This window comes from Erpetoichthys calabaricus, chromosome 12 (genome assembly GCF_900747795.2).
Source record: "Erpetoichthys calabaricus chromosome 12, fErpCal1.3, whole genome shotgun sequence".
Classification (NCBI taxonomy): Eukaryota; Metazoa; Chordata; class Cladistia; order Polypteriformes; family Polypteridae; genus Erpetoichthys; species Erpetoichthys calabaricus.
Genome location: NC_041405.2, coordinates 133401467 through 133689824, shown reverse-complemented (window position 1 = coordinate 133689824; position 288358 = coordinate 133401467). Strand labels below are relative to the sequence as shown.

The 288358-nt window shown below is 41.9% G+C and overlaps 3 protein-coding genes across 5 annotated transcripts; 2 read left to right on the top strand and 1 right to left on the bottom strand.

Annotated features, from left to right (window-relative positions):
- The first annotated feature begins 34082 nt into the window (after nucleotides 1–34082).
- tm6sf2b (transmembrane 6 superfamily member 2b) lies at nucleotides 34083–57752 on the top strand. Its single transcript, XM_028816268.2, has 10 exons — nucleotides 34083–34411; nucleotides 41372–41475; nucleotides 50136–50233; nucleotides 50326–50429; nucleotides 52499–52581; nucleotides 56596–56720; nucleotides 56797–56898; nucleotides 56988–57080; nucleotides 57156–57275; nucleotides 57370–57752. Exons 1-10 carry the CDS (start codon nucleotides 34320–34322, stop codon nucleotides 57577–57579), a joined length of 1131 nt encoding a protein of 376 aa, XP_028672101.1. The 5' UTR covers nucleotides 34083–34319; the 3' UTR covers nucleotides 57580–57752.
- Nucleotides 57753–75346: 17594 nt separating this feature from the next.
- On the top strand, nucleotides 75347–110164 carry hapln4 (hyaluronan and proteoglycan link protein 4). Of its 3 annotated transcripts, none has more exons than XM_028814689.2 (6): nucleotides 75347–75757; nucleotides 76884–77000; nucleotides 87144–87252; nucleotides 97342–97704; nucleotides 97802–98104; nucleotides 109329–110164. In XM_028814689.2, the coding sequence occupies exons 3-6, from the start codon at nucleotides 87147–87149 to the stop codon at nucleotides 109721–109723; spliced, it is 1167 nt and encodes a 388-aa protein (XP_028670522.1). In that variant the 5' UTR covers nucleotides 75347–75757; nucleotides 76884–77000; nucleotides 87144–87146; the 3' UTR covers nucleotides 109724–110164. The 3 variants fall into 3 exon arrangements, with proteins under 3 accessions (XP_028670522.1, XP_028670523.1, XP_028670521.1); XM_028814690.2 differs by having other exon boundaries at nucleotides 76884–77007; XM_028814688.2 differs by lacking the exon at nucleotides 76884–77000.
- A 9188-nt stretch (nucleotides 110165–119352) lies between these two features.
- ncanb (neurocan b) lies at nucleotides 119353–285368 on the bottom strand. Its single transcript, XM_051934684.1, is given in 17 exon segments — nucleotides 119353–125343; nucleotides 128534–128716; nucleotides 136510–136654; nucleotides 137007–137089; nucleotides 140036–140194; nucleotides 150773–150886; nucleotides 163141–163257; nucleotides 169287–170487; nucleotides 170489–171465; nucleotides 174897–175874; nucleotides 175961–176254; nucleotides 182896–183023; nucleotides 196452–196626; nucleotides 214069–214074; nucleotides 215277–215654; nucleotides 243296–243363; nucleotides 285053–285368. Coding segments are annotated over 17 exon segments (5145 nt in total). The 5' UTR covers nucleotides 285076–285368; the 3' UTR covers nucleotides 119353–125227.
- Between the last annotated feature and the right edge of the window lie 2990 nt (nucleotides 285369–288358).

Here is a 288358-nt window from a genome sequence, read left to right as displayed (position 1 = left end):
TACTGCACTTTAGCTCTTCCCACACAGGCTTCATCCCTGACTCAGTATTAGGAAGCCCAGCCCTCTTACCCTTAGCATATCACACAAACCCTTCTCCACATACCTCCCAACCTTACTTACCACTTCTTACTATCACCTGCTGTCCTGACTCCAAGCTCATGAGAACTACTGTGAGAATCACTTCCAGGCGAGAATGCCTTGTAAATGTCCTGAGGCAGTTTTGTCAAAACTCCCCCTAATGGCTGCAGGAGTCCCTGCTGTGCTAAGTCACAACATATTGAGAGGGACAATCAACCGCAAAGAGGAATGTCTATAATAATACATGCAGAACTTAATGAGAAACCTTTTCCACCAGTTACTGAGCTGAATTTCACAATATGAATATTATTTCATCTATATTACATGGTGTTTTGCTGTTTGTTTTGCATTTAAGCATTTCTTTAAGTCTAAATCACACTCTACCCAAGCCAGGTGTCCCTGTAAACATAATTACGACGACATTAGTTATGGAGTCTACTGACACTGTGTCCTGCCTCCTCTACTGGCACAATGACTTGTGTCCTCTTGGTCGGACCATGTTTGCCCTTTCTACTTGATGTCATTTTGGAATATCTAAGTGAACAGGGTTGGTGAGCTTGCTGAGCTGAATGGACTGTTCTCATCACAGTTGTTCTACTATAGCCTTACTGGCCATGCACCTTTTCCTGCTTACCTGCATTTTGTCCACCGAACTCTCCACCACAGTTTATAAGTACATACATATGTGGACTCCGAGGTTTGAGTGTGTATATTTATGCTATACTGCTACTACTAATACACCGTATTGATGCTTGTGTATTTCTGATTGCACACAGACGTGTGTCTGAATCCATGCATACTGAGGCTGGCATGTTTTTGTATACACTGATGTTCATGTAACTGCATGCATGCCCACTTGTGCTTATTAGGTGCATTCAAGCTTATTGATGTTCTGGCCTGTAGGTGGTGCCCCATAGCCCCATACCTCAGACACAATTGCACTGACAGCAGTCCCAGGTTCTAAAGGCCTTTTTATTCGAACGGTACCTTTACAGGCCTTTTTCAATGCAATTCTTCTCCTTTCCTTCTCCTCCATTCCTCCCAGTGAGCAACACCTTTTATACTGGACCTGGGAGTACTTCTGGTTTTACAACATTGCAAGCACTTGTAGGACAAGTAGAACTTCCACCTGGCAGGGTAGTCACCTCCCAACAGCACCCTCCAGCAAGGACCCCACCAGAGCTGCCCTCCAGAACAACAACTCCCATGTGGCCTTGTGTGTGTCCAGATGAGAGCTATTTATTCCAGAGGACTACAGCCAGTCCACTGGGTATGCACATGGCCCTAGGAGGTGGTCATCTCCCTTCCATTCATTATGTTATGTTATTCCCCGACCAGGCAGGGGAATAACAACCATCCCAGCTGGAGTGCCAATCCATCCATAATGTTGATCATAATGTTTATGTGTTCCTTACCTGCACACACACCTTAATGTGCTCACATGTATATTCTAATACTCGTACTGTCCCACACTTGTATGTATTTGACTTAACAATAAGGAAAAATCTTAAACTATTAGGTGCTTATTTGAATATACAAGTAAAAGATAATTTTGTGTGTGTGTGTGTGTGTGTGTGTGTGTGTGTGCACCAATCTTAGAGAGTGAATGAGCACAGCCAGACGCTTGTCTCAGTGTGTCCATGTTCACTAAACTGTATGTGTTGTACATGCTGGAGTTTAAATAGTTACATGGGGATGATTGAGTGTCCACAGACATTTGCATGTACTGTAACTACTTTAAATCGAATGTTGACGTATATATTTACGAGTGCTGAGACATGTGGGAATAGTTTCTGCTAAGTCTGTGCATTTTTATGCATTAAAATAATTCATGAAGTCTGCATGACTTGAATGTTTTTCCGTATGCTTTCACCAAAATTAACACTTACATGGCTGCCCACAGTGGCTTTAGTGCATTGCGTAAGTCTGTTGTCTTGTCTTGCACATAAGCGTAGTGAGTGTTTTATGGGGTCACTGCGAGGACACACGACTGCAGGGGGAGTAAAAAGACACAATCTGTAACCACATTTCCATTTCCTTTTTTAGTCTGACTGCCACCGATTTGATGGTGTCACTTCTAGGTAGCTGATCAGCCAGTCCCTTTTGGTCACTCAGGATATAGACGGTGCCAACAGAAAGGAGGCTGTCATTTTGTAGACCACCTCCAAGGAGGAACAGTTAAGCAAACATTGCACAGTGTTGTCAGCATTTTTGGCAATTTTAGTCACATCTTAGTCTATTGCCCTATGGGAATTCTTTTATGCTGCCTGCCTCCTATTTTATGCCGTGTGTTCATAGGCTTCAATGAGTGGAGGCTGATGCCTGCACTTGAGCTTTTCAAGCATTGCAATGTATTTGTGCAGGTCTGTCATCTTTATGTACAGTATCTGTGCACAGTGAGTTTGTGAATGTATGCATATTATACTATACAATACAATACAATTTATTTTTGTATAGCCCAAAATCACACAAGAAGTGCCGCAATGGGCTTTAACAGGCCCTGCATCTTGACAGCCCCCCAGCCTTGATTCTCTAAGAAGGCAAGAAAAAACTCCCAAAAAAACCCTTGTAGGGAGAAAATGGAAGAAATCTTGAGAAAGGCAGTTCAAAAAGAGACCCCTTTCCAGGTAGGTTGGGTGTGCAGTGGGTGTCAAAAAGAAGGGGGTCAATACAATACGATACACAGAACAGAACAAATCCTCAATACAGTATAAAAATATATAGAGTATATTACAAGTACGGAGCAGAATTTAACAGTAGATGATATCACATAATATGATTTGGATTTGTTTAGAGTCCTGCAGACCTCAGCCATTAAGCTGACTCCCCCATTTGGCCATTCCACTGCTGAAACAGCGATGGGCCAGCCAATCCAATGAAAGGACCCCTCTACCTCATGATTCCTGCGATCCTCCATCAGGGATGACGTTACCTTAGGCAGGCAAAACAACTTGGCAGGTGGGCCGTGGCACCAAGTGCCACATTTGAGTAACGAGAAGAGTAACAGAATAGGTGAGGGTTATTAACAAATTATAACTATCATGTTACTTATATTTTAGTTCTAATGACTAACAACAGAGATGCAGTATGTACAGTTAATCAACAGCTCTAGTCAGGGTATGCTAAACTGAAGTAGTGAGTCTTCAGCCGGGATTTAAAAGCTGAGACCAAAGGGGCATCTCTTATAGTAGCAGGCAGACCATTCCACAGTTTAGGGGCCCTGTAACTCAAAGCTCGACCTCCCACTGTTATTTTATTAATCCTTGGAATCATAAGCAGACCAGCATCTTGAGATCTTAATGTGCTCTCTGGTTTGTAAGTCATGATAAGTTCAGACAAGTAAGCTGGACCTTGGCCATTTAATGTTTTATATGTTAAAAGGAGGATTTTGAAATCTGCCCTAAACTTAACCGGGAGCCAGTGTAAGGATTTAAGAACTGGAGTTATGTGTTCATATTTTCTTGTTCTTGTAATAATTCTTGCCGCAGCATTTTGGATTAACTGGAGGCTATATAAAGAACAATTTGAACATCCAGTGAACACCGCATTGCAGTAGTCAATACTACTAGAAATAAATACATGAATTAATTTCTCAGAATCCTGCTTATTTAGAAAGTGCCTTAATTTCCCAAAATTTTTAAGATGGAAGAAACATGATTTGGACAACTTTGTAATATGCGCTTTAAATAACATGCTAGAGTTAAAGATAACTCCTAGATTGCGGGCTGATTCAGTAAAATTAATGTTGATTCCAACTGAGTTAAATGATGGCAAAATATTGTTGTGATCAGCGTCATTCCCTCCAGCAATTAACATCTCTGTTTTATTGGTGTTTAAAGATAGGTAGTTCTCATCCATCCACTCCTATTAATTCACTAACACAACTAATTAAAGACAACATTGGAGAAACTTCATTTGATCTAAATGAAAGGTATAGCTGGGTGTCATCTGCATACGAGTGAAAATTGACATGATGTTTCCTAATGAGAGATCCCAGTGGCAGCATGTAAATTGAAAACAGTAAAGGTCCCAGTACTGAGCCCTGCGGGACACTATATTTCAGTTCTGTGTATAATGATGGAGTACTGTCAGCACATTTCTGTACATATTGGAATCGATTTGATAACTAAGAACTAAATCAAGCGGGCACAGTGTTTGTAAGGCTAACATCATTTTCTAGCCTGTGCAGTAAAATAGAACGGTCAATGGTGTCAAATGCTGCGCTTAAGTCTAACAACATAATTACAGTGGAGTTTCCTTCATCAGAGGATATCAGAATGTCATTCACAAGCCACGTTAGTGGCATTTCTGTACTATGACCAATGTGGGAACCAAAATGAAATTTCTCAAATAAATTGTGATGCGTAAGGTGTGACTGAAGCTGATTGGCGACTACTTTTTCTAGTATTTTAGAGAGAAAGGGTAAATTTGAAATATGCCTATAATTATTAAGTATGTGTGGGTCTAGGTCTGACTTTTTTAAGTAATGGTTTAATGACTGACACTTTTAGTGCATCAGGTACTGTGCCATGCAATAATGAACTATTGATAATGTTTAGAATAGGCGCTGCAAGAACATTCTTTATACTAGTTTTGTTGGCACTGGATCTAGGGAACAAGTAGTGGGTTCCGTTTTAGAAATTAAAATTAAGACTTCCTGCTCAGTTACAGAATTAAAATTACTAAAGTGCTGAATGCAATGTGAGACAGGGTCGACTAAGCTAGTATGCGGTTTGTACTGTGATGCTGAGATCTGGGATCTTATATTTTTAATTTTCTCATTGAAGAAGTTCATAAAGTCTGTACTGCTAATATCTGTTGCTATTTTACACTGTAGATCTGAATTCCCATTTGTTATTTTAGCCACTGTTCTAAACAGTACGCGAGGATTTTTATTATTGCTGTCTATTATTGTAGAATAGTATTCTGAGCGAGCTTTAAAGAGACCTGTAGGGGGAACTGCAGTACCCAAAACCCCAGATACAACCTCACAGACACATGTCCCAAGTTCAAATAAATGTGTTTATTACTACAAATAACCTTTAATAGGTTTCTTCACAGCTTATGCACAAGCACAATACCATTCTCACATTCTCCCCTCTCTTCCTTCACTCTGCCCAGGTGAGCTTTGTCTTCTTCCACCTGACTCCAACTCTCTTGGGCGAGGTAGAGTGGTTCATTTTATATTAGACCCAGGAGTACTTCCGGTGCCAGGACATTGCCCATAGGAAGCACTTCTGGGTCAAGCTGAAGCCTCACCAAAGTAGGGATAACTAATCCCAGCAGCAACCTCCTGGCTACATGGTATGCTAACTGGGCTGCCCCATGGGACTACAGCTCCCAACATGCCCTATGGGTGTCAGTATGGGTATCGTAGCCCAGGAATGTTACTGCCGGGTATAGAGCAAAAAATCCAAGTAGATTATCTCCCCCTATACCCACATTATACTCTCCTCTCAGACAGGTAAGGATCTTCGGCCATACCCATTTCCACATTGGCAACTCCTGCTAACCTCCTGGCTAAGGCAGGACATTTTTTGCCTCTTTGCTTGCCCAATCATTAGCTTGGCCTCCTGGCCTGGTAAGGATCCTTGATCGACACTGGCAGGGACGTCAGCCAATGCTTGCTTTTCATTACAACCTACACGTACGCACGTTCACTGAAGATCACATTTTTGTACACTACATGGACACAGTGACTTTATGGTCTATAAATATCTATTGTGTACATTTTTTCCAAAGAACATCTTGAATGAGAAAAGTGTATATAACCAAATGACACCCTATTGTTGATTCTCTTATATTGAGTTATTTAAGTTATTCTTTATTGTTTGTCATATGTTAGTTTTTTTAAACATTTTATTGAATTTATTAAAATTAGATAACATTACAAAAGTAAGTTCGAATCAAATCAACCGCCACCCATAGTTTGTCATGTGTTTTGTAATTCTTATGTAATGCATACTGTTGATTATTTTTTTGATTTGATATACTTTATTAAACCCCGAGAATCCCTGATGTTGTCTTTTCGTATGACCTTTGGGGGTCACAGCACATTGTACACTGCCCCGGGAGCAATTTTCAGGTTAAGAGACTTGCTCAAGGGCCCAATGGAGTAGGATCCCATCCCCAAGTAATGGGATTTGAACCAATAACCTTCCAGATACCAGCATTGATCCTTAGCATCAGAGCCACTATTCTGCCATATTGCATTCATTTGACATAGTGATTCCTTTGATGTGTTATTGTTTATTGCCCTTTCATATTCTTTTTTAATGCACACACTTGGAGTTTAGCAACCCAGCATTTCACTACCTATTGCACTCTGTTTATAATTATATTTGGCAAATTACATTTGATTTGATTTGTATGTGCATTGATTTCCATGTGAGCCTGCATGTACACTGATGCTTGTGTGTCTGTGTGATATTTGTGCAGTGTGTGTGATTGTAAATTCTCCCAGCTCACATTTACGTGATTTTACTGAGCGACTGCATACACACTGATGCTTCCACCTTTATCCTGAGTGCTGCCTACACCTATTCTCCTTTTTATTTATGAGCTCCTCATACAGCAGCCGCTATCGACGGCTCTTCTTGATTATTGACCCACTGAGCTGGAGGAGAGCCAGTGATTTCCAGTAAAGCTGCTGACTCCTTCCTGGTATGGCAGGCTCATCCCGGATTGCTGAGGTTCCCATAAATGTGTTTTCTGGCTGCTGTCATAGTGGAGGAGGCTGCAGCTTCTACCTGCCTTGTATCTTGTCCATACACCTACTGTCACTCCACATGACCTTGACTTGAAGTTCAAGCCAAATGAGTGCCACGTGTGGAGCAGGATTCCGTCCTGAACCCTGATTTCTCTGACTGTCTCACTCTGGATCTGGGCACTTGGATGGACAAACTGTCCTGGTGATATGCTGGGTTTGACTGCTCTTTCTCTCTCCAGGTTTTCTTTTGTAGGAATGGCAGAAACAAAGGCATTGCAGGTAGAGAGGTCATCCTGTCCCTGGCACCTTATCGTAGGATTTCAGATGCCCTCCTCTCCTGCTGGTGTCCAACACTGAAATTATTTTTTATAAAGAAGGATTGGTCGCTCTGTTGTATTATTGTGCTGTATGTTTGTGTGTGAATTAAAAACTGACTTTAAGACAATATTCACAATATTATTGTAAAATGCTGAAATTTCACAAAGTCAATGAAGGACCTTCCAGATCAATGAGAAAAATCCCAACACCATGATATTCCAGAATAAGCAAAGCCCCAGATCCCCCAGGTTCTGAGTATTTCTCTTGAAGACAATTACAACTTCAGCTGAAGTTGATAACAACTGTGACCTAGGCGGAGTTGCAGCACCCCAAACCCCAGACACTACATCACAAAAACAAGTCCCGGATGCAAATACATGTTTTATTAATGCAAAAGCTCTCACAGGCTTCTCCAAAAGTTGCACAAGCACAATTACAGAAAGTCTTCTTCCTTCTTTCTGCCTCTTCTAGTCCACGCTTCCCAGACAAGTTTTGCCCACCCTCCATGTCTGAGTCCAACTCACCTGGATGATTCCAGACCCAGGAGTATTTCTGGTGTTACCACACCAGCACCAGCATTTCCGGGTCAGGGGGAAGTTCTTTAAAGTGGACACGGTCTGTCATTGCAGCTCCCCCTGGTGGCACCCATGGACCACAGCAGAGCTGCCTAACGGGACTGCAATTCCCAGCCTGCCCTGCGGGTATCCATGCATACACAGGAAGATTGCCACCTATTGTATCGTGGGAACAAATAGTCCATGCAATTGGTACCCCCCTGTCATCCTGTTAAACTGGCCTCTTGGCTGGGTAAGGAATATTGAACCATCCCAGGCAGAACGGCAACCCATGTCTGGTGTCCATGACACAACATATTAAGTTGGAGAGTATTAAAAGAAATTCTTTCATCTGTGATTCAGATTTCAAAGGCATGGAATCAAATATTTTCCTCCATATTATAGACAGTGTCTGATATGAATGATGAGCGGTTTAAGAGTATGAATGTTAACAGGATCAAGGTGAAGGCAGAATTTACTACAAGTAGAAAATAAAGATTTAGTATTTGCACTTTGACATCACTGATAGAGACATGAGAGCTCCGTCAGACTGACCCCCAAGGCTTGAGACCACTGGCAGTCACCTCCAGCTAACAGTGGCAGCCCACATCCAATAATAAAAAAAACATTTCTTCAAGTTCTTCTCTCATAGTTGATTCCTGATGTGGCTGGCTTGCTTTGAGAAGATGTCCTTTGTGGAAGGTGCTTAATAAAGTAAAGTTTGATTAGTTGGCTTAGTATTGATAAGTTATGTTCCAGCCTTCCCCTTGAAGTTATCACATGATGAGCAAAGGCAATTGAAGAATAAATAAGTGACCCCCCCCCCCCCCCCCCCCCCCCCCATTCCATTATCTAATCTGCTCATCCAGTTGAGGGCTATACAAAGTTGATTTTTTAAGTATACTTTTTTAATTACTGAGGGGAAATTGTCTATTCACATGACCTTTTTCTGAACCTTCTTATTCCAGTTTCAGAACTGTTGGAGGCCAGAATCTATTCTATTAACAGCTATTAACAGTGCTGAGTGTAAGCCAGGAACCAACTCAGGATGAGAATCCAGGGCTACACATGGTACATTTATTCACACACACTTACTGTCAAAGAGACAGGTTTGAGTGGCCAGTCAACTCTTATTTATTTACTTGCCAAAGTACCTGGATGTGCATTTGTAGAATGGGTTAAGGAAAGAAAGGAAAGGTTAAGGCATTTTTTTAAAATGGTGACCCTCTTGTTATTGCCAGCGGTCTGTCTGTCATCCACAATGCCCTTCTGTCAATGTCTCTGCTCTCGTGAGTCAAGAATTTGTTCTTTTTGGGACCAATTCCATTACAGAATTGTAGTAAACACTGTCATGTTTGACTCACCAACACAGTTCAAGATGGACAGTTCATAGTGTTTAAATTATGAAGAAAAGCTGACAAAGCAGAAGTTAAATGACAGTCTTTAATTCTCCTGTATGTTGCACTGCACGTCCATTCTCAATCAAACCTTACCTAACACTCCCCTGCAGAAGTGCATGATACTCATTTTTATATTACAGTAGAAAGAAGCAGCACGCTGCGAGTTGAGAATATATTCATATTGGGTCCGATTTGGATTCCAGAACTGCAGTAACTCCTTGCTTAGTTGAAACCATGATATGTCACTTGCTCCAAGCTGGCAGGTGACACTGGTGTGAAAACTGCACCTCACAGAAAAATAAAAAAAAAATGGGACTCGTAGGGTCAAAATTTTGGGTACCAAAGTAGTCTATTGTGTCAATATGGTCCTAAGAGGCAACTTTGCAAAATATGGTCTAAATTGGTCAAAGGTTATAGGATTGTAATGCTTATTCTGAGCCACCAGGTGGCAGTGGTGTACAAACTAACACACGAAAAAAAAAAAAAATGCTGGTACCCCAGGATCAAAATATTGGGTTCCAAAATAGCCCGTCTTGTCCTTATGATTCTAGATAGCAGCTATGCAAAATTTGGCCCAGATTGGTTGAAGAGTTTAGGGTTTAGGGTTGTAATACTTGCTCTGATCCAGCAAGTGGCACTGATGTTCAAACTCTAGCACACAGGAAAAAAAAAAAAAAGGGACCCCAAGGGTCAAAATTTTTGGTTCCAAAGTAATCTATCTTGTTGTATGATCCTAGAGAGCAACTTCACAAAATTTGGGCCAGATCGGTCAAAGGGTATAGGGTTGTACAGGAAACATACAGACAAACATATTTGTGTAAGAGCCATTTGTTACAGTATTTATGTTATGTTAAGTTGTGTCACAGATGGCTGGGGTTCTTACCCAGCCAGGATGCCTGGAAGGACCGGAAGGTGGCATAAATATCTTCCGGGCCACGAGGAGGGAACCGCCCTGGGTCAGGAGAGGACCATGGGAAAGGAGCAAAGAGGTTCCAACCCGTTGGGACCCGTGGCCACCGCCAGGAGGCATTTCAAGCCTCTGGGAACCCTGGAAACATTTTCTTCCGCCACACCCGGGAAGATGGAGGAAGATCCTTCCAGGGACGCCCGGAGTGCTTCCGATGCAAAGGGCAGCACTTCCGCCACACCAGGAAGTGCTGCCGGAAGAACGTCACAAGGCACCTGGAGCACATTCGGGTAGAAATAAAAGGTTAAATTTAATGAATTTTTTTTTTCCTTTTTCTCTATTCTTGTGTGAACTGTTTTCTTTGAATTTTCACTAAACCTTTTTTAAAACAAACATTTTTGCACTGAGAAATTTCTTTTGGTATGCATTTGACTCATGCTTGATCCTGCCTTACCTACTTAGCATCTGCAATATATAAGCATCCTGGCTGCCCATTACTATATATATATAATATGCTACGGCTATTCATTTGTTTGTCCAGGATTTTAAATCACCTGTAGTTCACAAACCGTTTGAACTATTGACCTGATCGTAAGTCCTTTCTTCTGACGGCATTGCAGTTCTTACCCAGCGGTATACATAGGACAAACTTCAAAAAGAATCGCAACACGAATACATGAACGTCGCAACGCCGTCAGAAGAAAGGACTCACGATCACAGATCTACACATATACTAAATCAACAGGACATACATTTAACTGGGACAATGTACAAGTAAAATTCAAGGCCAGTACAAAAAGTTCCAGAGAGCTGGCCGAATCTTGGCTATCAAATGAGAATGCCATCAACAGACATTTGGACATAAATCCAGCATATGCAAACTTAAGAAGAACATGTTCATAATAAATAAAATCTTTACAATCAATAACCCCCCCCCACCTTGCCCCCCCACGTAACTTTTGCTATATATTGCCTTTGATTCTTGTAAGTCTAAGCATTATCCTCTGATGAAGGCCCCTGGTAGGGGCTGAAAGCTCAGGAATAAAAACTACTTTATGATACGTGATTTATTTTCTCCCTTTGTGGATCTCCAGCTGCAACTATGCAAATCGTATCACAGACCTTCTCTTCCATAAAAATATATATATATTGTGATATGTGGCCGGCGGCGGCACGGTGGCGCAGTGGGTAGCGCTGCTGCCTCGCAGTTGGGAGACCTAGGGACCTGGGTTCGCTTCCCGGGTCCTCCCTGCGTGGAGTTTGCATGTTCTCCCCGTGTCTGCGTGGGTTTCCTCCGGGCGCTCCGGTTTCCTCCCACAGTCCAAAGACATGCAGGTTAGGTGGATTGGCGATTCTAAATTGGCCCTAGTGTGTGCTTGGAGTGTGGGTGAGTTTGTGTGTGTCCTGCGGTGGGTTGGCACCCTGCCCGGGATTGGGTTCCTGCCTTGTGCCCTGTGTTGGCTGGGATTGGCTCCAGCAGACCCCCGTGACCCTGTGTTCGGATTCAGCGGGTTGGAAAATGGATGGATATGTGGCCGGCCTTTCATCCCGGCCAATACCCCCAGGCTGCCAGGTGGAGCCCTTCCTGCAGCATGGAGGTGCCCCGAATGCCAGCAGGGAATACTGGACAATGTAGTTTTTATTCTCAGCCCTGTTGGATACCTTGGGGCCCACTAGAGGACGCTGCAGGAAGGCACAGAGACTATTTGCCTTACGCCCAGGAAGTATGTCAGAGTCACGTGGACTAAGGGAACGATGTGCTTCCTGGGTGAAGAAAAGAAGGATTTTTTATCTGACCCAGAAGTGTTCCAGGTCACATGGACAGAGAGAGTGAAACACTTTGGGGTCAAGGACTATAAAAAGGACAGTGAAACACCAGAGCGTTGAGCTGAGCTGGGTGGAAGGGTGGTGTCTGGGAGTGGAGGATTGTGATTATTTTATTATTGATTATTGATTTATGAGTACTGGGGAGTGGAGGGTGCTTTGTGCACTGTTTATTGTTCAAATAAATTATATTTGGACTTTTACCTGGTGTCTGGCGTATTGTCCGAGGGTTCAAGAGGATGACAGCGCCCTCTCTGTCACAATATATACACACACAAAGATAGATAGATAGATAGATAGATAGATAGATAGATAGATAGATAGATAGATAGATAGATAGATAGATAGATAGATAATTTTAACCAACTCTGGACATACATTCTTATATGTAGGACACATCTAGGGCACTCAGAGAAAACCCACAAAAACACAAGGAGAACATGCACACTTCACATAACCATTATTATTGCTCTTTTATTTCTTTAATTTTCAAAATTACATTACAGTGAATGAATTAGGAATCATTAAAAATAAAATGCATTTGCATTCAGATCAGACACTCTATCCACAAGATTGCAGAGTGGAGAAAAAGAAGCACGGAATTCAGATAGATAGATAGATAGATAGATAGATAGATAGATAGATAGATAGATAGATAGATAGATAGATAGATAGATACTTTATTAATCCCAGGGGGAAATTCACATACTCCAGCAGCAAAAAATATTAAAGAGTAATAAAAAAAAAAAAAAAAAAAAATGCAGGTAAAAAACAGACAATAACTTGAATAATGTTCAACGTTTACCCCCCTCTGGTGGAATTGAAGAGTCGCATAGTTTGGGGAAGGAATGATCTTCTCAGTCTGTCAGTGGAGCAGGACAGTGACAGCAGTCTGTCGCTGAAACTGCTCCTCTGTCTGGAGATGACACTGTTTAATGGATGTAGTGGATTCTCCATAATTGATAGGAGCCTGCTGAGTGCCTGTTGCTCTTCTACGGATGTCAAACCGTCCAGCTCTATGCCAACAATAGAGCCTGCCTTCCTCACCAGTTTGTCCAGGCGTGAGGCATCCTTCTTCTTAATGCTGCCTCCCCAGCACACCACTGCGTAGAAGTGGGCACTCACCACAACCGTCTGATAGAACATCTGCAGCATCTTACTGCAGATGTTGAGGATGCCAGTCTTCTAAGGAAGTCCTTTCTTCCACAGAGAATCAGTATTGGCAGTCCAGTCCAATTTATCGTCCAGCTGCACTCCCAGGTATTTATAGGTCTGCACCCTCTGCACAACAGTCACCTCTGATGATCACGGGGTCCATGAGGGGCCTGGGTCTCCTAAAATCCACCACCAATTCCTTGGTTTTGCTGGTGTTCAGTTGTAGGTGGTTTAAGTCGCACCATTTAACAAAGTCCTTGATGAGGTTTCTATACTCCTCCTCCTGCCCACTCCTGATGCAAGCCCACGATAGCAGTGTCGTCAGCAAACTTTTGCACATGGCAGGACTCCGAGTTATATTGGAAGTCCGATGTATATAGGCTGAATAGGACCGGAGAAAGTACAGTCCCCTGCGGCGCTCCTGTGTTGCTGACCACAATGTCAGATCTGCAATTCCCGAGACGCACATACTGAGGTCTGTTTGTAAGATAGTCCACGATCCATGCCACCAGGTATGAATCTACTCCCATCTCTGTCAGCTTGTCCCTAAGGAGCAGAGGTTGCATGGTGTTGAAGGCGCTAGAGAAGTCTAGAAACATAATTCTTACAGCACCACTGCCTCTGTCCAAGTGGGAGAGGGATCGATGTAGCATATAGATGATGGCATCTTCCGCTCCCACCTTCTCCTGATATGCAAACTGCAGAGGGTCGAGGGCGTGTTGGACCTGTGGCCTCAGGTGGTGAAGCAGCAGCCTCTCCATGGTCTTCATCACATGTGATGTTAGAGCGACAGGCCGGAAGTCATTCAGCTCACCAGGACGTGATACCTTTGGGACTGGGGTGATGCAAGATGTTTTCCAAAGCCTCGGGACTTTCCCCTGTTCCAGGCTCAGGAATAATCAGGCCTGCTTACAGTAATTATTTACAAACAACCTTAATAAGTGTCTGCCATATTGTAAACAACTTTGAGCTGTGCATCGTAAAGTGAATTTCATTTTTAAGCCAAAAACGGACCTCCTTTTCGTACAAAGTTTTAAAGGATAAGGAGTCTTACAGTTGAGCCAGATAAGGCGACTTGTTGCCACTGTATCATGGAATACCTTAAAAGATTGCTTGTTAGGTGGTGACCGACCATCTGTTATGACAAGTTAAGCATTTGTGTTTCCAAAGTTCTCTGAAAGATAAGCAAACAATGTTACTCCTTTGAGATCTTCACATGAGACATTCTAGAACATGTGACTCAATGAGATGAACACCTTATGGCAGAGTCTGTGATTAAACTCCTCAAGTCAGGGTAACTGTGTACAAATTGCTGTTTTAAATTGTACAAGACCACAGACTGATGAGGACTACATTTTATCTATACTTAATTTCCCTTTGTTAGTTGTATTGTTTTTCAGACACGTCCCACCACAAAGGATGTGGTTCACATTCATGTCTTATATCTGTTATGTCCAAATTCTTGATTCTTGTATTTATGTTCATGCTACTTTTGTGAATCATGTGCATTACTCTTTGTTTTTGATTTTGTCTATGTCTATGTAAGCTGCCTGTGTTATTTTCCATGTGTTTGTGGGTGCCCCCCCATGAGGCAGGGCATACTGAGAATCACAGCCAGGAACTGCCCTCTGCCCTGTAAATCCGGATGGTCTTTCACAGTTCTTGGCAGTTCATTGTGAATGTGCACCAGATGCTGAGTCCTTCTGCCTTTTTCTGTGCTTAGAGCTTTTGTGAATTCCTGGATTTTTGACCTTCTTCGCCGTGTTTTGACCTCGCAATTGGATTCTCTTTTTGGACTATGTCTGCTTTGCTTTGCCTTATTGTTCAGATTAGATTGGATTAGAGAAACGTTATTAATTCCATGGGGAAACTCAAATGCATATGGTAGCAGAAACATACAAAGTAAGGATATCGACTCACAGGACAGATAATACAGCCAATCAATCTATCAATCAATAAAATGAACAAGTGCATTAGGTGGAAGCATTGAATTGCCTGATAACAAGACCCCCAGTGGCTCAAGTCCTTTTTGCCTTTCTGTGCTCCACAAAGCTTCTTTTGTGCTATATAGCATTTTTAGAAAATAAATCGTATTTTATAAAGATTCTGTGCTTGCCTTCATACAGTATCTAGCCAGGGTTTGGTACTACACCACCCTCTAGTGGGCATTTTTGGAACTGTTCAGGACTTATTGAGACTCTTAGTTCATAGCAATTTGAAATTCTAATTGAAAGATCTTGATCCTGGAACTGCCTCGGATTACCTAGGGGGTACTCTTTTGAAGGGTTTATACCTTCATCATTACCAGAATATTCCAGCACATTCATTTTTTAAGAACATTATGAATATTGGGCAGGTTTCGCTCAGCAAAATCTTTCAGTAGCTTGTAGCAAGACTAATGGCTAACCATGGGGTGTATGACAAACAGTGTTGTGCAAGTTCACACCTCACAAGAACTAGCCCAAAGTTCAGTTCACACAGATTAAAATGAATAAATTCACCATTTCAATTTTGAAGTAGTTCGTGTTCAGTTCATTTTGTATTTTTTAAAGAGTGAAAGCTGAAGAAGGGGCCTGAGTTGCCTCGAAGCTTGCATATTGTAGTCATTTTAGTTAGCCAATAAAAGGTGTCATTTTGCTTGGCTTTTCTCTACATTCATAATGGCTAACACGGTACAACACCCTAGTATTAAAGAGTGAGAATAAATGACCCACGAGTTTACTTTTTTCAATTTTGCATGCCTTACATTAGGCAATTACAGTTTTTTGAATAAAATAGGCCTACAATAATTATGAAGACTTTTTTTATTTAAACACACTTGATTGAGTTGTAGCCAGGAACAAACAGGTATAACCATATATGCTAATATCCTTCCGGTCAAAAAGAAGATACGAGTATACATATAAATTACCGCTCTATTTCCAACCGTGTGACACAAATGGTGACTGTGGAACCAGCGTGTAGGTGAACTAACCTATTAGACTGCCGGTCAAAATTCGTGTCACATATCGCGGTATCCGTCATAAAGGCGACCTTCAAAAGGACGACCTCAATTGGGCGCGGCGAATAAAAGCGCACATAAATAAAAGCGATCTTCAAAAGGACGACCTCAATTGAGCGCCGAATAAATGCGCGCGCAAATAAAGGAGTGCTTCAAAAGGGTGACGTCAATTGGGCGCAGCGAATAAAGGCAAACGCAACAAAATTATTACAGAAAATTTATTACATAAAGGCAATGACTGAATGTATAAAAAGGTGAAAGCAAGTTACACTTGAAGCTGTAGATTATGTGCAATGCCACGTAGATATTCGAGATGCGGTCTATTAGCATAATCAAGGTGTGACACCCCGTGTAGTGGGAATCAAATCACCAGTCTACACTCTGGATGTCTAGTAAATGGGACCGAGCGTGACCAGGATGATAATGGATGACAGGGAGACACGGACACAAAAAGGGTTGGGTTTTTAAAAATAAAGTGAAGTTTTATTTACAGGTGCACTTAACAAAAATAATGTCCTGCGGAATTTATATATTAAAACACAGTTCAATACCGCAAAAGACACACAAAAACAGTAAATAAATGATGTTCAAAAATAGTGACTATATACAAAAATAAACAGTGCACCAAAACCCATAACCCAAATAAATACCTCCACCAAAAAGTATTCCAGAGATATTTTTACAAAAACAAATATTTACAAAAACAATGCACAAGCCCGTCATGTCTGGTAAATTCGAACTGTCCTACCGAGTACCTTTCTCTTAGAGGGTCTAATCAAAAAAGCACCATGCTCTGGGGCAATGCGTTCCTTTTATAATCGGTGCCATTGTACCGACCAATTAAACTGTCCATTACAGTAAGAACTTTTAACTTTTTACGTCCTTCCCCTGAGCTACTGCCCAGACAACTTCACACATGGAATCCCTTTTCTAAACCGCGGTAAACTAATATTATGACGCTTCACCCTTTCTTTTACACTTTTAGAGTTATGGGGTCGCAGGAGGCACACGCAAGAGTGGAAAACCGTTAATGCCATCCCGGCCGGTTAATGGCAAGGCTGTCTCTCCATACTGCACGAGACCTACCGCGACACTCTCCAAAAGGCGCTAATCAGGTCAGTGAAGATGTCCATCTGCATTCTATACAAAAGGAAAAGGCAAGTTTCCTTTCTTTATACTTTGATTTTTTCCCCAAACAAATGCCTCTCAACACTGCAGAGGACACTTGACAAATTTTATTTACTTATAGGTAATGCCAGTAAGGCACATTACCACACAAGGACAATTAATTTAATTCGCTCCGAAGGTCATCCTTTTGAAGCGCTCCTTTATTTGCGCGCGCATTTATTCGGAGCTCAATTGAGGTCGCCCTTTTGAAGATCGCTTTTATTTATGTGCGCTTTTATTCTCCGCGCCCAATTGAGGTCGCCCTTTTGAAGGTCGCCTTTTTGTGCGCGCCCTTATTGAATAGAACCACATATCGCATGTCCAACGGGGAAAAATATAAAGTGGCCTCGCGAAGTCTAACGTTTTCTTAAACGCGAAAGCGGATCTTCACCGCGAGCTCGTGCCAGCGGGACTGCAGCTTAAGCACAAGCAGGCAGGTACAGACAGGCAGTGACTATTTGATATAACGTTATTTTTTCCGATTACAAATAAATGGCAAAAAATTCGTGCGAAATAAATATTCGTGGGCGGCACGGTAGCGCAGTGGTAGCGTTGCTTCCTCGTAGTTAGGAGACCCATGTACGGTTCCCGGGTTCCCCCTGCGTTGAGTTTGCATGTTCTCCCCGTGTCTGCGTGGGTTTCCTCTGGGTGCTCCGGTTTCCTCTCACAGTCCAAAGACATGCAAGTTAAGTGCATTGGCGATCCTAAATTGTGCTTGGTGTGTGCCCTGTGTTGGCTGGGATCGGCTCCAGAAGACCCCCGTGACCCTGTTAGTTAGGATATAGCCGGTTGGATAATGGATGGATGGATATTTTATTTATCTGAATTTTCAGAAGACATTCATAATGGTCCCACATGAAAGGTTGGGTATCAAACTAGAAGAGGTGGTGGTGGTTCAGGGTGCTGAATAAATGGGGGCAGAATTGGCCAAAACACAGGAAGCAGATGGTGGCTGTGAGAGGAACCGTTTTAGAATTGTCTGATGTTAAGAGTGGTATCCTTCAGGGATCAGTGCTGGAGCCGCTGATATCTTTAATATAAATACAGTATTTAGAAAGAAATGTAAATAACAAGCTGGTTAAGTCTGCAGAGGACACCAGGCTATAGGACTGGCAGATAATCTAGAATCTATTGAATCTTACCAGACAGACTTTGACAGCATACAGGCTTGGGCAGATGAAATTTAATGTAAGTAAAATATAAAGGTTTAAATGGGGGAAGTACAATTATTAGATTTGAATAATACAATGGGAGGTGTCAACCTTGAAAGCACTGCTTATGAGAAGTATGCAGAAGTTATAGTATACTAACTATCAACTGCCAGACACTGCCCAGAAGCTATTAAAAAAGCTAACAGAATGTGCCTTGATGTGTGGAGTACAAGCCCAAGGAGGGTCTGCTCAAACTTTATAATACACTGGTGAGGCCTCATCTGGAGTACTGGGTGCAGTTTTGGTCTATAGGCTACAAAACGGACATAGCAGCATTAGAAAAGGTCCAAAGAAGATCGACGAGGCTGATTCTAGGGCTACAGGGGTTGAATTATAGGGAGGGATTGAAGGAGTGGAATCTTTACAAGTTAAGCAAAAGAAAATGAAGAAATGACATGACTGAAGTGTTTAAAATTATGAAGGCAATACAGTGGATAAAGACTGTTACTTTAAAATGAGTTCAACGTGAACACGGGGACACAGCTGGAACGCTATGCATTTTGCACAAAGGTTTGGACGTTTATCACTACAGACAAAACCATAGAAACATGGAATACAGTAAGTTACCAAGCATTTTGGTGGACAGTAGGTCAAAACTCGACTTTATTTGCTTTTGAAGGAATTAAGTTGATAGGATGTTCAAGCTTTGTTGGGCTGAACGGTCTTTTAAAACTTTTTTCTAGGTTTTATTAATACAGAATAAAATATTAAATAGAAAATAATAATAATAATGATAACAATAACAATACATATTATTATTATTATTATATTGGCTGCTTCATATTTACCGATGATTGTCCAAATCACTAAAGACCTACCATAATCAATTCTTCCAGAGGCTGAGTCTTGTATTTGCCGCCGCTGTCGGACTTTTCCTTCATTCCATGTGTTACAGCGCCACCTCGTGGTTTAATAATAGTCTCTAGAGCGCAGTCAAGCACTTCTATTGATGTCCACTTCCGTCGCATGATTTTTTACTGCGTACTTTTGGGAAACAGTTGAAAACTTTAAGTATTTAAAAAATACATAATATAGCACTTGAAAGACAATATTAAGAAGTACTCTGTTTTTATTTCGTTTTCTTTTTGTTCAGTGTTAGCCTCTGGAGTGATTGTCCTAAATATTTAAAGTCGCTGCAGGCCACTCAGAACTGGCAGAATATTAGCATTTTGCATCCTCTGCAGTATTGAAAAGAAAACTCTAGGCATTCCTCCCACCTAGATAATCTTTATTTAATAAAGAACCGTTTGTAACACTTGTTTCTTTCATTTTCCATGCAGTCAACGGACACGCGCATGCTTAATGTGAATTTCGCTTAGTGTCCACAATAAACTAACAATTCATGAATTATTAAACATTAGTATTCAGCCAAAAACAGTGATGCATCAACCGCCGCGCTACGATTTTCTCAAACTGAATTACGGATACGCAAAGCTCGGTGTATATGGGAGGTATTTTTGCAAAAAAAAAATTGAATTAAAATTATAATATGAAAATGCAATCTCTCTTTTGCAATTTCATTTTCAAATTCTGCGTGCAAGAAAGGGACAGAAATTAAAATTAAAATGAAATAACCCCTTTGCAATTTCATTTTCAAGATCTACACGCAAGAATGCTGAAAAAAAATATATAATGAAATAACCCCATTTGCCATTCATTTTCAGTCTGAACAGCAATGAAGCTGCAAAAATTAAAAGCAAAACGCATTTCCACTTTGCATTTTGAAGTTCTCAACATGCAAACAGCGCGGCTCAATGGGCAGGGCTTTGCACTTCGATTTCCCACAATTCTTTGTGCTTCACGGCTTTAGAGCCACATGGATCGATAGAATTCTCACTTCGACTGTGTTTAATTCACAGAGATTGTATTTTACTTTATAATTTTAATTTAATTTTTCTTTTTTTCAGAAAATACGTCCCATACGGTATAGAGTTTTAAAATGTGAACACTTGCGCGAATACAGCCCAGTGACAGAATATCAATGGGCCCGAAACTCACTGGTACACTTTTTAAAACACGTTTTTTTAAAATGATGTGACTTTACTGGGTTGTGTAATTCTACGTTTAACTATTGCTTAACAAGGGACATTTAATTCTTTGTTCATTGGTTATTTGGGCTTTGGAAAGACTGTGAGCAAAACAGAAATCTTTAATGTGTAGTGGGCTACCTACAGGTAGTAGGATATAAACAGATCAAGAAAACCTGAACCTGGCCTGTGTTATTGTATGCAGAAACGCCCTTTAAAATCAGGAACCCATTATATATCACAAGCCTGTTATCATCTGTTAATGTTTTTTTACATAATCTGTTATGGACCTAAATAAATACAGAAAGGTTCTTTCCCTTCATGTGGATGGTTCTTTAGGGAACCACCCAGCAAAAAGGCACACAGTGGCCCCATGTTGGCAGACCATGGACAGTGTGGGCTTTGGAAAGACCAATTAAATACTGCACTGGTCCAATGTGTGGTCTGCTACAAGGGGCTCCTTAGCAAATTTCCCCTAGTGGGCCAAAATGGGCTAATATTTAGGAGTACAAGTTCAGTAAGTCCCCCATTGGAGAACTAATGATTTGGTAACGCTGGCTAATATAGTAATTACCCCAAAGTTTCCCAGTTTTAAATATTGTCACAGAGTTAGTTACACATCCTCATAGTAAGGAGGCCAGCATTCACATTCCAGGTCCTCCTTGCGTAAAATTTGCTCGTTTTCCCCATGTCCATGTTGGCTTCCTCCGAGGTCGTCTGGTTTCCTCCTACAGTCCAAAATGCAGGTTAGGTGGGCTGGTGGTGCCTATGCTTAGTGTGAGTGTGTTCACCCTGTGATGGGCTGGTGTCCTGTACAGGGGTTGTTCGTGCCTGTGCCCATTGGTTGCTGGGATAGGCTCCAGGTGCCTGCTAACCCTACCCTGGGGATAGATGGGACTTGTTTCGCTTTCATGACCAAGTTGGTGCTCCCTGTTTGTTTGCCCACACTGGGACAGTATTTTGGGACCAATGTTGCTCCTATGTTAGCTCACACTGGGCCTACACTGGCTCAATGTCAGTTTGTTTGCTGGGCACTTATGGTTCCCCTATGGCAGGGGTCCCCAACCCCCAGTCCGCGGCCCACTACCGGTCCGCAGCTGTCTGACAGCCGGGCCGCGAGAGAACTGCCGGCAATGGCGACTCACTCAGACTTTTCAGAACGCTTGGCGGGCAGGGCTTTGCAGCGGCCCAGAGAGAGGAGAGAGACCGAAGTGAGAGACTATTACAACAAAGTATTTTTATGGTCCCGACAGTTTCCCCATATGACATGAGTCTATAGAAATCGCGTTACTACGAAGTACATTCAACAGATGCTTTCATTACAACGAAGTGACCTTGAAATGCTTGAACGAATCATCCACAGAGCAGTTAGATCTGTGGTCGTAGCTCAGTTGTGCACGTTTGCACAACGATCCCCAAACAGAAACATTGTAAAAAAATCTCTTTCTTCGAACTTTCCTCGTACTGTTTTTTTTTTTTTTTTGCTGTTTTTGTTGTCTGTGGTTTTCATTGATTCCTTTTGCTTATTGCTTGTCAACATTTGAAAAACATCCATTGAAATTTAACTCATTGTCACCCTCCTATAGAAACGGCAGACACGAAAAAACGATAGCAGTGTTAATGTTTGTGATGTGCAATCTGTTGGATTGGCAAATGTAAAGCATATGTCTTTGTTATATGCAAAAAAACAAGAAAAATCTCAGAATGCAAACATATGCGAACTGCTTAATAACTTTTATAATAATAGAAATGTTATGTAAATTATGTATAAAACTAGCCCCCCCCCACCCCCAACCACCCCCCCTGGACCGGTCCGTGGAAAAATTTGCATCTAATAAAGTGGTCCTTGCTGTCAAAAAGGTTGGGGACCACTGCCCTATGGCATTGGTCTGAAGAACAAATCTGACAACTTAAGAGGGTAGTGTGGAGTTTGCCCAATCTATACGTATCTATAGGCACTTTCCCCGGCTATTCTTGTTTTTCTTTTTTATTCCAAAAGATGTTAAATGGCAACTCTAAATAAATTGCCTGTGGGTATGTGTATGTTCCCTCCTACAGAATGGCATCCCACCCATGGTTGGCACCAGTCTCATAATAAACTTAACACCATTGCTCACTGGCCCAAGCAGTGCATACCCTCTTATTGTTAAAACCAGCCCGATATAAGATCAGCTCAAAAACTGCTTCTTGGTCAGTCTTAGGTGATTTTGCTAACTGGTGTGATATGTCCTTTCAACACCTAAACTAATAATAATTAGTAGGAAACTAATAATCCATTGTAGAAGAAGCACCATTCACCCATAAGAAATATCCCTCAAAGACCGAGCAGTGGAGATCGTTCACAGTTTTAAACATCTGGGGACAATCAGAGACTCAAAACTGACTGTTAATGAAAATACAGAAGCCATCCTCAAAAATAAACAGCAGTGCCTCTACTGTCTAACGGAGCTCAGTCTGTTTAGTGTGAGTTTCTACAATTATGTCACTCTTTTTTAAATCTTGCACTATGGAATTTTAGTTAATATATAATCTTTACAAGTTATTACAAGTATATACAGTACTTGTGTGTGTTTTGCTCCTACTCTGTTCGATGCTTTAATGGACTGGGTGTTGGGCAGGGTCATGGGGTCCAGTGGCTGTGGGGCATCTGTTGGTGAAGAAAGATTCACTGATCTTGACTTTGCCAACGATGCTCTTGAAAGACTGAGTGAGGTTTCAGAATGTCTGGGCTTGCGAGCATCCTGGATAAAAACCAAGATCCAGACCTTTAATGACCTCTTGGGCACAGCCATCAGTACAGTACAGTACAGTAAACAGATTGGGAGAGCGTAGGGGGTTCATGAGGTCGCTGGAAAGGGGTGTGTGGTGCTCCCAATATCTCTGCAAAAAGACGAAGGTGCAAGTCTTTAGAGTCCTGGTGCTCTCTGTTTTGCTATGTGGTTGAGAGATATGGATGCTGTCCAGTGACTTGATACAAAGACTGGACTCCTTCGGTTCAGTGTCTCTTCGGATAATCCTTGGGTACCGCTGGTGTGACTTTGTGTTGAATGAGCAGTTGCTCATGGAGTCCCAAATGAGGCACATTACCCGCATCGTGAATGAGCATCAGATACGGCATTAAAGTTACGTGGTGTGATTCCCCGAGGTTGATCTGCCTCACAGTATCCTTATTGTTGAGCACCTGAGTGGCTGGACCAGGCCAAGGGAATGCCCAAGTAGCACCAGGCTGTGGCAGACAGATGGTCTGGGTGGGACTGGACCACTTGTCTGCCTGGGGTTTTGCCAACCAGGATTCTGAGATATTTTATCATGTGGTGGGCACAGCAACATGCTGTACCAGTGCATGTTCCCCAACCTGACCTGACCTGATATACTTAAATGAAGTTGTAACAATGAATTATTAAAACATAAATTGAACAATAGGGTTAACTAAACATGGCTTAACGCTTGAGCATATGAGATCAACCTCATTTTAGAGGAACCACCAGCTTTATTTCCCATGGTAAAAATGAAGTAAATGTTTAATGAACACCCCCTTAAAAAGCAAGGATAAACTAGTGAGAAAGCCCAAACACCCCTATTATGAAGCAGTGATAAGATCAATGGGAAAACCTGTAAGACACCCCTATTAACAAAGCAATGTTTATAGTAATAGAAGAACAGACATATATACGAAGTACTGGTGGCTGTGGTTGATTGGCTAAGATGAAAGAGTTCTACATATTAAGAGTCAGATTACATGATGTATTAGATAAGGTAATGGTAACAGAGAGTATAAAAGAGTATGAATTGCTTAATTAATTGCTCACTCCATGATCTGAGACATTTGTGCATATCTGTGTGTAAATAAAGAATTGTTTTGCATTCTCATCTGACTCTGTGATTGCCTTCATTGAAAACAGTAGTGAGTCTGCCTTTACTTACATTCTTCTTGCCTGGTTTGGAAATCTCAATGTCCGCAATAAAACAAAATAAATCAAATTGTAAAATGGAGAAATAAAATAACAAGGTCTCAACAGACAAATCTAACAGACCTGTTTAATAAACAAGCATTATGGAAAGCAGCGTGTATTCTGTCACACAGGACTCACCCACCACATTCTCAATTCCAGTTGTTGCCTTCAGGTCACAGGTTCAGGGCTTCAAGGACAAAAAGCAACCAGTTCAATACTCTTTCATTCCAACTGCTATTAATCTTCTAACGTTCACCTTTAGTAAATGTCCATAGGCTTAAATCATTGGATGAACAGCTATGTTTTTGCATCAATCATTAATTAGGTAAGGCTGATGAAGCGTCTAAACCTTAAAGATTTAGCATTTCAAGGGAAGAAGCTCATATTAGCCTGGCCTGTTCTGAGGGGGGTGCCTGTTGTTGTGGTAATCTCTAGTGGGAGTGATGCAACTACCAAGAAGCAAGATGCTAATGTTATTGAGTCCAATGAATATGAAAGTGATGATGGTGCCCTGGGCCTCTGCCTGATGATCTGCAGCAGAAGCCTTACAGCATTTCTGTAGACTGTGCATTAGGAGGACCAATTACTCAGCAAGTAAGAGGAGTGGCTGTACAGCAAGGGTCTTCAATTTTTAACAAAGCCATTTTAGCCTCTTCCTGTTTTTCTATTTCCTTATAAAGCACTCTGTTCACCTTTATATATTGCTAGCCACGTTACCTGTTGAAGACAATAAAATGAATGTAAAAATATTTGTTACCTCTTGCCCTACATGTGCCTTTCCTCAATATTCTCTAGTGTCTGAACTTCTCTTGACCAGTGCTCCTTCTCTCCACCGTGTTTCTGTAAAGCCTGCTTCTCAAACTCTGTCATTTCAAAGCACCTTCCTCACCTCCTATTCACTTTTATTCCTTCCATCTTTGAAGGTATAGAAAAGTATATTCTTAAAGTTGATGATTTGCATATATTCCAAGAAAATCATGAACAAATATGAAAATAAGCATTACATCAATAATGCATGTTAGTATAGCAAGGGTTAAATCACAAAAAGGCCTGTGCCTGTATATTTTTTATTTTTTTTAGCAAGCTGGAAACCACCAGTATTTAATTTACATTTACATTTACATTATTTAGCAGACGCTCTTATCCAGAGCGACTTACAACAGTGCTTAGTAGTCTACGACTGTTCTTCAGTCTTTAAGGCTTTAATGAGTGAAGGTCAGACATGTGGAGAGAGACTGACAGGTAGAACCCCCCCCTTTTCCAGTTGCCAAACGTGAGTTGAGGTCTAGAGATAATGTTGGCAGGAACTGGACGGGTTCAGGGTGGGGAGAGGGCCTGCCAGGTGGCCATGATGGATAAGCTAGAGTGCTACACTCATTAGGCTGGGAAATATTGGTGGAACTAATTTGAGACAGGAACAAGACAAAGGGAAGTTGGAGTCAGATAGTGAGTGAGGTAAACTTTTGATAAGGACTGCAATAAATGAAAGGTAGCTGAGCTGCTAATTGCTCAGTTCATCTGTAATGAGGCCATGTGTCCATCATGCAATAAAGCTTCATTCTGCCTGCACATCCTTTGAGGTCTCCTGCCACATCAAAGGTGACTCTCAGCGTGCTACCTAAGCCGTTACTCCTCCTTGTGTGTCTCACACTCACACATCATCTTTTAATTGCATCATTAAATCCAAGCTGACCAATCACAACCAGTGGCGTTTTTGGGGGTAAGGGGGAACATCTGTCCCCGGGCACAGCATCCAGGGGGCTCCAAATTGATGTTACGAAACTTCCCCATTGCATTTTGGCAAACAGGAGGGGGCACAAAATCTTCAGTTGTCCCCGGGCGCTGAAAACCTTAGCTATGCCTCTGATCACAACAAAACCAAACTGACCAATCAGATTGTTCAGAGGGACTGGACACACACACAGATCTTAGCGTTTTATTATACAGTAGATGGATCCTGCTTTTGTACAGACAGCTAAAACTCCACAGAAGAGCAACTAAATTGATTCCAGGACATCAGGAGATGAATTAATTATAAGGAAAGATTAAAAGAGCTTAGCCTTTTATGTTTAAGCAAAAGAAGACTAGGAAGTGACATGATTATTGAAGTGTTTAAAATTATGAATGAAATTAGTCCAGTGGATTGAGACTGTGACTTTAAAATGAGTTAAAGAAGAACATGGGGACACAGTTGGAAACTTGTTGAGGGTAAAATTTGCAAAAACATCAGGAAGTTTTTCTTTATACAGAGAACCACAGACAAGTAGTCTGTACTTGGTAAGAGACCAAGTAGTGTGGTAGACAGCAGAAATTTTTGGACTTTCAAAACTTGACTTGTTATTTTGGAAGAATTAAATGGAGAGGACTCACTGTATCGGACCTTCATTTGAATTTAAGAAAATTAATACAATTCTCAAGTGTCTGCATATTAGAAGATTGTCTTGTTTATGAAAATGCCTTTGGTGTATTATGTATTACATTCGATATGTGCGTGTATATGAGGGCACAAGAGGCGCTGATTCTTAGGGGCACCACAGAGTCTTAATCCATCCCTGAATGACAAACACTGTTTTGGGGATCCAACAATTAAAAATCCATTCAATTGTTAGGCTAAGAGGCTTACTCAAAATGTACAAAGTACACCTGTAAATGAGAAACAGCCAAGAATTCATTTCAGGAGGACACGAGAAAGTAAATGAATCATAATTCCATCTCTGACCAATCAATTGGAAATGTAATCAAATATATTGTATTGACCTCAAAGTGTCAGGTTTGGAAAAGAAAGAAACCCAGAAGAACAAAGAAGGAATTGCAGGACAGTTTACTGGAACAATAAAAAAAAAATTACACGATTGTAAAAGCAAAATGAATGAACTATTTACAATTGTCTATGAATCTGTCATTGTTAAGGCCCTGAGAGATGCTGTTAGTTAAACAAAAAAAAAAACCCAAAACCTCTGATTTCTCAGGCATCACCCCTTTCACATCCACCAGCCCTCTCTCTCGAACCATCCAGAAAGAAAAAAAAAATCCTGCCCCCGTCCACTGCCCCTCCATTCACGGTGCTGCCCCTTTTACTCCCTTTACTGTCAATCATACACACGATGTCAGTCCTCTGCCCAACAGTCACTTCCACCCCCGGGTTTCAACCTGGCCGGGACACTACACTATTCACACTTCTCTGGACTTTCCCTAGTGCTACTATGTCTTTCCAGAGGGGTTCAAACCCAAAATATGCCTCCTCCAGCGTGACTATGCATGTAAAACTTTCCCCCATTGCTATACATGTGGGAGATATAAGATTTTCAATGCATATATGCATAATGTTTGTTATGTTGCAATAACTGAATTCTTTTGATTGACTGTTCAGCATCCTTACCACTTGTTGGTAGAAGTTGTCCCTAAATGGATGTCTTTGAGGAGAAACATGCAACATGTCACGACTCTCTGTTGAACACAATCATAATCATAATCATACTATAGGCTAACACAATACAGGACAGGTGTGATTATGAACAAGGGCTGGATGATATTGATGGGCATTGAAGTGAATCAATTCTTTTGATTTGTTTGTTTCATTTACTGTCTGACATACATAGGGAGTCCCTTTCCCTCTGATTGCATTACAAAAGTATAATTTAATAATTCATACATTATTTTGATATGTATGTGTGTATACAAATATGTACATGATATCACTGTTTATTAATTTATAGATACTGTAATTAATGAGGGCGGCACGGTGGCGCAGTGGGTAGCGCTGCTGCCTCGCAGTTGGAAGACCTGGGGACCTGGGTTCGCTTCCCGGGTCCTCCCTGCGTGGAGTTTGCATGTTCTCCCCGTGTCTGCGTGGGTTTTCTCCGGGCGCTCCGGTTTCCTCCCACAGTCCAAAGACATGCAGGTTAGGCGGATTGGCGATTCTAAATTGGCCCTAGTGTGTGCTTGGTGTGTGGGTGTGTTTGTGTGTGTCCTGCGGTGGGTTGGCACCCTGCCCGGGATTGGTTCCCTGCCTTGTGCCCTGTGTTGGCTGGGATTGGCTCCAGCAGACCCCCGTGACCCTGTGTTCGGATTCAGCGGGTTGGAAAATGGATGGATGGATGGATGTAATTAATGATATACACTATAACTAATTCATTAATTATATATTTAACATGATCATTTATATGGCATTGGTCCGGTTTCTGTTCACAAAGCACAATGACATATTTAAGATGCATAAATAAAATAAGATGTCTTGTTACAGAACAGTGGTGTCACTGACCACACCAAGTGATACCAAAAAAAGGGGGTGACTTCCAAATGACCGTGTATAAAATTTTTGTGTAGTGTTTCAGGCAGAAAAAACTAAAGGAAGACCCCCACAGCCCAACACTTGACAAAAAGGTTGAGTTTCTGCCTGCCAGTAATAGTGGGAATCACCACCCTGCATTAATGGCCAGGTGTCTGCATGTTGCATTGTTTGCAGCACACTATTAAAAATCCTGGTTCTTTAATGGCATTTTATGGTTCTGTACTGGGTTGTGTAGTTCCTTGTACAGCCATTGATTGACAAAGCACCATTACATTCTGAGAAGGGTTCTTTGCATATGAAGTTGGTTCTTTGTGCTTTGAAAAACTTCCTAATATGTAGAAGAATCCATCCATCCATCCATTTTCCAACACGCTGAATCCGAACACAGGGTCACGGGGGTCTGCCGGAGCCAATCCCAGCCAACACAGGGCACAAGGCAGGAACCAATCCCGGGCAGGGTGCCAACCCACCGCAGGACACACACAAACACACCCACACACCAAGCACACACTAGGGCCAATTTAGAATTGCCAATCCACCTAACCTGCATGTCTTTGGACTGTGGGAGGAAACCGGAGCGCCCGGAGGAAACCCATGCAGACACGGGGAGAACATGCAAACTCCACGCAGGGAGGACCCGGGAAGCGAGCCCAGGTCCCCAGGTCTCCCAACTGCAAGGCAGCAGTGCTACCCACTGCGCCACCATGCCGCCCGTAGAAGAATCCTGAAATCTTTAAAGTATGGTAGGCTGACAGGACACTGACAGATTAAGAAAAGCTGGACTTAACCTGTGTTATTGTATGCAGCAAAAGTCCTTTAAAAACCATGAGCCATGATTACTTACAGTACTGTATGAAGCTTGTTTCGGATATAAATAAATAAAGGTTCCTTGTTGAGTCTTCATGTGGATGGGTCTTTTGGGAACCAGAAATGGATCCCTTATGGCATTGCTCTTGAAGAACCACTTTGGCACTTTTATTTTTAAGAGTGTACTGTATGATCAGCTCTCTGCTACGAGCTCCACTCATCACATCACCCGGAACCTTCATCCAGCCTTGTTTACTGCACTGAGTGACACCAACCACCAACCCTAGAGGCACCATATTGCAGAATCAAAAATGAATGAGAACAATTTATAATTATTTGTTCGCAAATCAGATGAACGAGAATCATGAGACTGGTTCTTGGGTAGTGAGTCGTTCATGAATCAAAATGATCCAAGACTCATAATTCAGGTGGTTCTTGCTCATGCATATTAAATAGCTCAGGTTGGACGGTTGGGAGACAAAGTCAGATAGGTGAGATTATGCTGGTTTGGACATGTACAGAGGAGAGATGCTGGGTATATTGGGAGAAGGATGTTAAGGTAAGAGGAAAAGAGGAAGGCCTAAGAGAAGGTTTATGGATGTGGTGAGAGAGAACATGCAGGTGACGGGTGTAACAGAACAAGATGCAGAGGACAGAAAGATATGGAAAAAGATGATCCGCTGTGGCAACCCGTAACGGAGCAGCAGAAAGAAGAAGAAGTGTTGGTGAAACAAAAAACACTGGTGACCTCACGCAGGACACTCTACTGAGTCAATTTATTCAATCTCTGGAATCAATTTAGATGATTCACTGAAAAGAATCGTTCAAAAAGAACTCATTTTTCATGAGCTGCCAATCACTGCTGGCCGAGAGTCAGCATGATGTCATGCACATGGAAGTTATCCCATTCATTCACAGAGCAAGGGGAAGCTTTCTCTTGAAGATTCACTGAGAAGAGACGGCGTCATTGAATTCAGAAGGTTGCAAGCTGGTGATTGGGGGATGGCTCTTAGCTATGATACCAAAGAATCAATTTCTGGACTGAAGCACACTCTACTTGGGTACTTGTTCCATACATCTGTGGTTCCTAAAGAGAAATGCTTTCAAGTTTGTGTGAAATCTGCCCCTTAGCCAGTTTTCACTTTGTTCTTGTTGAAGTAATAGCTGGGTTCCACTGCACTAATTCTTTTTGTATTGACCACTTTAATCATGTCACCTCTTAATCTTCATTTGCTTAAAATGTAAAGGTTCAACTCCTTCAATCTCTCCTCGTACCTCATAACTCTCAGTTCCAGCATGAGGTGTAGCGGGTCCACAGCTCAAGTCAACAAGGCCACTTTTTAAATAAATAATTGCCACACTCATGGCTTAGAGAGGGGCGTGGTAAGTGTGGCCCGAGCGGTTTCCGAGTGATTCGTGATGCGGATGGTCCCCACTTAAGTGCACAGATGAGGAGTCGCCCGCATCCGTATTTGGTGCCGGGAGCTGCTAATTGCCACATCTGATCCATGTCCCCGTGCCAAAAAAAAGACAAACAGAGGTTGCAGGAGAAGAAGGCAGAAAGCAGGGAGAGGATAGCCAGTGTGTGTGTGAGAGAGAGAGAGAGAGAGAGAGAGAGAGAGAGAGAGAGAGAGAGAGCAAGTGAGTGAGAGAGAGAGGAGAGAGAGAGAGAGAGAGCAAGTGAGTGAGAGAGGAGAGAGAGAGAGAGAGAGCAAGTGAGCGAAAGAGAGAGAGAGAGAGAGAGAGAGAGAGAGAGCGAGCAAGTGAGTGAGAGAGAGTGAGCGAGGGAGAGTGTGAGAGAGAGAGTGAGTGAGCGAGTGAGAGTGTGAGAGCGAGTGAGAGAGAGAGTGAGAGTGAGCGAGAGAGAGAGAAAGTGTGAGAGAGCAAGAGAGAGAGTGAGAGAGCAAGAGAGAGAGTGACAGCGAGTGAGCGAGCGAGAGAGTGTGTGAGAGAGAGATATTTTATATATATTATATTAGAGTATATTTTATATACTTTGTTAATCCCCAAGGGGAAACTGCCTTCTGCAAGACCTTTGCTCAAGGGCCCAACAGAGTAGGATCTCTTCTGGCATATGTCAAAACTCCAAAGGGGAAAGAATAATTAAGAACTTGTGTTAAATGTGAACACCATTGCAGCAAAGACCCAGCAGCAGATAAAAACAGACAGTCCTGCCATTTATTTGTTTCTGTCGTTATGTTTACCTGAGTCAAGCACAGCTGCTATGAACACTTCCAAGGTTGCCCACTAGAAACACAGTCAAAATACCTCGACTAGGAACCCAAAGGGCCGAGACAAATCTCTCTATTATAAAAAAAAACTTGGGATGAGACTGCGACGAGACGTGATCTTTTGAAGAGAGATCTTTGAGAGACAGAGACAGAGAGACACTTTCATGTCCCCCGAGATGGGCGTGATACACATGCAGAGCAGGTTAGAGATAATGGAAGTGGGAAAATTCGAAAGTCTCAAGAAAATGAGAGTAAAGCTCATATTAGCGCAAACAAATGGAAAAAAGAGATTGAATAGTGTTTGAGGTTGTCTGGGGGAGAAGAGAGACAAGGCAGTGACTTTAAAACATTTGAAGTGTTGCATGAAATGCAGAACACACGGCACGGGAGCAGCAGCAAGCCAGCAGCTGATCAAGCAAAGAGGAGGTAAAAATAAACAACTGTTATTTGTTTCCCATTGTATCACCATTTAAGAGGGGTTTTGGAGGGATGCGTTCAGCCCCCCTCTTCACAACAGAGCATACCGCCTCCTTGGGGGGGGGGGGGGGGGGGGGGGTATGTGTGGTTTGGTGAGCCCCCTAGTGTTTATAAAAATAAATGGCTTATTTTAGCAAAAAAGGCTGTGCAAGCCCCAAAACTCTGAAGAACACAAAGGAGATGCCTGAAAAGGCAAGGCGATACACAGTAATAAAGTCCATCCATCCATCCATTTTCCAACCCGTTGAATCCGAACACAGGGTCACGGGGGTCTGCTGAAGCCAATCCCAGCCAACACAGGGCACAAGGCAGGAACCAATCCTGGGCAGGGTGCCAACCCACCGCAGGACACACACAAACACACCAAGTACACACTAGGGCCAATTTAGAATCGCCAATCCACCTAACCTGCATGTCTTTGGACTGTGGGAGGAAACCGGAGCGCCCGGAGGAAACCCACGCAGACACGGGGAGAACATGCAAACTCCACGCAGGGAGGACCCGGGAAGTGAACCCGGGTCCCCAGGTATCCCAACTGCGAGGCAGCAGCGCTACCCACTGTGCCACCGTGCCGCCCAGTAATAAAGTCCCAATACAGAATCCAAAAATCGTGATCAAAAACAGAGCAGAACTTCAAGACATAACAATAAACACAGTCCCAATCTTAAATCCAGAGGGAAGGTCATAAACAGAGCAAGGGTTCTAAAAATCAATAAACAGTCCTAAAATGAAATCCAAAGACAAAGTAGAAAAACAAAGCACAGGGTCGAAAATTCAGAAAATACAAGCAATAGTAATACCACAGAAACTCACCAGAACTCTCCACTCCCTAAAACATTCAATGAGCCACAAGGATCTATGGGAGGCCCTCCCTTAAATAGAGTTAAGGGTCATTCCTGGTGGTGATTGGCAGGTGGCCCCGCCCCTAGGGAAACCACCACAAAATACAAAGGTTATGCCCCTTTCCCAACACACACACACAGTTAAATGTACAAAACAAGCATTAATACAAATAAATGATACAAAATTAAACAAAACACACAAGCAACACAACTGTGAACTCCAGCCAGGGGGAAAATGCTGGCTGAAACATGATAGTTTCCACATCAACCACTGTGTGGAAGCATACATGTTCATTTCTGAAAGTGTTTTTGATCCCTCTCTGATGATAATGAGATAAAGCAGGCATTAAACAAATGAGGATGGGCTTTCTCCGTGGGCATACGTGCTGTACAAGTATCGTGGTTTGGCACTTTGACAATATGGTCACCCGATAATTCACCAGCAGAGTGACACATTCATCTGATATGCATAATGGTCAGTCACTTTAATAAAGTTAGCCTTTCACTTCTGTTATTCCCTAAAATTTGTCATAACTGAATAGCTTTGCAAGTGTCATTTCATGAAAATAACTACCTGAGAAGCTCAAGCAATGCAGGAACTGCTTACAATTTAATTTTAAAATTTATTTAGGTTATGTTAATTGGCAATTGTAAATTGTCACTGTATGTGAATATGGGGCATATGTGTGTGTTAGTGTGGGTTGTCTTTGTGATGGACTAGAGTCCTGTCCAGGCCTGTTTTCAGCCTTTTGCCTAATCCTTGTAGGATAACATTTAAACCTCCACCAATAACTCCATAACCCCAGCTCCAGCACTGAAATGGGTTGAGAAGGTTATAGAAGTGATCTGCTGAACTCAGAGTCCACTGAGGGACGCAGTGCCTGCTCAGTCCTCGAAAGCACGTGAATGTTACGCCATGGTTACATTTTCTAACTTCTTCAGATTTTGTATACTTCCGAAAAGGCTGCAGCAGTGATTAACTTTTGCTCTCTCGCTCAACGATGCCGATTTGGCTGATTATCGGCACAGCCATATCATTACCCCGCCCCGCCACTTTTTCTTCAGTAGACTGCGAGTTTCACAATCACCGAAAAACTCACCAGATCGCGGTGTGTTCGCTTCGACCGGAAGGGGTCACTCGAGAGCTCCGCGGACTTTGAGATCGCGACACAATGCGACGTGTACCAGTTGCTTAACTTGACTCTCAGGCTACGCCGAAACAGCGTGCAGCCGAGGACGGGCAGCTCTGACTGGGATTTAACCCGAAACCATGCCAGGTTGTCGTCTGAATACAACCGACTAGAATCTCCAGCTAAGTGCGTCAACAGGCACGTGTCTTCAGAGAGTTCGGTGGGACTAACGCGGAAATGTTCGTGCCTCCAGTGCTCCGGGTGTTTTTGCTCTCTCTATGTGCGTTTCCAGTTGCATACCTGGCAAACCGGGTCTCGACTTTTGAAGAGTAAGTACAAGAGTGATTCACCCATTAACGGTCGGCTAACGATTTCAATGCAGCGGTGAGTGGAGAAACACACTGCCTCTGGAGGATAGACATTAATAAGAAAGGTCGGGCAGCACCGCCTTTGTAGTGGCACTGGAGAGGCTTAAGCTTATGTATATTTCAGAAATCGCACGTGCATGTCAGTTATGTTTCGTTTTTTTTTTCTGTAGGACTGTTAGAATGGGTGACTTTCTCAGAGTCGCGGAATCAGTAGGTGGTTGGGATGTTTTACAGTCCCAAAACCGAAGCCACTATAGGTCACTAGTCTGAGTAGTCACTCCAACTTGAACTTAAGAATAAAGAGCTAACGATACTTTGTGACTTCGCCGCTCATATCTAGAAATCTCAAGTCCTTCTTACGACCTGAATTTTACCAAATGCGTAAGGAACAATATCTTTGTCCGGCTGCTTGTAGTCGTGTGTATGGTCTCGATAAGGACTTGGGACAATCAGTAAGACGATGCACAATGCATATAACCACCCTGCAAACACTGAAAAAAAAACGTTTACGGACCGATGTTTACTTTTTGCATTAAATTTAAGGTTACTTAACTTTTAGTTACAGAAATCTCTCACATGTCACATTAACACAATGAACTGATGTTGAACTAAAGAAATTAAAGTGTTTTCTTTTAACAGAAGCGTATTCAGACTCGGAGGCTGTTCTAAATACTCACGCATTTGATGTTAAATGTACTAAAAATTAACACTTTTTAATCCTCAAAACATAATGAAATATTTTAATTTCCCGATGCACATTAAGTTAATTTCGCTTAAAAAAATTACGTTTTATGCACATGACTATGCACATTGTTTGCGTAAAGTATGATGTTTTGCATAAACCCCGCCCTTTTGTTGTATTGCGGTCCAAAGGATCCCCACACCTTTGTACAGTTGTAACGAAACTTGAAGACTTTTAAGATTGTCATCGGTCAGAGCCGGTCAATGCAACAGGCGACATAGTCAGTCGCGTCATCTGAGGGGCGCCCTTTATGAAAGTTAAGAGGCACGCGCTCCGGACACCAAGGAGGGTCAACCTCCAACCCCCGTTTTCGTCCAATCACTGATGATACTGAGTGGCAGCTGTCACCCCATGGGCATCGTTTATGAAAGTAAAGGTGCGCATGCACCTTAAAATCCGCAGTATGTACACAAAGGGGCGCCGTTTGTGCGCGCTCCGGACACCGAGGGGGAACCACATAGGTATTCGAAGTCTAATAATACCGACTACCTGCTGTGGACAATGAGGGCGATGTCCACCCACTCTGCCAAGGGCACCAAATTGTCTTCAACTTGCACTGTCGTCGGTTTTTGTGGTTGATTTATGACATGTTTTTGATACAGAGGCAAACTTGTTTTACACTTTACATCACAAAAGCAACTTTTTTCTTTACTGTCAATGCAGCATCATAACTACAAAACAAATAATGTTAAGATTCTACGAAAAGTGCAATCAGTCAAAATAAATGAGTGTTTCTTTTATTTATAGTTTATGTTGATATGTTATAAGTGGTTTGTTACACCCCTTATATTAAAATGTTAGGATATTTTAATTTATGTAATTTTTTAGGATTACTGAAATAATGTGTGCTAAAATACAGAACCTTAAGTATATTTAGTAAATACAACATATTATTTAAGTAGGATTTACTTTTTTAAACGATGCTATAAAAAATAATTAAAACCCCACTTTTTTGAGTTAGTTGCAGTTATTTAGCAAGTTGTAGTAAATTCTACTCACAATAGTTAAGTCGATACTACTAAAATAACTGGCAAAAACCATAATTATACATTTGTAGGTTTATATGAGAATAAATCGTGGGTCCACTTACCTTAAAAATAATTAATTAAAAAAACAGAACAAAACAAAAATAAACATTTTCATGTAGAAGTGAATGAGAGGAGACACGTCCTAAGCTAGACAGACCGGCTGCGTAATTCATGTTAGGCAATGCAGTCAGAAATGTCAACAAGAGTTAAGTTGTCAGCTGATAAAAAGCGAAGCAGTGGAGCCGGCATTGGCTGAATAAACTCGTACAGATTTTCTAAAACACTTTTGACAGTCGGCGTCCCAAATCGAGCTGATGCAGGGTCGGGTGTTTACCAGCCGTAGTAGTTGTAGCAGTGTAGATTGACTGGTAATGTCTGGATGTAGACAAGTGTTCATCGATATTTAAGAGGGGGCTGAGTCCTCAATGTCAGTTTTCAACATTTTCAATAAACAACGAGTCTTGCTTGTGACCTGTTTTGTGTTTCATTCTGCTCGCCGTGATTGCTTTATAATACCTTTTAATATTCTATGCGCATATTAAGCGAATATTCACTTTCTGCACTCCGCTGATGCAAGATCGGGTGAGGCTTTTCAACCCAGTATCAGCAATCATTAGGCGAACTATGCGCGCTGGAACTGGAACTGGTGGCAGGGGGCAGTGTGGCTCTGTTTGCCATGCTGTGGCACCTGGGCTACAAGAGAAGGGTACCAGATAACTGTTAACAGTCGTAATGTTGCCTGACATACATCGGGTTGGATTTTGGACGTCAGTCAAAAACAAACCTAAAAATTTTAGGCTCGTTGTTTCGTCTTCCTGATAAAGCACAAGAGAAGCTAAAGACGACTATTAGGTAATTCGGCATTCTGAATGGATCACTGAGAAATGAAAAATAAAACGATTCTGTGGTGCGCACCTTTTTTGTGGAGGTAAATTAAGAAACACACGGCCACATTCGTAAAAAAAGAAACTTTGTTTCGATAAGGACATGGGCTTACTTACAAACACGTTGTTCAACGTACTTTTCTCCGTTTTGTTGCCAGCGGATGATGGAGCAGCAGTTGAAATTACGTTTTTTTTTTACTGCACCTGCATATTTTGACCATCGGAGGGCGCAATGACATCGAATATGCGGCTCAAATGGATTCCTGGTTCTCTCAAAACACCCCAACTATAGTGCTGATCAATGAGAGGTCGAAGTCAGTGTCTCGCAACCTGTGGGTCGCACTGGACGTCCCAGATGGGTCGTTAGCTTAATAATAATAATAATAATAATGAATCAGCCACTGCTTTAATGTTTAGAGGGTTACTGATTGCAGATTTCAGTTCAGCACACAGTCAAAGGAGCATTTGACATATGACTGCCATAATTCCAGTTACAAGCAGATGACAGCCTGTTTCACATCACATGATTCATTCTTCTTCTTGTTTCGGCTACTCCTGTTAGGGCTCACCACAGCAGATCATCTTCTTCCATGTCTTTCTGTCCTCTGCATCTTGCTCTGTTACACCTGTCACCTTCATGTCCTCCCTCACCACATCCATAAACCTTCTCTTAGGCCTTCCTGGTTTCCTCTTGCCTGGCAGCTCCATCCTTAGCATCCTTATCCCAGTATACTCAGCATCATTCCCTGCACATGTCCAAACCAACGAGAGCAGACATTTCTCTTTCAGAATTTTTGTAGCTGGAAAGTTAGCTATGTAGTAAATGAATCTTACAGTAGAATCGGTTGCAAAATTCAGTAAAATTTTTACTATAAAATGAACTTTGAATGTTATTGTTTTTTACACAGGTTTTGAAATAAGCCATCATACACTATGTAAGTGTCAGTGAATGTATCAGGAGCAACCAGAAAAAAATGGTTATAACATATCTACAATTAAAATGGCTAATTGATCTCATTTTGTCTAAGGAAATAATAGAAATAATAATAGTAATACTAATAATAATAGAAAAGCCATCTAACCCTGTGAAGAGGCTTACGAAGCTCGGGTTCTGTTTTGTGAATTGTATTTATTGTTTTTTGACACCCTTTGCACATCCAAACGGCCTGGAAGGGGGTCTCCCTCTGAATTTACTTTTCCCAAGTTTTCTTCCATTTTTTTCCCCTACAAGGTTTTTTTTTTTTTTTTTGGGGAGTCTTTTCTTGTCTTCTTAGGGAATCACGGCTGGGGAGCTGTCAAAAAACGGGGCCTAGTCAGGCCTTTCGAGGCATTCCTTGTGTGATTTTGGACTATACAATAGCAATAACAATTTATTTCTTGTAATGTTACTGTTTTCCAGCAGTACAAGAAATAAGATTCTTTTTCTCTGTTTTCACTCTTTTCAAATAAAAGATTTCCATAGCAGTGCTGGTCAAAGCCCATTTGGAGTCCTAGGATGTTAGATGTCACCCCTCGTTGTCCATAGTGGGTCGTCGGTATTATTATACTGTGCTAACCTGTTGGGGGGCCCCCCCCGGTGTGTGGAGCACGTGTACTTTTGTCACGTAATGGATTGATCAGCTTTAACCCCTGTATGATGTTAACGGGCAGATCTTATACTGATCTTACACTCTGTATCCAAATTGTATCACCAGCAATACAAGATTCAAAAATGTCTTTACAAAATAAAAAAATCCTGAAATATAGGAAGTGGAAAACGTAGAAAGTGGAATGTGGTGTCATTAAAAACTTGAAACACCCCTCTCATTTAGTAGATAAAGTCTGTGCCTCAAATTGTACGCAGTTGAGTCAGGACATTCAAGAAAGCCATGAAGGGAGTGGTTGGAGACAAGTGTTTCTGGGATGACGCAATTCGGCGATCTTTGAGGGGAGACAGAAAGACATTGCAACATGGTTTCAGGCTGTGCAACACAGCATCTTAACAGCAAAACACTGCACTTTAAATGTAGCAATGAGTAAAAATGAATGATTTTATGGAATTTTTAAAAAAATATTGCATTATTGTTCAGTCCTGCCGGTGGGTCCAAAACAATGGGGCTGGGTTTGAAGAGTTAAGAAAGTTACAAGACATGTTTCTCAAATGCCCCTTAGCATCATCTAGTCTGAACTCTTCCAATTCTTTTCAAACTCACAAGATTCATCCAAAAAATTGGAACCAAAGAACATACAACCCATATTTTCTGAGGGTTACATTTTCTTTCAGTATGAAGCGTCAAGAACAACAGCATTATTCTGAGATGTGGTACTGCCAAATGAAAGCATGAATCCTTCGGCTATAAAGACATTTAGAAACAAAGCATTCACCATTGAGAAGAAAACATTTGACTTTTTTAAACAAAGAATTGAAACTCTTGTGGCTTCCCAAAAAAAACATTCTAGCGTTGTTTGTACAACAAGCCAGCAGGCACTGGGGGCATCGTCTTTGTGCATTAAAGATGTGTGCAGAAATTGTAGACGAGTCTTCTGCCTGCAGACTAAAACATATTCCTCTCTGCGCTCTCTTCATTTCATTTAACTCTGATATTGACAAACTTGTGAAAATCAGACAAGCCCAGGTTACCTATAAAGAAGACAAATGGACGGTAAATTTGATTCAGCATTAAACACCCGTGTATCGTGTTATTTTTTGGATGAGTACCATGTGTATTTCTTCTATTATGTACACTTTAATATGAGGTATGATCAAAAAATACAGTGAATGTTTTAAATTGCAGTAAAATTACAACTACTAGTCACCTTCAAAATACTCTCCTCCACTTCGAATGCACTTATCCCAACGCTCCTGCCACTTTGCGATGAAGTTCTGAAAGTTTTCTTTCAAGAGTGTCTTTAGTTGGGCTGTCATGGCTGCCTGGATGTCCTCAGTGGATTGAAATCGCTTGTCTTTCATGGTCATTTTCAATTTAGGGAACAGCCAGAAGTCGCACGGTGCCAGATCCGGTGAATAAGGTGGATGCGGACACAGCATAATGTTTTTATTGTACTGTACTGTACTGTAATTCATGTAATTGTTGTACTAGAAGGGATGTGTGACAAGGAGTGTTGTCATGATGAAGAATGAAACCGTTTCAACATTTTCCTCGGTTATCGATGTTGAAGGACGTGGTGATCTTTTCTCATCTTCAACCGAGTCAGATCCATTATGAAATCGATCAAACCACTTGTAAACAGACTTAATTGTTGGGGCAGTGACACATAAACCGATTTTAACATCTGATGGGTTTCCTAAGCTTTTTGCAATTAGAAACAAAATTTCAAGTTAATACGTTGCTCGATATCCGTTATTAATGACAAACTTGAAAAACACACTTGAACTCGAACAGTGGCTCACAAACGACTGACAGTATCAAACAAGTTGAAACTTGACACAAACTCGGCTCTAAGATGGACGTGTCAGAACCTGCATTGAATTGTTTTTTGTTGTTCTTGGATGGTGCTCTGCGTCAGCATTCACCACATTTTTTGATCACACCTCGTAAATGTTTCTTTTGTAAGAGTACATCTCTGGCTCTGCAGTGTGCAACATCGTTCACGTTTTTGGACTCTTTATAGGTATTTTTGTGTTTCTCCAAATGTATTATTCAGTTCAAGTTTATATTGAAATAAATATGTAGTACCAGGGCCAGCTGTAGGCCAATGTTCCTGTCTTGTGTTGGATGTCACAATAGCATTGTGTATAACATATATATATATGAGTGCACTCCAATCTCCGAGGTAGAAATGTTCAACAATTTCACATACAAATGTGAATATGCTCCAGTCTGAAAGGGGGAGCATCCACCCACCACTGTACCATTGAGCAGGGCCTGCGTAGTACAATGACATTTTTATTTGCACGTCTCCTGTAGACTAGTGGTAGCAATACAATACCAGCAACAGTGGGTGGAAACAACAATGAATAAACCAGCATACATTAAATCGTCTTTATGCATTAAAGGTCTGCGTTAAAATTGTAGATGAGTCTTCTGTGTGCAGACTAAAACATTTAAAAAATAAAAAACATAAAACAGACTAAAACATCTCTGTGTTCTGTTCATTTCATTTAAAGTTGATTACCAGGCACCTCAAGCCAAGTCAGCTGTTTTTCACCTGACATTCCATCTGCCGACCCTCAGTGGTCCCCCAATAACCAGATTTCCTACTGAAGTGCACACCATGAGGTTTTGAAGCAATCTCACACGATTCTCGATCCCTTCTGTCTTTCCAGGCCATCAGCTGTCCTAGGACTTGGTGTGGCTGCAGTGCTGGTGGTGTTCAGCATTGCGTATGCCATCGTCAGATGTGATGTTCCTGTAGACTGCATCTTCTATTGTAAGTACTGGAGTGTTGGTTGTGTGGGGGTATTGCAGTGAATGTTTCGGGCGCAGTGCTGGCACTAAGAAGTTTCTCGTTCAGTTTGAAGCATCAGCTCATCTTGTATTCCTTCCGGAAGCTCACCAAACTGCCACATGCATTTTATTTTTTGTATTGAGGCTTTTGGGTCATCACCTTCGCAATGTGTCATATTGAACCCGTTTCTTTGGGTCATCAGCAATACCCCTTGTTAAGGTGGGCATGTTTGCAGGTGTGTAAGGTAGGGCAGGAAGATGACAAGAAATACCACCCATCTACTGAAAGCTTAGAAAGGATGGAAGGCACAATGGCCATTTCTTGGAAAACTTGGAAAGCCCGTAGGTGAGCTCTTTGAAAATTGGCCTGAAAGTGACCCAATTATATTCTCTTATGCCCACTTCTTTCAAACATTTTTCATTCAGTTTGGGGTTATCCTCTTCAGGTAATCATTATATGAAAAATTCTTATATATTTGAATATATTCAAATTTTGATTAAATATTCTGGGTGCTGCCTATACATCTGTACCATATGTGCTTTTTAGATGTCTTTCATTATTGTTAAATCTTTACTTTTCTGCTCACAATGTATGTGCAAAGCAAGCAGTACTTTTAACTCCTGCATAGGTTAAAACTTTCATCTTAAATGTGACAGAAAGTCCTTCAATAAAACAGGATTCCCTGTGCATGCAAAGTGACCCAATCAAAGAGGAGGTGGAATGGAATACATCTTGGACTGCCTCATTTTTGGAGGTGGCCGAATGCTTTTATTTGGCGGTGCAGCGTTTTCATTTCTTTTCTATGTCTTTTCATATCCTTGTATTTTTTCATATTTCTTAAGAACAATCTTTTTTTGTATCTGGAATTGTGCCCTGAACTTGATGGTGTCAGGTAGCGGGGCAAAGCTATGTGGGCCCACATTTTAAAGCTAGGCCCCACTCATTAATAAGCTAGCCCCCAACACACACACAAACGTTTCTTTGTGATTTTTGTAAGTCTAAGGGGGACCCCCCCCCCAACTCTGGACCGTTGATCAATCATTCAATTGTCAATCAATTGAGTTGCTCACTTCCAAGGGACCCCATCTCCCCTGGAGCTGTTCAAAAACATCAAGGTGGACCACCCCGGACCTTATGACTTGCCCACCCAGTTGCAATTTCTGGCTTCACCCCCGTCTAGTAGCCTCTGGATACTTGTGTGCTCTGGTGGTGCATTTGATGAAAGGCATTCTGTTTTAAAATAACAACATATGTTTTTGGTTGGTGTTAATTTTTGCTTTTCCAGAATGTGATGAGGTAGGCCACTCTGCATTTGGTCACAATATATTCTGTAAAAATGAATTAATAAAATATATGGAATTGAATAGTTAAAAAAATAAGTTTAATAATTACATTTTCATGTGTGTTCTGCAGTACAGATGATACATATGAAAAGATTCATAATGCATTATATTAAGTAGTGCCCATAGGGTAATGTAAATGAAATAGTTTGCTGTCTTCCACCCCAGCACAGAGGAAACTTTGATCACGAGGATCTTCTTGCTGGCATTGCTGCAGCTTTGTGTTTCTTCTGTAAGAATACATCTCTGGCTCTGCAGTGTGCAACAGCTTTCATGTTTTTGGACTTTTTATAGGTATTTCTGTGTTGTTGCAAAGGCACTATTCAGTTCAAGTTTATATTGAAATATATATGTAGTACCAGGACCAGCTGTAGGTCTAAGCCCATTTGGGCACCAGCCTCTGAGGTGCCATGACTTGGCTTATCCTGTCTTGTGTTGGATGTCACAATAGCATTGTGTATAACATATATATATGAGCGCGCTCCAATCTCCGAGGTAGAAATGTTCAACGATTTCACATACAAATGTGAATATGCTCCAGTCTGAAAGGGGGAGCCACCCACCACTGTACCCTTGAGCAGGGCCTGCGGAGTAAAATTACATTTTTACTTGCACATCTCCTATAGACTAGTGGTAGCAATACAATACCAGCAACAGTGGGCGGAAACAACAATGAATTAAACGGCATACATTAAATACAACATATAGACACATAAACACACACTGTACAGTATATTGTAAAAGCCACCACATGACAAGGTTAGAACATTAGAACATTAGAATACTTTAAACAAGAACAGGCCATTCAGCCCAACAAAGCTTGCCAGTCTTATCTACTTATTTCTTCCAAAAAAGCATCAAGTCGAGTTTTGAAAGTCTCTAAAGTTTTACTGTCTACCACACTACTTGGTAGCTTATTCCAAGTGTCTTTCATTCTTTGTGTAAAGAAAAACTTCCTAATGTTTGTGCAAAATTTCCCCTTAACAAGTTTCCTTCTGTGTCCCCGTGTTCTTGATGAACTCATTTTAAAGTAACATTCTTGACCCACTGTACTAATTCCCTTCATAATTTTAAACACTTCAGTCATGTCACCTCATAATCTTCTTTTGCTTAAACTGTAAAGGCTCAGCTCTTTTAATCTTTCCTCATAATTCAACCCCTGTAGCACTGAAATTAGCCTTGCTGCTCTTCTGGACCTTTTCTAGTACTGCTATGTCCTTTTTGTAGCCTGGAGACCAACACTGCACACAGTACTCCAGGTTAGATTTTTGGGGGCACCTCGAAGCCAACCCTGTATAATTCTTTAAAGTAAGTATAAAGAAAATTCGTGTTACAGTAATCCCTCCTCCATCGCAGGGGTTGCGTTCCAGAGCCACCCGCGAAATAAGAAAATCCGCGAAGTAGAAACCATATGTTTATATGGTTATTTTTATATTGTCATGCTTGGGTCACAGATTTGTGCAGAAACACAGGAGGTTGTAGAGAGACAGGAACGTTATTCAAACACTGCAAACAAACATTTGTCTCTTTTTCAAAAGTTTAAACTGTGCTCCATGACAAGACAGAGATGACAGTTCTGTCTCACAATTAAAAGAATGCAAACATATCTTCCTCTTCAACGGAGTGCGTGTCAGAGAGAGAAAAGCAAACAGGTCAACAGGGCTGTTTTAAGTATGCGAAGCACCGCAGGTACAAAGCTGTTGAAGGCGGCAGCTCACACCCCCTCAGTCAGGAGCAGGAAGAGAGAGAGCCAGAGAAAAACAAAGTCAAAAATCAATACGTGCCCTTTGAGCTTTTAAGTATGCGAAGCACCGTGCAGCATGTCCTTCAGGAAGTAGCTGTACACAGAAGGTAGCAACGTCCCTATCGTCTAGGTGTGCGAACAGTCCCCCTGCTCACACCCCCCTACGTCAGCGTGAGAGAGAGAGAGAGAAAGTAAGTTGGGTAGCTTCTCAGCCATCTGCCAATAGCGTCCCTTGTATGAAGTCAACTGGGCAAACCAACTGAGGAAGCATGTACCAGAAATTAAAAGACCCATTGTCCGCAGAAATCCACGATATATATTTAAATATGCTTACATATAAAATCCGCGATGGAGTGAAGCTGTGAAAGGCGAAGCGCGATATAGCGAGGGATCACTGTATAAACCTAAATTGATTCATCCCGACTTCTGTCTAAGGTGACTAGTTAGAATAGTGGCTCTTCCGTATTTAACCTCTTTAGCGTCACTCAGGCTGTCAAAACAGTGCTAAAAGCATTAATCCCAAGTGTCAATCGGGCAACGGTAGAGATGTGTTTCGCCTAAGACCCAAGGTTTACTCAGGCTGTAAAAGAGCCAACAGCATTAGTACCAAGTGTTATTCGGGCAACGGTATAGGCATATGTTGCGTAAGCGTCAGGCCTAAGTGTTACCTGTGCAAAGGTGTAGATGTGTCTTCTCCTAGCCTCATAATGGCATCTCATAAGAAGCGCCTCTCATCAGCAGTGATGACGAAGTGAATCTGTCTTCAATCAGTGAATCTAAAAGTGATTTTGGGAATCTGAAAGTGACACTTGCGTCATTCACACATGTGCAGCATGCTGTTCATATTATTATCGTTATACTTTCTACACTTCTGACTTTGTTCTTTTAGTGTTTTGCATGTTTTATAGTAGAAAGAGGAGATGTCATAAAAATGTAATTTTTCAAGACAAAAAATGCATCACTTTTTACATGTTTTTTGTGAAAAAATGTAACGCTAAGGAGGTTAAGGTTATCTGGGAGGAAGAGGTGGGTCCAGGTGGATGAACTCTAGAGGTGATGTCAGGTGTCAATCATCCTTTCTGCAGAAGGGTAAGAAGAGAAGTTGTTAGCTCACAGTGCCACCTCCTGTGTCGGTGGAGAATTACCGTCACCCAAGGAATCAAGCTGTTTTCCATGTGCACACGCATGACAATATCTACAAGAATAGTCAGTTGTCAATAGATGTGCCTGTTGAATAACATTATGACTTGTGCATAAAAACTGTTCTTGAACCTATTGGTGCAAGAGCTAATGATCCTGAATGAAGAAACGAGAAGAGTTATTGTGCAGCATGGCGGAGGTCGTTATACTGTTTGTCCTTCTGAGACAGCGTGTATATTATATAAGTCCCAAGCAGAAGCGAGTTGTGTGTCAACAACATTCTGAGCTGACTTCACCAAACTCTGCAGTGCTTTGTGGTCCTGCGTTGAGCTGAGGCAGTGCGGGGTGCACCTATAGAATCTATCTATCTATCTACAGTGCATCCGGAAATTATTCACGGCGCATCACTTTTTCCACATTTTGTTATGTTACAGCCTTATTCCAAAATGGATTAAATTCATTTTTTCCCTTAGAATTCTACACACAACACCCTATAATGACAACGTGAAAAAGGTTTACTTGAGATTTTTGCAAATTTATTAAAAATAAAAAAATCGAGAAAGCACATGTACATAAGTATTCACAGCCTTTGCCATGAAGCTCAAAATTGAGCTCAGGTGCATCCTGTTTCCCCTGATCATCCTTGAGATGTTTCTGCAGCTTAATTGGAGTCCACCTGTGATAAATTCAGTTGACTGGACATGATTTGGAAAGGCACACACCTGTCTATATAAGGTCCCACAGATGACAGTTCATGTCAGAGCACAAACCAAGCATGAAGTCAAAGGAATTGTCTGTAGACCTCTGAGACAGGATTGTCTCGAGGCACAAATCTGGGGAAGGTTACAGAAAAATTTCTGCTGCTTTGAAGGTCCCAATGAGCACAGTGGCCTCCATCATCCGTAAGTGGAAGAAGTTCGAAACCACCAGGACTCTTCCTAGAACTGGCTGGCCATCTAAACTGAGCGATCGGGGGATAAGGGCCTTAGTCAGGGAGGTGACCAAAAACCCGATGGTCACTCTGTCAGAGCTCCAGAGGTCCTCTGTGGAGAGAGGAGAACCTTCCAGAAGGACAACCATCTTTGCAGCAATCCACCAATCAGGCCTGTATGGTAGAGTGGCCAGACGGAAGCCACTCTTTAGTAAAAGGCACATGGCAGCCTGCCTGGAGTTTGCCAAAAGGCACCTGAAGGACTCTCAGACCATGAGAAAGAAAATTCTCTGGTCTGACGAGACAAAGATTGAACTCTTTGGTGTGAATGCCAGGCGTCGCATTTGGAGGAAACCAGGCACCGCTTATCACCAGGCCAATACCATCCCTACAGTGAAGCATGGTGGTGGCAGCATCATGCTGTGGGGATGTTTTTCAGCGTCAGGGACTGGGAAACTAGTCAGGATAAAGGGAAAGAAGATGACTGCAGCAATGTACAGAGACATCCTGGATGAAAACTTGCACCACAGCGCTCTTGACCTCAGACTGGGGCGACAGTTCATCTTTCAGCAGGACAGTGACCCTAAGCACACAGCCAAGATATCAAAGGAGTGGCTTCAGGACAACTCTGTGAATGTCCTTGAGTGGCCCAGCCAGAGCCCAGACTTGAATCCGAATGAACATCTCTGGAGAGATTTAAAATGGCTGTGCACCGACACTTCCCATCCAACCTGATGGAGCTTGAGAGGTGCTGCAAAGAAGAATGGGCTTTCTGAGGAATGGGCGAAACTGATGATTTCTCAGTTTTTTTATTTTTAATAAATTTGCAAAAACATCAAGTAAACTTTTTTCACGTTGTCATTATGGGGTGTTGTGTGTAGAATTCTGAGGAAAAAAATGAATTTAATCCATTTTGGAATAAGGCTGTAACATAACAAAATGTGGAAAAAGTGATGAGCTGTGAATACTTTCCAGATGCACTCTCTATCTATCTATCTATCTATCTATCTATCTATCTATCTATCTATCTATCTATCTATCTATCTATCTATCTATCTATCTATCTATCTGTCTGTCTGTCTGTCTGTCTGTCTGTCTGTCTGTCTATCGAAGAGCGACCATAGATTGCAGACATGTGGATTTCGTCTGGGAAAGCAAAAGCCTCTGTGGATCTTTACGACAAGACCTGAAATGTATTGTGCCCACTCTAGGCTGTCAATGATTGTGACTTCCAAAAAATTACAGCTGCTTAATTGTCCTCTCATGTGGATGGGTGCACAGTTTACTTTACCTTTACTGTCCACAAGTGGAAATTTTCTCTGGTTCAGGACGTACGAGAGCACATTCTTACATACAAGGCATGCAATTCTTACATAAAAGGCATGCAATAAAAGACACATTAATGACATATTTAAAAAAAAACAGAATGCTAGAATAGTTGCTTAATTCACCAACATTGAATTTGGCTTATTTAAAACTTTTATTACCATCTGTATAAAAGTATTTAAATTTCTGTTTGTTTTAAGTTTTGGCAGCCAGTATCATCTTCCAGAAGGCGAAATTTGGAAACAGTTATGTAAGCAGTGTGTCGGCTTCTTTACAATTTAATCCACTTTTCTTTTTGCTCTTTTGTTATATTATTCTTGAAGCCCTAATGGTGACTGTCAACCCCAACTGTGTTGTTTCCCCAAGTTTATTTCTATTAGTCACAGGCAATCCCCCAAAACAGGCCAGAAATGAAGAAGTCAGTATGCATCTCAACATGGTGTGTATAATAGCTCCGTAGGATGCTAGCTCAAATGTTCCTTTTCCTCAGCCTTCTTAATAAATTGCTATGCTGTTGGCATTTTTGTAAATGTATTGAATGTTTTCATTAAAGTTCAAGCTGTTTTCCAATATGGTTCCCAGGTACTTAATGCTACCAACTCTCTGAACTTGCTGAAAGTGCCAGAGTGGTTCTTCATGGCCGTGCCATAGGGGAACCATTTTTGGTTCTCAATAAACCCATCCATATGAAGGTTCTGGAAAGAATCTTGATTTATTTGGATCTGTTACAGGCTCCATACAATAAATGACCACAATTAAATGGCAACAGATTTGTAAAACACAAGTGGCTTTTGGTTTTAAAAGGATTCTTACTGCATACATAAAGTTACACAGCCTAAGTCCAGGTTTTCTTAAACTGATAGTGTCCTGCTAGGTAGCCTACCATATGTTAAAGATTTTGATTTTTTTTAACATTGAGGGAGTTTTTCAAATCAAAATGAACCAACTTCATATGCAAAGAACCCTTCCCAGAATGAAATGGTGCTTTGCCTAGCAGTAGTTCTGTGAGGGTTAGGCTTAGAGTTACCACACAATTCAGTAAAGAACCATAAGGTGCCCTTAAAGAGTCAGTATTTCTTTGAGAATCAGTGGTTGTACTGGTTCTGCATTCAATGAGCAGCTCTTTTGTCTTATTAAATTAAGATTATAAAGCTGAAAATGGAAAAAAAAATAGGTAAACATGGAAGTGTTTCTAATAGAATTATCTTAGTTAGATTTATGACTTGTTGAAAATCCTCCACATCAATCTATCGATCTATTGATCTATCTATCATGGAGCGCCCCCCAGGACTGCAGTGATATTGTCTGAGCTCAGCTTGGGTACTTCGTTGGCACAGCAGAGATGTAATATTGGCATAATAGGAGCACTTCATGTGAGGTGCAGTGGCATTGTAATCGCTCTGTTGGATCATTCTCCTGCCACTTTGATGGTTTTAGATTGGCACTCTGAGTGCCTCCCTGGCACTACAGTAGTGTTGTGTTGCCTGTGTACAGGGATTACCCCTGTGCTGCAGATACTTTGTATTGGCTCTGCATGATTACCACCTTGGCACCACTTTTTGGATTATATTGGATCTCCACAAATATCTGCTGGTACCGAAGGGGGATTGAATTGCCACTTTAGGACCACCTCATTAGGACTTCAGTGATATCGTATTGCATTATCAGTACACATGCATTTCTCTGGTACTGCAGAGGTCTGGTATTGGCTCTGTGTGAGCACAACCCTGGAGTTTCTATGGTGTGTTATTGTGTGTATTGAATCGACTCTTTAAGTTGGTATTTCTTTAGTGGTGTATTGGCGGAGTATGGGTATGCATCTGGAGTTGCAGAATCTTTGTTTCTTCTCTGTAAGGGGAGCTCTTTGGCAAGGCATTTATAGTGTATTGGCTCTGCAAGGGCATTTCTTTGGCTGTGGCATTGTCTCAGTGAGGGTATCTCTCAGGCACTGTGTACTGTATGTATTTTACTGACCCAGTGGAAGATCTTCCTAAGCAGTGAAGCATTGCATTAATTCGGTGGTGGCATCTACTGTACCATGCACAACAGAGGAATTCTTTTGGCTAGTTAAGGGGATTTTTGTGGCGCATAGAACCTGTGTAATTGGACTTTTATCTACAGCACTGGCTCACGGACTCCTCTGCCTCCTTTCTTTTTGCAGTCTTTTCAGTCTGTGCCTTCACAAGTGTTATAGATCTTATTATTGGCCTGGAGCAAGATGGCTACATCAGTGGCTTCATGGAGTTTTACATGAATGAGGTAGGAAAGGAGACTTGAGTGTCTCAAACCACCAACTCTGGGCTTTTTGTGGTGCCACTTCACCCAGCATTCTTTCTCTGTTTTGTCTGCAGGGGGAGCCCTACTTGCGCACTGCATACGGAATTATGATTTGTTACTGGGATGGCTCTGCACACTACATCTTGTACTTGCTGATGGTGATGAAGATCTCCAATGGGTGAGCGTGGAAGCAGGAGGGCACCACTCGATTTGACCTGGCCTACCAGCTAAATACACATGGAAAGATCCTAGAAGAATAGTAGAAGCTCAGCCCAGATAGTCATTCACTTAGGACGTTTAGGTCTCAGTGAGCCCAACTGTGAATGAGTTCAAGGATGTCCATTGAAAAGAAATATACAGCTCAAAAAAATTAAAGGAACACTTTATTGATTTGGTCAGTTATGCAACTGTGGGGGTTGTTAATTAGTTTCAGCTGCTTTGGTGTTAATGAAATTAACAACAGGTGCACTAGAGGGGCAACAATGAGACGACCCCCAAAACAGGAATGGTTTAACAGGTGGAGGCCACTGACATTTTTCCCTCCATCTTTTCTGACTGTTATTTCACTAGTTTCACATTTGGCCTCGGTCAGTGTCACTACTGGTAGCATTAGGTGATACCTGGACTCTACAGAGGTTGCACAGGTAGTCCAACTTCTCCAGGATGGTATATCAATACGTGCCATTGCCAGAAGGTTTGCTGTGTTTCAGAGTACAGTCTCAAGGGCATGGAGGAGATTCCAGGAGACAGGTGGTTACTCTAGGAGAGCTGGAAAGGGCCGTAGAAGGTTCTTAACTCATCAGCAGGACCAGTATCTGCTCCTTTGGGCAAGGAGGAACAGGATGAGCACTGCCAGAGCCCTACAAAATGACCTCTAGCAGGCCACTGGTGTGAATGTCTCTGACCAAACAATCAGAAACAGACTTCATGAGGGTGGCCTGAGGGCCCGACATCCACTAGTGGGCCCTGTGCTAACTGCCTGGCTCCGTGGAGCTCGATTGTCATTTGCCATAGAATACCAGAATTGGCAGGTCCACCACTGGCACCCTGTGCTTTTCACAGATGAGAGATGGTTCACCTGGAGCACATGTGACAGACGTGAAAGGGTCTGGAGAAGCCATGGAGAATGTTATGCTGCCTGTAACATTGTTCAGCATGACCGGTTTGGTGGTGGGTCAGTGATGGTCTGGGGAGGCATATCCATGGAGGGATGCACAGACCTGTACAGGCTAGACAACGGCACCTTGACTGCCAGTAGGTATCGGGATGAAATCCTTGGACCCATTGTCAGACCCTATGCTGGTGCAATGGGTCCTGGGTTCCTCCTGGTGCACGACAATACCCGGTCTCATATGGCGAGAGTATGCAGGCAGTTCCTGGAGGATGAAGGAATTGATACCATTGACTGGCCCCCACACTCACCTGACCTAAATCCAATAGAACACCTCTGGGACATTATGTTTCGGTCCATCCAATGCCACCAGGTTGCACCTCAGACTGTCTAGGAGCTCAGTGATGCCCTGGTCCAGATCTGGGAGGAGATCCCCCAGCACACCATCCGTCGTCTCATTATGAGCATGCCCTGACATTGTCAGGCATGCATACAAGCATGTGGGGGCCATACAATCTACTAAGTACGATTTTGAGTTGCTGCAATGAAATTTAAGCAAAATGGACTAGCCTGCCACATCATTTTTTCACTTTGATTTTCAGGGTGTCTTTGAATTCGGCCCTCTGTAGGTTGATAATTTTCATTTCCATCAAACAATGTGGCATCCTTTCGTTCCTGACACATTACCCAGTCCATATCAGTATAGATATCCAGTATGATTTTTTCCCATTGAGATCTGATGTGTTTTCAAAGTGTTCCTTTTTTTGAGCTATTTATATCTGAATGAAGAATATCCCAAAACCAGAATTGTTAACATGAGTATTTTGGAGATGTTTAGGTATGCAGGTTATGTACATCCCACATACACAACAGATTACATCCCTGTGATGTCCTCTCCAACTCAGGATTGGTTATCATTCCTGGATGAATGACCCAATAAGACTATTATTATGAATGGAATACAGCCAGCTGAGCTGCTCAGGGTCACACACAGGTCTATCTCATTTGGCAGTTGGCTGCCAACACTCTTCTATGTCATCCATGGCCCAATAATCCCTGCATTCCCAGGTCTCACCATCTGCATTAAATCATTTGTCTCTAACCTTTGCATCTTCTCTCTCTCTTTGTCTCTGCAGGCAGAGCTACCGCAACGTGGGCCTTTACTGGCTGGGCTCCTTGTCCATGAGCATGATTGTGTTCCTGCCAGGAAATGTCCTCGGTAAGAGCCATGTGGTCACCTCACAGTCTTGGTCATGTCTCACTTGATGTCAGAGGGCCTTAAGTATTTATAAATTAAAGAATCAGCTTGTGAATAGAAGTTGAACCTGGGCTCCATGTAGTCTGAATTGCGACTGGTAGAGCCCAGATAGCCCGATGGCTCCCTAGCATTAATCCTCTATCTGCCTGATGCTGGGCCGCTTGAGACTTACTGGGACATTCTGGTTTTCAATGAATAATGGATAATGAGATAATGGATGCATGTTTACCATCAAAGACTTGGTAGAGTGAGTTAAAGTCCCGTTATTGAAGCTGAATTGAAATTCAATTTGAAAGTAAGATGGAAATAAGGAAAGAAAGTAAGGGGGTGGGGGTGGGGGGCAACAGTTCACTTACAGGCCTTTAGTAAGAAACTGAAAGTAGGCCTTGGTTATAGAAGTAAATTAGGAAATGAAGAAAATGATCCAAAGAGACATCCATTCACCTATCTGTCTATCTATCCGTTAGACCATTCATGTAGCCATCCATTTATTTGTTCACCCACTTGTGTATCCATTCATTCTTCCATTTGTTACGTTGCCCTCCTGCCTGTACATCCCTCTTCCTGTCTATGCTTCCTGCCATCCTTCTGTTTACCCTTCGCCTGTCTGCTTATTTGTCTCTCCATCCAAGGTTTATCTGTTTGTTCATCCCTCCATTCATAAATCCATTGTCTCATTAGTCTGGCGGTCCATCTTCTTATTCATTTATTCATCCTTTCATCTATTGGTTTACCATTCTGCTTATCTATCCATTATTACGTGCTCAATTGGCCATCTATCATTTATTCTATCCATTTCCCTATCAACTAGTCCATCTTCCTATCCATCTATTAATACATTTATTGATTAAACCACCAGTCAATACATTATCATATCCATCCATCCATCTTTTCACCCTTTTGCTAATCTATCTGCCCATCCATCCATCCATCCATCCATCCATCCATCCATCCATCCATCCATCCATCCATCCATCCATCTGTTCATTTCTCCTTCTATTTATCCATTCATCACATTCTCTGTTTACTCATTTATCCTCTTTTTCTTTAAGAAATCATCTGTTCATCTGTAGGCTGCCCACTTTTCTTTTCACTTAGCTGTTCATCCATCCATCCATCCATCCATCCATCCATCCATCCATCCATCCATCCATCCATCCATGTATCAATCCATCTTCTCATCCATCCACTTATTCTATTGGCATATCTGTCCATCATATCTTCTGTTCATTCCTCTGTTCCTTCATCCATGTTCTTATCTGCCTTTCCATTTAGCCCCTTGTTCATTCATCCATCCGTCCATCATTTCACCTATTCTCATCTCTGTTTATTTATCCATGTTATTATCTGGTTATCCGTGTAGCTTCCTGACCATCAAATTCTCATCTTTCAGCCCCTTCCATCATTCTGGTCATGCACATGTTCAGCCACCTTCTTATCTAGGTGTCTTCCACACCTTATGTCTTGGCATGAGGCACAGCGCAGAAGTATTTTCAAGTATTTAATGTACCCAGCATGACCTTTACCTCCTCCTGAAGGTCTTCAGTGGCAGGGATCCAGGGAGTTTCCTCACCACATTTCATAGTTGGCTTATGTTAGGCGTGTCCACTTAAGGGAGTTGGGGTTTAATTCTTCCTAAGGATGCCTGCTTATGGAATCCATACTTGCCCTTTCTGAATGAAAGCATTACACAGAGTTTGATTGCAAAATGTGCAGCAATACTGCATCATTAGTTAGTTGGATACAACTAATTCTGGAATAAAAATGAAATACATTAGAAGTAAAAAATACAGTAGAAATTTGTACAGAAATAATGAGAAATAAATTTAGAGTATGGAAGTATTGTCCACTGTTCTGTGCTCCTCACTACTGACCTCAGCCACTAACCCTGTGGTAAAGAAATGGCTGTCTTCTCTCACCAGGTGACCTCTGTTTACCTCAGTTACTCAAGATTTAAAAACAAAGTATAGAAACTTAAAAAAAAAATGCAACGTTCCTTAAAATAGAATAAAAAAATTTAAGTGAAAATAAATCATACCAAATAGTAATGTCTGGATGTAAAGCCCTAATAAAAACACACCCTTGTTTCAAAGTTAAAAAGCTTAAGGATATGGAAGCTGAAGAATAGAATCAAAACGAAACATCTGTGTCAGGAGAAAAAGAAGGGAGGATGTGCCCTGTCTTGACTCAGCAGTCTGGCAGATGCATGGATGGGTGACTCTCGGGTGGTTCGTCCTTTACGTCTCAGTCACCATGTGGCATTTTGGACAACACAAAGTGTTATGCAGATAACTGGCTAGCTACTCTAGTGATGGATAGTATGGCTTTAAAGCTTCGAACATTTACATATGTGTTAAATGCTGGCATTTATTTGTTTAGCAGACAGTTTTATCCAAATCGACTTAAAGAAGATGCCAACATAATCACGTAAATATCAATCTGAGGGATGGTTTGGGAACAGATGTTACAGGAAAAGTTTACAGAATTGATTATCACAAGCGAAGAGCTCAGAAAGCAAAATACAGGTGTTTCCTAGGCTACAAAACCTAATTCATTAGTGTGACAAATTCACCAAACACTTTAAACACATTGAGGAAGTCAGAAGTTCAGATGAAGGTAGGCAGCTCATTCCACCAGCTAGGAGCTACATGTGATTTGATGGCATGCAGAGGTTGTACCACCAGATGCCATTCATCAGAAGACTCGAGTTGTTGAGAAGGAATATAAGATTTCACAAGAGTCGCCATATAGTTACTGACCCATTGACTACACATCAAGAATTTCAACCTAATATGTGCTGCTACAAGAAGCCAATGTAGTGATCTGAAAAGAGGAGTGACATGTTCCCACCTTGGGTGGTTGAACACCAGATGTACCACTGCATTTTGAATCATTTGCAGGGACTTAGTAACACATGCTGGCACTCCTGATAGCAGAGAGTTGCAGTAATCCAGATGTGGCAAGACCAAAATCTGGATCAGGAATTGTGCTTCATACTCTGTCAGATACAGTCTGATCTTGCGAATGTTGTATAGAGTGAATGTGCAAGAATGTGATGTGGTCAGTGAAGAACAGCTGGTCATCACTCACCACTTCAAGGTTGCATACAGACTTGGTAGATGTTAGAGATGGTGAGCCGAGCTGAACCGAGATGGAGGTGCAGATAGAGAGGTGAGCTGAGATAACAAGATTTGCCTTTGCCTGGTTGAACTGGAGATGGTGTTCCTTCATCCAGATTCTAAGTGATGACATGTTGTACTCTAGTGGGAACACCAAGTACAGCTGCCTATCATCCGCATAGCACTGATAGGGAGAACCATGTGACAGGATAATAGAACTTAGTGAGGAGGTGTATACCAAGAGAAGGGGAGAGGACCAGCACCGATCCTAGGGTCATCCCCATGCATGCCTGATGCACCCTTGATATCCTTCCTCACCAGGACACATGGTAGGATTTGCCCAATAGGTATGACTTGAACAGCCTAAGGGCAGTCCCAGTGATGCCAAGGTCAGTGGGGGTGGCAAGGAGGTTGACTGTGTTAAAGGCAGAGGAAAGGACTAGATGGGCGACAACAGACAGCATGTTGATAGCTCTAGCCAGCTGTAACGTGTCAACAACAGTGAGTAGAGCAGTCACGGTGGAATGGCTCTTCTTGAGGCCTGACCCTTAAAGAATGGATAGATAGATAGATAGATAGATAGATAGATAGATAGTGTGATGGAGGCCTTGCTAATGGAAGGTCAGGGAGAAAGTGACAATATCTGCTTTCTCTGTTGTTCGCTTTGGAAGGGTATTTATCTACATAGTATCCAGTTCCCTCACAGCTTTTCAACTAAATGGGAAATAGTGCTTTTGTTGATTAGTGAGTGAGTGAGTCAACTTTGCATTATATGTAGTATGTATACAGTGTCTATCTATCTGACACCATTGACAAGACTATCCTCCACACCTCACACTGTCGTTCCATTCCACAGGCAAGTACAGCACAGACATCCGCCCTGCATTCCTCCTGAACATCTTCTTCATTGTTCTGCCCATTTGGGCAGGTCTCCGAGTCTTTGAGAACTCCCGCCCGGCCCCTGAGGTGGCCACTGACAAGGTGAGGGTCGCTTAATCTGGCACTGTAGCCAGTGTCTTCTTGCCTGTAACCTCATGGTACACCACTTCCTTTTAAGATTGTAGCTGAACAGAATAAGTTACCTCATCAGCGCCTGCTGGACTCCTTGCTGCTAACCTTCTTGGTATTTGCCATCACCTTCACTGTCTTCAGGGGATTTGTGAGTAGGCCAACATGGCATTCACTTTCTTATCAGTTCCTCAGGTGTCTGTCACTAAGGTGATTCTGTACCCTTCCTCTCCATTTCAGGTGTCCCTGGAGTGCCCTTTGGATTCCTGCTTCACCTATGTGTACCAGTATGAGCCGTACATAAAGGATCCTGTAGCCTACCCCCGTCTGCAGGTGAGGGAGGTGCTGTAGCCCCACTTAACCCCCTTAATGCTTCAATAAAGTCTTGACATGAATGTCTTTCTGCAGATGCTGGTTTATCTCTTCTATGCACTGCCCTTGCTCTGCTTTTTTGCTTATGGCTTGCTGGTACCTGGGTGCACTTGGATGTTAGACTGGACGTTGATTTTTGCAGGAGCTGTGGCTCAGGTGAGTGACTGGGTTTTCTGTACTGGGGTCTTATAATGTTTCTTCTAAAGGTAAAACTCACCTTTGTCACCCTGACCTCTTCTGTTCGTGGCAGGCCCAGTTCTCACACATAGGGAGCTCCCTGCATTTGAGGACGCCATTCACCTACCGCGTCCCTGAAGAATCAATGTGGCCGGTGCTGCTGCTCAACCTCCTCTACGCTATAGGCCCACAGATTCTGGCCCTGCGTTGTCTGAGACACCCTGAGTTCTTCCTCCGTGTGCCATCACAAACTGAAATGGACCTCGAGAAGAAACAAAAGTGAGGCTGAAGTGGGCATTTTGTTTGCACTACTTTTTAAAAAATTTTTTTTTTTTGTTTTTATCTGGACAATTCAGCTACAGTATAGCTGAAAGGGGATCCACAGGAAAATGGCGGGAAAGCCAATGACTGGAACTGGGATGATTGTCATGATAATAAAAGCTGATTGACTTGGCATCCTGTGAGTGTGACTGTCTTTACCTAATGGTGGAAAAAAATGAAGATGAACTAGTATGTGGCATATCCACTGGTGAAAACAAGAAAATATGTGGAGAAAAAAATGAACAAGAGAGGCAGGGAAGGGAAGGATCAAAGCGTTATGGGTAGCTGCAAATTAGCAAAGAGTTTGTGCAAAGAATATAGAGATATATTGTGTGTCACACTCACTAAATAATAAAGTTCACAAATGGTTCATTGAGGAGCGTTTGCATAATAGGTAAAGCACCTATTGTGGTTGTCATGTCTGTTTGTCAGTCTGTCTGGCCCTAAGAAGCAAAAGGACTTCCAGTGGACTGATTTCGTTGACACTTCTTCAAAGCAATTAGTCCAGAAAGTTCACCATTTATGAAATATCTTGGATGGAAAATGCTGTTCTTTTTTTTAAATCCCATTTAAAAACACTGGCAAATTTTTAAAATCATTGAATCTTGTAAGAGAGAATCATTCTGTGTGCACACTCATTTACTGATTCATTTACTCTTTCAGATTTACTCTGAGACCGTATTGAAATTTTCTGTCCTCTTCTGTTTTACATGTCTGATTGCCGTTTCTGACAGCTAAAAACATCAGAAATTCAAGTAAATAAAACCCCAGCAGAGTCATACGAGGTACGGAACACAGAGCCAACAGCAAACTTGCCTGTGGCTTAACTTATATGCACATCTTTCCTCTCCATCGTGTCGTATATTTCCCTGTTTTACACATCTGATAGCTACTTCTGATGGCCAAAGAGACCCCCTGATATAAGTCATAGAAACACCATATGACAAGTTAGCTGGGTGCACATGCTCGAATTTGGACTCCATTGGGTACCTCTTTGACAACGTTTCAGTTTAAGAAATACATGCACTGAGCTAATTATTAAGGACACTGTACTAATAGTGGGTTGGACCTCCTTTTGCTCTCAAACCAGCCTCAATTCTTTGTGGCATGGATTCTACAAGATGTTGTAACTGTTTCTTTGAGACTCTAGTCCATATTGACATGATTATATCATGCAATTTCCACACATTCATTCTCTGATCGCCCATTCTATCACAACTCAAAGGTGTTCCATTGAATTCAGATCTGAAGAGCACTGAACTCATTGTCATGTTCATGAAACCAGTTTGAGATGGCTCTTGCTTTGTGACTTGGTGTGTTATCATGCTGCAAGTAGCCACTAGATGGTGTAAAGAGGAGACAAGTCAAAGTTAAAGAGCTGGTGAGCATCATCCTTGCGTGAACCCAATATATTAGTTGAACGGCATGCAGACAAAATACGGGAATGTCTTTGCAGACACTAGTTCCAGACAGAACTGAAGTAGGTTGGTAGCCATCTTGATTATATAGGTCTTGGACAGGAAGGGGAGGGTCCAGGAAGGTGGACAATAGAAGTGACATCAGCACTGGAGTGGCAGTTAGGCTTCCCTTCTGCAGAGGAAGGAAGAGGGAAGGTACTAAACAACAGCACCGACCCCTGGTTTGGTGGGCTATTACCATCACCTGAGCCTTTAAGCTGTCCCCCATACTCATGCGTGTGACAATGGGTAAATTGCGGCCATGAAGAGATGCACATGGTCAGAACCAATACTCAAATAGGCCATGGAATTCAAGCGATGATTGATTGGTATTAATGGCCCCAATGAGTGTCAAGATAACATTCCTCTCACCATAACACCACCACCAGCCTGGACTATTGATGCAAGGCAAATTGAGTGCATGGATTCATACTGTTTGCACCAAATTTTAACCTTACCATCTATGCGCCTCAGGAGAAATTCAGATTCATCAGACCAGGCAATGTTTTTCCAATCTTCAGCTGGTGAGCCTGTGCCCACTATAACTGCAGTGTTCTGTTTTTTGGCTGACAGAAGTGGAATTTGACATGGTCCTCTGCTGTGGTCGCCCATTCACCTCAATGTTCAATGGGTTGTGTGTTCTGAGACTAGACTGCTCACTACAGTGGTACAGAGTGGTTATCTGAGTTACTGTCACCTTTATCTTAACTGAAAAACATTCTGGCCATTCTCCTCTGACTTCTCATCAGCAATCTTTTTCTGTGCACAGAATTGCATCTCACTGGATGTTTTTTTTTTGTTGTTTTTTTCACTACTTGGAGTAAACTCTAGAAGGTGATCTGAGTGAAATTCCCTGGAAATCAGCAGTTACAAAAATACTCAGACCAGCTCAGCCTGGAATCTGTAATCATGCCACAGTCGAAAACAGTGAGATCACATTTTATCCCCATTCTGGCATTAGATGTTGTGGCCACCAGCTCCCCAAACACCTGATGTAAAAAAGCACTAGAGTTTTATTTGTGGGAACCTCTTCTTTTAAGTGTTTCCCTTGCCACAACCACAGTCACAAAGGACAACAATAAAGCACAATACAGCACTCTGCAACTCTCGCTCTCCATTCTTCCCCTTTCTGCCACTGGTCACTGCTTCCTCCACTCTTCCACGCAAGCTTTGTCCTCCTTTCTCCCAACTCTGGCAACTGGAGCTGAGGAATCTGGCTTCTTTAATGTAGCACCCGCAAGCGTGGTCCGACAGCACTTCCGGAAGAGGTGGAAGCCCGATGAAGTAGGGCTTCCCAGTCACTGCAGCACCCATGGAACCCAACAGGGCTGAGTTGGCAAACTCCAAGTCCCATGATGCCCTGTGGGAATCTGAAGCTCTGCTGCAATCCAGGGGGGCTGCCATTTAGGGATCCATGAGAGATAATGCCCTGTGCACACTCTCTCCCCTGGTCCTTCCATTGTGGAGGTGTTCCAGCTGGTTAAGGGCCCCAGCCGTCCTGCAAAATGCAAACATAAAATGAAGCTCCTGACCGGTGTCTGCATGATTTTATGCATTGCACTGCTGCCACATGATTAGCACATTAGGTAGTTGCATGGATAAGCACGCGTACAGGTGTTGCTCATAATTTGTTCAGTAAGCATATGAACTAAAATTAGACAGACCCTCCACAACCAACACCTAGGAATATAACATTGATCTGTACAATTTTGATATCACTTCAGTCGGTGTCAGTGAAAGTTTTTTCAGCCCCCTATAGCCTATATGGGCTTGTTTTCCAACTACATGATATTTGTTAAATGCTATTTCATGTACTCTACTTATAGATCTAATTACATTCTATTACCAGTGTTATTTTTATTATGAGTTGCTGTGTTATTGTGATATTTCCTTCTACTTACTCTCTACCTATTTTCTTCAGGAATAAGTGTACTCATCAGATTCATTACCAGGTTGATCTACTGTCGCACCTTAAGATTAACACACACATACATAGATATACGCATACACACAGACACTAACCACAAAAGAACCATATGAAAGACGTATACACATGCACGTTATTCGCTAGAATTTTAACCCACACAAGTACCATATGAATAACACGTGCATAGTCTGCTTTCCCTAGTACTCCAAGAGACTTACTTGTCATAGGCATGAACAATTTGCGATGTCTTAGATATATCTCAGACCTAAATGTTACCTTTGGTCTTGAAGAATATATTCAAACATACAAAGGCTCAACATCCCTGGCTATAGGCCATTTATCAACCAGTAAATGTTTTACTTTAATGCAGTGTTTATTATAGTTCAGAGCTCTACGTCCTCAGCTCAATAAACCTTACAGCTTGGATCATATAGCACTTCCTCACTGCTCCAGATGCTCAAAGAAATTTACCTTATTACTTCAATCACTCTAGATATGAAGACAAAATATAGAAAGTTAAAACAACTTGGTATGTATTAAAGAGCAATAATACTAGTAGAGAAAAGCATAAAAGAAAATGTGGATAGCAAAGTATGAAAAGTTAAAGATGTCAAAGATGAATGTCGCAGGGCAGCATTGATCTACCAATCGAAGTTGTTCATGAGATGCTTTAGCTGATGATCAATGAAAATGGCCGCACTTTGCCGGTGCCCTCTCCTGACATTGTTATGTCTTCTCTCCTTGACGTCACAGCTCACCCTCTTCTGATATCCCTCTTAGACAAGACATATTATTTGTAAAATTCCATGGGGGTTTCACTATATGTGATTGGATGAATTTGCTTAGACTCTTTAATCTGTTTGAGTGCGTCTGTTTCCCAAACAATAAAGTTTTTGATGTTTTAAGAATCTCCTGTCACAAGCTGTAAACTAATTTGGCCATTTCTAGTCCCATGGCATCTCCTTCAGTTTGCAGGTTGTAAAGTAATCGGATACAGCTTGAAGCATCGGCAACGTCTTCCTTTCCCAAGCTGTAAACCAATTTAGTCCTGGTGCCCTTCCCTTCACAGGTGATAAAATCATCCATATAGCTTGAGGTGTCTCCTGAATTCCTGCTCAGTTCAAACAGATGTTACTGTGATTGATACCAGTACAATTCTAGAAAACACAATGCTTTGATGTTAAACTGTTCATGCAAGTGTCCTGTATTTAAGTTCATCTTGTTTTGTCTTGAGCAAAATATAATAAAAATATAGACAAAAAGTTAAAGATTTTGCACACCACAGCAGTTGCTGTTACAAAAATAAACTGCTCAAAAAACTTAAAGGAACACTTTGAAAACACATCAGATCTCATAGGGAAAAAAAATCATACTAGATATCTATACTGATATAGACTGGGTAATGTGTTAAGAACAAAAGGATGCCACATTGTTTGAAGGAAATGAAAGTGATCTACCTACAGAGGGCCGAATTCAAAGATACCCTGAAAATCAAAATGAAAAATGATGTGGCAGGCTAGTCCATTTTGCCAAAATTTCATTGCAGCAACTCCACATTGTACTCAGTAGTTTGTGTGGCCCCCACGTGCTTGTATGCATGCCTGACAAGATTGGATGGGGGTTTGTATGCTTCTAATGAGACGATGGATGGTGTCCTAGGGGATCTCCTCCCAGATCTGGACCAAGGTATCACTGAGTTCCTGGACAATCTGAGGTGCAACCTGACGGTGTTGGAGGGACCGAAATATAATGTCCCAGAGGTGTTCTATTGGATTGAGGTGAGGTGAGCTTGGGGGCCAGTCAATGGCATCAATTCCTTCATCCTCCAGGAACTGCCTGCATACTCTCACCACATGAAACATTGTTGTGCACCAGGAGGAACCCAGGACCCACTGCACCAGCATAGGGTCTGACAATGGGCCCAAGGATTTCATCCCGAAACCTAATGGCAGTCAAGGTGCCGTTGTCTAGCCTGCAGAGATCTGTGCATCCCTCCATGGATATGCCTCCCCAGACCATCTCTGACCTACCACCAAACTGGTCATGCTGAATGATGTTACAGGTAGCATAACATTCTTCGCGGCTTCTCCAGACCCTTTCACATCTGTCACATGTGCTCCGGGTGAACCTGCTCTAATCTGTGAAAAGCACAGGGCACCAGTGATGAACCTGCCAATTCTAGTATTTTATGGCAAATGCCAATCGAGCTCCACGTTGCCGGGCAATGAGCACAGGGCCCACTAGAGGATGTTGGGCCCTCAGGCCACCCTCATGAAGTCTGTTTCTGATTGTTTGGTCAGAGACATTCACACCAGTGGCCTGCTGGAGGTTATCTTGTAGGGCTCAGGCAGTGCTCACCCTATTCCTCCTTGCCCAAAGGAGCAGATACTGGTCCTTCTGATGGGTTAAGGACCTTCTACGGCCCTGTCCAGCTCTCCTAAAGTAACTGCCTGTCTCATGGAATCTCCTCTATGCCCTTGAGACTGTGCTGTGAGACACAGCAAACCTTCTGGCAATGGCACATATTGATGTACCATCCTGGAGAAGTTGGACTACCTGTGCAACCTTTGTAGGGTCCAGGTATCGCCTCATGCTACCAGTAGTGACACTGACCACAGCCAAATGCAAAACGAATGAAAAAACAGTCAGAAAAGATGAGGAGGGAAAAATGTCAATGGCCTCCACCTGTTAAGCCATTCCTGTTTTGGTGGTCATCTCATTATTACCCCTCTAGTGCACCTGTTGTTAATTTCATGAACACCAAAGCAGCTAAAACTGATTAACAACCCCCTCTGCTTCTTAACTGATCAGATCAATAGCCCAGAAATTTCATTGATTTGATGCTATACTCTGATTAAAAAGTGTTCTTTAATATTTTTGAGCATTATATTTATTTAATACACAAAATGTGATATGTGTCTCTTTGTCTAAACAAATAAAAGTAAAAAGAAAGCTTCAACTTTGAAAACAGTTACCTCAGACCCTGAGCACACCTGAATGGCAAGCCTATGCCTTCGAAATTATTTAAGCTTACATTCATTGAGGTCAGTCCACAGATGGTCCAGCTATACGCACAGCTTTAGTGGGACTCAGGTGCAAAGTGTTTATGGCATCTTATTTGAGGTCCACTCAAGTCCTAAAGTAATGAAAGAATCTAAGGTTCACAATCAAAGTGAAAAATAAAGTGTCCCATGAGTGTTGGAACCACCGAATTACCCCTCTTTACAATTCTTAAAGCTTGAAAATCAAAATTGTAAAGGCTGTCTTAAAAAATGATATTAAAAGAATGTTATGGTATTAAAAATCAGGGTGTTTGCCAGAAATGATTGTAGTAGACAGCTCTTCAATGGCAGGTTGGAAGGGCAGCAAGCTCTTAACGGGCTTGGCAAGGCTTAAGGCAGCAGGATAGGCAAGCCTCGATTGGATTGGAGAAAGGAGTGCAGAGACCTTTAGACAAAAAGCGTGAACAGAAGTCATTAGGGCCTGTTTTGGTCTCAGGGATGTAACAGTGGATAGCAAAAAGAAACAAAGATTGCTGAAAATGTGATTCTGACAGCGATAACGTTGTGGGGGGACACTGCTTTGGCATCAAAATATGGTGCTTCTGCCTTCTGTGCTCTGAAGAAGCTCCAGCACTGGTCTGCGACAGGATACTGAATGGGTTTACAAGACACCAATACTGTAATCACCATTTTAGTGTTGCACACTCAGCATCTAAGCACATGTTTCTCACGAAAAGTGTCTGTTCTATGTGATGTTGCTCAGAAATATAAGATGGTATGGAACTTGTTTTCAGATTAGTGTATGATGTCCATTGGATTCAGGAAGTTTTTAGATCCCTTGACTTTCTGCACACTTTATTGTGCTGTAGATTTCATTTTAAATGGATACATATGCCTGCTTTGTCCTTCATCCTGCACTCAATAACCCATGTTTTCATAACCCATGTTTTCAGAAAGGTTTGCAAATCTGTTAAAAATCAAAAACTGAAATTGCTCATTTATATAAGTATTCAGACCCTTGTTTCAGTACTTTGTAGAAGCCCCTTTGCCAGCAATTACAGCCTTGAGTCTTCTTGGGCAAGCCTTTACCATCGTTCATGGCAGATCATCTCATGCCCTGTTAGATTGGATGGGAAACTTTTGTAATCTTCCATCTTCAGGTCTCTCCACACTCAAGCCCACTCAGAGACATGTCCCAAAGCCACTCCAGCACTGTCTTGGTTGTTTACTTCGGGTCATTCTCATGCTGAAAGGTGAACTGTCACCCCCATCTGAGGAGTTCTGCACTCTAAATCAGGTTTTCTAAAAGGACCTCTCTGTACTTGGCTGCATTAATTCTTTCCCCAGTTCTAACCAGTCTCCCTTTCCCTGCCACTGAGCAGCATTCCCATAGCATGCTGCTACCACCACCATGCTTTACCATATGGATGGTGTTATAATGATGATGAGCAGTGCTTGGTCTTCACCAGACATAGTGCTTGGAGTTCTGCCAAAAGAGTTCAATTTTTGTCTCATTAGGCAAGAATCCTTTTAATACCACTTGACAAACTCCTTGTGGATTGTCATATGCCTTTTACTCAAGTGTGTGTTCCTTCCAGCCACTCTTTCACAAACTGATGGAGTGCTGCTGAGATGGTGGTCCTTCTGACAGGTTCTATCATCTCAGCAGAGGACTTCTGAAGGTCTGTTAGAGTGATCATTAGGTTCCTGGTCACCTCTCTGAACAAGGCCATTTATTTATTTATTTATTTATTTATTGCTTAAGTGATTATTGCTTTAGCTGCTAGATGGAGAACTTCTGGCTGCTTTGTCTTTTACATCTTATTACTAAATAAGGAGCCATTAACACACTGAATGCAGCTGTTTAAGATTGAAATAAGCAATTAAGGGAGGGGAGACTTAACAAGCGAGACCACTAAAATGAAGCATCAAACTATCACTTAAGCAATAAGTGTTTCATCAGCAATAATTGATTGCTCATTAAGAAACTGGGTTGGAACAAAAACCTGCAACCACTGCGGCTCTCCAGGACTGACGTTGCCTACCCCTGAGATAGATAGATAGAATTGAAAGGCACTTTATAATAGATAGATAGATAGATAGATAGATAGATAGATAGATAGATAGATAGATAGATAGATAGATAGATAGATAGATAGATAGATAGACATGGAGGATCAGTGGTGGTCCAAGATGGAAAATTACATACAGAGTTAACCCGTAGATTGCAGTGTGGAAAGAACAATTGGTAAAAGGTATCAGGAGTATTGTGTGAGTGAAGAATTAAGGAGAAGGTTAAAGGTAAACTGTTTTAAGACAGTGGCAAGACCAACAATGATGGATGGAGCTGAGACATGCACAGTGGAAGGAATGCAGGAGAAGACGTTAGATGTGGCAGGAATGAAAATATTAAGATGGATGTGTGGAGTTGCAGAAAAGGACAGAATAAAAAATGAGACAATCAGAGGAACAACAAAATTGGGAGAGAAATTTTAAAGTACAGGAAAGTGGGTTGAGGTTGTATGGACATGTGATTAGGAGAGAAAAGGATTATGTGGGCCAAAGAATGATGGAAATGGAAGGACAGGGGAAGAGAAAGCAAAGGAGGCCAAAGCAGAGGTGAATGGATGAAGTATAAGAAAATGTGAAGGAAAAGGGGTTGACTGGTGAGGAGGTGTAGGACTGAGCTGTATAGAGAAGGTTGATCAGGCACATAGACCCCACATAGAATTGGGAAAAGATGAAGAAGAAGAAGAAAAAGACAGAAGTATTTGGAGAATAACGTAGAGGGTATTTTTGCACATTTTGGTTCATTAGGTCTAACCTCTAAATATATTGAACATATCTTGAGTAAGTTAAACTCTTCACTGTTTTCTGGAATCTGAACTCCCCTGGGGCCACCTTACATTTGTCTTTAAGAATTGCACTTCTAAAAATGGGGGTAGCAGGCAGGTAATATAATATGTATTTCATCTGTGGAGAATTAAAGTTCAAAGTTTATGCCAACGTGTTAGGCAGTCATGTCATTACTGACTGAACTCTGGACGTATTAGTGACTCATCTCCTTACTATTGTGTCACATATTGCAACCTCATTGCTTCCGCCTCCAAGGTCCATTATGCTGCAAGACTTTGCTTACATCATTAACAAGATAGTAGTAGGTGTATGTCATTCATTTAGAGATTATTTGCTATCTCTAAAGTGTTCCTATGTAAATGAGTGAAGGGCCCTGTGTCTGCTTGTGTCTGAGGGTAGATCACATATGGTCACAACCTTATATCAGAGATTCCAAAACATTTTTAAGCTAAGCACTCCTAAAACATTGTACTATCTAGTCAGGACCCCAAGCAATATAAACCCAGTGCTGAAAAGTGGAGCATGATCTTAGATCTCTGTTACTGCTAGCAGTAGTCGCACAGCATGATTCTGGAAAATAGTAGAGCTGTTAATGCTATAGTAGACTGCTGGTGTAAGTGAGGTCAAATGACACAGGTCAGGGGCTCTCAGTCTTGTGTATTATTGTACCACACACAGCTGGGTTGTAGTTCTGCCATTTTTAAGTCTAAAATTAAGTAAGTCACCTCTTGATATCTGGGGGATTGGCTCCAGGACCCCTTACAGATACCAAAATCTGCACATGCTCAAGCGTCTTATCTAATATGCAATAGTATTTGCACATCCTCCCTTATGCTTTAAATCATCCCTGGATTACTTATAATAGCACCAGCAGCACTGACACCTCCACAAATTTAAGCCTCTTTCTGCTTTATTGTGCAAATGTTTGATTCATTCTCATTGAGTTTATGGCCACTTACCAAAGTATTTTTATTTTCTCGTTGAGAGAGCGCTCTTTACACTCCCGCTTAGCTTTTGAGGGGTTGCTCTGCCCACTTGATTACCTTTTAAGAGCCAATTTTTCCCTGAAACAAAGGTTGCACATAACACAAATAGCAAATGAATGCGACGTGAGGCATATAATGCTCAAAAAAACGAGTGCCAGAGAGAGAGACGGAGGGTCTGTGAGGCCGCAGCAGGGCATGCCTACACGTCACTTCATTTGTGTGGATTCAGCATAGTGCTCTGTGCACGGCAAATTCAGGTTTTGCTGTTTGGAACTTTCTAGATTTTTTAAAAATATTTTTAATTTCGGTTTTCACAGATCTATCTATCTATCTATCTATCTATCTATCTATCTATCTATCTATCTATCTATCTATCTATCTATCTATCTATCTATCTATCTATCTATCTATCTATCTATCTCAGATAGTTTTTGTGTCTTTTGTATCTTTTCATTTTTCTTATCTTCAAATTCTTTTGTATGATTTTTTTTATGAAAGAACAGCAGTGTGGTTTGACATGAAATGGATTTTAGAAAGCATTGGATTTCTGTATTTCTAATTTACAAAAAGTCTGCAGAAACCTTTGGCTTCATACCAAAATTAGAAGAAAAACATATTGCAGTTACATTTGACTTCAGGTGAAAGAAAGAGGAAGATAACTCACAAATATTTTTGGGGCAAAGTTAAGGCTAAGTTAGCTTCATGACTTCTAGGTTCTTCTATTTTTTTAAATAAAGATAAATATTAGTGACTCTTTCCGAAGCAAACGCTTTCAGTTGTTAACATGAGTGAACACTAAAATAAACAGATCCATTTGTTTGTTTATTAGTCATTTTTAGCATTCATATTTGTTCCTCACTATATGCTCTTCTTCTTTATTAGTCTGATAATTTCTTAAAATGATGGTAGACCAAACACAATTTCCAAAGCTAAAACTATTGGTAACATCGAGAGAGAGAGAGAAATAGAGAGAGAGGGAGAGAGAGAGAGAAAGAGAGAGAGAGAGAGAGAAAAAGAGAGAGAGATGTTGTGCATACAGCGTGCTTGTGTAGGGGGCTTTGGGGGGGACAGACATTTGCCTGTTAAGATGCTCTCTCTCACACAAAGCCATTGACCTTGGTGTGTCGTTCCTGGGGGCTCTCAGTCCTGACATGGATCAATTGAAGGAGATGGTGAGGTTTGAGAAGAAGCTGTTTCCTCAAACCCCATCTTTGAAATGTCCTGGACTGAGGACACAGAAAAGGAGGACGAGGCTGGATGGAAGAGTATGAGGAGCCAAACAGGCCATAAATCCTATACACCAATCAGCCCCGACATCCAACCTATTGACAGGTCAAGTGAATATCTTTGATTACCTTGTTACAATGGCACCTATCAAGGAGTGGGATATGTTAGGTAGCAAGTAGCCAGTCAATTCTTGAAGGTGGTGTTGGAAGCAGAAAAGTGTTCCAAGGAAGGACAACTGGTGAACCTGCAAGTAGGTTGTGGGCCTCACTCATTGATGTGTGTGGGGAGTAAAGGCTAGCCCCCCCTGGTCTGATCCCACAGAGGAGCTACTGTAGCACAAATTGCTGAAAAACTTAACGCTGGCTGTGAAAGAAAGGTGTCAGAACATACAGTGCATCACAGCTTGCTGCATATGGGGCTGTGTAGACATCGACCAGTCAGAGTGTCCATGCTGACCACTGTCCACCATTGAAAGCACATATATTGAGCATGTGAGCACCAGAACATTTACATTTATTTTCTTAGCAGACGCTTTTATCCAAAACAACATACAAGAGAGATAAACATAATTGAGTAACAATAGGCTAGGACCGGGTGGCACGGTGGTGCAGTGGTAGCACCACTTCCTCGCAGTTAGGAGACCTGGGTTCGCTTCCCGGGTCCTCCCTGCATGGAGTTTGCATGTTTTCCCCGTGTCTGCATGGGTTTCTTCCGGGTGCTTCAGTTTCCTCCCACAGTCCAAAGACATGCAGGTTAGGTGCATTGGTGATTCTAAATTGTCCCTAGTGTGTACTTGGTGTGTGTTTGTGTCCTGTGGTGGGCTGGCACCCTGCCCAGTGTTTGTGTCCTGCCTTGCGCCCTGTGTTGGCTGGGATTGGCTCCAGCAGACCCCCGTGACCCTATAGTTAGGATATAGCGGGTTGGATAATGGATGGATAGGATAGGGCCTGTTTGTTCAGCAAGTGTAATCCGACAGGTAACAAAATTTGATTGCCACAAGTGGACAGATGTAATAACTAATACATTTACAATCATGGGTTATAATCAATAAAGCACTTAAACTTAATGTGACAACAAATTAACCAACAAGTTAAAATATCACAGAGTAAAGTTGTTTTTTTTCTATTAATCGGACAGATATTCGCAGAACAGGTGGGTCTTGAATTGCTTCTTGAATACAATGAGGGAGTCAGCAGTACAGATGGAGATGGGCAGCTCATTCCACCAACTGGGAACTACAGGAAAAGAGTCTGAATTGAGACTTGATACCATGCAGATGTAGCATCACCAGATGCTGTTCCTCGGCAGACCTGAGTGGATGAGAAGGAGTTTAGGACCTCACTAGTGCCTTCATACACTCGGGTGCTGACCCAATGACTGCTCTGTAGGCGAGCATCAGGGATTTGAACTTAATGCGTGTTGCTACAGGGAGCCAATGTAATGACCTGAAGAAAGGAGTGACATGAGCCCATCTCGTCTGGTTAAATACAAGAGGGGGGTTGCATTCTGGACCATCTGCAGCGGCTTAATAACACATGCGAGTACTCCTGCCAGAAGCGAGTTGCAGTAGAACTGGACCATGGAGCAAATGGAAGAAGTTGACTTGGTCTAATGTATCACATTTTCATTTAGATCACGTGGATGTCTGGTTGCATTTGCACTGTTTACTTGGAGAAGAGATGGCAGCAGGGATGACCTATGGAAATAAGGCAACCTGGCGGAGACAGAAATTAGGTCCTGGGAAATGCCCTGCTGGGAAATGTTGGGTCCTGGCATTCATGTGGATGTTACTTTGACACCTACCTACCACCTACCTAAAGATTGTTGCAGACTATGTACATCCCTTCATGGCAATGGAATTCCTTAATGGTAGAGGCCTTTTTCAGCAGGATAAGACACCCTGCCACACTCCAAAAATTGTTTCATGGAGGCCGCACCTCGCAGCTTACAGGATTTAAAGTATCTGCTGCAAAGGTCTTGGTGCCACATATCTCAGGATACCTTCTGAGGTCTGGTGGAGTCCTTACTTTGATGGGCCAGAGCTGCTTTGAAGGCACGAAGGGAACCTACAAAATTTTAGGCAGATACTTTTTAATGTTATGGCTGATCGGTGTATATGCAGTATTCAAACTGCTCAAAGCACAATTTAGATGAATACAGATGAGCAAACACAACAAGCGCTATGGAAAACAACTTCTTTGTACCCATTATGTTGGAATATGTTTTGAATCTGGAATACAGTAATCCCTCCACCATCGCGGGGGTTGCGTTCCAGAGCCACCCGCGAAATAAGAAAATCCGCGAAGTAGAAAACCATATGTTTATATGGTTATTTTTATATTGTCATGCTTGGGTCACAGATTTGCGCAGAAACACAGGAGGTTGTAGAGAGACAGGAATGTTATTCAAACACTGCAAACCAACATTTGTCTCTTTTTTCAAAAGTTTAAACTGTGCTCCATGACAAGACAGAGATGACAGTTCCGTCTCACAATTAAAAGAATGCAAACATATCTTCCTCTTCAAAAGAGTGCGCATCAGGAGCAGAGTCTGTCAGAAAGACAGAGGAAAGCAAACAAATCAATAGGGCTGTTTGCTTTTAAGTATGCGAAGCGGCACAAAGCTGTTGAAGGTGGCAGCTCACACCCCCTCCGTCAGGAGCAGGGAGAGAGAGAGAGAGACAGAGTTTGTTTTTCAATCAAAAATCAATACGTGCCCTTCGAGCTTTTAAGTATGCGAAGCACCGTGCAGCACGTCATTTCAGGAAGCAGCTGCACAAAAGATAGCAACGTGAAGATAATCTTTCAGCATTTTTAGACGAGCGTCCTATCGTCTAGGTGTGCGAACAGCCCCCCTGCTCAATCCCCCTACGTCAGGATCAGAGAAAGTCAGCGCAAGAGAGACAGAAAAGTAAGCCGGGTAGCTTCTCAGCCATCTGCCAATAGCGTCCCTTGTATGAAATCAACTGGGCAAACCAACTGAGGAAGCATGTACCAGAAATTAAAAGACCCATTGTCCGCAGAAACCCGCGAAGCAGCAAAAAATCCGTGATATATATTTAAATATGCTTACATATAAAATCCGTGATGGAGTGAAGCCGCGAAAGGCGAAGCGCGATATAGCGAGGGATTACTGTATTTCATGATGCCTTGAAATTCAGGGACCATATAGAACAGCATTTCTCAACCTTTAAGTATTTGCGACCCGAGTTTTCATAACAGTTTTAATTGCGCCCCCCCCCAATGTTTTTTTGAAAGGAGTCCACTAATACCAATTTGTTCTTTTTAAATTAATGATATATCATAGATGCATATTTTATTATACCTATTGTGATATATGGCCAGCCATTCATCCCGGCCAATAACCCCCACGCCGCTAGATGGAGCCCTTCCGGCAGCATGGAGGTTCCCCGAATTCCAGCAGGGCATCATGGATATTGGAGTTTTCCTTCACAGCCTTGCTGGATACCATGGGGACTGCAAGGGGATGCTGCAGGGAGGCTCAGAGACTTGTATTTGCCCTATAACCCGGAAGTACGTCCTGGTCACAGGGACAGAGGAAATGATGTACTTCCGGTATGAAGAAAAGGAGAAGTTTTTACCTGATAGAAAGTCACATGGACTGAGGGACAAACACTTCCGGGTCAAGGACTATAAAAGGACTATGGGAAATCCCAGAAGACGAGCTGAGTTGGGAGGCAGGGTGGCTAAGCGTCTGGGAGTGGAGGATTTTTCATTTGAATATTGTTTATTGGAGATTTGTGGAGTGGAGGGTGCTTTGTGCACAGTATTATTATAATAAATATCATATTTGGACTTTTATCCGGTGTCTGGCATATTGTCCGAGGGCTCAAGGGAGCGAGAGCGTCCTTATCTGTCACACTACTTAACTTTTATCGACATTTATCTAACTCTATATTTATTTTTCTAGTATCAGAATGTAGTTTAAGTTAATTTGTATTGGTTTCAATAGATGTATTTTTCATATTTTTAATTCTTGTTTTCTTTTTTTCACATCTTTGTGCCCCCCTTTTTGTTACTTTGCACCCTCCTAGGGGGGCCAGCCCCACAGTTTGAGAACCACTGATATAGAATAAGTTTTGTCATTTCTACACGGTCCCTGTGATGGACTTATGTCCTGTCCAGGATTTGTTCTGCCTTTTGCCCTGTGCTAGGTGGGATAGGCTCCAACATCCCCCTGACCCTGTTCACGTCAACGCAGGTTAGAAAATGATTGAAATGAGAAATTTATGCATGGTGTGACCAAAATGTCTGCAAATACCTTCAACGGAAAGTCTGTAATGTACACTTTAATCCCGTCTGAATGGTTTGATTTGTAATTTTAAACTGTGGAGCAGAGGGACAAATCAAGGAGCAATTTGGCTTTGGCCCAACCATTATGGAGGACACTGTAGTTCTATGCATGAGTTTGGTGCCACATCTTAGGTTGGTTGATGCCTTCTTCTCTGGGTTGAAAGATTGCACCTCTTTGCAGCGGACAATTGGGAACATAAAGTTTTCAAGTGAAGGTAATTTCCTGCCCCTGGTTTGGCTGTACCCAGTCTGTGAACATACAGTATAGGGTTAACTTTTCAAACCTAGAAAATTACATTTTTACTGTCTGAATATTCATCCATTCTAACTTGCCTATCTGTTCCATGGTTGTTTAAATTTATAAACCACAAATACCTAAAGGTTTGTGCTTTTGTCATCTCAAACAGGGGCACCTTGGTAAGAATTGCAAAGAAAGAATAAAATGTCAGATATGCTTTTTACAGCAGCCAGACATCCTGCATGTCAAAAAAGAGGATGGAGCAACATCCAGTAAAGCCACATCCACTGAGGAGGAAACGGAGAATGGCATCTGTACTCTTACTGGGGTCGGAGGAGAATACGCACTTTATGTGGTCTCTGTTAAGGTAAAATATAAGGAGAGTGAAAAGTACATAGAGACATACGCCTTTATAGACCCTAGTAGTACAGTAACAATTTGTAATGAAAAACTACAAAGACAGTTAAACCTTCATGGAAGAAGAACTCAAGTAGTCCTCAAAACTATGAGTAATTATGACAATGATTCAAAGTGCAAATCAAATGTTCTATCTTATTAGATTTACAAGTCGGTGGTCTCAATGATAATGCATACATTGATTTACCAAAAAAGTTCTAGTGGACAGAGGAAATATTCCACGAAAGGAAGACATCGAGAAGTGGACATATCTTGAGGAGGTCTACTATTTGTAGACTTTGAAGCTGATCTTTTAATAGGTTTCAACAGCCCCAAGGTCTTCGAGCTGTGGCAAATCATACCTAGTAGGGGAAATGGACCTCATGCTGTGCAGACTGCACTTGGATGGATGGTCAGTGGGCCAGACAAGGAAATAGGTGACTTTGCAAAGCACAGTGGTAAGCTGCCTAAACATTCAATCACTTGTGTGTCAATAACAGAAATTGAAGAAATGCTGCACCAACAGTACAATTCAGACTTTCCAGAGCGCAGCTGTGAGGAGAAAGAAGAAATGTTGTAGGAGGACATCAAGTTCATGTGCATAGCCTCAGAATCTGCAAGACTGGTAGATGGTCACTATTGCTTAAATCTGCCTTTAAAGATGAAACTCTTAAAATGGCAAACAATTGCTGCATTGCTGAACAGTGTGACATCGGGCTCAAAAGAAAACTAAGCAAAAATTCAGGTTTCCACGCAGACGATAAAGCTTTCATGAGAAACATTATTGGGAAGGTTTACGCCATCAAGGTCCCCAAAAAAATCCTGAATTGCAATGAAGGCAGAGTGTGGTACTTTCCACATCATGGTGTGTGTCATCCAAAGAAAAATAAGATTCGAGTGGTCTTTGATTGTGCAGCCACCCATCAGGGAACTTCACTTAGAACTTTTACTTAAACTTTTAGATACATATAAAACAACTATTGTATTTATTTTGATTATTCAGGTTCTGCCAGCAGTCTGTTTGGCAGATCTGAATGCAAATCCCCACTCTGCAATGCAGTGCCATAGTAAATTAGTCTTTTTAAATTCAATATATGAAGTGAAAATCAGATAAGCTGTAATAGTCAGATATGGCAGATGTTTTATTTCAAGTTGTTTATGCACAGGAACCTAAAAGACTTTCAACAACACAATGATTTATTTTTGTATTTTATTTTTTGAAATGTATAATAGGGAGCTCGTGGTGTAGCGCTGTGATATTGTTACTCTTCAGTGCTGCACTGGGGTGCAGTCATCTATGGCAAAGAGAGAGAAGGATTCTGTATACTTCAGAACTGTGTCGATCGGAGGACTGCGTGCGATGTGTCACGCATGACATTTCATAAATGCAGGAGCAAGTTGCGTCGGCATCGATCTGCATCGCCAGCAGTAGGAAAAGGGCTTCGGGGGAACCGAGCAGACAGCGAAATCAGCAGAGAGCGCAGCTCTCGGGACAGTCAGCAAAACCTGCACTGAGGTGGAGGAGATCGAGAAGGAGGAGGGAGAAAGGGGGAGGAGAGTGAAGGGGAAAGTCGAGTAAACTGGGGGAAGGGACCCGACTTTTTCCGGCTTTGCAGGGTCCCATGAAGAGAAGAGCGCTACCTGTCATCTCCCTCCGTCCTCTCTCATCTTATAGCTCTCAGGTCTGCGCCACACGAAAACCCGACACGACCTTGAGGACTGATGCTGCATGAGACAGGTAAGGGGCTTCGGCTGTTATCTCCCGTGCGCGTACCAGGTGCGATTTGGGAGTTTCATGGAATTCTGCATATGGCTTGCGTTTGATGTGTTTCTTAGTGTGGTATTTTCATGTTCACGACTATGTGAGTCTGTACCACGCAGCTGTGTAATGTAAATGTGCGTTAAAAAAACTCCTTTTTGCATGAGTGTGCATGTGAAGTGCACCGCTTTGGGGGTGACCTAAATCACTGGTGTGTGTGTGCGTGTTTGCCATGTATAGTGCAGCTCCGGTATCTGGCGTCCCTGAGAATGTTTGCTAGCCAGTGTATGTGCGGTGCAGATCCGGCGCACCTAAGTGCGTGTGTCATTTATGCGTTCACACGTGCATCTCACTTTATCTGAAGCGCACCTGACACACAGAGAGCTTCGGCGTGACTCGAGACTGTAGAGCTACACGCGATATGGACACTCGCCACAGTCTTGTGCCATAAGATACCCGTGGCAGACAGACTTCCATTTTAAGTGAAGCTTTACTCGCTTGGGTACAGGGCAGCAGCTGACAAACGCGTGCATGTCATTAGAGCTTATGATAAGTGAAAAGCTCCAGCTCGATTGTGCGAGTGGCTACATATTAGTAATCTCATCGCTCCAAAGGGCACCAGATTCGAGGCACTTGAGACTTCCGGATTGTGTGGATAGGTGGGTTCAGATCAGATCAGTAAGCGAGAGGGCATTTCGATGGACGGGCGCCCCCTTCCTATGTTGGCTCCTGCCTTAAGATCGACGAGGCCCGGCTAGGCTCCAATTCGCCGCAACCCTGAAAATAAAAAGGCAAAATACGTACCAATAAGACTCTTGGAATGTGCGTGTATGTCAGGTGCGATCGTGTTGACGTGTGTAAGCCTGTGTGCATGTGCCGCTTTGCGCGAGTTTCCATGCGTGCCAAATGTTGCATCTGCTTGTGCACGTGTGCACATTGAAATCTGCGGCAACTCTGCGGGGCAGCCTTCAAAAAGCGTTGTGCTGGAATGCAGGTAGAGAGCTCCGCTCGTGCTGCGCGTTTCTGGTGGATCCTCATGCACAAGTCTCTCAGAGCCGCAGCCGCAGCCTTATCTTGTGCGTTCCTGTTTGTGATCTTTCCTCAGATGCTGCACCACAAGTTCTGAAATACATTTAAACCTTCTGCTGCGTCCTCTTGCTGCAGTGCAGAACTGTTTGCATCTTCACTGACGCCTTTGCACGTGATCAGCAAGAATTTTAAGGTTTGAGGTATTTTATTTCTTAACGACTCGTTCCCACCAACTTATTTCTTTGTTAACCACTTTTCCCATATAGTCCCCTGGGAAGTCTGTTATCTAGGTATTTTACAGTGGAAGACATCACTGACAGTACTGCATGCCTCTTTAGAGGTTTACTGAATTTAAAACTGTCTTATGTTGCCTTATAAATACAAGCTTGACACCAGAGCGTTTTTTGGGGGGGTCGGGTTTGGGATGGGGGGTCGGTTGGCGGCTGGGTGGGCAGCATCTGGGCTTGAACCACTGCGTGGGAAAACTAGCAAGCAATGTCAAAGCGTAAGAGCCTTACACAAGAACAGTAAGTAGCGTGGATGTATGCAATAGGATTGTGAATGGATAGGCACAAAAAGAAACAGCACATGAGCTGTGGTTGCTTTCCCAGCAGAAAATATGACATTGGGCCAGTGTAGGCAAGCATATTGGCTCTGTGTGGGCAACCTACATTGGGCCAAATGAGATTTGCTCATCAGGGCAACATTACCGCCAAATCACTGGCCCAATGTGGGCAAAGACAGGGAGACCACATTTAGTCTTGAACCTGAAAAAAAATCCATACCTTACTGCTCCATCCATCCATTTTCTAGAAGCACTAATCAGGGCACCTGTCACAGAAAGCAATGGGCACAGGGAAGAGCAAACCCTGGGGAGGGCATCAGGCCATCAGAGCAAACACTCTGTCTCCCTCTCTCTCTCTCTCTCTCTCTCTCTCTCTCTCTCTCTCTCTCTCTCACACACACACACACACACATGCATACACACACACACACACACACACAGCATAGGGCCAGTTTAGCACCACCAGTCCACCTAACATGCATGATTTGGACGGTGGAAGGAAACAAACACAGACACAGGGAAACATGCAGACTCCACACAGAAGTTTCATTGAGGCAGCAATGCTATCACTACACCAACCCTTACTGGTCCTTTCCTTTATTTAAGTGTTAAATTGATGTGGCTTTAAATTATTTATTCTTACAAAGCACAAATGCCTTTGCATTTATTGGTACTAGTCCAGCTTTATTTGTTTGTTTGTTTGTTTGTTTATTTATTTATGCAGTGTTACAACTATAAACATGAAAGAATTATCAATAATATATAAAAAATAAAAAATGCAATTTTTAGCAAATGCTTTAGAAGTTGTTCAAATTATTATTTATACTTCTACCATCAAAAGCTGAAACCTACTGAAAATACTAATTCACTGTGTTATGTATTCTGCAACAACATTAAAAAATTGGAAACTATGGGGTACAAACCATCACTGTGCCAATGAGGGACTTACTGAGCTTGGACTGCCAGAGTTTAACCCACGCTGGGCCACTAGGGAACTTTGCTCAGGGGCTCCCTTTCAGCAGCTCCTACATTGGCCCAGCATGGTACTGGGTGTTCCCAAGCCCACACTGTCCATAGGCTGGCCACAGAGGGGCACTGTGCACGTGTTTGCTAGATCATTCCAAAAGATGGTGTATCACAAACATATTTAGAAATAAAACGTATTTAATTTTTCATTCCAAAAGATGGCACATCATAAATATTAAAACTGCTTTTACAAATACCATACCAAATGGTATATAACAGGCACACATATATATATATATATATATATATATATATATATATATATATATCCATCCATTTTCCAACCCGCTGAATTCGAACACAGGGTCACACGGGTCTGTTGGAGCCAATCCCAGCCAACACAGGGCACAAGACAGGAACCAATCCCGGGCAGGGTGCCAACCCACCGCAGGACACACACAAACACATCCACACACCAAGCACACACTAGGGCCAATTTAGAATCGCCAATCCAGCTAACCTGCATGTCTTTGGAAGGAAACCGGAGCACCCGGAGGAAACCCACGCAGACACGGGGAGAACATGCAAACTCCACGCAGGGAGGACCCGGGAAGCGAACCCAGGTCTCCTAACTGCAAGGCAGCGGCGCTACCACTGCGCCACCGTGTGTGACAATATATGTATAATATATAATATATATATATATTGAATTGAATATATAATATATATATATATATTGAATTGAATATATAATATATAAATATATATTTGATCCCCATAATGGGAAGCAACGGTGCATACACCTGATGAGCCTCAATTAGGGTGAAACATGTGTCATACATTGTTTGTGTTATTCATCAGATAATATATAACATGTCTATGATCTGCTTATTGCAACTGAGAGGTTGTGGCAGATGTTTGCCAACTGGCTGATCAACCACATCTGTTACCTAGTAGGTAACCACCCAAATAATCAGATTGTGATCAGACCTATGCATGTAATACCCAGATCTACATTCCGTCAAGTAATTGAACTAGCTGCTGTGAAGCAAAGACCGAGGCATCGTTTAAGCTGAGGTTAGATCCCCATAAGGGGAAGCAAAGGTGTGCACACCTGATGAGCCCCAAGTAGGGCGAAACACATATCATGTACTCTTTGTATTGTTTGGCAGGTACTGTATCACACTCATATATATATATATATATATATATATATATATATATATATATATATATATATATATATATATATATATATATATATATATATATATACACACATAAATATTAGTTCAATAAGCTTAAGGTGCATTATGGGTAAATTAATGTAAGGAATTATAAAGGAAAAGATTGAGCAACACATGTGGAAAACAGGAGTTCTACTGAACTGTCAGCATGTGTTCAGATGGGGAGGTCGTGTTTTACCAACATGAAGAAATTCTACGAAGAAGCAACAAAAGGATAAAGTCAGAGTGGTGCATATGATATTATTTATCTGGACTTCCAGAAAGTGTCTGATAAAGTGGCACACAAGAAGTTGGGCATCAGAAGTGGGAGCTCAGGGTCCTGTGTGTAGATGGGTGCAGAATTGGCTCAGAGGGTGATGGTGCGAGGAACCTTCTCTGAACTGACTGAGGTTAAGAGTGGTGACCCTCAGGGGTCAATGCTAGGACAGTTGCTATTTTTAATATATATATGATATGGATAAGAATATAAGTAACAAGCTGGTAAAGTTTACTGAGGATACCAAGATAGGTTGAAGGGCAGACAATCCTGCACTGAACTGTTATAAAGGGACTTGGACAGCATACAGACTTGGGCAGATTTATGGCAGATGAAATCTAATGACAGTAAATGTAAAATATTACATGAAGGAAGTAAAAATGTTGTATTTGAATACTCAATGGGAGTTCTGATACTTGAAAGTACACCTTTTGAGAAGAACCTGGGAGTCGATAGTGGACTTGTCATTATTTTACACCCAACCAGTGTACAGCAGCTGTCAAGAAAGCTTCTAGGATGTCAGGTTATGTACTGTAACCCGACGTGTAGAGCACACGTCAAGTGAAGTTAAGCTGAAGCTTTATAACACACTTGTGGGGTCTCACTTGGAGTACTGTGAGCAGCTTTGGTGTCCACATTACAAAAAAAGACATAGAAGAGCAAGAGAAATTTCAGAAAAGAGCGACTGGGCTGAATAGGATTGAGAGGTGAGCCAAGAGGAAACAATGAAGGAGCTGCGTCTTTTCAGTTTAAGCAAATTAACAGGGGATGTCAGTGAAGTGTTTACAATTAGTGAAATTATGAAAGGAATTAGTACAGTGGATCCCAGCTGTTACTTTAAAATGAAATCTGCAGCATGAAAATGGGGACACAGTTGGAAACTTGCAAAGAGCAAATTTTTGCACAAATGTCAGAAATGTTTTCTTCACACAGAGAACCAGAGACATATGGAATAAATTACCATGCAGGACTTTAGGAACTTTCAGATCTCGACGTATTTTTTATTTTGAAAATGCTAGTTGAAGAAATAGATGAGCTTGTTGGGCTGAATGGCCTGTTCTCATACCGGCTCTAATGTCCTAAAGAGAAGGAATGTGCAATGTCAAAGCCTAACTTAACAGCCATCAGCACACAGTGGCCCAAATTTTAAAAGCAAGGAGAGTAAGATCCTTCAACTATCTGTTTTAGAATAAAAGAGGGAAAGTAAGAGGGAAAATATTTTAGAATGTTATTCTGGCACCAAATTATTTTCATGAGGTATTTTCAGATAAAACTAATAAAAAACGAAACAAAAATATTTAAAAAATAAATTTTAAAAAGAAAAAATCATCAACAGGTTTACTTTTTTGCCTCTCAGAACTTTGGTCAGGTTATAAACTCACCTGTGGTTCAGATGGCCAACTCAGTAACTGCATGATGTTTGTATTACTTCATTACCAAACGACCTTTCTAAAACTATTTGTCAACAGCAATTTTCTGTTCAAGTGTGTAAAGTGTAGTAAATGTCTCTGCCAGTGCCTCAAAGAACGATTATATTTTCAAAAAGGATTTCTCATTGTGTGAATCTGAAGCGTCAGGTACGTTGGTGTCAACCAAATGCAAACACCTGAGACGTGAGCTGAAATGTTTTTCACTCGTGATCTACCGTCCATATGGCGTTTAATGCAAAGATTGTATTGAGCAGCACATTTCAACGTCAGGCTTTTGAATTCCATATATAAGCGCAATGAAAGCCAGCAGCGCATCATAACTGGGCAACATCTGCACCCCGGTGTTTCAGTTTGTGCTGTTAGATGAACTGCTGTGCACGTCTGTCGGTCTCAGTCACAATTATATTGAACTTGTCGTCACTTAACAACACACGGAAATTCTGTAATGTATCATCTGACACGTTTGCCTTGCGATCTAGAGATCAGGGAACCACTTCTTTGAAAGTTGCCGACCTCTCATTACGCCACGCACACATAGAAGTGGCATCAAAGTGTAGCGTTTTGCAGAATCCTCACCTTCGTATGCTTCATTAACACTAGCACTAACTGTAACACCTTCACTGTGCATTTCTGAAGAGCTGCCACTATTAAGCGCGACAGTTCATTTTCAGCTCTCCGCTGCAGCAGCCGCTGTGTTGACAGCCGCCCTCCGCTGCAGCAGCCGCTGTGTAGATAACCGCCCTCCGCCGTCATCTGCAGTTCACTGGAGACACGTAACTCGGGGACAACGCATGCGTGCGACCTGCGGTGGCTCATTTATCTCGGTGACGACGGTATAAAGAACGAAAGAGGACTCGATAGATTAGAGTAATGGAGAGAATATTTCTTTGAAAAGCAAAGGACAAATATTTGTTTATACATTTGCCCCAGTAGCTCACGGGGCGTTGCAGTGCATACGTCCAGCCATGGATCCCAGCATGATAAAGGTATCTGATAAAGATGTCATTTTTCACTGTAGCATAATGCTACAGATTCTGACCTTTAGGACTTCACTTTTCTGACATCCTGCGCATTTTTAGACACATTTGAATAAAATGCAAAAGAATCTATCTCTTCTTCCATCTGTCTACATGAAAGAACTTGCCTCCCCATGGCCAGATTTTATTGGTGTACTTATTCGTTAAGGAAATTGGTCAGGAAAGTTCAGACAGACAGAGGGTTTTTAAGTAATTAACATAAGTTGGGACACCTGTACAAATTGTAGGCTTCAACTTGCAAAGTTTAATTTACTTTAATTGTCACCTAACATCTGTAGGTTGTAACCTATTAGTTGTTCCCTGAAAAAGATCCATTTATATCATTCCTTTTTTCAGTTTTTGCTAACATAAACTTTAAATTTAAACCTCTGTTTACTGCTTACCTTTTCACCATTTTAAGTCATTCATTGTGTTTCAACTGATTAAATTTGAAGAAAAACCAGACAAACTGAGATAAAACTTTTGATGGTAGTGTATTTCAAATAGAGCTCCGTCTACAAATGTTAGAAATTTTAAAATGTCCAGTTAAAAACATTACCTGATTGTCTGATATCATTAATCTAAAAACTGTAATATTCTGTGTGACCTCGATTACGGATTCGTTTGCTATTTCAGATGTGCCTTTGGAAATGGTATTCCATGTTCAAGTTCAAGTTTATTGCCATATCTACATGGTACAATGAAATTCTTACTTGCGAGACCCCCCAGAAGAGTATCTGCCCCTGACTGCTAAGCTGATCCCCAGTGCAGGTTATTGAAATGCCGAAGGGATTTCTGAATCAAATCAGCAAGCTTACATGCACAAGGGTAGAATTCAACATAGAGTTTGACTCTGCAATAGGCACTTCTTTGAAAATGTTAATTTTTAGGAAATATGAACATTGTGAGGAACCAACTGGCATCCCTGCTGGGGTGAATCCTGTTCCCTTGCCTGGCCAGGATGCCATGGGAAAGAAAGATCAGTTGGGGAGTAGTGATATTCTGCATCTGTGTCACTACATGGTCACAGAAAGGCGCTGAAGCAGCAGCTACACCAGGGTTGGCATCTCCCAGCAACCACAGAGGAACACTCTGGTTGGGCTTGGGCACCTGGAATATCTGGCCAGTAGGTGACTGCCTGCTATGGGTGGAGCGTCCCCCCTGTGCACTGGGTGGCAGTATGTGGTCTGGTGAGCCCCAGTATGTATACCCACAGAGCAGCATGGGAGTTGGGGTCACAGGGGCCTGCTCTGCCAAGTTCTGTGGGTCCTGTATGGGGAGCTATTGGACACTGATGACAAAAAGAGTGCTGGGGTCCTGCCTGTCCCAAGAGTGCTTCCTGGTGGCAATAGGTTAAGCTCTTGAAGTACTCCCAGGTCCAGAGTTAAAAGACTTAGCCCAGATAGATAGTCGGGAGGATTTGGACAAGGCTTGTTGAGAAGAGTGGAAGGAGGAGGGAAATACACAGGGGAGAGAAACCATAGACTGTTCTTCTGTATATTGTGAAGCCTGTTGAGAGGTATTTACTTATTAATAAACTGTTATTTGCTTCCAGGACTTGGTGTTGTGGAATTGTATCTAAAGTTTGGAGTACTGCTCTGCCTCCTACTGGCCATAACTTCAATCAGCCATAAACCCTCTACAACCAATAAGTAACAACAGGACATCTATTGGTCCAATTTTGACATCACTTGAGGTGGAACATAATGTAGGCCAATCAATACTATTTGCGAACTTCCTTGCTGCAGGATGAGGAATGGGGGTGTGGTCAGATGTAAGCAGGGCTGGATGTCTGAGTGGAACCATTTTGCTTTCATGCTAAACCCTAATAGCACTAACTCTTAATCTTAATGTCTGTGCTAAAAGTGCACTGATGTAATGGCAAGAATATGATACTGCTGAATTATGGTACAACTGGAAACAGTATTTACCTTTTATGGTGAAAAATAAATAATACAATTATTCAGAAATTAAATAAACACAGAATGTCATGACTAGCAAATTGTTTAAATACACACCCAATGTGATAGGATCTTTCATCACACAGCGAGGAGGGGATTGCTGAATATGGGAGATGTCTGTCAATTGGCCCCACCCACATCAGGCTCCACCCCTTCCCATGCCCCTCAGTGATGATTAGTTGCACTGTCTGGGCTCAGTTTTTAACTGCAATGTGATAATGTAAATGTTATTCAAAAACAAACATGTATCTGATGTATTCTATTAATAGACGTAATTACATTCTATTACCAATGTTATTTTTGAAAATGATTCATTGTCACAAAAATATTTAATAATATGACATCTGTCTCTTTTGTGAAGTAAACAAACATAAATGAAAAACATTCCAATTTGCAAATTAGTCCCTGAGCGCTCTGGAATGTTACATCATGCCTACATTTTCTAACTTGTTTAGCAGTGATGAGCCAACCCCGCTGAATTTGTTTTTCCTCGAGTTCGGGGAAATCATGGAAAGGTAAGCAAATTTTGCTTTTGGGGAAGAAGAAACTGAACTAGTTTTGTGTGCATTATAACAATACAGTGGTCTTTCACATTAGATAAGATAAGGTTTGATAAACTTTATAAATCTCAAGTGGAACTGTAGATGCATACAACAGCAGAAACACACACACACACACAAAGATACAGACTGACAGGGCAAATAATGCAGTCAATCAATTTGTAAATAAATGATACATTTATATTTGTGCAGATATAGCAAATGAGAGTATGAGTATTTAGTTAGGGATGTCAGGAGGAAGCACTGAAGTGCCTGATTACAGTGGGCAGAAAAGACCCAAAAGGAGCATCTTAGGAGGAATGAGCCTGTGACTAAAAGAGCTCCAAGACAGCGCCTCTGGAGAGGATTTTTCATGAAGGCATCATCCTCTTTTCCACAAGAGCTTTCTGTGTGTCCAGGTTTAACCCTCTGATGGAGCAGATTTCTTTGTGTGAAACTCTAGTTGCTTCCGCAGGAGACCACGACATAGTATAATAACACTGGCTGTTATATAATGGCAGAAAATGTCAAGCAGTTTGCTAGACCCATGAAAAGATCTGAGTCTTCTCAAAAAGTCCAGTCTGCTCTGGCCCTGCTCTGGCACCATTGTGATGTCAGACTAGTCCAGTCCACTGTTCATGTAAACCCCCACATAGTAAGCAGTGTGGTACAGTCGGTTAAAGCTTTGGACTTCAAACCCTGAGGCTATGGGTTCAAATCCTGCCACTGACACTGTGTGACTCTGAGCTTGTGCTCCAATTGGAAAAAGAAAAGAAATGTAATCAATTGTATCTCAAATGTTGTAATTTGCTTTGGATGATGCCATCTGCCAAATAAATAAATGTAGATGTAAGTCTGCACCCCTCCACATTCTTCCCCTGGCTGGTCTGTGAGGCTTTTTGGCATGCTGGAAGCCCACCCTCAACTCTTTTGTCTTGCTGATGTTGAGTTGCAGGTGGTTCTCACAACACCTCAAGACAAAATCCTTCTCAAGCCTCCTGTACTCCAGGTAATCTCCATTATTAATGCAGCCAATGATGGAGGAGTCATCTGGCAAACGTTGGTATTGCACTGGAAGTCTGTTGTGTAGAGGCTGAACAGGAAGGTAGACAAGACAGTTCCCTGAATTGTTTCAGTATCACACACCACCATTTGTGACACACATTTTCTCGAGTCTCACAAACAGCTTTCTGTCAATCAGGTAGTCCATGATTTGAGAGATTGTAGGAGCATCAAGATTCTTAGCCTTGAGGTTTTTCCCCTGTTGAAGAGGCAGAATGGTGTTAAAGCTACTGGAAATGTCAAAGAACACAATCCTGACTGTAGTGCTGGCCTTTAAGTGTCTCTGAGGGTTAGGGAGGCGTCTGCCAGCTATGCTGGACTGATTATTGTGGCCTAAAATGTGACCTGAGCTGTGGGGCAGCAGTGCTCTAACCACTGCACCACTGTGTCTCCTTGAGACTTAAAATTAATAGAATTAAATATCAGAATGCTAAAATGTCTTGCTTACAGTGGCAACAGGAGCAGTAATCATGAATTCAATGAGGATTGGCCCCCACAAGCCAAGTGCTCATAAGAGTTACAGAAAACCAGAGGAAGTACAGTAGAGAGGGGCAGGGGAGAGACCCATCTAGTTCCTTGAATCAGCACTAAGGGGCTAGAAATCTCTGCTGCTCCTGGACTCATTCAATTTGACCCAACCTGCAGCACTGAAAGCCCACCCAGACAATAAGCTCTTCCAGTGTATAATGAGTAAGCTCACAGCTTTAACTCACCCTCATGGATCAGAACTCCATGGCGTCATCAGCGCACATACACACATGTGTACTAATGTACCCCAGGTAGTCACTTACCATCTTGTCCAGCTGCTAGCAGTGAAACCCCCCAACCATGTCTGAGTTGGTCGTTGAGGCTTGAAAACGTCTCTCCGCACATCCCTCAGATTACCATTACTGCTGCTGCAGCTCTGATGGACGTGTGGAGAGGTGACAGGGGGGAGTGGAGAGCGGTTAGGCCTCAACCAGCTTTCTGGTAAGGACAGAATGGAGACGGTGCATCCAGCTTTGGCTGCTACAGTTCTGCGATGTCACACTGGCCTTGTATAGCAATAAGAGTGCTGGAAAAAATTCACCTAAGCTGGTTTTGCAATGTTTTTTAGGGAAAAATTTGATGATTATGGACACTGGTGAAGCCAGAAAATTTGCTGCCAGAAACACTGGAAAATTTCACTAATCAACACTCTAGTTTAGATTTACATTCATTGAAGTCGGCACATGAATGGCACAACTGCATGCACAGCTTCGGTGGGACTCCTGCACCCCTGCTGCTCACAAATACTTCAATCTTACTCTTGCAGACCATGAGATGGATTTGTGTCTCCTGTCTGGCCGCCCTCCTAGCTCTGCCTGCTGCTGCATGGTTAGCTGAAACAGATAAAGGAAGAAAGAAAATTGTACATGTGATGGGTGAGTACAGCCTTCTGCCAGGGATCAATGTGTTCAAAAACTGCAAAGGGGGATGTTGGATTGTAGGAAACCGTTGGCCAAATGCATCATCTGGCACGTCACTGCCCAGTGCTGAGATCTGTAAAGAGTCAGCTCTTAAAGCTGAAATCAGACAGGATCAGACGCCTAAAGACGGCAACAGCTCTGTGGACTGCAAGATAACGTGAGTAAGACAGATGAGGCTCCATGGGTCAGAACGATGAAGTCTGTCAGAAGCAGATTGGTAAGAAAATCACAGATGTGGGATACTGAGAGGGGATTCTAAGAAAGTAAAACAGAAGAATTTTGAGAACAAGTCAACAGGCTTGTTCCTTTAAGGGGAGTGCATGCTGAAATCTGTCATTGTGCCTGTTTGCTTCAGAAAACCTCCTTTAGTACCTTAAAATATGTTAAACAAACATTTAATTAATTCAACTTGTATTGATCAGTTGTATTGAGGGTAAAGCTGATCTAAAGATGATACAAACCGAGACAAACGCACTGGGAGACCTGACTGTTGAATTAGTTGCTCCTCTCATTGTGATTTCATTGCATGTTTGAAAATGTCTAAAAATGCACAAAATCACAAATTCTTCGTATAGCAACAAGTCAACTTTTACCATACTCATCAACATTCGCCTATCTCTTAAAATCATGGTAGCGTCTTGGTCAGTGCTGTTGCGGGCAGCACCTGGAGTGGCTCAAGACCCCAATCCTGGCCTGGCAGTCCCTTTTGCTCCCACAGGTGCTGCAGGCAAAGGCTGAATGTGTAGCAGAGGACTGAATTTACTGTCTTTCTAGATTGGCTTCTGTCCTCCAGCTCTTGATTGCACTTTTCCGTGCCCCTCTTAACTCCATCTCAAATAGTGGCTCATGAGATCAATGCCTGCGAGTTTCAGGTCACGTTTTCAGACGTCTTTATAGCGTGTGGTTGGTCGTCCCTTCTGGCCCTGTCTAATGGCCATCGCACTACACGTAGCATCTATCTATCTATCTATCTATCTATCTATCTATCTATCTATCTATCTATCTATCTATCTATCTATCTATCTATCTATCTATCTATCTATCTATCTATCTATCTATCTATCTATCTATCTATCTATCTATCTATCTATCTATCTATCTATCTATCTATCTATCTTTTTCTTTTGGTGCACATGTCCTAGCCATCACAGTTGATGCTGACCGAGGAGGAGATGAATTCTCGCCAACCCGTTTCAACACTTCGACATTTGTTACTTTGTCACGCCATGTGATGCAGAGGATTTGCCTTAAGTAGTGAAGATGAAATCTTTCCAGGTGGTTCTCCTGCCTGGTGTAGGTTAAGCAGTATTCACTGCCATACAGTAGGGTACTAAGAACACATGCCCTGGCACACCTTAAGTTTGGTGTTCGAGGTGAGATGGATGTTATCCCACACTCTCTTATTAAATTTGGCCTTCGCACCAGCGGCCTTGTCAAGCGACAAATTGTTGGTAATTGTAGAGTCCAGGTAAGTGAAGTTGCCTGTCACTTCAAGCACTACATTGTCAATGCTGATTGATGGTGGTGTTGGGATGTCCTGACCCAAAGCGTTCGTTTCCTTGATGCTCTCTTGATAATATAATAATAACAATAATAAATATGCTGATTTGGAAAGCTGTGGCATAAAGAAATCGGACTTGAACTAAAACTGCAGGACTCCAGTGAATGATGTAATGAGAGACCGAATGAGGTAAACCTCAATGGGGAAGACTGAACAGCAGATGAGGACACTGCAGCAGACAAGTCAGGAAACCGAGAGCTGACAAGCTGTGTTTTGTAGCTTTACATCTTTTTGGATGTAAAGCTACAAAACACTGACAGAAAATTCCAATGTCTGATTACTCATTGTTAACACAGTCTGGAAGCAGATAAGATCAGAATCCAAGGAAGCATGCAGAGCCGATAAAAACTATTCACCACTCTGTTGGAAGTTCTCACATTTCATTGTTATACAACATTGAATCACAGTGGATTTTAATTTGTTTATTTTTTTTTGACACTGATCAACAGAAAAAGACTCTTTAATGTCAAAATGAAACAGATATAAGCAAAGTGGTCTCAATTAATTATAAATATAAAAGACAAAATAATTGATCACATCAGCATTCACCCAATTTAGCAGATGTGCTTTTGGCAGCCATGACAGCCTTGAGTCTGTGTGCCCAGCTTTGCACAACTCCATACTGCCATTTTTCGCCATTCTTCTTTACAGCTCTGCTCAAGCTCTGTCAGGTTGCAAGGGAATCGTGAATGAACAGCCTTTGTTAAATCAGGTCAAAAATTGTCAATTGGATTGAGATCTGGAGACTGACTCGGCCACCCCAAGACATTACAATTGTGTAGCCATTCCTGTGTAGCTTTGCCTATATGCTTGGGCTCATTGTCTTGACGGAAAACAAATCTCACATGGTTCAATTTACTTGCAGTCTGCATAAGGCTATCCTCCACAATTTGCACTAATTTTGCCCTTACAGGCCATCCAGGGCCTGCTGCAGGTAACTTCAGAGTTTCCCATGTGCATCAAAGGCCCCCGGGCAAAGTAGTGCGCTGGGACTCCTGTTTTGATAGCAAAACAGAAACATACATAGGCATCAGAAACATCATGGGCTTCTATACTCCTGTGTCCCCTGGCCAGTGCCTATTGTGTCCATACATAAGACTGCCCTGGAAAAGTACAGGAAAGTAGGCTGAAGTGGTATGGATATGTGATGAGGAGAGACAAGGAATATGTGGGCACAAGAATGATGGGAATGGAAGATCAGGGGAAGAGAAAGTGAGGGAGGCCAAAGCAGAGGTGCAAGGATAAAGCAAAAGGAGATCTGAAGAAAAAGAGCTTGACTGAGGTGGAGGTGCAGGACCGAGCTGTATGGAGAAAGTTGATCAAGCAAATTGATCCCACATAGAAGTGGGAAAAGATAAGAGAAACAAGAATATATTGTTGAAATGCTCTCCGAGTATCCATCAAGACTAACCAGTATAGCCTCTTAGATATATAAAGGGGCAACATATACCAATTCCAAAGTCCAAACATAAAACATGAAAGAGTGAAAAAATATAAAGCAGAAAAGTAATAAAAAGATTTAAAAAAATTTAAATTCAAACAGCAAAGTTGGTGTGTTTTCTAGAAAGGCCGAGTACGAACATGAGGCGTGGAGCACTCTATAAAAAGGCACTTACAGCCAAATGATAGGCTGATAGTGACCCATATCATTGTCTCAATTAAGTTACAATACAAAGAATAAAGCATTAAAATAGAAAATAATTAAATACAGTTTTAAATGTGAGTTGCAAGGGGTAAATGCTGGAACTAAATGCTTAAGCTCCTGGGGTGCAACAGGACACACCAGCGGCCCGCTCTCCCAAAATGCTCTGCGCGCTTGCTTACCGATGTCATGGTGGAAATGCCCTCTCCAAATCAAAATGGCGTCAATCAGGGAGTGAAACAAATAGCCCGCAGGACCAAAAAGAATAAATAAAGCGTCAATTGGGAACAAGGAGTCATTGTGGCACTGGGGGACTCGGAAGTGTACATGACAAAACAGACAGCCTGAAGGGCTCAACTCGTAGGTGAGCAACAGAAATCAATGGAGATGGTAGCCCCTGAAAAAAGAGCTTGATTGAGGAGGAGATTCATGGCTGAGCTGTTTGGTGAAGGTTGATCAAGCACATTGAACCCACATAAGAAGTATGAAGAGATGAAGAGGAAGAAGAATAAATTTGTCAGACTACATGTGCTATGGTGTAGCTATGGGGTAGGCCCATGCAGAAGTATAATTCAGTCTTATATCTACAGAGAGGTAGAAGCAGATCAGAGCAGATTGCTAGAAATATAAAGGTGCAGGTCAGATCAGGTTGGGGAGCATGCACTGGTAGAGCATGTTGCTGCACCCACCACGCAACGAAACAGCTCAGGATCCCAGTAGGCAACCCCACAGGCAGACATGCAGTCCAGTGTCCAGTTCCACCCTCTGGAAATGACCATCTATTTGCAGCAGCCAGGTGTTGTAGCCACTTGGGTTCTCAACAATGGGGATCCTGTGAGCCAGATCACCCACTAGGAATTGCACCACATTGCCATAGTGCCGTGACTGACGCTCCCTCACAATGCAGGTAATGTGCCTCATTCGGGACTCCGTGAGCAACTGCTCTTTAGACTCAAAGTCAAACCAATGGTACCCAAGGATTCTCCTAAGAGACACAGTACCACAGGAGTGCAGACTTCATCTCAGGTCACTGGATGGTGACCATATAGCAAAACAGGAAGCACCAGGACTCTAAAGATCTGGACCTTCGTCCTTTTGCAGAGATATCAGGAGTGCCACACACCCCTTTCCAAGACCTTATGACCCCCATGCTCTCCCAATCTGCTTACAGAAAATTATTTGGCTTTAGAGTCTTATTTAGGTGAAGATGCAGGATACCATTAGTGGACTGGATCACACTCAATACATGTAAGGCTGCATGAGATGGAGAAAAGGCAGGATCACACTAATCACCAGGGGAAAGCGCTACCTACTGAGATCAACTTAATTCAGATGGAATATGAAATACAGAGAGTAAAGTGAATGAACTTGGAAACACTAAAGCACGATGAGATTACTAGCAGCGTGACTTGCAGTTTGCTGAATTCTGATAGGTTTTGGTCTCTAAGTTGTAGGATAGTGAAGACAAGACTGTATGAGACTGTCAGAACTAAAGCTGCAGGCGATGGTTGCTGAAATCAGATTAGATTTTAGACGTGTAGGCAAGTAGAAATACAAGACACTCAGGGTAGAATGAATGCACAAGGCTGACGCCACAGGGAAATGACAGGAGACAGAGTCGGACTAGTAGAGGTGTCAAAGTGCAGGCAACTGAAGTCTATCTAAATAAATAAAGCTGCAGAACACTTGGCTGAGAAGGAGGCAGACAGAACCAGACTACTAGCAATGTAAACATGCACAGTAATGAAATCTGTTTGATTTAAACCACAAATGAGTTACACAGTAAGATACTGAGACTGCAGAAACTTCAAGCACTGAAGATAGGGACAGAGAGAGAGATCAATGTACGGGTAGAAATGCCATCCACTGCTTGTCACACCTCAACTAGTGTCTTCTGGTCAGCTGCAGGGTCTCATTGCTGTGGTGCCTTCTTAATACTGGAGCATCTCCAGGTGGGACAGTAGTAGAGACGCGTTCCTGCCACCCGACTGCTGCTGCTGGAATCCCACTAGATTTAGACACTGGACAACAACAACAATATTTCTGTTTATAGCACATTTTCACACAAAGGATTAGGCTCAAAGTGCTTTAGAACATGTCAAAGAAGTAGTTACATGCAAAGAAAGAAAAACTAATTCAATTTAGATTAAAAAAAATAAAGGAACATTTTTTAATGAGAGTATAGCATCAAGTTAATGAAACTTCTGAGATATTGATCTGATCAGTTAAGTAGCAGAGGGGGTTGTTAATCAGTTTCAGCTGCTTTGGTATTAATGAAATTAACAACAGGTGCACTAGAGGGGCAACAACGAGATGACCCCCAAAACAGGAATGGTGTAACAGGAGAAGGCCACTGACATTTTTCCCTCCTCATCTTTTCTGACTGTTTTTTCACTAGTTTCACATTTGGCTGTGGTCAGTGTCACTACTGGTAGCATGAGGCGATACCTGGACCCTACAGAGCTGGCACAGGTAGTCCAACTTCTCCAGGATGGCACATCAATACGTGCAATTGCCAGAAGGTTTGCTGTGTCTCAGAGCACAGTCTCAGGGGCATGGAGGAGATTCCAGGAGACAGGAAGTTACTCTAGGAGAGCTGAACATTGCCATAGAAAGTTTCTTAACCCATCAGCAGGACCGATATCTGCTCCTTTGGGCAAGGAGGAACAGGATGAGCACCACCAGAGCCTACAAAATGACCTCTAGCAGGCCACTGGTGTGAATGTCTCTGACCAAACAATCAGACACAGACTTCATGAGGATGGCCTGAGGGCCCGACGTCCTCTAGTGGGCCCTATGCTCACTGCCTGACACCATGGAGCTCGATTGTCATTTGACATAGAATACCAGAATTGGCATGTCCACCACTGGCACCCTGTGCTTTTCACAGATGAGAGCAGGTTCATCCTGAGCACATGTGACAGACGTCAAAGGGTCTGGAGAAGCCATGGAGAACGTTATGCTGCCTGTAACATCATTCAGCAAGACCGGTTTGGTGGTGGGTCAGTGATGGTCTGGGGAGGCATATCCATGGAGGGATGCACAGACCTCTACAGTCTAGACAATGGCACCCTGACTGCCATTAGGTATTGGGATGAAATCCTTGGACCCATTGTCAGACCCTATGCTGGTGCAGTGAGTCCTGGGTTCCTCCTGGTGCATGACAATGCCCGGCCTCATGTGGCGAGAGTATGCAGGCAGTTCCTGGAAGATGAAGGAATTGATACCATTGACTGGCCCCCACGCTCAGTCATCTGACCTAAATCCAATAGAACACCTCTAGGACAGTATGTTTCGGTCCATCCGACGCTGCCAGGTTGCACCTCAGACTGTCCAGGAGCTCAGTGATGCCCTGGTCCAGATCTGGGAGGAGATCCTCCAGGACACCATCCATAATCTCATTAGGATCATGCCCACCCGATGTTGTCAGGCATGCATACAAGCATGTTGGAGCCACACAAATTACTGAGTATGATTTGGATTTGCTGCAATGAAATATCGACAAAATGGACTAGCCTGCTGCATCACTTTTTGACTTTGATTTTCAGGGGGTCTTTGAATTCAGCCCTCTGTAGGTTGACAGTTTTCATTTTGATCAAACAATGTGGCATCCTTTCATTCCTAACACATTACCCAGGCTATATCAGTAGAGATATCCAGCAGGACTTTTTTTCCCATTGAGATCTGATGTGTTTTGAAAGTATTCCTTTAATTTTTTTGAGCAGTTTTGCAGAGGGAGGAAGAGATAAGGTGTTAATAAACAGCGCCATCCAGTGTTCAGGTGGGAAATTACAATCATCTGAACCTTTAGGCTGTCCTCAATGTGCACATGCGTGACACCAGACTTTGTTATCTGTTTAATTTATTAATCTATTATATTTTCTTCTATTTGGTATTGTTATACATTAATAAATACTTCATTGCTCTTATACAGTGAGTGACTGAAATAATATGGGGGCTCCCAGTGTGGGGAAGATCGCTGCTTTCATATCCATAAGGTTTATCAAGGCTATTGAGGTCATCCCTCAATAATCAGAACAACTGCGGTAAAAGTGGGACATTGGTTGGTATGTGGCATATAACCAAAACAGTTCTGCTTTTATGTGTGTCACGATGACACCTGTATTTTTGTTAGTGCTGGTGATAGTGAGTCCATATGTAGAGAATCCTACGTGGAATATTGTGGAGTGACTGGCAAATGGCATCACCCGAGACTTTTCCAAGGAGGGGATCTGTGTGTGTTAATCTTCAAGGACGGGAGTAGATGAACCCAATAAGCGTTCTTTGTATGTCTAACAAACTTCACGATTATACACAAGATATGACCAAATAAAATTAATAGGATACTTACATTAACCTGATAGGGACACCAAAAGGGTAAGGGAGGAATTGGGATTAGCGGCCTACACAACCCAAAGATCCAGTAGGTTGAGAGAGGTTGGGAGCATGTGCTGATTACAGCGTGTTGTTGCACCCACTACATGACAAACCACCTGGATTGGGATTCGAATACAGGGGGTTACACCTCAGCACCACACTGGAACAGTGTGAGGTTTTACAGTTAGGTCCATAAATATTTGGACAGAGACAACTTTTTTCTAATTTTGGTTCTGTACATTACCACAATGAATTTTAAATGAAACAACTCAGATGTAATTGAAGTGCAGACTTTCAGCTTTAATTCAGTGGGGTGAACAAAACGATTGCATAAAAATGTGAGGCAACTAAAGCATTCTTTTAACACAATCCCTTCATTTCAGAGGCTCAAAAGTAATTGGACAAATTAAATAACTGGAAATAAAATGTTCATTTCTAATACTTGGTTGAAAACACTTTGCTGGCAATGACAGCCTGAAGTCTTGAACTCATGGACATCACCAGATGCTGGGTTTCCTCCTTTTTAATGCTCTGCCAGGCCTTTACTGCAGCGGCTTTCAGTTGCTGTTTGTTTGTGGGCCTTTCTGTCCGAAGTTTAGTCTTCAACAAGTGACATGCATGCTCAATTGGGTTAAGATCAGGTGACTGACTTGGCCATTCAAGAATTTTCCACTTCTTTGCTTTAATAAACTCCTGGGTTGCTTTGGCTGTATGTTTTGGATCATTGTCCATCTGTATCATGAAATGCCACCCAATCAATTTGATTGCATTTAGCTGGATTTGAGCAGACAGTATGTCTCTGAACACCTCAGAATTCATTCGGCTGCTTCTGTCCTGTGTCACATCATCAATAAACACTAGTGTCCCAGTACCACTGGCAGCCATGCACGCCCAAGCCATCACACTGCCTCCACCGTGTTTTACAGATGATGTGGTATGCTTTGGATAATGAGCTGTTCCACGTCTTCTCCATACTTTTTCTTGCCATCATTCTGGTAGAGGTTGATCTTGGTTTCATCTGTCCAAATAATGTTTTTCCAGAACTGTGCTGGCTTTTTTAGATGTTCTTTAGCAAAGTCCAGTCTAGCCTTTCTATTCTTGAGGCTTATGAGTGGCTTGCACCTTGCAGTGCACCCTCTGTATTTACTTTCATGCAGTCTTCTCTTTATAGTAGACTTGGATATCGATACGCCTACCCCCTGGAGAGTGTTGTTCACTTGGTTGGCAGTTGTGAAGGGGTTTCTCTTCACCATGGAAATGATTCTGAGATCATCCACCACTGTTGTCTTCCGTGGACGTCCAGCTCTTTTTGCGTTGCTGAGTTCACCAGTGCTTGCTTTCTTTCTCAAGATGTACCAAACTGTAGATTTTGCCACTTGTAATATTGTAGCAATTTCTCGGATGGGTTTTTCTGTTTTCGCAGCTTAAGGATGGCTTCTTTCACCTGCATAGAGAGCTCCTTTGACCGCATGTTGTCTGTTCACAGCAAAATCTTCCACATGCAAGCACCACACCTCAAATCAACTCCAGGCCTTTTATCTTCTTAGTTGATAATGACATAACGACAGACATGCCTACACCTGCCCATGAAATAGCCTCTGAGTCAATTGTCCAATTATTTTTGAGCCCCTGAAATAAAGGGATTGTGTTAAAAAATACTTTAGTTCCCTCACATTTTTATGCAATCGTTTTGTTCACCCCACTGAATTAAAGCTGAAAGTCTGCACTTCAACTGCATCTGAGTTGTTTCATTTAAAATTCATTGTGGTAATGTACAGAACCAAAATTAGAAAAAAGTTGTCTCTGTCCAAATATTTATGGACCTAACTGTATATGGTGGCTGGAGTACCAGTCCTGCCACCAACCCCCAAGTTTTCCCTTTAAGTTAAAGGACCTGCAGGGCTGGATGCAAATTAGCATCATACCCAGGTCGAAGCAATTGCAGGTTAAGAGCCTTGCAACAGAGTAGAGTCACTTGTGGCGTTTATGGGAGTCAAACTGGCAACCTTCCAATTATCAGTGCAGATTCCTAGCCTCAGAGCTACCACTCTAGCCAGTAGCGTCAGACTCCAAATGATAAGACCCGAGGAACAGTCAGGAGCTAGGATCAGCCTGGTTGTGGTGTCAAATGGCCAACTAAAGTGATGTGCTGCTGAGGTAAACTCGCATAAACTCTTACAAACATACAGGCTTTTACGATTTTATCATACTTGGCCAACATTTCCAATTCTCTATGAGACTGACAGGTAGGTGTTCAGCTCAAACATCCCTTTCATTCGAGGTTCCTCTCCAGCACCGTCTGATCTTACATGAATCAGAGTATCCCCTGTGGGCCTAACAGCAAGTGTTGAGAGGGGGTATCTCAAGTTGCGGCCATTCAATAATTGAGCAGTGAGTGCACTGAGGCTTCACACAATCCTTCCAATCAGAAGGCTTCTTACTTTTGTTCTCTTGTCCCCTCCAGAGGATGAGAGTGGGCTAGTGATTGTGCAGACAGCCCCTGGGAAAGTCCTAACACACCGAGGTGGCACCATCATCCTGCCTTGCCACTACCACCATGAGCCAGAAGACACAGATCCTGGTCGCCTCCGCATCAAATGGACAAAGGTGACAGACTCTCTAATGTTTGAAGATGTCCTTGTCGCTCTGGGTCACCAGCAACGCACTTTTGGCACTTTCCGAGGGCGGGCTTTCTTGCAGGGATCTGATTCCGGTGATGCCTCCATTGCCATTCACAATGTGACACTACAAGACTATGGGCGATATGAATGTGAAGTCACCAATGACATGGAGGATGACACTGGATTTGTGAATCTCGATCTGGAAGGTCAGGAACAAAGCTCACTGCATCTTTAATTTTTGTTAATCTGTTCTTTTCTTCTGCCTGTGCGCTAACCACATGCACTTTCTCTTATTCCCTGCAGGCGTTGTGTTTCCATACCACCCTCGCCTGGGGCGCTACAAACTCAACTTCTATGACGCAGAAAAGGTCTGTAAGGACCAGGATGCTATCTTGGCATCTTATGATCAGCTTCATGCAGCATGGATGGAGGGACTGGACTGGTGTAATGCAGGCTGGCTGGAAGACGGATCTGTCCAGTACCCCATATCCAAGCCACGAGAAGAGTGTGGTAAAAAGGAAGCTCCAGCAGGTGTGCGCAACTATGGTTACAGGCACAAAGAAGATGAACTCTACGATGCTTTCTGCTTCACCTCCAACTTGAACGGTAAGATGTTCCTTCCAAAGAGAATTTCTAAAGCCATGATCTTGGCTGGGGTTCAAGCCCAGGAGGCCAGAGCCTTAAGGTAGCATTGCTCTTTGCTCAATGGTCTCAAATGTTTTATATAATCTGACAGGATCTCTTGTCCACTCTCTGCTGTGTTGCATGTTCCAGGGTGACCCTTTAATGCATTCTCTCTTGACTAACATATTGAGAGAACTATTCTTCTCAAATAAAACCCCTTTTTCCCTCCTGCATCTGGATGAATTGTTCCTCAGACCACCTTGTAGGGTTGACGAGGTGAAACAGTGGTTAGTGCTGCTGCCTCACAGTGGCACTCTTTTTGGTATGAATCCTGTGTCCAGGTGTTGAATTCCCTTTGCTTGTTCTCCCAGTATTTGCTCAGGTTTTTCCTCCAGATATCCCCATTTGCAGCCCAAACTCTAAGACCTTCATATCCCATTTTCTGTTTTCCCTTTGCCTGTGCTTCACTGACCTGACACTTCTTGCTCCAAGAATGGCTTTAGTATACCTGCATCTTTTGTTTATATCCTTTCTTTGTAATTCAGAAGCTCTTTAGCACCTCATTAGGTATCTCTTTTCTGTTGTTGATACTGATCAGCTTACCTGCTCTACATTGACTTGGATGCTCTTTCATTATGTAATGATTGACATGCTCCCCAGGATTCCTTTGGTTAACTATCTACTGTCGTAGTCAATTGTTCTTTCTTCTACTGTCCCTTGTCTGACACATACCTGGCACTATTTTTTTCTTCACTGTATTCCATGTTACGCATTTCTCTCTTCTTCACTTTCAGACAACTTGGATGTTTCCACTGCTATTGTCTTTTGTTGCTTATGCTGTGTTACCATATATACTCTCATTTAAGTTCTCCCGCCTATAAGTCGGGGCTTGATTTTACCGTATAATTTCCGGTATTTTATAATGTTGGCCATATAAGTCGAATGCGGAAAACTCACACTATTGGTATAAGAGATTATGATATGCTAATGCCCACCTGAAAGAGTAACCATGGAGCACATGGCCTTTTTTCTATATATTATGTCTACGTGACCACACAGTAAAATACCAAACTATTCTGAAGCGACGTTTGCACTGTTTTCGTTTTTGTATCTCACACCCTCATACACCTTTATCATAAGAGCATCCCTTATCTACAATGGAGTGTTCGATCAGAAGAAAATATGAAGGTGGTTTTAAATTAAAAGTCGTTGAAGTGGTGAAAGAAATTGGTAACTGCACTGCTGCAACAAATTTTGATGTGTCTGAGAAACTGGTGCAAGATTGGAGGAAGCAAGAAGATTAAAAAAAAATGTTAAATGTCGTATTTTTGAACGGGCATATGTCGGTGTCTGATTTTTATGATCGATTTTTTGGGTTTCAAGACACGACTTATAAGAGAGTATATATGGTAGATGTTTTCCACACCATTATATCAGTATCACTCTCCTGATCTTATATGATCCACACCAACTTTTGTCCACTGTCTTTTGGTCTGAATGGTGTTCAGGTTCATGTCTGTTCAATATCTAACCATTTAGACATTTCTCAGCACCTCTTGTGTTCACTCCAATCAACTCAGATGTTCCTCAGAAGCTCTTTCATTACCTTTCTTCTGACTTAGGTGATCGTCAGTTTTCCTTTGGTTTTCTGCCTATTTGATTTTATCCTTTGCTCCATATTCTCTTCACTGTGTTTCATATTCGATATTCCTTCATTTAATACTTTAATTTATCCCTCAGCCTTTTTGTTCACTCTACGGCCTCAGTTGTTCTTCAGTAACTCTTCTTTTCCTTCTCTTGTGACTTAGTCATGTACTCCATGCCCCTTTGCCAGCTTTCCACTGATCTAAAGACTCCTCAAGACCTCATGTATTAATTTTGCACTTATTAAGCAGCTCTCTGGTGAACTAACTCTCTTCTCTCTTAGACATTTGCCAGTCTTTCTTTTATTGTCTCCCCATTGATTTAGATGCTCCATGTTCAATGTATTTTATTTTAGGTGATTCTTTGTTGTCTCTTTTTATTCACCTTACTGACTTAGATATTCTTGAAAGCACTTCTGCTTGATTATCTTTGGTCCTGGATGGTGCTCATGTTCATTTTTGTTTAAAATCAAATGATTCCAACATTCTTGTATTAGTTTTAGGCCCACGGTTTATTCATGTAACTGCTCCTCAGTGCCTCTTCTCTTCACACTCTTCTTCTGGCTTGGGTGTTGCTCAGTTTTCTTTTTGTCTTTTTTTTCCTATCGACTTTGATGTCCCTCGCTCCAGTTTTGTTCACTGTCTTCTCTCTAAGGGCCTCATTTGTCCATTTTGAAAGACTTGTGTGTTTCCAGTGTCATTGCTTCTCTGCTCTACTCAGATTAATTTGCTTCACCTCACGATCTGATTACTCATCTGTCTGCATCAGTTCTCCTTTTGTCTGCCTTTGATGTATCTTTGTCATCTTCTGTCAACTCTCCTGAGCTAGACGTTCTTCATGACATCTTGTGCCAACTCTCTTTTGACTTAGATGGTCTTTAGTTTCACACATTGTCTCTATCAGTGGTTTAAATTTTCCTCAGTACCCTTTTGATTATCCCTCCAGTACATTAGTTGTTTGTTAGTTTCCCTTCCCTTGTCCACTGGGGTGGGGTTCAGGTTCATTTTTGTTCACTGTCATTCTTTGATAGCTCTGCTGTTTTTGAATGACTTAGATTCATGATTTTCACGTTCCTCATTTTAATTTTTGTCTGCTTTTAACTGATTGCTCCTCAGTGCCTCCCTGTTCCTGCTCCAGTTACCTTTACGTTTATCAGTTTTCCTTTCGTCTGTTTTCCTTTAACTTTGATCACCATCACTCCAATTTTGTTCACCGTGTTCTCTCTTTTTGTTGCTTTTGTTCATTCTGAATGACTTTTGTGTATCCAATAATCATTTTATTATCTTGACTCTACTGAGATTGCTTTTCTTCATTTCGTGATTTAATCTTTTTTCTGACTTAGATGTTCATCAGTGTTCCTTTTATTTGCTCTCAAATGACTTGCAGACATTGCTCTGTATTTGATTTTCCTCAGGGTCTCTGCTGTTCACTTTTGAATAACTTAGATATGTCTCCTTTCTCCATTTATCACACTATTGATCGTACATCTTCTTCACACTCTTTTTTTTCTGCCTTTTTAACGTAGTCAGTATTCAGAAACACTTATATTCATGCTCTAAAGATTTTAGTGTCTCTCAGTACCTCTTCTCTTCAGTTTCATTCCAATCACATGGCTAGAAAGCTGTGTCATTAAACCTCAAACAAGATGGATGCAACCCAAATGCTTAAAATGGTGGTACCCATAAAAATAATGTGAAAAAAAGGCATTGAGATGATGTTGTGAAGAAATCTTCAGAAAACAAGCTGTGTCTTCAGAAAGGCAGTCAGAATTTAGACTTTATTGCACAGCATAGAAAACAATTGCAGAGCACATAAAGCCTGTCTCAGTTCATGAAGTGAGACCTGAGCGTACTGTGAGCCCCAAATATATTACAGGTCTTATCACATAATGCCCCCCTCTCATGCTAGTTTCCCATCATCTTCTGTACAGGGTTGCTCATGATGTTGTCCCCACTCAGCACCTTTTCCTATAACAATCACATGGTGTTGCAGATGTTCTCATAACAATACCCTTGTCTCCGTAGACATCCCCATAATAATCTTCTTCCCAACCCTTCTTCTCACAACAACCACTTTGGCTCGAAGGACAGATTTTCCACCTGGAGGTGAGCATCACCTGACTACCCCTTGCTTCATTCTCATGGCCTAATCCAGAGCTGTTAAGACTGATAGCAATTCAATGCTCAACAATTAAGTTGGGATCAGAAGGAAACCATGAATGAAAGCTGGACTGCCTAATTAATAATTTAATAAATGATTGATTGTTGCATTAGCATCCTGTAAGGTTAAAACTAACATGATAGGTGACTGTGCCAGTGAGCGGTAGAGCACAGCTTCACTGATAAGAGCCAAGATGCAAAAAGGCTTTGACACGGTGCTTCATACTTGAAAGAAGGAAAAAAGACAAGTCTTTAACAATCAATATATATATAATCAATATATATCAAAATATAAGTACTGCTGTATCTTTTTGTTATTATACTAGCTATATAAAGAAGCACTGGCATATAAACTTAAAAGCTAATTTAAAACATATACATATGCATGCTAATATAAAAGCCCACAAACGCAGACAGCATTGCTGTTAAGTCATGGCTTGCAGCTGCACATTACACCACGGGCACATATTCAGGAAAACGTCCCCTAACTTTTGACAATCAACTCTTAAGCCCCTATAATGCTCAAACTAACTAATATCATAATACATTGTGTTTTAATTTTATTGCCTAAGGTATTGATGAGCCCTAATGCTTCTAAATGCCATTTGAGTGCTTATAAACTACTCAAAAAAATTAAAGGAACACTTTGAAAACACATCCAATCTCAATGGGAAATAAATCCTGCTGAAGATCTCTACTGATATGGACTGGGTAATGTGTTAGGAATGAAAGAATGCCACATTGTTTGATGGAAATGAAAATGATCAACCTACAGAGGGCTGAATTCAAAGACACCCCGAAAATCAAAGTGAAAAAATGATGCGGCAGGCTAGTCCGTTTTGCCGATATTTCATTGCAGCAAATCCAAATTATACTCTGTAGTTTGTGTGGCTCCCACATGCTTGTATGCATGCCTGACAACATCGGGTAGGCATGATTCTAATGAGATGATGGATGGTGTCCTTGGGGTTCTCCTCACAGATCTGGACCAGGGCATCGCTGAGCTCCTTGATAGTCTGACCAAGAATAGGCTTCACCTTGGGCAGTCTGGCCCCAGAAACTACTGTCCTGCTTTGGCCTACACAGGAATAAAAGGGCTTTTGTCTTGAATATACTTGAACAATTTTAGGGCTAATTTTTCCAAAAAAGTCAGTTTTCTAAAAAGCATACAAAGCAATGGTTTCACACATAAATCAACATAAAATACTTACTTTTGACAAATTTCATTCTGCTTTATGTTCCACGGGCCTCTATAGTATGTTAATTCACATACTTATTAAATACCTGTTTGTCTCATCACTCACAAGCTGAAAGGCACTTTCTGGAGAAAAAAAGATTGGAGTAGTCGAGTGGCTGGTAATCTTTAGTGTCCACTAGTTTGCCACGTCGTTTGAAGTCCAGTTGCCAGCTTGGCTCCTATGGATCTACGTCTGTGTAGTCCTCACAGGTGAATGTTGCTGTAGACACTTCAGCTGCACAGTCAGCTGGGGAACGATCAGCTGATGTAATCACTTGACTTTCGTTTTCAATCTCCAGATCACTTACATCAAAAGTGGAGTTTGATTCAGCAATAACAGGCAATAAATAAATAAATAAATAAATAAATAATACGCATGGAGTATTTTTCTTTGCGCATTTGCTTCACTCTCTCATCCAATGTTGATGCCATTCCAGACGTTGTTTACGCTACTCACACACACACAGGGATTGGAAGTCAATTCTAAGTATAAGTATAAGTCTAACATTCCTCCTAGCAAAGACAGTTTACCTATAACATAATGGAAAATTTTATCGCCGTTTACAGCTGATTGCTGATGTCGACTTTCGTTGATATCTCCACTTAGGGGTACGTGTCAACAAACATTGACATCCGCCCTAAAAGAGTTAAATGTCCCAAAGAAAACACATAGAAAAAAACTTTGGCTTGAAAAACAGTCCTCAAAAGAATCTTTATAAATGAAAATGTTTACTAAAACTAAACACAAAGATGAATAAATTGGTAAAGGTAGGCAGAAATGAGGGCAGAAATGTTTTGCCCAAAAGGCAAACCACAGCGGACAAATCCCAATCATAATCCAAATAATCAAAAGACAAAACAGAAGCAATAAATTCTAAAGTGCAGAAAATTACTGCTCACGAGGGCAGCCCTCTTTGAATGTCTGACAATCAAAGGACCGCTAAGGGACTTGCACCTGAATTTATAGGCTGAAGGGTGGTCCCTAAACAGTAATGTAAGAGTGGCTCCGCCTGGTGGGGGGTTCCACTCACAAAACACAAGAAACATCAAAGAACAATTTAAGGTATGAGGATCCTGAGAAAAAAACGATATTAACAAAAATTACATAAACACATGAAAGAAAGAATTGACAAAAAAAAGAAAATACACATAAGCCAGTGAAGAAACCCCGACTGTAATATAACATTTGAGAAATTTCCATCCCCTGCAGATTGAATGGCTCATGACACGTATGTGGCAAACTTATGATGTCAGCCCCTTCTCAGTCCCCCACTACTATGTGAACTGCCAGTCAGTTACATTCCACCAGCACAGAGCAAATATACGTTGCGGCACCAATTGTCTTAACTGAAGAATTCACTCTGTGGCAGTCACCTTTAGTCTCTCACCTGGGACACAAACCAGCAGCCTTCATGTTAGTAGTAATAACTCTGGTCTTGGTGAACAACAAGGAGATTCTCCGGCCAGTATGCACCTCCATTTGACATCAGTCTGAACTCTTTCTGTCTACCTACTCCTGTAGACTCCCAGATGGTTATATTCCACCCCCAAGTCAGAGCACTAAGAATTCATGTCCCAGGTGAGGAGCCAATGGTGACCTCCACTGAGCGAATTCTTGGACTGAGAGAGCCAAACAGCCATTGAGTGTGCAGTCAGGTGCTGAGCACAGGCAAATGTTTGTCTGATAGAAAGTCCAGGGTGTGAAATGGCAGGATGGAGCGTGGGAAGAGAAGTGCCAGCCTTATGTTATCAGTCATTGTTTTCTCATTAACAATTTAATTTCTGTGTACTATTTTTTGCAATTGACAAATAGTGTTATTTTATATGATTGTTTCGTTGGTACTGACAGCTTAATGCCAATTGCATAAAGCAGCACTCCATATGCCTACATTACAAATGTTTGCCTTTCTCCAAGGCATCTTACAACATTTATGACACAATCGGTTACATTTCGTTTGGTTTTCCAAATTGGAGCACAGACAGGTCACATGATTTTCTCATCATCATCCAGTGTCAGTAGTGGGATTTAAACCCACAACCTCAAGGTTTGAAGTCCAAAGACTTAGCCACCACACTGTCTGCCCTTTTTAAAAGTTTTGTGAAAAGGAGTAACCTAGACCTCTTGTATCCCATTATCCCATTGGGGTTGGTTCGCATGTCGTGCACAGTGTGGCCCACCTGAACCCGACACAGACAGGCGTGGGACACAAGTTCAATGCACACACAATTTTTAGTTTTTCTTTTTGACCTTGTGGGAAACGCCTTCCCCCTTTTCCCACAAGTACAGCACAGTCTCACAAGCACAATGCACCAACTATTCTCTTCCTTCTCTCCTTCTTTTCTCCTCCACTTCTCTGGTCAAGCTTTGTCTTCTTCCTCCCGACTCTGGCTCTTTGAGTAGTGGCTGCTGGCTCCTTTTATACTGCACTCCAGGTGCTTGATGACCTCGTTTCCAGCAGCACTTCTGGGTGTGGAGGAAGTACTGCCCATAAGGGCTCAGCAGCTCCTGCTGCAGCACCCCATGGTGGCGTCTGCGGATCCCAACAGGGCTGCCCCAAACTCCAACTCCCATGAAGCCCTGCGTGAGTCCGAGGTACCACAGCCACCCAGTATGGCTGCCATCTAGTGTCCCGGGGGAGGTAACTCTCTGGCCATGCTTGCTCCCTCGGTCCTCTCAGCGTGGAGGTGTCCCGGCTGCACGCTGCAACAGCTTCAAGTCATTCTGATCATTTTTGCTGAAGACATCTATTGGTTTTCTCTTTATCATAAGGGCATCATTTCCTGCACAAATATGGTCCAAAAAATGGCCTTAAAATGATGGTTTTGTGGTCCAGAGGGACAAAAATAGAGGAGAATACCATAAAGCTTCTTGTCTTGCATAATTAGACATCAATATTGAATCCAACAATATATCAAAAATGTGGGTTTTCCTGTACCGGTGATTTAGGAGGCACTGGGCGAAAATGAAACTGAAGTGATTTCAAAGCGTTCATAAATAATTCTTATGAGCACATTTTTTTGTAGGCCTATTTTTTCTGCCCAGAATCAAAGATGTTAAGCCGCTGGTTCCAGTGTTCACCACAGAGCTCTGACATGAAATTGTCTGTGATGCCCTTACATGTCATGTACTTCATGAGTGCTCTGCTGATGATGGGCCCCCATCACAATGAATTCAGATGAACAGGTTGGGATGACGCAATGTGATGTTACACTAAAATGAAACTGAAGTTGCCATATCTGATAGCGAGCTCTTCTGCAGTCATTGTTTCGGATGTCATTGCAGTCAAGTCAATGTGCATCTCAACTGATGTGCTGCAGGATCAGGCAGGACTAACATTTAAGACAAAAGTGGGGAGTGGGGCACTGGAGGACTGCTGAGACTTTAAAGGTGTGGTGAGACCCTGCGATGGAGTCTAGGCACCAGCTGTAAGAGTCTGAGCCCACGTGATGGAAATGCATCAAAGTGTGTTTACTGGACGTTGACAGGTATGGGTAAGCCATTGAACCCCATTCGTGGTGGAGACTGGGGATTGCAATTGTTCCTCACAAATGAGGAATTCCCAGTAAGTGTGGGTCATAAATTTGCACTGATTAAGTTCCTGCCCTTTGTGCACACTGCCTGTCACTACTACTGATTGGATGGTTTAGTGCAAAGACAATCAAGCTTAACTATCTTAACTTAAGTAAAAGTTGTAGCACGGTTTCCATACTGTGGAATGATCATTAACAAGCTTTTAGGGTATAAAAGCAGAGGGCTGGTGTGTCTGCCTGACCTTGTATCCCCTAACTGGTCCTAACCTGGCTCACCCCCTGTCTGATGCCCTCCTTTTTTCTTACGGCAGACCCCATGAGTCCTGCCCACTCATCCCAAATGAGATCAAGTGGTCATGATATGTGACTTCATTCTCACAGCAACTGTTAACAAGTCTCCATGTTCTGACAATATTCCATGTATTCTCTGTGTTTTACGTTGTTTTTCAGATAGATGTATTGAATTTCAAAGATGGCAGGGGAGTGTGGTGCTAATGAAAGTATTTTGCCAGTTGCTCCTAAGCGTAATCTTGTTGTGATGACTTTAGTTAATTTTTGGTATGTAGATGGTAACAGATAGCAAAGGTGTATAAGGAATAGGGTCCGCCATAAAATAACCCATAGGATCAAAGCTTCAGTATCCATAGCTTTTGTTTGCACAGGGATTTTTCATGAAGGTAACTCTCATGGATAATGAGAATTGATCATATTGGCTAAATAGAATAAATTTAACAGAAAAAAAAACATTATTAGATAAATAATAACTGAGCAGGACACTATTATGAAAATGGAAAATAATGAGGAATAATGAAAAGTGAACAAAGACAAAAAAGGCAGGAAGAGGAGGCCTGACCTGATCATAACATTAACAAGCCAATGTTCTTAACCAAAAAATGAGAACAAGAAAGAACTTACAAAATCCAAAATGAGAACAAAAAAACAGGAGACAATCCCACAATGCAGACGCACTGCCTAGTGATGATTGTGGCCATAAGAAGATCCAGGAGCGACTCCTTTGCTGCTGAGTCAGGGCCCCAGCCCCCTTAGGCTTGACATGAAGATGACAAGGAACATATAAACAAGAACTAATAGGTAGACAAACTACATAATAAAATAAAATATAGCTAATAAACAAAATAGTTTTCATTGAGAAGAAAGTGTAAAAAAACAGAATTTATAAAGTTATATTCAAAAGATAACCAACAAAATAAATAAAACTAGAGGAGACTTGAGTGAGGGATGAAACCCTGGCTGTCCCATAACAGTGTGCAGGCTGTCCCTGTATGCCATTAGGTTGTCATTATTTGTGACTTTTTGTTACACTTTTAGTTCTCCCTTTTGTGTGAAATTTCCTGTAGCGTTTTCACACTTTTGGTCTGTTGGCTCTTAATTAGGTTTATGGCTGACTTATAAGTGCACCCACATTCCACACTCTAAGAGTTATATTTAATCCAGGGTTCCTTTTCTGGCATATGCTTAAATTTATGTCTTTTTGTTCATTTTTAATTCTATCATTTATGCTATTATTGTTCTTTATCTTTATTTGCACAATAATGTATTTTATGTTAATTTACTTTCTATGTGTGCTATTATGTTCCCTTATGTTCTTTGTATTTTGTGGGTGGTTTTCCAAGAGGCGGGGCCACACTTCACTCATCGTTGAGGGACCGCCCTCTAGCCAATAAAGGCAGGCAGGGAATCGAAGTTCCTTGCAGTTAATTTGAATGCACTCTGGTGTAGTTGGTTTTGTCATTCCGGTGAGTATTATGCTCTTTATGTACTCCCGAGTTACATTTTTTGCTAGGTTTTTGCTTATGTTTATTGGATTACATTTTTGGAGCTTGTTCACCTTTTTATTGCCATTCAGGCAAATTCTTCTGCGTTCTCTTTGCCCTTTTGAAGTTTTATGACATTTTCTATCTTTTGTAAATGAAGCCTTCTTTTTATAAAGATTCCCTCATGCTGAACTCTTTACAAACCAGGGGTTGACGGATGTCCTCTCCTTTGTGGGGCATTTGGACTGTTTTTTTGGGACAGTTCTCATATTTTTTTAAAATTTTGAAGCCAAAGTGCCATTTGGCCAGGTGGAGTCCGAAGCCTGCCTTTCGAGTGGTCGCTTGGCTAAGGGGAGGTGAGCTTTATCTGGACAGGCTTGACTGGATGCTTGCACATTTTCAGCTTCATTTTAGAGGCCTCACACCTGGCCATTGTTGTGTGCTCTAAGGCATTTGACTCTCCCAGTTAAAATTTTGAACCAGAACTTACTCACCTTTTTTAAAATTCCATTTAATTAAAAAGGAAAAAGTAGCTAAAAGGTGCTGTGGATTGTGCTGGTGCTTCATGGAGCCATTGCCTTGGGTTTGAATCCAACACCCACTTATGGTCTGTGTGGAGTTTGTGTGTTTTTTTCATGTCTTTCCATATTCTCCTCATGTGTTTGCATTTTTTCCTTCCACATCAGCCTCATGTATGTGTGTGTACCCCAGGGGCCCTACAATAGACTGGCGTCCTGCCTTGCATTTAATGCTCCGGCTTCTTGTGTCTTTTATTAAATTAATTAGCACATTATCAGACCTCATGTTTAGTTTGTGAACAAGTAGCTCACCACATTTCTTTTTGCCTTCCAATCCTCCAGGAAAGGTGTACTTCCTGAAGACCTATAGGAAGATGAACCTCGCTGAGGCGATGGCCATGTGCCAGAAGGACGGCTCTGAGATAGCTAAAGTAGGGCAGCTTTATGCGGCCTGGAAGCTCCAACTCCTGGACAGATGTGAAGCAGGGTGGGTCCAAGATGGCAGCATCCGTTACCCAATTGTGAACCCCCGTGCTCGATGTGGTGGGCCTGAGCCAGGGGTCCGTATGCTTGGGTTCCCAGATAAGAAATACAGACTGTATGGGGTCTACTGCTTTAGAAAGAACAACGACACAGGCCAGGACTTTGGGAATGAAATCACCAGGAAAGGGCAGTCCGGTGTCAAATCTGCTAAGACTCACTATACCAGTGACAGGCTCGAACCCTCGAATATTTGATGGGATGAGCCATACTGGTTTGGGAAGTTTTTTTAGCTTGAGGAATGGGATCTTCAGGGCTCAGAGGGAGTTCTTTTGTTGAAGCTCTGTCTTTTTCTAATTATAACAATAGCTTGCTGGGCAGCCTGGATTACAATACTAGCTTAGAATTTAGCATGCTCAAGGAGTATTAGCTTATACTCCATAAAATAAAGAACAATGAGTAGAGGAGCTGCACTTGCAGAGCTGAAGCCCCTCAATTATAAGACAAGGGTGAGGATAAAGTGAGCTCCTGTACCCAGACACTTTCTGTGTCCTTAAAGTAATGTGTCAGGAAAATGAATTGAACCTCAATCCTTCTAGGGTGGGCTCTGGGCCCCCATCACAATGAATTCGAATGAGCGGGTTGGGACAATGCAGTGTGGTGTTACAATAAAATGAAACTGAAGTAGCCACATCTGATAGCGTGCTCTTCTGCAGTCATTGCTTAAGATGTCATCGCAGTAAAGACAGTGTGCTTCTCAACTGATGTGCTGCAGGATCAGGCAGGACTGACATTTAAAAAGGTGGGGAGTGGGGCACTGGAGGACTAACAAGACTTTAAAGGTGCGGTGAGAGCCTGTGATGGAGTCTAGGCACCAGCTGTAAGAATCTGAGCCCACAAGATGGGACAAAGCTGGACTGATGACTGTAAGATGTGGTGCACAATGGATGTGTGCATTGGGGAGACTGAAGGTGAGTGACCTGTCTGGAGGGTGCAACCCCTCAAAGTTGTGGTGGAACCCCAGAAATCTGGTGAGATATCACTTGGGTGGCAATGCTCAACTGTGTTAAGATGGAGTCTAAGTGGCTGTAAACTGTGGTGAGAATGTACCAGGGTAGCATGGGTAAACCGTTGTGTGACTGAGGCAGTGTGTGGTGATACCAAGACTGACAGTCACCTGTAAATTGTGGTAATTGTGAGTCAAGGTACCATCTGTAAATTGTGGTGAGACTGAACTGGAGTGCCATCTGCACATTGACTCCAGGTGTGGGTACCATCTGTAAATTGTGGTGAGACTAAGTCAGTGTGGTAATGGTAAACTATTGTGATTCTGAATGTAAATACCAACTGTAAACTGTGGTGAGACTCTGGACTGGGCCTGGGTTGGCCTCTGCCCATCCAGTTTATTTTTTGCCATTGTAATGAATTACTGCTGTGATCTGGGTAGTCCCAAATGCACCAATACAACAGATTTCCAAAGTTTCCTACTAGAGGGGGAAAACACAGTCAAAATACCCTGACTAGAAACCCAAAGGGCCAAGACTAATCTTGATAAAATGAAATGGTTTAGTTTCACAAAATGGCTGTGCAAGCACAAAGCTCCGAATAACACAAATGAGATGCCTGAAGCGGCAATAGCAGACACTGGAAATGAGTCAAAAAAAACCAGAATCCCAAGGCAATGACTGAAACAATCCAGAGGTTCAAAAATGTCTGATATCACAGTTCCATAGGAAATCCAGAGGTGAGGTCAAAAACAAAGCCCAGATTCAAAATCCAGGGAATCACAAAACAATAGCAAAAGAAAAAGGCACATTAACACTCCTCTCTAAACTCATTCAATGAAATATGGGAGGCCCTCCTTTAAATAACACAACAGCTTCAAGAACAGCTTAATAGCGGTCAAAAAAAGCACATCTCAGTTTCTACTGTGAAAGGAGACTTTGTCCAGTCTGCAGTGGTCCACGGCTAGTATTTCAAGGCCCTATTTTGTCCTTTAACGAATGGCTTTCTAACTGCCACTCGCCCTGTCAAACCTGCAGCCCAAAGGCTCCTGTTCCCAGTAGAAATTGAGACTTGCTTTTGATTCAAGCTGTTGTGCTGTGAGGCTCAACAATCAACTGATTAAATTTGAATAAAAACTGTAAAAACTGAAATGTTCCAAAACTTTTGATTGGTAGTTATGGTGAAATGTAGTTTAAGTGCCACCTGTAGACTGTTGTGAGGCTAAACTGGAGTACCACCACCTATAAGCTATTGTAACCGGCCTCCACCGCATGCGCCACACTGCTGTGCACTGGCATTGATACTGGTTAACAGTTTTGTGATTTGTATGTTCTGTGCAAAGGAGTAATGCAACTACAATGGATTCCTTTATTTCTTGATGTTTTTTTTATTAACAGACTGAACTGAAACAGAGAACATAAAAAGAAATGACTGTTACCACACTGCAATTCCTCCTCCTCTCACAGTAACACTCTGGGACTGCGATACTAAATTACAACGTACATATTCATGCAACGCTCAGTATACAAATACAACAAAAAAAAACATACTGTACCTGAAATGTTAAAACAGAGACCATAAAAAGAGATGACTGTTACAGCGTTACATTCCTCCTACTAAACACGTGGAAAGGCCATTGAACGCTCACATTAACACATAACCAAAATTAATAGAAAAACATTCAAAACATTTCAAAACAACAACTGTACACTATGAAGATCATATTACTATTACTGTCACATACAAAAAATTTAACTCAAGCAATTTAAAATAATTCAATTAACTGTACTATACAGAGAATAACAGTGTGTTTACCTCCTCTCACTGTAACACAGAGAACACTGGGAGAGGCTCACACTGATGACGTAACGTTAACACAATAAATGAAACAGGGAAATATAACAGGAACACAACAGGAAAACATAGAACGTAATGAATGTTATCAGGATTTGGTGAAGCTCCAAATAACTAAACTTGTTGTTTTAGACACATGGGGGGACTGAGTATGAGTGCCACCTATAAAATGTGGTCATACAGAGCCTGGGGACCACCTGAAGCGAAACTGACCTCTGGTGGCACTCCAATGTTATGGACAGAGTGACTTTGAGTGCCATCTGTAAACTGTGTTGAGGCTCAACTGGAGTGGCGGTGGTGATGATCAGCCAGACTGCCACCACGAGGTTGTGGTGAGGCTCAAATAGAGTGCCAGCTGTAAGCTATATTGTTAACGACTCTGGATACCCCTTGTAAATTGTGGTGAGATGGAGCTGGTGTGGCATCTGTAAAGTATGATCAGAATGAGCTGGTACCACCTGTAAACTGTCATGATATCAACTGGATACCAACTTCAAATGGTGGTGAGACTAAAATAGAGTTCCAAATGTACATTGACTGATCATTAGGGATTGTTACCACCACCTGTAAACTATGGTGGTACTGATCTGAGGTGGAACCCATAAACTACGGCAAGAATGAATAAGAGTGCCACCTGTAAAGTGTGGTGATGCTGAGCTGAAGCGACTATCTTGATGCTTAGCCAGGTTGCTACCAGTAAACTTTACTGAGGCAAACCCAGAACTAAACTGGTAAAGTGTAGTGATGCAGGCTCTGGGTACCACCTGCAAGCTATAGTGAGACTAATATAGGGGGGCACCCATAGACTATGGTATCAGTTTGAATACCATCTGTAGACTGTGGTGAGACTAAGTTTGGGTGGCGTTCATATGAGTCCCACTTGTAAAATGTGCTGATACAGAGCCAAGGTACCACTTGTAAATGTTACTGTGGTGAACCTGAGCCCTGGGCACCCTTAAGCTATAGTGAGCCTGAGTGTGAGTGCACCTGTAAAATGTAATAAAAATGAGCTGTGGTGACATCCAAAGGCTATGGTGAGACTTAAAATGACTGCCACCAGTAAACTTTGGGGAGACTGACCTGGACTACCACCTGTGAAGTGTGGTGATGTAGAGTCTGGGTACCTCCTGTAAGACTGAGCAGGGGTGGCCCCCAAAACTATGGTGAGACTGATTTTGACTGCCACCTGTAATCTGTGATGAGACAGAGGTGAGGTGGGCACAGCAATGCTGTGCCAGATTATTACCAGTAAACTTTGGTGCATCCAAACTGCAGGCCAGCAGTAAACTATGGGGAGACTGAGCTGAGATGGTACCCACAGACTATGATAAAATTGAATGTGAATGCCAGTTGGAAACTGTGGTGAACCAGAGAGGGGTTGGCACCTGAAAACTGTGGTTGATACTCAACCATAGTGTCATCCCTGTCAGCTAGACAGCTGTTAAACTTGACATGACAGCTTCTGAGGGCTGCAGTGGTGAGGCAGGACCTTGGTACCAGGAGTACGCTGTGGTGAAAGTGAATTTGGGTGGCAGTTTTGCTGAGATGCAGCCTGGGTGCCAGCATTCCTTGTCTCTCCCTCTGTTCCTTTGGCTCTGGCGGCCTTTTAATCAGTTGTCGAAATGCACAAGCAGCCGTGTTCACATCTTGGGAGGCGTGTGGCAGGATGTTAAAGCTCAAAGCGGCTGGCATTTTTGCAAGTGTCTGCTTTAAATCTTCTGACACTTTTTATGGTTAAAGTGGTTTGCAAGCAAATCCTTCCAAACTCGAGCAGCTACAAGGATATTCTGGGGATAAACAACTTGTCTGCAGCAGCACCGGAGAATCTTTGGGTCTGTGAAAGAAAGGATGACTCATTGCCAGTGTTCTTTCTCTTGGTTGTCAAGACAACAGTTAGCGGGGGTCCAGGCGACTTTGGAAGTGGTAGAAATACATCCTATTGCATCTTTTGATCCAAATCTCAAGAAAGTCACTGAGGTGAAACCTGTCCTGGTCCAGGCAGACGAGTCTCTTCATGTGCGTGGAGTCAGCCGGTTTGTAACTGGGATGCTTAGGTGTGGAGTCCACAGGTGGGCTTCACCAATGGGTGACCAGGTGCTGAGGAGCACATGGTCAGTACTACAGACAGAGTCTCTTAAGTTTAAAGTGACCACAGCAGGGTCACTCTTCATGTTCATCACTACTTATTATGGATAATTCTGCAAAGGCAGGCCTCTGCTTCTTCAGGTCCATACTCGGGCAGTGCAGTGCCCCCTCAGTGAGTCAATTGATCACTCAGTCTCTCCATGTACCATGGCTGCACATAGCAAGTCTGCAGGTGGTTTGAGTTGTCTGTACAGCAGGATGGTCTCTCACGTGCACATTCTCTCCTGCTTAATGAATTTGTCACGTGGTGACTCTGCTGGTGGCCATCATGTGTGTAGTGTCTGTAGGGGGTCTCTGCTTATATTTCGTTTGGTGACTCCTCAGGCAACAGCAGCCACTGTTGTTCTTGTAAAGAATTCCACACACGTGTCACTCCCTACAGTGCACTCCATGAAGCTCCTAACCACATCTGAGGGATGTGAACCGACAGAAAGAAAAGAGAAAGAGTGCAAGTAATGAGCGTGCTGAGCCAGCTGTGGCCATTTATCCACTTTTTAAACCCAATGACTCCATCACAGAGCTAATCCTAGCAACAATGGCTGCAAGGCAGGAACTGGTCCCGGATGGGCTTGAGGCCTACCACAGGCACACTCATGGACACATCCTAGGTAGATCTGCCATTTAGTCTAACATGCATATAAGGCGGATGTGGGAGGAAACTGAAATTAGAAAATAAGCATAGGAATGAGAGCTACTGTATGTCTACACAGACCTGAACTGAATCATGGAGGCAGCATTGCTAACAACTGTGCTCCTGTGAAGCAGGAATGAGAAAAGAAGAAGACAATCAAGAGGTCTGGTTCTGTGTCTAGTGACAAAGGTGGGTCGTTTGGTATAGTGTAGTGTAGTGGGAAGGCTGGTGAATCACAAACCACAGGAATGTTGGTCCACACCCTTAATTCATTATACCATCTGATGAAGTCAAAAAAATGAAAATACATATACAGTATGTATGCTATAGCCTTTAGGGGGTGTAGCAGATCTCCAAACCCAAGACACAACTCCACATGCTCAGTTCCAGGCTCAAAAGGCCATTTATTTTAAGAGAAATACCATACACAGGCTTTTCTCCACCAAACTCAGCACACTTCCCATCACAATTTCAATTCCAACCATCCTCCACTCCTCTCACACAAGTCTTTGTCCACCTCCTACTGACTCCAACAAGGCACCTACTTTCATGCTGGACCCGGGAGTACTAACAGAACATCCCACCAAGGATGTACGGCCGGAGCAGGCAGAACCAACAGGTCAGTCCAAACTGAAGTCTGATCACTGCCACCTACTGTACGGGGGAAACAACTGTCCTTGACAGGCAGACTCCAGAATCCAGTTCTTCAATTATGTCTTCTCTCTGAATGGTAAAAGGAATAGGAACCACCCTATTGCATACATCCATGTCTTCTTTCCGTGATGCTTTCCCAACCACTCTTCTATCCCAGTTGGGATACCAGTCCATCTTAAATGTCTATCACAATGTAATTAAAATATAAGTTGCTAGACGTTCTACTCATCCTTTACTGATAGAGCCTCCCATTTTGTCAACTCCTCTTGCAGCGACTCATTGAACTGATCACTCTTATATTTATTTTTGCCTGGAAAAATAGGGTAGTGGTCACATTGTCCTGGTTTAGCAACTCTAGCTTAGTCATGTCAGGGTTTTGGTTTCCCGACATGCTTGTTGATTTATCATTATTTTCACTCGTCCGTTTCCCAACACACAAAGCTATCAGTCATTAGAATTATAGCTGTGAACCTCATTCATGTGGCCCAAATGGGTGCAAGAAAGATGCTAACAGGCTGCTGTTACTTGTGTATAAAGCTGGACAACAGAATAGGACACCAATTGTCTTTTTTAGACCCCTATTTGGTATTTTTATTATCATTTTTGAACCTTATTCTTAAACCTTTCTTCTTAACCCTGGCAACACAGACACATAAACACACATAGCCTCTTATTTTCTGCCATATCACTTTCTTGTATTTTCTCCAAATTTTGTGCCTCCAGTGACTGAATGCATGGAGAGTGTGGCCCCCTAGTGGTTACAAAGACTTTAACAGACTGAGCAAAAAAAAGTTAATAAAATATATATGAACAATAAATCTTAATAAAACTGTCTCTGTGTCCGTGTATCTGTGTGTCTTTTCTGTTGCTATGTCTCTTTCATTCAAACAGATGGTGCATCACAAGCATTAAGACGAATCTCATACCAAATGGCATATAATAGAGACATATGCATTGTTTTGTCATTCCAACAGACACAAACATCAAATGCATTTTATTACAATAAATGTTTAAGATGCACCATCTGTTGGAATTATAAATACAAAACATATTTTTACTACATGCATTACAAAAAACATTTCAATAGATGGTGCACTGCAAACACTAACACTAAGGTGTACATTGATTACTTAGATGTCAACCCACCTTAGACATACAGCACAGCTTGTTGTATGTCATATTACTGTCTGAACATCTCAACAATTCCAACAAAAACTGGCCATTCAGCCCAACACAGCTCACCAATCTCTTTTGCCTAATTTTTCCAAAACACCATTGACTTCAATAAATAAATCAACTTTATCAATAAAGCATGTGTACAGAAGCCTGCAGACCGGTGCCCCCTACTGGTAAAGAGACACACCTAACATTTGCTCTGTGTCTGCCATGTGCTTTAAGTCTGCCATGCACCACAAGTCACTGATTGCAGAACCAAAGAGGACAGTTCTTGAGGACAGTTTGCTCACACAGTGGTACGGGCACAATGTTATACCTGCATTGGGTTCACTTTTTAATGGTAAGTTAGTCAAACAATAAAACAATTAAATGCAAAAAAAAAAATGTCTGGAAACAAAGGCAAGTTGACCCGAGGGAAAGGCAACTGCCAAATGTACACTTGTGACAAAGTGTACACAATCCTGCAGGCTGGTGCCCCCTACTGGTGAGGAGACAAACACAGTATGTACTCTCTTGAACCTTGCTGCTTCAGTGATGGATTACAGGGTTGCTAGATAGCCCAGCTATAGATGCCCCCTAGTGGTTATGCATTACACATCAACATTATTAGTGCATGGGCTCCCAGTGTAACACTAAGACAGTAAAACAAAATCAAAAAATGTCATGTTGGGTAAAGGCATATATCAAATATACACTCACTGAGCAAATTATTAAGGACTCCTGTGCACCTGCTTATCCGTGCAATTATCAAGTCAGCCAATCATGTGGCAGCAGTGCAATGCTGCTAAAGTCAGGAGCATCAGTTACTGTTCACATCCAGCACCAGAATGAAGAAAAATTGTGATCTCGGTGGTTTTGACATGATTTTTGGTACTGGACAGAACTGCTGGAACTACTGATCTCCTGGAAATTTCAAACAGAACAGTCTCTAGAGTTTATTCAGAATGGTGTCAGAAACAAAAAACATTGAGTGAGTGGCAGTTCTGTGGACAGAAATACCATGTTGATGAGACAGGTCAGAGGAGAATGGGCAGACTAGTGTGAGCAGAGAGAAAGTTTGTAGTTATTCAGATAACCACTCAGTACAACTGAGATGAGCAGAAGAGCATCTCAAAATGCACAACACGTTAAGACTTGATGCAGATGGACTAAGACAGTAGACATCCACATTGGGTTCCTCTTCAGTCAGCCAAGAACAGAAAGCTGAGACTGCAGTGGGCACAGACCCACCAAAACTGGACAGCTGAAGACTGGAAAATGTCACCTGGTTGGATGAATCTCAATTCTGCTGGCACACGGATGGCAAGGTCAGAATTTGGCACCAACAGCCTGAATCCACGCACCCAACCTGCCTTGTGTTGACAGTCCCGGCTGGTGGGTAGTGGTGTAAGGGTGTGGGGAATGTTTTCATGGCACACTTTAGGCCCGTTAATACCAATCAATCATCACTCAGCCTATTCTGAGTAAAACTGCCAACCATGGGCATCTTCATGGCCACAATTTACCCATCTAATGGCTACTTCCAATATGGTCATGCACCATGTTACAAAGCAGAACTCAAACTGGTTTCATGAAAATGACAATGAGTTCAGAATGTTCTTCAGTGGTCTTCACAGTCACCTGATCTGAATCCAATTGAACAGATTTAGGATGTGGTAGAACAGGAGCTCATAAATCTACAGATATTGATCCATGTTCCATATTTAAGTGTAACTTGCACATCGAGAGACCAACACATAAGGTCTCTTAGTCTCCTGTGCTTTGTCTGTCCTGCTAGTTGCCCCCTGTGTGTGGCACCTAATCTCCCTGGCCACTAAACAGAAAAGAAAAGCGGCAGTTATACTAAAAGGCTGTAGTAGAAAGGTACATATGGACATAGAAAGGTGCCATTCTAAAGAGAGCTTGCTCACTTATCCTATTATGCAGCCATTTCCCCCTCCTCCTCTTCTGCATCAGTGGGTGTCTTGAGACTGCAGGAGCATCTTTGTCAGCAGGGAGCATCTGGCGAGATAAATGAGAGCTGACAGGCAGACGGATTGCAAGGCGATTTTTCTGACACGTCTAACACACCTTGACAGAAACAGGAAACCCAATCCATTTGGATGCCATCTGCAGGAAATCAACCTCAATGTGCCAAAAAACTGTCCTCGCTCTGTCCCCTGCAGCATAGAAAGTGATCAGATGCATCACTGGAGCATGGTGGCACCATTTAGGGCTTGACAGAGCAGAAGAAATCTCTTGACAGCAGAGGAAGACTGGTCAAGGAACATACGGCACGAAGGCAGAGGTGAGCGGCTTGGCATCGTCTTACCGGGAAGACGTCAACAAGTGGGTTAGGGGGGTCGAGGTCCTTTAAGAAGGGCATCACCTGGTGTGGGAGATGACTTGATGTAAAGAAAGACCAAGGAGGTAATTATGAACTAAATTACAAACACATCAAACTTTTATTGGGATATGTCAAAAGCACACACATATGTACAACATCACAGAGAGTAGAAACAACGAAAGAAAAAAATCATTTCCAGTCTAAAAGCCAGGAATTCCACATTCTCTTGAAAACTTTGTGTTGTCTTTTATTATTTTTTTAACCCTGATTTTTTTATTTTTATAAAGCTAGGAGTGAGGAAGTGAAAAGGAAACTAAAGGAACTGCTGAGAAAGGGGGCGCTGCCTGACCAGCCGGAGAAGGCAGGATGGCCAAGGTGGAGCTGGAATTCCTTGCTCACATTCACACTAATGCTGTTTCCTTGTTTTAAATTTCTTTCTGTCATGAACAAGGGGAAAGGTTAGAGGAGAAGGGTTGGGACATGAATGCCAGCCTTCAGATTACAGGGGTCTTGGGGTTGGTTTGGCCTGAAGGGGACAAGGTTACATCTTTATAGGATGGGGTGTCAAACTCCAGGTCTAAGGGTCAGATTGGACCTTTTTAAAATGGCCTACTTCATCAATATTCAAAGCATGTTACATGTGGTGCACAATGACTATTCATTTTATCAAAGCCCCCCTTAAATATGGACCTCATATAGGGATTGTGTATAATTTAGCCGGATTGCACTTTCAAGTACCATTAAAGTGCGTCTCCAGTGTCCACTGGCAGTTATCTACTCAGCATGGCTCACTGCAGCTACTAACTTGTAATTAGAGATGAGCGAAACAGGCAACTGGCACACAAAACTGACACTAAAATTTGTCAGTGCAGGTGATTTTGCAAAACACGACGCTCACTAAAGAGTTTTTTGGTGTTTCGACATTTTTTCTTAGGTGGAATACGAGGGCTATCACTGTCTTAGCCTCATTCACACTTCTCCTGTTAATCTGTGTTTTTGTCTGTAACTGAGTAAAGAGTTTTATCTGTACCACACTGGAAGAATCAATTTAATTTATACCTCTAGCTCACTTCACCACATGAGTGTTCGGTACGTTTTAATTTGAAATGCTGCATATTTTCCACATGAAGACACAAAAAATTGCAACACCGTGTTGTCTCCCCAAACTCCCCTTTATTGCATAGAAATCACAGAGGGCTTTGAGGACACTGAGAATTTGATTCATGCCTTTATTACTCCTTACTCTCAACCTTTAGCAAAATAAATCTGTTTAGGCTGCAACTGGTGCGAAATGCTGCTGCAGGACTCCTCACTGAGTCTAAGTTCTCTGCTAATATCACCCCAATATTCGCCTCACTACATTGGCTGCCAGTTAGTTATAGGATCCAGGTTAAGACAGATCAGCTCTGAGTAGTCTGGCTCCAGTTTATGTTAAAGACATGCTGGACTTTTATCGTACAGGCAGACCTCTTTGATCATCTGATCAGAGCTTACTTGTTATTCCGCACATTAGATTAAAAACAAAAGGGGATTGAGCCTTCACTGGTGTGGCCCCCAAACTCTGGAACTGCCTTCTCTTTGATATTAGAGCATCTAATTAGAACGTCAATTAAAAACACATTATTTTAGACAAGTACTTATTTCTTGTTAGCTTGTCTTTATATTGGATCGGTTCGCAGCTGAGTGTGAAGCGGCTGGGATGGGAATCAGCACCTCCAAATCCGAGACCATGGTCCTCAGCCGGAAAAGGGTGGAGTGCCCTCTCATGATTGGGTGCGAGATCCTGCCTCAAGTGGAGGAGTTCAAGTATCTCGGGGTCTTGTTCACGAGTGAGGGAAGAATGGAGCTCTGCATCGGTCTGTCGTGGTGAAAAAGGAGCTGAGCCGTAAGGCAAAGCTCTCAATTTACCAGTCGATCTATGTTCCTACCCTCACCTATGGTCATGAGCTATGGGTAGTGACCGAAAGGACGAGATCGCAAATATAAGCGGCTGAAATGAGTTTCTTCCGCAGGGTGTCTGTGCTCTCCCTTAAAGATAGGGTGAGAAGCTCAGAGTAGAGCCGCTGCTCCTCCGCATCGAGAGGAGTCAGATGAGGTGGCTTGGGCATCTGATCAGGATGCCTCCTGGACGCGTCCCTGGTGAGGTGTTCCGGGCACGTCCAACCGGGAGGAGGCCCCAGGGAAGACCCAGGACACGCTTGAGGGACTATGTCTCCCGGCTGGCCTGGGAACGCCTCGGGATTCTCCCAGAAGAGCTAGAAGAAGTCTGGGTATCTCTGCTCAAGCTGCTGCCCCCGCGACCCGACCTCGGTTAAGCGGAAGAGGATGGATGGATGGATGGATGGATGGATTGTCTTTATATTTCTCTATTATGTATTTTATCTGTTTATTTTAATTCATTGTTAATTTTTTTACATATTTTTTTAATTCTTTTTTTATGCCTTTTTGTTTTGTTGTTGAAAAGCACTTTGTGCATATTGCTCGAATAGTGCTCTTTAAATAAAATAAATGAATGAAAATGAATGAATCCAGTTTTATCCTAGTTGAGGATATGCACACTTAGGGCAATTTTTCTTTTTTTCACTTAAGATATTTTCTTAAACACTAAATGACAGTCTGGCGCATGCAGAATGAGTGCATGAAGACACTTCCAGACTTGAATTATATGCCGCTCTTCTTGTGTCGTTGGCAAGAGTTTCATAGGAAGCAAAATACTGCTTATTGCATGATTTTTTTTTGGTGAAGTGAAACACTGAATTTCACTGCAAATTAAATTCTACATGAATCATTTTTCCTTCCCGGGTCCTCCCTGTGTGGAGTTTGCATGTACTCCCCATGTCTGCGTGGGTTTCCTCCGGGTGCTCCGGTTTCCTCCCACAATTCAAAGACATGCAGTTTAGGTGCATTGCCGATCCTAAATTGTCCCTAGTGTGTGCTTGGTGTGTGGATGTGTGTGTGTGCTCTGCGGTGGACTGGCGCTCTGCTCGGGATTTATTCCTGCCTTGTGCCCTATGTTGGCTGGGATTGGCTCCAGCAGACCCCTGTGACCCTGTGCTTGGATATAGCGGGTTGGAGAATGACTGACTGACTGAATCATTTTTCTCATTACTACTTGCAGTTAGAATGGAAACTGACCAAACGAGAAAAAGTGAAAGGCTTAAGGCTCTTCCGTAAGAACTTAAATATTCTAGAATATTTCACAGATGCAGCAGTCTCATGAATGATATGGTAGCTTAACTTCACAGCCACCGCTCACTCACCTTTCAGAACCCCACAGGCGCCAGGACTGTCCTGCCTTCCACGGCTTAGCTGTTTGCTGCCACAGCCCTACACAATTCATATGTCGTATCCAGTGACTTGACTGTTGAGTGTGGATAGAAAACACAATGGTGGCATCACAATAACTAATTAAAAAGTAACGATAATCTAGAAAATGAAACAGGGCAGCACAATTTATTATTATTAATTATTATCATTATTTTTGTGACATAGTTGAGCCATGTTGGTTGAAGTTTTCTTGAGAGGTGCTGCTGTGTCATGTGTTATTTTTAGTAAAAACATTGACTTTCATTGCTAACCATGTAGTCTGATAGTGAAGTAATACTGGATGCCATTATGCTACCACTAGAAAAGGCAGTGGCCTGGACAAACTTCCTGTACTTCAGAACTTTGGATGCCTGTGATAACTAATAGTAGGGGAAATTCATGAAGAAAGAAAAGAAGTGACGACAAAGAATTAGATTTGATCTCTGACTAGCGTTTTGGCTTTGGTGAAAAGGCTCTTTTGTTTAACGTGTTTCTGTATTCTGTCTATTTAATGAAGATCTTTTGAAAACATCCCAAAAATAGCTCTATTTCTCAATTTATTATCAAATGTAGTAAGTGTCCACTTTTCCTATGAAATCCCTCTAAAAACGATCAATTTTTATGGTAAAGCAGACCGGGATGGCATTAGCAGAAACATTCAATCTTTTGCACTTTAAAAGAAATATTCTATGAAAAACAATGGTTCTGAAAAAACTACCGAAACAGCTGTTTTCTTGTTCATGCTTTGTGGTATTCCATGCAGGGCAGGCTATGGCATTTCTTTCATTCTCTCTGGTAGTACACTCAGGACATTCGCTGATCTTTATGGCATTGGAGTAATGGCGCTTTGTACAAAGCAGATCACAGACGTGGCTGGTTTTGTTGTACCCATGTAGGTCTGTTCATCACAGATCCTCCCTGTGTGGAGTTTGCATGTTCTCCCTGTGTCTCTGTGAGTGAAACTGGGTGCTCCAGTTTCATCCTGCAGTCAGAAAACATGCGGATTAGGTGGATTGGACATATTAAATTGTCCCTGGTGTGTGGTTGGTGTGTGTGTGTGTGTTTGCCCTGCAATGGACTGGCACCCTGTCCAGGGCTCATTCCTGTGTTGTGCCCTGTGCTGCCTGGGGTAGGCTTCAGCCATGGCATGGCATGGCTCTGTTCAGGACTAAGCGGATTAGAAATTAACTGACTGACTCACTTCAATTGCAAAATCACATGTGAAATGAATTTTAGGGGCAAATTTGTAAAACTCTGTGCAAAATGTTCAGCTGTTTCACTCATCACTAGTGATGCCCAAGCATTTCTTTGGAACTTTGCTTCCAAGTCAGTGCAGATCAAAAGGATTCTGAATGCTGGAAGTACAATGTTGGCCATTCAGATGAAGTATTTGGATTAACCTTGTGAAAATCGAACATTCTGCTTTTTTGGGCCTTAATGCCAGATTTTTACACTAATCTAAACAGGTAAAGAGATAAAACATGTCAGCCAGCAGCCAAAACCAAGCACTAAGGTCCGAACAGGTCCAAGCTGTTCTGCCACAGAGCAGGCAAAAATGTTTACTTTAAGAAACCATCTCCAATAAAGGAAGAGACTTAAAGACTACTTGAAGAACTAACTTTACTATGAGCTCTGCCACCACTTTTTGGTATGAAAGGCACTGTACAGGGCACAGCGAACACAGGCATCAATTGGCATGGAGGACAGGCACACTCTTTCACATCACAGCGGCCGTACTTGTCCTGCAATGGTCTGTCTAATGCTTGGTAATGACAGAGAAGAAGTGCCTGGGGCTCTTCATGCAGTGTATGGTCGGCCACCTGGGTGTAAGGTCTTATTTTTCAATGTGCCCTTGAGCTGCCAGAGTGAACAGGTGACAGAAGAATCCCAAATCACTTGGAGAGGTCGAGCATATAGCAAGGTGAGCATTAAGTAGTGAGCCAGGAATTTGACCACTGAAGTACACCTTCAAGAGCGTGGCCCCAAAACAGTCCAGCATTGCCTCTACCACCCTTACCCCCACCGTTCTCTTCCTCCCCACTCCTTGAACAGGACCCCAGAACTCCCCAAGCTTTTCCACTGATATTCCTCTTCTTGATGGGCACTAATCTAAGAAGAATGACTTTGATGAACCCAAAGCTGAAGGCTGGACTCAAAAGTACAACTGGAGCCTAAGACAGCAAGATGTCCTGGCCAGAGCAACAAGAAAGGGGGCATTTGGAGAAAAAGTGAAGAATCGCATCAGCAAAGTCTGGGAAATTGAAACCAGGTCCGGATCACGTGTCCAGCTGCTGGACGTAACAGTGACACCTTTGAGTGAGGGTCAGACGATAAAGAGAGAAGAGAATGAAACCTAGTCAGAATAAAAATAAATCAATAAGCAAACCAATGAATAAACCAATCAATCAAACAACCAACCAACCAATCAGAAAGCAGCCTACAATTTCAAGGCTATGTTTTGTAGGAACTGTGGTCTGAGAGTCAAAGACCGGTGTGTGCGTGTGTGTCTCCTTGAAGCCCGGCAGCAATCTCCTAGCCTCCCAACTGAAAAACCACTTCTCCCAGCATGCACTGGGAGCGTCATAAGACAAGACCACAGGCTCACTTTCTCCTTGTTTTCTTCTGTCTTCTGAGTTTTGATCGTGTTAAATATCTTTATGCTTTTCAGAAATAATTTCTGTTGTCTTCTCTCCAGCGGCCCTCGTCCATGTGCTTCCGGTGTTTCCTCCACTCCCTTCTGGCCTTGTGGTGGTGACGTCTGGACCGATGAGCTCTCCTCGCTGTGCATACATGAGAAAGTGAAAAACAATAAAGAGTAAGAAAGAACAAAATGGGTAAGCAAGCTCTAAAGAGGATGAGAAACCAGGATAATGGAAGGGATAAAAAGGAGAGGCAGCGAAAGAAGCAGAGTTAAGAGATGGCAGAAAAAGATAGGGTGTGGTAGGCGAAAGGGTAGCAAAGCTAAAACAGAGGCAACAGGAGAGAAAGGTGACTGTGAGAGATGGCATGAAGCAGAGAGTATAGAAGAATGGAAAAGGTGAAGGTCAGGGTGGAAGAAAATGATAACATGAAAAGAGGAAAGAGACACGCAAAAGTTTAAGGGGTGTGAAGGAGAAAATGAGAATGAGGCAAAAGTGAGATATGGCAGACTGTGATATAGCAAATAATAAAGTGTGGGGAGTGAGGGAGTGAAAGAGAAAAGAGAGGAGGAGATGTTCAAAGAACAACCATGGAAGAATAAGAGAGATCACAGGAGGCAGAGGAGGAAGACAATTACGAATAAACAAAAATATGCAGTGAGTGTAGAGAAGTGTATGGGAGACAGCTGACAGATTTCTTATGAGAAGCTGAAGCCTGAAAGTATTGTCATGCTGAACATAAATGACAAAGCTGGATTTCGAGTATTTGCTTAGTTAGAAAGTAAAGCTTTTGATTCCTGTGGAAATCAGTCTTGTCCTGGTAATAAAGAACAACAGAAACCTTGTGACAAGTATGTGCCATTTAGTCCAACAAGATTGTCCACCCTCTTCATGTAGATTGTCTAAATTAACATCAATCTGAGATTTGAAGCTCCCTAAAGTCCTGCTCTCCACCAAACAACTTAGTAATTAGACTAATGTTGTTTGCGTGAAGAAGAATGTTGTAACATTTCTGCAAAATCTGCTTCTTCCGACCATGCCCCCTTGTTCTTGTTGTAGAATTTATTTTAAATTAACAACTGGGATCTTCAAGAGTAATTCCTTTCATAATTTTACATTTTAAACTCTTCAGTTATGTCCTCACTTCATCTTCTTTTGCTTAAACGGAGAAGGTTCAACTCCTATAAACTCATTTCATAGCTCACATCTCTCAGTTCTAAGCAAACCTAGTTGCTATCCTTTGGACCTTCTCCGGGGCTGCTTTGTCCTTTTTGTAATATGTTGACCAAAACTACTCCAGATGAGGCCTCACCAGTACATTATATAATTTAAGCACAACCTCGTTTATCTTGTACTCCACACATAGTGGTATATAACTGAATATCCTATTAACTTTCTTGATTGCTCCGGTAATGTGTAGTAATTGCTGTACACTGTCTTGATGTAGAGATTGATGAATCCACTATGACTCTTAGGGTCTTCTCAAAAGGTGTACTTTCAAGTTTCAGACTCCCATTGTTATATTCAGATCTAACATTTCTACTTCCTACATGTAATTACTTACTTGATTGGGTGCATGTGATGATTTTACAGCGTGTTGCCGCACCCACCACATGACAAACCACCCGGATTGGGACCCGAATGTAGCCATGTGACAGGTGGCACCTCAGCACCAATACAATACAATTTATTTTTGTATAGTTCATATGTAACAATCAAGCTGATTCTACACTATCTACCTTCCACTTAGTTGGTATAATTTACAAACTTAACCAATTTATGGAGTATATTATTATTGTGTATACATATTAAAAAAATCAGTAGCCCCAGCACTGATCCATGAGGGACACTACTAATTTTGAAAATGTTCCTTTCACCATAGCTTTTAAGCAAAAGAAGATTAAAAGGTGACATGATTGAAGTGTTTAAAATTATGAAGGGAATTAGTCCAGTGGGTCAAGACTGTTATTTTAAACTGAGTACATCAAGAACACAGGGACACAATTGGAAACTTGTTAAGGGGAAATTTCGCACAAACATTAGGAAGTTTTTCTTAACACAGAGAACCACAATAAGCTGCCAAGTAGTGTGGTAGACAGTAGGACTTTAGGGACTTTCAAAACTTGACCTGTTGTTATTTTAGAAGAATTAAGTGGACAAGACTGACTAGCTTTATTGGGCTGAATGGCCTGTTCTCATCTAGACTGAGCTAATGTTCTAATGTTCTAACTCTTTGCTTCCTGTGTTTGTGCCACTTTTGCACCCACCTACACACTGAGCCCTGAATTCCCACTCCTTTTAGTTTGATCACTAACGTTTCATGGGGTATCTTTTCAAATGACTTCTGAATATCAAGATAAGTAATATCACATGTACCTCTCTGATCATATTCTTTTGTTATTTCCTCAAAATTTCCAGCATATTAGTGAAGCTGATCTTCCTCATCTGAGTTGTTCCCTAAAAGTCTAAACTCTTTAACCCTAAAAATGTGATGCTCAATCTTTTCCATAATAATTGCTTGTATTTATTTACCTGCGATACATATTAACCCTATTGGCCTATAATTACTTGGATCAGCCTGCTCGCCCTTTTTACATGTTTGCTAACCTCAGATTAGTATCATGTTCAGTATTTTGAGAAACTGTCTGTTCTGCCATCAGAAAGAGAGCCAGTTGTGTGGGTCTCCACTCAGAGTAAGAGAATTAGGGAGTCAATGAATGCGTGAAGAGAGTGAAGACATCTGAGGAAGGAAATATAAAGGATAAATAAAAGACATGGAGGAAATACAGTATAAGAGGAGGAAGAATGATAACAAGTAAGGCAGTGTGGAGATTGAGGAGGTATGAAAACATAAAGGAGAATATACCAAACATGTAAAAAGAACACAAGACATTAAGAGATTCAAAGGAGGTGGAAAAGAAGTAAGGATTAGAATCACTGTGAAGGTGTAGTGAGTGTTTGGGTTAAAAAGCAATACGTTAACAACAAAGGGATGGAGAGAGGAGTAAATAAGGAAAAAAGGTGATACAGTGGGTTAAAAAAGAATTGTAATCAGAGAGTAAAATATTGCACACAAGGCAGGGGTAACAGGAATACAATTAGAATGAAACAAGAATTACATAGTAAATGCTGAAGTGTGAAGTTGCTTTTAAGGAAGGTTTTACCCAGGTCACCCCCACATAAGAGGCAACCAGGGCTCATTTGAGCTGGCAGCAGAATGGACATTGGTAGCTGCCAATTATCCTGTCAGGTTACTATGTGTGTTGCCACCATTTATGCATTTCACAATCACCCTCGTCTAGTAATCAAACACTATCTCTAAAATGCTCACATTTGCTGCAGATGATCTTTGGCCGGTCCCATTTTCCATTGCTGCGGCACTTGACGGTGGGAACGTGGCGTTGCAGGAAACCATCGGCACACTGGTACCGCACGGTGGAGTGGATGTCATAGTGAGCCCTCTTACGGCCAATCAGAAAGGCATTGTCCACAGAAGGGGGTGAACCGCAAAGCACTGTAGAAAAAAAAAACAAAAAAACCCCAAAAAAACAGAATATTCCTGTAAAACCCTAAGGAATAGTGTTTGGGGGTTTGTGCTGGTCATTGACTTGTTTCCCCTGCGGCATCATGGCTTGATTGTGCTTGGTTGCCCCATTCTGTACAGTCAACCACCAGAATTTCATGGCTCATTTGCAATGAAATGACTTGAAAACATGAACTAGATTGACTGATTTATTCACAATTACGGAAGAAAAATTTAACCTTTGTCTTTCAGGGTTTCTGTTCATAAGTCATATTCAGCCATGTCTCGATTTGAAGATTGAACTAAGGGCTGCAATCATCTCCTCTACCCAGGAAGGAAATCAACAATCACTATTGGTAGTTGAGGAACCTTTCTAAACTGTGAAATCCAGGTGGGTTCACTTAGCCTGAGACCCCTATGCTGTAGGGTCTGGGCATGATGTCTATGTGAATATTCTGATTCTTGGTTTGCTTTGTAGTGGTCCAGAATTGATGGCTACAGTGCCTTTTTCCTGAACTTTTCACATGATGTCTGCTTCAGGATTTGTATATTAAAACGCACCCTTGGGCATCTCACAGAGATAGAAAGACCTTCCACCAGGAATGTCTACCTGGATTGCAAGCCAAACTGATTGTTTAAGAGTTTTAAGTTTTAACTGACTCCACTAGGAGGCAGCAGCTTTTGAGTGAAATTGAAATCAGGAGAAGAAGCCACTAAGACAAAAATTTCAATCAAAAAATCAGAACCAGAAAGACAAAAGGTTAGGGAAATTATGTGTGTATGAAGAATCAGGAAAATGGTGCAGGAAAGTTCAATTACCAAAAATAAAAAGAATCATGTAACCATCATAAATCGTAGTCAAGAAAGCACAGCAAAATTATTTCTAGGCAGGAATTTAGCAACAACAAACAATGAATATAAAGATCTTTTGGGTGAATCCAGGAAGTGCATGGCTTGACCTTTATACTTTTGACCTGATGATGTCACACACACTTCTGATTAATTTTTCTTGACAACGACATAGCGACTGTCATCAAGTAATTCTCAAAATGGCCACCATAAGTAAAACAAAATAGCATTGCTAGAGTATGTTAATTATTTTTGAAATTATTAAAAACATAGTGTAAGAGACAGTCGGCAGCTCAACCCAGCTGGAATGCCCCTGGGATGGAAAGACGGGGGAAGGAAGCTTTTCAAGGACACTGTCTTCCCCAAAACGCTAGATGGCAGCTCCCCTGGACTGCAGTGGTGCCCACAGGGCCATATGGGACATGTAGTTTAATACCACAGTCCTGCTGGGTACTATGGGTGCTGCCAGGGTATACTGCAAGAGAATCGGAGGAGTCATATGTCATCCATAGAAGTACTCCCAAGTCACGAGGACAGAAGCTCCAAAGTACTTCCTGGCTGAAGAAAATTCAAGAGTCCGTCTGACCCGGAAGTGCTGGCAAGTTACGTGGACGGAACGACAGAAGCACTTCCGGGTCAAGGACTTTATAAAGGACTGCTGTGAACCCAGCAAGTGAGCCAGAGTTGGGTGGAGGTGGACGAAGCTTGCTGGGAGGTGTGGAGGAGATATATGGAGAGAATTGTGTTTATTGTTTGATTATTTGCCTGTTTATTGGTGGCTGTGCTGCTTGAAGGGCACTATTTAAAGAAGAAAATAAATAAAAGAAACTTCTTTGTGCTTTTACACCGTGTTGTCAGTGTCTGTGTGTTGGGTTAAAGGAGTGACAGTGCCCTCTAGTGTTGCAATAGCAAGTACAGAAACACATGTGACGAGATTTGTTGACCTCTAAAATCCCTCAAACAAAGTCTTAGAATTTTTTTAGAAGACAAGGAGAAATTATAACCTAAAATCCTCATCATGCCATTAAGAAAGAAAACACTGAGATGTTAAATTAAAAAATGAATATCAAAAAACCCATAGAGTCTAAAGTTAGATTAACCTTAAGTGATGGAAGCTCAAAGGTAGCTGAAGAGCATAACTGCATAAGCCAGCTAATATCACAAGACAACATATTCCAGGTGTCTTAAATGGACCTCTCAAGTAACTTCAGCCTTAATGACTGCAGCACCTGAGAGTAGTAATTCAATCAGAGAACCCTCTCCTGACATGACAAAAAAATAAAAAACTTAAATAATAAAGGGTATGGAATTGAAGTAAAATGAAAAGCCAAAGTGAAGTGTAGACTAGGCAAAGATGAGGGAGTGGAGGAATATGGTAAAACCAAGAAAGACATAAATGGCTCGTGGCACTGCCATAAACATGAAACACAGTTCAAGATATCTTTCAAGGTATAATTTCATATCGAAGTGATCAGGGCTGAATTTTGGGGTCTTACAGCCTTTTTCTGTAGTTGAAGCCATTGTGGTGTAGCATTGTTAGGATCGGCTCCTGTGTTTCTAGGGGCGTGGTCTCTGGGGTCATGACCTTGAGTTCATCAGCAGATGAGGTAAAAGGTCAGTGGTTGCACTAAGCTTTATCTGATTTGCAGATAAATCCTTCAAAACCCTGATAGTAACTCCTTTTTCTGATTGATTTTCATGCCTTACCAGGTTTTTGACTTCTTGCCTGAATTTTGAATGCGATTCTTGTCTCTCGTTTAGATTTATCACTTCGTTTTCTTTTATTTGTTTTGCTTTGCCTTATGCACGCATCTCCCGGTTAAACTGAAAAAAATTAGTTATTTGTTTTCCTGCTGAATCAGGACACATATATTTGATAGTAAAAGTATTATAATAAAATGACATCCTGTTCACATGGAGATATCTGAAATGCATTTTATGGCATCTCAAATAAATGTGGAAATATGATGTAATAACCTTTTCTTATTTTACATATTTTAAATGTATTGCTTTGCTGCATTGGTGGCCATGGGCAAGTTGCTGGAGTCTGACCAGAACTCCCAGGAGGGCTTGAACTGATTGTGATGTGCTAGGTCAGTGTCTATGTGCCCAAGGTGGTTAGAGGTTTCCTTTGTTTTAATGTTCAGCTCTCGGATTTTTGAAGAATTTCTCTGAAAGTGACTGACTGCTTTTATTTGGCTCATGTGCTTGTAATTTGATTCATTTTAACTTATTTATTCATCCAAAGACACTGATTTTATGAAGCACTATACACACTTTCATTCTTTGCTGTGGAAAGTAAACACTTTGCACTTTTTCGCATATTTAAACCTTGTCTTTACCTCACTTGCTTCTGGTCCATCATCAGTCTATAAGCTAGTAGATGCCCCAACAAGGGACAATGTCATAGACTTCTAGCACAGGGTATGACAGGAGGCTACAGGGAGGTGTGCTTGTATAAGTTAGAGATGCTCTTGTGCCAACATCAAAAGCTCATAAAGCTAAATCATGTTTCTAAAATTAGCTTCTTTAGTTCACACTCCTGGCATCATAAATGGGAGCCAATGGCACAACATTTCTTTTGAAACAAAACTGGTAGAAGTTATCAACAAGCAATACATTAAACTCACAACATAGTGGACCTGACTGCAGTTTCTACTTATACTAATTATCAGGTCATGTGGTAAAATGGGTTTGTGGCTAAGTAGCATTTGGTCAATAGGATTAATAAATAAATAAGTGGCTGGCTTGATTTCCGTGGGTGTGCGGGCAGCTGTATGGAGTTGGTGGAGTGATCGAGATGGTGCACAGGGTAGTGTGGTCTGTCTTCATTGCTTCATTGGCTTCAGGCAGTTTGTGCTGCAGCCACGGAGGTATATAAGGGAGAGTCGGGCAAGAGAAGAGAAAGAAACCTAAAGAACTGTGATAGTGAAGAGAGAGAGACAGAGACAGAGAGAGATCATGATTGAGATTGAGATTAAAACTTGGTCAGCCCCTCCGTAGGAATGGAGGCAAGCGGTTAGGAGTCCCATAGAGTAACGTGTGATCACCGTTCTTGGGATGGATCAGCTCCAGCTGAACAGTAATGGGGGAGAGCAAAGGATGATAGGAGGTCTCCCAAGGGATCTGACTGGTGGTAGTTTTGTGAGAGGAAGATGGGAGAAGATGGTTTGGGGAGTCATGGCAGATGCGCTGAAGGAGGCAGTCATGGCTAAGCCATGTTTGGAAGGGACCACGGTTGCTGACATCTCTGCCAATTGCAAGTTCTGGAAAGGTGAGTCAGTGAGACAAGAAAAAGAGATGTGTTGGGCTGAATGACAGAAGAAAGGAGAGGATGGAGGGAAGAAAGGGCAAGAAAGGCAAGACAGCGATAGGCAGAAGGATGGTTGCTGCTGCAAAGCAGAGGAAGAGGTGCAGCAAGGATTCCTTGCATCTATGGATATTTATAAAAATGTAGATCCTGTCTTTGTTTTACCTTTTTTTTTATACTTATTTATTGGACTTTTATTTGGTTTTGAAACTTCACCCTGGACACAGGAATTATTTATTAGATTATTTAATATGTAAAGATGGAAGAGTGCCATCCCAGTGGATGTATGACTGATCTCTTTATCCAGATGGCAATCATTATGATTCTGAAACAAACTCTCAGCAATATTGTGGAGTTTTTATCACCGTGAGTTTTACATTTTAATTATATTACTATACATCGGAACTTTAATGAATATTTCCAAACTTTTTTGCTTTGTTACATATTAGGTAAAACATTAATTCAGAAGGTTTTTCATTCTTATTGCAACTTGGACTATATTTCACCAAACATTATTGCTTTATCTCATCATCCAGTTGAATTGTACTTTTTTGCTGAAGGTATAAAAAAATGTTGCAGTGTTAATTGATTAACAGCTTATTTTCAATGGAATAAACCTCCTGATTATAGTTATTTTTTCATAGTTAACAAGGTGAAATTATGGGGCGGCATGGTGGTGCAGTGGTAGCGCTGCTGCCTCGCAGTTAGGAGACCCAGGATCGCTTCCTGGGTCCTCCCTGCGTAGAGTTTGCATGTTCTTCCCGTGTCTGCGTGGGTTTCCTCCGGGTGCTCCGGTTTCCTCCCATCGTCCAAAGACATGCAGGTTAGGTGGATTGGCGATTCTAAATTGGCCTTGGTGTGTGGGTGTGTTTGTGTATGTCCTGCGGTGGGTTGGCACCCTGCCTGGGATTGGTTCCTGCCTTGTGCCCTGTGTTGGCTGGGATTGGCTCCAGCAGTCCCCCGTGACCCTGTGTTCGGCTTCAGCGGGTTGGAAAATGGATGGAAGATGCAATGTTTTGTTGTTCTTTAAATTGTACTTGAAAGCACTTATGGATTAAAAACCCTTTCACTTTAAAATCCATCCATTGCAGCTGTCATGTGAGTCCTCACTTGCCATAGTCCAGTATTCGGTTATGACTATCAACACATGCTGGTTCAACAGGCTCCCATTATGATTTTGGGGGATTGGAACTAACCTGTGCCATTACAGGTCATTCCTCACCAGTCAGTTGGGATGACTCCCATCTCCCAAATGGAAGCAAAGACTGTTTGCAATGCCAGGAGGACAGCCTTACCACCAGCCTGGTGAAATTCCCTACCCTCAGCTGGTTCACCACCTGTGCAATCTCAGTAAGATTGGGTGGTTCACAGCTAAATGGGGGATCAGCCTCAAGAACTGTGGACCCAGAGATGTTCAATGTCCTGGCCAGAGGATCAGCTTTAAACAGCTGCTCAAAGTAGCCAGCCCAGCAGGTCACAGCTGCACTGTTATCCGTAAGGACCATTCCATCAGCCGCCCTGACTGTGACTCTCAGAGAAACAGGTTCAGATGTATGTAATGGACGTGGGTCAATAGACCATGGATGGTATGTCACTTGCTCACAGATTCCTCTAACAAATGCCTCCTTATCTACACCTCAGAGCCTTCACAGCTGTTCCTTTTCAGTTCATGGTAGAGGCCGGAGCTGCCACTCAGCCGTGCTGTGCAATTCCTCTCGATGATATCCAGGGTGCCCTGTGAGATTAAACACCTCCCTCTGGGTACATCAGCAATACCAACACAGCCCTCAGCAACCTTCAGCAGTCGCATCCAAGTCTGCAAGTTCCTTACACAAACTATGTGGAGACTCATTAGAAACAGCCTGTTTTTGGTCCAGCCTCATTTTCCTAGTAGCCTACTGGACCTAAGCTTAATCTTCAAAGTAGCAACTGCAAGTCTGTGGTCAGAATTCAAAAACTGGGCACTTCTGTAGATTGTTCTAAATGTTAATTCAGCTTCCTTCAGATATGAATGAAGATTCTTTAGTTTTTGAGGCACCATTATCCAAACTCTTCACTAGGGGGCAATGCCAGAGATTCAATAGGGAATTTGCACAACAGCAATCTTCATTAACTTTGGAAATCTACTGAAATCTTTTAGAGGTGTCAGCGTGCATCTTTAGAATGTTCATTTGAGATCTGAAAGGTGATGACTACAATCACTTTGATTACTTGGGAGTGGATCTGGAATTTAATTTGTATCTGCTCAGGGTTCTAGAGTGGCACAGTGTAGTTGAGAGAATGATATCTAGCATATCCCTCCAGTGAGTCAGTGTCTTAATGTGGTAGAGTGGTTTGCATGATTCAATGATTCCCTGAGCAATGCTGTTGAGAGTCGTGTACTCCTGGTAGGGCCACTCATGTCGGCAAAGTCAGAGGTGAGAGCCTGACAAAGACCGATACAAGCACTCACACCCCATCCCACCAAGGGTCCATCCAAAGTGGTGCAACTTCCTGCCCTACCTCATTGTCTTGAACCTGGCTTGCCATTTGGATTCCTGACCGGAAGTGAAGTGGTGTGATTGAAGACTGAGCACCCTCACTACCATTGATATCAACACCTCATTTGCTCAGGCTCTTCCTTCCATCTATCTTCCTCATCCTTTCTCCTGCAACAGATGAAGAGAACTACCATTGGGTGATGGTATATGTTCTTAATATGGAACCCGCATGTATGGCAGCTTTGGTGTGATCTAGCATATAGGTTGATAATATTTTTTATTACTAATGTCAAATAATATAAATGTTTAAGCCAGGACATTTATCAGATGAGACCTTTGCAAGCAGGTCAGCTTTACTGGTCAGCTATCCTAGGCTGAGATAAAATGGCAGTCTAACCAGGTATGTAATAGGACTAAGTCACGCTGAAATAAGAACTGTTATGAAGTAGAGAGTTGGCTGGTATGAAGTGGGGGTCTGGGTTGTTCCTGAACTGTTTCATTGGTGAACGGTCCAGAAACTGTCCAGGAGTTGTGTCAGGAGCTACTGAGTCACAATAACAGAAGGCTTAAAAAGGCATGTTCATTCTCTGCCATTTTTCTATCCATGGAGGAAGAGGAGGAGAAGAAGACCACCTCTCTCTGTGGCCATATTCAAAGGCCATGCAGGAGCAAAGATCAATACTAAGACACCCAGCTGTTTAAGCAAGAACGGTTTATCATCCAGGCTGTACTAATATTATTTGCCCACACTCAAATTTGAACTCTGTTTGTAGTTTTGGGCACATTTTCTATAATAAATAAATCTGTCATGTTGCCTGAGGTCACAGATATAAAAGGTAATGAAATATATGAGGGCTAAAGCAGGGATCTGGGGACTTCTTGATCAGGTCTTCATAATAAAAAGCATAAAGGAAAAGAGAGTTTCGCTAGGACCCTATCATGACAAAACACACAGTGCCACAGTATTTAATGCAGCTTTCTTCACAACATTTGGCATCTGCTCTAAGATTTGGGCACTGTCCACCCATACTTACAATGCATTCTCGTATTATTCTGCATTTTTCACATTATTTACTTGATCTAGACATTTTCCTAGGAGGAACCTTTAAAAGCCTGGAATATATCCAAAAAACAGATGCTTTTACCTGTTCCTTTCTTGCAGACGTAAGGCAGGTTATAGTTGCAGGGTACGTCGTTCCACTTTCCTGACTCATGGGCAATCATCACCACGCAGTCTTCTCCACCAGCAAAGAAGTTATCAGGCTGATTTTCACGCCAGTTTTCGTATTGCTGTGTGACAGAGAAAGAGTAACGCAAAGCTTAGATGGAGATCACAAGGGCTCCGTGGAAAACAGCAGCCGTGGGGAGGATAAGCAGCATCTGCCAGCAAAAGTGTGCCAACAGAAACCATTAGGAATTAATGTGACAGGAAGGCTTAATTCACAAAGCATGTAACCGAACCAAGAGCTCTGTGTAGAAGGCCATTCCCTTCGGGGGAAAGAAGTGGGATGAATAATTTAGAAAAAGAAAAAAAAAGGCTGCTATAAACACATGGCAGAAGACATCTAATTTTAAAAAGATTTCTGCACAACCCAAGAAGATGAGCTAAGGTGGAACATCCAGCTGCTGCTTCACTACTCACCAGAGCCATATTGTCTGTCCACTGAAAGTCCTCTTCCACCGTCCGGTCATTCAGGCCAATCCAAGTGTTCTCGTGGCCCAGACCTGTGGGTTCAACCAGTCAAGGAGGGTTAGAATAACGTGAAGAGACGTCAAACAGGAAGAGTCTAAATTGAATGTCAGGGCTGGGATCGGTCATACTGAGTGCCAGGGGGTCTGTGAAAGGTGGGGCTAGGCAGAGGGCAGCTAAGGGCACATGGTGATCTATAGGAGCTTCTTAAATACTATCTTGTGAGCATACTGTAGAGGGTCTTCAAATCCAGACCTGTGCTGAAGGAGTGATAGTACAGTAATGAATGTGTAGATTTGTGGAGCCAGAAAATGAAAATTAGAATAATGCTTGGTGTAGGGATGTGCATTAAATGGAAAGTAAGAGGCCTGTTAGATCATGCATTGGAAAGTTTGAATATGGTGTGGAAAAGGAGTGCTTGAACATTCTATGGGAGGTATTTAAATTTTGTCTAATGGGTTAGGAGGGTCTCCAGGTGAGAAATAGATGGGTTCATGACTTCTTATGCATTTGATCTGCATGTGGAGCATAGGTCATCAACAAAGGATTGCCACTTTTCCTTGTCTCAGGATAGAACCTCTAACTGTCCCCAAGTGGATCTTTGCTTATTTCATTTTGTTCTCTGTTGTTCATTTCAGTGTTGTTCTTGGCTGATCTCTTTTCTGTTTCCCCTGAGGGTTCCGTCACAGGGCTTGGTATGTGACATTTCCTGTTGATCGTCGCATAGTGTGGTCAAGCCATCTCCACTTTCTCCTCCATATTTCATCATTGTCTGTTTTATCATAACTTTTGGCATTGACGATCTGCTGCAGACATCTGTTCATAAAGATCTGCAGTTACTATGTGGAGGTCTCGATGGGCTTACAATCAAACAGATTTCACATTGTTGCTAAATGTTCATAGTTTGGTCTTCAGTCAGGCTACCTGTGATCTCCATAGTGGTTGAAGAATTTAAAGAATTACTGTTACCTTTCTAGTTCTGGTGCTGATATCTTGATCTGTGCCTCCCTAGTTATTGACTATGCTTCCTAAATATATAAACTTTTCAATGTCTTCTAGATTGTTTCCTCTTAAATTAAGATTATTAGGATTGGCATGGTTTATCCTCATTATCTTTGTCTTTCCCCTGTTGATGTGTAGTCCAAATATCTCTGTTCTCCAGGCCAGTGTCTGCATCTTTTCCTCCATATCACTATGCTGGTATGATAAGAGGATGATATCATCAGCAAACTCAATATCTTCTAATTGGTGAATGAGAGACCTTTGAATACTTATCAGATTGTCAAAACAGGGTGGGAATGAGGTGTTCTATGGAGGGTATCAAATATTGACTTTTTGGTGGTGATCTATGAATGAGCACTAGATGGCGCAGTGACTGGAAGGCTGGTGGGGTATTTTATGTAGAGATATATTACTTTGTGGCTTTAGGAGGAGAAGCATAATTTTAGCCTCTGGCAAAGTCATTATGACCTTGGGGAGAAGTGAAAGTGATCTAGAAATGAGAGATCATGTTGAGTCTGATTGAGTCAGGTTAGTGTTTTTTGGAAGAAAAGAAAAATGTGGTGGCTTAGGTAGCATCTGTATTGGAGAAGTTAGGCCATGTCACGATAGACATCTTTTCCAGTGATTGTCAGTCATAACCTTCATTCACATAATCTTAAATAATACTGTGATAGGGATGGGGCAGGACATTCTGTGCAAGAATGGTCAAACTCTGCTGAGTGACTTGGAAGTGTAGCAGCAAGTGTGGATGAATGGCAGGAGAGAACCAGACTTGTAAAATTTCAACTGATTTGGGTTAGATAACAATTCCAACATTGATGAGGAATGACATGTGCAGATGTGGGCAAAAGAAAAGTGGTTATATAAGGGTCTGGAGTTCATCGTGGATACATTTAAAATAACACAACATGCTTAATCCCATTCAGGTTCACTGTAGTCAGAGCCTATCCTGGAAACACTGAGCACAAGGCAGGAGACAGCCCTGGATTGGGGGCCACACTCACATACATACCCATATTTGGCCAATCTCAAATCCAAAAACTAACCAATACATACGTCGTTGGGGCTGCAGGAAGAAAATCCATCCAAAATGATGGGAACATCCACGCTCCACATGGACAACAACTGGTAAATTTTTATGGAGTCACACCACAAAGCATCACAGTTAGAAGATTTGCACTGTGATGAACTGTCAGAGGCCAGTCAGAACCCACAAGATGTGACAGAGGAGCAATCCCCTTGAAGCGTAAACTAAAGGAGTTACTCCATTGGTCAATCACACAGAGACCACCTCTGAATCTTGTGTGTGGTGTGCTTCCCGGTGATGTCAAATATCTGTGTCAGCCCCCACCTTTTCTGTGCAGTGTTAACACTACACTCCATCCACCCACAGTACAAATCCCATCCTCGTCACCAAATGAACTGTCATGGACTAACACCATGAAGCATCTAATTTTAATGATTTGCACTGTGTCAACTGACGATGACTACTCGTGAACCCAAAAGAAATGGCAATCCCCTTGAAACGTAAGCCAAAGGAGTAAACCCATTAGTCAGTCACGCTTAGACCACCTCTGAACATTGTGAGTGGTGTGCTTCTCGGTGACGTAATATGATCTGTGTCAGCCCCCATTTTTTCTGTGCAGTGTTGCCACTACACTCCACCCACCCACAGTGCAAATCCCATCCTCATCGCCAAGTGAATTGCCATGGACTCATAGTGCAAGGCAATCTCAGTTCAGTCATCTCAGTTCTGCACTGTGGTGAGTTGCTGGTGGTCAGACTCGCACCCACAACATCTAATTCCGAAGCGATAGTCAACCTTGCCTTCTGAGCCAGTGATAGTGACTCTCCCTTCTGAGCCAGATCTTTTAGGTTCATGACTAGCTGCCACACAGCATCTGTGTGGTGGTAGCACTAACTACACCACTGTGCCGCCCCCGTAAATGTTTACATGAAAATAAATTTTTGGGTCAGACCATTGATGAAGTTCTGCTCCTCCAGTGAGTGGATGCTGGCCAGGTGCCCGCTGTGCTCCCTGCAGTCCTTCTCAGCATCCTCCCATGTGTGTCTGTGTGAGAAGTATCGGTAGCAGTGACCATGGAACTTCCTCCAACTGTGCTCACAACCCTCTGTATCTGAAAAAAGAACCATCTGAGAGTTAGTCGCGATGCCTAGTGGCCAGGCAGGAGCATCCAGGCAGATGTTGAAGAAAGCTGTAATTTTCTTTCCATTTTCAGCCAGCTGTCTCTATTGGCATAGCAGCGGCTTTACCAGATGGCGCCCTCCCCTCTGGTGGGCTCTGTTCCTTTTTATGTGCCTGTCCTATATTACAGGCTGGACCATGGTGTATTCCAGGGTGCCATTTCACAGCCCCTTATTCTGCAAATAAAGCTCATAAGTGACACCAAATTCCCCCCAACACGCACACACCTAACAGACTGAATGGCCTCCACTCTCCTTGACTCTCAGGCCCACGCAGTGAAGCCGCGACTGCTCACAAATCAAAGGTGACACCAGCAAATTGCCTGGCCAGCCGCTGCCCTGCTTAACATGCAGATGAATGCGTGAGAGGCGGCAAAAGCTGATCACTGCGGAGACCTGCCTGCTGGTGCCCGTTGCTCACAGCCACCCACTGCTTTGCAGGCTGCCAATTAGGCATAAAAAATGCTGCCTGCCTATCTGCTCAAGTGTGTGCACATGCGCTCATATGCATGATGGTAGGACTGTTACCATAAGTGTGTTAATGCGGACTTGTTTCTGCAAACTTGTGATGGCATTTGTGGGCATAGGTGTAGTCATGGGTGTTTGTGCAAAATGATGTGTCCTTGAAATCATGAGACACATCCATGTATGTCTGCAGAGCAATCCATGTTAATGGTGTTTTGCATTTGTGTAAAAACTTGTATACTTGACCTTCATAGGGTGCTGCTCCAGCATTTTACAAACTCAAGATGAGACATGAATTAGTCCAGGAAAAGGACATTCTCCCAGAAGCTGGCCCGTGTGACACCAACCAGCATACAAAACCCTGGTAGGTGGCCTGAAAACACAGCCACTAGGGGGCAGTAACCGTATGATTTCAAATCTGTGCCCTACGCCTTCTAATTTGGGAGCAGCTGGGAGGTCAGGCAGGGGCCTATCCAAACTGAGACAGTGCCAGAAGGGTCCAGGGGGGAATGCAGGGTGGTCTGGCTACACAAAAACCCGAGTGATCATGCAAGAAGAAGACTTGTGAGGGAGGCCACCAAGAGACCTGTGAGAACTCCAAAGGAGTTACAAACTACAGCGGTTAGATTGGAGAGAATGTGCAGACTGTTGTTGGGTGCTTCACCAGTCACAGATTTATGGGAGACTGGCAAAGAGAAAACCACTGTTAAAAAATGCAGATGACCTCCAGGCTTGAGATTTCCAGAAAGTACACACATAGGAGACACTCTGAAGTCAGCTGGAAGAAGGTTCTGTGGTGTGATGAGACCAAAATTGCTCATTTTGGCCATCAGACTCATCATGTTTAGTTTAAGCCAGATACTGCACATTTTCAAAACCACACCATCCACACTGGGAAGCCTGGTGGTGGCCACATTGTGCTATGGGGATGTTTCTCTGCAGCAGGCTCAAGAAGGCTTGTAAAGGTAACACAAATGCAGTAAAATACATGGAAATCCCAGAGGAAAACCTGATGCAGTCTGCCAGAAACCTCCACCTTGGGAGAAGATTTTCTTTCCAGCACCAAGCATAACACCAAAGCTACCCAAGAGCGGCTTCAAAACAACAATGTGAATGTCCTGGAGTGGCTGAGCTGGAGTTAACATCTCAATCCAACAGAGAATTTGTGGCTGGACTTGAAAAAGGCTGTTCACTCACGATCACCATGCAGCCTGACAAAGCTTGAGCAGATTTGTAAAGAAGAAATGGGGAAAATGGTATGTAGAGATCAGTGTAGAGATGTGCAAAGCTGATAAACACCTGAGTACACAGACTCAAGGCTGTTATGGCTGTCAAAGATGCATCTACTGAATATAAAGGGGGTGAATACTTATGTGATTAACTGTTTTGTGTTTTATATTTGTAATTAATTTAGACCACTGTACAGAGATCTGCTTTCACTTTGCCATTAAGGCAGACTTTTTCTGTGGCTCGGTGTCAAAAAAAACAAATGAAATCCACTTTGATTCAATGTTGTGATATCTTAAAAGGATGAATATTTTTTATTGGCACCACATATACAGTGTGTGTCTGCACCACTCTGGCCTTTTGCACTTACTGGTACGCATGTGATTGTGTATGACTAGAAAATGTTAGTACATGTGTTTTGGTGTACACACCTATACCATGTATATCTGTTGGTGTGGTGGTTTGTGATGCAGAGTGGTGGACCACTGCACCCCCAAGTATTTTAAAAGCTCTACTTAAATTAATTTGGTAATGAGCAATAAACATGAAATAAATGTGTTTATTTGCACAACATGCCTGGTGTCAGCGCATGTCAACATCCATTAAAAATGGGTTCTGGCTTGTATTTGTTTAATTTCTGTGTGAATAAAAAAAAATTATGTGTGAATTCCTGTGTTTCCTGAGTGAAGGGCGCCGACCAAATGAGAGTCTATGCAAGTCTTTGATCTTTTGACAAACAGGTGACCTGAGGCTGCCCTTTAATTGGTTGCTTTCAGATTTTTCCGGGGACGCAGCTCTCTGTGCTCAGGACACTCCCACATTTATTGGCAGCAAATAAGCATTGTTTTAGGTTTTGTTAAGCTAACGTGATTGGACAATCATCAACAGACTATGTCATGTTGATATCAGTGGTTCACTGTTCACACCTGCCTTTAACGTTATGTAACTACAGATGAGCGAGAGCGACTTTGATGGCAGCTTCAAGAGGAACTTCAGAAATTAAAGAAAATTCGGTTATTTCTTTAACGAAACACCCCTTCATAAATCGTTCACTTGAAGAAAGAAAAAAGATAAAGAAGTTAGGACTAGACTGACCTGACTTAAGAATTCAGCAGCAGGCAAGTGATTGAGGACGAGCTTACACATTGACTTTTTACCACTCTTGTTATGACAAACGGAGTTGGCTCACCGGGTGTGATGTAAGTAATGCCTTTTTTTGCTTTCCTTTTTGCTGTTTCAAAGCGTTGGTAGCGAAACTTTGTGGGGTACGAGATTGAAAACATCTTTCTGAAGAATGCAAGAGGCATGAGAGTAGCCACAGTCATTTGGACAATCGCAGGAGGCTAATTTTTTTTGGCAGGCTGGCTCTGAGGCTGTGGATCTGTGCCAGCAATTTGAAAGTTGCTGGTTTGAATTCTGTAAATGCCAGAAGTAATTCCACTCCATTGGGCCCTTGAGCAAGGCCCTTAACCTGCAATGATGTTAACCTGCATCCAGCCCTGCAAGCAGGTCCTCCAACCTGCAGGGAAAACTTGGGGGTTGGTGACAGGATTGGCACTGCAGCCACTGTAAACAAACTCCAACTGTTCCATTCCATTTGAACCAGTGTGGTGCTGAGGTGTCACCCGTTGCATGACTGGGTGAGTGAGACAATGTGCTGTTTCAGTGCTCCCAACCTCTCTCTCTCTCTCTTAGTATTGCTGAACATCCAAATGAAGGCTGCAGGATTGGCATTAGATGGCACAACAAAGAGCTGACCAAAAAAGACACACCCTGTCCAGAATAGCAGACTGTGTGAAATATTGTGGGGCATTTGAATTGGCTTTGCGTGGCCATGATGAGAGCGAGAGCTCTGATAAGCCCAAAGTGATTACTTCTCCAAACAATGCATTGAAAAGGCTTAGAACGCTATGGTGACTACACCTATAATGTAACAACAGCAGCCTCAGTAAATAGGGGCCTTCTTTTACTAGGCATTCTACAGCTTGTGCAACTGGAAGCGATTCAAAATATTCGCGACGTGTAATCACAGAAGCAATTCAATGCTGGGCTATGTAAGGCTCTTCATTTCATAAAATAGAAACTAAACAAACAAATACAAATAAAAACAAGCAAAGTTAGTTGCATTCAACCTGACAATAGACTTGGTATGTTGTGATTCAGATTGTGAGTTTTCTTTTTATACATCGTGTGTTTTATTCCCTTAGTGTGCTTCAGTAACAGGGCTACTATTTGTTAAGGTCATGCAGGTTAAGAAGGTTGAAAACATTCACTTGATGGTGTCGTTCACTGTAGGCTATTATTGGTGTCTATAGTTTGGATGCTATCATGCCAGTTAAATGTTTTTTTTTGTTACTTTTGCTTTATTTTTTGCATCATTGTAAGGCCATACTTTAAGATTTCTTCTTATAATAGCCAAGAAGGATAGAGTTTTATTTTTAATGTCTGGTTGTTTTAATTTGAGTACGTTGTGTACATTACTAAGCAGGTTTTTATTAGTGGACCCCCCACATTTGGCTTCTGATGTCAAGTTCAATAAATCGTTGTCACACACATGTGCTTGGGAGGCAGTCCAAGGGCTTAACTGGGAGTACAGAGGTACAGAGCCAGTGGTTGATGAACAGCACTAACGCCTGTCACACACTTGCGAGTAGGAGACAACTTAAGGGCCTGAACAATAGTAATTCCACATCCGACCAGGGGGCGGTGGGGTGCACTGACTGTGTTTCTCAATCCCTTACAGACCATTCTCTGGAAATTCAAGTGGGATTCCGGTGTCTTAGATCAGGGGTCCCCAACCCCCGGTCCGCGGCCCACTACCGGTCCGCAGCCGTCTGACAGCCGGGCCGCGAGAGAACTGCCGGCAACGGCGACTCACTCAGACTTTTCAGAACGCTTGGCGGGCGGGGCTTTGCAGCGGCGCAGAGAGAGGAGAGATACCAAGGTGAGAGAGTATTACAACAAAGTATTTTTATGGTCCCGACAGTTTCCCCATATGACATGAGTCTATAGAAATCACGTTACTACGAAGGACATTCAACAGATGCTTTCATTACAACGAAGTGACCTTGAAATGCTTGAACGAATCATCCACAGAGCAGTTAGATCTGTGGTTGCAGCTCAGTTGTGCACGTTTGCACAACGATCCCCAAACAGAAACATTGTAAAAAAATCTCTTTCTTCGAACTTTCCTCGTACTGTTTTTTTTTGTTTTTGTTGTCTGTGGTTTTCATTGATACCTTTTGCTTATTGCTTGTCAACATTTGAAAAACATCCATTGGAATTTAACTCATTGTCACCCTCCTATAGAAACGGCAGACACGAAAAAAAGATTGCAGTGTTTGTGATGTGCAATCTGTTGGACTGGCAAATGTAAAGCATATGTCTTTGTTATATGCAAAAAAAGAAGAAAAATCTCAGATTGCAAACGTATGCGAACTGCTTAATAACTTTAATAATAATAGAAATGTTATGTAAATTGTGTATAAAACTGAATCCCCCCCCCCCCCCAACCAACCCCCCCCAACCGGTCCGTGGAAAAATTTGCATCTAATAAAGTGGTCCTTGCTGTCAAAAAGGTTGGGGACCACTGTCTTAGATGACCTCACTTCTGGCTCTGGCACTTTTGATGACGTCACTTCTGGTTCAGGCACCTCAGATGATGTCATTTCTGGTATAATGATGCCATCTTTGCTGGCATGAGTCAGTTTAGTTGTGGACTCCGATCTGTAAAGATCTGTGTTTGTTTCAACCTTTTTGCAGGTAGGACATAATTTACGGTGGCTGCCCCAAACCTTCATGGTGTCTCTGTGTAATCTTTGTGACACACCTTTTTTCTCTCTTCCACAGACCACCAGAAAGAAGAGCCAATTAAGACTCCACCTAGTTTCACCTCTTTGTCACTCCCTCCTGCAGACGTCATTTCCGTCTGAGATCCCACCCCTTTGTTTTCCTCCTATATAAACCTAAGCTTTCATTTTGTTAGCCAGTCAGATGTTGGCTCAGTCTTATATGATTACTCTTTTCTTGTTGACGATTGCTTTCAGAGTATACGGGGTGGATTCCCAACACATTTTACAGTGGTTCACTTGTTTATTTCTTCACACTGTCTTATCTGGGTGAAATTTTATATGCCCACCCACCAACAAATTTCTGGCTACGCTACTACCACTACTAATCTTATATGTAAACGTCTACGTGTGGAATGTGTGTGTGTGTCTGTTTGTCCAGCCTGGAAGTGCAAGGGCTACAGCATGAAGCTCAAAGTGCCGGCAAGGTGGCCCAAATTAATGAGCTGGAAGAAGAAAGAAGTGCGAGGCTACAACATGAAGCTGAAAGAAAGTGACTCCATCGACAAAATGAAACCGCAGAGGAAAGACAAACGAAAGAGAAATTTTCTTATCCGCTGATGGATGAGGGGGGCGAGCATGTCCGCAAAACGAAAACGCCGACTCTGCATATCATTTTTTTTTCTGACAATTTCAATAGTTTCTAGGAGCCTAGGCTTTATACAGCACGGGCTTACACAACTAGTACTAATAATAATTCTTTATATTGACATAGTGCTTTTCTCACCACTCAAAGTGCTCTGTGTGTAGGCACCATTACAGTTGGTGTATGTGTGTTTTTCTTTTCTTTTCTCCTGAGCTATGAAGTGCTTGGTGAGAACTGTCCCCCCAAAAACTGCACCCACATTTGTTTCACCGGCACGTGTGCATGGGTTACGTGAGTGTATACATGTGTATGATTCTATGACTTTGCCCAAAGGTACGTTTTTATCCTTGGTGCTGGGGAGAGAGATAGCGCAGAAGCAAGAAAGTGTGGGAGAAGGCAGTTTATCTAAAACCTCCGCCATCACCATCAGTAAGCCATATTGCAACACCTCCAACCATATGAGACGAAGGGCAGACGACTGTTCGCTTCAATTTGAGAAGACATGACATGTCCCTTTGTGCTTTTCCTCACGCCAAAAAGGCATCAATAATATAAAAGTAAGATAATAAAGAAGCAATTAGAGCCACTCCTCAGGGATTTAATTTAGAGAGGCTTCAGATAGTCTCGGAGCGAGAGCTGACAGCCGCACGGGCATTCAGGGTCGCAGGCAACTCAATTAGTGGCGTCGCTATTTCTGCTGGGGCCTGTAACCCCCTGACCCTCGTCCCGAGCAGCGCCACACCTCCCATTTCAAAAAGCAAAACTTTCAATCAGATGCCACGAGAACCTTCTGGGATGTGCCCACTTGGACGAGCAGGAGCTGCTGGAGCTGGCTGCCCTCGTTCCTCTACTTTATGTCGAAACAGACGACAATAAGAAAATACAGCGGGGTCTACGCTTCACCATGATGCAGAATTCCTTCAGCGTTGACCACATTTATTACACTGTGGTTTAGAATGCCCTCTCTTCTTATCTGGTGTGAGTATGTCTGATTACTACAGCTATTTAATTGTCACCCCTTCATTTACAAGTTTTGGAAAACAAATGGATGGACGGATCAATCCCTGAGCCTGTACTGTCATTTCCACACTGAAGCCTCGTAAGTTAGCAGTTTATCAACTCTGTGCAGCTGCTTTGACTGTCACTTTGCCATTTACTCTCTTTGTAGTTTTAAATTGGAAGTCTTTGATTTTTATAGCCCCTTTTGATACTGCGCTCCCTGCTTGTTACTTGTCAGTGATGCCTTTTGTGCAAACCAGTTTCCATATTTGATTTTGTATTGTCATCTTACTGCCTGCTGTAATATTGTGTTGTGTTGGCACATGCTGTTAATGGCATTACATTAAAATAAAAATTGACGGATTAATAGAATATGTCCGTTAGAGACTTGAGTAAACCAGGGAGTAAGACTTAAAAGGGTGGGACAGTTCAAATATCTCGGATTAACCATAACAGTGGGTAGAGAGCTACATCTAAAAATAAACCACAGAATGACATCAGGTTGGAAAAATTGGACGAAGGTATCGGGAGTGATATCAAACTGAAGAATCGGTGCAGGAGTGAAGGGTGAAACAGCAGCATTGCTGGATCTTAAACCTGGGCAGTCAATATGGTACACGGGAGGAAATGGGATGCTACAGCAATGATGATCTAGAGATGGATGTGTGAACTCACAAAGCTTGATAAGACCAGGAATGAAAAAAACAGAGGTAAAGTTAAAGATGGGAAAATCTTTAAGGAAACCACAGGAAAGAAGGTTAAAGTGGTGCAAATATGTCATGTGGTGAGAACAATCGTGGATATGGGGGTGTTGGGGCAGAGCAGAAGAGAAAGGGCATGGGCTGTTTGAAGGTGGATCTAAGGAAGTAATGGGTAACTGGCTAGGAGGTATGCATCAGATTACAGTGGAGGATGCTGGTCCAGCTTTGGGACCCCAATGGAAGTGGGAAAAGTTTTTAGAAGAAGAAGAACACTGAACTAAACCAAAGAAAGCTCTTGGACATGTAGGTAGGATTATAAGAAGTGGACAAGTGATTGTTTATGAGCTTTGAAGAATATTACTAAATGGGTAATGGAGGGTAGACCACCCCCTTAGGTAGTCCGTTTAGAGACATCCAAGATATAAAGTAAATGGCATGGAAGAACTTGAACCCCTGCTGCCATAAGAGAAGGTTACCAAGCAGGCAGCAGCCTGTCAGGGCAAACAATGTGGGCAACTAGAGCTGCACTTTGGAACAGCGATTTTCAACCTGTTTCATCTCTTGGCACACGTAAACTAATTACTAAAATTTTGTATCCCACCAAATATTATATTTTTTGCCATTCTGACAAAAAATAGGTATAACTTTGGTTAATTTACAAAGAAAAATAATAATAGTAACTTTTGAAAAAATATTTTTGAAGCAATTTGTTTATAATTCTTTGTAATAAAAAAATACTCCAAATTATCAGGTGCCTTTCCATATATTATGAACAGGCGGTAGCGCTGCTGCTTCTCAGTAAAGTGATCACAGGTTTGTGTCCCGGGTCCTCCCTGCGTGCTTTTTGCAAAGCGCTTTGAGTTGTGAGAAAAGCACTGTATAAACATAAAAAGAATTATTATTATTATTATTATTATTATTATTATTATTATTATATGTGTGAATGCGTGATCAAATTCAGCCAGGGCGTAGTGGGATATAAATAGATACATTCAACAATAAGATGCATTCCTTGGAATATTACAAAGCATGGTATGCATGCAACATAAGCATAATGTGTATATTATTGAACTAAATGTTCAAAAAAATTGATTATATGAAATAATTTTTAGTTTACATATTTTTAACAAGTTGAGACATGTAAAGTCTGCGGTGGGTTGGCACCCTGCCCGGGATTGGTTCCTGCCTTGTGCCCTGTGTTGGCTGGGATTGGCTCCAGCAGACCCCCGTGACCCTGTGTTCGGATTCAGCGGGTTAGAAAATGGATGGATGGGCATGTAAAGTGGATATAAAGGCATGAAAGTATGAATTTATTGCTTTACATTTCACATATAGTATATGAATACTATTAAAATGATAAATAAATCATATAGAATGGTATAAAAGTAGTGTTGTAGATTTCTTTTTCGTCATATTTCTTTAAAGAAGTCTTTCATTAATTTGTTTTAAAAAATTTTGCGGCAGACCTGTGGACCTCTCGCTGTGGCACACGGCTGAAAATTTCTGCTTTAGAGGAACACCGGACATTGATGACAGAAGAGCTTCTCCAAATGCCAGTGTGAGCAGTGCCAGGGGGGCATACTGATTTGTTTAAAAGAATTACTCTGAGGGCATCCACAAGCAGTTTGAGTTGACACAACGCACTCTGGAGGCTGCTGTGGAAAACAGAATGGTGGCAAAGTTAGATGCCATCACAAGCAATTGCACCCTTTCCCTCTAGGGGGCACTTTCTTGGTGTATTGTTAACCACAGGCTCATTCCTCGACTATGTATCAAGAATCATTTCTGGGGATCTTTTCTGCATGCTGCCATTAGGTCGCTCAATGCTTCCTTCCGACATCCCTTCCTTTCACTCCAACCATAAGCTACAGGAAGACAGCATAGACTTTAATTACTTTAGCATAATATTTATTGTATTATATGCTTTTTGTTCTTTTGCGTGAGTATCTTTGTGTTCTGTGTTTATGCCTTAACATGCCTTTCAATTTCCCTTGAGGATTAATAAAGTGTAACTAATCTAATCTAATCTAGTTAGCTCTGCTCATTTTTCCCTGAGTGTCCTCAACCTTCTACTCAGCAGTTTAACCTCATCGGGAGAAGTGATAAAGGGCCATTCCAAATGACTGTCATAGACATTTTCTGCTGCTCTGACCTGCTGCCTTTTTCCCATCCAGTCCTTGTTTATTTCAGATGACACTACCAAAGACTGCACTCTGAACAGACATTATCAGCATCTGCCTCATATTTATCACGCTGCTCTATTTCCTTTTCTTTTTGCCTGCTATCCACCAGCTCTTAAGGTTCCTCGCATCCATTGCTATCTGATGGTGTTTTGTTCAAATCACTACATACTCTATCTAATATGGGAAAGTCCAATTGAAAGCCAGCAGGGAGTAAAAAATAAATCCACAAATATAACGCCACTGGCTTTCTGAGGGCATGCAAGTGTGGCCAGAGCCTGGATGGGCATAGAGGTCACACTTTAATAAGCCAGTTCATTGGCAGTACCATTAAGTGAGTAGCTGTATTTCTATCAAGGCACAGAAAATCATAAATCTGCCTCTCTGTCTCTCTCTCTCTCTCTCCGGCCTGAAATTGATCCCACACGCCTCATTAGCCCAGCTGTCGGATTGCACAGTTGCTCTTAATCTGGCCCTCTAGCATCTGACGGGAGGGAAGCCGCACCTTTATCACATGTGTCTCCTCCATAGCTGGGTAGGCAGAGGCAGACGAAGGAATTGATCTCGTCGATGCAGGTGCCGCCATTCTTGCAAGGGTTGGACTGGCAGTCGTCGATGTCTGTAGGGCGAAAAAAAGAGAAAAAGCCATAGATTAAGAAGAAAAATACAGCAGTGATGAAAAGAGAACTAGTAAAGTGTGCCAATCAAAACATCCTAATGATAAAAGGCAGATAGCTAAACTCAATTTCACATGCACACACACACGTCCAATTTGTTCCATTGCAAAAATGTTGACAATGCCTTCCTTCTGGACCTCTTAGTTATGCATAACCAACTGCCACATGCAAGTTCTGACCAATCATTTAGAGTCAGGCAGCCAAATTGGCTGGCGTGTAACATCTAAGACTCTGAAAGCAGGATGTCAACTTCAGATACTACAGGTAGGTCCATAAATATTTGGACAGAGACAACTTTTTTCTAATTTTGGTTCTGTACATTACCACAATGAATTTGAAATGAAACAACTCAGATGCAGTTGAAGTGCAGACTTTCAGCTTTAATTCAATGGGGTGAACAAAACGATTGCATAAAAATGTGAGGGAACTAAAGTATTTTTTTAACACAATCCCTTCATTTCAGGGGCTCAAAAGTAATTGGACAAATTAAATAACTGGAAATAAAATGTTCATTTCTAATACTTGGTTGAAACCCTTTGCTGGCAATGACAGCCTGAAGTCTTGAACTCATGGACATCACCAGATGCTGGGTTTCCTCCTTTTTAATGCTCTGCCAGGCCTTTACTGCAGCGGCTTTCAGTTGCTGTTTTTTGTGGGCCTTTCTGTCAGAAGTTTAGTCTTCAACAAGTGAAATGCATGCTCAATTGGGTTAAGATCAGGTGACTGACTTAGCCATTCAAGAATTTTCCACTTCTTTGCTTTAATAAACTCCTGGGTTGCTTTGGCTGTATGTTTTGGGTCATTGTCCATCTGTATCATGAAACGCCGCCCAATCAATTTGACTGCATTTAGCTGGATTTGAGCAGACAGTATGTCTCTGAACACCTCAGAATTCATTCGGCTGCTTCTGTCCTGTGTCACATCATCAATAAACACTAGTGTCCCAGTGCCACTGGCAGCCATGCACGCCCAAGCCATCACACTGCCTCCACTGTGTTTTACAGATGATGTGATATGCTTTGGATAATGAGCTGTTCCATGCCTTCTCCATACTTTTTTCTTGCCATCATTCTGGTAGAGGTTGATCTTGGTTTCATCTGTCCAAAGAATGTTTTTTCAGAACTGTGCTGGCTTTTTAGATGTTCTTTAGCAAAGTCCAATCTAGCCTTTCTATTCTTCTGGATTATGAGTGGCTTGCACCTTGCAGTGCACCCTCTGTATTTACTTTCATGCAGTCTTCTCTTTATGGTAGACTTGGATATCGATACACCTACCCCCTGGAGAGTGTTGTTCACTTGGTTGGCTGTTGTGAAGGGGTTTCTCTTCACCATGGAAATGATTCTGCAATCATCCACCACTGTTGTCTTCCGTGGACGTCCAGGTCTTTTTGTGTTGCTGAGTTTACCAGTGCTTGCCTTCTTTCTCAGGATGTACCAAACTGTAGATTTTGCCACTCGTAATATTGTAGCAATTTCTCAGATGGGTTTTTTCTGTTTTCGCAGCTTAAGAATGGCTTCTTTCACCTGCATAGAGAGCTCCTTTGACCGCATGTTGTCTGTTCACAGCAAAATCTTGCACATGCAAGCACCACACCTCAAATCAACTCCAGGCCTTTTATCTGCTTAATTGATAATGACATAATGACGGACTTGCCCACACCTGCCCATGAAATACCCTTTGAGTCAATTGTCCAATTACTTTTGAGCCCCTGAAATAAAGGGATCGTGTTAAAAAATACTTTAGTTCCCTCACATTTTTATGCAATCGTTTTGTTCACCCCACTGAATTAAAGCTGAAAGTCTGCACTTCAACTGCATCTGAGTTGAATTCATTGTGGTAATGTACAGAACCAAAATTAGAAAAAAGTTGTCTCTGTCCAAATATTTATGGACCTAACTGTACGTTCCTTCAATACTAGATGGGACTGATTGGCCTCCATGAAGCGGAGATCACTTATAATGATGCCCAGTACAAATAAGCTTGTGCTTTTCTTACCAGATTGGGTGGACGCCATTTAAAAAGGTTGGTGTTATAAAGCCATTTAATTAACAGTCTCGGCTCCACAAGTGTGTGCTCCTTAGTAGACTGATGATGCTCTGCTACACTTCAAGATAGAACTCCATCTCTGAACAGGTACTTTGGCTTCACTCTGCTTCTTTAAACACATGTCACTGTGTAATGGCAGCTGCTCCTCTCTGACTCCACCCTATAACCTCTAGTCCCACCCCCTGAATTTGTGAACCTCTCTGACTCCACCCTCAGAATGGTTCTGCTGATTAGCTCCACCTCTAACGCTAAAAACCAGCGTGGAATTGGCTAAAGCTGACTGTGTGTTGTCTCTCCTCTGAATTCTCTATGTAATGTTACGCTTTATGTTCTTCTTCTTCCTCTTCCTCTTCATCTTATCCCATTTCTATGTGGTGTCAATGTGCTTGATCACCATACAGCTATCCCTAGTCAGATCCTTTTCCTTCAAATCTTCATAAAATGTGAAAAGCACCTACTATTGTTGTCATTTCTGTCTGTCTGCATGAAACAACTCAATGCCCAGTGCACTGATTTCATTGAAATTTGGTGCACTTATTCTTCAAGGAAATTTATCAGGTTCAATTTTCCTTGAGATTTCACAAATAGAACATGCTGTACACATAAAACTCCACTTTTTTAAGGCATTAGTGAGTTTTCAAAAGCATTCTTTGCGACCTTAGTGACGGTTTTGTTTGTTATTTCAAATTTATCTTTAGAGAGGTTATTTGAAGTTATCTATTTTTAATATTTTCCTCCTTTAGGCTCCAGACTGGAAACTGGAACACCCCCACGCTGTTCACCAACATCGGTGTTCTGCAAAGCTGCTGCCTCAGCTCACTGCTATGGCTGTGTAGCAATTCATCAAGAGCAACAGCATTAGATCTGCAGATGACACCACCATGATGATGATGAGACTGCATACTGAAGGGAGATAAAAGACCTGACTGTAGGGTGCCATGACAACAACCTCTCCTGAACATTGACAAAGCAAAGGAAGTCATTGTTGACTTCAGGAAGAACAAAGGCAGTTACACTCCATTCTACAACACTGGCTCCCCCATCCAGACAGTTAGCATCTTCAGGTTTATGGGTGATCAGATCTTCAACTGCCTCTTGTGGTCTGTCAACACCACCTGTATCCACAAAAAGGTTCAGGGACTAAAGAGCTTTGGGGTGTGAACGAAAATCCTAGTGAACTTGTACTGCTTCACTATTGAACGCGCCACCCGACTGGGGGCATTGCAATGTGGTTTGGTAACTGTACTTTCTAGGATCATAAGCTCCTCCAAATGATTATCAGTACTCCTTCTAAAATCCTTGGGAGTGATCCTCAACTTTACACCATTTACTCTACCTCATATCTGAGGAGGGCTGACTCCATCATCTATGATGCCAGCCATATGGCTCATCCCTACTGCCTTCTGGTAAATGCTACTGGAGCCTCACCACACACTCCAGCCACTTCAGGGGCAGCCATAAGGTCACTGAACTCTTGGTAACTTGATCTTACCTAACCTGTACTGTACTCATAATAATAATAATAATACATTTTATTTATATAGCGCCTTTCCCATGCTCAAGGCACTCATGTGGAAGAAAAGAATATGAAACAGACACCCCCCACTGAAATGCCCTGATTTAAGCAATAAAACAATTGTTATTCTTTATCTAAATCTCAGAAGAGGTAACAAGTGCATTACATGTTAGCCACGTGCTACAAAGAAAAAAAGTGTCCTCTACGCTATATTTATACAATTCATTGATTAGGTCACTGTTCTAAAAAAGGAATTCATTACATAATAAGAAAAAGTTTTAACATGATTAGTTACACCTAGTTGCTAACGGGACATGACAGATGTTGATACCTTAGATGACCACAATTTGATTGATAGTCCTGTTTGTTTAGGATATATATGACATTTTAAATGTATTACTTTTATTTTTATAAAGGGAGATGTATGAATTTCTTCATGTACACCATGTTTCTCATAGTTTAAAAGAAAAGAACAATGGCTTAAATTTATTATGATCCAGCTGTGTTCAAAAAACAGGAAACTTGGTACTATAGAAGAACGGTTATGCCATAAATATAACATTTTCTATTAGGGGGTTATATAAAATAACAAGAAATACATTTATCATAGTGAATAATAAAATAACAGCGTCAGCTTTTAAACATATGCTCAGAAGGATATGAGACTCAGACACATGCCATGTGCACATTGGAGCAGGGTTCAAATTCAACTCTTACAGTCACCTGCTTGGTTGTTTTATGTGTAACTCTGCTGTATGTTACAGGTGTGCTGCCATATTGTTTTTGTTAATTATTGTCAAACTGTGTGATCTGCATGTCTGTACAATTCTGTTTTGCACTCTGTATATTAGGCCATTGGGCGGCACGGTGGCGCAGTGGTAGCGCTGCTGCCTCGCAGTAAGGAGACCTGGGTTCGCTTCCCCGGTCCTCCTTGGGTGGAGTTTGCATGTTAGGTGGATTGGCAATTCTAAATTGGCCCTAGTGTGTGTGTGTCCTGCTGTGGGTTGGCCCCCTGCCCAGGATTGGTTCCTGCCTTGTGCTCTCTGTTGGATGGGATTGGCTCCAGTAGACCCCTGTGTTCGGATTCATTGGGTTGGAAAATGGATGGATATTAGGCAATTGTTCTGCTACTCTTACTATATTGTATTTATTTAAGTATACATTATCTTTTTGTCTTATTGCCTGTATATTCTTTCCTATGAAAAACACAACTATGGAAGAAGAATTTCACTGTGCACTTGCAATGCATGTGACAATAAACATCTAATCTAATCTAATCTAATCTAATCTAATCTAATCTAATCTAATCTAATCTAATCTAATCTAATCTAATCTAATCTAATCTAATCTTTGCATTTCTGATAGCCAGTCCTGACAGATAAACAGATCTTAAACAAAGTTATGAAAATGACAACAGAGTTGTGTGCATAGCACTGAACATTCAGTCACTTGAGTGGTTTTCCCCAAACTCTGTAACACCAACTCATGCCTCCTGCTGCTTCAAGCCATACCAGGTAAGTTAAATAAACTTTGTAATTATAATAGTAAAAAATGCAAACCAGGAAAGGAAAACTTAATATATCTAGAAAAGAAATGTTGAAAGAAACAGCTCTCTAAGCATGGATCTATAAGCCATCTCTCTATATATAAAATCCAACATCTGTCTGCCTGTCTCTCTGTCTGTATTTCTGTCTGCTTTTCATGAGAGAACTACTTAACGGATTTAGATTGGGTTTTTTCCATAATTTGCTTGAACATTCCAGTTGATTTTGCGACTTCTCTCATTGCGCTAAGTATCATACTTTGCTTGCAGTTCTGATTTGTTTGCATGAATCCGAGAGAGACACAGCGGGCCGAGGGGCGGGGCCCTCTTCACTCTTGCGTCAGTCTTATGTTACATCCACTTAGCTAGCGAACAAGAGACCTACTTAACGGATTTAAATCAGGCTTTTTTTCTGGAATTTGCTTGAACATTCCAGTTGCGACTTCTCTCATTGCGCTAAGAATCAAAGTTCGCTTGCAGGAAGGGTTTTATTCATGCTAATTAAAGACAGAGGCTTTGGGCTAAGGGGGGGAGGATGCGTGATGTCAGGCATGGGGAACTGGGCTGGGCCCTCTTCACTGTCCTGTTTCACTACTATGCGGGCAATGTCACAAGGGACGGCTAGTTATATATACAGTACAATGAATAAACACAAAGTCAGTATTTATGTTACACTAAAACAACCATTATCTGCATTATCTGAATATCATAATGGTTCAACATTTTTCTGTCACTGTAGCCTACCAACAAAATGCCACAATGACCTTCAATCCATCATATTCCATTACAGTCAACAGTTACCTTGAGATTTCCACATAGACTATAACTCTCCATTGATTACATCTTTCAAAAGTTTCATTTTGCGGAAATATAATCTACAATTAGTCAAAGTCTGGGTTTAACCAACAACTAAGAACAGCACTAAAAATGCAAAGTTTACATTGTTTGAGTTAGAATCTGGTGTCCATGAAAACAGCTGAGCCACCTCAAGCCTATCTGGGCTCTTTTTCAAATTACAGTACATCAAATTGTAAAATGCCATTAAAAACAAGTATTTTATATACTCTACTAATGCATGTAATTGTATTCTGTTCTCACTGTTATTTTTAGACATGACTCATCGTTACAAAATAACAATATTTCATAAATAAAAACTGGGATATCTGTCTCTTTGAATAATTAATTAAAATGAAAATGCCTCATTTAACATTTAACTCAGTCCCCCAATGCGTCTGAGCGTTATGCCGTGGGTATATTTTCTAAACTCTTTTTCTGATTAAAACCATTTTGAAATCTACACTCTTTTTCTCGTCCAACATTCTGTTTAGTGCCATATTGTTGTCCACTGCTATGATGATTGCCAGCCATGTAACTACATCTGCATGGCATCCGACATCACATCATCGCCAGTGTAAAACATGCCAGCACTGTTTATTTCATGTCATGTCAAGTGTTTGGATAAATACTAAAATAACACTGCACAACAAAGTTTTTGCTTCTTGAACACAATTGGATGTTTCTTATACATTTTTGGGTGTTGATCACGAATATCACATCAAAATTTACCCATCACGTACAGTTTCAGAGACATCTTCAGTTTCGTCATGATTTTTTCTTATATTTACAGTATATCCAAACATTTTCGCTCCTGTAAGTGACTTATCAACAACGATTTGTGCAGCCTGGGCATGTCCAGGCATGGAATCAGGCCAGGATAGAAGCTGTTCTGTGGAAGTTGACATCCTGGGCAGGTCTGAACGAGCTTGACGCTGTCTCAGCATGCTATAAAGGTGGCTTGCATACAACAATCCTGCTCATTTGGTTAATATAGATAGTCAGTGTGTATGTATAGTATCAGTATAGTAAAGTATAGTATCTGTAGCAATTTAACAGTAAGTAAGCTTGATGCTATAGATGTTTTGGTGTCGGGCGATATGTCTCGTCAATGTCGTAACAGCCGCGATACATTCTGCTATATCTGTGGCGAATATACACTTGCGCCTTGCGACTGCTCTTGTGAAGAAAGCTTATCATCCGTATTTTGGCTGCAAAATTGGTGGTCAAGACAAGGAATGGCCACCTCACATTTGCTGTGCGACATGTGCTGTCAGTCTGAGAGCCTGGCTCAGAGGCACTTGAAAGGCGATGGCGTTTGCTGTTGCAATGATATGGCGAGAACAGAAAGACCATGTGATGGACTGTTACTTCTGTTTGACTAATGTGTCTGGTTTCTCTGCCAAAAACAAGAAGTCAATTAAATATCCTAATCTGCCTTCAGCAATGAGACCCATTCCACATGACGACAGTCTTCCAATTCCGAAACCACCAGAGGATTGGACCTTAGACGAACCAGATAAAGAAACTGCAAGGGTACTGATGCAGGGTACTGACAGTGACATTGACCTGGATTTTGAACCATGCTCATCAGGCGATCTACATCTGATAACACAGTCCGAATTGAACGATTTGGTCAGAGATTTGGGTCTGCCAAAAGCAAAAGCTGAGATGCTGGGTTCGAGACTGCAGAAATGGTGTTTGCTGTCACCAGTTATGAAAATTTCTGTGTTTCGAGGCTGACATCATGATATAACCAAATTTTTTGCACAAGTCGACAGTCTCTGTTTCTGTTGTGACATTGAAGTATTGTTCTCGGCCTTGGATTGTGATCACAACCCGGAAGAGTGGCGTCTCTTCATTGATTCATCAATGTTAAGCCTGAAAGCTGTTCTGTTACACAATGGCAACATTTATCCTTCAGTGCCTGTTGGCTATGCAGCACACATGAAAGAAACGTATGAGAATATGGAACTGTTGCTGGAGCACGTCCAGTATAGCAGGTACAACTGGAATATCTGTGGAGATCTTAAAATCGTTGCTCTGTTACTAGGACTGTAGCTCGGCTATACAAAATACTGTTGTTTCATCTGTGAATGGGACAGCCATGCCAAAGAGTCGCACTATTCTTGACAGAACTGGCCACTCCGTAAAAAGTTAGTTCCAGGACAGAAAAATGTGGCACATGAATTGCTTGTCGACCCAGCAAAGACATTTTTGCCTCCTTTTCACATAAAACTGGGACTCATGAAGAACTTTGTGAAAGCACTGAACAAGGAAGGCGAAGGTTTTCGTTATTTAAGACAGATGTTCCCAAGAATAACTGATGCCAAGATCAAAGAGGGCAATTTTGTTGGCCCTACAGATCAGACATGTTATGAGTGAAAAGCGGTTTGAAGATCTGTTAGTTGGGCCGGAAAAAATTGCCTGGAAAGCGTTCAAAGACGTTGTTGACAATTTTCTGGGCAATTGCAGAGCCCCAAACTACATTCAGCTGGTAGACAAACTTCTCAAAGCATACAAGACAATGAAGTGCAACATGTCACTCAATATTCATTTCCTCCACTCACACTTGGACTTCTTCCCCTCAAATCTCAGTGCTGTCAGTGACGAACACGGTGAAAGGTTTCACCAGGACATTGCTACAATGGAGAAACGATATACCAGGGCAACCAGAATCCTTCAATGCTTGCTGACTACTGTTGGACACTGCACCAAACATTGAATACAAAAGAAAATCAGGAGCAAAACACTTTTATTTCTGTTGAAGTTAATAACTTATGCGAGACTAAAAACGTGACTAAATATGTTATTGTCAGTAAACATATGAATATCTATTTCTCAGAGTTCCAGTACGTGATGCAGTAAAACCAAAAGTATATTTGTGCATACCCAGTAGGTACCTGTCACAATCCGCAAAAACTTTTCAGGAAGCAAGACTTTTCAAAAAAATTGTTGTGCAGTGATTAGTCTCAGATATTTCGCCTTTTATCAGCTTTGACATTTATCTGACCTCAACCTTTGCAGTTTGTTTAGGTTTGGACATTGTGGTATTTTTGACGTCCCTCTGCCTATTTTTTGACTGCTGTTTTTGCATAGTCTGATTGAAGGACTTGCTTGCCTTTTGCGCCACTGCAAGCAGTAAAGTCCGCCTACTTACGATTACATGTGACATCCCCCAGTGTCACTCTCTTCAACATGTGAACACCACAGTTCCACCGCTGATTTGGTTCTACTGATTCACTCCACGTCATGAGTGAGTGGCTTCCTAATATTATGCACTGGCCATCCAGTGGGCCCAATCATTAATCAATGCTAAGCTGCAATGTGATTTCTTTTTTATGATCATACTCTGTATATTTGAAAGTTCATTGGTAAATGTCACACCTCTGAATTCTGCTCTCGTTAGAGCAACTCATTCCTGATGTTCCTTGTTGTTGCATTAAAGTCCTTGTCATTGGATCTCATATTGCTTAACCTTAACTTTAAAGCAAGCCTAAAAATATTAGAAGTTACCACTTAGCATACTGAACTCGACTATTGAGCAAAATTAGTTAGGAATCTGAAAGTTTGACCACTTATCTAAAACAGACTCTTGGGTTATCCTTGCACTGAGCTCTCACTCAGAAGTACAGACACCGTGTGTCTTGTTATTATACTCACTTTTGTCATTGTGTAAGATCTGAAGGTTAAACTGCCACATCTACTTCAACCTCACCGTTCAGTAGGGTTGTCCCTTGCCCAATCTTATTCATGCTACACAGCCATTTCAGTTAATTGCTTTGGTTCAACCTACGCATTATTTCATTGATCATTAGCACTTTACAGCTTATGTTTGCTTAATGAAGCACTGGGCTGTATGCCCACAAAACTTACTGGTGTAAGTGTGTCACTGATCACTGTGTTATGTGAATATTCTTAAAGAAAGAAAATATCTAATTGTATTGCTTCACGTTTTGAGAAAGGAATGTTTGGGACTGTAAAATTCACTCTTTTCCATTGACATGCAGTACTTTATTATTCCAAAAGACATCAAAAGACATCTAAGACAAATGTTTTTGCGCCTAAGATTTTTGCACAGTTCTATGAATATATGCGTGTGTATGTATATACTGGGGCGGCACGGTGGCGCAGTGGGTAGCGCTGCTGCCTCGCAGTTGGGAGATCTGGGGACCTGGGTTCGATTCCCGGGCCCTCCCTGTGTGGAGTTTGCATGTTCTCCCCGTGTCTGCGTGGGTTTCCTCCGGGCGCTCCGGTTTCCTCCCACAGTCCAAAGACATGCAGGTTAGGTGGATTGGCGATTCTAAATTGGCCCTAGTGTGTGCTTGGTGTGTGGGTGTGTTTGTGTGTGTCCTGCGGTAGGTTGGCACCCTGCCCAGGATTGTTTCCTGCCTTGTGCCCTGTGTTGGCTGGGATTGGCTCCAGCAGACCCCCGTGACCCTGTGTTCGGATTCAGCGGGTTGGAAAATGGATGGATGGATGTATATACTGTACACCATATGTATAGTAAGTGTATAAATATACATATTGTCACACATATGTGCCTCAGAAACTATTTCAAAGCTTGTCAACTTGCAATTCCACCCCGAGCCACAGCTTGGCACTGCCTTTTAATGTTCTCCTCTCCTTCCCTCTTCAGATCTTGAAATCAACAAATTGTTTCTGGGACTCCTGGAGTCATCACTTTTGCCTCACCACCATCTTTCTCCAGTCTAATGTTGGACTTGCATCTGTGAAGATGTTCATCACACTAAATGTCAAATCGTGTTTATTGTTTTTACTAATGTACAGGGTTTGCCTGATGGTGCCCCAACCCTATATGTGTTTTTGCATTCTCGTTTACAATATATATGTGTATATTTACACATAAACATGAAGGAGGACCCCAACATTTCCAGAACTGTCAAAAAAAAAAACATTATTATGCAACTTACAGCAATTCCCTTTTAGTCATTGTTAAAATCCTCACCTTGAGATGCAATACACTCGCCTCAGCACTTCTTCCATTACTGTTAATATTATCTGTGCCCTCCTTTTGTGGGTCTAGAACCACCAGAAAATTTTTTTGTGGATTTCTAAAACGCTAGCAAATCATCTTTCCTTCGGGCTCTGTTTTAATTTCAGAGGCAAAAAATGTCACAAGGAGTGAGATCTGGTGAATACGGGAGGTGTGAGGCAACAACCATATTGTTCTTGGTCAAAAACTCTTTGTGTGACAACACAGTATATGCAGGTGAGCTGTCAAGGTGTAAAATGCAGTTTTGTGTTCTCCAACTACTCTGGACATTTCTCTCCTGAGGCTTTCTCGCAGACCCCTCAGCAGTTCAATGTAATGTCACTGACTAACGGTTCTGATCATGGGAAACAAGCTATTAACAAAACCGTTAATTTTGGGAAAAAACGATCACCGTTGTCTTGATGTTTCATATGACCTGGCTTGGACAATAAAATCAGTGTAGTCACACACATGACTGTAGAAAAAATGCCAGAAACATGCATCTCGATTAGCTCAGCACAGTGCCACTTGATGGACTGAAGACTGTAAGTATACGATATCTAGCAGCTGTCACACACGTGCAAGTGGGAGGCAGCTAAAGGACCTGAATAATAGTAGTTCCTTGTCAGACCAGGGGGTGGTGAGCTGCACTGACTTCTCTCTTAATCTTCTGCAGGCCATCCACAGGAAATCCTGCATGGTTCCGGCCCCATGGATGACGTCACTTCTGGTTCCGGCCCCATGGATGATGTTACTTCCTGTCATGGCCTTTAAAGCCGCCATATTTATAGCCTTTAAGTCAGTTCTGTTTTGGACTCAGACCTGTAAACATCTCAATAGAAATTGCTCATTTACAGCCAGGGCACAATATACGGGTGGCTGCCCAAAACATTTTTCGATGTCTTTGGACTATTTTTGTGACATAGCATAGTCGATAACTACACCCTATTTTAGTGCTATTGACTAATTCCGGGAACAGTTGGGTCCCCTCTCGTATATACAGTACCTATGTGCAAATGTGTGCATTCTAAATATGCCACCTATTAACTGATTTTTATGGGTGTGGTGTCTTCATGTTAGTATTGTATCACCGTCACTATTCTGAGAAGACATGCAAACAAAAATTTCATTGTGATATATACACGACAGTAAACTTGATCTTCTCTTTAACAAAGAGGCCTTTTGCCTTAAATATCAAGCTGGACGGCCATGCTTCACTTCACACTCACACATAGGACATGACAGTTTCGTGCCATCTTACCAATTTCACAGTTCTCTCCAGAATAACCTGGCTGACACTCACAGCTGGATAGGGTTCCATTTGACAGGCAAGTACCTCCATGAAGACATGGGTTTGTCCCACAGGGTTCAACCATAGCTGTAAAAAGTGTTGCAAAATCATTAAGAAAGGACAGAAACACATCATCTCATTGGTCCAGTGCTTGAAGAAATGGTTAATGGGAAAGTGAGTGCAAGTGAATCAGATAAGCAGTTGTGAGTGAAATAAAAGAGCCCAAGAAAAGAATTACAAAGAAATAACTAGCTCTTCAACAGCAGAAGACATTAAACATGTGAGGAATTATTCATGTCACCCATAGCCAACAAACACTAGACCAAGTGAAGAGGAAGTTGTGAAAGAGAAGAAAAAATATTGGAGACTGTAGCTGAAGCAAGGTGGCCTAGGCCACTACGTTTAGCTTCAGGACACTGACAAAAATCATTAGGAAGGAAACAAGACTTTGACTTGGAGGAAACAGTGGTGTTTCTGTAATAATTTACAAAATCCAGTGAACCATTTGGAATATATGGTAATGTAATTTTTAATCTCTTGAAATATGAGTAATATCTATCTGTTATTAGTCTCTGAAAGTATTCAGATTGGGAGGCATGTTGGTGCAGTGCCCTCACAGCTCCAGAGTCATAAGTGTGAATCCCAGTTAGGTGTTGTATATGTAGATTTTACACATTCTTTCACAGGGTCCACATTGGTTTTCCTCCACATCTCCAAGGCATACATTAGAACAGGGGTCTCCAATCACAGTCCTGGAGGGCCGCAGTGGCCGCAGGTTTTTGCTCCAACCCAATTGCTTAATAAGAAACACCAATTGCTCAAGTAATACTTCTGCTTCACTTTAGTTGTCTTGCTCATTAAGATTTTGAATGCTTATTGCTTATTTTCATCTTAAACAGCTGTATTCATTCAGTTTTTAATGGATCCTAATTAGCAATAACATGCGAATGACAAAAGAGACCAGCATTTCTCCATTTGGCTTGTTACCATTTACGCCAGTGTGTATTTATCTTCCATTATTTGGTTTAATTAAATACTTGGAAGGAAAGTAAAGAGAAAAAAGTGAATGATTGAGAATTGCTTGTCCATTTTAGCCTTCAAATCATTTGGATGATATCCCTTAGATAGGGGAAGAAAGTCTAGGATATGAGAATGACCTGACATAGCAGAGTTAAAGCACTAACAAGCCATGAAATTAAATTATTGGCAGAATTGCTTTCTAATTAAGCAACCGGGTTAGAACAAAAACCTGCAGCCACTGCGGCCCTTCAGGACTGTGATTGGAGACCCCTGCATTAGAACATTAAAACATTAGAACATTAGAACACTCTAGACAAGAACAGGCCATTCAGCCCAACAAAGCTCACCTGTCCTATCCACTTATTTCTTCCAAAATAATATCAAGTTGAGTTTTGAAAGTCCCTACAGTCTTACTGTCTATCACACTCCCTGGTAGCTTATTCCAAGTGTTTATCATTCTTTGTGTAAAGAAAAACTTCCTAATGTTTGTGTGAAATTTACCCTTAACATGTCTGATGGGAAAGTCTAACTTGGCTCTAATTGAGTGCATGAGTGTATGCGCCCTGCGATGCGCTAATCTCCACTCCAGGGCTGGTTCCTTTCTTGTGCCCAGTACTTTTGGTAGTGGTTCCATTTCCCTGGACACTAAACAAATTTAGTAGTGTATGAATAAAATGTATTGCATGTTCTGTATATGACTGGGTAACACGCTTTACTGCTGTTTTACAACAGGTTGTTTGGCAAGGGAGAGGGTCCTTATTCATCTGGAGACTCAACACCTCTAAAAATAAAAAGTAGTGGAAATAACTTGGAGAGTGGCAGAGCTGAAGGAGGTATAAGGGGTATATATAAGTGTGGTCTGCTGTTTATGTTACAATTTATATCAGTTTTCTTAAGTATTTATTTTCTTATAAATTTGCCTAGTTACAGTCCTGATGGTAATTGTAGCAAGGTGAGAATACTAATTCAAAACAAGTAATTAAGTAAACTCTGGTTAGAATAAAAAAAAAAAAAAAACAGTACACATTGAAATAAATTTCCTTTATAGTGTTTGTAGTAGAGTGATGGGGCCATATAGCAAACAAATTCAAAGGAACTTTTATTATACCCTCAGGTGACTGCATGCCTGTTGTGCCGTCTTGAGGAGATAGCTCATTGAAATTATAGTGACCAGACAAAGACTTAGTCAAAAGTTAATCAAAACAAAATTTTGTCCCATTTGACTTCAGGATAAGTTACAGAGTTTTCTTTTAAGCAAAGCACACAGTAGCTGCAGTAAGTGTTTGTAATGATCCATAATCTTGGACATCTGCAAAGTGCACAGCACTGACCTTTAAACCAGAGCACTGATAACATGATGTGCCATGCAGTCCTGATCATCCCCAAGTAACAAATCCATAGAAACTGTAAACAAACATGGTGATTGTAGTAGGGGATAAAAATTATTTGTTTATTTATTTTAGTTTATAATATGGAAGTTGTAATATTTAATACAAGTGCCTTAATTTTAGGAATATTTAGATATGATGTAGCTTTTATCTGAATAATGGCAATATTATAATTACAGTATATTATAGAGCTCATAGAGGAAATCTTTTAATTGTGTGTATTTAAACAGGAGTTTAGCAGTAGGTTGGGAGAAGCAAAATGCAGGGCACATGACAGGAAGTCCTGACAAGCGGGCGATTAGCTCAATGATTATGTCATAGTGTTAGTAGCTGTCGGGGAGTCGGGGAGAATGACAACAAGTATTTGAAGAGCTAGAAAGCAAGAAAAGAAAGATAATGTTTCAGAAGACAATGTGGGCCAAGTCTGAGACCACTCAGTGAGATCTGTTCTTCTTTTGAACCATCAGCTGATACAAAATTATTGGGAATAACAGTGTTTGAATAGAGTGTTGAATTCTGAGATGTAAAATCGATAAGAACTCTGGGAAAAATATAAAGTATCAGAATGTATATGTTTAAGCTCAGATAAACTAACCAGTGTGTACATGCTTATGAGAAGATGTGATATAGTGTTTTTTGGGGATTTTTTTTGTTTAACTTGTATGCTTAGCTTAAAATAACTTCAGTTTGACAGGTAGAGAGACCAAGAGAAATTCTTAGACCTCAATTTTTAAACTAATAATGCTTACTAAAAATAACCATCAGTTTCACAGTGGTGGATAACATATGGATTTTAAAATGGAGGGATGACATACAGCTTTTAACATGACAATGCAGTTTTAGTATAAGAGAGGGAAGGCACTGGCAGTTCAGAGAATGCTCCGAAACATCATGCTGTCAGAGGAGAAAAGAAATAAAAACAGATGACAAGCTTCCTCCTGCCTGGTTCTTTGGTGTTATTATTGATATAGATTAAATTTCTACCACAAAGGTCAGGATCTAGCTGGAATTGAACATGCTGATGAGTCCTAACAGCAGATAGCAGCATACCTGGCCTTCCCTGTCCTTTCCACTTCACACCTCAGTGTGACTCAGTCTGTTGATCAGTGCACTTGTATATGATACATCAGTGCAGGAGAGGATCTTTTCTTTACTTTTCTGTTGTACTGTTAATCATTTTATGGCCTCTAGAGGTTGTATGAATAGTCTTGATGTTTGTTGAAAGTTTGTAGCAAAAAAACAGAGACAGAACAACACAGATATTGTGAGAAAAGCGTATTCTACCTACTTTGGAATAAAACTGGTGAAGGGCAAACAGTGAGACCCTTGCAGTGTCTGCTCTACTTGTGATGAAGACAATGGGCAAAAAGTAAGAAGATGATGCTTTTTATATTCTGATGATACAGAGACAACCAAAAATCACAGTGATGATTGGCAGTTCTGTTCTTGGAAATTCAGCAACAAGACATCTACTACATGGACCTGATGTACCAATCCTTAATCCACCTGACATGCTTAATTGTGTAGACACTCACTCAGAGAGAGAAAGTACCTCAGGTGATGATGAAGACTGAGTTCAGAAGGAATGGTCAGCTAGAAAAAAGCTACTGTTTGGTGTCAAAAACGCCATCAGACCCAGCTAGATGAAGTACTTCATTAAACGAAGCAGTTTGTCAAAGCTCTATCTGTTTTATGCATTGGTGCCAAAGGTTTCCAGGTTTGTTTGAGGCTAAACTGAAAGAGTGCATTTTTGACGGACCTGATATTAGAAAACTGATTTCTGATGCAGAATTTGGTTTATGATCTGAAAGATCAGCATCAGAGCGGTAAATAATTGTTAAAATGTTATAGAGCAGTTTGAGTAACTTGGTTCCTAGAGCACAAAGCCTACTGACGCTCACGTTCAAATTTTTTTTTGTTAATGTTTTCACTTTATTGTTGAAAAAATAAAACATTCAATGCACTTTTCATCGTCCCTTGTTGTGTGTCCTCATTCGCACTAGTCCATCTTGGTCAATGACTATCAAAGTCTCGGGTTCAAGGAGGAGTATGCCAGCTGTGGGCAACCTGGCATCACATGTGATTACTGTCAGGATGAATTTTTATTGTTGAAAACAAACAAAGTGTGCTGACAAAATTGGAAAGTTCAGCTTTCTCTAGACAAGCCACCATAAGTAATAAAACACGTTCCAACTTCTAGAAGAACTGAAAGAAGTAACTACACTATTTAGGAAATATACCAGGTATCAAGAGCTCCTTTCCTTTAACTGAGTTTTTATTTGCCTTTTATTTTATAATCATAGGTCTGTGTGTTTCACCAGTAGAACTTATTTTACTTTTGTGTAATGGCTTACATGTGTTATGCAGTTGCAGAAAAGAACCAAGTTAAACATGGAAGTGTGAACGAGGCATCAGGGAGCAGGATCTTTCGTTTTCCACACCAAAAAAACATTAAAACCCCAATAAACCTTCTTGGTGAATTTCATGTTGCACAATCACCTGCAAAAAAATGTTTGTGTCAGCTTTGAGGAATTGAATGTGAATTCAAACCTGCCTTTTATCACTCATCACTACCAAGACGACACCCAGGAGCAAACCGGGGTTTGTGCCCTGAACTAGCAGAAGAGGAGCCTCATGAAGCCTGGGAGATGTGACAGCAGTGGAGATGAAGCACCACAAAAATGGGAGGTGGGCGGTCCCACTGGCATTCATTGGGTAAATTGGACACTAACCCTTTACTCATTGGTTCACATTTGGTCATTTCTGGCGGACACAAAGATTTTTAAGTACAAGACATGAGGGTCTCATTCTGCCTTGAAACATTTTTTAGAGCCCCCAGGTTTTCCTACCTGGCGATCTTAAACCATCTCTTCACTAGATGTTCCCAGACAGGTGTGGGGTACCAGAAGATGGCAAAAAGCTTTATGTGACAAGTGACGGTGTCTACAAAAGTGTGAGAGGAAATAAATAGAGCGGCAGGGGAAGCAGGGGAGGGGGGTGCCCACAAGGGCGACTTAAGCTGCCAGCTTTTATAATGCATGAGCGCAGGGCAGCGACAGGCCCGTTATGAGACTCTGATGGAGCAGCCCACTTAACGTCTTGAAAGCTCGTGGCAGAATTATTAATACGAGCTGTCAGGGGGCCGCATCTGGCAAGGACTAATAAAGACTGACGATGATTTGTGCGCTCTTCTGACTGTCGGCATGCTGGCTGGCAACCTGCACCAGTGGGGGAGACATCCGTGGTGGTGACAGCCCACCAGCTATCACAATGCAGCGCCACACCTAATTATGAGCTAGACAGAAGGTTGGCGGTCTATTCACTATCAGGCTGGGCGTGTAGTAGAGTTGGAAATATTTTGGATGGTGTTAAAGTAAAAGGAGGGAGTGGGCACACTTCAAGATGGCTTTGGCAGGGTTGCTGGAATTCCTCAGTTCAAGGGACAATAAGATTTGGGGACATAAAAAGGTGGTCACATGCAGATATGGGTTGAGGAAAAATAAAAGAGAAATATTATAATGGAAACCATAAGCGCTTCCATGGCAAGAGGATGGGCAGTGCCAGAAATGGAACTGCCATTGTGCCAGGATGAAGTCTGGTATTAACTTGGTTCTCTATCTCTATGTTGGCCAGAGAGGTTGGTCCAGTGCCAGTGAAGCAGATGTACCCAGTGCTCAGAATTTAATTTTATTGGCAGAATAGTCCTACCTGGCTCAGCTCCGGCTCCTGTCTCCTCGCCAGCTGCACTCCCTCCTAACTCCTCTGTGCCTTCTGCTGGTGGCTGGTTACCCACTGTGGCATTGGTGTGTTCCACTGTGGCGTCCATGGGAGAAAGTGGTGGTGTAGAGGGGGACGCCAAGGGCAGCTGGATCAGCTGTTCTGATTCATCCAGTGTTTCGGGGGAGTGCATCTCCAACTCACCAGAGTGTCTGACCTCTTGATCTCTTGAGTGCTCCTCTTGGTAGGACTCGTTCATCATTGACTTTTTGAAAGCCTGGCTCTGTTCAGTAGGCTGCATCCCAGGATGTTCAGACACAGCTTCTTGCAGTTGCACTTTTGAAGGCTCCATGTGTTCCATGCTATCCTGGTCAGTGTTCAAAATCTCTTTGGATTCAGGGACAACTGTAGATGAAGACACCACATAGAGAGTGTGCTCAGTTTTGGATGATGAGTTTTCCATCGAAGTGGCCAAATGGGCAGTAGATGAAGGCGTGACATTCATGTCCTCCCCGGAGAGAGCTGTGGTGGAAATAACGGTCAGGTCTAATCCCGAAGAGGGCAGCACATCCGTTGGGTGTGGGACAAAGTCAACAGCTCCTCTAACCTCTGCGACATCTTGTGGATTCTCAGTGACAATTGCTGAGGTCACTTCAGTGCCTCCAGGAGCTGTCTTGCCAACTATGGTGAATGGCAGTACCAGCTCATTGTTGGACTCTTCTGTCACCAAAGGTTCATCTGGGTGGGCTTCACTTATGATTGGCTGAGTAAACACTTTGTCCGGTTTTTCTGTCACAATGTCTTTCTCAAGGTTTGTCCATCCTTGGAGGGAATCATCTGTTACCAAAGTGTTTGCCTGGTTGGCATTAGTGATGGCCTGGTGAGTCGCAACAGTTACAGGCTTCTCCATCTCAATCTCTTCTTGTTTGCCTACAGTGATGGCCAGATGTGCCCAAACATTGGGGGGATCCTCTGTTACTTTAGGATCATCTTCTCTCAAATTAATTTGCTCCCCTGTCACCCCATCCTTTTCTTGATTAGCTCCAATTATGAGGGACTTCTCTGTCACTGGCGTGTCACCTTGGTTGGCCTTGATGTTGACGAGCTGACTTGTATCTTTGTGAGGTTCACCAGTCACCCAAGCCTCTTCTAAGTTGGCTTCTTTAATGATGAGATGTGTGAAGACTTCATCTGGCTCACCAGTCACCCCTGGGTTTCTCTGGATGGGCCTCTACAGTGATCAACTGTGATGAGACTCCATCCGTCTGTCCAGTCACCCTGTGGAGCTCTAGATTAGTTTCAATTGTAGCTGGCTGTGATAAGATGTCACCTGGCTCCACTGTTACCCCAGGGTCCTCTTGGTGGACTATTATATTGGCTATTGGTGGTGAGGCTTCTTCTGTCACCGCAGAGTCATCTTGGGATTTTGTGATGATTGGCTGTTTTGAGACTTCACCCAAATCTCTGGTCAATTCTGGTTCCTCCTGGTGGGCTTCAAAACTGGCTAGCTGTGTGGAGACACTAAGGGGCTCCTTTGTCCCCATAGCCTCCTTGACAATGTCCACTCCCTTTGAGGTGGGCTCTACAGCTGAATAGACTTCTAGCGAGGTGTCTTCCTTCATGGGGGCAGCTGGTGTACCTTGAGTTGAGTTCAATGCTTCCTGCCTGACCAGATGCCCAGCTTCCTCTCTGCTGCCACTGCCTTCTGTTTCACTGAAAAGTTGTGCCAGTCTTGGCATTTCAGAGTGCTGAGGGACAGCCTGGGTGGAAGTCCACTCTGTGGCACCCCGGTGGCTTTCCTCCTCTTCTTTGCCTTCCCCAGAGAAGTTTTCTGCTGTGTCCTCCTGACTCAGCCTCCTCACTTCTCTGCCCTTGATGTGATACTCAAGTGGCAGGATTTCCTTGAAAGTTGGCAGGTCATCTCCTGAAGTTTCCGCAGTGAGATCAGCCAGGGGAGTCAGGGTGGGCAAGCGTGTCCAAGTAGCGATGCTCTCTGGTGGGCTGCTGGGTGTTTCCAAGGGTGTCTGTGCTTTGGTGGACACATGCAAAGGTGGGAGAGCCCTTATATTGGCAGCCACCGGCTCGGAAGCCCACACCTCATCACCAGTCTCGGGAACAGGAGTGGGTTGTTGTGAACCTGCTGCCCCTCCACTTCTGTGTGCTGCAAACCCTGCAGGGCCAGACATAGCAATTAAATGAGTGGGTACTGGAGCTCGATTAGCAGCCGGTGCAGACGCACACTGCGCCAACTCTCATTAGCTTCAATTTATTCACCCCCCCCCCCACATTAATTTACCCCAAAAAAGAAGCACACAAGACGATGATGAAAAAGCTGCCTGCCAATCCCCAGGAAATCTCATCGCTCGCAAGCCTCATAAAAATTCCAATTATTATAATTCCGGTTAAATCTCACTAAATAATTTATCCCCTTGTGCGAATTCAGCAGCAAAATGTGTGTTTACATATTTACTCATTTAGCCAATTCCACAGTGCCAAGCTGCCATCCAACTGTGTCATCCTACAAACTCTGTGACAGTGTGTGCCCTCTGCTGGCGGGGCAAGTGATGGGACACCAGCAGGTGGCAAAGCTTCCTCAACGATGTGTTGGGTAGTGGCTTATAGTGAGTGCCAGCCAAGTGTTGCTGGACAGATGGTTGGTTAATGAGTGCCAGAGGGTGGCAGAGATGGAATGGCAGCCTTGAGAGCTGACAGCATGGTGGCTTTGTGAGTGTCAGAAAGAAAGCAGTAGGTAACATGGTGATAGTGAGGTGACATTATGTGGCTTTGTGAAAGCCACTTATAAAATCTCCATGTAATTGATGGTGTGGTGGCACCTCTTTCTTTTTGCTTGTGCCAGGGTGTGATGCTTAACATCAAAGTGTTCTTTTGGGTGACATTTGGAAGGCATGAAATGTTAGCAGGTCCTGACAACTGCTGGCAAGGAAGCACTATGGTGACTTTGTGCCCTTTGGTAAGGAAGGCTTTTGTGTGTGCCAGTGGTGCTGTTGTTAAATAGCACAGTGACTTTGAAAACTGCAGTGAACTTGGGGTTGGTATCATGGGTGCTTTCAGAAGCACCAGATTGCAAATGGTATGTGAGGTCTTGTGAGAGTTAGTGTGGTGGCATCAGGCCCTGTGGTTAAGGTTTGCAAATGCCAGGTGTGCAACAAAGGAAAGCAAATGCTTTTCCTAGTGCCAAGTGAGATAGTATCACATATCTCTGGACCCTGAAGGCCAATGGATGGCATTAAGCTCCTTTGTGGGTGATTTGTACCAGCTAGGAAGATCTAGGATTTCAAAAGTGACAATGGTGTGGTACTAGACGATGTAGTGACTTGATTATTGTATGTGAGAAAGCAACATTTTGCTTGACATCAAAAACCAATGTCTGGGGTTCTGGTGAGCAATAGTGGGTGACAGGGAGAACTATGGTGGCCTGACAAGGAAACTCCAGACATTTATGAGGGCTGCTTTCCATCATGTTGGCTTCATTATTATTTGTCAAAAGGGATAAAATGATAATTTTCCCTCAGGAGTACTAGTGAGGTGGAAGTAGGTACTATGGTGGCTATAATTTATGCCAGTTCTAGGAATTTGTGAGTGCCAGGACTATGGTGCTGCCACAGAACAGTATACAACCAAAAGAGTGGGGCTGAACTTCATGAGTGTGAGAAAGAAGCCATGCCATAGCACTGAGTCACAATCAATATGGTGACATAAGCATTATGGTGGTTTTGCCTGAGCCACTTTTTATGAGTGCCAATATTGATGCATGTCACATCAAAGCTTTTGATTGTTTGTGAGAGGACATTAGATGAGTGTCAGAAGAAGGCCTAGAGCTTTTTTTCAGTACCAAAGAGCCTGGCAGCATTGCAAATGTTAACAAAGCTGCACCTGGCATCATAATGGATTTGAGAGTGCCCAGGTGAAAACGTTGGTCAACAACATAAAAGGACTGCAATGAGTGCCAATGGGTGGCAAAAGGCACCATGGCGGCTTTATAAGGAAACCCTACACTTCTGAGAGTGCCAGTGGTGTGACGCTTGACATCATGTTAGCTTCATGATTGTCTGTGAGAAGACATTAGCTACTAGCTGCTCCTGTGAAGGGTTAATGAGATGTAGTTGGGAACTGTGGGGGCTATGGGGGTGCCATATGGAAAGTTCTAGGTATTTATGAGTGCCCGGAGTGTGGTGCTTTTACAAAGCAGTAAAAATGACAAAAAGGTGGGGGTCATCTTCATGAGCATCAGGAGGAAGCCATGCCATAGCACTGAGGCATAATCAGTATGGTGACTTTATGAGTGCCAGGGAGACACTGTCCCAGTTAGAGTGCGTATCTTGACATTGTTGGGCAAGGAAGGTCAAGGCTGTAATGAGTGCCAGTGGTGTGCTCTTTTACATCATGGTGGCTTTATGATGGTTTGTGAGAAGGCATTAGATGGCAGCTAGTCTTATTGAGTATTAGTAAGCTGGCATTATACCTTTTAGAAAGCTTTAGGTTTTTATGAGTACCAGTGGCATGGTGACGTCATGGTGGATTTGAGAACACCAGGGAGATTGATGGGGTCCAGGTCGGTTTTAATAAGGTACATTAGGCAATGAGATGGTTGTATTTGTGCCAGTAAGGTGACATTAGACAGCCTTAAAGGTTCCTGAGTTCCTGGGGAAGACATTGCCAACAGAGGGGATTAGAAAACCAGGATGGCTGTAAAGTGACATTGGACAGCATGGACAGTTCTTGAGTTTACCTGGGGGAGCTCTATATGGTAGGATGATTCTATGAGTGCCAGTGCCATTAGGCAGCTTGGCATTAAAAATCAGGGTGGATTTGTGAGTGCCAGTCAGATGCTACCAGACAATGTGGTAGATTTGTTTGGCCACTGGATGGACTTTGTACAGTATTATGGCTTAATGGATGCCAGAGGAGCTATACCGTGGCTCTCAGAATGGCTATAGTATGCCAGCGAGCAACATGGCAACTTTGTTAGCAATTGCCGGCATTTCTCTGACTGGCACATAAATAATTGATGGTAAAATCTGTTTGCTTTATGCCAGTATAAATATTTAGCAGGTGCCTGTGGTGGGCTGTCTTCCTTTGGGGTCAAACCCTGTATCTATCCATGGCACCCTTGTCTCTGCCCCCATGCTGACAGATTTTAGAGCAGCGAACTTCTCTCAGCCAGGCTTAAAGATCGTCTTGGGATGAAACAGAGATGGCCGTACATTATGCATGAGGGAGAAAGCAAACTGTTTTCCCTCAGCTGAACACGAATGCGTCAAGCCGGATTTGGGTCAGGGAAGAAATTTTTATTAACAAACCTCCAGAGAGATGGAGGCCTGGCCTTTATTGATTTACAACCAAACACAATTTATCACTTCAGTGACAGCTTCCCCCACTGCCTGGGGTGTCACCCCCCCCCTCGAGATGCTCTTCATAATGGTGACTTCTGCTGGGGGCAGCCACCCAAGGTCTTAAGGACCTGCCACAGAGCCAAAGCCTTCACAGAGCGGTTCCTGGTTCACTATCCAAAAGGTGCTAAATCATAAAAGTAATAAAAATTCAATTCACCCATACTGGTCATGTGGTGCTCGCTCTTACCTGAAGTGCCCTCTAGTGGTGACCACCGATCTGTAAACCTGGGAGTGGCCAGGCTTGATGGAGGACCTGGTGGGTGCTCAAGTGTACCCTTTCTAGCCCTTCTCTCGAACTCATCTGCCTCGTTGCCTGCGTGAGCTTGACTGTTGGAACCTTCTAGGATCTCCATCAGGTAGTTGGATTCCAGGGGCTGTTGTTCACTCCTAATATCTGGTTCATGGGTGGGGTCTTCAGTTTCAGCACTTGAGGTGGAGTGTCTTTTTGCAGCACCTGATGTTATGGAGGTTGGCATGGCTGCCTCATACTTTGTTGAGGTGAAAGGCAAGGCCCCCATATTGAGAGGGGCATGGGTATGGGTTATCTCAGCATGGGATGGCAGTTGATTTACGGTTTTTACTTTTTGCCCCAATTCCAGTGACCCCTGATCCTTTGTAGGATGCCCTGAGAGATCACCCATAAAGCCCCTTTGCTGTCGGTGGCCTTCATCCCAGTGATCTTTCTGCTCTGCTTCACTGACCAGAGTGGACAGCAGATTGACAGACTCATCTGCTTGAGGCTCTGGTTGACTTTCCAAGGAGAGGCTACTCTGCCTGCCTACTGGAAATTCCTGTTGATCTTCTGGCAGCTTTTCTGATTGCAGAGAACTCTGAGATGCCAGACTGAGCTGCTCATCCTCGTCAATTTTGATCTGCCCTGGCCGCAGATGAAAGGTAACGTGCTCGGCAGATATCTCTGAAGAGTCATTCGACCCAATGGCGTTCATCTGCTCCTCTAGAATTGCACTCTTTCGTGCAGAAGAAGCACCCAAGTCATTCTGTGAAGAGGAACCCATCTGGACTTCTTGTTCTAAAGAAAACGTTTGCCATGTCTGATCCTCAGTGGATCCAGTCCACTTTTGGTCCACATTGGCAGAACTTGAGTTGCCAGAATTTTTTGACAGTTGCAGACCTGCTGCCGAAGCCACTGCTCGATGAGAAGCTCCTGAAAAAACACGAGAATAAAAAAATAACACAGAAGAAATATGAAAGTCTTGAAAGCAGCCTGAAGCCACGGTGGCATATTCTTACCTCTGTAGCAGTAGGCATCAAACAACAACATAGTGTCCGGGAAGCCTGTCCGGTTTGCATGCTGGTAGACTGTTCGCACTCCAGGAGTGTCCCCACCACAGTTTCTCCGTGGCTGTGTGATGGGGTACCTCACACTGCCATCAGCCAGCCAACCTGGATCACAGCGGTCAAACCCATTCTGCCATGCTAGGTAGAGCTGCCCAACGGTGGCCAGCTGGGCACCCAAGGAGTGGCAATGCGTGGATGCTGTGGCAAGACTCAACTTCTGGGGGATGGTAGTGTGAAAGACATCACCTAAAACACAAAGGAGACTTGGCATCACCTGACCACCAGGAGCTGAACAAGATGCCCGCTGCTGGAGATTACCCAGCTACACAGGTTCTTCTGATCTACATCACGCACTATGATGGATAGCTTACTCTCCACTTTAAGAGAAGAAGGAAGGTGCTGCAAGGAGTGCATTGAACAACTAACAAATGGACTAGGAGCAAAGCCTACAGTCATGGGGACCCTGACTCAAGAAACTCTGCTCTGGGATACCCGAGACCACTGGAGTGAAATATGTAGGTGCATTTAGATCGTGTGAGGTTACTGACGTGGCACAGCTCTTAGTGAAGCAGTGTCTCAAATGAACGGCACTGCCTAGAAATCAGTGTCAATACTAAAACTAATTTTAAAATGAAGAGTGATGAGCAGACAAAATGGTGTAATTTGCTTAGCAGCGATGCAGCTAAAAGTCAGTACTGACTCACAGAATGATACGAGGCCATGATGAGCTAATTTGATCATCGTTGAGCCAGACTAAACTAATACAATTAGAAGAGACTCGGCCACGTGCCCCAGTGAACATGTGGAGCCTATGGTGCGGAGAACAAAGGAGCTCGTTACTGCCTCTGTGGAGACCCCTCCCGAATCTGGGACACAAATCTGCCTGTCCTTCTCTGCATAGCAGCCTGACTACCAGCCTGGCTTGAGGTAGAACTCTTATTTAACCCAGCAGTGGCACCATTTGACTTATACAGTACTGACCCTTCCATTTTATCAGATATACAGCAAAAACATTCCAGCACTATACAGTAGTTTTCACATTCACTCACTCACATTTGCAACTTGCTTATTCCAAAACAGTGTGGTGAAACCTACTTGTGCTGTATCAGGCACAAAGCACTGGTCCATTGTAGAGCATATCCATCCATCCTTTCATTCATTCATTTTATAAACCTTCTTAATGCAATCCACTGAGTTAATTCTATTCTGGCAGTGCTGGATGTGAAACATTAAGCAGTTATTAAGGGGACAAATAAATTAATTAACTAATCGATTAATTAATAAATAAATAAATAAATTAATTGGTTAAATATTTAATTTTTTAAACATTCTTACTGCGGTGGACTGGCACCCTGCCAGGGGTTTGTTTCCTGCCTTGTGCCTTGTGTTGGCTGGGATTGGCTCCAGCAGACCCCCGTGGCCATGTAGTTCGGATATAGCGGGTTGGATAATGGATGGATAAACATTCTTAATGCAATGCACTGAGTTAATTCTATTCTAGCAGTGCAGGTTGTGAAGCAATAAGCAGTTATTAATGGGACAAATAAATCAATAAATTAATTAATTGATTAATTAATAAATAAATTTATTAAACAAGTGCTTAAATATTTAATTTTATAAACATTCTTAATGCAATGTACTGAGTTGATTCTATTCTAGCAGTGTTGGTTGTGAGGCAATAAGCAGTAAAAATGGGACACATTCATTCATTCATTCATTCATTCATTCATTCATTCATTCATTTTTCATTTTATAACTATTCCTAATGCAAAGCACCAAGTTAATTTTAATCTAGCAGTGTTGGTTCTGAAGCAATAAGCAGTTAATAATAGGACAGAAAAAATAATGAATTAATCGATTAATTAGTAAATTAATAAATTCATTCGTTCATTTTATAAACATTCTTAATGCAATGCATTGAGTTAATTCTGTTCTAGCACTGTTGGTTGTGAGGCAATAAGCAGTGATTCTTTAATTAATTAATTAATTCATTCATTTGTTCATTTTATAAATCTGCTTAAAGCAATACAATCAGTTGAATCCTATTGTAATAGTTTTGGTTGTGAAGCAAGAAGTAATTATGGATGGAACACATTAATTGATTAATTAATTAATTCATTCATTTATTCACTGAGTAAACCTCTTTACTTTAAGGCACAGAGTTGAATCCTGTTCTGGCCGAGTTGGGTGTATCAGTCCATTGTGGAGCCCATTTTTTCATCCATTCTCTCACTAAAGTTTTGAACCTGCTTTTTCCAGCACAAGTAGATGGGTCACCCTCAGGCTAGTCTCACAGAGCCAGATATATACATCTGGAGACAACCAGGAGTGAAGTTTGCTTAAAAATGGGTGGGAACAATTAGACAACCGAGTGAGTGACACATTTTCTAAGCCAATCCAACGCCTCATGTAGGCGGTACCGAAAGTAGGGGGTGGTGATTTTGAACAGCAAAGAGCAGAGGTGCACTCGTTAACCTGATCTGGCAGACAGTACGCTTCTGATTTCGATTACAATGAACCATGTACAGTTGAAAAGTCTCATAAAGAGACTCCAAATAAACATTTTCACACATATCACGTGTGTGGAGAGCTCATTTCATGTGATGAAAATAAACATAACCTGTTGCAAGGGAAAACTCCTTCTGTGACATGAGATTATATGTTGGCATTTGCGGACACCAGAGGGCAAGTGATAAAAGTGAACGTGAATTTGTCGTCGCATGTGCTGAGTGTGCTCTCTGTTGCTTGCAGTTTTGATAACAGTGTCAGAGTCGATGTAAGGTTAAAACTATTGAAAGCTACATTTGTGAAAATATGCATTGCAGGATATGCGTTTGAAGTAAACGATGTGTCATACCCCGTCAAAAGGGGGAGGTGGAAAGGACTGCTGTTGAGAGAGCTGATAATGAACAGCCAAATGAGTAACTAAGCTGCCTAACGACAGTGACGCCACTCCAGCGAACCAAAAGATGAAGCTGCACAGCATCCACTTTCTGCCAGCATGTCTCCACAAATAACTAAAGGAAGTTAACATAACTGTCTAATCGGAAATGCAAATGTTCAACACCTGAATATGGCTGCAGTGTTTTAGCACGTCGTGTATCAGTAGACCATAATTGCTTATTGAATCTCCATTTGGTGTTTAAGTAAGCATGTAGTGATGCAGTAGTCAAAATGACAGAAAGATTTTATTGTGGACAGACGCATGGGGCCAAGTAGCTGCGGTGGACTTGGTGTCTATCTGTCTGTCTCTCTTTCCGTTGCGCTCATTCCAATGTACAAACACATCATTAAGCTGCAGATACCTTGTGCTACGGAGCTCCTGAACTGATAACAGTGCCAAGTCTTTCATTCATTTTCTCTTACTTTCTCCAAGTCTTTCCACAGCTATCTTACATACTTGTCTAATACATGAGTAGAAGGAGGACACGCCAACTCCAATCATTGAAGGAAATCGGGGACAGAGTTTTTAGAAGGAAGCCTTTTCAGCAGTGGATTTCTCCATTATTCACTGCAGACTTTTAAACGTGTTCTCCCCAGACGTGCATTCTCAGTTGAGAATCCTGCCTGGCCCTGCAATATGTAGCCTATTTGGAATATATTTATTTTTTCTTATTTATATACTGTACCAACTTAGTTCCACCCTTTTTAAACTTAAATTTCTTAATAATTTAATTGAATCTATTTGTAAATTTTTTTGCTCAGTCCCATTTCACTACATGTTGTACTTATATGTGTACAGTATGTGACAAATAAAGACTCAATCAATCAATGATTATACGATGTAATCACTCACAAACAGTGCGTGTCTTTGTGTTACCTGTTCTTGAATTTTGCCTTCACAGTTGTCTCAGTGTTGTATTTGTGAGGTGGCCATGAAAGACTGGCCATGTAGCTCTGTGAAGAGGAAGACTTGTGCTCTGTTTTGTGTATTATACTGTACAAGCTGCATGTGGTCTTCAGGACAAAAAACAACCTGAAGACTCCCTAGCAGTTTTATATATTCATGAGCTAATTCTTAAGAATTAGCCTGTGCAAAGGATGTGGACACACCTGTGTTTGCTGCCCACTGGTTTTTGTAAGAAGACACTGGTGCTGCCATATCTTAGCCGTATCGCTGGCATTTGAGTCCTATTAATCTTTGTCTGGAGAAAATAGGCAATGCTTTTAGTGGAAGCCTTGCCCTCTGCAGCTGAGGTTTTTCACTTGCACGTTGTGGATCCGCGGCATTTGCTTCGTTTCAATGTTGCATTTCTTCATCTGTGTCATTAGCACAATGTCGTTGTTGTGTGGCGGTGTTTGCTGCACACAGGACATTCGTAGTGAGAAGTGAGGTGCATGCAAGTGCTGAAAAAATGTAAAAGTGCATGGATTCACCATCTAGTGGCTGTGGTTGAGTGTGAGCAGAGCGGACTGCTCCATACACACACACACACACAGTTCTTTCATTTATATATGTCTAATTTACCCCATTTTTTTGATAACCATTGCACATTCAGCTTACCTGGAAGGGGGTCTCTCTCTAAATTGTCTTTCCTAAAATTTCTTCCATTTTTTCCCTACAATAATTTTTTTGGGGAGTTTATTTTTCTTGTCTTCTTAGGGAGTGAAGGCTGGGGGTCAGTCAAAAACAGGGCCTGTTAAAGCCCATTGCGGCACTCCTTGTGTGACTGTGGACTACACAAGAAATACATTTTTAATTTTTGTTGTTACTTTTTATTCTTTTTTTTATGGAAAATTGCACATTTCAGTGGCCAACATTTGCTATTAAATCCTTAGCCCCTATATTAACCTAAATGAGGCTGACCAGCAATGGCCAAATTTGATAATTTTGGTGTGTTTTATACATGCATTTAATCCTTTATGTGCTGTGAACTAAATAACATTCCTACACCCCCCACCACTTGAGCCCCTGGTGATTCATAGTCACACAATCACACAGTTTAAAGTCACACGGATTAAAACTAAACTCACACTTATTTATATTTTATTTCCATTACTGGATTGCATGCATCACACTTTTCTCTGCTTGGCTGTGAGAGCCCTGCAAAGGACGGTCATGCAGTCTACCACATTTGCTTCATGCCTTACACCCAATGTTGCTGGGATCATAATACTAAGGCAGGGTTTTTTTTTTACTTCAGTGAAGTAAGTGTGGTATTAAGTGACTTGCAAGTAATCAGACTATGTAACTTAAAAGAAGTAGTGAGGTGGCATTCTGCTGTTATACACCTAAAATCTGGAATAGCTTACTGATAGAAATTTGCCAGGCTAATACAGTGGAACACTTTAAAAAACTGCTAAAAACACATTACTTTAACATGGCTTTCTCATAGCTTCATTTTAGTGTAGACGTGATATTCTGTATGTGCATTTAATTATGATTTTTATCATGGTTCAAAAATCTGTACTAACCCCTACTTTCTCTGCTGTTCTTTTACTGGTTTTCCGTGGCGATCTGCACCACTACCACCTGATCAAAGCACCATGCCGTCCCTACATTGATGGATTAAAGGCCAGAAGGCCACATGACCATCATCAATTAATTCTTCCATGTGAAGCCTGAAAACCATGAGGACTGATTTAGATCATTGATGCTAGGTAGAATACCTACTGGGGGGCTGGGTGGTCTTGTGGCCTTGGAACCCCTGCAGATTTTGTTTATTTTTCTCTGGCACTCTGGAGTTTTCTTTTTGCTTTTTCTGTCCTCCTGGCCATTTGATCTTACTCTAGTCTTTGTTACTTAGTATTGCTTAATCTTATTTTTATATTTTTCTTTTTTCTTTCTGCATCTTGTAAAACACTTTGAGCTACATCATTTGTATGAAAACGTGCTATAGAAATAAATGTTGTTGTTGTAACACACTTTACTTTTAACATCGTCCCCTCAGCATTACTCCCAAGGTTATGCTGCTGAGTTTAGCACTGTACATTCAGCTCAACAACTTAAGTTTACTGATTTCTGAAATATTGAGACTCACTTATTGAAACAGCTGATAAAAATTAAGCATTCATCTGAGCATTTGCTTCTGGAATTTTAAACCCTTGGATTCTTGTAGCTGCTGCAAGTGTGTGCGAAGCCAACAAATGCACAGGCGAACAGAGTGCAACGGGCATGGCCAGAGTACAAAATCCGCAACAGTAACCCAGGGTTTACATGGCTATGTAACTGGCGTAGTCACAGAGATATCTATGTGTGTTAACTGGGTTTCTTAGAGAACAAAATCCCAGTTTCTCTAAAGCAGAATGAGGGTATACAGCGCATTATTAAAAAATGGGGTTTGGTGAATAACTGGGTTATTAAAGTGCATGTAAACGCAGTGCCTTTTGTGTGAAAGGTAAGGAAGAGAGAAGTTTGGGGTTAAGATAGTTGTACTCACTAGTCATAGGCTGGAGACCAGTGATGTGCTGCATGATGATTAGCACCTGCTGTTACTAAAAATGTCATTGTTCTCTGTCAATAATGTAATTTACCTGAGAAGTTCAGCACTCTGGACAGTTACCCAGTAGTAGATGGATGCAACGAAATTGCACTTTGAGGTTTCTCCTCCAACGCACTGCTCATCTCTATGCTGAAAATCTCGATCAAACATGGCTTTTAAGAAAAACTTCAGAGATTATGTGGTTGGCAGTAAAGAGCCCATTTTTAAAGTGTGTACATGCATTGCAATGGAGTTAGTCTGCTTTTGGAGCAAATAACTGAACTGTGCAACTCTGTAAAGCTATTAGCAGGTTGCAGGCCTAATGAAAGGAGCTTGAATGAAGCATTTCCATGGTGATGTCCATCATCCTTAATTCACTTGCTGCCCATGCAGCTCTGGGCACTGCTCTTTCAATTAGAGGCTCTTGAACCACAAAGACTTTTTTTTTTTGCCTTTAATACGCACCACTCTGCTGTCTGGAATAACAGTATACATCATAGAGCTCCTTGGGGTCCCTTGGCCCATAATTTCTCACGCCAGGTAGGGCCTCTCTGTCTCCGTAGCAACCAGGCCTGGGTGATCTGATTGGATATCTACGGGAGAAGTAACAACCAGTTAATATACAGCTGCAAGGAAGACAGCAAGGAAGAAAAAGATAAATGACTAAGAGATTGAAGCAAAGAGAGAGATAGAGAAAGAGAGAGAGAAGGAAAGAGAGAGCAAAATTAAGTAACACATAAAAGCGGCACACCTGTGCAAGAGTCGAGAAGAAAGCACCACAGGGAAGATTATAGCGCAGCATCCCAAACTGAAGCTTCTGCGCCTCACATTCATACTACATTATGCAGTGCTGATGACTAAGTCTGGAATTACAGCTGTAAATCCTTCACATTGTTCTTGATAGTTCCATGCTGCTGACCCGTGGAGGAACCCTGAAGTGTCTCCCTAAGTGGCACTGAAGCACATGTTTAATGACCCTCTGACTTCATGACTGAGTCATACGCTCCTACAGACACCGTATCTTTATCACCAGGATGACAACCTTGTCAGACGTCATCTGCCAATAAGTTACTTTGGGAGGCAAAAGCGATGGGAAAATTTGTGTGATACCATCGTCTTGTGTCCAAGCCTTTGGACTCAAACTTGAGTTGCAAACATGACGTTCTTTTTATACGTTATGGCCTATAGGTGGCATCACTGAGCTCCAAACAGCAGGCACAACTAGGCCACAGACAGTCACAAGTTCAAATCAAGTGTACTTTAAACAGGCTTCTTTTATTTAGTACAACACAATCCTTCTCTTTCTCCTCCATTTCTCCCAGGCAAGTGTTGTTCTCCACCTCTCCCGACCCAGGAGTGCTTCCAGTACCCTAACCATTGTCTCCAAGGTGCACTTCTGGGTCAGGCAGCACCACTCTGGAACAGGGTATTTCATCTCCCACTAGCTCACCCTGGCAACACCCATGGAACCCAACAAGGCAGCCCCATGGAACTACACCTCCCATACTGCCCTGTGGGCATCCATACAGGGGCTTGCCACAAAAGATGCTGCCTCCCAGTGTACTGGGGGATGACCTGTGCATGGGAGGAAGTCTCTCAATGTCTCATTTCTGGCCTCCAGACCAGGAAAAGAACTTCTAACCATCATGCTCAGAATGCTTCTCCTTTCAGGCTGCATGTAAGGGATTCCCATTTATTGCTGCTGGGATGCCAATCCCGGTGCACCAGCTGCTGCTGTGCCCCTCCATGGCCACCTACTGACCGGGAAGGGAAATGTCACACCTCCCATCCTGACCATTCATTAAACTGACCAACTGGACTGGTAAGGGAAAGAGTCCATCCCAGTTTGGACACCCCACACTGGAGTTTGACACCCCTGGTCTAAAATATCAACTGACAAGACAAACAGATGAGTATCCCTACATCCAAGACATCTTCACACAAAGCCCAGTCACCGGTATATTAGAATCCCTCTTAGGAACAAGACCAATGATCAATGGCTACAAATCCTAATTTTTCAAGATGTGAAATGAAGTCATCTGTTTCCCTGAGTTATAATTATCAGTATGCAAGGCAGAAACATCCATATCTGCGAGTCCGGGCTGTTAGTGTGCAAGGCAGCAACAACGTTATCTCCAAAGGAGAGTAAACAAAGCTGCCATCAGTGTTCCAAATCTTAATTATGAACATGCAGTGTAAAGACATCTCTAAATTCAAACTTTAGTCTAATAAAATCAAATCGAAAATAGAGGTGGACAAATTCATCATCATGTGAGATAAAATAATATGTCAGCTTGAAAGCTAAGCGCCTCATCTTGGAATTCTAATCATGGTCACGTGAGACAACATCATTGGTACCCTGGCGTCTGCGTTATCTGTTAGCTGAATATTTATTATAGTCATGTTACGCACGTGGATCAGCACACTGAAATTCTTTTTATCAGAGGACAAGATACTCACCAACAGCACTGTGGGAAACAAAACAATCAAAAAGCATCAGGCAGTTAGAGCCTTGAGACCACCTTAGAGGTATCAGCACCCCTGAATCTGATCCTACAACTTGAAAGGAAAAGGTATCATCGTCCTTGAATCCACATCTTTATCTTGGGAATCAAAGTCATCAGTATCCCCAAGAATTTTCTATTAAAGCTGCCAGGATCTCTGAATACTAACTATCTGTGTGGAAGATGAACTCACTATCTCTGAGTCTCATAAGTATCAGTGTGGAAGGTGAAATGATCGATATCCTGGGGATCTAACTGTACACCCCCCCCCCGCCCCCCCCCAACTTCTAGAAAGCACAGAGGTTGTTGCCAGATTTATGTAGCAAAGAAGCCTCTATGCTATTAAAATGAGGGACGAATAGAATCAGGCCAACACCTAAGCCCTACAGTATTTCCACCCAGACTCCCGAATATTAACAACACCCCAGGAAAATGCCCATATAGATTAAACACATCCAACAAACAAATATATAAATATTCCTTATTTACTATAATAACTACTTACAAAAACGGTAAGGAAAAATAATGACAAAAGTACTAAACAAATCCCATGAACAAACCCTCATATGACAATATTTACAGTCATGGACTCCTGCATTGGTACTATAGGTGATGGAAGTGGTTTCTGGAAACATAAACAATGCTTAAAGGATGAAAAGATGTGGCGGAATTCTATCTTTAAATAAACTTTAATAAACTTAGATAGTGAATACAGTCCTACCACCAGACTCCAGAAGAATAGTCTTCAGACGCATGCCTCTTCTCAAAGAGCATCGATGAACTGGATTTGGAGGAAAAGAACCACCGCTGTCCTTAAATCTGGTGGCCAATCACCATCTTTCACAGCTACAAATGCCCAGTTAACAGAAGGTTTAGGAGCTGCTGATTATGAAGTCGATCGGAAAATCAAAAAGGCCCGCCACATCCTTCTCTTCCGGTTTTATCGGTACAGTGCCTACAAACCACGAACTAATAATCCTACAAGCCCCTCCGCATCAGTGCCAACCTGTTTAAAGGCACAGACCCCAATTTATAATCAGGAATCTGCACGGCCAGTGTTGTTATTTCCATTTAACAATTACTCAACACGGCATACATACACATAAATAAAACCCCTATGTGGTCCCGCTAAATAACTTTCTACATGGAAAATAAAGTCATTGGTATCCTTGAATTCTAAGTATCCATGTGGAAGATGAAGACATTGGTAACCTTGAATCATCAATGGGAGTGTGAACAACTGAGCTGTCAGCATTCATGAATCTTAAATATCAGTGTGGATGGTGAAATGATCGACATCCTGGGTATCTAACTGTCCATGTTGAAAATTAAGCCATCAGTATCTCTGAATCTTAAGAATCTGTGTGGAAGAAAATGTCATCAATATCCTTAGGTCCCGAAAATCTGTGGAAGATGAAGTCATTGTTAACCTTGAATCATCAATCTTAGTGTGAACAACCGAGTTGCCAGTATCTCTGAATCTTAGAAGTGATTGTGAAAGGTGAAGTCATCAGTATGCCTGAATCCTAAATATCTGTGTGGAAGACAAACTATTTATCTCTAAATTGTAAACAGTATGTTGGAAGGCAAAATCATCAGCATCCATCCATCTATCCATCCATCAATCTATCCCTCAATTTTACTAACCACTTATTGAGGGCAGGGTCATGGGGCAGCCTAAGCCTATCTCAGAAATCATTGGGCAGGAACAACACCAGGGCAGGGCACCAGTCCATTGTAGGGCAAACACACACACACACACACACGCACACACACCCACACCCGCATACACGCACACACTGAAACCAAGGTAGCATCCATTGAACTTGCCTAACTTTGGACGGTAACAAGAAAACAGAGCACCATTAGTCAACCAATGTGGACAGGGAACACGATGTGAACCCTGACCTTCTTACTGTGATCCATCAAATTCTGTGTTCCATTTACCTCAGAAGTCAGATGTCAGAGCTGGGAATGACTTAATACCTGAGTTGACTGAGTTCCAGAAAAACATTCAGAAAGACAATATGGACGTATACAGGACAACCTTTGTTGCGCCTGCTCTATCAGAACAAAAATCAGTTGATAACAACTCATTTCATGGTATTTTGCGTATACAAACGTCATAGCAACATGTCCAGAGATATAAGCTGGACAGTTCTATGTGTGTGATTGATTTAATGAGACCCAAATGGACAGAAGTGCTAATAAACAGTATAATACTACAGCTTTCATTAAAGTTTGTGATGTAGTTTGCCATTGTGGATTGATGTCATGATCTGAATTCGGATAAACTTGGACTTGACTGACCAGCCCCGAGTTTATGAGTTGGAAGTCCAAGTTATGGGGGTGTTCCATTTGAAAATTCCAGCCAGGATCTTGGAAATTCCAACTTCCAATTTTAAATGGAGCGCAGCAAAAGTCATCAGTCTCTCAGAATCTTTCACCTCAGTTTGGAAGGCAAAACCATCAGTATCTCCATCCATTCATTATCCAACCCGCTATATCCTAACCTTCAGCATCTTTACATCTTAAAAATGAGTTTAGAACATGAAGTCATCCGAATCCCTGAATGTTTTTATTTTCAGTGTGGACATGAAGTTGTCAGTGTCTCTAAAAGTTAAATATGGTTGTGGATGGTATCTCTATCCTATATATGCATGTGGAAATGTCTCTGAATATTAAATGACCGTGTGGAAAAAAAGGAAGCAACAGTGGACAGGGACACAAACGCACGCTGCCACACTCGAGATTTACTGGATATGAATCACCGGGGGCCTCTGTCCCCCAATCTCAACATCTGACATGCAAAGGAAGGCAATGGCATCGCTGAATAGCTTGTTAATACAAATGTGGCTGGCAATCCTGATGTCAGATCATCTTGTGTGTAAGGCAACAAATGTAATAATGTTAAAGTACACTTTGAAGATCATTGTACCTGAATATTACTGTGTGTTTTATCTCGTTTGTGCGTTCATGGGTGCAGGGTATGTAGATCTTCCGTTAGTGTATTGTGGTGGGGTTTCCAGCACTTGTTCTGAGCGTCTACTCAGTGAAGGCTGGATTACAACAATAAATGGTATTGAATTGCACTGAATGAATGCATACTGGGCAGTGCTGGGTTCAATGAAAGAACCAACCCAAACTGGAAACCAGCCCTTCACACGTATCCATACTGGGCCAATACTAAGATGAAAATCAGCCCTATCAGCACAGAAACATCACCCTGAGATCCCTGAACTGTTCTGTTTAGGAGTGCAGGACAGTCACGAGAAGGCCAGAATCTTAATCATCAGTGTGAGACAAAATAATCAGAACGTGTGGACCCAGGCTGTTAATGTGTAAGACATCAGTACGCTCAACATGAGTTGCCAGCTGGTGACTTTGCCTTCAATTGGAACAAAGTCAGATTGTGGTAATCAAAGGCAAAGGCTTTATGAGTCCTCAGTAAGATGGATTTCTAATCATCAGTGTGTGAGGCACAACTCTCAGAATCTTTATATTGTATTTATCAATTTGCCAGCTAATTGGATTACTTAATGTGGTCATCAACATTCAATATAACCAATGACTTGCAAAAATAACCATACTGAATCTGAACCTGAAATACAAAAGGCTTTGGTAGCCTTCAGGTAGTAGGCCTGAATTTAATCACTACTGAACTAGACACAAAGATCTGTATTCCTGAACTCCAATTATTAGCATGCAAGACAAGTCCCTGGGGTTCTGAAAGCGTGTCATGTCCTAGGGACGTATGCCACTCCTCCTCCAAACTGCCCATCCTAACACTGGTAAAATACACCACCAAGACATTGAGGAAAACAAAAATGTCCAAGGTCAACCCCCTACTCCAGCCACTATCCTGAGTGTAACACAGCTGGGAAATCTCCAGGGTTTAAATCAATCATGTGCTGCTACCTCCTGCCATTTTAAGTTAATAGCATTACCCTGCTGATTCGAGCACCGAACAGACCTGCTGAAAACTACTCGTCAACGAAGAAGACAACATCCTCGGTGCATCTTCTTCTAAAATTTACTCATGTAAGACATCTTCAAATTCCACAATCAAATTTATTGACCAGCCCAGCTGCCATCAGATGACATATCTTAGCCGGGTTTAATGTCTCTTTTGTTCATTTTAGATTTGTTAATTGATGTACTTAACGTTAATTCTTTATTTTTGGTTTTGTCTTTCTCACTAGGTAGACTGTATTTTGTAGCATGTGTTTAGGGGTGGTTCCCCAAGAGGCGGGGCCACCTGTCAATAAACGCCACGAACCGCCCACCACCCTATAAATTAGAGGGCCTTCAATAGTTCCTGGCAGTTCATTTCAAATGTGCTAAGGAGTGGAGGGTTTACTTGTATTCTGCTGTGTTTTCTGCTAATTGTGATATCTTGGATTTTTGAACCTATGCTCTGTTTCTGAGTTCGGCTTGGGGGACTGTATTGGGACTGTGTTTGCAGTGGATTGCCTTCCTTTCTCTGGCAATTCCTTTTCTGATCTGAGGAGTTTCTGGTACTACAGAATGTTTATGTTTAAATAAATATTTTTATTTTATAAAGCTTTTTCAAGGCACCTTTTGTTTCTAGTCAGTGTTTTGATGGTAACCAGAGGGCAATTTTTGGAAGTATTTATGTGACTTATGTGCTTTTGGGACTCCTAGTTTGCGACATCAACAACAACAACAACAATTCATTTTTTGTATAGCCGAAAATCACACAACGAGTGCTGCAATGGGCTTTAACAGGCCCTGTTTTTTGACTGCCCCCCTCCTCAGCATTGACTCGTTAAGAAGACAAAAAAATCTTTCCAAAAGAATTACTTTGTAGGGAATAAAAATGGAAGTAATGTTGGGAAAAGCAATTCAGAGAGAGACCCCTTTCCAGGGAGCTTTGGCATGTAATGGATATCAAAAAATATACAATACACAAAACAGAACACAATTCATCCTCTTCACATGGCTAGATGGCAAATTTATCATTGCGACCTCAGAAATACAATACAATAGTGCAATAGTAATAGTGCAGACTACAAAGCAAAATGCAAGAGTTCAATCATCAGTGTTCCTGAATGCCAAGTATCATCACTTAAAACCAAGCTGTCCATCTGCTTGTCCAAGCTAAGTGTCCAATGGAGAATACAATGTCCTCAGAATTTCTAGCAGCAACTATATAAAGATTAACATTCTTGAATTCTGCTGTACTCGGTGGTACCACAGATGTCAGGAGTCCACATCTTAATAACCAGAATCCCAGAATCCTAATCATCATCAGGTGTTGCTTTTCTTTCGAGTTTGAGTTTGGTTCGCTTTGTTGCTTATTACTCGTTGATCTCTCTGTTTGACTTCTCCATCATTATTCTGACTCTTGTTTATTTCTGGTCCTTTCACTACTTGGTAGCACATCACCTAATCCATTCTAGTGGCATGAGTGGCTGGAGCTTATCCAGGCAGCTCTTGATTCAAGGCAGTAAGCAGAACTGGACAGGCTTGGGGTCATGGATGACCTGCACGCTAACAGCCTTTGTCCAGAGACACCGATGATTTGATTCAGATTCTGGGTTTCCCTGTTTGCTTGTGCCAGGTCTTATATGAGTTGTTATGTTCAGGTTTTTTTAAATATTATTTTGTATATTATGTTATTATGTTTTTTGTCTTTGTGTTTTGAACATTGTTTTTTCTAATTATTTAGTATTTTTGTGTTAAATATGTTTTCAGTTATATATCTTATGTCTGTTGTGAAAGAAACCTTTGGAGACGGGGCCACCATTTACATGTTAGCAAGATCACCGCCCTTTGCTTTTAAATCCCAGGAAGTGAAGTGGATGTTTCAGAATAGCCTTGAGAACTGTGGAGACAGCACTGGGTGAGTAATGTTCTGATTTACTGCTTTATAGATTCTTTTGCTTTGTTTTTGGACTTTGATTCTTTGCTTTGCAGATTGATCTTATTTGACTTGAGTTGCCTTTTCCTGCATACCCTTTTCATTTTTTTTGTTGTTGTTTTGTTTATACAAATACATCTTTCCTTTATAAAGGTTCCTCATTTGTGATGAAGGTTTCATAGTTTATCCTCTCCCCTGAAGGGCATTTTTAAGTATCTAAAATATTTAATGTCTTTTTAATAAAGCCAGGTCCCTTGAAAGCCTGCCTCTTGAGTTTTGGGGTCTGGCTGCCTGGGGTGCAGGCCTCAGTTGGGAAGCAGATTCACCGAGGTCCTGGTCTGGCCTGTTAGTTTTTAAAACCTTAAAACCCCTTTTTCCATCTTGTGTTCCTGTTTCACAGCACAGGCAGAAAACATGCATGCTTGACACTGTAGGTCAAAAGTGGGCATTGCCCATTCTGCTAGGCTTCAGTGGCACACCAGGCCTGCTAAGGTAGCAGATTTAGCAGACATCCAGCTACACAAAACCCTGACTTGCATTCCAAACTAAGTGACTGAATTTCAGCTTGTACCCGGATTTGCCTGTACTTCATCTGATAACAATTGTGCAAGCCAGAGTTGAACTGACGTCTCTCCTGAGGCCCCTCTGCAGACTTCTTTATCCAGAAAGCATGAAGTGGATTCAAGAACAAAAAGCTGCAAATCAATGAATGACAACTCTGATGGACAGAAGAAGAAGAAGACACCAATTTTGTAACTGGAAGTGACTTTAATCAAATCAGGAGAAGTTATACATTCCCTTAAAACTCTCTGCACCATCCTGAAGAATCCTGAGACAATTACTGGATCTCTGAAGGGAATTCCGAGGGAAGGGAGGTCTGCTCTTACTCTTTGAATTGACTGAAAACATTCTGAAAACTTCTTTCTGAAACTAAAAAGCTATGAGCTGCTCTTTCATGGGGAGCCGAAGCCGACAAGCTCTTCTCTTTGTGAACTGAGAGCAGTGATCCAGTTTGCCAAGCTAAACAGTGAGGAGTGAGAAGAAGGAAGCTTCAGTATCTAAACTTTTGTGCCAGAAAGAGTAATGTTCTCTCCTATGAAATTGCAGATGACACACACAAAGGGGCTAACTGAGGAAAGCACAGACAAAGGATCACCAAGCAAAGAGAAAGACAGCATTCCAATGCAAGAAGAATTCTCGACTTGAACCTGGAGCATCAACAAAGCCACAATTCCACACAACATCAGACATCATTTTTAAAGACCTGGTATCACAAAACTATTTATCTGTGCCAAACTAAATTATAAGTCTAGATAGCAAGTAAAGAGCCAGTCTCTCTTTGTTATATGTTTGTCTGTCCAGTCTAATCTGTCTGTTTTATATATCAATACTAGGGGGCTTTATCCTCTGCTCACTTTGCTTGCCAACCCCTAGGCTGGCACTACGCGCAAGTCACTTTGCAGTTCTGCCACTTGAGTATGGGGATGCGGATATACAATTTAAACAGATTGTTATTTTCATGGGAATTGTTACATATGCATAATAGAACTACCTATTTTACATTACAGTGAGTAATTAACCATAGTAAAAATAGTAAAACGTAATAATTTAAAAGTTAATTATATTTCGTGTTGCGTTCAAGTTTTTCATTGCTTTATATGATTTCATTCTGTTTGCCTTTGAAATTAACACGCAAATATTTTTTAAATGGGCGGCACGGTGGTGCAGTGGTAGCACTGCTGCCTTGCAGTTAGGAGACCCGGGTTCGCTTCCCAGGTCCTCCCTGCATGGAGTTTGTATGTTCTCCCTGTGTCTGCGTGGGTTTCATCCGGGTGCTCCGGTTTCCTCCCACAGTCCAAAGACATGCTGGTTAGGTGGATTGGCGATTCAAAATTGGCGCTTGGTGTATGTGTGTGTCCTGTGGTGGGTTGGCGCCCTGCCCGGGATTGGTTCCCTGCCTTGCACCATGTGTTAGCCTGTGTTTGGCTCCAGTAGACCCCTGTGTTTGGATTCAGGGAGTTGGAAAATGGATGGATATTTTTTAAACATACACTTACTGTAAAACTTCAGTAAAAACAGTTCTTTGTATTAAGTTTTTGTCAATATTGCATTGACTTTTGATTCTGCATTTGGACTTATGTCGTGACAATGCAACATATAAATTCCCGTGAGAGAATTTCGTTTCTTTCTCTCTAATAAATAAACTGACTTTTTCAAATGTTTGTCTCTGTGATTTGTTAATTGTCTTTGCAAAATTTATTATAACGGGAAACAGATAACATTTTAATATGAATGGTAAATCAAGATCTCCTTTGGTCTCTAATGTTATCTGCGGGTGATGTAGTACATTACCTTTCTTGGATACATCCTTTTTTCAACAGTAATTCAGGTGGTGGAAGACTGGATGATGTTAACGGTTGTAGATATTCTTCAGGATATTGTAAATTGATGTTTTCATCTTCTGCACAATCACCAACAACTGTTCCAGCATAGTCTATTGATATACATTTAACCAATTTGCCATGTAACCGATCAACAATTTTCGCTTTAATTCGTTTGACTTCACTGTTTCTCAGTGCTAGGATTGCCCGTGAACTCATTTCTTCTGTTGATATCCCTTCGGGATGAAATTCATCAATAAAATTTGGACATAATACGTTTTTAAGTGAACTTAAAGTGAGGAAAATGTAAAAATTTATAAGAGCTGAGAGAGCAGGAAATGTGTGTGTCAAAAGCATTCACGCAAATGAGATGTGAGTGGACCGTGTGCGTGGTTGAATATGGTTGAGAGGAGGGCGTGACTTGAAACAATCTCATGTCAAATGTCTCGTCTCGTGGAACTTGAAAAAACCTCTTGAAAAAAGTCTTGTCTCATCATAGGATTTTTTTATACAATAGAGAGATATACATTCTGAAGTTACTCCCAGGAGTGGTGGAAGCCCAAATTAGGGCTCTGCAGCTCCCGTAACTCCGCCTGGTGACATCCCCATAACCCAACAGGGCTGAGCCGACCAATACCATGTCCAAAATAGCCCTGTGGGACTCAGAGGGGCTGTTACATCCTGAGGGGGCTGCCAAAAGCAGTTTGGGTGAGATAGCAGCCTTCATAAGTCATCTTTTCCTGTAGGTAATGGCGGTGGCCACCATCCATCACAACATACAGTTATCATAGTTCTATAATCCTTATGTTCAACAATAAATTGTATTATTCTGTTTCTTAAAATGAATGTCCTTCAGTTACCTTGATATATGTCTAAAGGCCAGAGACTGGCCTCCTGCAACAGAGAAAGGAAAGGTAAATAAATTAGGAGCTCTGCCAAATTATTTGATAAATTGCCAGTTTTGTTGAAGGCAAGACTGAAAATTAATTAACAAAGTTAAAATGTATCCTTTCTTTCCTACATTTATTGGCTTCCATCTGGGTGGACACAATAAAGATAAGAAATTCACCTCCATACTCAGTGGGATGCCCATCCATCCTCTGGCGCATCTACAGCAGATAATGTAGAATCAGATAAATTGTTGCAGAGGAACTTGGACAACATTGGACAGGCTTTGGGCAGATTTGTGGTAGATGGAGTTTAATGGAAGTAAATGTGAAATATTACATGTACAAAATAAAAATGTCAGATTTGAATATACAGGTGGAGGCCTGAAACTTGAATGTACACCTGATGAGAAGGATTTGGGAGTCATAGTGGACTTGTCACTATCTACATCAGTACACAAGTTACCAAGAAAGCTAATAGGGTCTTAGGTTATGTACCACAAGGTGTGGAGTACAGGTCAAGGGAGATTGCGGTTAAGCCTTACAACACAATTGTGAGGCCTCACCTGGAATACTGTGTGCAAAATAGATGTAGCCATGCTAGGGAAAATCCTGAGAAGAGTGACTGGACTGATTAGGACTGAGAGGTATGAGCTATGAGGAGAGATGGAAGGAGCTGAACCTTTTAAGTTTAAGCAAACAGAGATTAAGAGGAGACATGATTGAAGTGTTTGAAATTATGATCCCAGCTGTAACGTTTAAATGAAATCTGCAACAAGAACACAAGGATGCTGTTAGAAATTTCTTAGGGGCATGTCTTGCACAAAGGTTTTTCTTCATGCAAAGAACCACAGACATGGAATAAATTACCAAGTAGTGTGGTGGACCATTAAATTTTGACATGATGTTATTTTGGACAATCAAGGTGAATAGCATGGACAAGCTTGTTGGGCAAAATGGCCTGTTCTCATCACTTTTCTAATGTTTCTAATGAGCTTTCAACTGACCACATTGTTAAGTGATTAGACCTTCTTTATTATAAGAATCTACACTTGGGAATCACTGCACTAGACCCCAAGACTGTAAAATCAGGTCCTGGGCCGAGCTCTGGAACCCAGTGGGACAGCGTTAATAAAATCTGCGTTCTCCAGTCCAGGTTTGACTGTAATTGAATTCTTGCCAAGTGCCGCGGGACACCTTCAGTGCAATTTATGCAAAAGTAATCTCCTTCATTTGGTGCTCAGCCCAGCATTAATGCCTAAGCTCTTTAACTGCACCCCAGGCCAAAACTCAGTCAAGTTACGGAGGGAGGAACAGAGGGAGACACACAAGCTGGCAGCCTTCACCAGCTTTGATTGAGCAACTGAGATTCATATCAGTGACCAAAGGGCCAGGTCACTAAGGCAAATGACGCTTTTTAATTGCTTCTTTTGTAATTCTTGAACATGTGTTGCCATCCGCCGGGCTGGTACGTAAAGACGAAGGCATGCAACATGAAATTACATTGCATTTACTTGAATGTTTTCTTTCATTTAAAGGAAGAGCTCATTTAATTAGCCCTCCGGGGCTTTCTGGGCCAGGAAATCCTATTAACTTCACTGTCTACACAAGTGTAGGAGGGGGGCTTCAATCGGCCGAGAGAAAAAGGAAGAGAAGCTATGGGTGAAGTGCGGCACTGAGATCTCTCTTGGTATCTGTGTCACACAGCAGTGCCTCCTTCTCGCATTCCCGAGGGAGGACTGGGCTGGCGTCAAAATGAGTACAAGCGAGAGCTCTGATCTGACCAAGTCACATCGCATATTGTGGCACAAGGGTGTGAAAATGGCGTATACTGATGACAACAGCCCCTCCGTAGCAGGTGTGCCTTGGTGCGGCTTACCTGATGGCAGAATTCCAGAGCTGGAACGACTGATTTGCATCCTGGAGGGATGCAGCTGTTACCCAGCTATAGTGCAGGAAAAGTTACACTATAAAGGACGCCTGCTCTTTTAAGCATATTCACTAATTCACTAAATTCATTCAAGTCTCTCTGTACAATAGAAATAACAACACCAGGAAATGGAACTTCACCTCAGATTGGAAGGGCATTGACAAACTTGCCAACTGAGTCCCCCAGTTTTCCTCACAGCACAGAGTACCAGGAGTCATGAAATTCATCAAAATCAGTTTCCTGAATGCTCATTCCAAACCTATTTAACATATGACCAGACTCACCACTGGGTAACAGGGACCCCACCACCAGCCCTACTAAAGTCTGAAGGGTCCTGAAGATGAAGGGACACCCCACACATTGTAAGTCTCCCAGGGCTCACCGGTGCTTTAATCTCGACATCCACCAGGCTTCATTTTTTGAGAACACACTTACCTGACTGTATGGTCAGCCAGCCAGCCAGCATCACAGTTGTCGTAACCATCATCAAAAGCGGCCTGCAGCTGCTCGACAGTGGCAATGATGGCCGAGTTCTCTAGGCACACCCGCTGGGCCTCCTCAAAGGTGAGGGCATACCGATCACTGGGAGAGCGATAATGGAACACCACACCTGTAAGAAAGAGAAAGCTGAGTGGTGAGGATAGTGGTACGGAGGTGGACATTTAAGCACTTTCACCTGAGCCACACCTGAAGGCCAATACAAAAATACTTTCAATAAGTCCAAGAGCACTACAACACCATTCAAATCATGTGTCCAGTGCGTCCTCATCAATAGCGCTCAGTTGAAGGGTTATCCAAGTATTATCCACTCCTGAATTCTAATACTGGATGATCTCAGTAGGTCCACAACCACATTGTCCATATCACCAGTGCCACCTTATACACATCATTCAAGTCTTACTCAGTCGTTATCTAGTCCTGAAGTCCAATAATCCAGTGGTCTCAATAGCTCCAATAGCTCCAGGAGCTCAGTGATGCCCTGGACCCAATCTGGGAGAAGATCCCTCAGGACACCATTCGTCATCTCATTAGGAGCATGCCCCCGACATTGTCAGGCATACATACAAGCACGTGGTGGCCATACAAATTACGAAGAACAATTTTGAGTCGCTGCAGTGAAATTTCGGTAAAATGGACTAGCCTGTTGCATCATTTTTTCACTTTGATTTTCGGGATGTCTTTGAATTCAGCCCTCTCTAGGTTGGTAATTTTCATTTCCATCAAACTATGTGGCATCTTTTTGCTCCTAACACATTACCCAGTCCATATCAGTAGAGATATCCTGAAGGGATTTTTTTCCCATTGAGATCTGATGTGTTTTCAAAGTGTTCCTTTAATTTTTTTGATCAGTTTAACAATATTAAACATGTTGTGAAAGGCGCTATATAGTGCACAGACTTAAATAAACAGACTTTTATTTTTCTTCAGCCGTGGGGCACACCTTTCCCATGTCCCAAAGGCCCAACACAGTTCCAAAACACTCACAATAATCACAACAGTCCTTCTTCTGGCACCACCACTCCTCCTTAGGCTTAGTCCTCCTCCTCCTGACTCTGGCTCTCGAGTGGTGGTGGCTGGCCCTTTTTATAACCCACCCGGTGCTTGACCACCTGGTCCTAATTGCACTTCCGGGTGGGGCTGTACAATCGTCCAGCCGGGCTGTTGGAAGGATACAGCCCCCCCTAGCGGCCACCCCGGGCCCCAACCAAGCTGTGGAGGACTCCATCTCCCATGGAGCCCTGCGGGAGGTTGGGGAATCAGCGTCGGCCAGGGAGGCTGCCACCAAGCGCCCCGGGGGAGGTACTGAGCTGTCCATGGCTGCTCCCCTGGAACATACACAGCAGGGGCGTCCCGGCTGGGCATGGGACCCGGCCGTTCGTCACAATGTCTTTAACATAAAATTTAACGTTCAATGAAGATACTTCATAGCTTGAAACCCAAACAGGAAGGCAAAGACAAAAAATAATTGCAATTATTAAACAAATTCATTATTTATTAAATTAATTATGATTCCGTACAGCACTATAATTATGATTTAGCCAGGGTTTTGTATCTGGCTCAAGAAAAGTTTTCTTTAATGAATATTTTTGTTGTTTGTGAAATGTTATTTTGTATATTTTGTCATTGGTAACGTGTTGTGTGATATTTTGGAAGGTATTTTGTTCATTAGTCATTTCTTATGTGTGTATTATGTTTATTTTTGTGTTAATGTATTTATGCTTAGTTATGGACCCTCTCCCCTTAAAGATGACTATTGGGGAGGAGCCACCATGACAATCAGCTGGGAGACCACCCCCTACATATTTATTTAAGGCACAGAGTCATGCCCAAGTTCAAGTTTTTATTTGGCATTCCAGTCATATCTAAAATATAGTGGGACGAAACTGCATTACTCCAGACCAGAAAATGTGTAAAAAGGGAAGGGAAAAAAAGCACACAAAAAATAAAAACCAAGACAGTGCTAAATTCACAAAGTCCAACCAATGGTTATGTAAAAGAGCCAATTAAATATTATGGCTAAAAAGAAATAATTATGTGTGTAAAAACTGGCTTGTTATGTGCATGTTACCAAGAGTTTAGCAGTCTTATTGCCTGTGGAAAGAAGCTATTGCACATTCTGGCTGTTCTTGATTTTATGGAGCGATATCTCCTACCAGATGGCAAGAGATCAGAAAGTTCATGAGAGGGATGTAAGGATTTTCCCACAATGCAACGGGCTTGCTTCTTATATCTTTGCTTTAAAATGTCCTTCATGGAGGAGAGACCCCGATAACCCTGTCAGCAATGCTCAGCACACGTTGCAGAGTCTTCCTGTCTGACACACTGCAGTTTTCTAACTAGGATGTGATGTGCCTCGTCAGGACACTCTCAATAGTGCTCTGGTAGAAGGTGGTGAGGATGGGAGGAGAGATTCTCTCTCGGTTCAGCCTCCTGAGAAAGTGCATCCTCTGCTGAGCTTTCTTGACCTTGGGTGTGGTATTGAGAGTCCAGAAAAGATCCACAATGAAGAAGACGCCTAGGAATTATGTGCTTCTGGCCCCTCTCTACAGGACGGCTACTGATATGCAGTGGGGGATGTTCAGCCATTGTTCTGAAGTCCACAATCAACTCTTTTGTCATATTGACATTAAGGAGCAGATTGTTGTCCCCACATCAGCTCACTTACTGTTCCACCTCTGCTCTGTAAGATGTTTCATCTTCGTTACTGTTGTATCATCAGCAAATTTAAGGAATTGATTTGTGCTGGAGTTGGCAGTACAGCTATGTGTTAGCAGAATAAAGAGCAATGACTGAGCATGTAGCCATGAAATCCAATACTGAACACCCACAATACTCTCACGTTCACATCCCTACTGTCCAAATCGTTAGCTGTTGTGGAGGAACGATTTTAGAGATTTGAACAAGTGATGAAGATTAGTATGGAGCTAGCTATTTTGTAGTCTGAGGTCAGGCAAGAGTTGTTAAACCAGAAAAGACTAAGAGGACCAAGTAACTGAACCAAAACAAAGTTCAAAAATCAGTCAACAAGAACACAGGAGCATCAAAACTAACTAATCAAAACTAACAAAAATTTTCCTTAAGAAAAATATATTTGAGTTGTCCACCAGGGGTTTGCTTTTAGAATTATCGAAACACTTGAATGTTGAAGATGTCATTTCTCCTCCTTATGTAGTGATCATGTGATGCTACCATGCTGGCAATCATATGGGTAGCAACCAAACTCGTAGCCATAAACAACATGGCCAAGAAAAGTAAGCACTTTGGTGAACTTACGTTTGGCATCTAAGTCTTCTGCTAGAGTGGATTTATGGGAATGAAAAACAGCAGGAAAATGATCAAGAGACATTATTCAACTTGTGGTCAAAAAATATGGAAAATTTTACTATGCAAAGGTTGATTTGAAGGTTGGCTCATGAAACTTAAAGGAGATTTTGATTTATGTTTCATTAAAGAATCAGCTTTGTCACAGATGTTTCTCCTAAAATTCCTTAGAAGAAGCGGCTTAAGACAAAAAGGAGACATGAGATGCAACTGAGATAGCAGAAGTCAAAATTGAGAATTTGTTTTGAAAAAGCATGGTATGTTTTGTGGGGTATGTGTCTAGTCTTGTTTAATCGCTTTCAAGACTTTATATTTTTACTTATTATTGTCTTTACCCAAAATGACTTACAGCATCTGAGGTGCAATCAGTTACACGTCTTTTGCAAACAGGAGCACAGGCAGATGAAGTGAATTTTTTTGTGGTCACACAGGTGTCAGTAGTGGGATCGGAACCTATCATCTCAGGGTCTGAAGGCCAAAGTCCTAACTATTCCAACTGCCTGCCTTTTCCATTAGAATGAGTGTGATCTAATTGGAGTGCAGTAATATAATTTAGAGCAGCTAACAGTATTCAGAAGCAATGACTACAGTTCTGTAATCCTAGTAAATTGTTATATCACCACAAACAGCCATCCATAAATTTCAGCAGATATTACTGAGCACACAATGCAAATACTTTCAAAATGGCAAAAAAAATGTCAAGGCATCTTCTTGGAAGATCTGAGCCCATTGTGTGACTTTGCTGAGATCTCTGCTGAAACTCAAGAGGAGACCCTTCTTAGATATGAGAATATTTTTTCTCAGGAGAAATTTCTGAGAAGGAGGAGATGAAAGAACATGTCTCCACTTTATTTCTTTGTGATCTCATTGTTGTCTAGGAGAAACCAAAAAAATATTAAGGAGATCTCTTTTTTGATTTTCCATTCTTATAGGATGGGTCACAACTAAAATGTTAGTCAAAGGAGGTTAACAAGCACAGTCCTGACTCCCGAGGTAGATTTTACACTTCCTAATAATGCAAGATTTATTAGAACGGAATCCAGAATTTGAAACACCAGGGCTAGCACGTTGCCATCTTATATACCACCCAAATGATGATCAGGAATTGTCACTTTCTGCAGTCACATCATTAGTGTCCAAGTCAAACTTTATTGAAGTATTAAACACAACAGAAGGGTTTTACTCAAATATGTCCAACATGGGCACACGGCCCAGTCTGTTTCATGACAACAGTAATTGAGTTCAGGTTGATGTCTAAATCCCAAATGTCCACCCACATGTGAGTCATCAGTGTCCACATCTGGAGTCATTTATCTGTGACCATCTTGTCACAGTCGCCAGAACGTAAAATCACAAAGAATGATGAATTATCAGCATCCAAGTTATTGCACTCTGAATAGTCAACCTTTGTGTCCTGGAGAGACAAGATCATTATTTTGTGACTGTAGACATTTTGCTTATAAACCATAGAGGAATGACTTTTGTTGTAAAGTTTTGCTCAGGTGGGCTACGGTGAACTGTAATTAAACTCTGAACTGTTTTTTACCTACAAATCTGAAACTTTATGGTCTTTCATACAGAACAATGTTGTAAGTCTCTGCTCAATCTTTGCTTTATAAGCCTTAGTATTTTGTCTGAGTCTATACATATTTTTCTTTTTATTTTATCCCTGTGTATAACTCACGTTACAATCTTAGGTTAGAATGACGGGATAGTTTATAACTCAGATCGTCAGATAGGAGTATCTAACCAATGGGAATTGGATACCATACAGATAAGCACTGTTGACAAGATAAGGTACTCTGCACATACTTTCATAGTTAAAGCTTTTGAGGGAAGCTATCAATCATCAGAGGAGTTAGCCAATTATCTGAGGGTAACCAGGGACCCAGAAAAGGGGTGCTGAGGGTGCTGCAGCGGGCCTTTTGATCGGGATCATAACTGAGTATCAGCATGGCCCGACTTCTGCACAAGCTAACCTGGGCTGCAGCTGAATGAAATTTATTAACTTACATGAAAAAAAAATGTTTGTTGCTTTTCATAGAAATATTCCTGACGAAGACTGGTCGATCATGTCCTCTCTAACCTCATTACTGCTATCCTTGATATCACTCGTCCACTGTTGGCCACATACACTCTGTCGTCTACGAGTCTACTTATCTCCAATACACAGCAGCTCTTGACATTCACGGTAACAGGACAGGCAGAATATGAGCTGCCAGAACGTGAAGTGCATGAAGAAGAAAGCAATTTGTTTTGTTAATGGCAGATCTTCAGAAATGGCCAGTGACTACATTATACAGTAGATTCTAGTTCTAGTAATAGTGAAAGATATGAATGAGATGAGTTTGCTCAAACAGTAAACTCTGAATGTGCATGGAGATATTGTACTTGTATTGCAAGTTTGGGGACTGCTGTCCTAGAACATGGTTAGTCCATTCCAGGCCTTCTTTAAGCCCATGTCTTTGACTAGAAGCCTAATAAGCGCCAAATTCAGTAAGTTATCCATCCATCCATCCATCCATCCATTTTCCAACCCGCTGAATCCGAACACAGGGTCACGGGGGTCTGCTGGAGCCAATCCCAGCCAACACAGGGCACAAGGCAGGAACCAATCCAGGGCAGGGTGCCAACCCACTGCAGTCAATAAGTTATGACATATAAAAAAAAGAGTTTGTTAGGGACTTTTGTGTTTACTTACACCCGGGCCCATCTATGGATTAATGCTGGCATTGAGTGGCACACACTGACAGCAAAATCCAGGCCGCTCCAGAGGTCTGATGTCTTGACGAGCTGCTGACTTACTTGGCACTCAATGTGTATAATTTAGATGGTTGAGACTGACATGAGGTGGTCAACAGAACCATCATTTGAAATGACTTATGGACTGCAGATCACGATGGAAAAACTATTCAGAGTACTTGTAAGATGTTTGCATTCTTGTTACCTGTTACTTCGCTCAGTAGTGAGAAATCTTTTTTGAAAATAAATCTGCTACTTGACACTCTGATAAAAGAAATTCACTAAAGTCTACATACCTGCACAGCATGTTGTTGTTGACAATTCATTTATGGTTTGAAAAGGTCATTTGGCAGTGAAGTGATGTAAACATCATGCAATTACAGAGCTGGCACTGGGTCTACACGGCTGAATAACTGGTAATGTTTATTGGAGGTTTGACAAAAGAGTTTGCAAACTGGCAAAAAAACTAAGCTTGTTGTGATTGCATTTTGTATTTATTTATTTTATCTTTTTTTATTTTTATTTTTATTCTTATCTTAGTTTTACCATAATGGCTGAAATTACCTGATATTGTGAATATATATACTGTTGTTCTCATAAGTTTACATATCCTGGCAGAATTTGTGAAATATTGGCCATTGTTTGCAAAATATAAGTAATCATGCAGAAAGCTTTCCTTTTAATTAGGGGGTGTGCTCAGGAGAGGCAATTTATTTTCACATAATTGTGTGTGCCCTTTGTGGCGGACAGCCATGGCACTTACCCAGCTGGGATGCCAGTGAACTAGAGGACGGGGGAGAGAATATATACAGGACAGTACCTCCCACGGGCCACTAGATGGCAGTCCCCCTGGGTTGTGGCAGCACTACAGTTTCCCACAGGACTTCATGGGAATTGGAGATCTGTGACTCAGGCCTGTTGAGTGCCATGGCTGCCACCAGGGGGTTCTAAAGGGACCGTGGAGCCTTCAGGATACTGGAAGGACTTCCAGCGATCATTAAAAAGGATCTGCCTGCCTTCATTTCAGGGCCTGAATTGGGAAGTGGAGGACCAACTTTGCCTGAGGATGAGCGAAGGTGAAAGGATTGAGAGAGACAGACAGAGAAGAGAAGATAAAGTACTGTGCTTTATTATGTGTGATTAGTGCTTTTACTGCACCGTGCTTTGGTGGGGAATGAAGGAAAAGCGTTATGTATTACTTGACTTGTGCCTGTGTCTGTTGTGTCTTGTGGTTGGGGAGCTGGTGTACCTCATGGTGACCACATCTTTTTAAATCATCATGATAACTGAAATCACCCAAATGGGCCTAATCAAAAGTTTATGTACCCACACAGGTTCAAATTAAGGGAGAGTGTCCACATCTGTAACCCTTTGGATTGTAATCAGTTTAAATTCAGGCAGAGTTACACTGACTTTGCTGCAACAAATCACAGGGGAAAGCAAGAGAACTGTTAAAGGACCTGTGAGAAAAAGATGTTGAATTGTATAAATCAGGAAAAGGATATAAAAACATATCCAGAGATCTGAAAATGCCTGTCAGTAGTGTTCAAACTCTAATTAAAATGTGGAAAGTTAGGGGTTACCAGGCCACAGTCAGGTAGGCCAACTGAGATTTCAGCCATAACTGTCAAGATCATTTGTCGAGGTGCCAAGAAAAACAACTTGCATTCATTAAAAGCTGCACATGGAACGCACTTGGATCTTCCAACATGGCAATGATACAAAACATAAGGCCAAGTTGACCCTTTTTTGGCTACAGCAGAGAAAAGTGAAGGTGCTGGAGTGGCCATCACAGTCTCCTGACCTCAATTTCATTGAGACATTTTGGGGAAATCTCAAATGTGCAGTTCAGGCAAGACATTCCAAGAATTTAAGGGTCCTGGAGGCTTTTTGCTAAGCAGAACTGGTAGCTCTACCACCTGAGAAAATCAAGGCCCTCATCCACATCTATTACAAAAGACTGCATGCCATCATTGATGCTAAAGAGGGCAATAAATCATATAAAGCTAAGAATATGCACACTTTTGAACAGGGACCATCTCATTATTTTCCTTATTACTATGTTTTGTTTAATGGTTGTGCTGTTCTGTGAAGCCTTATACTGTAATTTGGATTCCATGAAAAATATGTGAAATATATTTTGCCTGATCAGTCATCTTTTCTTTAAAGTACTGTACACATCTTACAAACTCTGCCTGGGTATGTACTGGCAGACGATTCCACTCACCTGTGACACCCAATACTTTCGACCTTACCTGACGACTGCACTTCCAGCCTCTGCATTCCACGTCATGTCTGCTCGACCTTCTCCCCAGCATTCCCTCTGTGTTCAATTTCCTGTCAGTCTCATTATATAAACGTCACTCTTGCATTGCAATTTGTCTGCTGTATGATTCATTATTTCAGTGAATGCATAAGCCAGGAAAGGTTATTCTGGACCTTACAGTATACAGGGCTCATACCCCAAATCTTTATGAGCGTGTTGTCTACTTCTTTTCACTATATATATATTTATATATATAGTATCTATGTATATATACAGTACTGTACTGTGCAAAAGTTTTAGGCAGGTGTGAAAAAATGCTGTAAACAAAGAATGCTTTCAAAAATGGAAGTGTTAGTCATTTATTTTCATCAATCAACAAAATGCAGTGAATAAACAAAAGAGAAATCTAAATCAAATCAATATTTGGTGTGACCACCCTTTGCCTTCAAAACAGCATCAATTCTTCTAGGTACACTTGCACACAGTTTTTGAAGGAACTCGGCTGGTAGGTTGTTCCAAACATCTTGGAGAACTAACCACAGATCTTCTGTGGATGTTGGCTTCCTCACATCCTTCTGTCTCTTCATGTAATCCCAGACACACTCGATGATGTTGAGATCAGGGCTCTGTGGGGGCCATACCATCACTTCCAGGACTTCTTGTTCTTCTTTACGCTGAAGATAGTTCTTAATGACTTTTGCTGTATGTTTGGGGTTGTTGTCCTGCTGCAGAATAAATTTGGGGCCAATCATACGCCTCCCTGATGGTATTGCATGATGGATAAGTCTCTGCCTGTATTTCTCAGCATTGAGAACACCATTAATCCTGACCAAATCTCCAACTCCATTTGCAGAAATGCAGCCCCAAACGTTCAAGGAACCTCCACCATGCTTCACTGTTGCCTGCAGACACTCATTATTGTACCACTCTCCAGCCCTTCGACGAACAAACTGCCTTCTGCTATAGCCAAATATTTCAAATTTTGACTCATCAGTCCAGAGCACCTGCTGGCATTTTTCTGCACCCCAGTTCCTATGTTTTCATGCATACTTGAGTCGCTTGGCCTTGTTTCCACGTGGGAGGCATGGCTTTTTGGCTGCAACTCTTCCATGAAGACCACTTCTGGCCAGACTTCTCCGGACAGTAGATGGGTGTACCTGGGTCCCACTGGTTTCTGCCAGTTCTGAGATGATGGCACTGCTGGACATCTTCCGATTTTGAAGGGTAATAAGCTTGATGTGTCTTTCATCTGCTGTACTAAGTTTCCTTGGCCGACCACTGCGTCTACGATCCTCAACGTTGCCTGTTTCTTTGTGCTTCTTCAAAAGAGTTTGAACAGCACATCTTGAAATCTCAGTCTGCTTTGAAATCTTGCTGATGCAGTATAACTACATTGTGTCTTGTTGCTGTGCTCAATCTTGCCATGACATGAAACTGTCTTCCACAACCTCACCTTGGTAGCAGAGTCTGGCTGTTCCTCACCCAGTTTTAAGCCTCCTACACAGCTGTTTCTGTTTCAGTTAATGACTTTGTTTCAACCTACGTGTGACATTGATGATCATTAGCACCTGTTTGGTAGAATTGGTTGATCAGACACCTGACTAGAATCCTACAAAATCCCTGACTTTGTGCAAGTGTACCTATAAGAATTGATGCTGGCTTGAAGGCAAAAGGTAGTAACACCAAATATTGATTTGATTTAGATTTTTCTTTTGTTCACTCACTTTGCATTTTGTAAATTGATAACAATAAACAATCATTATTTATATTTCCGAAAGCATTCTTTGTTTACAGCATTTTGTCACACCTGCCTAAAACTTTTGCACAGTACTGTGTATATATATATATATATATATATATATATATATATATATATATATATATATATATATAAATATATATATATATATATATATATATATATATATATATATATATATATATATATATATATATATATTATATATATATATATATATATATATATATATATACATATATATATATATATATATATATATATATATATATATATATATATATATATATATATATATATATATATCTTGTGAATTAAGGTGCTATATAGGCACCCGACCCAGCACAGATTCACACTGAGGCACGTGTCAAACACACAAGACTTTTATTTTTCGTCACCTGCGGGCGCAAGTCTTCCCCATGACCCACAGGTAATACACAGTCCCAAGCACACAAGTAACAAAAGCACTTCCTCTATAACACACAATCCTCCACATTGGCACCACCACTCCTCCCAGGCAACCTCGTCCTCTTCTTCCCGATTCTGGCTCCTGAGTGGTGGTTGCTGGCCCCCTTTTATCAGGCACCTGGAAGTGCTCCAGGTGGTTGATTGCTGACATCCGGCTGCACTTCCAGGTAAGGCAAAACCAACGCCCAAAAGAGGTCAGCCGCTCCTGTTGCAGCACCCCCTGGTGGCGTCTGCGGAACCCCACAGAGCTGCACAGAACTCCAACCCCCATGAAGCCCAGGGGGAGTCCGAGGCACTGCTGCAACCCAGGAATGCTGCCATCTTGTTTCTGTTTCTTCCCACACTCCAAAGACGTGAATTGGTGTTGCTAAATTGGCCGTAATGTGTGTTTGTATGTGTATGTGCTTGTGTTTTTGTCCACCCTGCAATGGACTGGCACCCTATCTAGGTAGTGTTCTTGCCTTGTGCCCAGTGATTGCTGGGATTAGGCTCCGAATGATTTCAGATAAAAGGTAAGCCTTATTATAACTTAATTCTTCTGCATGATCATAGTATGGGATTGCACATAAAAGTGTGCTTTAGCAGTGACAGTGTATTAGAGTTTGATGTCAGTCAGTCATTTTCCAACCTGCTATATACTAACACAGGGTCACAGGGGTCTGCTGGAGCCAATCCCAGCCAGCACAGGGCAGGAACAAATCCCCAGGCAGGGTGCCAACCCACCGCAGGGCACACACACACAAAGCACAATTTAGGATCGCCAACACACCTAACCTGCATGTCTTTGGACTGTGGGAGAAAACCGGAGCACCCGGAGGAAACCCATGCAGACACGGGGAGAACATGCAAACTCCACGCAGGGAGAACCCAGGAAGCAAACTCAGGCCTCCTTACTGTGAGGCAGCAGCACTACCACTGCACCACCGTGCCACCCTAGAGTTTGATGTATACACATTATATATGTGTTTATTACAGTTACTGGTGTTTCAAAGAAATGAAAAAGTTTACGTGTGTATTGATATAATCATTATGGGACCACAATGAGGAATGCTTTGCCTTCTCAGATAATGTTTGTTATGTAATAGTTAGTTGAGCCACATGGTGACCGCTGCTGAAGTAGGGCTAGACCTGAAACTCACTTCTCATGCCTGTACCGTATGTAGGTAGCAGGGTTAGCAGCTGAGGATGAACACCCCCAACAGTGATCAGCTCAGAAAGCTGTTATGCTCCTTTTGGGTAAGTGGGAATAGCTAAGGTACATTAACCTTCAGTGTGTAGGGGATGCTTGAATAAATTATCAAAAAGGGTGGTGAAGAGTAGGAGTTAAATCTCAATGAGAATAAACAGTATGTGAATAGTATGGATGAGATTGTTGAGCTGAATGGTCTCTTCTTGTCATATTGTTCTAATACTCTAAAATTCTAATGTCTGGGCTACTCAAGCACTTGTCTGGAGTACTGAGGAGTGTAGGCTGTGCAGGAATCACCCATAATCAGTGCTTAAGTGTGTTTATGTCTGTGTGTTGTTCTGTGTGAGTGTGTGTGTGTATTAAGCTTAGGGTGCACAACAGTAGGCCAGACCATTACAAATCCAGTGAGGCCCGTGATAGTACACCCTGTATCATCAATTACCAGTATTCTGACAAGAGGACCAGCTCACCACACTACTCCCAGGTCAAAGTCGCCTACCTCATCAGGGCCCCTAAACTGTGGAATGGTCTACCTGCTACTATAAGAGATGCCCCTTCGGTCTCAGCTTTCAAATCCCGGCTGAAGACTCACTACTTCAGTTTAGCATACCCTGACTAGAGCTGCTGATTAACTGTACAGACTGCATCTCTGTTGTTAATCATTAGCACTAAACATAAGTAACATGCTAGTTATAATTTGTTACTAACCCTAACCTATTCTGTTTCTCTTCTCTGTACTCAAATGTGGCACTTAGTGCCACAGCCCACCTGCCAAGTTGTTTTGCCTGCCTAAGGTAAAGTCATCCCTGATGGAGGATCGCAGGAATCATGGGGTAGAGGGGTCCTTTCATTGGATTGGCTGGCCCAGCGCTGTCTCAGCTGTGGAATGGCCAACTGGGGGAGGCAGCTTGATGACTGAGGTCTCCAGAACTCTAACCAAATCAAGATTGTATTATGTGATATCATCTACTGATAAATTCTGCTCCGTACTTGTAATAATTTAATTTTTATACTGTATTGAGGATTACTTGTGTTCTGTTCTGTGTATTGTATTGTATTGTATTGTATTGTATTGTATTGTATTGTATTGTATTGTATTGACCCCCTTCTTTTTGACACCCACTGCACGCCCAACCTACCTGGTAAGGGGTCTCTTTTTGAACTGCTTTTCCCAAGGTTTCTTCCATTTTTTCCCTACAAGGGTTTTATTTGGGAGTTTTTCCATGTCTTCTTAGAGAGTCAAAGTCAAGAGGCAGGGCCTGTTAAAGCCCACTGCAGCACTCCTTGTGTGATTTTGGGCTATACAAAAATAAATTGTATTGTATTGTATTGTATTGTTATCAACGGCAAACTCTCTTGAATCATTAGTGTCCATCTTATTGAATGTTCTTTATGTCAAAGACAATAATACCTTTGCTTTTAATACTCCCATGGAATTTGATTTCTTTTACAGTCTGTCAATAGAGGTGTTTCAGGCCAAGGGAAATTTCTAATCAGCTGTCAGAGCCAAATTCATGCTTTTTCACTCTGAACATTTTGAATGGACAGCAGCAGTGTGTGGGATGCTGAGAGTTGGCTACATCAGCTGCTTCTTCCTTAACAAGATGTCGATGGCATCTTATGAGCAGGTAGATGGATCCAGTAAACACCAGAGTGATAAGGAGTGAGAGACGGAGTCCACTGGTGAATCGACCTGCCCACATGGCTTTAATCTTAACGGCTCACAGCTGCTTGGACATGTGGGTGTCACTGTCTCATTAGAGCAGCCAGACAGAAATGAAACAATGAAATGTGAATCAGCGGACCCTCTTGGGAGTTCAGGAGGAGTTGTCAGAGCCTGAGTTTCAAGTGTAAATCCACTCATCTCCTTCTGTCTCTGCAAATGAGTCTGAATGTCCCAGGAGACTGTGCTGCTGAAAAAAACAGTTAAAAAGTGGGAATTTGGGGGACAGTGCCTCTGACATTATTCAGGAAGACTTGCTCTGAAGTCACGGCATCCGAGAGACTTGCAGCAACTAACTGAGAAATGCTATTCAGTTTGTAGTTATGTTCTGGCTTGTGTTCATTTTTGGGTTATCACTGTGATGCAGCATTGTGTATACATTTTCTTTGGATTTAAAATCACCTTTTAGTTAATAAACCATGTAAGAAACTGTTTTTGCTCTTGAGCCAGGGGCTTCATGGTTCCCTTCTCCCTTTTTCAGTTTTATAAGCTTAGGCTTCTTTTGTTCGTGTAGGATACAAAGACTGCTTCTTGAGTTTGAGGACCAGGCTTGTCTAGTTATAGTGAGGCCTATCTGATAATCTTCAGGTGTGTCAGGAGTACAGGCCAGTCTTTTTGTAATCCGTAGACGCTGACAGAATGTAAAATGTTTGGACACCTAAACTGGGGTTAATTAGCAGAGGAGCAGTAAGTTTCAGGAGCACTCATACTTCTAGCCTCAATCAAACTGAGGTCACCGAGGCATTTCTACTGCTTACACAGGAAAGCCTGAGATAGTGGTCATCAGGTAAGAATGTTACTTTGAAACCCAGAGACACACTCTATCTATCTATCTATCTATCTATCTATCTATCTATCTATCTATCTATCTATCTATCTATCTATCTATCTATCTATCTATCTATCTATCTATCTATCTATCTATCTATCTATCTATCTATCTATCTATCTATCTATCTATCTATCTATCTATCTATCTATCTATCTATCTATCTATCTATCTATCTATCTATCTATCTATCTATCTATCTATCTATCTAAGTTCAATCAATTGACACTACACCTACTAACACTGAGGTTACTATACTCAGGACACCCAAACGAGTGACCCTCTGGTCACTCTGACACCAACTGTTGCAAGTTACCCGCACATCCTGCAATGAAATTTTGGGTTTCTTGGAGACTTCTTTCAGTATCAAAGATTAATTGGCACAGTGGTAGTGCTGCTGCTTTGCAGTAAGGAGACTGTGGAAGATTGTGGGTTCGCTTCCCGGATCCTCCCTGTGTGGATAGCGCTTTGAGTACAGAGAAAAGCGCTATATAAATGTAATGAATTATTATTATTATTCAACTGTTGGACTGAATTTGCTGGGCTGGCCTATCTTGGACAAATTGGCAGTGTAGGAGATGGCCGGAGACCTTCCTTGGCTGGGACACCCCTATAATGGAAGGTCCGAGGTAGAAAGTGTATCAAGAGTGTTACCTCCCAGTGCCACAGGTTTGGAGCATGTAAGCTCAACCCTGCTGGGGCCTGTGACCGCCGCCAAAGGGTGCCTGGAGAACTGCTGAGCCCTTGTATGCAGCACCTCTGCCACACCAGGAAGTGTTGCCGGAAGTAAGTCAATAGGCACCTGGAGCACTTCCGGGTGCCTTATAAAAGGAGCCAGCAGCCGCTACTTCGGGACAAAGAGTTGGGAGGAGGTGGATGAAGCTTGCTGGAGGAGAAGCGAAGTCGAGAGAAAGAAAGAGAAAGAAGAGTTTTGTGTTTGGTGCTTTATAGTGTGTTGCTGCAGGGGAGCAAGGCAAAAGTGCTTCCCCAGCTCTGAATAAACATGTGTTGTGTCCTGGACTTGTGCTTCTGCCTACCTGTGTCGTGTTGGGGCAGCTGGTGCACCCCGTGGTGGTCTACCGCAGTCATTTGAAATCTACACCATTTGTAGATGGTTTTCCTTATAGTGGAATGATTGATTTCAAATAATTTGGTGATTTTTTTAAATTCCTTGCCTGACTCATAGTCATCCAGAACTTGTTTCTGAGGGCCTTAGAGAGCTCTTTTGATCTTGGCATGATGACACCACACACATCAATAGCAAAGATAGCACCAGACCGTCTATATCTGCAGTCTAAATAAGTTCAGGGTCCACCATACTCTGTAAGCTGGTTCTAACCACTGGAACCTCATCTACAACACCTCATTCTAATTTGATGGATTTGAAGTGGTGATAAATATGAGTGGACTTACTTTTTTCATGTGAAAAATCAGCATTTTTATTAATTTGGATTATGAGAATGAAAACGCCAGGCCAATTTTAGCTGCCATTTGTTCTGGTAGATCATCTTTATCTATAGGCACTGTTGCATGAAGATCTAATACTTACTTGCCTGTTGAAAACTGTTGAAAAAGTCAATGATTCCCATGAGGTTCTCTTACTTTATCACATAACTCTATGAGACCCCCTAGGGGCCTCTTAATTAAAATACAAAAAGTCTGTTGAATTCAGGACTTCCATATTTACTAATGGGGAAACACAAACAGAGAGGTCAGTGATGTCATGGCTCCTTTATTCCCTAACAGGGAGAGATGAACAGAAGGGTCAGGGAGGTCATGGGACTTGTAAGTGGACCACTCCACTTGAGACACTCTTTGAGATATCCATCCAGCAAGGTTGATGAATGCTGGGTAAACGCAAGCCTCCCTGTACACTGTAACCCCACTAACACTGACATGAAGATGTAAAAAAAATATGGAAAGTTCACTGAGCTCAACACCTCTAAATGAGGTAATGGGGCAAGACAAATGGAGGGATCAATGAGGTCATGGTTCCTGTATCCACTAACTGGGAGAAAAAAAAAAGAGAGTGAGGTCACTGAGGTCATGAGCTCATGTTGTAAACTAAAAGCAGTAACAAAAAAACCACTCAACAAAAAGACCCCCTTCCTGCTAACCTTCTGAGGCATTTACACAGTAAGGTGCTGAATGCTGGATAAACAGAGAACCCCCAGTACCTCCTAACGCCACAGACGCTGAGTATGAAGCCCTTGCCCCTTTTAACTACAAACCAGCACCAAGAAGGCTTCTGAACTCAAGACTTCAGTACCAGGAAGGTGAACAGAGAGGTCACTGAGGCCATGATGCTGGTACATCATAACCCAATGACAGTAACAGAGGCCCCTCAATTCACCATTCTTGGAAGATGCATGTGACTATGATGCAGAATGGATCTCCATGTTCAGGATACTGGGGGTTGGGGTGGGGGGCAGATAGGCTGCAGCAGGTGAAGACATTCAGTGTGTGTCTGCAGCAAAAGTGGATGACAACTATGTATCAATGTCACCATTTCATCGATAGTGGCTCATTAATTTATTAGTGACTCTGGAATTGAAAGCAGCCTGCAATCTAATGCAGCGTGACTCTAATTAATAAAGAGCCCAGGAGAGCACTTGGAGATGAAAGCCTAATTGGTTTCTGGTTTGGCATTTTATTTCATTTTTCTCCTTGGCTGTACATATTCTATGGAGGACTGGAGAGCCTGAATAGGATGAAGTATAAACAAGACCCCTGATATCTCTATACATTGGTGTGGCTACTCATGACATAAGGGGAACACTGTTGAACCCCTACAGCCATGCTCTCTGGTATGAACTATCATGATGAAAACCTCACAATGGCTGGAAGACAACCTTCTTTTCTCTTTCTAGTTCTATGTGGAGTTGATGTGCTTGATCAGCCTTCTCCATACCTCCTCCTCAGTCTTCAGATCTTGTTGTACTTTCTCTTTCCATCTCCATTTTGGCCTCTCATGCTATCTCATACCCTGCACTTCCATTCCCATCACTCTTTTTTCCCACATATTCATTGTCTTTCTTCATCACGTGTCCATACCACTTCAACGTACTTTCCTGTACTTTCTTAGATATCTCTCCTGCTTTTGTTGTACATCTGATTATCTCATTTCTTATTCTTTTCTTTTTTGTAAGTCCACACGTCCATCTCAACATTCCCATTTCTACCACATCTAACATCTTCTCCTTTGTTTCCTTTAGTGTCCATGTCTCAGCTCGAACCATCACTGCTGGTCTTACCACTGACTTAAAATCCTTACCTTTAACTTTCTTCTTAAATCTTTGATCACACAATATGAGAGGCAACCCAAAATTACAAGAATTTTTTTCTGGAGGCCGGAGAGGCGTTAGTTCTGACATTTATCACTAGGTGCGTGGACTAGACTTCCCTCTGCATCATTTGGCCAAGCGGCATCCTTGACGTGCTTAAGAGATTGAAGTGCTCAACCCAAATTGTGGTGATCAGGTGAGTGGCTTCTGCATCACAACAACACTCTTGCGCACACAGCATTGAGTGTGCAGCAGTTTCTCTTGAAAAATGGGATGACAACGGTTTCTCACCCCCACTACTCCCTGGACCTTGTGCCCTGCGATTTTTTCTTATTTCCAAGAATGAAGAGGGTCCTTAAAGAACAGCATTTTTAGGATGCGGAGGAGGTCAATAAGCATATGATGGAGGCACTGAAGACTATCACTTTGCAAGAGCTTCAGAACAGTTTTAAACAATGGAAAAAGTGGTGGGATAAGTGTATTGTGTCTCAGGGAGAGTATTTTGAGGGTGATTCAATTTTGGAAATGCTCTAAGAAATATACAATTTAAAAAAAATTCTCATTATTTTTGGGTCCCCCCTTGTACTCCTGATACCTTCTTCCATTTGTTCCATGCACATTGTATTCTATAGGTTATCTTTCCATCTACTGTATTTTTCCATCTTTGGTTACCACTGATCCTACATATTTAAATGTGTATATTCCCTGAAGGCTAACTTCTGAATCCAGATCACCTTTAAACCTCATATATTGTCTTATTCCTATTTATCTTCAACCCAGCACTTTCCAAAGCCCTTCTCCATTCTTCCCACTTCCTCTCCATATCCTATTTTGTGCTGCTACACAACACAGTGTCATCAGGAAAAAGCATGCACCAGGGGGACTGGTCTTTTATCTGAAGTTACATCAAACCTCGTGATGTTCAGCATGAAGCACTCAGGTCATTAAAAAATTATAATTTGCCTCAGAACTCCTAAAATCCCATTTAAAATGCAGACTTTCCAAATACCTGAGGCTTCGCACTCCCATTATTTCCTCTCACCCATCCAAAAGGCAGAGTTTGCCACCCTCATATCCTAACTCCCTTAAGCCCAAATCATTTTGCAAAACTCTATACAAGCTTCTGTGGCAGCTGAAACCACATTTGTCATCTGAAGGCTGTGTACTCACCTTCAAACCTGCAGGGGGCACCGTATCTTCCTCGTCATCTATACCCACCACCACTTCGCAACGGTAGATTCCGCTGTCTGAGGTGTGCAGGTTAGTGAGGGCCATGGTGGCGTTGTATCGGTTATCTGGGTAGCCAGGCAGAGTGACTCGATCCTGGAAGTCCTTTTTGACTTTGATGACATTATCCTTGGCCACGAGCACAGAGATCTCCTTTTTGACCCCTCCTTCTGAAACTATCTTGGTCCACTTGATGCGCGGTGGCTCTCGTGAGGGGCTTGGCCGTAAAGTGAAGATGCACGGAAGGAAAGTGGTCTCTGCAAGGCCTGCGTGCACCGTCTGGTGTGTCACTCTTTTCATGTTGACCAGTTTCACTCCTCCTGTATTACCTAATGGATAAAATAGAGGAAAGTAAACATCCATCCACCATTGGGAATAATCATGAGAGACTAAGAGGAGGTGTAATGGTAAAGACACAAAGTGGAAAATCATAGCACAGCATAGCTTACTATCTCTGCCATGTTCTAAATGTAAACACTCCTGAATTCACAACAACAACAACAACAATAATAATAATAATAGTAATAATTATCAATCACATAGTTTCTGGATGCCATTCACTGACCTTGAATTAATATCTTATTGGCACTTATGTGCAATGTCACTGGGTGTTGTGCCAACAGCTAGGTGTTTTGACAGTTGACAAGTAGAGTGGTACGAGTATATAAAAGACATGGTCATTGAAAATGGAGACTGATTCGTCAAGTAGGGCAAGATCATTCCCACAGCCCATACCATAACCTCCAATAGGCTGGATATTGTGTTGAATGACAAGAAGAGCAAGTTGTGCTTCTTCGATGTGACAATTCTGAATGACAACAACATTCTGAGCAAGAAGGCCGAGCAGATCTAGTTCAAGTATAAAGACCTTGAGATCAAAGTTAGACGCATGTGGAAGACAAGGGCAAGAGTGGCTCTAGTAGCTGTAGGCATAATGGGAACCACCAAGGCCACGAACTCCTGTGTAGAGTCAGGGTGGAAGAGCTTCAGAAGGTCGCACTCCTCAACACGGCTTCCATTTTTAGCAGATCAATGAGCTGAGTTCAAAGCCTGAGAAGTCTTACTGACCCCTGGTGAATGCACCTGTGTGCTTCAGTGGGCTGAGAGGACGGCGGTAATAATAATAATAATAATAATAATAATAATAATAATAATAATAATAATAAAAAATACATTTACATAGTGCTTTTCTAGTTACTCAAAGCACTTTATATAGACAGCGGGGAGCCACTTCATCTGCCACCAATGTGTAGCATCCACCTAAGTCAGAGGTGTCCAGCTCTGGTCCTGGCTGCCGCAGTGGCTTCAGGTTTTCATTCTACTCCTTTTCCTAATTAGTGACCAGTTTTCACTGCTAATTAACTTAGTTTCCCTTCATTTTAATAGCCCTTTTTTAAAGCTTTAGACTCTGAATTGATTCTTTTCTTCATTTAATTGCAGCCAAACAGAAATGAGAGGTGAAGCGAGCCAACAGATGACCAGCTAAATCTGGGCTGCAAACTCCAACCAATTTCACTCCAGCCAGTTTCTTAATGAGAAGCCGATTCTTGCTGTTAATTAAACCTTTTATTTAACTCCATGGCTTGTTGCTGTTTTCATTCAGCCACAGCAGACATTTCCAAAACTTAATTTTCTGTTTTTTTAACAACACTGTCAAAATGATTTGGTGACCTGAGCAGATCAGCCTTACTGAGACCTTCACCTTTCTTTATTTTCAGATAATATAGTTATCTCATTGGGTGGCACGGTGGCACAGTGGGTAGCGCTGCTGCCTCACAGTTAGGAGACATGGGTTCGCTTCCCGGGTACTCCCTGTGACCCTATGTTCGGATTCAGCGGGTTGGAAAATGGATGGATGGATAGTTAGCTCATCATGTGATGGCTTGTTTTGTGTCTCATTATTGTTTGGCTGCTAATTAAAGAAGAAGAATTAACTAAGGCATCTGAGTCAAGTTAATTAAGACTAAGACAAAAGAATTTAATTAGCAGCAAAAACTGGTCACTAATTAAGAAGATGTTTAGAACGAAAACCTGCAGTCACTGCAGCCCTCCAGTACTGGAATCGGACACCCCTGACCTAGATGGGCAGCCATTCTTGCACCAGTACACTCATCACAGCTAACTATTAGGTGGGGAAGGGGTGAGAAAGACAGTTGGCTAATAAGGGACAGGGGATGATTAGTAGGCTATTACCAGGCTAAGCCATAATGAGAAGTTTACATAGGACATCAGGAGATGGCCTACTCTTTTCAAAAGATGCCCTGGGGACTTTTATGACCACAGTGAGTCAGGATCTCAGTTTTACATTGTGGCCTCCCCAAACTTGACACAGACAGACACAGGCACAAGTCCAGCACAACACATGGCTTTGTTTGGGAAGCTCTTGTCTGTAAGAGTTTCCCACAGCACAAACACAAATACAAATAAACACACAGCAATGTCTTTTTCTTCTTCTTTTTCTTTCTCTCTCTCTCGCTCTGCCTCCACTCCTCCCAGCAAACTTCGTCCTCTTCCTCCTGACTCTGGCTCCCAGAGCTGAGGCAACTTGCTCCTTTTATGCAGTATGTGAGAGTACTCCAGTTTCCCATGAGTGTGGTTCAGAAGCACTTCTGGGTGAGGTGGGAGTCTGACAAAATAAGGCTCAGCAGTCCCTGCAGCCACCCCTGGAGGCACCCACGGAACCCAACAGGGCTGAGTTGGCAAATTCCAAGTCCCATGATGCCCATTGCAACCCAGGATGGCCTTACCATTCAGCAATCCTATGGGGGGATACTGCCCTGTCTCTCCTCGTTTTTTCAAATATGAAGGTGTCCCGGTAGGGTAAGGGTCCTAGCCATCGACCATAACATCTAATCTGAAGGACAGAAGGGCCAAACATTCATTTAATCTTTCTTGAAAGTGCTCATCACTCTTTTAGGATTCATCTGTTCTCAAAAAGGTAAATAACACAGAGAGGAGGCCTGCAGGTTAGCAGGATTCATGTGGGTCAGACAACAATGGGTTAGACAGCAATCTACTGAGATTTGTTGGGTTGACTTCCAAAATACAGAAACCACAAATCATCAGCTGCAAAAGTGTTAAAATTCAGAACACCATTGTTGGGGTGGCATGGTGACACCCCGGTTAGTGGTCTTGCCTCACAGATCCATTATACATACTGGGTTTCTACCCCATGCCCAGAGCTTGTCTGTGTGGTGTTTTTGTGCTCTCCCTGTGTCTATGTGGGGCTTTCAGTGCCTACATCTGTTTTTCTGACTGAGTTTGAGTGTGTGTGAGCTTAAGTGGTTCCTGTTACCCAGTCCATGACTGCTTTCGGCTTTACATCTTACACTCCTGGGAAAGGTTTCAGTCTTTTACTACTGAGAAATGGATTTAAAAAGTTTTAAAATGAATTTTCAGATTCAAACACCATCATCTATGAATATCAGACCTCTGTGGTTAAAGCCGTAGAGACTGCTGATTAAAGAATCCGCTTTAAAAGGAAAACTGCAAATGGTGTAATCTAACCAAATCATATACTCATGAATTATAATGCAGGGCACAGAAAGATGACAAGGATGTGTCAAGCATGTGCACTTAGGGAGCATCTTCAAAGCGCCCAAAAGGAAAGCAATACCACTCCGAGCAGAGAGGGGGCACTGCTATCAGTTCCATCTCCTTTTCAGTCCATAGTTCAGACAACCTAATAGACTCGAGCTGCAGATCTCCAGAGCTCCACTCCATTCAGGAGGCTGTTGCTTTACATTATACGTCAGTGATAACACCTGGGTACACTCTGGTTAAGATTAGGGTTGAGGGTGGGTTTTCTGACTCAAGTCAAGTGAACCACATAACAAAAACCTGCAAACCAATTGGCTGAATTGCTGAGCTGTGGAGGTCTGCAGCAGAGCCCATCTCTGACAACGAGTGACTCAGAATCCACTTCTGCCACAAAGCCCCTCCCCTTCTGAGTCAGCACTGTAAAAAATTCAAAGCCACCAGAAGGGGGCGTTCACTTGAGGACCAGCTATTCAGGTGCAAGAATCGATTTCTTATCTCTTCATGTCATGGACTGGCTGAATGGCAACTGCTTTGCACCAATTTTGTGCATTTTTCTTTGCTCCTTACCCCAACTCTTTTTACATTCCTGGTTTTGTTTTTCAGATCACAGATGCATGGAGCCAAGACATGGCAGGATTAGCTTCCTTGGTAAAAATTTTGATCTAACCATGGGTGGAGTTTGACATTTAGGGACAAATTTTTAGTCCCAACTGTACAAATTCAATATTTTCATTGTCAGGTAAATTGCTCGTAATTTAATTTACAATATGAAGTATGTCTCATTTCTGTTAACACATTTAAAGGTTTGAAATTACAAAAAAAAAGCAGAAGTGCCAATTAGAATTTTTAAATGACAGAAAAAGCTGCTTTTTTAAGTTTGTCTATGTATTTTAATTGTGGCAAAATAAACATTTTTATTTTATGAAGCTGGAAAATGTACACATAGTGTGACATTCGAGTGCAACTCAGTTAACAAATGTGAAAGGTGGACCGTTCTTGGTTAATCAGTTGCTTCATCAAAGAGACAAGTATGTGAATTTCCCCTTGGGATTAATAAAGTACCTATCTATCTATCTATCTATCTATCTATCTATCTATCTATCTATCTATCTATCTATCTATCTATCTATCTATCTATCTATCTATCTATCTATCTATTTTTGTTTTTTTTATTTAATATTTTGACATGGGTGAGTGTGGAATGTGGTGGAGATTTGCTCAGACCACCACACCGCTGTTTGTACAGGCAGGTATGAGTGCCAGGCACACACACACTACTGCTTCAATCTCTTGTCCTGAATCGCACTGTTTTGCTGACAAAAGCGGCTATTGGAAGTTGAAATGCACACGTGTGCATGGGCGCCTCATCAAGGGGCCTGACTAAATGTGTTCTTACGCCGGATCAAGGGTCGGCAGTGTGCACTAACACCTTTAATCCTTCCTCTGCAGATCCTCAGAAGGAAAACTTGCCTAACCTCACTTCTGGTTCCTCCACTGACCCCACTTTCAGGTACAGGCCAACAGACCTCCCATCTGGTCCCGCTCCTGACCTCACTTCCGGGTGCAGCACACAAGACCTGCCTCTTCCTCTCTGCCAGCTATAAAGCCACCATACCCTCTGTATCAAATCAGTCTTGCCTTAGACCAGCGTTTCTCAACTTCTAAGTATTTGCGACCCGAGTTTTCATAACAGTTTTAATCGCGCCCCCCTAACGCTTTTTTGAAAGGAGCCCACTAATACCACTTTGTTCTTTTTTAATTAATGATATATCATAGATGCATATTTTATTATACCTACTTAACTTTTATCGACATTTATCTAACTCTATATTTATTTTTCTCGTATCAGAATGTAGTTTAAGTTCATTTGTTTTGGTTTCAATAGATGTATTTTTCATATTTTCGATTCTTGTTTGCTTTTTTTCACATCTTCGCGCCCCCCTTTTTGTTGCTTCGCGCCCCCCTAGGGGGGCCCGCCCCACAGTTTGAGAACCACTGCCTTAGACTCAGTCTATGAAGATCACTCTGGCTCTGTATTATTGCCTAAAAATGTTGTTAATTTTCTCAAGCTTACGGGGTGGATCCCCAGACCTATTCCTTGCCTTGTTGTTGTCTCATTACAACATCTAAAAGAGCAAACTATTAGAGACAAAATATACAAGTCAAGCAAAATCTGCACATGAAAATTGTGTACAATATTTCTATACCTGTTTTAAGGATAGGCAACATGCAAGAGAGAGATGCTTTGGGAAGAACACATAATGGTAGCCACTGATCCATCCACCCTGTAAATCCAGGGCAGGGGGCAGCTGGAGCCTATCCCAGCAAGCAATGTGAGCAGGCAGGAATGACAGGGCACCACTTCATTGCAGGGTGAACACACACACATCACAGGACAATTTAGCATTCCCAGTTCACCTAACCTGCAGCTCTTTGGACTGTGGGAGCAAACCGGAGCAAACCCACGTGGACCCAGATGCAAACTCCATGCAGGAAGCACTCGAGGTCTGACCCCCGGAGTCCTTACTACAAGACATCAGCACTACTACTGCATCACCATGTATCTAATCCGTTGATAATTAAACATATTTACATTAACTGTGCTCTTACCCTTTATTTAAGATTTATTTCAGTAACCTAGTAAACCCACTTGGGGGTCACTCTTGGACACCCCTTAAATTCCACCAATGGGTCTAACAATATTAGTGCACCTGGCCACAAAGCATGCCTCTGTCATTTGGACTCCCTGAGCCACCTCGCACAATGATTTTTAAAGATGCAGAACATATGTGGGTGGGTGGGGGGGGGGGGCATAAGGGGGGGGGGGTCTGAAACATGATCAAACTCCAAAGAGTAAAGTTGCAAAATAAAGCAATCTGACAGGAATAGCCTCCCCACAACCTAAAGGAAGATTTTTAAAGAATCAGGTTATCGCAGATTAGATTACCGACAACAAAACGCTCATGTTATCTAATTTCAGTGAGTTAACTTTCAGACAGACATGATGAGTTAAGTTAATTTTGCACCAAAACGTGACAAAGGAGAAGTCAAAGGGTAAATGTGCTCTAATTTCAGAAACAGGCAGGAGAAGATTATGAGGTGATAGGACTAGGAGGTCTTGGATTTGACGAGGCTACTGAAGACAAAATTGGACCATATGGAAGACTTTATGACTCATAAAACTGAAATATTGACAAGACTGCTGTGAGTTTGGTGTAGGAGAAGAAGACCGGGCCGTCTTAACAGAATCATAGGCGGCCCGGGCAAAGTAATGCACTGGAGACCCTTTTTTGATAGCAAAACAGAAACACACATCGGCATCAGAAACATCATGGACCCCTATGCTCCTGCAGCCCCCGGCCATTGTGTCCATACATTAAGATGGTCCTGCCTACAGAACAGTTTTTAAAAGGAGGACCAGCACACCAACATCAGTAGTGCAGCTGAATTTAAAGTATGCAGCTGTCTAGTTGTATAATGGCAGACATGGCTGTCATTAACTAACCTGTTCAGCGCCAGTTTAAACGGGTGATCAAATCCAATGAAATAAATGAAATTAATTGCTGAAATGATATTCTGCATCATTTACATTACACAATTAATGCTCATTGTAAGTTGAATTCACATTAGCATCAGATTGTTATTGCACTCAATTATAGATTTAATTATGAATGCTAAATAAAACATTCAAAGGTGCACTGTAATAAAAAATAAACCACATTTAATTTCATTTATACTTTGTTTCTATCAGACAACATGCATGGTTTATTTTCCTCATTAGTACAATATTCCACTGTGTTAGTTCTAATCTCCTATTTGGGTATTTAGGCATATTTATTATAAAAACATTTTCTTGTCATTCAATATATAGTGCTAGTGCAGTGAAAAAGTATTTGCCCCCTTCTCGATTTCTTGTAGTTTTGATTATTTGACACATTTAGCATAACACAAAAAACAACCTGAGTAAACAAACACCTAGTTCTTAAAATTATCATATGATGCATTGAAGGAAAAAGGTTTAAAAAAACCTATATCACTAATGTGAAAAAGTAATTGCCCCCCCTACCAAATTTCAATACTTAGCTGTAACAACTGTAAACAAACACTTCCAGTTACAGGGAATCAGTATTTTGAATTGTGGTGGGGACATTTTGGCCTACTCAAGTCAATTGCCTGTATTGTCATACCATTCATATACCGTATTGCAGCATACAGTGGGATGAAATAACATTCTGCAGGGCCGCAGTGCAAAATATACCTAAACACAGGACAAGTGCAAGACAGGCAAAGAACTGTGCTAAACTACAATAGATAAATAAAGCATTAACAAAATAATTAGTAATAATTTGAAATAGATAGTAAAAAATAAATTATTATTAAACAATAACAGTAAAACTAAAAATAAAAGACAACACTAGTGACAAGTGCAATAAAGTGCAACATCATTTTGCTACTAGGGGCAGATCTTCCCTACAGAGTTATTTTAATTCAGCCACATTTAGGGGTTTGTGACTATAAACTTCCCATTTAAGGTCCTGCCATAACCTCTCAATGGGGTTCAAGTCAGGAATTTGACAAGGCCAATTCATTTATTTTTATTTTAGCCTTTCAGAGTTGGGCTTGCTCTTGTGTTTCAGGTTCCTTTTCCTGCTGCATAACCCAATTGTGTTTGAGCTTCATTCAGATCACAGGCTGATGACCAGACATTCAGTTCTTTCTGTTAGAGAGCTGAATTCGTGCTCCCCTCAATGATGGCAACTCGTCCAGGCCCTGAAGTAGAAAAACATTTTCACACCACCACCGCCATGTTTGACTGTTGTGCATGTTAGGGTTCGCTGTTGCCCCTTTAAACCCAACAGTCAGACGCGCAGGACACAAGTTAAAAGCACCAAGAAGTATTTTTAATTCTTCACTTCTTTGAATAGTGCCTGTAAGCACCACAACCACCAATAAACAAACAAATACTAAGCACAATAATTTTAAATCTCTCCTCCACACCTCCCAGCAAGCGTTGTCCACCTGTCTTCCAACTCTGGCACGCTTTCTGGGTCTTCAGCAGTCTTTTATATAGTACTCGACCCGGAAGTGCTTCTGTTCCTTCAATTCACATGACTTGCTAGCACTTCCAGTTCAGAAGGAGAACTCAAGTTTTCTTCGGCCCGGAAGTACGTTTGGGCTTTCATCCCTGTGACTGGGTAGTACCTCCGGTCTACAAGAGAACCACGACTCCCCCGGTCCTTCCACAGCACCCCCTGGCAGCACCCATGGCACCCAACAGGGCTGAGATAACAAACTCCAAGTCCTAGAATGCCCTGTGGGAATCTGGGAGCTGCCATCTAGCATCTTGGGGGAAGCAGTGTCTTACAAAAGCTGCCTTCCTGCGTCCTTTCATCTCAGGGGCGGTCTGGCTGGGTTGAACTGCCTGTTGTTTCTTACACTGTGCACATGATATTCTTATTGTGGAAAGATGTGTGAGTTATATGCCAGATTTAAGGGGACCACTGTATTCCAAAATGTTCCACTTTTGACTTGTCATTCCACAGAACATTATCCTAAAAACTTTTGAGGGCAATCAAGGATTTTTTTTGATAAATGTTAGTCACGCCTTTATGTTCCTCTTGCTTAGCAGTGGTTTTTTGCCTTGCAACTCTTCCATGGATACCATTTTTGCCCAGTGTCTTTCTAATGGTGGAATTATGAACATTGCTATTAACTGAGCCGAGAGAGGCCTGTAGTTCTTTTGATGTTTGTTGTTGACTTCCCAGATGAGTTTTCCATGCACTCTTGTAGGCGTTTTGCTAGGCCGGCCACTTCGGGGCAGATTTACCACTGTTCCACGTTTTCCCCATTTGGAGATGATGGATCTCACGGTAGTCCTCTGGAGTGCCAGGGTTTTAGAAATTGCTTTGTAACCTTTTCCTGACTGATATATTTAAGTAATTTTCTTTCTCACATTTTTCAGAATTTCATTTAATCGAGGCATGATGTGCTGCTTGTTGAGACCTTCAAGATTTCAAGATTTTCAAGATTTAAAAATTTTAAGATTCTTTATTTGTCACATGCATAGTTATACAGGACAACACACAGTGAAATGCATCCTGATCCGCTTATCATAACTGTGCAAAGTTAGAAGAATGTCAGTTAGATTAACAAAAAGTCCTAGATTGAAAGATAATAATATAATAGGACATAAATTAATAAGTAAAATTAAGTGAAATAAAGTAGAATTAAGTATTAAATTGCAATAGTGCAGTGATTATTGTGCAAAACCAATGTTAGACAGGAGCATAGACCAATTTCCAAAACAAGGTAAGGGTAGACGTCATGGTACAATTACAGTCCAGTCTAAGTATATGGAGGGTCATGGATGAGATGGTATGTTCTGATTTAAATCTTATGGCTTGAGGATAAAAACTCCTTGTGAGTCTCTCTGTCCTGGCCAGGATGCTACAAAAACCTTTTGCCTGATTTTAACAGATGAAACAGGCTATTGCTGAGATGAGATGAGTTTTTGATAATCCTGACCAGCTCTGGTCCTGCATCTTCTGTGTAAATGTCCTGCATAGATGGTAGAACTGACCTGCAGCAGTGTTCTGCTGCATGGATTGCTCTCTGTAGAGCTTTATGGTCCTGAACACAGCAGTTTCCAAACCAGGATGTAATGTTCTGTGTCAGGATACTTTCCACAGCGCCAGAGTAGAAAGTCTTTAGAATCCCTGAAGAGACCCCAAACTTCCTAAGCTGTCTGAGATGGTAGAGTCTCTGCTTTGCCCTTTTGGTGTGAACTTGGATGTGTTCAGACCATGTTAGGTCCTCAGAGATGTGAACCCCCAGGTATTTAAAACTGTTGACCCTTTCCACTGGAGTCTCGTTAATGATGAGGGGTTTATAGTCCCGCTGCTGTCTCCTGCTGAAGTCCACCACCAGCTACTTGGTTTTGCTGATGTTGAGCTGGAGGCAATTTTCCTGATACCACAATGTCAGGTTTGCAACTTTATCCATGTAGGCCGTCTCATCGTTGTTCGCAATGAAGTCCAGTACCACCTGCAAACTTCATGATAGTGTGGGAGGAATATGTGGCCGTGCAGTCATCGGTGTAGAGGGAGTATAGCAGGGGGCTAAGAACACACCCTTGTGAAGCTCCTGTGTTGATGGTGATGCTGTTGGAAACACAGTTACCAACCCTCACTGCCTGTGTTCTGCCTGTGAGGAATTCCAGCACCCACGCACACAAGTAGTTGTTGAGTCCTATATCCCTCAGTTTCGCAAACAGTCTACAGGGTATTATTTTATTGAATACTTAGCTATAGTCAATGAACAACAATCTCACATAATTCCCCAGTTTCTTGTCCACATGGCTGAGGGTGGTGTGCAGTACGTGGGAAATGGCATCCTCCGTCCATCTGTTAGGACGGTAGGTGAACTGGAGTGGGTCAACAGTGCTTGGGATGGAGGATGAGATGATGTCTTTCGAACACCTTCATGACTACTGATGTCAGTGCAACAGGTCAGTAGTCATTCAGGCACTAGGGCTTACTGTTCTTTTGAACAGGAACTATTGTGGATCTTTTGAAACACATGGGAACCACGAACTAGAGACTCATTAAAGATGGTGGTGAGTACTCCAGCTAGTTGGTCAGCGCAGCAATGCAGCAGGCATCCAGAGATGCTGTCTGGTCCCGTCTCCTTCCTGATGTTTACTTGCTTCAGTGCTGCACACTCATCGCGCTCTGCAATGCTGATGACGTCACCATCCTCCATAGTCAGGCAGTAGTTAGCGCAAACTGCGTAACCAGCCTCAAAACAGGCGTAAAACGCGTTGAGTTCATTAGCAAGTGCAAATGCAGAGTCTGCACTTACCGTTGTGTGAGATTTTTCATTGTAGTCCGCGATGGTACGCAGTCCATGCCACATACGCCGTATGTTGCCCTGTTGAAAGTGCAGCTCTACTCGTTCCTGATACCTATGTTTGGTGTCTTTCACCACGCTTTGTAGGTGCTCAAATCGCCAGTGGTGAGTCCAGCATTATAAACAGCGGTTCAAGCATTTACTGCTGTGCGGATCGATCTGTCAACCCACGGTTTCTGGTTGGGAAAAGATTTAACTCTTGCCGTGGGGACAACTTCATCAGCAAGCAAACTAACAAAGCTAACTACTGCTTCCACAAACTCGTTGATGTCATCTGCGCATGTTCAGAACATGTCCCAGTCTACATTATTGAGCACGTCCTGCAGCATTGCTTCTGATTGGGAAAACCAGTGCTTCACCTTCCTCGTGACCAGAGCTTCATGAATGAAACTTTGCTTATATTCTGGCATGAAGAGAATGGCGTTATGGTCAGACTTTCAAAATGCTGGATGTGAAACAGCTTTGTAGCCCTGCTTGTACAGGGTGAAGCAGTGATCCAGAGTTCTGTCATACACAGAACATTGTGGAGTTCAGACAAAGCCGTGCCTGTGTCCGCATGGGGTGGGATGTAGACCGAGGTAAACTCATGAGGCAGATAGTGAGGATGACATTTAACGATTAAATACTCCAGGTGAGGCAAGCAGTAGCCGGAGAGAATGGAAGCACTCCTGGCATCGCACCATTTGTTATTAGTCATAAAGCAGACTCCACCACCTTTAGCTTTGTTAGACTCCACCGTTCTGTTCATGCGAAACACAGAGAACGAATTCCGATGGTGTTACGGCTTTGTCTGGCTCTATGGGGGTCAGCCATGTCTCCGTAAAGCAGAAAATGTTACAATCCCTCATATCATGTTGGAAGGTAACTCTTGCTCTCAGGTCATCCAGCTTGTTCTCCAGTGACTGAACATTAGCCAGCAGGATGCTAGGCAGTGGTGGGCAATGTGCTTGTTGTCTCAGTCTGTTTCGGACACCGCCATGTTTTCCACACTGTTTCTTTGTTCTTTGCCGCTGGTCAGCGTTGCGTCTATTGTTGTCGTCCGGGTTGAGGGGTATCTCAGCCGGCCATAACAGATGGGGCTTCCAATTTCCAAAAGTGTTCTGCTGTCATAAATTACTAAACCCAATGTTGTCTGTGATTGAAGAAATAATAAATCAAGGAAATAAACTAAAAAAACGCACAGTCTAGACGGAGCGGTCCGGAAGGCGTCTGAACATGGCCTCACCATTCCCAACTTTAGATAACATCAAATTACTGGAAAGGTTCTGTTGAAGTGATGTTTAGCTTAAATGGCACTGGCAACAACTGAGCCTGGTGGGGTGTTTTAGTCTAATTGAATTAAAATTTGGCTCATTGATTGATGGAGTGATTACTTTTTCACACTGGTGATACAGATGTTGGTGAAATTATTTCCCTGCAATAAATCAAACGATTGTTTAAAAAATGAGCATTGTGTTTACTCAGGTTGTCTTTTGTATGGTATGGAATTTAATTGTTGATGAGAAACAATCGAACAAGCAACAATACAGGAAATCTGGAAGGGGGCAAATATTTTTTCACAGCACAGTAAATGTATGCAAAATGGAACAAGCTCACGGAATCACGGGATGTTAAAAAACTAACCTGCTTACTAATAGTTAATCTACAATATAGAATAAGCAAGAACGTTAACACAAATAAGAATACTGAACAAGTAGAAAATGTAAAACACAAAGAAATTATTTAGTGTAGAAAAAGGCAATCTATTAACAGAAAAATGTATAATTCTACTAATCATGCTGTTAATATATATAGAAGTTGGGAGGCAGCTGAAGGGCTCAAATGAAAGAAATTCCATGCCAGACCAGGGGGTGGCAGAGTGCACTAAGCCTTTCTCTCTTTCAGATCAGTTACAGGAAATCCCGCCTGGCCCCAGAGACATCACTTCCAGTTCAGGGCCCCGATGACATCATTTCCGGTCCCCGGGCCTGATTACCTCATTTCTGGTTCCAACTCAGCTGACTTCACTTCATTTGCCTGACCATCCATCCATTCTGTTTTGGACTCAAATCTGTATAAACCTGCATCTAATTGCTTACTTTGCAGCCTGATTTCAAGTATACTGGTGGATGCCCCAAACCTTTTCTGTAGCATTTGTTTGTTCATTTGACAAAGTACACGTGTATTTTATTACAAAAAGATGCTTATTTTTGTGGATTTTGATGTGGATAATTGTGGATTGATTTATTTAACTCTTACAGGGCTCCCATTGCATTTCATTATTAATTGTCATTTGTGTTTTTTGCATGCGCTCCTTTTCTCTTATGTAATATTGGTTTGATTGTCTAACGATGTCTAATTTTTAGGCCAGTCCATTTTTCAGTTCATATACCATTTATTTGCGTAAAGGCAGCTCCTAGCCAACATTCTGAACCAGGATATAAACAGGCCGCTGCTGGTAAGAAGACTGTACATCTACCTACTTGTAAGATGCTTGGCTTTGTTACACCTCTGTGCAATTACATTCATTGAGCTAATCCCCTGCACTGGCCCCCAAGAAAGGCCACAAAATGGCCGGCTAGCCTGAGATGAAAGGGCAGTCTGGCTGGATGGAATGGGACTGAGTCGTGCTGAAACATGGATGGGTTTGAAGCATGGAGTTGCTTATTCATTTCTGAGGCTGATTAGGATCGGACACTGAATCTGGAGGGTCACTCTGTATAATGACACCTCATTGGATCATGACAGGTGACAGGAACTGGTCTCATTTCTCCATCTTGTGAACACCAACTCCCTTTTGGCAGCCATATTGAGACAGGTAGGCTGCTTGGCCTTATGCAGATGCTGACCAGAAAGAATCGATTAACTACAAGCTTACATGCTGCCTGAAACGACATAACTAGCACTATCAGGTTGTAACGTCACATTCTATTTGCTTTATATGTCACAAGCTATAATAAAACATATCTGTAATACATCATTAAAAGTGCAACTCTTTTTCCTGCCTGATCTTTTACTCTATTGAGTAGCCTGTGGTTATAGAATGAAAACGACAAGGGGGAAATGGTGAATTGCAGTACTTGACAGTGTGGTAAGAGTAAGAGAATGGAGACGTTTTGTTAAGGTCCATGTAATAAAGGGATAATAGTATAGGGGAAAATAGGGTCACCCTAGGACCCTGCCACAACAAAAAAATCACACTCCTCAAACACAGGCATGAGAAGTGGAGATCTGACAGAATGCAACAACTAGGAGGACAGCTGCAGGTTAATTTCAACTAAGAAAATGGCACTGTTATGCAGCAGGATACCAAAGTCACACAGGAGAATATGTAGAACCTCATAAGGTAGGCTGGACAAATTAGACTCTTGCAAGATAAAGAAACTACTGAAACTGAACAGGATGTGACTTCTGAAATATACAGTGCACCCAATAATATCAAATACACATTTTTCTTTGATTTACCCCTCTGCTCCACAGTTTAAACTTACAAATCAAACAATTCAGACTTCAAAGTGTGATTGAAGTGCACATTGCAGACTTTCATTTAATGGGATTTGCACATGTGTAGGTCACAGCAAGTAGAAATGACAACACTTTTACTATGTGGTCTCCCCATTTCAGGCACTACAATGTTTGGGACAATTGGCGTCACGGTGTTTGTGATACACCAGGTGGGTTTCATTGCTTCATAAAGCAGCAAGGCTTACTTCTCCCCTTTGGAGTCTGTAGTTGCTATTATTTAACTTGAGGACAAGAGGCTGTGTTAATGAAAGTCAAAGAAGCCATTATGAGGCTGAAAAACGAGAAAAAAACAATTAGAGGCATCTGTAAAACCTCAGGATGACCAAAATCAACTGTCTGGAATATCATTAAGAAGAAAGAACACACTGGTGAGCTCAGTAATCATAAAGGGACTGGTAAGCCAAGGAAGACCACCACTGTGATAACAGAAGAATCCTCACCATGGCAAAGAAAAAGCCCCAGACACCTGTCTGACAGACCAGAAACAGTCTTCAGGAGGCAGATGTGGACGTGTCAGAGACGACTATCAGCAGAAGACTTCACGAACAGAAATACAGAGGCCGCACTGCAAACTACTAGTTAGCCACAAAAACTTAGGACTGCCAGATTACAGTTTGAGAAAAATTATTTCTAAGATCCTGCAGAATTCTAGAGAAAGGCCTTGTGGACAGATGAGACAAAGATGAACCTGCAACAGAGTGATATAAAGAGCAAGTACTGGAGACAAAAAGGAATCTGCCCATAGATCCAAAGCAGACCACCTTTTCTATTAAACGTGGTGCTGCAGTGTTATGGCTTGGGCATGCATGGCTGCCACAGTTACAGGCACAGGTCATCTTCATTGATGATGGGCTGATCTGCTCAAGTTCCAGTAAATGCCTCCAAACTCACGGACAGTTCCTCATCCTACAACAAGATAAAAACCCCAAGGCAGTCACCTCATTTAAATCCAATTGAGCAGGCCTTCCATAGCTGAAGAGAAAAACTTAAGGAGATAAATTGCAACAAGCTGGAGGTGAAGATGGCTGCATTAGTGGCTTGGCAGAGCATCACCAGAGAAGATCACTCAGCACCTATAAATCAATTGCAGATGTCAAGCAGTCATTGCATGCAAGGGATATGTGACAAAGTGCTGAATATAATGGCTTTAATAGACCTGCCATTGCTGTGTCCCAAACATTATGTTGTCCTGAAATGGGGGGACCGTATAGATAAAGTGTTGTCATTTCTACATGGTGTGACCAAAAAGTATGCAAATCCCCTTAAGTGAAAGTCTACAATATGCACATCTGAATTGTTTGATTTGTAATTTTAAACTGTGGAGCAGAGGGTTAAATCAAGGAAAAATGTGTCTTTGTCCCAGACATTATGGAGGGCACTATAGCCACAAGAAACCTTGATCTGAAAAAATGCTTAGATGTACAGTAGCAGGATCAGCCTCAGAAGGTAAAGGCTGCAAACTGTCAAAGATTAAGCTTCTGTCAATAAAACACAAGAACTTACAATTCAAAAATGTGAAATGTTTACAAAAATGTAAAAAAATAGAGATTACTGTATATTGGATTACAAACCCTGATAGGCGTGGGTTTCCTCCGGGCACTCCGGTTTCCTCCCACAGTCCAAAGACATGCAGGTTAGGTGGATTGGCGATTCTAAATTGGCCCTAGTGTGTGCTTGGTGTGTGGGTGTATTTGTGTGTGTCCTGCGGTGGGTTGGCACCCTGCCCAGGATTGGTTCCTGCCTTGTGCCCTGTGTTGGCTGGGATTGGCTCCAGCAGACCCCCGTGACCCTGTGTTCGGATTCAGCGGGTTGGAAAATGGATGGATGGAAACCCTGATAGGTTAGACCTCTCATAGTTTAGGCTGCAATGTGAAAGTGTAAGGCTGCAGAGAACTCTGATCGTACAGGACTGAGCTCTGATTTTGAAAATTCCATTGCCTTACCTGTCTACTGTGTGACAACAAAAGAGATGACACCACAGAAAGTGATGGATGAACTCCTTGAACAGTGAAACTGCAGGACACAGGATCTGACTGTGGACAAACAGCATACTATTGATGTCTGACAGAATCAGCATCCCGTGGGAAAAGCTGCAGGATTGCAATGTCTGACAGGAAGCAGATTTCTTTTGATAAGTAACAAAGGGAATAAGATCAGACAGAATGAGACCACTAGGCGGTAAAACAGTAGGCTAATGAGATCTAAGAGGACTGTATGAAGATTGAGTGTCAGACTGCAGAAGTTTGAAATTTGATTGGGTCAGACTAGTAGAAGACAAATACCCCCAAAATCTAACAGGATCAGTCTGCTGTAGGAAAAAGAGGTTTGATAGTTTCAGCCTCCAATAGGTAAAAGGCCTGAGATCTGTCAGGATCAGTCTCCAAAGGGTGAAACAGCAAGACGATGAGCTTGAAGAGGATTAGTGCCTACCCTACAAACCACCAGTTCCATCAAAGTCTTTGCAATTGGACCAGTGAAAGCTCAGGATGAAGTTTTAAATGTAAGTCTCTGAATGAAGGAAGCCTTGAAAGCAAATCTATCTGTGTATAATAAACCCAGCAGAGCCTACTGGAGTCCTGAAGAGCAGTTTTATTCACGTTCCGTTCCTATGAGCATGGAACCTTATTAACTGGTATGGCGCTCAATAAAACATGATAACGCTTGCAGGCCGTGCTGCCGAGACAGAGCGCCAGGCTTCACAGCAATAAACTCAGAATCCGGGCGCTCAGCTGAAGATTGAAGAAAAATGCCTGTGAAACGTCTTGTCTGGAAAGCAATAAAAATGCAAACAAATTGTGTCTGCATCCCGAGGCTGGCTGCTGGGATGGGATGTTGGGGGGGTGAATGTGACTCTAGTAGAATTTTTGGGATGCCAGCTGGATGCCAGATACAATATTGTTTTTCTTTCCCATCTTTGAAGTATTATTTTATTTGGATGACAATGCTGCAGATTAATCCACCTCTTTAATTCACATTGGATCAATTTGTGTTCAGGCTGTTAACCTGTTTTCATCCTATCACCCATTCCCTCCTTCACATTATCAACTTCTTTTTTGTTAAATTAAAAATCTGCTCAATCTGCTTCATCACACTGTAGTCTTTACTGCCTCCTGGTGAGGAAACTAAGCGCCTTGGTTCTAACTGCACTCTCATTCTTTGACAAATGGAAGCTCGCAGCCCGGACCACGACCTTCATCTCAGCAGTATTGGCTTCAGTGGTGCTGAGGCTCATTCATTATTCAAATGTGTGGCCACTGCTTCCGCCCAGCAGGGACAATTAGCGACGATTATCACAGGGAAAGTGATGCATCCCTGCTCGAGTCCTTCTGTGACCTCCGCAGATGTGCGCTAAATATTCATGCCGGATGAACCGCTGTTGTGGGAGACGTTTTTCAGCCTGAGTTCCCTGATCTTATCATTATTCCCTGGCAATGAAAACATGACAGAATTGGACAGAATTAAAGTCAGAAGCACTCAAAGTGGGATGTGGTGCCCAATAGGGGTCAGCATGCAAAAAGTAAATAAACATATACAAATTATAAGGAATGTCAAAAGTGTGAGATGCATTAACACAGGCAGCCTGGGATGACCAAGTAGGTCTTTGCAAGGTCTCCCTGGATGGGCAAATGGGTTTGGGGGAAGCAGAGGTATATAATTTTTTAGAAGCTTGGATATTGATTCCCAATTCAAGATATGGAATCTACTACTTGCACAGATGAAGTAAGATAAAGATGAAGTAAAGTAAAGAACTTGACATTTTAGAGCTGATCAACTTCTGAAGGGGTAATAATCAAGATCTAAATGCAGCAATCTCAGACTCCAAATGGTATAACAACAAATGGCACTACAGTATGTTATGACAACTTGCTAGGAAATTTGGACAATGTGAAGATCAGATTCAAGTTCCTACAAGTAGGCTTCAGAATATTATTGCAATTTGATGGGATCAGCCCCAGAGTTTCAATGCAAAAGATGGATATTGGGCAGGACAAGGTTATTGTTGATTCATTTACAGTAGAAGTCACAGTGACATAGTGTCAGAATTCTTGAACCCCCTGCAATAATGGAGGTTGGGTTACCTACTTGAAGAAGCATTTAGAGTAGAACACCAATTTAACTTTTCCATTGTAACAAAGAACAATAAAGATCATAAAGGTTTGAGGAAACCTGTGGTAATTCCTGTATAATTAAAAAATAAAACAACATAACAATTTACTGAAACACATAATAACATCTTTTCAGAGCTATCCTAAGCTACATTGACTCCATGATGGTGGCTGTGTGTGTGAGGTGGCTCTAAGTGTGTGGGAACTGGAAATTATGTCACTTAGCAGCCCTTGGCTGATCGCTGGATCTGCAAGTAGAATGAGTGGTGACGTATTAGGTCAGTGTTTCTCAACCTTTAAGTATTTGCCACCCGAGTTTTCATAACAGTTTTAATCATGCCCCCCTAACGTTTTTTTGAAACCCTAATAAAATTTATTCCTATATTTCGTGCTGCCGATACACTGCTACAAGTTTAAAATTTCCCTACGAATAGCGAAATTACGCCACATATGGCAACATTCGCGCCCCCTTTTTTGTTACTTCGCACCCCACTAGGGGGGCACACCCCACAGTTTGAGAACTGCTGTATTAGGTGATAGCGCCAACCCTCAGCGCAAAGTGGTCCTGAAGTTGTCTCCCAAATGTGACACCATATTTAGCATTTTCACACATTTTAAGTTTTTTCGGTTGCTGTTGTTGACATAAAAATGCTCTTGTCTGAAGAGGTGCAATTCTTTTAATGAAAAAGTTCTGTAATTTTCAAGTCAAAGTTATTTCTTCACAAACATGGTATATATGCAGTTACCATGTAAAATTGTATTCTAAAGTTAAGCATTTTATACAAAATTTTCTTGCCCAACATGGCACTTTGAAATGTAGGGCACAGAACTCCACTGGAAAACAAAAGCTTAAAAAGTGGCAAAAGTTTTGATAAATATTTAAATATGCCTTCTGTGCTGTTTACGCTTGTTTGTCTCATCAAAAGAGATCTGGAAATAATCATTTTAATGTACATTCCTAGTACTATTTTTCTTGAGGTAAGGATACATTTTCTATTCACATAAATAAGGAAGGAAATGAAAACAAAACCAACCGCATGGCAAATAAAAGTTTACTGTCATTTGGTCTTTTGAGTGGAAACCACGCACTGGGGGCGTAAAAGGTTGTTACGCAGGAAAACTAAGTGCTGAGCTATTGTGCACGTTGGGTTTTCTTTTAAAATGGTTGAACCTCATAATATTGATTTTTTTTTTGCTCAAAAATGACATTTATAAACTATTTTACAATGTGTGTGTACAGGGCCGCTGCTGGCCAAATGGGTGCCCTAAGCAGAAATTTACTTTTGTGCCCCCCCCCCCCAAATATTAGTTAGGCAGCCATAACAGAGGTGAGGGCGCGCGCGTCATCACGTGTGCTTAGCCTACTCTGCGTTCACCATAAAATGCAATATATACGTTTATATTTTTGTTTATTTGTATATGTATATTATTAATATTAATTTATTATTATAATATATAAAAACGATTTTTTTGAGCAGCTGGGATGGTGCCCCCCTGGGAGTTGGTGCCCTACGCAGACTGCGTACTCTGCATATAGGGAGCGGCGGTACTGTGTGTGTAATTGAAAGATGTGGATCAATACTCGATAACTGTCTTGGCTTGAAAAATAGACATATTTGGTAGGTTTTAAGTGCCCTATAGACTACAAAAGAAAGTACTAGTGTAGGCATGATGTTTATTAATTTATATAAAGCACTTATTTTTTGAGCACAATTTCATGTGACAAATACATGTACCTGTATAGCATGTTAATGAAGAAATAACTTTGACTTACTGAACTTATCCTTTAATGCTACATTCGTGTTGTAGCTAAAAGTGACTCTCTCCTGATTTTTGCTTTGTTTCTGTTTTTTTTTTTGACTACTCACATACATTTTGGGACTGATCCAGATCTGTCCATCCTGATTGTGCCATGCATGCACAAAAGGAATAAAACAGACAGATGCAAACTAAAAGATGGTGGTTGCTGCTCTACTTCACATCGACTTTCCAGTGTAGAATGTGTGTGAATTTGTGATGGCAAGGAAGAGAATCAAGAAACAAACGATCAGAGCTAGATGCAAAACAGTCGACAGCAGTGGAAATACTTTCTGAAATGTTTTCACTCCATGATGTTTTTTTGCTAATCATACTTTTCTAAAAATACAATTGTCAATTTTCTATATTTTAGACTTTTTTCCATTGTTTCCACTACCACCTGGGTGTTCTCCTGTATTTCAAACTCATTTACCTCTCGGCTGAAGTCATAGACTATTCAAACAAATGTTTAGAGTCTACATTATGCCTGAGTTTTGCAGTTTAAAGAACAGCTGCACTGTTAACATATAACAGACCTCAATGTTATTATATATGTATTTTTATTCAAATGCTTTATATCCTTATTTCCACCTGGTTTGGAGTTATCAGGCTGTTCGGCACATTGTTATAAATAATCTTGTGGTTGTAATCTGCAGTGGGAAGACGGGGACAAGGAGGACAAGCAAGAGAAGCCTTTTCTGTCACACTTGCCGCAATGGCGTATAATAATCTGCTCTGTTTATGACATGGGCAGAATTTCACCAGTTCCTCCTTCCACTGATGCTTTGAGCACAGATGTTGTCTTTGGTAGTTTGGCCAATTGCATGATTTGAGTAGCGCTTTGCTATTTTCTTTTTATTATCAGGATGGAGCTCTTTGTTGTCTACTTGCTAACGTAAGCAGATTTTCTTGCATTCGCCCATCTGTTGTCTGTAATGTCATGTGAAGCGACACACCAGTTTTTCACAGTTTCATTTAGCCTAAAAACGTTCAAAATATATTTTTCTTTTTGTTGGAATTAAATATTTTTTTTGTGGCTGGCTCTGTGAAGGTTTGATGAGGAGACCCTTTGGGTCAGGATGCCTGCCCCCTCTTAGGGAGCATCTACTGTGCCAGTGCACTTGCAGTACCATCTTGTTTACAGTTGCTCCCTGTTAGGAACCTTAGTTTGGTGTCATGAGGGACAATTTGTACTGATTATTTTATACATAAAATGAATAATTCCCATTGTTATTATTTTTATGGTTTCAATGTTAATGTCATCATAGCATCATTCTGAGACTGAGGTTGAGATTGTGCGTATTGTCACCTATTGCTGGTCACGTATTTCGACGGCAGCACTGAACGTGAGTCACGATTGCTGGCACTTTTTGAGAGGGTGTTGCTGTAGTGTTACAGTGCAAGATTTTGGATAAATTTAAGACAAATTATTTGTGAGTTCTTTGTTAGACAGTCACAACTTGACTTTGTTTTTTCCACCCACATTTTTGCACACTTGTTTATGCTGTGATGTTGGGCTTCTTTTGACATCCTACAGTGGCTGCAGTGAAGTAGAAGAACTGCTGTTACTCTCTGTTGTTCTGGCATTATCAACCTCCTTCTACATATATTATGTTCTAGATGCAATGCCGACATTACAATTTCTTCAGAGACAGATAGAAGGTGAGTTCCACTTTGAGGGCTGATAGTGAGCCGATGTGCAGAAGCTACTATATTTTAGAGAAGGCTTCCCTGTGGAAGGACAGATGTTTTTCTAAATGTGGTAGTGGAGTGAACCAGTAAGAATATCAGTACTCCTACAGACAGAACAGGGACGTGTGGCCCCCTTCAAGCTCTGACGTCCTGGCTCAGACCTCTGTCTGTTATACATGTTGTGTTTACAGTCAGAGATTTTATTATCTGTTTTATTGTTGTTTTTGTTATTTATTTTTCATATTTTTATATAGTATATGTGTGATGTTTCTTTATTATTTAATATTTATGTGCTCTTTAAAAGTTTATCCATTCCCAGACATCACAGCTGCTGGGTCCTCCCTGTGCCTTTATAATCAGGGCAGAGGGAAGAACCCAGCAGTGGATCATTGAGTTTGTAAGGAGTTGTTTGGCAAGTACTGCTTTTTCTTTGGATTCTCTGTTTTTTGTGAGTTATTTGAGTTTGGGTTTTGCATTCACATTTTGAATTGGACTACTTTGCCTCAGATTGCCTTTTTGGGCAGTGCCTTTTGATCTTTTTGTATTTCACTGTGTGAAACTCCTGTTCACAACAATACCAACCATTCTTTTGTTTATTTCCTTCTAAAACCTTAAAGTCCAATCCATGTATGTCCTTGAGGGTGAATATTTCCAGTTGCTCACAACATTCCCAACTAAAGTGTCCCATGGTGTTATAGTTCACTATATTTCCAGTGAGCACTGATGTTTGAGCACAGGGAAAAGAAACATCAATAGACTGGCCCTCTCTGAATAGGAACAAGAAGATGACAGGAGGCAACTTTGTTCCGTATAATAATAACCAAAGGTCAGGTCCACACTTCCGGGAACATGATCCAGGAACGGCATAAAAGAGTAACTCTGTATTATGCCAGTCATGAATTCGGGTTAGCTGGGTCGCAGCACAGACTCACTCTGCCTGTTCTTTTAATTGAAGCTATTTGCTGGCACAGCAGATTGTGAGGAACCGAGAAGATGTGTGCATTTTTGAGAAAGAATGAAAAAAAAAATCTTCTAGAATACTCCAATATTGCTATCAAAACATAATCGAGAAGGCAAAACCATAAGCAAAGTCATACCAAGAATTGTCAGGAGTTGTTACCAAAACTACAAGACTGTCACTGGAATTAAAACCCTAAGACTATGAACTGAATGTGGAAGTGGGGACATAAGAGTCATTAACCAGATTCCCTAACACTTTGAATTCAAGACTAAAACTGCTCAAGGTTTCAATCCGTAATCTCGGACAGACAGTTGAAGCGTTGCACTGAAACTTTGTGTGGTGTTATGGGTCCACAGCTCTCCAGCAAAGGCCAGTTCGTTTTAAATAAATAATCGCCACGCTCGCGGCTTAGCGAGGGGGCGTGGTAGCTGTAGCGAGCCGCAGGGCGATCTGCGGTGTGGGCGTTTCTCGCCTAAGTGCACAGGTGAGAGACTGCCCACATCCGTGATTGTTCCTGTGCCTAATGGGCTGCAGCTGCTATGTCCTCTCCGCATATATAGAGAAGCGCGAGCCGGTTAAGGGGAAGAACAAAAAGAAGAAAGAGGGAGGAGAACGGGAGGTAGGAGGAAGCAGGTGGAGAAAGCCGGTGTGAGGAAGGAGAGCGAGTGTGTGAGCGAGAGCAGGCTCGCATTAGAGAAAACAGGCAGCTGGGAAGAGAGCCCACGAGGGGAGTGTATGGCCGACACTCAGTGGGGCCGAGAAAGCGGTCGCTCCAGCTGAGCGACTAAGTAGCTGGAGTGACCAGTAGAGGTATCGACTTGGCCGTTGCTAGGAGCGGGAGTCGAGGAGGCTTTGGGCTGGTATAGCCCCAGCGTGAGCGCCTTGGCCGCTGGGAAATATCCCAAGTCTCGGTCCGGTTGGGAGCCCAACGAAGCCAAGGATCGGAGGGCTACCGGATCTGAATGAAGGGCAGCTGTTCCTGCAGGTAGGCGACTCTCCTGTCGAGCAGCCCAAATGGGAGTAGCAGGGGAGCCGCCATGGTAAAGGAAGACACTGGGCTTTATAACCTTAAAGGATTGCTTCTTGTTGGATTTTTAATCTCGTTATTTTTAGAAGAGTTTTTCTATTTATTGATTTGAACTTCCACATGTTTTAAGTTTATTGACTTGAACTTTGCACAGTTGCACTTTTGTTTTGATTGTCTGTTTAATAAAAGCACTTTGCACTTTTAAATCATCCCCTTGCTCATTGTTATTGCCTCACTGTCTAGCTCATCGGTGACATTACCGACGGTGTTGGGTTCAAGGGCTCCCTAATAGCCGATGGGAGTGTGGAGCAGAACCCGCATCGTCACACTTTGTCACTTGATGTGTAGCATCTCTTGGGTGGCAATAGTTAAGGAATTCACCAAAAAAAAAGCGAAGATCTTTAAAATGCCAATGTGACACACTTAAAATTAAATATCAATAATTTGAATATCATTGTCAAATTTAAGAATTAATCCAAAAAACAAATATGGTTCTGATCCTTGAAATTACAATAAAGCTTTAGGAATATTCAAAATCAATTAACAGAAAGCATTTACCAAAGACAAAAGAAATTGTTCCAAGTATACTTATCCTTAAAACTGTGGAAAGAGAATTTTTTTTTCACTTACTGCATTCAAACTCTCCCTAGCGCAAACCTGCAGCATATTCTTCATCAGAATGAGGAACTCAATAATTTGTGGACTACACTGGGCTTCTTTATTGCCGTTGCAAAAAAGGCAGTAGGGAAAAAATAGAAAGTGTTCAGTAATTAACGCCAGACTGAAGGCCTAAGAGTTCTGCTCGGTCAAACCCAGCTGCTTTTATAACCGCACACAGGCCCGGCCTTAGGCATAGGCGAAGTAGGCGACCGCCTAGGGCCCCGGCGTCCGGGGGGCCCCGGATCGACTCCTTGGTCTATTTTTCACGCATTTCACAGAGCTTCCAGGGGGCTCCGCCCCCCTCAGGGGGCCCCTGTACCCCCCTTTCGCCTAGGGCCCCATAATACCTAAGACCGGGCCTGCCGCACACTTCCTTGTTAATAAAAGACGGCAAGTAAAGATTACAAAATGGATTGCATGTCAAAAGTCAAGAAAATAAGTCATAGATTGAAAGTCAACAAAAGAATCAATTTCAGAAATCAAAGTAAAAAAAGAAACGGTATGCAGTAGTTCTAAGTACCAAGACACATGTACAACAACTCTCTAGAATAGTTCAGTCTTGGATGAAGCATACTTCATCACCCTGGTTTAATAATAATAATAATAATACATTTTATTTATATAGCGCCTTTCCCATGCTCAAGGCACTTACAGAATATAATAAAGAACAGCAGTGTATACAGTATATAGCATTGTACAAACCAGATAAATAAATAAAGAAGATTAAGACAGTGAATTCTGGAAAAAAAAAAAATTAGGGTTAGTTTACAAAGCGTTGTGTTGGTGACATCTAGTAGGATTGACTACTGCAATGTGGTGTTCACTGGATGTTCAAACTGTTCTTTATACAGCCTCCAGTTAATCCAAAATGCAGCTGCAAGAATTATTACAAGAACAAGAAAATACGAACACATAACTCCAGTTCTTAAATCCTTACACTGGCTCCCGGTTAAGTTTAGGGCAGATTTCAAAATCCTTCTTTTAACATATAAAGCATTAAATGGTCGAGGTCCGGCTTACTTGTCTGAACTTATCATGACTTACAAACCAGAGCGCACATTAAGATCTCATGATGCCAGTCTGCTTATGATTCCAAGGATTAATAAAATAACAGTGGGAGGTCGGGCTTTTAGTTACAGGGCCCCTAAACTGTGGAATGGTCTACCTGCTACTATAAGAGATGCCCCTTCGGTCTCAGCTTTTAAATCCCGGCTGAAGACTCACTACTTCAGTTTAGCATATCCTGACTAGAGCTGCTGATTACCTGTACAGACTGCATCTCTGTTGTTAGTCATTAGCACTTAAACATAAGTAACATGACAGTTATAATTGTATACTAACCCTCACTTATTCTGTTTTTCTTCTCGGTGCTCAAATGTGGCACTTGGTGCCACGGCCCACCTGCCAAGTTGTTTTGCCTGCCTAAGGAAAAGTCATCCGTGATGGAGGATCGCAGGAATCGTGGGAAAGAGGGGTCCTTTCATCGGATTGGCTGGCCCAGCAATGTTTCAGCCATGGAATGGCCAAATGGGGGAGGCAGCTTGAAGGATGAGGTCTCCAGGACTCTACACAAATCCAAATCTTGTTGTGGGATATATCATCTACTGTTAAATTCTGCTCTGTACTTCTAAAATTTATATTTTTTATTTCTTACTATATTGAGAAATTGTTCTGTTCTGTGTACTGCATTGTATTGTATTGACCCCCTTCTTTTGACACCCACTGCACGCCCAACCTACCTGGAAAGGGGTCTCTCTTTGAACTGCCTTTCCCAAGGTTTCTTCCATTTTTTCCCTACAAGGTTTTTTTGGGAGTTTTTCCTTGTCTTCTTAGAGAGTCAAAGCTGGGGGGCTGTCAAGAGGCAGGGCCTGTTAAAGCCCATTGCGGCACTTCCTGTGTGATTTTGGGCTATACAAAAATAAGCTGTATTGTATTGTATTGTATTGCCCCTGTCACGCACATACACATGAGAGACAGGTTAAGGGTTTAAGTGATAATAATCCACAATAATCCACCAATCTAGGTGGTGGCACTGTGTGCCTGCAGACCAAAAGACTGACATCTCTCCTCCGCCAATGTCACTTCCAGTGTCCATCTACATGGACCCGCCTCTTCCTGCCTGACTACCATATGACCGGAAGACCTGACATCTTGGGCAACCCACTTCTTGAGACTCACATCTGAAAAGACTTTTTGTGTTTTAAATGCATTTTCTTTGCTTTTTGCATTAATTCAATTATGTAGGGTTTGCCTAACACTCTAACAGCTTCTGTCATGTTCGTACACCCCCAAGCAACCAGGAGTGAATCTTGACAGCAAGTTGACCAAAATAGTGGGTAAAGAAAGTGCATTACAGTAATAAAATAAATCATATATAATATAAACAAAACACACATCTAGAAATGATCTTTGCACTTCAAAACTCCCAAAAATGTATAAAGAGAATTAAAAAATGTAGTACATCCATAAAAATTCTTTAGTGATGTCTGAGTCATAATAGTTTCATTGCTTTGTATAAAGTGTTCTAATAGCTAAGACAAAGCGTTGACTTAATACAATAATTAGTCTGTTATCATACTGAGCCTGTTTTAATAAAAGCAGACCTTATACAGCAAATGAGATGGAAAATCTAGTGAAAGAGCTCATATTCTGGTGACTTTAGCGCCACCCAGTGGCCAACACAGATAAAGCAAGCAAGCTATGCTACATCAAGGGTACCAGTGCACCACACTGGCTGGCCAGTTAACATCGGCTTGTAAAGAAAATAAAACTTACCGGCAACAAGAACTGGTGCCAGGACTACCAGCAGTCGAATCCAACATCCATGAGTGGCCATCTTTACTCTGAAACAAAAGATGGAGAGACATTAAGACAAAGTGGCTGAAAATGAGAAGGAAGGAGGCAAAAGGAAAGAAAGGGCTGAGTGGGTAAACTTTGGTGAGAACTTATTTAGTGAAACAATGGACATTGGCAGATAAATTAGGCTGGGAGGAGATTTGGGACCACAGTGGACATTAATGGAGGAGATGACTTGGGGGCACACACTGGCTGGTAATGTTTGAATTGAGGAGGTGAAGTGATTCCGGGACACAGCAGACATTAGTGGGTGAGGTGACTGGGGGACACTAGTAATGGTTAAATCTGGTAAAGTGAAGAGATTCAGGGACATACTAAACTTTAGTGACATGAGGTGACTTTGGGATACACTGAAAACTTGTGGTTAAAATAACTGAGGTGACCTGTGGAGAAAAGTGGCACGTTGGCAGAGTGCTAGCACTGCTGCCTTGCAGTAAGGAGGCCTGAGTGAGTGGCTTTCTCAAAGACATGTGGGTTAGGTGGATTGGTGACACTAAAAAGGCCATAGTGTGTGGTTGGGGTGTTAGTGTGTATGAGTGTGTTCTTTCTGTGATGAACTGGCACCATGTCCAGTGTTTGTTCCTGCCTTGTGTCCAATGCTAGCAGGGATAGCCTTTGGCACCCCCTTCAATGCTGTTTAGGACTAAGTGGGTTAGAAAATGACTGACTGATCTGCAGAGACCCCAAAAGTTACTGATTAGACTGGAGTGGTGAGGTCAGTTTAGGGATGCAAGGGGAATTAGTGATTAAACTGCAGATTTAAACTGGGCAGTGAGGTGACTTAGTAGCCCACTGGCTGGGAGTATAAGTAAAGGAGTGGAGTGGTGGCTCTGAGGCTAGGAAGGTTGGCGGTTCAAATCCCGTAAATACCAATAGGGACTCTGCTCTGTTGGGCCTTTGAGCAAGGCCCTTAACCTGCAATTGCTGAGCGCTTTGAGTAGTAAGAAAAGCGCTATATAAATGCAAAGAATTATTAAAGGAGACACTGGGAATTCACAGTTAAGCAGGGTTGAGGACACAAAGTTAAAATGAGACTTGGGGCACATTTTTAATGGAGAGTCAAAAGAGATGTAACCAATTGTATCATAAATGTTGTAAGTTGCCTTGGATAAAGGCATTAGCCAAATAAGTAAATGTAATGTAATATAATGTAATGGAGAAGACACAGGCCCTGAAGTGTAGCAGGTGTGACATGGTCATAAATTAGGAGTCTAAACTGGGAGCTGACGCAACTCATATGGGGGAGTGGCTTGTGAACACAGTGGGCATTAGGGACTGAACTTGATTGGCAAACACACCTAAAGCTTATTTCAACTCTTATTCTACTCCCTCTAGCCAAGCTGTGCACACCACACCTGTGGAGAGGGGTCCTCAGGTGTGTTAGACCTCCAGTTAGATGTTGCCTCTCATAGTTACTTCTGAATCATCAGCACCTGTTCACAGACTCCACATCCGTGACAGCATGGCACGTGCATCTCGAGTGAGCTAGCGGAGGAGCATGTGGAGAGCCTGAAGAGCAGTACGCTAGACGTGAAGGCAGCTCTACCCGAGTCACCTCTGCAGCAGTGACTTGTTGTTTTTCATTTAATACCGAATGCCTTTTTAAATAATAGATGAAGCCAGACAAGGACTTAAGAAACCTGAACCGACCTCTCTGAATGTTTGCGTCCATACCTTCAGGGGTATCAGCCTCAAAGGCACAAGCTTTCTCCTTGCCTGGCGCTGATGTGAAGCTCATGAGGGCATCTGTCTAACAAAGAGGTGCAGAGTGAGGCAGGGGGTCTGCAAACGAGCTCCAGCAATGCGTCAGCTCTGGGGCAGGTTCAGCAAATTTGAAAATATGCAAAAATATGCACTCTTTGGCGGGAAATGTAATGTGCGGCACTCTCAGCCACAGGGCACAGATTACCGGATAATTGTTGGAAAAGTATAAACTAATTATGGAGTCATTATACAGTAATCATACGGCAATTATTGTAGCATTACTTGATAACTGTTTAGCACTCTAATTCTAATTTATACTCTATTAATTCTATTATGTTTATAAAGTGAAGGCCTATACATCTTGGTGGCCGAGGCCCACCAGTGATGACCTCAGAAGCACCAGGTTACAAGCAGCATAATAAACCATCCATGCCAGGCATCAAGCGTCACAAACAGTAAAATGCTAAATATTGATTTTGCTGACTTCTAAAAGATCCGCTTACAGTACACACCCACCAGGGAGCACTGTGGGACAGGGGCTATTGGTGGCAGGTAACCCTGAATGTGTAGCAACAGGAGAGGCATTGAGACCGTGACGTGTAATCTTTGTCAACGCAGATGGAAACCCCTGGAGTCCTGCGGTTTGTTCCTTTGCTCTGTTTTTCTAAGACATAGAGCTCCTCACTCTCCTGCATCTGGACTTAATTATTTCCAACCGCTATGGGACTCATCTTGTGCCGTTACTGCCTCTGGATGTCAATGTGAAGCCATACTGCTGTGGGATTCAGGCTCGAGGTCTTTGTAATTCAAGCTTCTTAAAGCTTGGGAACTGAAGCCCAGTCGTGGCTGCCTTGAGGCTGGTCTTGACATGCTGACATGAGGCTTTGGGAATTTACTTGAATCTTCGACTCTTAGGACTTGACTTTGCACTACAAGCTAGCTGCATGCCTTGCCAATCTGATTAGACTCCACAGGACAAGTGAATTATCACAGGGTATTGGACTAATGGCAGGCCCATTAGATCAACATTAGTGCCCCCACACATGAAATCTTTGAAGTAACACACCTCGGGGCTCAAACGCCCCTTCTCTCACTCCTCTTTTCACAAACAACATGCTGTAAAGACCCAATTTACTTAATAATAGAACAAATGGTGTGTTATAGCCCAGCTCCTGTCTTTAATAGAATATAACTGGGTCCTCCTACACACTACACTGCTGTATGTTGTCATGGAGGACCAAGTAGAAATTCCAACAGCAGGCAAATGAATACACTACAAGACATGAGTTCAAGCTGTATGCTGCCCTAGTTGTACGTACTGCACTCTGGCACAGGCCACATTACCAGTTATACTAGACTAACACCAACAGGGCTGTCATATAATGCTAATTACCGTACTTCAGGGGTATGGATTTGGATGGGGGGCGGGAACTATGAAAAATGCCAAAGCATTTGGGACGCCTGTTAGCTGACCTTATGCTCACCACTGCCTAACCCTAAGCCTAACCTGGGAGAGACTTGGCCTTTTAAGAGAGAGATAGTTCAGAAGTGTGGGGACACCATGAGGCCTTTAGGGGAGCTCTAGCAACATCATTTCTTTAAAACTTTTCTTAACGGACCATGAAAGGTATGATTGGGCCTCCCCAGAAGTAGTTCCTAAATGGGGCTTAAGAGTCAAAAGACCCTCCTGGGCATAGGGCTGTCAGGTGAGTAGAGTAGGGAAAGCGGGTGAATAGAAAGTGCAAAAGACTCCACAATCTAGAAGATAGAGAGGAGGAGCAAAGAGTAGCAACAGGGGACTTTAAGAGGTACCACTCTGGTGAACAAATAAATAAACGAATCCCTTTACCCAGACAATAGGGCTCAGATATAACATATCTATCAGCATGTCACTTTATTTTATTTTACTTTGACATTAAGTCACTTTACTATCTGTCACTTTGATATTATGTGCCACCTATCACTTTGGCAGTAGTATTATTTGCACAATTATCACAGCACTGGCATTATTGTATGTACCATCTAGTGTTTGTTATTTGTTATTTGTGTAGTAAAAGTTTGTATTTAACTTGGTATAATGAATTATTGGCTACTATTACCTGAAATTCCCTTGGGAATATCTATCTATCTATCTATCTATCTATCTATCTATCTATCTATCTATCTATCTATCTATCTATCTATCTATCTATCTATCTAGTGGTGGACAAAATTAGACTTACAGTTTTTCATATGGAAAAAGACATGCAGGTTATGATTATTACAATAGCTTTATTAACTTTATTAATGTCACAGTGGCTTAGTGCACTTAGTCTCTTCCACAGACATAGGATAAAAGTGACATTAAACAAAAGCAGGTATGTAGAGTGATGGGGCACAATTTCAAAGAAGCACAAGTTAAGGCAGGAATATTACCCAAACTCAGAGTCTTGGGTTCAAATCCCAGGCTTGGTCACTGACAGTATGGTGTTTATTTGATCTCTCTCATATCCTACATATCAAGGACGTACTAATTGGTTAATCTGTGACTGTTGATTGGCCTGCTATGTGGAAATGTAGTGATGGCAGTCAAAGTATTGTCACGTGCAAAGTTATAGCAAAATTCTTATTTGCCTGTCTGACCAGTAAGCAACACATTGTCACTATTCGACATAAGAATTACTTACAAATCCTTCAATGTTTTTTTTGTCAGACACCTCCTGACACAATGGTACAAGAAAACCCCCAGACATGATATACAGTACCTTGATAGCTAGTTATGCAGAACATAGAGCTTTTCAGGTTTCCTCCTATTTTTGACTTGGACTCAAAAAACCCTTAATTTTTGGGCCGTTTTGGATCATAGTTTGTGAAGGAAATGACACCCTTATGATAGTGTAAAGAAAATGAATAGATATCATCAGCAAAAATGATCATCCATCCATCCATCCATTTTCCAACCCGCTGAATCCGAACACAGGGTCACGGGGGTCTGCTGGAGCCAATCCCAGCCAACACAGGGCACAAGGCAGGAACCAATCCTGGGCAGGGTGCCAACCCACCGCAGGCAAAAATGATCATAAAGACTTAAAGTTGTACATTACCTATACACAGATCCCCTAATGGGAAGTGAGGGGTCAAAGTTACTCCTTTACACAAAACGGGTTTGATAATAAAGGTATGTGTGGAGTCATCAATATAGTAATATTTTTGGTATTTGAATCTTTACGGGTGGTGATAGCCCTCTAAGAGAAGGTTAAAAATGACAAACTTCAAACCTAAGCATGTGTGATATCATTTTCAAGTGATTTAAGGTCAGTGATTATGAATGCGATGTTATTTTTGATTTTTGATCCTTTGCTAGGGGTCTAGTCCTCTATGGACATTTATCAGGGGGTGAAAAATGACAGACTTTTATTACAATTGAGAATATTTAGACTTTAAATATTTAAATTCTAGCACACAGTTTAATATTTTAAATATCTGATGAAACTATTCTCATATTATGTACTTCTGTCTGATGAAGTAAATCATCACATTTCTTACAAACACTCTGAATTAGGATGACGTATGCTATTTCAGACTTTTAATTCAGACTTTTTTTAATTCATAGAAACCACAAGTAATGAAAGAGAAAATGGAGAAGAGTGAAACCTCAGCTGAAATCACTCATTATATGTAAGTTCTGTGTGTGGGGATGTGCCCTTCAATGACCTGGCACCCTGACCCACTATTGGTACTTGCTTTTATTCTGATGCAGCCAGGACTCCAGCAGCTGTGACTGTGAACTAGTTTATGAAGATAAGAGAATGGATGGATGGATAGATGGATGGATGGATAGAAGGCAGGTAATGTGCAAGCTGTTCAGAAAAATGGCATTTTCAGATGAAATGTAAGGAACCCACATTAGAAGCCCAGAACATTGGGCTGCATCTGAAGAACATCAGAATATCAATCAAGCCATCTTGTTTTAAAATAGTGCCTTTCATACTGTTAATAAGCAGCCTTACACATTATACTAGACTGCAATTCAATGCAACACATTAGCTGGCGTTCATTTTGGGTAATCCAAGTATATGATGACTCAGGTCAGGTCAGGTCAGGTTGGGGAGCATGTGCTGGTATAGCATGTTGCTGAACTCACCACACAACAAAACAGTTTGGGATCCTGGTTGGCAACCCCCAAGCAGACACGCAGTCCAGTCCTACCCTCTGGAAATGACCATCTGTCTGCCGCAGCCAGGTGTTACATGGGCGTTCCCTTGGCCTGGTCTAGCCGCTTGGGTCCTCAAAAATGAGGATCCTGCAAGCTGGAATCGTGCCACATGGCTGCATTGCCGTAATTGGTGGTGTCTGATGTCACTCCTATCAATGAGCATATTATGAAACTCAGATTACAGCACTCTCTGTGTGTCTTGACTGTTGTCTCAGTGTATGCTCCAACTGCGGTGAGTGATGTCTTGGTGAGGGAGACATTTTATTCACAGCTTCGCTCTGTGACATTCCTCTGGTCATGGTCATGGGTGACTTCAATGCAACCATTGGCACTGAAAAGACTGGCTTTGAGGATTGTACTGGTCCCCATGAGTCAGGTGACCGTGGTTAGAGTGGCTCCATGTTCCTTGACTTTGCAAAAGGTCAGGGGCTGTGGATCACTGGATCCTGGTTCCAGCGCCCTTTGCCACATCGTTGGACTTGTTACTTGGTACAATACTGGTGGTGTGGTGAAAGAGATTGATCACATCCTCATGGGCAGATGCTGGACACTCTTACAAAACTGCAGGGTCTACAGAAGTACCCAGTTTGTGATCACAGACTTGTTGTTGCTACTCTGAAGATCCAGCTTAGGTCCAGTTACAACCACTTACAAGGAAAATGAGGCTGGACCTGGCCAGACTCCAAGATCAGGCTGTTTCTAATGAGTTTGCACGAAGTTTGCATGAGGAACTTACAAACTTGGGTGTGACTACTGACCCTAATAGAATGTGGGAGACCTTCTGTGACAAGACCCTGAAAGTTGCTGAGGGTTGTGTTGGTGTTACCAGTGTTCCCAGAAGGAGGTGTTTCATCTCGCAGGGGACCCTGGATATCATCAAGAGGAGTTGGAGCACACGGCTATGATGATTCATAAGGAAAAAAATAAAATAATAATACAAAGAAAGAGTGAGTGTGAGTATGTGCCTGAATGCGTCCGGTGATTGACTGGCACCTCATCCAGAGTTAATTTCTGCCTTATTCCTAATATTTCTTGATAGGCAGCTGCTCCCTGAGACCCTGAAGTGGATAAATAGATTAGAAAATGAAAGGGTGGATGGAAAGATGATTGGACAGCATATAGGGGTGGGTTGAAAGAGATGATGAGAGAGCACAGTAGAGCCCGCTGTCATGCATGCATATCTGATGTTCACTTTCTGGGCTCATCAGAGGTGTAAAATTCCAGGATGAGAGGAGGCGCTATCGCTATCATTATTGTCTCCTTCTTCCTCCTCAGCTCCTAGAAAACATCCATTGAGGACAACTAATTCCAACCCTTCCAGACCTAGTCCTATAAAGCTGGATATTACTGGAAGGAGGTTTCTCACCTTGGTACAAGCCAGACCGGAAGATGGAGCTCCCACCAAGCCAAACCCAGTTAAAGGAGGTCTATAGCCTGTGTTTCATTAATTCACACCATTGTGTGGTATATTTACCTTCAGGCTTTAAGGCTTTTTCTTTGAATTAAACAGGTTAACTCAGTTGGGGTCCCAACATTTTTTGGACCCAATCTTTATTCCTACCTGACCACACCACATAGAAATCTTGGGCCAAGAACAGACAAAACTCAAAGAATGCCAATCAGACATTCTAGATGGACACAAATCAAGGCTCGCAGGCAAAGCAGTTGAGAGAGCACCACATATAGGGGGGCTATAAGAGATAATGGCATACTTGTGAGACCCTATGTGGGCTACAGGAAAAGCTAGTTGAGTCATTCAAAAGGTAAAAGAAATGGGCACCATATAGGGTGGGTCAGCCCAGCTGGGGGTAGCAGGGGACTTTAAGTTGTGTTGCTGCATATGGTGAACAGACTCTCATGGGCTGGCAGGGACAGCAGGAACCACCTGACATATGCATCATAATGGGACATGCTAGCCTGTGATCTGGAAATGTAGCTGTGGGGACTAAAAGTGTATACAGGATGCAGCCTAAAAGGAGCTCTTTGGGAAGGAAGCCACATGGATTTGGGAGGAGAGCTAGAAAAGGTTCTACTGACTGGAGGTAGAGAGGCCAGGCACGGTTCAAAGATTTGCTTTAGGTGAGATTAAGGGAGCATGTTGTTATTGGGATGAGGTGGAGAAGTTGTGCGGGCACCCTATTGGTCAGTCAGGGATTTGTTATTATTAGTCCACACATGGGAGCCAGTATGTTTATTGTTTTATTCAATATTGTTCATAGTCTGAGTTTGTGTTATCTCTTCTTAGGTTTAGCACTTGTGTAATAAGCCACACTTTTTAGTCATGTGGTCTCTGTGATGTCTTTTCTGAGCTCAGGAACCAATCAAAAGCTTCCTATGCTTTTCACCATGTCTATCATCGAGTTTGAGGGTGATAAATATCAAGGACATGGTGTTGAGCATTGGAAAATGGGTTATTAGAGGGGGTCTGAGAGACCGGATAAAATTCCTGACACTTATTTACAACTGGTCATGGAAACCAAATACAGAGATGTGGATAAAAAGCAAACTGAGGATTGAAGGATGGCCGAATGTCTACGCCCAGCAGGGATTCATTCAGCTTGTGCAGTTTACAGCTGAGGTGTGTAGGATAAAGCTTACCTGGACCTGAGGTTTCCTTCTAACAACAGGGGAGGGGATGCTGGCCAAAGACATGCAGAAAATTGCTTCTTTGTTCTCTTGTTGAGAATGAGAATGGGACTCCAACTTATCTGCACTGGGAAGGTCTATAAGGCCTGAACTGCCATCTTCAGGCCGCATGTCCTAGGCTATGGTGTTCATCTGCTTTTTCACAAGTAGCATTTTCAAACAGATGTCATGTCACTGTGATACTCGCATTCAATGGTCATTTGAGCTGTTCATATATCTTACTAATGGCCATTTTAGTTTTGTGTGCTTTGATAAAACAATATGGCCTGACTTGACAAAGCAAATGGATAAAGCAGAGCAATCAGTGATTGGACCTAGCACAATGCATACAATGCAATATTGAGCACCAGTCATGGCCTTCAGCTGCGTGCCAATCTTTATTGAGTAAAACTTCAAGTTATTGTCCCCTGGGATCTCTGGATGTTACTGTCTTGGGACTGTCTTTGTGTTTTTTTCAGAGAGAGTTGACTGCCATGGCAGTAATTGAATTAATTGAAGTGGCCGTGTCCTGTGAAGAGGATGCCTAATGGCAGATAGTATTTTGGTGGGGCATATATGATTAGTTGTCATTTGTAGCACTTGCTAGCTCTACCTATATTTATTTAAAGGTGAATGTGAAGAAGTGATCCTCTCATAAAACAGTGGAATAGAAGGCAATTAGGGCACCGCAATAGGCAAGTTACTGCATATTATTTATTACATTGTAAAAATAGCAAGAAAACTTCTGAACATTTTCAGAAGTAGACCAAAGCTTCAGTCTTACATTTTTTCGCCCACCAATAGCAGTTCTGTGAGAAAACAATGCATCTGGTAATTATGCTACCATGAAACGTGAACACTTGGGACTCAACTCAGAAACACTCAATTCTTCACTATTGTGAAAGTCAGCTAGTGCCCAGATTATAATGGAGTTACCCCCCCTTATGAGAGACTCACATAAGGAGAACAGTTACTGCTGTGGGGGCCTGGGACTCTAATAAGGCCACATATATTTGGGAAATAAAAGTAAGGATTACCTGAACTGGGACATGTGCTTGGGCAACTACGAAATGTGATTCATGGTTACCCTGGGGGGTCATACTGATCTGGGTCTCAGATTCAGTGCTGATGCTTTGCTACCCAATTCTCCACTGCATTCAGATTTTGTATGACATGTTAATTCAAATTGTGTGCATATAGCAACCCAAATCAAATATGTGCTCAGAGCTGCCCTCGGTGGACGCGTAGGGTTACCTCATTCGATGGGCACTACATATGAAAGTTAAAGAGCACGGGTCAAGGGTCAATGTCTATTAAAGTCAAACAGCATGTGTTCTGGACCCCCGCCAAGCACTATGGACACCAAAGAGCAATGTTTTGGTAAATCAAGTAGTGTGCACACTGCACAGAAGTCTAACAAGAATACTGAATGTGCTATGGCCATCAAGGAGCTCCATTTATGAAACTCAAGGGCCGCACACTCCAGACACTGCCTAGGCCTCCGTATGGACCTTGACTGGCACTGAATGTGCTAACCAGAGAACTTTAATATGATACCCACAGTACATGGAGACCACCTAGGGGTTATCTTGGAGTTCACATTGCCTAGGGACTCAAGCCTGGTACAAAGCTTTTCATCTTATTCTCTGCTGTCTTATAGACTGGAATGAGCCCATTCTTTGTAGAAATGAGACTTTGTACGACCATGGGGCTTGAACGGAGTCATTAAAGCTTTGGGGCTGTAAGAGAACTGTACGTGTTTGGACATTTTGGTAACTTGAGACTTGAATAGAGTCTTTTCAGAGTTAAGCAATGTTTATTTTGCCCCCATTACCTTAGAGTTACCCCAGTGTCCTCATAACCTTGGGGTTTTTTTGAAGAGAGTCGAACTGTGGAGCTAATCTCTGCTTCCTGGGCCTAGCTACCTAATTCTTTAGTACCCTGGGACTTGTATAGATGCTAACATGTTTAGACGCTTGACCTCTAGTTTGCTGTGACTTGGATTTGATAAATATGTTTTGGTTATGTGACTTCTGTTTGTATTGAAGGTCTGTATTGATGTGGGACTTTGATGTGATACTGGACTCTACCACCTTGAGGCAGCCTTAACATTTTAGGTGATGATTTGCTGACTTGCAACTTCAATTTTAACACGCAATCTTGACTGCCTTAGTTAATATTATATTGGACTTTGGGCACAAAACATGTTTTGATGCTCATTTCTCTTCTACTTTAGATTTGAATCAATCCGTTACTTTTTTGAGATGACCCTTCTTATATTAGTCCAACCTGAAAGCTTTGACTGAATTAAGAATGACCATTGAAGATGAAGAATATCAATCAGGTACCTTGAAGGTCCTGCGAGGATTTCAGAAGTCCATCTATCCATCCATTATCCAACCCACTATATCCTAACTACAGGGTCACGGGGGTCGGCTGGAGCCAATCCCAGCCAATACAGGGCACAAGGCAGGAAACAAACCCCGGGCAGGGCACCAGCCCACCACAGGATTTCAGAAGTCATTGATACAAATAGGGGGATTGAAGGTGACTTTGTTTAGGGTCGCCTGGTAACCAATAACATGAAGAAAGTGAAAAGTCAAATGTGCCACCTCCTCTACTTCCTGATTTGTCTAAGGATTCCATTTTAGGTATTCTTGCAGTAGCGCCCTTAGTTCCTTGGGACTTGACTCTACACTTATACCTCAGTTAGAGTCCTTAAATTGCTTTGGCTGGAGTAAGATCAATGCATCTTGGTGACACAACACCGGATTGTCTTTTGTTTGGAGTGTTGTCCATATTGTCTTTGGGACTAAACAGAATTATGGCTGCCTTTAGATGGAGATTCTTTATTGATTGACTCTTTATTGACTTGAATAGCAGCCTTATTTTTTTGACCATCCATCTAGATGAAAGATGTTACTACCTCAGGACCTGAAGAGAGTTGTGTATGCTTAAGAATTCTGCTTGAGCATTTGTTTATTTGCGCTCAAACAGAGTTCATAGAGAGTTTCTATTTCCTTGTAGATTTGATTGCCTTGGAGTTATGCTGCAGTACATATCTTTAGAACTTCAGAGCACTTGCTTTATTTAGATGCAATTGGTGCCACTGTGGGGCTCTGTGGGACCGAATCTTGCAGCCTTGGGTATCTAACCGAATCAAGTTTTGGAAATTGACTTGACGTCATATTATTTCTGATACTGATTCTTTAGAGACTTTAGGCTTGATTCCCCCAAAGTCGATATTCACTTGAGTCTTAGGTTGAGTCCGTACCGCCTCTGTGTTTGACTCTCATTACTACGATTACAGTCTCCACTCTTCAGTATCTTATATACCTGTAGGAACTCAATTTGAATATTCACTGATCTGGACGTTTTGACCTAAATTTTAAACTGATTCCATGGTTTTCAACAGAGCCATGGGTTTAGTAAAAAAATGTTACTATTCTGTAGGCAAACAACTAATAATAGTTTTTAGGTTACTAAACATATATAAGCCTTTTTCACATAATATGAAACAAGAGAAACTGACAGCAAAATTATCAAGAGTCTTATAATTTTACATGATATTTTATTATTGTTAATTGCATATTTCATAAAATGTTTCTAGATTGTTAATTTTTAATGGATACTGATGGGCTCTGAACAAGACTCCTTAGGTAATTTCACTTTATATTCCACTTTGATTTTTTATAGACTCGATACCTCGGAGCCTTGGGGTTTCCTTGCAGTCTATGGCCAATTTACTTCTGGCATGAATATGCATTTTCAATGATCCCGATTGGCTAGTCCTTGACCACATTAAAGACAGATGTAAAGGCTTTGTGTCCAGATCACTCAGACTGGTCAAAAACCAATGGCAACCACATTTAACACAAGTGTAATGAGAATGCATTTTCAACCTGCATATGACAATCACGTAGGCAGAAGAAAAGAATGTGATATTGGTGGTCGTATTTATCAGAATAGGAAAACGATGCTAACTAGCTCAACATATCAGAGTGATGCATATTTGGTTCTACTTTTAGGACTAGGAGTAATAGCATTTTATCAGTTTTCCTAATTTAGGACACTACTCCTAACTTCACCAGGATTTCCTAAAGTTCATGAGCTGTTCTAACTCAAAAGGAGGTGACAGAAGACGCCATTTAGACAGCGATTGGCACACACATCCAGGAAAAGGTGAAATGTTTTGGAAACACTGGACAGCAACACACTCGCCAAAAGATATCAATCTGTGAAAAATGGAACAATATTTGTAACAAATCTTGTGAGTCATGTGATTGCTCCAGCTACATAAAGAAGCTATGTGCTGTCAGTCGAAGTGAAAGGGTAACATTACGTTCATTGGGCACAGGGAAAATGTCACTTTGCCACAGCAATGATGTGAGTATGTCACAACCAACCACTTCTCGAATATTGGACCAACTTTGAACACCCTTACAATGCTTGAGGTGATACGTAGATTTCTACATTTCACCACCACCCTATGTGAGGTGATATTAATGCAAGTTGTATATCATGCAAATCACTGATTTTCCTGGAGTTGTTGCTGTGATTGATGGCATGCACATAAAGAGCATTATCCCATAATGTGGATGAGTGAGTACACATGTGAATCACAAGTGAGTATCACAGTATCACCACACAAGTGCTCATAGACGCCAACTGTACTATAGTAGCCAGCATATTACCCTGGAGATAATTGGGCTGCTTGGGTGATTGACAGCAAAATGTCACACAGGTATGCTGAGCTCTTTATTCCATTACACGTTAATCTCCCTGGAAGGTTCAAGTAGGCAGGAAGAAACTCCTGGGACATTGGATAATTAGAGCATTACGGAAGATAATGGGGGATCATGGAAAAGGACATGGTATGCAACTCTGGAAGAGGATTGGGAACACTGATGGAGTGAACACAACTTCAGAAAAAGTATTGGAATAACTGTGGTTGTTTTCAGTAACTGTTACATCGTGAGGAGTTTCCCATGGCCATAACAGTGAGAAGGTAATGTATGGCTGTGGATTATTCATTGTTAAATAAACGTGCCCATTGTTGGGCTTAATACTCATTCAGTGTGCGTCTCATTTTTTCCATCCATTTTTAGTACTCGGTACAGGATTATGCTTGATGTTTTTGCCACCTACAGCTTAGTTTTTTCTCCTACTAGCTGTAATATTATTGTTTTTATTTTTATATTTATGTTGAACCCTTAGTGTTAGTATCAGAAATCCATGAAATGTCATCATGATTTCCTAGGAAGCTACAGAAACGCTTTGTAAGAAAGACAACAAAACCAAGAAAAAGGTTTGGGGCATCCACCTCATATACTTGAAACAATAAATGTGGAGCAAACAATGAGCAATCTTAACAGACTGAGTCCACAACTGAAGTGACAATTACGGATAGTATGGCGCATTTAAAGAGGGTAGGCAGGACGCGGTGTGCTTTGAGGGTTGGAGCTGGAAGTGAAGTCAGGATTTCCTTCTGAGGTTCTGCAGAAAAAGGAGAAAAGGTGTGCATTGCCAACCCCTGGTCCAGAGTATATGGACATTTGCAATTGCTAGGAGTAATTCTGAGACACTTGATAAATATGTGCACAGATCTCTAACTGGGCATGATGCAGACACTGGAGATGCCTTTTAATGCCAGGTATAAATGTAATCCAAACTAAAATGTATCTGGATACAACCCAGATATGAAATGCACATCAATGCCAGGTTTAATAAGGGTCTCTCTGTTCCTGGGTCTCAATAAATGTCCTTAAAACTTTGGAATTTAATGGTTTATTATGCCTAGAAATATGAGACTTCACTGCCTTGTGGAATTATACGCATTTAGGAACTCACTGATTTGCACTTATTGCTACTTCTTGATTTAAATTTGATGCTGACTGCTTGGCCTTCAGTAGCACTGCATATACACTTGGGATTTGAAGAGATCCATTTTCTGTCCTGAGATGAGAGTCCTAGCTGAAGTAAGACAAGAAGAAATGTGTTACTGCCTTGGGACTCAAACAGAGTCATTTTTAGTAACTAGACTCAAGTTTTTAGATTCATGGACTTTGAATGGAATCTTTCGGGATTTTGACCGGATACTCAACACTGATTCCTTAGAGACGTGATGCCTGACAGCCTTGGGTTTTCTCTGGAGTTCATATTATGTTAAGTAGGCCTTAAATACCGTCCCCGATGCCTTTCACTCTAATAACTTTAAGACTTGAGGCTTGACTGCTTTATGGAATTGTACTTATTTTATATCAACTCAAAGATCTCCTGACTTTGATTTTTTCAATTGAAATACACCTTGGGCTTCAGTCCAAATGATATTACGTCTTGATGAGAGCCCTACACGTACTGCCTAGGTTACACTGATGTGGTCATGTTTAGAGGGTCATCACCATCACAGTGAAACTCTTTATTTGAATGTGGTAACCAACATGCCAAATGTCACCACTTTCCAGCGCCAGAGAACTGGACTCAAGTATTCGGTAACTTTGAACATGAACAGAGGTCCCACACTGTTGGAATACTCTTTTGTGACTTGCCCTCCCTTGAGTTTTCCTTGTTGTAAATGTTTTGACCTGTCTTAAAAGATCAGAGTGAGATGGACAGTTAAAGGAGGAATGTTGTAACATAGTTTTTTCACCTATATGTACCCCGTCATGAGGTAATAGTAGAAAAGGTTGTGGAGAAAAGGCACATGGGAAAGAGAAAGGAAGTAGACAAATGGAAAGAGACAGAGAAAAGAAGTTTCTAGATGAGTAACACAAGCCTTTAGAAATTACGTGAGGTGTGGTTAAGCTGTTGACCAGATGACGAAAGTTAAGTTACAGAAGAGGGAATTTGGTTATTTTTTATTAAATTAAACCAGACGTTTATTTAGTAAGTAGGCTATTCTAACACAAAGCTAGCTGGTTTAATACATGTGGGGTCTCATGGCTGCTTCTGAGGACTGTGCTGAGTGAGCCAACACAGCAAACTGTGCGTGTACTCACTTGGAGTTGGAAAAACTGGGGCATCAGTGAAAGTTGATGTTTGGAGGTGATTCGGACTTAACTGTAGCATATTGTTAAGATGGCAGCCATACAGGTCATCTCGTCTCTGCTGTGGACGGTGCAGTGAAACTTTTCTGTGTGCTCTACAGGGGCGAAGAAGCTGCTTGTTTTGGTTGCATCGTTTTACTTGTGGCATTAGTGAAAAAGTGGGGTTTAATTACTTATTCATTTAATTGTGTTTTCAAACAAGGACATTTTTTCATGTAATACAAGTAAAGTACTTTTGGGTCACGTTTAATCTACCTCAAGGACTTTATTATTTCCAAATTACATTTTGTCACGCATGTGCATCAGAGGGTCACCTTCCTGGTTGGCTTGTCAAAGGAAAGCACTACCACCCCAGGACACCATGTAGTGGGATCACTAACCACCATCACACACTAAATAGCTTGAATGAGGGAAATTCCATGTCGGACCAGAGGGGGGCTGAGTGCATTAACCCTTTCTCTTCTTCTCCTGAAGACCATCCTCGAGAAATTCCACCTGGCCCCGAGGACATCACTTCCGGCTCCAACCCCGATGATGTCACTTCCTCTGCCTCTCCTTAAATATCACCATTTTCCACTTATGCATCAGTCCCGTTTTGAACTCCATGAAACCAGTTGCTTTACTTTGTCTGCAACCTCTTACAATATACGGGACGGTTACCCTAAACATTTTGTGACTCCTTCGTGTTCTTGTTGTGACACCACCTTGTCTCCTTTTCCTTCCAGTGAAGACAACTAACAATGCCTCTTTTGGTTCAGGAGCTATAAAAAGAGATCTCTCCATGAAGGTGGTGGCTCATTGTGTAGACGACCAACCTGAGGGAAGGAATTGTGACAATAGGCCTGACAACTTAAAAAATGCTGCTGTTGGCTGTTGAGCCGCTCCCCCCAAACCCCCATCAACCCCAATAACGACCCCCCCACACCAGCCGCTGCTGCCGCAAACTGCAAACAGGCTGAGAAAGCAGGCACAACAAGCAGCAACAGACGAAAATATTAGCTCTAAAAGAGTTGCTACTGAACACGACTGTTTATGCTGCTCCCTGATAAAAGAAAATGTTTCTGCTGGTATCTGTTTAGATAAAAAAGAAAACAGATTTAGAAATGTTAACTTGCTGTTGCTCAGAAGGTTCCAGTTATAATGTTGTGATCGTGGCTCTGGACTCTGAGGGTAACTTGTTTTTCTATAACAAACTAGATAAAACGTTAATGCCCGAGTTGTGGCAAATAGCTTTGGTTTTATATTTGATTTGATTACATTAATTAATAAGTTGAGATTTACAAGAAATATTTTAACTGCTACTATGCAAAGGGAATATTGCTGTTAAAAGCACCTTATTTGTTTAAAATGTTTGCAAACCAAATACACGCAATACACTACTTTTGAATTCATTATTGAATTTTGTGCATAACAATGTGATTGTTGTGATTGTCTGCGATTAATCGCAATTAAAAGTTTTAATTGTTGCCCAGCACTGTTTATAATAGGTGATGGTTAAATTGATTTCTGTTATATTTGTGGCTTGTTATTTTGTCATGTGCGTCAAAGAAGTAAACAGGGTGACCTAGGTGGCACCTCAACATTTCATTTGAGGTCCTTTGGTTACTAGCAGTTGATGAGAGGTGGCATAATCAGCATGAGTTTGGCAGACCCGGCCAGACCCTGGCAGATCTAGTCCAACAAATAGCAGACAACCTGAATCAGTTACAAGTTCAAGCATCACGGATGGAACCAGGGACCAGCTCAGCTACCTGTTCCTATGCGCCCTCAGGATGACATCAAATCATACCTTTTGATATTTTACCACACTACTGCCAGACAGCATTAGCTACAGAGAGAGAGTGGGCACTCCTCCTCACTCTGTTTCTTTCAGGTGACGCGCAGCTTGAATTTCTGGAGGATAACGCAACAGCTGATTATTCAGCACATAACAGGGAAATACTCGCCCACTATGGACTTACCCCAATCTGTCAAGCTCAGTGCTGCCAGGAATGTCGCTTCGATCACGAGAACCCAACTCATGCTTAGGCTTTTGATCTCTGGGGCAAACTGGCTCACTGGCTGTGCCCCTGTGAAAACAGAGCAGACGTTGTCCAAAAGGAGGTGTCAGCAGATTTCCTCGTACGCGCCCTCCCAGAGCACAGGGGCAATTTGTATGAATCATTGATATATATAACGGTGTATGCATGATTGATGTATATATATACAAGGTCTGACAATTAAGTTCACAAACTTGCCACTGTGCACATATGTTGGCAGCACTGTAGAAACAGCTCAGTAAGGTTTCATAACCTTGGTATATCAGTGTCTCACAGTGTCTCACTTGCTGAGTGGAGTTCATTATTGTGGTCACGGGGATGTTGGAGCTTGCATTAGAACAGCGAATACACAACACCAGCTCACACTGCACTATCTGTGAGGGAGTTTTTAGCCAGTAAACAAATAACTGTATGGGAACACCCTCCCTATTTACCCGAACTGGCCCCCAATGACTTATGTCTTTACATAAAGATAAAGGAAATATTGAAAAGAAGACATTTTGATGACATTCAAGACATCAAGCATAATACGACAACAGTTCTGATGACCATTCCAGAAAAAGAGTTCCAAAATTGCTTTGAAGGGTGGACTAGGTGCTGGCATTGGTGCATAGCTTCCCAAGGGGTGTACTTCGAAGGTGAATGTAGTGATAGTCATTAATGAGATATGTAGCACTTTTTCTAGGATGAGTTTGCAAACTTAATTGTCAGACCTCATGTATAGTATATCTCTCTATTATATAAAAAAAATCCTGGGATGAGACAAGACTTTTTCCGAGAGATAATTTCATGTCCCGTGAGACGAGACTTTGTGCCAAGAGATTTAACCACGCCTGGGGCCGGAAACAAAAGACAAAGAGTAGATGACAAAGTAGAATGTTGTAAAAAGGTTGAAAAACATTGGCGCAATACACATGCAGAGCACATTAGAGATAATGAAAGTACTGAAATTTAAAAGTCTCAAAAAATGATAGTAAAGATTGCATTAGTGCAAACAAACGGAAATTATTAATCAGTGAAATAATGGAACAGCGAAAAGATATTGAATATATGGACATAGGTGATATGACAGAAGTATGTAGATATTGTTCGGATTTAAACTTTAAGTCGGAGATTTGTAGATCATGTAAATCGTGTTGCTGTCAGGGAAAAGTAGTGTTTCTTTTCAATGAAGAGGTGTATCCGCGAGAATTAAAAGATTTGTTGTTTGGTTAAAGTGAAATCCACAATGCAAAGTGGCTGGAGCGTAGCGCAGGCCTGGGGGTTGACGGGCGAAGTGAGCAGCCCCCTAGCATATATATATAAATATATAATCACAAATATTTGCTTTGTTAGCAGCTTAAAGTCTCTCTCTGGTGGTGCTAATTCCTTGCCAATCTATAGGGTGGTGCTATATTCTAATGCATCTTCTCTTTCTCCCTCTGCAGGCCAGATGATTGACAACCTCACCACCTATGATGTCACTTCTGGTTTCTGTCCACCTGGACCCACCTCTTACTGCTTGGCCTGGATTTAAATGGAAGTGTTTTAACCAGAAGTGTTGCACTCTTAGTTTAATTTGAGACTCACATCCTCAAAGACATTCCTTTTGCTATATATATATTTAACTAGGGGGTTTGCCCCCTGCTCGCATTGCTCGCCAGCCCAAAGCAGCCTGCGCTATGCAGAAGCCATTTCGCGTCTCTTCCGCTTGCGTTATGAAGAGGGGGGCTGAACGCACCCCAAGGAGATGCGGTCGCTCCTGTGAAACCCTCTCTTAAATGGTGATACAATGGGAAACAAATATAGTTTTTTTTTTACTTCCTCTTTGCTCGATCAGCTGCTGGCTTGCTGCTGCTGCTGCCGTGCTGCGTGATCTAAATCTCGCGTGGCACTTCGAACATTTAAAAGCCTGTACAGCAGCTGTCCTACTCTTTGTCTTTTTATTTCCGGCCCCAGGAATGGTTAAATCTGTTGGCAAAAAGTCTCGTCTCGTGGGACGTGAGTTCTTGATATTTTTTAGTTTATAATTTAAAAATGGAATAAGAATCTGAAAATCTAACAACATCACATTAAAGTTCAATAAATTCTGAAAATTATGATACCAAATATATATATATGTAGGTTTTAAAATAAGCCCAATTTAAAGCGTGACAAAAAACGTGACATTAAAACATAAAATCGTTGCACAGAATTGTTGGACTATTAAGCTTAGGATTTTATACATAGAGAGTAGATATACAGTATATATATTAAATTGTGAATGTAGGTGTTACTGATATATTACTATCCATCCATCCATTTTCCAACCCGCTGAATCCGAACACAGGGTCACGGGGGTCTGCTGGAGCCAATCCCAGCCAACACAGGGCACAAGGCAGGAACCAATCCAGGGCAGGGTGCCAACCCACCGCAGGACACACACAAACACACCCACACACCAAGCACACACTAGGGCCAATTTGGAATCGCCAATCCACCTAACCTGCATGTCTTTGGACTGTGGGAGGAAACCGGAGCACCCGGAGGAAACCCACGCAGACACGGGGAGAACATGCAAACTCCATGCAGGGAGGACCCAGGAAGCGAACCCAGGTCCCCAGGTCTCCCAACTGCGAGGCAGCAGTGCCACCCACTGCGCCACCGTGCTGCCCATATATTACTATATTTGTGTAAAATAGTTTGAACGTTAAAACTGATTAATTGAGTAATTGCATGTTTTTGATACTAACTAGGTAGAGGTGTAAGAGGTGAATAGAGTAGGGCAGTGGTTCCCTACCTTTTTTTGGCCATGCCCCACCTAAGCCTCTCTAAAATCATGATGTCCCCCACTGTAACATATGCATTATTCTTATTATTACCTATTCAAAAAGTGAACTCCTATTCATGTGGAGGAAGCCCATAATGTCATTAATTTGGTCTAAACAAGCTTCCAAAGAACAAGGAAACAAAAGAGGGAAAGAATAGTTGAAGTACTGACAAAGAAATCACTAAGAAATTGTTAAAAAAAAAATATAATATGAAGTAATATAAAAATACAGAAACTACAGTTTTGAAAACATATAATAAGAGGCGTGATATTCATAAATATAAAATAACTTTAATGACAGCTTTTTCTGTAATATTTTGATCATTTTATATTTTTGTTATATTGTAAAATTTTATAATCATTGTTACAATTCATATTATTTTAATGGTAAAAACGATTTTTAAGTAGAAAAACCCAAGCCAGATGTAAAATAATAAATTAAAGGGTTCTTCACCATCCCTTCTATGTTTACATAAATATATAAATGTCTCTGTAAAAAATAAAAATAAAAATTATTTGTTTATTTTTTTCTATTATTTTTAACAGAGAATTTCCATTTTTTCATTTTATAAATTGTTTAACGTACCTAAATTCTCGAATTGCCCCCCTAAAAAATCAAATTGCCCCCAGTGGGGTGTGCGCCCCATGTTGGGAATCACCAGAGTAGAGCATTAGTGTTTTGCTGTGGTGTCAGTAAATGTGTTTAGATTGTTTATTCGTTGTACTATCAAGTCTAAAGAAAAGTAAAAAGGAAAGAAGGATTAAAATAAAGTGTTGAGAACTAGTTATACTAAGTATATCCAACACCATCATTAAATGCCAAGGGAGACAAAGGGGCGCTATATGTAGAAATTATTTTGGACACTTTGAATTATTTTGTTATGTATTTGAGAGGTGTCTGTACACTCATCTCGCTTTAAGGAAATACGAAGCAGTGTCATTGCTGAAAAGAATGGAACTCTAAGTGAAGCAGAACGTGATCTGAATGCTGAATGACTCTCCCACCAATTCATCATCTCCTGGATACCCATGTTAGGTTTAATGGAGACTCTAAACTCTCCAAGAGTGAGCATGTGATGAGTTGGAGAGGTGAGGACTCTCCGCACAGCTGAACTGGATAATCAGGTTAAACACCAGAGCGACGGGTGAACTGATAAATGTGCACGTCGAATGAGCTGTTGCTCGTTGTGGCTCACCAAGAATCATCAAATCAAGAAGGTTCATTTTGCATCTACTTATGTTACTAGATGGATGGTGTCATAATTGAGGGAATGCTGAAGGCAAATGATAAGCTTGGAATTTGTAAAATTGTCATTAAATGGACCAAGTAGGACTTGTTGTCTTATGCCCTCCTCATCACTAACATTTTTTTTTAGCTTGCCAGTTATTAGCTTACTTTAATGATAATGTTAACAGACTGATATTGTTAGGCTTCATTTATGTTACTCTGTTTGCAATGACTTTATTTTACTGCATATATTGGAAGAAATCTGCGTCTTTATGTGTATTCATTATGTAATTTGTAAAGACTGTAATTGCTTTTTACCTGAGCAGCTTGTTACACCTCTGTGAGCCGGCACTCACACAGGGGCATTACAGTATACAAAAATAAACCAAACTAAATAGAATTAAGACTTTTATTTCTTTTATCATTTCTCACATGATGTTATTACAGCACCATTTTGAATTCTTTCTCATGATAGCAGCCATGTTGTTTTTAGTTGCCGCTTCAATGCTAAGCACATGTTGGCATTATTGCACCGGTCTGTTTAAGTTGGTGAGTCCAAGCTCTGGGATAAACGAAGGCATTGACACGGTGCTTCATGATGATTTGCTTTAGTTAGGGACTGGATTGTTTTAACGACAATTAACACCTTTTTTCTCACCAATGTTTAACTTTGGTTTTTGAACTCCATCTCGGCTTTGATGATCGATCTTTTGGTCTTTTTGCCTTTGAAACTCTGCATGTTTTAATGACTACTCTTTTATGTGTCCCATAAACATTTTCATCTAATGGCCCTTGCCAAAATTAAATGCTTTGGCTTTCTTTTCCAGCTCTAAAGAAAAGAATGGATTGTCACGACTGAGCAGAGGTTGACACAAACAAGCCTTTAAAATTCATCTGCCAAAATAACAGGGCAAAACGAACAAAAAGAGTTAAAGACTGCCTTGAGAAAGAAATTGCTCTTGAAACTAAACAAACAGTAGTGGCAATTAACCAAGTTCAGACAATAACCGAGCACATGGCTTCCTCCTAAATAAAATAACTGCTGTGAAACTACACACACATGTGCATATAGGACGTGTGGCATCACATCAGGAAAAATTAAATGATGTCACTGTTCTACAATGGCAAAAGGGCAAAAAAACTGTAAATCTTCTATATAATCAAACACTAATGTATGTGTGTGTCCAGTCCCTCTGAGCAATCTGATTGGCTAGTTTGGCTTTGGTCTGATTGGTTAGTTTCACTTTGGTTTCTCAGTCAAATGTGGTCGACTCTTGAAGCGCCAGACAACAGAGTTTGACGACACACATGACGATACCAAGGAAAGGCATAGGAGGAACTCTGAGAGGCGCCTTCAGGGACGGAAAATGTTTGCTAGAATATCAACAGTGTTTTCACTGTGGGTAATGTTGGCGTGTCTAGCATTGGAGGTAGTCACTAAGCGGACAGGAGGGAAGCAAGGCACCTCGAAAAGGACAGAGTCTGAGAAGCAGGCTTTATGGGAATATGATCAAGCGATGAGCCACTGAGGTTGAGACACACAAGGGTACCAAAGAAAGTCAAGGGACGAATCCTAAGGGTACACATAAGGCAAGAGGTAGCAAATATTTTTAAATATATTCTATTTCCTGTTTTTGACAGGTAACATAGCTAGCATCAATTAAAAATAAACTTAGGAGAATAAGAAAACATTATGATCCCTGATTAAATCACAACTATCGCAGATGCACATTTCTCAGTACTCACAGATCGACTTTGCTCAGATGACATGCCATTTGCCGAACAGAGTTCATCCGGCTTTTACAGGAATTTAGCGAGAAAGACTCACTTCGTACCTCAAGTGTCTGAAGATATTACTGACCTACTTTCTTCAGCTTTCAAAGCATTTAGTGATTGACGTTGTTTTGTGCGGCAGACGGGAAATCTTTTTATCATCTACTTTTTGTTTGATTAAAACACCGGTGCCAGTCAAACAAAAAGAAATAAATATAAAGAAGAATTTCAAATGGGTTTAGTCACCAGCTCAGACAGCACACTCGGAGGAAAACGGCTGGCTTTCGTTTTAGTGAGCGCCCGAGAGAGACGTGGAACTTGTAAAAACTCACACGGGCGTTCAAGAGCAATTTGGTGAGGCTGGGTGCTTGTGAGGATTTCAAATGTGCAGAATATTCTCGAGAAAGAAGCGATTATAGAAAATGGACCTGACGGCACAGCTGGAATGAACCATAATGGCTTTGTGTCCACTGACCCACCCGCACCCCCCTCTCCCCCCACCTCGCCTCCAGCTTACTCTGTCTCCTTTGGAAGCCACCATCTGGAGGAAAGCAACTCTGGTGTCCAGGTCTGAATATTCATGAAGTGAACATGTCATTTGCATTTTAAATACAAAAATGGCACAATAATCATTTTCTGTCCTGCATGAGCACTGCTGGGCAATTGCAACAAGCGCATTAAAACCCTTACGTCCAAAGAGATGTCAATTACCCACAAGTGGCCCTGCATTATGCCGTCTCTCTGGCACCTGCTTCGGCTGACTGCTCTTCGTGCTTTTAATATTTTTTTTTCTCTACAGCACATCTCACTACAGCCCCCCCTACAACTCCCCCGCCCACAACTACCAGCTCCATATTGCAAATCCTGCTCTCCAAATGACAGTTTTCCTCCAAAATCAATGAGGTGAAGGTAAGCTTTGAACTTTTACAAAGCTGTTGGGCCTTTGGGGGGTTTGTTTCGGACTCCTTTTGCTAATAAGTTAGATGAAGGGACTCCACCATTCTTGTCTTGACACCAAAAGCATATGAAAGGAGGGGTAACAACTTAGAAAGGGGTACATGAGACTGTGATGGCCACGGGAACGGGTGAAGCCTGTCACTGGTGACCTGGGATGACAAGCAGGACAGGCGGAGGTCTGTTCGATTGATTAGTGGGCCTTTGGGCCTGTGTTCTTCTCAGCATCTTCCCTCAGGTTATGGAATGCATAAAAATCACAAAAGCTGTCATCATAATGACACAAATTCAATACATTGACATTTCCTCTGAGATATGATCTGCTCATACAGACTACTGAAGTGGGCTTTCTTCATCTCCAGCTTCCATTTGAATGTATTCAGCAGCACCAGGAGGTCTTCAAGAACTGCATCCTCAGGGGAAGGAACAATATGGGGGGTGGCAATGCTTCCTCAGCTCATTTAACAAAAGGAATCCTCTGACCACCTGACTGGGGGGTGGGGCTTATCTTTGTAAAATCTGGCAGGTGGACAACAGGGGACCAGCAGGAGGAGGGCACCGCATTGCATTCTATAGGTTGCCTTTTCATATGGAGGGCAATTGTATGATACTAATACTGAAGGAATAGTAGACACAGAGGAAGTAGCAAAAGCAATTCAAGAAGATTTGGACAAGCTTCAGAACTGGGCGAACATCTGGAAAATGCAGTTTAATGTAATGAAAAGTGCCAAGTGTTACACGTGGGCAAAAGGAACGTCAATAATAAACACAAGATGGGAAACACGATACACTGTCCTACAGGAAGCAACATCTGAAAAAGCTTTTGGGGTTTATGTTGACACATGTGCATCATTTAAGGAATGTGCAGAAGGTGAAGAAAACATTAGGTTATATTGTAAAAACTATTGAATATAAATAAAGAGACATTATGCTCAGAGCATACAAGGCACTAATGAGACTGTATCTGGAGAGCACAGCTCTAGTCAACATGCTACAAGAATGACATCAAAGGAGTGCAACCAGGTGCCTCCGAGGACTTGAGGATATGTCACACTGTGAAAGACTAGGAGAATTAAACCTGTTTAGTCTCAAGTAGGGGAGACTGTGACGGGGTTAATTAAAATCCTCAAAGACATTGATAAAGTAGATCCAGCAGAATTCTTTCAACTAAACGGGGAATCAAGTGGTCAAGTAGTCAAGTAAAGGAAATTAAGGGGAATTGAATTTAGGACTGAAGCCAAATGTCATTGAGCAAGTGTCGGGGGGCTCTTCATAAAAAGGCTCTTTGCCATGATGGGCCCCTGGGCTCCTGCTTCAAGTTAGTTTGAAAAGCACAATATAAATGTAATTAATCAATTCTTAAGTAACCTCAGACACTTGATTCACTCATTTATTTTCTAACTCAGTCATCCAATCATCTGACAGGGATGTCCATAGCCATCCCGGCATGACATGGTGCAAGGGAGGTCCCATCCCTCGATGGGGTGCCAGTCTACCTCAGAACACCCTCACACATACACCCTACAATGTGCCAGTTTAGAGCTGTCACTTAATCTTAACTACACGTCTTTGGGGGTCCCCACACATGCAAACTCAGCACAGACAGCACCTCAGCTCGTACCCGGACTCAGAACTCTGGAGCTCTGTGACAGCAGCCTTAATCAATGTGTCACCATACAGCTAATAGCAAGTGAGACACAAGCAAAGGCACATACGTAGAAGTCCCTGGAATTCACTCCGAGAAATCCCCTTCTGCTGCTTGTTCTCCCAAAGACAGGAGGGACAGACCTCAAACTCAAGGTCTTGAGATTGCACAACAATCTATAGAGCCAGTGTTGCTAAAGGAGAACTCCCTTTATTAGAATGGCTTCTACATATGCACCAAGACACACAGTTATGCCAGAATATGTTGACAGAAACACAAAGCAAAATGCAAAAGGTGTACGTGTACATGTACAAGACAAGTGCTGTGTGTGCACATAAGAACCCATACACTGAAACGCAGAGGAACATACAGTACATCAAGCCAGTATGCAGTCATATGTATGGAAAGACATGAAGCAACATACACATGTGCAAGTGTGAATAGAAGCATACATGATTATTATGCATATGTATGCAAGAATATATACAAAGAGAAGATGAACAAGATGTCACTGGCTACCCAGGAGCAGATGAGGTTTAAAAGCGACACAGACTGAAATGAGGATCTGACAAAATCCATTTAAAGAAAAGCAACCCACGCCAGTTAATGGAAAGCTATTTTATCAGTCAGCATGGGTAGACAGATGTTGGCAATGGGCATTAAGCTCTGTGTTTGCAAACTTCAGCATGAGGGGGGAATGCATATAACAAGATGTCATGGTGGATTGGGACCATGCCAATAGGATTTGTCTCGCCTTACAGTAGGCAATAGAAAACCTCACGTTGAACAAATGGGAACCTGTGCCTGTTATGAGAACAGGAACACACATCTTTTTTAAAAACGGTTCTTTTGTTCAGGGGTGCAATGGTTCCTGAGCCCACCAGAGGGCACTCTGACCACATCAGTTTGTGTGGTGCCCCTTAACCAGAGAGATGATGTTGAGAAAGGTGCAAGATATGACCACCAGTTTACAGTCTCACTGCCTGCCAGATTTAGTTGGACTCAAGTCAGTAGGTGTGTAGGACCACAGGCTTAAGAGGGAGGGTAAAGTGCAGCTGTGGATGTGCCAGGACAGACAGGGACATGAAAGGAGGTGTGGGTTGGTTGTCTGAGGTGGGCACCAGTTAAGCAGGGAAAGAAAATTTGTTTAGCTATACATAATAAATATACATATTTTCCAATGACAGATTGAGGAGATCGTTCCTCTCCCAAACTATGCGACTCTTCAATTCCACCCGGGGGGGCGGAGTGGTGGCTCTGAGGCTAAGGATCTGCGCTGGTATCCCGAAGTTTGCCGGTTCGAATCCCCGTCAGTGCCAAAAGAGATCCTACTCTGCTGGGCCCTTGAGCAAGGCCCTTAACCTGTAATTGCTCCAGGGGGCGCTGTACAATGGCTGACCCTGCGCTCTGACCCCAAGGGGTATGCGAAAAAAACTAACAAACACTGTTGTAAGTCGCTCTGGATAAGAGCGTCTGCTAAATGATGTAAATGTAAACGTTAACATTTAACATTATACAAAGTTATTATCAATCTTTAATTTAATATTACTTATTGTATCAGTATGCTGCTGCTGGAGAATGTGAATTTCCCATTGGGATTAATAAAGTATCTATCTATCTATCTATCTATCTATCTATCTATCTATCTATCTATCTATCTATCTATCTATCTATCTATCTATCTATCTATCTATCTATCTATCTATCTATCTATCTATCTATCTATCTATCTATAAGGTGGATCTACCTTGTCCTTTATGTTTCTGTAATACTTTGTGTTTACACCCTCTAATCATCCTTCCTTTTAGTCTAATAAAACCATGAACTCATTTTTGTATGCATTGAATTTACTGACTGGGATCAATGGCTCCTTGCCAACAGATGGACATCCCACTGCAATGGCTGGGTAGGACAACAAAATGGAAAGACAGGGGGAGAGCGCCTATTAGAAATGTATACTCCCACAATGTGCTAGGAGACAGCTTACCTTTGGTGGATCACCCATGTGCACACCAGCAAGGCAATGAGGAAGCTGTATTCTCATTAGACAGCCCTGCTGGATACTGTGGGTGCCACCAGAGGAGCTGCTGAGACTGGATGCCCAGCAGAGTCTAGATGCAGACCTCCATAGTGCCGCTCCATTGAGGGGCAAATCAAATTGTTAAGATGTTAAGTGGCCTTTGCATTACATGTCAGTGATGTAACAGTACAGTAGCTCGCGTTTCATTATAATTAATCATCCTGGGTTGTGGGAGGGTTATCTGACTCATGAATAATAATGATCATTGAGTGGGTGTGTCTTGTAGTGGGTGTGTCATATAATTGAACTGTCTGTTATGTAGCAAGTCTGTCACACAGTGCTATGGGGTTTATGGTGTGAAAATCATGAGGCATAGACATGAAATCCAACTGGCTGTAGCTCTGGTGGTCTGGTGGTCTGCTGCTACACCCTTCTTCCTGAGTGTTATGTTTCAGCCAGGATTCCTCCCTTTGGGACTGAAATCCTTGATTTATTTCCTTTTTGTTAATTTTTGAATTATTAATTTATGTTAATTTTTCTTTTGTTTATTGCCTACATTGGTTACTATGCCTTGGTTATGTTCCATGTGTTTTATGAGTGGTCCCCAAGAGGTAGGAACACTAGCCAATCACTGCCAGGAACTGCCCTCTGCCCTATAAATCCACATTTCCTGGTAGTTATTTGGAGCTTGGTGAGCCTATCTTTGTACTGTTCGGTGCTTGGCGATTCTTTGGATTTTTGACCTTACTGCTCTGTTTTTGAGCATTCTTTGAATATCTGTATTGGGACTTTGTTTGCTTTTGGAATTGCCTTTACAGGCATTGTGTGCCTTTTGTGCTCTTTGGAGCTTCAAAGTATTATGACTGAGCATTTTTGTTAACAATAAATCTTATATTTTATAAAGACTCTGTGTTTCCTATATTACTAGCTGGGGTTTGGTGGTGATATCCCCCTCTAGTGGGAATTTTTGGGACTACAAACTTTGTTATTCCAAGTTCATGACATGGAGAAGGTTCCATCTGACCTGAAAGTGGTTCCTCTGTGTAATGTCATGGTGCCTGAAGAACTTGGGCCTGACATATAAAAGGGTCCACCTTGCCTCACTCAAGTTTGGGGAAAAGGAGGACAAAACTCACCTGGACAGATATGGAGGAAGGACAATCAAAAGAAGGAATTGAGCATTGGGTGTTAGGTTGTTGGAAGAAAACCAATAACATTACTGTTTTAAATTAAAAGGACTATTTCTACCGGGACTGGCATGTCTGTAGTTGTGACAAGGGTTTGGGAGTTCAAGATGGCCCACAGTGGCCACAAAATGCATACCCAAACATCCACACATACACATATGCATGCATAGACATATATAAATAAATAGAAGCACATACATGTAATACAAGCATCTATACATATAGATATAAAGTCAAAAACTCACAAACACAGGCTGAAATCCCCTAACATTTAATTTTATATAATGTAGCACACAACCACCTCACTGATGCGTACAGCTATGGATGTAATAATAATTATAATCATAATTGTTTACATTTATATAATGCTTTACTAACCTATTCAAAGTTGTTTACACAGTGAGTGGGGAGCCACTTCAACCACCATCAACTTGCAGCATCCACCTGGATGATGGGACAGCAGCCATTTTGAGTCAGTAAGTTCACCACACATTAGCTGTTAGGTGCTAAGGGGTGAAAGAGATAGCCAATCAGAGAAAGAGGATGTTTAGAGTTGGAGAATGATCAGATCATGGAGGGCAATTTAGCCAGGATATTGTGATATGCCCGACTCTTTATGAAGAATTGACAGGGATCATTTATGACCTCAGTTTTGTACTTCAGGTCATTAGTTTTTCATCTCTTCCAAAGGATAGCACCATTTTTACAGCATAGTGCCACCTTTACTGCATGGGGCACTGGGATACACACAAAGTAAGAACCCCAGGTGGCCTCACCAACACCTCTTCTGAGTGGTTGGGTCTAATGGACAAACCTGAGTGTGTGTTTGTCCAGAATGACCAATCCACATCGCTAATCTTACCTCTTGCACATTTTATGTACATTCCCCTTTTGTTTCTTTGTGAATTTTCTTATTTAGTGACTGCACCTGCACTTTAATAAGGAAGCACCCCTAGGATAACTTTTTGGGACTTGACACGAGTATGCAAATTTTCCCTCCATGATTGGTCTAGTCACTAAAATTTTGATTTGGAGACAAGATTTTCCACTCTGGGGAATTTATTTAGTGACCATACGTACATTTTATTCTACATTAGGTAGAGCCTGGTAACCCAACTAGCATATACTTAAAAACACACTGTGACCTGTAGGGGGCATTACAGCACCCTAAACCCCAGATGAAACCTCACTGACACAAGTGTCGGGTTCAAGTAAAGATTTAGTTATTCACAAAGATCTCTCACAGGTTTGTCCAAAGGTTGTACAAGCACAATTATGAGCAAAAGCCTTCTTCCTTCTCTCTGTCTCTTCCCTTCCCTTTCCTCCACTTGTCCTCAGTAAGCTTCATCCTCATCCACCCGACCACCACATCTGACTTCTCGACTTCTCGGCTTCTATTATACTGAACCCAGAAGTGCTTTCAGGTCACTTCCAGGTTATCTCCCTAAAATGAGGAAACCGCCTCCCCACAGTTCCCCCTGGCGGCTCCCAGGAGACACAGCTGGGTTGCCCATTGGAATTGGGAGACTCACCTATCGCCGGGGGAGTACATGGTCTCGGGAGATGGTCCTCTTCCACACTTCCATTACTAACGGACGGTTCCTTACCTGGCTGGGATGCCAGCCAACCCCTGTCTTCTATGACAACACATATGCTCTTAAAAATACTGGCTCTTTAATTGTACTTTACTGGGTTGTGTGGTTTCTTGTAGCTCCATTGCTTGACAAAAAAACTATTTCAAATGGCAAGAATTATTTAAATATGAAAATGAATTTTTGGATTTTGAAAAGGTTCCTGATTCGTGGAGAAAACAGAAACGTTGAATGACTAGTAGGCCACCTAGCAGGTCATTAACAGATCAAGAAAACCTGAACTAAGCTTGGGTGGTTGTTTGCGTTAAAAGTCCTTTTAAAATCAGGAAGCCATTGGGATTTCACAAATCTCTTCATGGTTATTTATGGTGAGTGTTACAGACCTAAATAAATAAATGTTCTTTCGAGAAGCTTCATGTGGATGGTTCTTTTGGGAACCAAAAATGGCTCCCCTATGGCATTTCTCTGAAGGACCACTTTGGCAGTTTTATTTTTAAGCGTGCATGCAGATCAGTGTACATACAGACACATTTTGGGATTATTTAAACTACATCAAGTAGACAGTTACTTATTTAGACAAAAGCTCCTAGACAAGCAAACAATACATAAAGATAAAAACACAGAAATACATAAAATATTCACAAATAAGGGCATATGAAGAAACAGGTATATGTGCTCATGCTCAGAAATATGAATACATATTCATAAATATGGACATGCTCATGACGTTAGTATACACACACACAAGAAAGCGGACAAAGGCACCACAAACACAAGCACATACATAAACACAAATGTACATGAAGGCTCCATGACAAGTTCTGGCTCACAGCAGTGAACCACATTCACACACACACACACACACACACACACCTCACAGCAGTGCATTTTAAAGGATTTCTCTGGAATGAGGCAATAAATTTTGCTCACACAGAGGCAGGGAGACTTCGAGGTGCACGGCAGATGTGCAAGCATTCTTTATTCTGAGCAGGAGGGTCTTGTGTGAATCAAGGTGGGGGGTTCTCATCTCTCTCCCTCCTGCAGGAGAATTTACTGGTGTAAATAATATTGGCTTGGAATAAATTAGCAGCTCTCATGGCTTCAGCAGAAGTGCGAAAGTATAAAAGTGAGGCGCGTGTGAGAGTCTCTCAGCGTGATCTGCGTCTGTCTGTCTGCGCCCAGTAGGGGGGCCACAAGCGCGTGCAGATTTATGTAGCCCTGTATGTAAATCACCTGGAATGTTCTGGATAAGTGTGTGCAGATCACTGACTGGCGTGGGCTTGGAAAATACTGAGCAGAAATGGTGGGCTTGGAGGCGGCTAGTGAACCCCTCCTGTTTAAAGAGGCATGTAGAGAATGTGAGTGTAGAGTCAAGAAACATGTAAAGGATTTACTCCATGTCACCATATGAAATGATCCATAAGAATCCTCGTAAGTGTACGGTGGCCACCTGACACTCCAGCATGCCCCCTGAGGACCATGCTGCAGTGAAAGAGACGAGAAGTAAAGATATGTGAGTGTTAATTTGGTAAGACCACAGGCTGGATTCCTCCCAAAAGGCAGCAGACAGCATTATTTTATAGAAGAAAATAACAACATTTTGCAATTTAGGGTGCTAAGAACTGCCAGGCATTGATTCAAAAGGCAACATGCAAGAGATACCAAGGGAAGGAAACGAGGTGACTATCGAGGCTGGATCACATCTGTTTATCTCAGTGCCGGATGATTCTATCAAGTTCTGTGCCAGAATGAAATCCCACTGAGTCACCACTGCAAGTACTTCAAGCAAAGGATTGGCGTGACTAGGAATCATGGAGCAGTGGAAATGGGAACGGCAGTTACAGTTTAGTCAGGAAGATGCAGAAAGGATACCAACACCGGTGTAGACATGGAAAGGAGTTAGTCACTAGGACACAGAGACGATATGGAAGAAAAGGGACACAGAGCCATGGAGAAGTGCGAAAGGCAACCAGTGAAGACAGCAGCAAGCATTAATGATGAAGAATAAAGAGGAGTAAAGAGGTAACTGAAGGAGCTTGATGTCCAGCTATAATAATTTCTGTTCTAAGAATGGGGTTACTATCATGAGTTTTTGACTGAGCCAGTCAATCCATTAGGTGACATAGGTGGCCACCTAAGGTACCTTCATCTGAGGGGAGCCATTTATGAAAGTTAAGGGGTGCACGCTCCTGACGCTGAGACGGTCCCCCAGCGTTGTCAAACTCTGATGATACCTGCTGGGTGCCGTTTATGAAAGTAAAGGTGTACTTGTTCCATACACCAAGGGACATGGACTCCTTGAAGTCACACTGGTACAGCACTCTGACAGCAGCTGGTTAGTTAGTCCTCAGCACCCAGACTCACATTGACATCACAGAGCAAGAGGTCATCCTCACACAAAGGGGCGCTGTTTATACTACTGAAGGGGTACACATACCGAACACAAAGAGGGGAATCAGGTCGTTGAAGTTTATTAATACTGAATACCCGCTATGGACAATGAGGGGTGACATCTGTCTAACCCACCTAAGGCTCCAAGTGGGCTTCAACCTTCATTGGGTTTTGAAACATCACAGAGGTTTAGGAAAGTGAACAAAATGATTACATCACAAATCACAGCAACCATGAAGTGGTGACATGTAGCAGGTTGATTAGCTCAAGCAAGTAAGAACTGTGCTGTGCTCTGCCTGTGTGACAATAATGACCTCATACACAAATAATAACCCCAAAATCTGGGGGGGAACTGGCAAATCCAGGTGAACCTGGAAAATGGCTGTTCATCCGTCTGAGAGAAAGAGAAAGATGTGAAAGACAGTTCGATGCTGGGAAGTGGGAAAAGTAAAGATGGGAAAAGGGACACAGTGATAAGTTCAAATATGAAAGCAAACTGTGCTGTGGTGAAAAATAGATGGGGGGTAGTAGAGACCAGTAGAGGTGTGAATGGGAAGGGGAGAGCGGTAAACTGGTGAGTGGGAATCAGACCCTGGCATGAGAGTAAGGAAGGGAGAGATGTAAAAGTGAAATTGTGAAAAATGAGCAAAGATATGTATATTAAGGAGATAGAAGTAAAGACAGGAATAGAAATTAGAAAACAAAAAAGAGAGAAAGAAAATATAAAGTGGAAATTGAGACCAGTAAAGAAAAGATGGAATGGAAAGAGCAGCAGTGATCTGGAAATAAACACAACACACATCGCTGTCAAACCCTCTCGATCCAATTCAGGCTTATGAAGGACGGTGGGGAGTCTCTCCCAGCAGGAAAGAGTACTGGGCATTGGAGGGCACGTCTGAGCTCAAACAGCGCCAATGGATATGTGAGATAAAACTGGAGTATCTGGAGGACAACAGATACTGTACAAACAAGGGACTGGCTTAGGAACTGAATCAAGGACAGAGGGCCCCTGATGTAGCAACACTAAACTCTGCACCATCTATCATTAAAAATGTGAATGTAAAATAGAAAACAGGAAAAAAATGTTATAGAAAGCAGAGAGCAGTAACAATGAGAAGTTGAAGATTCATTCAAATATAAATTGGAATTGACGGCATTAGAGAATGGAAATAATAAAGAGAGACCAGTAAGGATGTGAATGAGAAGGAGAGAGAAGTAGAAACTAAACTGGATGCAGAGACCAGTGGAAATGACAATGGGAATCAGAGAAGAGTGGAACGTGGAAATGGGCTGGAGAGCAGTAAGGACTTCAGTGGAAGCTTAAGACCATTTTGGACTGTTTGGAAAGTAACGGATTGTGTTAGAGAACGGAAATCAAAAGCAGAAACCAGAAGAAACATGAATTGGAAGGAGATAACAGCGGAAAATGAAAATAGGAAGTAGAGAGCATTAGAACTGTGAGTGAACAGGAGACCATTGAAGACTAGCAGGGACAGGAAGAAATGTATGAATCAATGAAAAATAAAGTAGGAATTGTAAATGTAAATGGGAATTAGAGAAATGTAGAGAGAAGAAATGGGAAGGAGAGATCAGTATAGATGTCAGCGTGAGTTAGTCACCAGCAGAGATAGTGATGGAGATAACTCAAAAGTGAACATGATAATAATAATAATACATTTTATTGATATAGTGCCTTTCCTGTGCCCATAATGATGAAAAAAGTAAAAAAAACAATGGATATTGTACACCATTTAAGATCCATGCATTAATCCATATATTGAGAAGGAGAGCAAATAAGAGAAATGGAATGCAAAGATCCTGAATGCAAAGGCAAGTTATTAACTAGTACAGGTTATGTGTGGAAATAGAGACCAGCAGAAGTATAAACAGAAGAGATGTGGATGGTGCAAATGTGAACATAAATTAGAGAGCGGTAAACTCACAAATGGAAAAGAAGGCTGGAAATGATGGGAATGGAAGTTAAAGGCCATTAGAATTGTGAATGTTTATTAGAAATTGATAGAAATGCATATGAGAGTCACCGACTGCTAAAGACAAAGTAAATGAAAACAAAGCTAATAAGGCAATGAATGTGATTTCAACACCAGGAGAACATCAGGCCAACCCAGTTATGTCTTTTCTGGTTTCAGGTTCAGTTCTCTAAATTATGGGCTAGTGGCACAGTGCGCATAGACACAGGCCTGTGAATAAACTGTTTAGGGGTTGCTGCCAAACTGCCAAATGTCTGACCGGTCATTTTGCTCTGACTTTGATAAATGTCAGCACAGCCTCAATGAAACCTCCACTGCGGGTTACACAGAACTTTTCAAACAATGCATTTCTGGCTGAGCTGCACAGTTCAGGAGCCCTGAAATTCCAAACTGCAACTGAGGGTCACTCTGGCACAGCGCCCTGACAGCAGCTGGTTAGAACTCTGCACCCCGACTTGCACTGACATCACAGAGCAAGAGGTCGCCCTCACTAAAAGCCATCAATGATGATGGTGGTGTGAGCAAATCACAGAGCTCAACAAAAGGGAGCTCTACAGAGCTATGTGTGGAGACCCAAGATGAAGATTTTAATACAGTAGATATCATGTATGGGAAAAATTGTTGGGCACAGGTGGACCTAGATCGCCAGAGATGGACATCTGTAGCTGCAGTATGCCACATATACACAGGCCAGAAACATCCTTCCTCACCAACAATTTCCCACCATCCACACCAAATCAAATCAGCTCAACTCAGATCAGATCAATTTATTCTTCTGGGATGAGAAGCTCAAAGAGCATGTGCATATCATAAACTATAATGCAAATTACTCAGCCACGCAACTTTTATGTGCATAAACAAAGAAAGAACATTACAAACAAAGTGAAACAGAATTGACTAATTATAGTGCTAACGTTATAACTGGGATCATGTCAGGCCGGGTTGAAGCTTGGGCGAAATGGAACACCAGGGCATTCAAGACACAATACACCAGAAAAATTCGAATTAAATTTTCGTTTTTTTTTATTCTTGATATATTTCCTGTTTATTGAAGCATTCAGGTATTTATTTATTTTATGCATATTTATACCTTGAAGTTGCCCATGAGACAGGCTTCACTGGATTAAAGCAAACTAAACTGCATATGAAGATGATGGACCTTGACCAACGAGGTGGACGCCTACACAAAGAAGAAAGGAGGACAGGTAACTCATTGGTGTCTAAGTATCTGTTTTAAAACTATCATGGATCAAGCTTAAGACCAGGAAAGACTTAAAAATAAGATGATAAGTCAGGCCTAACGGGCTATGGGACAAAAATGTAGTCGAGGTGGAAACCTTGACAGCCTGTAAAAAGAATCTGGGTAAGATATGGTGAGAACGTGACTATTAGTTAACCAAATGAGCTTCAAGTGCTCAATGTCTCTTCTTGTTTGTTAGACTTGTTATGTCCTGTGTCAGCACTCCTCCTGGTCCATTTTGTCACCGAAACACTGAAAGGTAGTCCTGAGCTCTTAAACGTCATGTAGGTAATGGGGGGGTGAGTGTGATTAAAAGTAAAGAATATTTGGATGTCAATCAAACCCTAATATTCAACACAGCAATGCACTCAATGGCACCATGGCCTGCTCTCAGCTGAAATGATGGCTTGGGAGCAGAGATGGATGTGCACAGTCAGCACTGGGGAGAGACATTCTCATAATAATGGAGGCAATTACAATTACTCATCACCAGAACTGACCGACTCTGACCCTTTTGTTCTGTGAAAAGGATTGTTGAGGATAAGGTGAATATCAGAGCCAAAGACATGGGGGTTGTGTGTGGTAGGATGTTCTCTTTGTCTGTGTCCCTTCTCTTTAAATGGTATTTTTGATTTGAATTGAACTTGAACTTTGATTTGAAGATGATCTTCATATTTGAATGTGGGAGATACGCTGCTAGATCCAGTTTTAAATACTTTTTTAATTTCTATATTATTCTGCCCCTTCCCATTTCAGCTTTACACCAGAGTGTCTGAGGCCTGGTCATGCTGTCAGGCCGTCTTCAGTTAGAAATCACTCAGCTCTTAAAGGTAGAAGCACATCTGTGCCCTTGTGGGCTCACATTGCATGTGACCCTTCCCAGGCACTCATTTCCACATGAACTTGAGGGTGCCAACTGATAATTCCGATGGAGAAGATTTTCTTTTGCTAATGCTCATATGTGACAATGCCAGTGCCCCATATGGAGCTGGGTAGCCAGCTGCAGCTGGGCGAGGATGTTCTGCCTGAGTGTGCTCTGAGATCATTTATGAAGATAGCCACCCCAGCCTCTGGAAAATATTCACTCCAGTGTACTATCACACCCTCACATGATGTGTTCTATGAACGCCAAGGGTGCTGCTGGCACAGACTCACACAAAAGGACTGTATTAGAACTTCACCTCCTGCCAAGCAAATATCAGATATGTATTGGTGGAAAACAGGGTGATAAACACAAAGAGATTCAAGTGAGCAAACGAGAGCAAAGGGGGGAGACAGGTGTCCAAGTGACAGTTTTATCAGATTGGGGCTCTACCTGCCAGGACAAAACTACATTGCATCCTGCTCAATGAATGTAACATGAGGGAAAGTACAGACCTCCTGGAGCAGCCAAATCGTTTGAACCAAAGGCAAACAGGTCCTGGGAAGGACAACCATAGTTAAGGACTTGGCACAGAGGCTTTTGAGACTGGACTGGAAGAGGGTGCTGTCTCACCATGAAGCCAAGATGTGACCACCAAGCCTCTGAAAAGCTGGCTGAGCAGGTCTGTTGTGTAGATTTTGCTTCTGGATGGTGGCACACAAGACATGCAACGCTGGATTACGCTTGACTACAAAGATGAATATGGGGTGAGTGGACCTAGACCCACAAGGGGGGCAGCTGTGCAAAGAAGGTGGGATGACGGGAAGTTTAAATGTGAGTTTGGTTCTTCAAAGTATGCCAGGGTGAGAGTTCCATTTATGCCACATTGAAGAGTGTAAATGTATGGCACAGACTGTGCTACACCTGGACAGCGTGCTGGTGATTATAAAGTGCCATCTTTGGCTGTGTCTCTACCACAGTACCCATGCTGCAGTGTTCCTGTTTCACCTCCTTGTCTTCAGCATCCTGAATGTTTTAGCAAAATGCAATTCATTGTTGTTAAGACAAAAATTAAAATCGATGTAACTTCTTCAAAGCCATCTAAGGCCCTTCCCTATATTGCCATCCTCCAAAAGCATTCCTACATAGGAAACCAAAACTACACAGTCTTTAAACCTGGGGCACATGGAGTCCTCTTTTCTTACTACATAGGGAAACCATCTCAGTCACACAAGCCACCTGGTACTGGACAAACTGGCCACCCTGAAAAGGGCTTTGGCATCTATTCGCTATAAAGCCCTCATCAAGTCCCCTTTAATGTTTGCCAGCAAATCCGGTGACTTGTCTCCAATCCCAAATTCATTGAAACCAACAGAACCCCCTGCAGTGCTGGCAAAGAAATTTTAACAAGTTTCTGTCTGCACATTTCATTTATTTCACCAGGAGCTTCACCATGCCAGCTGCCCACTGACTTTGATAAGCTTGTTGTCCAAAGTGCCACCAAAAAATGAGATGGAGAGGAAAATCAACAGCAGGAAAAGGAAACAATGATTAAAAAAATGAATGAGGGGGAAGTGTAAGAATGAGATGAATGAAAAGAGATAAAAAGGAAAGGAAGAAATGGCACCAAAGTACCAGGGTGCTTTCCTGGCCCTCGCTCAGCCACTGTGCTCTAAGTTGTAGCTGGATGTTCTGCTGCGCCTGCCTCATTGCCCAGGTGTCCAGTCGACGTTGACTCCATTTAAACCAAAATGTAAGCATGGTTAGATTTTCTCTTTACAGAGTGAGCAGCGTAGAGATGCTCTCTAATTAGCTCTTCAGAACTTTCAGATGCATTATGCTCATTCATTGACATTTGCCCATTAGTAATTTTGCTCTGCAATGTTTACAGTTTCATTGAAAATGAAAACTACAGAAAGAGGTACGAGTGATTTCAACATCTTGACACTCTGCTATTGTTCTGAAAATAGATGACTGGCAAAAGAAAATAATTTACACGATAAATGATTTAAGCTATGAACATTTTTAAATCTGAAGCGATACAAAGAGACAGCAAGAGAGGAAAGAAAAACAAAAAGTGACAGAAAAAGAAAGATGTGTACAAAGAAACGGAGAATCTGACATACAAAGAAAGAGAAAGAGTCAAAGAGAGATTTGACAGCGACAGAGGGAGAGAAAGATGAGAAGAGAAGCTGGGATGCAAAGAAAAAGCTACAGAAGTAAAAAGAAATGAATGCAGGAAAAAAAACAAGGCGATCAAAAGACACAAATAGGGATTGAAAAAAATAAATATGCACAGATTAGACGCTGAGACAGACAGACAGACAGACAGACAGACAGATAGATAGATAGATAGATAGATAGATAGATAGATAGATAGATAGATAGATAGATAGATATACAATATCACACACAATACAATTATAATAAACCACCTGTCAAAATCAAGAAAGTAAGGAAAATGTATGCTTTATGAGTATTATGGCTTATTAATTTACTAATAAAATATACACATATTTCAAACTGAAAAGCAAAATCAAAGCATTGTACAGATGCAAATGCAATTAATATGTAGACTATATTATACACTATATATATCATATACTGTATATAGTATAATACAGAAGAGTTAAAAGTGAGCATTTCTGTACTTATATATCCTTATGTTGTATATACTGTATATGTTTCACAGTTAAAGAAATGTGTTTATGTATATGAAGATGTATACGTTTTAGGTATGCACATAATACTATACATTTTGTATATATAAGTGATTTAGATAGATAGATTAAAAATCAAGAAAGCAAGGAAAGTATTATGGCTTATAAATTTACTAATCATATTTCTCCAATGAAGCATGCACATGTTTCAAACTGAAAAGCAATATCAAAGTATTGCATATACAAACACAAACACTCTAAATAGCACATTATATACATTTTAATAATATAAACCACACACAAATAAATATGCTAACAAAAACACAGAGAATATGCAATTCATTTCATGTGCAGTATATAGTGTAATACAACAGAGAAAAAAGTGAGCATTTGTCTACTCATATATCCATATGTTGTATATGTTTTACGGTGAAAATAATGTTTTAGTGTGTACGTTTCTGAGAATAGGTACTTTTTAAATGTACACATAATGCTACAGATAGATAGATAGATAGATAGATAGATAGATAGATAGATAGATAGATAGATACTATATAAATATATTTGTAATAAACCATACAAAAAAAATGCACAAAAGAAAATAAATGAACGTAACTAAGTATACAAACACCACATCACATTTTACACCAACAAACACTATATTTTATGTTAGTACATACTATATATAGAACACACAAAATGGTATATGTTGTATATTTGTGAGTATACAGTTTTGTATACATTTCTACACAGTATATATATATGGATTTATGCTATATACTACTACAGTATTAGACAGTACGCACAAAATGCTGTATGTATTGTACATGTGGTGTATGTATCAACATTACAAAAACGTACTATTTAAAATGTATAGTTTTAAACATTTAACGTATTTGAGTGGATGTATGTAGAGCTACTGACACGTTATGCGCAGATACCACACACCCTATACAGTTTTACACAGCACACCTATCTTATATACGGGTGCCAACGAACGACAACACAGAGCCAGAAGAAGGAATTAAAGTACTGTATTCTTTAAGCTACCCGTATATTTTCTAACCCCCTTAACTCAGGCCAGTGTTGCTGGGGACCGGAGAATGGCTCCGACTGCATCAGTACAAGATAGGAACCATCCATGCACTGATGTTCCGTGCTGCCGCCCGCGAATTAAAATATACTGTATAAATGGTTACGTTAGAGCCCATTACACTCATTTGGTTAGAATACAGACATCCCGTCATTATTCGGTCTGTGTCGAAGCACACCGCGAGCGCACCTTTCCACTCACAGCTTCACACTCTGCGGATCAGTCTCTCTCTCTCTCTCTCTCTCTCTCTCTCTCTCTCTCTCACTCACACACACCCGCGACTTTTACCCCTATAGCAGTCGTCCGTAGGGGCAGTGAGACGACTGGTGCTACAGATAGCGGCTAATCGGCACAGCGCCAGCTGACTCGCTTTAAAGATGCACTAACTTTTATTGGTGCAAACAGAATGCGAAAACGTAGAACGAGACAAAAACACAATAGCGAAAGCAATTATCTAAAATGTAATTAGTTATAATTGATGACTATTTATAGTTGACATTTAGAAATTTTAATAAGAATATCTGCAAATGATCCACCCCGATGATACTCTACTAGTCTATCAAATGACTGCTCCCAGTATCTGCACTGGGAACCGATTCTGCTCAGTAATCAATGTAGAAATAATAGACGTTCCCGTTCTTACCTGGGCTGACACGGTGGCGGCATCTCTCGCTTTTGTTGTCTCCAGGAATGTAGAGCCCCTCAGTGTTTCTTTTCCAGCGCAGGTGACCGTCCTCAGCTGAAAAAGGGAAGGTACGGTACTTGCAGTCAGGGAATATCCAAAGAAAAATGGAGTAAGTAATCGAAATAAAAAATGATCTAACGAATTAAAAAAAAAAAGGTTCCGGAATGAGAGATCCTCCTCCCGAACGGGGAAGAGGAGCGCAGCGGCGACAAGAGCAGCAGCTCGGCGCTTAGAGACTGAAAACAAAAGGGCATAAAGGCAGCGAGAGAGAGGGATTGAGAGAAGGAGGAGGGGATGATAGAGAAAGGGAGGGTGGATAAGGAGAGAGTAAGAGAGGAGGGGGCGGGGAAGGGGAGAAAGAGACAGGGATGGAGGGATGAACAAGGAGAAGGGGGCTAGTGATAAGGGAGACTGTACATGGGGACGGTGAAGGAGAAACTGACACAAAGAATAAAGTGAAAAAAGGCATATAAAGAAGAGAAGGATGACCATTGGAATAAAGAATAATATTAGAAAGATGTGGACACGGGGGATGGGGGGAGGGGGGGGGGGGTGGGGGGGTATAGGTATCAGCGGTCAAGTTGAGATAGAAAGGGGAAATCCAAAGTGTCACAAATTATAAAAGCGGACTACGGGGAAAAAAGGGAAACAGAAGGGGTAAAGCTGTAATGGACAAACAAAAGACAAAATGAGACAGTGTGATAATGGGGTGCAGAAAAAGGCTTCCAGAATATCCACTACCCCGAGTCGCAAAGGTCCGGCAGCTCATTCATCTTAACTCTCGACTTAATAAATTCAACCTTTCATTAAACAGATGGCTTAATTCCACCCGGACGCGCAGGACTAAGCCTTGCGGTCTGCAGAAAGCGAATCGATTCGGTTGATCGTCCGATATTCATTCTTACGCTTTGTGGTAAAAAGCGATGACAGACTAGATGGCATAATGTATCACACGGGCATTGTGCTGCCATGCGCTTATCACACTCTGTGTTAATTCAAACCGATAAAACTCGTTTATATAAAATGATCAATCTGTAGGCAAAGAGGTGCAGAGTTTAAAGCTTCGGATATGGAGCACAGCAGAAAAGTAGTGTATAGCACGGTCCGGACGTGCTCCGGTCATGTCCGCTGCAAGTCAAAGACCGGCCTCAGAGCTCAACGGTGAACTGAAGACGTATTTAAGAGAGCGAATCTATCTATCTATCTATCTATCTATCTATCTATCTATCTATCTATCTATCTATCTATCTATCTATCATGCAAATAATTAACATCAGTATTATCATTCAATGAATTCTGGTACACTTCCGATTATGAGCCCAGCTCACTAATAATTAGAAATACAGCATTAAAAGTGCAGTATACGGTTATTAGTAATAACAGACAGACAGACAGACAGACAGACAGACAGACAGATAGATAGATAGATAGATAGATAGATAGATAGATAGATAGATAGATAGATAGATAGATAATGGCGCTGTTGAAAAATTAAGTGTATTTTTGACCATTGATGATTTCTACGAGTGTTTTGCACACTGGCCCAAAGCAGTGACCGCTTTTGATTCTGTACAAATAGCATGCCTTTGTTCACAAAAAGGTGCGCAGAAAGAAGGACTTATTAGCCACTCGTATGTGCAAGAGAAATGCAGAAAAGAGATGAAAATCCCAACGGTGGCCAGCCTGCGTTCTAACAAAAGCTCCAATCGAACAGTCACCCCCTTCCTCCAGCCCTCCTCCGCACAGCCTCACTCTCCCTGCCTCTCTCTCTCTCACACACACACACGAACACACACACACATTGATACTGCACGAGCGCAGGTAATGCGGTGGACGCACACCTTGATATTACAGATGTTTTTTTCTGCGTCTCTTTCAATGCTTGCACCGACGTCCATCCCCGCCTACCCCGATTTTGTTTAAATATTTACTCAAATGACGGACTCAGTAGACGCACTTTTTTTTCTTTTTGCCATTCCCCAGGTGAGCAATGCGGCTTACTTGTCTGCCCAACCCCTGATGCGCCACTGACAGGCCAGAAATGGCAAAGTGCGCGTCCGCTTTTGGTGCTGGGATACGGATTACACGTTTTTGAGATCGTCTTTAGTAAATGCTCAGCGGGATAGTTAAATGAAGTGCGCTTTATAAAATGAGTTGGTATCAGGGCCTCTTCTCAACACTTTTTAGAAGTCTCTGTGGACATCTCGCATGGTCGCCCCACGTTCTTGCTAACACTTCAGTTTACAGAACACAGAAAGGCGGTGTCATGGCGTGTGGCTGCGAGCGCGAGGCTGTGCCCGGCTGGACACTAGGGTTCAATCTAAGCAGGTAATTTCTGGAATGGACTCAAAACCAGGGTAGGAAATATTCATGAAATGCAAGGGAATAAACTTTGCTCTGACGTCTATATACATTCCATAACGGAGAGTCCGTGGACACAAAGGTCAAATTGCAGGTGCACGCTTAAAAATACTTCTTTAATGGAACTTTACTGAGTTATGTGGCTCCTTGTAGGGACATTGCTTGACAAAGAGCAATTTCATTCTTGAAAAGGATCTTTTTATACGATTTTGGTTATGTTGGCTTTGAAATGGATCCTATTGTGTAATCAAAATGAGAAATCTTTAATGTGTAGTGTAGGCTACCTAGCAGGATACAACAGACCAAGAAAAGGTATGCTTAGCTGATGGGATTGTAGGCCCTAAGAATCCTTTTAACCCATTGGTGTTTCCCATAACTGTTAACATGGTTATTTATGTAAGTATTCTTCTGGAACTTTCATGTAGACGACTCTTTAGGGAACCAAAAATGGTGCCCCATTGGCATTGCCCTGAAGAACCCAACTGGCACCTTTATTTTTAAGAGTGTGGGCAGCACTGCTGAAACTCAGCACTGTATGTCATTGCCATGATTTCACAGGAGGTAACTGTCATTTTTCGCAGTACAATACTCTATTAAAGTGTATTGTGTAATCACGAAACACTAAGCCATTTTTTGTCAATAGACATAAAATTACTGTAAAATTGTATTTGGCCTTGTTTGTGTTGTCTAACATTTTCAGTTTGTGCATTTTCATATTCTATAAAATCCTCTTTAAATACAATGCATTTACAGTCTATTTTCACAGTAAAAACTATCATGCAATAAATGATGAAAATAATGATACTAAATAGATAAACACATGTAAATGTACATTTAAACCATGTTTTAGCTGTAAATATCAAATTAATTGTTTCAATGTGGAGGATTATTTTGTGAATAATT

Excerpts from the sequence above, each read along its gene's own strand:
- tm6sf2b (XM_028816268.2), top strand. The coding sequence starts at position 34,320 with ATGTTCGTGCCTCCAGTGCTCCGGGTGTTTTTGCTCTCTCTATGTGCG. Across the intron at positions 50,234-50,325 it reads TGGAGTTTTACATGAATGAG|GGGGAGCCCTACTTGCGCAC; the intron begins GTAGGAAAGGAG and ends TTTTGTCTGCAG. Across the intron at positions 50,430-52,498 it reads GTGATGAAGATCTCCAATGG|GCAGAGCTACCGCAACGTGG; the intron begins GTGAGCGTGGAA and ends TTGTCTCTGCAG.
- hapln4 (XM_028814688.2), top strand. Across the intron at positions 97,705-97,801 it reads TGTGAATCTCGATCTGGAAG|GCGTTGTGTTTCCATACCAC; the intron begins GTCAGGAACAAA and ends TATTCCCTGCAG. Across the intron at positions 98,105-109,328 it reads CTTCACCTCCAACTTGAACG|GAAAGGTGTACTTCCTGAAG; the intron begins GTAAGATGTTCC and ends CCAATCCTCCAG.